At 38.4% G+C, this 288,358-nt stretch overlaps 2 protein-coding genes and 1 non-coding gene across 7 annotated transcripts in view; 2 read left to right on the forward strand and 1 right to left on the reverse strand.

Moving 5' to 3' along the window:
• The first annotated feature begins 34,466 nt into the window (after positions 1-34,466).
• NOX4 (NADPH oxidase 4) lies at positions 34,467-220,414 on the forward strand. Of its 5 annotated transcripts, none has more exons than XM_044943413.1 (18): positions 34,467-34,600; positions 37,662-37,757; positions 72,453-72,563; positions 74,322-74,406; positions 79,681-79,778; positions 84,751-84,778; positions 92,659-92,731; positions 94,809-94,889; positions 112,237-112,453; positions 114,840-115,004; positions 115,121-115,183; positions 136,249-136,309; positions 165,533-165,614; positions 192,814-192,933; positions 194,458-194,566; positions 198,627-198,695; positions 200,073-200,173; positions 218,275-220,414. In XM_044943413.1, exons 2-18 carry the CDS (start codon positions 37,749-37,751, stop codon positions 218,393-218,395), a joined length of 1,593 nt encoding a protein of 530 aa, XP_044799348.1. In that variant the 5' UTR covers positions 34,467-34,600; positions 37,662-37,748; the 3' UTR covers positions 218,396-220,414. The 5 variants fall into 5 exon arrangements, with proteins under 5 accessions (XP_044799348.1, XP_044799349.1, XP_006075238.1 ...); XM_044943414.1 differs by having other exon boundaries at positions 72,457-72,563; XM_006075176.4 differs by lacking the exon at positions 34,467-34,600 and adding an exon at positions 36,726-36,949.
• On the forward strand, positions 52,708-52,814 carry LOC112585363. The gene has a single exon (XR_003109828.1). It is a non-coding gene; the product is annotated as a U6 spliceosomal RNA (small nuclear RNA).
• A 28,789-nt stretch (positions 220,415-249,203) lies between the features above and the next one.
• Positions 249,204-288,358, reverse strand: part of TYR (tyrosinase) — a 110,785-nt gene continuing 71,630 nt past the window's right edge. The window contains exons 4-5 of the mRNA XM_006075179.4: positions 263,663-263,844; positions 249,204-249,826 (exon numbers count right to left, since the gene is read on the reverse strand). Of these exons, the coding sequence (XP_006075241.3) occupies positions 249,600-249,826; positions 263,663-263,844 (409 nt within the window). The 3' untranslated portion in view covers positions 249,204-249,599. The remainder of the gene's footprint in view (positions 249,827-263,662; positions 263,845-288,358) is intronic.

The following is a 288,358-nucleotide window of genomic DNA, read 5'->3' on the forward strand; positions in this document are numbered from 1 at the left end:
ACCCACTCCAGCATTCTTGCCTGGAGAATTCCTAGACAGAGGAACCTGGTGGGCTATAGTCCATGGGGTCACAAGGCGTCAGACATGAATGAGCGACTGACACACTACACACACACACACACACACACACACACTACAATGTATACTTCAATATGTAAAGTAAGTAAACCATATGGGAATATGAGGCCATGTTTTGCAATGATCAATATTAGATAAACTTTCTGAGTCTTGGGGATTTTTTCACTTACAATATAGATTAAATTCTACATATTATATTGAAATAAATGGTACAGCATAAGTAAAATGTTTATACTTAATAGCTAATCAGTCCTTTCTTTCCCCTTAGTTTCTTTTAAGTAATTATGTTTCTTTCCTTTAGTAAGTATCCCCTCAAATATTGTTCAGAAAAAAACACTAAGAACTTGGGTCTACTTGACCTTTGTAGTAACTAGGTATTAAGTTGTGCTCTGCTCTGTGTTTAAGGTTAACCAATTTTCAGGTATAATTTTTTATTTTTTTCCCACTTTTTCTCTTTTTTTAAATTGAAGTATAGTTTCCATCAAATTGAACAATATTCACTAATGAAAATCTAATCATAAAAATGTCATATATTTTTAAATTAATATTTTTTGGAGTATAGTTGATTTACAATGCTAATTTCTGCTCTACAGCAAAGTGATTCAGTTATACATATACATATGTATATACTTTCTTTTTTACATTCTTTTCCATTATTTTTTATCACTGGATATTGACTATAGTCCCCTGCGCTATACAATAGGACCTTATTGTTTATCCATTCTATATATGAATATCTATGTAAGTTTGCCTCTACTAATTCCAAATTCCCAATCCATCTCTCTCACTGTTGTCCTTGACAACCATAAATCTATTCTCTGTGTCCGTGGTTTGGTTTCTGTTTCATAGGTAGGTTCATTTGTGTCATATTTTAGGTTGTATATATAATTGATATATAGTATTTTTCTTTCCATTTCTGATTTACTTCACTTAATATGTTAATCTCTATTTGCATCCCTACTTTACTTTTTTATATTCTCACTTATGTCTTTTCTCTTATCAGGGGTTGTCTTTTGTCCTTCTTTGGGGTTATCAATATTCTTGGCACTTGAGAGTATTTTAGTTTCTCATATTGGGTCTAATCTTTTATTTCCAGGTAATCTATACACATAATTAGTTAAACTCATTATAAGAGATGCTGGTATAAAGACATGAAACTCTGAGCTCACTCTTGTTACCCAAGAGCACAAGTTCCAGGGATATTTAGTTTAATTGCTTGAAAGACTGCTTTTTCCTACTCTCTGGATAACTGGTTTTCGAGAAGGACCCTACAATAAATTGTGGATAAACTAGTATGGATTGACTCTACTTTTCTCAGTAGACATTACTGTTACATTCAAGAAAATTAGGAGTTTACTTTTAAAAATTCTTCAATCAATAGTGGTTCTCATTCAAAAACTCTAATAATTTTCATGTCATTTTTCATTATTTTTCAAACATTTTCCCGCCACTTTATTTAGAGAATTCAAACTTCTCTTACATCTGGAATATGTGTTTGTGTTTGCTGATGGATAAGAGAGATATATTTTGCAATATAATTCCTAAATATTTTCTTTTGGTGGGGTTATGTAATGGAATGTTATTGAATGCTAGACATTTGGGGGAATAATTAGTATGTTTCTTTTTAAATCAGTAAATATTTATCAAGCACTGACATGACAGTATGTACTTTGACATGTAGCAAGGGGGAAAATAAGGCTTTTTGCCAAATAATCTTTTTCTCAAATCCTCCAGGCAACAACTGTACGGTCTAAGCCCTTTTGTCTACTCAGAATCATTCTACCACTAGAAAGCCACCCTTCCTTCAACACTTCCCAGTTCTAAAGAGACCATCTGTCATAATGCACCGTCTGTAGTAGTCCTATTCCTTACTTTAGCATTTGGTCATAGCTCAGCAGGTAAAGTACTCCAGTATTCTTGCCTGGAGAATCCCAGGGACGGGGGAGCCTGGTGGGCTTCCGTCTATGGGGTCGTGCAGAGTCGGACACGACTGTAGCGACTTAGCAGCAGCAGCCTCAGGTAAAGAATCTGCCTGCAATTCAGGGGACACAGGAGATGAGGATTCAGGGTTCACTCCCTAGGTTGGAAAGATCCCCTGGAGGAGGAAAATGGCTACGTACTCCAGGATTCTTTTTTTGAAAAATCCCATGGACAGAAGAGTCCGGCAGGCTACAGTCCAAAGGGTCAAAAAAAGCCTGACATGACCGAGGAGCTAAACCCATTGTTTGCCACTGCTTAGCTCCTGAAATTTTGGCTTAATAGATCTCTTCTTTCTGGAATGTTTCCCCTTACCTTGATATGTCAGAGCTTCTTTAAAGATGTCCTTGATTTCTTTCATTGGCAGAAATTTTCACCTTTAAAATGATAAAAATTTCTTTTTTTTTTTCTCTCTCTCTAATAGGTCACAATTTATGGCACTTCTTACTTTTTATCCAATACTTCATTTATCTTCTGTTCAAAACCGTAATCACCTTGAAATCTGAGTTTCTTTTCTTTTTGTTGTTGTTGCATCTGCAAATCTCTCCCTAGAACATAGTACAATTTCATATAGAAGATATCATCTACCTTGAAAACCTTCCCCTAACATCCTGCAAACCAAATGGAGTGGTTATCTTTAATGCTTCCACCATACCTTGCACTTATTCAAATCATAGCACCTCTCATAGGGTTCAAAATTTTTCTGTTGGCCTGTCTCCCTTATTTTTCTATAATCTAGTTAAAGACTTGAAATGTGCTGATTACCATTTTATGCCAACAGCCTCACTCAGTAACTAGGAATGTAACAGACACTTAGTAAGTATTTATTGAATTAATGAATAAATGCAAGGCATTGTAATCCAATGTAATGACTACAAGATATTCTTTACAAATTACACTTTAAAAAATTTATTCCAATCCACATCTTTTTGGTAAAATTTCAAATCATAATCACAGGTGGACTTTTAAGTGAAAAACTGCTTGAATGACAAATTAGGAAATTGTAAAAAACAAAATATATATTAGGTACCATCTCATTGAGCCTCCTTGCTTAGCCAGTTGGAGTACGGAAGCCCTGCAGTTTAGTGGAAATACTCATGTCGCCCAGTTCATGAAGGGCAGATTTTCTCATCGCCTCTTCCATTTTTCCTTTTGTCAAACCATACAGCTTTTCATTTAGTATTGGATTATCCAATTTGGCAAAAATGCTGGGAAGGGATTTCAGATTTTTGTTTCTTAGTGGAGTGAATGCTGCTGTGGACTCACTCCTCAGTTACTAGAGTGTCAAAGTGGTAGAGCAAACCCAGACCAAAATGCTTTTGATATATTCTTGCAAGGAACACCAAAATTGCTACTGCGTATCTCTAAATATATGTGTGTGTGTGTGTGTGTGTGTGTGTGTATATATATATATATGAAGATCACTAAGATAGAATTCCAAAATAATCAGACTATTTTTGTTAGGGTGACTACTAGTTCTAATTTTGTTTTCCTCTGATTTTACTGCTTTCCTTACCAACAAGTAACATTTTTGCCTCCAACTCTCATCCCACTGATTTTTTATAATCAGTATAAGAAATTTGATAATTGAATTCTTATGATTATTTTCTTTACCTGTGCAGAAAACATCTGAATTTTACTGGTAAGAATTATGATCTGTTCCTATTAAAAACACAAATAGTTTCCTCTTATGAAATGTTTGTCTCTTTCCAAAAAAGCTTATTTTATTTTTTCTTCTCATTTCCATTCTTTATTCTTCACTTAAATTTTTTTTTAAAGTCTGTCTCTACTTCCATGTTGATTTTCTTTTAATGTTAAAAATAATCTTAGGTCTATTCAGCCAGTTCATTTAATCTTTGTTATTTGGGATTTAAAATCCAACGTGATGTAAAGTCAAAAGTTTCTATGCCTCTGACATTTGCTGGAATTACTTCATTTGAGACTCCAGATAATTTTAACTTTGAGTTTTACAAATAGTCTGCCAGTGATTTAATTTTATTCACTGAATCAAAATGTATTCAGCACCTACTATGTTGTAGGCACTGTGCTGGGTGCTGGTCATACAGTGGTGGACAAAACAAACATAATGCTAATTCTCTGGTGCATGTAGCCTCATGAAAACTATATATATGTGAAGTAATAAGGGAGATAAGCACTGAAAAGCATATGAGTGTTTTCAAATCACATAAAAGAAGTAATAGAAGGTTTACCTGGTCAAGTAATGTTTATCCAGATATCATATATTGATGTAGTCAACCAGATAACTTGAAAACTTGATGAACAACTGGAGCTGAAGTTAGCAAATATATAAATTTTATAAACTGGGTCAAATATTAAAAATAATTTAAAATCTCAGAAGACATTCCAGAAAACAAAAGCCAGTAGAGCTTACTCTAGAAAAGTTGGAGCTGAAAAGGGCAAGAAATGCAAGCTTTCTGGCATAGAGCACGCCCCAACTTGTACACAAATATTCCTAAGAGTTTTTTCATTCTAACCAAAATTTAGAAGCAATCCAAATGTCCATTAACAGGTAATGGATAAAAAATGTTATGTTATCCCCATACAGTGGAATAAAAACAATAAAAAGAAATGAAAATTGGGAAAGGAATATGGTCAAGGCAGGAGGAGAAGGTGACGACAGAGGATGAGATGGTTGGATGGCATCACCCACTCGATGGACGTGAGTCTGAGCAAGCTCCGTGAGTTGGTGATGGACAGGGAAGCCTGACATGCTGCCTGTCCATGGAGTCACAAAGTGTCAGACACGACTGAGCAACTGAACTGAACTGATACTACAGTTTCCAACCAAGGAGAAAAGACATAAAATAGAAGGCATACAAATTGTGATGGAAGAAGGAAAACTATCTCCTTTTGCAGATGACATGATCATGCTTATAGGAAATCCTGAGGAATTGACATAAAAACTATTACAGCTAAGAAATGAGTTCCAAAAGTTTGCAGTATATCAATTAAAATTCCATACACTAGCAATGAATGGGAGAAGGCTATGGGACCCCACTCCAGTACTCTTGCCTGGAAAATCCCATGGATGGAGGAGCCTGGTGGGCTGCAGTCCATGGGGTCGCTAAGAGTCGGACAAGACTGAGCGACTTCACTTTCACTTTTCACTTTCATGCATCGGAGAAGGAAATGGCAACCCACTCCAGTGTTCTTGCCTGGAGAATCCCAGGGACGGAGGAGCCTGGTGGGCTGCCGTCGATGGGGTCGCACAGAGTCGGACACGACTGACGCGACTTAGCAGCAGCAGCAGCAATGAATAATCTGAACAATGAAATGAAGAAATCAATTTCATTTACAATAGCATCATGAAAATATTTATAAATAAATTTTACAAAGTACACATATATTAAAAATTATAAAACATTGTTGAAAGAAATGAAAGAAAACCTAAATAAATGAAAGTATATTCCATGCTCTTGAATCAGAAGACAATATTTTTAAGATGACAATATTCTCCAAATTGATTTATAGAATTAATATGATCTGAATCAAAATCTCAGCTGGCTTTTTTTTGAAGAAATTAACAAGCTGATCATAAAAATTTTATAGCAATGCAAGTTCCGTTCAGTTCAGTCGCTCAGTCGTGTCTGACTCTTTACGACCCCATGGACTGCAGCAAGCCAGTCTTCCCTGTCCATCACCAACTCCTGGAGTTTATTCAGACTCATGTCCATCGAGTCGGTGGTGCCATCCAGCCATCTCATCCTCTGTTGTCCTCTTCTCCTCCCTCCTTAAATCTTTCATGTCATCGGGATCTTCTCGAAGGAGTCAGTTCTTCGCATCAGGTGGACAAAGTATTGGAGCTTCAGCTTCAGTATCAATCCTTCCAATGAATATTCAGTACTGGTTTCCTTTAGGATTGACTGGTTGGGTCTCTTTGCAGTTCAAGGGACTCTCAAGAGCCTTCTCCAACACCGGAACACATGTATACCTGTGGCGGATTCATTTTGATATTTGGCAAAACTAATACAGTTGTGTAAAGTTCAAAAATAAAATAAAATTAAAAAAATTAAAAAAATAAAAATAAAATAAAATTTAAAAATAAAATAAAATAAAAGTAAACTGGAAAAAAAACAAAACAAAAAACAAAAGCATCAATTCTTCAGCGCTCAGCTTTCTTTATAGCCCAACTCTCACATCCATACATGACTACTGGAAAAATCATACCTTTGACTAGATAGAACTTTGTTGGCAAAGTAATGCCTCTGCTTTTTAATGCTATCTAGGTTGGTCATAGCTTTTCTTCCAAGCAGCAAGTGTCTTTTGATTTCATGGCTGCAGTCACCATCTGCAGAGATTTTGGAGCCACAAAAAATAAAATCTGTCACTGTTTCCATTGTTTTCCCACCTATTTGCCATGAAATGATGAGACCAGATGCCATGATCTTAGTTTTCTGAATGTTGAGTTTTAAGCCAACTTTTTCACTCTCCTCTTTCACTTTCATCAAGAAGCTCTTTAGTTTTTCTTCACTTTCTGCCATAAGGGTGGTGTCATCTGCATATCTGAGGTTATTGATATTTCTCCCAGCAATCTTGATTCCAAAGAGTAGGACATAACTAAGTGACTAACACACTTTCACACATATATCTATTCCTTCTCAGATTTTTTTCCCATATAGGTTGTTACAGAATATTGAATATAGTTCCCTGTGCTCTATGGTAGGTCCTTGTTGGCTATTTTATATATATGAGTGTATATATGTTAATATCAACCTCCTAATTTATCCTTCCCTCCTTTCCCCTTTGATATCTCAAAGGAGACCAGTCCTGGGTGTTCATTGGAAGGACTGATGCTGAGGCTGAAACTCCAATACTTTGGCCACCTCATGTGAAGAGTTGACTCATTGAAGACCCTGATGCTGGGAGGGATTGGGGGCAGAAGGAGAAGGGGACGACAGAGGATGAGATGGCTGGATGGCATCACCGACTCGATGCACATGAGTTTGAGTGAACTCCGGGAGTTGGTGATGGACAAGGGAGGCCTGGCATGCTGCGATTCATGGGGTAACAGAGTCAGACACGACTGAGCGACTGAACGGAACTGAACTGAACCGTAAGTTTTTTTCTAAGTCTATGAGTCAGTTTTGTACATAAGTTCATTTGTATCATTTTTTAGATTCCAGATATAACTGATATCATGTGATATTTGTCTTTTTCTCTCTGACTTACTTCACTTAGTATGACAATCTTTAGGTCCAATTATGTTGCTGAACATGGCATTATTTCCTTCTTTTTATGACTAATATTTCATTGTATATACATACCATATATTCTTTATTCAATTCATCTGTTTTGTGTTTGTTTTCAAATGAGATTTAACACCAAGTTTTACAGTGTGGGAGACCAGGGTTCGATCCCTGGGTCAGGAAGATCCCCTGGAAAAGGAAATAGCAACCCACTTCAGTACTCTTGCCTGGAAAATCCCATGGATGGAGGAGCCTGGTGGGCTACAGTCCATGGGGTTGCAAAGAGTCCGACATGACTGAGTGACTTCACTTTCACATTCACTTTCTAGGGGACATGATGAGTTAAGACAAAGCTCTTCTGGAATTCCTTTCATGAACGTGGAAATATGATAACAAAGTGTTTGACACATACTTCTCCAGAGATTTCAGTAAAACCATTTATTCAACATATTTTCAATGCCAAATATGTTCTGGGCACTCTGCTAGATCCTGGTCATGCAGTGGTGTGTAGCTCAGTACAGAGTCCTATTCTAACAATACTTGAGACCTGCTGTATAGCACAGGGAACTATACTCGATATTTTACAATAGCCTGTAAGAGAAAGTAATCTGATGGTACTTGCATATCTGTGATGTTTATATACAGAATAGCAGCTGCAAGTGTGATTAGTGCGAGAGAGTCACAGAATAGATTTAGAAGCACATGGTAGGTTCGGTAAGGATTCATGGCCAAGGGGTGTTTGATTTGAGATTAAAATGAACATATTGGTTTAATCAAGGCCTCTCAGGTGGCGCTGGTGGTAAAGAACCCACCTGCCAATGCAGGAGACGTAAGAGACACAGATTCTATCCCTGGGTTGGGAAGATCCCCTGGAGGAGGGCATAGCAACCCATGCCAGTATTCTTGCCTGGAAAATTTCATGGACAGAAGAGCCTGGTGGGCTATAGTCCATAGGGTCACAAAGAGTCGCACATGACTGAAGCGACTTAGCACATATTGATTGGTTTAATTACTAGGAAATAATGCAATATGTCATGAAATCCTACAACATATCCAGTAAAATATTTTTTTAGAAAAGTGTTTGGTAGAGCTCAGAGTCAAGCTCAGCAGTACCAACACCTACTAATGATATTTATAATCTCCTTGTAAGAAGATTGGTGGTCCTAGTGAGAAGGTGCTCCTTTCATATGTTTATGAGTTCAGTAAACTGTGATGATGATAAGGGAAGTAGGGTCTATTTGGAAACAAGTCTGAGGTATGTGTGGAGCCCACGGAAAATCTAGAGAGCAGTTCTCCTCTTTGGAAAACTTTACTTTGCCCAAATAAATGCAAGCCTCGGAGAACATGAATTCTAGAGAATACTTTCAATGTTTTTGAATTCTTAAATGTGCTCCAAGCTTCAAAGTTGGTGAGATTCAGTGTTCTTTGAGAGAGGACTTTAACTGTCTTCTGATACACAGTTATTTGTAAACAGAATTCTGTCCTTGTCATCATGTTTGCAGTTAGCTAGAAAAGGATTAGTCTTAAACATTAACCCTTACTTATGAAGTTTCTACCAGAAAATCCTTCTCCATACTCTCCACTAAAAGGTGACGTGGACTCCGAAAGAGACATGTCACATTGCTGCATACTAAGATAACACAAATAGTTATTTCTAGAAAAAAAAATGTTGCGATGTCAAACAATCCAGAAATGTTTATCTAGGATCAATGAAGCAGCAGCAGAAAAACTGTATTAAAATTAGAAATGGGCTTCCCTGGTGGTTCAGTGGTAAAGAATGCACCTGCCAATGCAGGAGACCCAGGTTAGATCCTTGATCCAGGAGGATCCCACATGCCACGGAGCTACTAAGCTGATGTACTAGAATATTGAGCCTGCACGCTAGAACCCGGGAGCCGCAACTACTGAAGCCCGCGTGCTCTAGAGCCTGTGCTCTGCAACAAGAGAAGCCCCCACCACAGGTACACGCGTGTTTAAAGTAATTAACCTCCAATTAAAATAAATAAATTCATATTTAAAAAAAAAGAGAAGCCACCACAATGAGAAGCCCAAGCACTGCAGATAGAGAGGAACCCTCACTCGCCACAACTAGAAAAAAAGCATGAACAACAACGAAGAAGCAGGACAGCTGAAATAAATAAAATAAATAAAAAATTTGGAAAAAAATTAGAAGAGACTTTATCTACCCTGAGATACTGAAGAGAATGAGTGGACTGCAAACTCAGAGAGGCTATCATTAATAGATTTCTTTTAAGAGTGAACAAAGTTTAAATCCTGGAGTAGGATTTTTACAAGTTAAGCACTTCCTAGGTCCAAGCAGTGTTACTCAAATAATATGCATACGCAGAATGTAAAGTGATGCATCTTTCTGCTAAGATGGAAAAATGATTTTTTTTTTTTCAGAAAAATGTATCAAACTTTCGAGGTTTGTGGGACATTCTTATCTTTTCATTTTCTCTTCATATTTCTTAAACCATTGCCATCTGCCATTATATATTAACACTGAACTCAAGTACAAAACAATATCTGCTTTGGTAGAAAATTACATGGTTTGATAACAAAGCATAATCTTTCATGTTCTTTTATAAGAAATATTAATAATATTCTTTGGAGCACTCTCAATCTGCACAATTTTGAAAGGCATTGATCTGGGGCTGTAGTTGTGTTTAGTTGCTGAGTTGTGTCTGACTCTTTGCAATCCTATGGACTATAGACCCCAGGCTACTCTATCCACAGGATTTCCCAGGCAAGAATATTGGAGCGGGTTGCCATTTCCTCTGCCAGGAGCTGTAGTAGTCTCAGTCTATCACACTCATTGACAAAATCCTATCTCAGGTATATGGAAGAACATTTTGTAGACTTCACATTTTGCCTGGTGAGTTGGCCTATGTTCAACCCAGGCGAATAGAAGCTACATCCTGGGAGATATATATATATATATATATATTTTTTTTTCCATCTCTCAACAGCAAATATAGGCTTCTTTGCTCTGCCTGATTTATGAGGAATGCTCCTGCTGTCATGCCCTAAGTAGCTGAAATGGTTCTTCTGTACAGAATCTTAACGAGGAGGGTGCCTCCTAGAATAAGCCTGAGAGTGTGACCACTTTGGCAAGCCTGACACTCTCTGTCCTGGCTAGAGGCCCAACAAGTGCTTTGCAGATGGATCTTCTTGCCTTCTGATTAAACCAAGATCTATTTCTTCAAAAGAGACCACAGGTTCTTAGAAAGAAAGCAGGAAGCTGTCTATTCACCACTCTGTAGATTCTGATTATCCTCATTACAGGAGGTTGTGCACATTTGTCCTACCAACCACCCCAGGTCACCCTTTTGATTTATGAGGCCTAGCAGAGTCTGGCATAAAGAAGGTAGAGAATTGTGAGTGAAGCTTGGTCATCTTTACACAGAGTGACATGAGCGGATAGATGGCAGCTGGTTAAAAATCAGGAGACACTGACATATCCATGCATTAGTTCTCTCTCAACCCCTGAATGACTGTACGTCCTTGGACAGGTTACTGAGCCTTGCTAAGTCTAAAATTTGTCACTTTCTATCCCAGTGGTTCCTTTTCCTATGCTTTCAAGACTGACTCGGACTGATAAATTATTTCTTCAGATTATGTTGCAAAATTCAGTTTAATTCAGTAATGAGGTTACAATGGCTCTCCCAGGTGGTTTTATATGCTTCTTTCCTGAATCATTGTACATTTGTTTTAAATTTGCTGGTGGATCAGTCAGTAAGGAATCTGCTTGCAACACAGCAGATGAGGGTTCAATCCCTGGGTTGGGAAGATCCCCTGGACAAGGAAACAGCAACCCACTCTAGTATCCTTGCCTAGAGAATCCCAGTGGACAGAGGAGCCTGGCAGGCCACAGTCCATGGGTTTACAAGAGTTGGACACAACTTAGCAACTAAACCACCACCACCACCACCATATATTTGTTTTACAGTTGCTAGTGTGTAAATTCTCCATGCCTCCACTCCACTTTTATCCTCATCTAATGCAATCTGGGTCTCCTAGAAAGGCAGAACCAGCACTAGGCAGATGGTTTCATCTTGTTTTATCATTCCAGACAATTGCTGCTTCTACAAGAACCATTACAAATGGCAGTTGGGGCTGGGTGAGGCAGGCGGCCCACATTGGCCCCTGACATTATAGGACACTGACCTTTCATTCCTTTGAAGTCAGTTTTTATTCGAGATTGAGACTATTTTCAATTAATTGTGCTGGTTAATGTCTAAGAGACACTATTTGTTATATTAGTAATCAAGATAGATTGTGTCTTTTGCACTTCCATTATCTTTTGGCCATGCAATTCTGTTGGAAGAAAGAAAGTAATTAGTTTTGCTCAGAGTGATTTATTCTTTACAAATATATTCTGCTTATTGTTTCTGATTCTATTGTTTCTTTTCTTGAGAAGCAGAATCATGGCATTTACCATTAAAAAAAATAAAAGCAGCATAAGAGACATATTTCCATGAAGTCCTCAGTGACATCATGATATGAATTTGGATCTGAATTATGCTTCTTGAATAATATGAAAACATTAATTTTTCCTCTGTGCTGGAGCTTTCTGTCGGGGAGTTTGTATAGTATGCTGGAAACCCTATGCAGTCATACAACACAGTTTAAATAATAATACTTTGCTGCTTTGTGAATTTGGCAAGTGGTTTAATGTTTCATAGCCCCAGTTTTTCTGCCCATAAAATGGGGTTAATAATAGCTACCTTACAGCATGTTGTAAGCCCTATATAATAGAGCATCCATAACAAGCCTGGCACAGTGCCCAGCAGATTGTTGATATTAGTTTCCTGTCCTCATTCTCTGACTTCACCCTCATAAATCTTTCCTAAGAAATGTCCCTACTTTGGCAGTGTCTGTTCAAGTCTGAGAGAATGGGAATCTATGACATGTCATTGGGCAAATGGTCATGTCTTGTTTCAGTAGCTGCAATCTGGCACCATCCTGAGTGTATAACAATCATAAGTAGATTTTTAAAATATGCATAACTACCTCTATTTTCTCAGTGTAAATAATCTTAGGAAAGCAAAAGAAAAAAATGGCTCAGAGATGTTGATGATTAAAGTTACCATCAGGTGTATTTGGAAGCTCTGGGCTCTCTGCCCCCACGTTGGCCAGAGAGCAGCATTTTTTCCAGACAGCCAGGGCTCATTCGCAGGGCACGTCACATCTGTAGTACAGACATACCAACTGTGTAATAAAGGTTTGGACTCATGTCTGTAAATCTGCATGCTATTAAGATCTTACATCTAACAGTGTCTTCAGGGTTAGGGGAAAGTTAATTTGTATATCAATAGCTATTGCCTTGTACCATTTGAAAAGCATGTTTATTTGATCTCCCTAATTGTACACATTCTAAATGAATGGCTGCTTAGTATAAAAATAAATCTCCCTCTATATAAACTATAAAGGCAGATACAAGGTCTGAACTGGTTTATGTGAGAGTGGATGTCTAACTATTTAGATTTTATTTCCAAGTTATTTAGATTCCTTGACCTTTGAATTAACTTGATTTTTCTAACAAATCATTTTTGTTTTTAAAGTCCCATCATTGCTATTCATGGGGGAAAATAACTCCCTCTAGGAGCTTACTTCTACTGAACTTAACTATGAACTCTCTAATACTTACCATATGCAAAATACTAAATTGGGCACTGCAGAAAATGGGAGAAGGCTAAGTGAAAGCAATTAGAGCAAAGCAAAATATTACATAAGGTCATTCAAAGTTAGAGAAGCCCATCATTTAGATACTGGATTGCAGTGAGGGACAGATTTAAGGATGACTTTTAACACAAAGTCACCTACATACCTATACACACATCTTTAATCTCCTTGTAATACTTATACAGGCATACCTCGAAGATGTTGTGGGTTTTGTTCCAGACCACTTCAATAAAGTGAATATCTCAATAAAGCGAGTCACGTGAATTTTTTGGTTTCCCAGTGCACGTTCCAGGTATGTTTACAATATACTACAGTTTATGCCCCTTCATGGATCACACCTTTGTCATGCAAAGGGACTTGCATAACTCAATGAAGCTACAAGCCATGCCATTCTCGGCCTCCCAAGACAGTTGGGTCATAGTGAAGTGTTCTGACAAAACATCATCCTAAAAGATGAAGCCGTTAAAGTGCTGGACTCATTATAACAGCAAATCTGGAAAACTCAGCAGTGGCCACAGGACTGGAAAAAGTCAATTTTCATTCCAGTCCCAAATAAGGGCAATGTCAAAGAATGTTCAAACAATTGCTCTCATTTCACATACTAGCAAGGTTATGTTCAAAATCCTTCAAGCTAGGCTTCAACATTACATGAACCAAGAACTTCTAGATGTACAAGCTGCGTTTAGAAAAGGCAGAGAAACCAGAGATCAAATTGCCAACATTCATTGGATCATGGAGAAAGCAAGGAAATTCCAGAAAAACATCTACTTGTGCTTCATTGACCTACGCTAAAGCCTTTAACTGTGTGGATCACAACAAACTGTGGAAAATTCTGAAATAGATGGAATTACAAAGAACCTTATCTGTGTCCTGAGAAACCTGTTTGCAGGTCCAAAATTACTGTGGATGGTGACTGCAGCCATGAAATTAAAAGATGCTTGCTCTTTGGAAGGAAAGCTATGGCAAACCTAGACAGCATATTAAAAAGCAGAGACATCACTTTGATCCATGGGCTACAGAACAGATGCTGTGTCAGCAGACATGAAAACATTAATCCCATCTCCACCAGAGCTCTTGGGTGACCTGCTGCATTGTCAATGAGCAGTAATATTTTGAAAGGATTTTTTTTTTTTCTCCTGAGCAGTAGGTCTCAGCAGGGTCTTAAAATATGCATAAACCATGTTGTCAACAGATGTGCTGTCAGCCCAGCTTTGTAGTTTCATTTAGAGAGCACAAGCAGAATGGATTTACATAATTCTTAAGGAGCCTGTGATTTTCAGTGTAGTAAATGAATACTGACTTCAACTTAAAGTCATCTGACCAAGAGAGTCAGTCTGTCTTTTGGAGCTTTAAAGCCAGCCCTTGACTTTTCATCTCTACCTATGAAAGTCCTACATGGAATCTTCTTCCAATTGAAGGTTGCTTCATCTACATTGAAAATCCATTGTTTAGTGCAACCAACTTCATTAATTATTCTAGCTACAATTTCTGGACAATTTGCTTCAGTTTTTTTTTCCTTAGCACTTGCTACTTCACTTATGACTCTGATGTTATAGAGATGGCTTCTTTTCTTAAATCTTATGGACTGATAACTTCTGCTGTGTGTGTGCTCAGACACTCAGTTGTGTTTGGCAGTACGCAACCCCATGGACTGTAGCCCACCACTCTCCTCTCCGTGGGATTCTCCAGGCAAGAATCCTGGAGTGGGTTGCCATTTCCTTCTCCAGGGAACTTTCCTGACCCAGGGATCCAAACTGCCTCTCTTCCATCCCTGCACTGGCAAGAGATTCTTCACCATTAGCGCCACCTGGGACCTCTGCTAGCTTCAAATTTTTCTTCTGCAGCTTCCTTACCTTTCTCAGCCTCAATAGAATTGAAGAGTTAGGCTTTGGCTAAGGGAACACATTGGTTTGATTCTCTATTCAGACCATTAAAACTTCCTGCATATCAGCAGTTAGGCTACTTTGTTTCTCAAAACTTTAATTCCTTCAAGAACATTTCCTGGGACTTCCCAGGTGGTCCAGTGGTAAACAATCTGCCTTCCAATGCAAAGGATGCTGTGGTTCAGTCCCTGGTCGGGAAACTAAAATCACACATGCCATGAGGCAACTAAGCCCGTGTGCCACAACTAAGAACCGATGCAACCAAGTACATTAAAAAATTTTTTAAAAAGAAAAGAGGATTTCCTTTGCAATTACAACTTGGCTAACCAGTACAAGAGGCCCAGCTCCAGGCCTATCTTGGTTTTCTGATGTACCTTCCTCCCTAAGCTCAATTATGTATAGGTTTTGGTTTAAATGAGTCATGTGTAACTCTTCCTTTCACTTGAACACTTAGAGGTCATTGCAGAATGACTAACTGGCCTAACTTCAACATTGTTTTTTCTCGAGCATAGGCAGGCCCAAGAAGAGAGGAAAAGTTGCAGGAATGGTCCGTCAGTGGAGCACTCAGAACATACACAGTTTTTATTGATAAAATTTGCCATGTTATATGGGCACGGTTCATGTGCCTAAAACAATTACAATAGTAGTATCACAGGTCACCATAACAAGAATAATAATAATGAAAAAAGTTTGATGTGTCATAGCATTTCAGTGGTGTTTGACATATGCTATAAACTCCACACTACATTATTCATATTTTTGTTCAAAGTATCAATTTATATACTGCTGCTGCTAAGTCGCTTCAGTCGTGTCTGACTCTGTGCGACCCCATAGACGACAGCCCACCGGGCTCCCCCGTCCCTGGGATTCTCCAGGCAAGAACACTGGAGTGGGTTGCCATTTCCTTCTCCAATGCATGAAAGTGAAAGTGAAAGTGAAAGTGAAGTCGCTCAGTCGTGTCCGACTCTTTGCGACCCCATGAACTGCAGCCTACCAGGCTCCTCCGTCCGTGGGATTTTCCAGGCAAGAGTACTCTAGTGGGGTGCCATTGCCTTCTCCCAATTTATATACTAAGAAGATATAAATAATATGAAAAAGTTTATATACTTACCCAGAGAGTCTCCCTTGCACTGATTATCGTTCTTTTGTATAGATGTATGCTTCCATCTGGTATTGCTTTCCTTCTGCCTCACAGCCTCCATTAACACTTACTGCAGTGTGGATCTGGTAATGATAAACTTTTTCAGGTTTTGTGTATCTGAGAAAATATCTATTTAACTTTCATTTGTGAAAAGTATATTTGCTAGGAATAGACTCATATGCCTGGATATTTATTTCTTTATTTCTGATAGCAAAATTATATTTTACATTGAAAAATATTATTTTTCCAAAGATTTGCCTGAGGGAACACTATGTATTTGGTATTCCCGCATTTAAATTTGCCATGTTGAGTATTCCTGAGTGACCCCACAGGTGATGGTATGGTATCTATGTCTGTGAATTTTGGCTAACCTTGAACCTATTATTACAAAGGATGTATGCTTGCTGTGCAGAGTGACCTGGGTATTTTATATTAGATGCTAGACTTTGTATTTTACCTTATTGATGTTGGACATTTTTATATTTCTAAATATATTCTTGAGATTTTTCCAAGGTCACAGTTAAGTTACATTGGAAGTCCAAGTGATTCTTTTTGACTGATTTTGTCTTGTTTTGTAGATCAAAACAATATTTAATCTAAGGCTAATCCACAGCTGATCTTTTCAAGTACTCTACTCAAAATCTGGTGAATTACATATTCTCCAGGCAGAATGGCAGGAAGAGGCACTATTCCTGGCTCTGCTTGACCAGTGACCACTGCCCCCTTTTATCTTTCTGTAGTTCTTTTCCTGTGCTCAGGCAGGTTTCTTCACACTGATAAATACTCAGGGACGGCCACTGAAGATTTCTGGAATTCTCTATTAATGCATCTGCTCTTCTATGTGAAACCCTTTGCTCTCCCAGACTCTCCGCTTCATCCTATCAATTCAGACTCTCAGCTTCATCCTTGGGTTCCAGCAGTGTCCTCACTCCCCACATCTCAACCTAGAAACTTTTTAAAGGGAAAGACTGGGGCAATCATGGGATTGACCTTGCATTTTTTCCTATTTTTAGAATTCACTACCCTTCCTCACCTCATGTTCAGTATCTTGAAAGCATTGTCTCATATATTTTATCTGGGTTTTCAGTTGATTCAGATGGGAGGTGGGAGGAAGGTCTGAGAGGGAGAGGACATCTGTATACCCATGGTAAGGTCATGTTGATGGAGGGCAGAAAGAACACACTACTGTAAAGCAACTATCCTTCAATTAAAAATACATACATTTTTAAAAAGGAAAGCTAAATCTATTCCTTGTTTCACTATTTTGGCTGGAAGCAAAAGTCCAATTACTTGTATTTCAATATTTTTATGTTAATTATAAGTTGTGACTCTACTTTGGAGAACTGGTATCAGTTTTAATTGCACTAGTAAATTAAATTATTGTTTCAAGATCCCTGTGCTTCCCTAACATTACATTTGCATCAAATAACACAACATTCTCTCTTCACTGAACATCCCTATTCAGTTGTCTTTTCCCTAGTCATATTAGCATGCTAACCCTGAGGTCTCTCAGCTTAAACATTAGGTTTTTAGAAAGGTCTTTCCTGACCCTTGCTTCCCATTCATTATTCCCATATTATTCTTGATCAAGCATTTTCATTTTTATTATGATCTATGCTATTTCTAATTTTATTTTTGTTTACTCATTTACCAATTACTTATTTCATTTGAGCTTAATCTTTCTCTTCCCAGTGATTTTTGTCTTTCCCTCTAGTTGGCCCAATTTTCTTAAGGTACTTTACGTCTAGCAGGGAAGACAGACATTAGCAGTTTCTAACCTAAAAAGCACCACGTAGGAGAAAATTAAGGTGATATTGAAGTTTTTAATGAGGGGACCTAACTTCTCTGTTAGGTTTTTCTGAGAGAGTAGTAGTTAATCTCAAAGACCTTAAAGATGAATAACAGCTAGTAAAGAGTGACTGAGGAAAGGAAGAAGGAATTGCTACACTTAGCCTGGAGAAAGACGCTTGTTGCGGAAGCTAGGTGGGCATAGAAGGAAAGGTGATAGGTAATATTCCTACCTTAAATTTTAACTGGAATTCCCAGGAGATGCTACTGGTAAAGAACCTGCCTGCCAATGCAGGAGACAGAAGAGATGTAGGTTTGATCCCTGGGTTGGGAATCTTCCCTGGAGGAGAGCATGGCAACCCACTCCAATATTCTTGCATGGAGAATCCCATGGACAGAGGAGCCTGGCAGGCTACAGTCCATAGGGTCACAAAGAGTCAGACATGACTGAAATGACTTAGCATGTATGCATGCAAGTTTGAACTGTTACCATGTTAAAGAAGAATTAACTGTAGTCTCTACTGCTTTCAAGTTCAGAGATAGGACAAAAACCAACATTGTTGGTATAATGGTGAACATAGTCACCTTGTAGAGATAAGACAAGGGAATTAAGAAGATAATTAAAGTCATGGGATTTTGACACAATATCAGGAAGATCTTGGACACCTGGAAATGTCCAAACCAATTGCTTTTAAAATATAACAAGTTCTCTGAAATTAGAGATGCTCAAAGATTGTATGATCAATATTTGAAGATATAAATAAGCCTAATTTTGCAGTAGTTCCAAATGTAATATTCTAGTCACCAGTACCCTGAAATATAATTTATGCTGGGACTTAGACTAGCAGTTGAATTTATTCATTCATTTATTTGACAATTCTATAACAAATACCTCCTAGATCCCAAGTATCATTCTAGGTACAAAGTGAACAGAAGAGCCTAAAATAAGCCTGATCCCAGTCCTTAAAACTTGTAATCTAGGAAGTGTCAGGTCCAGATATACTAGCAAGGTTTCACATTAAATATTCCGCAACTGAGCACTGTTCTGAAACATCTTTGTGTTGCTCAGGGTGGCTAGCATAAAGCTTTCCTTGAATGGAAGAAGAGCTCATCAGTGGATACTAAATTTAACTATCTCTCCCACATGTCTGAGCTTCAGTCTGGAACTTTTCCTTACAACTCCTCTACCTTGTTAACTAGTACTTACCCTGAAAGACTCAGCTCGTACTTCACCACCTTCAGAAAGCAATCCTTGAACAACGGTCAATACTCCTAGCAGATATGTTAGTGTTTTCTCCTCCTGGGTCAGCGCTGTTCCACGACAAATGGTCATCCTGGGCAGGATGATTTGGCATCATCTCAACATAAGCTCTAATTGTTTGTTCAACTTTTGCTTATGGATAGGAGCTAATGAGCATGTTGTGAGACAAGGTAAAGTGTCCGACTCTTTGCGACCCCGTGGACTGTGGCCCACCAGGCTTCTCCGCCCATGGGTTTCTCCAGGCAAGAATACTGGAGTGGGTTGCTATTTCCTTCTCCAGGGGATCTTCCTGACCCAGGGATCGAAACCCAGGTCTCCTGCATTGCAGGCAGACGCTTTAACCTCTGAGCCACCAGGGAAAAAGCCAGAAATGGACCTAGAGACTGTCATACTGAGTGAAATAAGTCAGAGAAGGAGAAGTATCATATGACATCCCTTACATGCAGAATCTAAAAAGAAACGATACAAATGAACTTGTTTACAGAACAGAAACAGACTCACAGACAGTATTCCCAGGTGGCTCAGTGGTAAAGAATCCACAAGTGGTAAACGACCCGCCTGTCAATGCAGGAGATATTAGAGACAGAGATTCGATCTCTGGGTCAGAAGTCTCCCCTGGAGGAGGGCATGGCAAACCCCTCCAGCATTCTTGCCTGGAAAATTCCATGGAGAGAGGAGCCTAGGGGGCTACAGTCCATAGGGTTGCAAAAAGAGTCAAATGTGACTGAGAACACACACACAACACTCCATACATAACATAGAGAATGAAAGTATGGTTGCTGGGGGAGAAAGACGGAGGAAAGGGAGAGTTAGAGACTTTGGAATGGACAAGTACACACAGCTATATTCAAAAGGGATAACCAACGAGAGCCTATGGTATAGCACAGGGAATTCTGCTCAGTGTTATGTGGCAGCCTGGATGGAAGAAGAGTTTGGGGGAGAATGGATACATGTGTATGTAGGGCTCAGCCCCTGTGCTGTCCACCTGAAAGAATCACAACATTGTTAATCTGCTACACTCCAATATAAAATATAAAGTTTTTTTTTTAAAGATTTTTAAAAATACCCACATAGATTATCTGGTGTCCCAGACTTCTCACTTTCACCCCTCACCTGTCAGTTTTCCAAAGAACAGATCAGAAGCTATTTCTACCACTAGATTTGGGAGGGCTGATGATGTAAAACCCCTTTCAGAACACTGTCACCAAGGTGATCCATATCTTAAATGTTTCATTAAAGCATCTCAAAGCTTGCCTTCAGTCAATAACAGTGGTAAGGAAAAAAGTATTTGCAACACCAATTATCTGACTTTAGGCAGTTTCAGTTAGTAACATTTCTTTCTTTTTTTTTTCTTACTTTCAGTAAAACACAAAGTAAAACAGCCATTTTAAAAGGAAAAAAAAGGAGTAGAGACAGAAGGCCCTTCTCTTAGTACCATTCTTTTCCATTTCATTACCACCCATACTATGTTCACCAACCAGGCATATACACTACTCAAAACTGCTTTAAGTAGAAAAACTCTAATTCTGTAATCCTCTGACCACAACCTCCATTGTTTTGGGGATTCGCTTTTTAATTATTTTTATTACGCCTCTTCAACTATCCAGAATTCTACAGTATCCAGTTAATTGTCCTATTTTTTCCTTATCCACTAGCCTCTTCTTCATTTCTTATGGTCCCCTGTTTCAGGTACTTTTGCCATCTCTATATTTCCTTGCCCCTTTGCCCAGAAAATATCACACTTTAGTTGGTACAATTAAATGGCTGGGTCATTGGCTCCATGTTCTTGAAATTCGTTTAACTACAATGGCACAATGAAACTGAGAGATTGCTCTATAATTCATGACCACTACTATAATTCATGACTATAATTCATGTCAGTTTTAACTGGCAGTATTCCTGTGTTTCTCTGATTAGCTGTCTTTCCTACTTTCTACAACTACTATTTTAAACCTTCTCTATTCTCTCTAAACTTTTGATCTCTTGTCTCACTTCTAGCAATTTCAGCAGCTAAAACTTTTTCTATTTTGCAGAAAAAAATGGAAGCCATCACAGGGAGACCACTTCAACTTCCCATTTCCAACTTCATAAATCTTCCTGTGTCTTTTCCTTCTTCCCTTCTGTTAAAGGATGTATTCTTCTTCCAATTAAACTCTTCCTGGGTTATGAATTTCATACTCTTCTTTTTAGGAACTTTTCCTATTGACTAACTTCTTAATTTCTTCTATTATTTTTGTACTATCTGCTTTCTACTGGATACTTTACATTGCCATTAAACACCCTCTTCCACCACTAGAGAAAAAAAAAAAATCCCTGAATTTTTTCACGCCTTTCAACTACTCTCCAGTCTCTCTTCAGCCCTTTATAGCCAAATATCTGAAAAAGTATCCATTTCCATTTCTTGCAAGCTAAGTAGCTTCAGTCATGTCTGACTCGTTGCGACCCCATGGACTGTTGCCCTTCAGGCTCCTCTGTCCACAGGATTCTCCAGGCAAGAATACTGGAGTGGGTTGCATGCCTTCCTTCAAGGGGGTCCTTCCCAACCCAGGGATCAAACCTGCACCTCTTGGGTCTCCTGTATTGGCAGGTGGGTTCATAAGAACTAGCATCTCCTGGGAAGCCCTTCTGTTTCTTAGCTTCTATTAATTTCTCAGTCCACTCACTTTGGTTTCTATTATTCAACCAAAACTAGTACTCTAAGCTCTCCAATGACCTCTGGGTTGATTATATTAATAGATACTTTTAGTCTTCACCATATTTGACTTTTCTGCAGCTCTTCATATAGTTGAACGTACATTATTTCTAGAAGTACCATTTCGTTTTGGCTTTTTGACACTGAGTGCTTCTGTTCCACCCCTACCTCCCCACCCCCACCCCCGCCCCACCCCGCCCCATCCCGCCGCACCCCAACCTCTGCTCTCTTCGGTCACCTCTCTCTTTTCCTTCCTTTTTTCTATGGGTGTTATACGTTAAATAGCCTCAGTGCTCTGTCCTGGGCTTGACCCCATTCCCCTTCCCTCTTTCTCTCTTTTCCTCTCTTTTCTTGTTATGCTTTCTACCTTAATGACTTAATTCACTCTCATCATTTTAAATACCATATGGATGTGAACTGCTAACTTTGTAATACATAAAGCAGTATATATTTTATATCCCAAAAACATATATTAAAATTTAGACCTCTGTATCCAAATGCTATTCAGTATTTTCTGTATGTTTCATATAGGCAGCAGCACAGACTCATTATTCCAAATTGAAATCCTAATTCCTCCCTTCTCCACAGTGATCATGTCTATGGTGCAATCTAGTTTAGTAAATGTAATCTATACCAGCTGGCTGCTGAAGGCTGAGAATATAGTATGACTTTTGAAATCTCATACTTCTTCATCATCAATGTCCAAATTAATCACAATTTTGGTAGTTCCTAGATTCTAAATATACCAAAACTCTATTCATTTATTTCTATAAATATAAACTATAAAACCCCTGTTAAATTCACCATCATATCTCACACATCTGCTACAATAGCCTCTGATGTGGTCTTGTATCCACAGCGAGTGAGTGAGTGAGTAAAAGTCACTTTGTCGTCTCCAACTCTTTGTGGACTATACAGTCCACGGAATACTCCAGCCCAGAATACTGGAGTGGGTAGCCTTTCCCTTCTCCAGGGGATCTTCCCAAGGCCTGGCTATTGCCCTTCAAATACCAGTTTAAATACTTCTTAGTGAGAAAAGATTCCCTAGGACTCTTGAATAGAGAAAGTTTGTTTATTTTATATCTTAACAGTGTTGTCTATCTATCTCAGTAGAACTTCCCACAAATGAAACTAATTATTATTATTTTTTATTATTATTGACTTGCCTAATGGCTCAGATGATAAAGACTCTGCCTGTAATGCAGGAAACCCAGGTTCAAAGTCTTTTTTTATCAGGTTCTGGAAGTGGCTCCTTTTAATTATGATAAACTAACACTAAACACATCTTGTATATCTTCTGTAAGTCCAATATACAATGGTAGAGTTAAAAGCTCCCCAGTTAAAGTACCCTGAGAAGGACAACATCACCTATGGAAATTGCAGTCAAGAACACACACATAGAAATATTATTCAGCCATAAAAAGGAAGGAAATTCTGACATATACTATAAATGTGGATGAACATTGCTAAGGTTGACTTATGCTAGTGAAGTAAAGTTACTCAGTCACGTCTGACTCTTTGTGATTCCAAGGGCTATACATACAGTTCATGGAATTCTTCAGGCCAGAATATTGGAGTAGGTAGCCATTCCCTTCTCCAGGGGATCTTCCCAACCAAGTATCAAACCTGACTTATGCTAAGTGACATAAACCAGACGTGAAAGGACAATTATTAAATGAATTCACTTATCTGAGGTACTTAGAGTCAAATTCATAGAGAAAGGAAAAACAATGGTTGTTAGCAGATTCTGGGGAGAGGAGAATGGAGAGTTATCATTTAATAGATACAGGATTTCAGTTTGGGAAAATGAAAAAGTTCTAGAGACAGATGGTGGTGATATTTGCATAGCAATGTGAATGTACTTAATGCCACTGAATTCTACACTTAAGAATGGTTAAAATGCTACATCTATTATGTATATATTTTACCACAAATAATTTTATAATTAAAAAATAAAAAAAATCATCCTTTCAGAAATGTTAAAAAAAAAAAAAAGAAATGAAAAGCTCATAGTAGTTTTCATCCAGAGCAGATGTTAAATTATCCTGGGCAGGAACTGTGAAAGCTTCCTGCTGGGGAAGTAGGTTCCTTGGTTAATGAGTCTGCCAGACTTGAAGTATCTCCCATGTTTATTGGTCCCTGTAATTTTGATTTTGTGTGTGTGTGGGGTGGAGGTTGGAATTTTTTCCTATCCACTATCCATATCAGAAAGCAGCAAGAAAGAGTGTGCTTTACTTAGGGCAACTTTAGGAGACTGAGTATTGTGTTAGAAATTTAACAATCATAGACTCTTGTATACCAAGCTTGTGGTTTCTTTGGTAAACACATTCCTTCAAAACCTTAGTAGAAAAATGAGAACACTAACTTAAAAAGATATCTGAATCCCCATGTTCACAGCAGCATTATTTACAACAGCCAAGATATGGGAGCAACCTAAGTGTCCACTGAGGGATGGATAAAAAAGTTGCAGTATATAAATACAATGAAATATTATTCAGCCTTTAAAAAAAAAAAAGAAATCTTGCCATTTGACACAACATGGATGGACCTTGAGGGTCTTATGCTAAGAGAAGCAAATCAGAGAGAGAAAAACAAATATAGAATAATCTTATTTATACATAAAATCTAAACAAAGCACACACACACAAATAAACTCAGAAAAAGATTGGTTTTGTGGTTCCAGAGGTGGGAAGCAGGGCAGCAATGGGAAGAAATATTGGGCATTGGATGAAGGTGGTCCAAAAGTACAAAGTTCCAGGTATAAGATAAATAAGTACCAGGAATATAAATAGGACATGATAAATATTATTAATACTGCTGTATATTATAAATGAAAGTTGAGAGTAAAGCCCAAGAGTTTTAATCACACACACAATTTTTTTTGCTTTTTCTTTTTCTGTATCTATATGAGATGACGGATACTAACTAGACTTGCTGCAGTAATTGTTTCCTAGTATATGGTAGATAAACCATTATGCTGTACGTTTTAAATTTATACAGTGATATATGCCAATTATATCTCAATAAAACTGAAAAATCACAATAAAAACGTTAGTATACTTTTTGTTTCTAGACAGTTCCGTGCAGAATAGCCAAACTAAAAGACATCTTTTGGACAAATTTCCATAGAGATTATAGAAAGTTTTCTAGAATTTTATTGTGTTGTTTGCTCTGCTCAGCTTTCTTTCCCTTAACTTAATGTCAGCCATCCTAATGCCATGTGAAACTAAAGTCTTTGCAAGATGGTTAGGAAGCTAATAGTCTTAAATGGATATTTTCCCTCTGGCTGAATCTGATGAAAATGTTATATCATGCTGTTTGTGGAATAGAAGCAGTTGACTTTTCCAACCTTGTAAGGTCCCAGACTAATGGCATTTTAATCCATTAAAAAGCAGGTCAAGGGTAGGAAGACTTTCCATTAGTAGAACTATAGTCTCTTTCATCTCTATTTACAAATGGACTATTTCTTGTCTAACTTTAGTGCATGTCTTTTGATGCACTTTGCTAAAAATTCCAAGTAACAGCCAACTTGCACAAAAATCTGCATTTTTAAAGCCTATTCCTCTAGAGCTACAAGCTTGTGGTCTGTTTCCAAGTTAGCATGTATTTTTGAGTGATATAACAAAGGTATCTCTTTCCAGCCTGAACATGTCTCAGCCTGCTACACAACTTGCTAAACTGATGTCACATATTTTGATTTTTATGATGATGGTATCCCACTTCCAGGAGCCAATTTCTATAATAATAGTGCACAGGCTGTGTAAATGTAACCTAAAATATAGTGTGTCAGGATTTCATTTCTTTCTCTTACAACAATCAAGAAGAAAGCTATCCAGGTGGGCAACTGTGACTCATGTAATCCAAATTCCTCGTATCTTATTTCTTTGTTATCATTCAAAGTATTAACCCTACCTTGATGTTTGAAGTGTATTTCCAGCCTGTGGGGAAAGGGAAAAAAGAAAATGAAGTGAAAGCAGCTTCCTTTGTGATGGGGAGGTACATATCCCTTTGTTCAATCACATTTGCAGAAACAGCCAGTACCTACTACTGACTGCAAGGGAGGCTAAGCCATGTCATTGCTAGGTGGGCATGTTTGATTTAGCTGAAACTCAGGTGATTCATTGCAAAAATGAAGAAGAGGAGAATAGAGAAAGATTTGCAGACTCAGCCACTCCAATGAAATCCCACTGATACAGAAATAATTGGGTGACAAATAATTGCATCATAGTTCAGAATTCAGTTCAGTTCAGTCGCTCAGTCATGTCTGACTCTTTGCCACCCCATGGACTGCAGCACACCAAGTCCCGGAGCTTACTCAAACTCATGTTCATCAAGTCAGTGATGCCATCCAACCATCTCATCCTCTGTTGTCCCCTTCTCCTCCCACCCTCAATCTTCCCCAGCATCTTCCCCAGGGTCTTTACAAATGAGTCAGTTCTTCATATCAGGTGGCCAAAGTATTGCAGTTTCAGCTTCAGCATCAGTCCTTCCAATGAACAGCCAGGACTGATCTCCTTTAGGATGGACTGGTTGGACCTCCTTGCAGTCCAAGGGACTCTCAAGAGTCTTCTCCAACACCATAGTTCAAAAGCATCAATTCTTCAGCACTCAGCTTTCTTTATAGTCCAACTCTCACATCCATACATGACTACTGGAAAAACCATAGCCTTGACTAGATGGACCTTTTTTGGCAAACTAATGTCTCTGCTTTCTAATATGTTGTCTAGGTTGGTCATAGCTTTTCTTCCAAGGAGCAAGCGTCTTTTAATTTCATGTCTGCAGTCACCATCTATGGTGATTTTGGGGGCCAAGAAAAAAGTCTCTCACTATTTCCATTGCTTCCCCATCTATTTGCCATTAAGTGATGGGACTGGATGCCATGATCTTAGTTTTCTGAATGGTGAGTTTTAAGCCAACTTTTTCACTCACCTCTTTAATTTTCATCAGGAGGCTCTTTAGATCTTCTTCGCTTTCTGCCATAAAGGCGGTGTCATCTGCATATCTGAGGTTATTGATATTTTTCCCAGCAATCTTGATTCAGGGAATGGCAAACCACTTCACTATTCTTGCCTTGAGAACCCCATGAACAGCAGTTCAGAACTGAACATATGTAAATAATTGAGCATGTATAAATCTGAATTAAGGACTATGAAAGATCAGTGGAGGCACAGTGCTGCCTTCAGGGAGAAACTGATTCAAAAGTGGTTCCAGTAAAGAATTGATTCCCAGGTGGCGCTAGTGGTAAAGAACCCGCTTGTCAATCAGGACATGCAGGTTCGATCCCTGGGTTGGGAAGATCCCCTGGAGGAGGGCACGGCAACCCACTCCAATATTTTGCCTGGAGAATCCCCATGGACACAGGAGACTGGCAGGCTGCAGTCCATAGGGTCACACAGAGTCAGACAGGACTGAAGTGACTTAGTGGGTATGAAATCTGCTAGGCTATACATAGTTGTACAAGGACATAGAGACATTTAAGTTTCTTTGTCAGTAGAAGCAAGAGTGAGTCATGTTTTTGAAATTTCCAGTCTCAGATTCTTGGAGAGCAGGCAAAGAGTCTGAAGGTTAAATTCCACATAAAGCTGTTGAGGAGGAAGGAAAGACAAAAGTCAATTTTTATTTTCTTTCATGTTCCTGAACTTGTTTTCCATCCAGTCTAGCATAAAACCTTTCCTACTCTAGCCTGAAAAAACACACAACCTAAATATTGGGAATTATGTTTTTTTCAGTGCATTTTCTAAGGACTGAAGCCCAGAAGACAGCCTTTCAGAACTCCCTCTGATGGACTGCTCAAAAGAGATAAGAAAGGAGCCAGGATCATACGAGTTCAAACAACAATGACAGGAAACAGGTAGTCAAAAATGAAAAGACTACTGCCAATTAAAGAAAATCAGACATCTCTAGTTAATGACATAGTGCTTTTTCTATGTATGGGAAGATACAGATTCTGGGTTCATTGAAATCATTGCTTTGATAAGCACCCTCTGGTGGCTCAGATGGTAAAGCATTTGTCTGCAGTGCAGAAGGTCTGGGTTTGATCCCTAGGTTGGGAAGATCCCCTGGAGGAAGAAATGGCCACGCACTCCAGTATTCCTGCCTGGAGAATTCCATGGACAGAGGAGCCTGGCGGGCCACAATCCATGGGGTTGCAAAGAGTCAGACACAACTGAGCAACTAACACAACAACCACTAACTATCTAGGGACAGTATCCTGCTTTTTTACACCCTGAATCCCCTCAGGGTGCACAGAGGCTACGAGCTTGATGGCTGCAACCTCCTTTGTGTACTGACAAGATAGCCAACATTTTTCATCCACACTACACTCTGGGCAATTAGAATAAAATTCTGTAAGTGCTGATTTTCCACTTGGAAAATAACCTAAATCGTTATTGCATGCTAGAGTTTCATTCACTCATTCACTAAATATATTTTGAGCTCTTACTATATGCCAGACTTTAGGTAATGAAGAAAAATGTCCTGTCTTCAATGTGCTCAGAGTTTAGTTGGAGAAAGAACCTAGAAAACAAATCATCAAATTTGGCCTGATAACTATTCTGAGGGGGCTTCCCTGGTGGCTCAGATGATAAAGAATCCACCTGCAATGCAGGAAACTTGGGTTCCGTCCCTGGGTGGGAAAGACTCCCTTGTCCAGCTAATCTATCTATCCTAAGAGAGGGCTACACGCAGGGGACTACAGGCTCACAAAAGGTTCCTGATCCCACTGGGAAGAATCCATATGAAACTTTAAGAAGAAAGGATACTCATCTTGAGCTTGGAGACTGAGTGAGCATCAGTAGGTCTGGTGTGCCAGGAAGCAAGAACACCACACATGCATGGATGAGACTCTGAGAAAAAAAGAGTATATTTGGGGGAGAGAAAGAAGTAATGAAGTCAGAAATTCCATGTGGGTGTAGAAAAGGAAATACTGCGTAAAGATTATTGGAAGAGAATTTGGGAAATTTATTCTTCTCTGGGCTTTAATTTCTTTCACTCAAAATAATTACTGAGCATCTACTCATGTTTCAAGTCCTATACTCGGCCTCAGCATAATAAGAATGAGCAAAAACAGAAATGTACTTACCTTTGGGGAGTTCACATTTTATGAAAGAGATAGGCATTAATCAAATAAACTCATAAAAATATATAATTATACGCTATCAGGCTGTGCAATGACCCAGTGCTATGTGTGGGTGTGTGTGTACGGGGCAGGGGTTGGTGAGCTCAAAGGGCTGAGAAAAGGATTTTAGTCTCCTCCCTAACAAATTAAGTAGAAGTTAGAATGGTCTCCAAAGTCTTTCCTATTCAGATATTTTTTAAGACTTTAAAACATACTAGTCAACATGGATTGTAATAGTTGTAGCTTAAGATTTTTATGGTATGTTTAGAAAGTGAAGGAAGACTGGGAAAGAAGTCCCATCTTATTTCCTCAACATTGCAAAGATGTTTGAGAATGCAATCAGAAACATGGAAGCAGGTGCTAAGATCATTTTTTTGGGGGGTGGGGGGGCTCCTGGGACACTTCTATTTAAAACTTAAAGAACAATAAAATAACTCACACATCCAGGAATTATTTTGTTAATGGCTGCATTCAGGAAATGCCACACGATAAAAAGAAATAATGATAACGAATAGACAAGACAGTGTTTTGAGAATGTGCACTGTCTTAGCACACTAAGATCTGTAATTTCCTACAGACCTCAGATTGTTGGAGAGTCATGCCACCCATGGCTCCATCTGGGGGTCAAAAGTTTTACGGCTCAGAACACATGGAAATTCTAATTCAGCAATGACTAAAGGGTGTAGAGGAAGGAAATGCCTCAGTGAACTTGTTACTGCCCCTGCGATTCAATTCCCTTATGTATAAAATTAGGATGAAGTTAAGAATGGGCCTACCCATCTTACAGAAGAGATTTGAGGATGAAATAAAAAATAACTAGAGGGGGAGGGGGGGGAAGAAATGTAATGAGTTTCTATAGAAGTTAGAGGCAATCAGTATTTCTTACAATTATTTTTGTGTTAAAAATAAATTTTCTTTAATAAACATGGCAATGGTATTTTTATTTGTTTGTTTTTCATTTTAAAAATTGTCTTTGCTTGCAGTAAAAAATTGTTTAGTCTGTGTTGATTTCCATTTATTTTTGCTTTTTGAAATTTTATTCATCTATGACATTCAGAAGTTTGGGAAAGTATTCTATGTAGAGCAGTTCTGAACAAGAGTTTATTATTATTCGTTTTTATTCAACAAACTTTTATTGAGCCTCTTCAGTCTGGCATTCTTAAATTGCTTTTACATTAGCAAGCTTTATTTTCCAACAAAGTATCTTATCCTTGAGGGTGTAAGAAGCTCTCCAGCTTCTTTAGTTATTTCTCAGGGAATTGACCCAGCTGTGTGAGTGCACGGTAGACATTCCTAAAGGCCTGAATCAGAAGATGGTTTACACTTGTTTTTGTGTTAAAATGACAATGAGTCACTGTCTGGAACTTGTCGCCAGATTTGCTAATGTTAAGCCTTTGGGCCATTTCTTGCTAGTTCCCTGAGGGGTCCTTCTTCCTTGACAAGGGTCCCAGGGACAAGGTATAGCTGCCTTTTCTTTTTAACTTGGCTGGCAGTTATTCACACCTTTGGGATTCTTTTGCCCACTTTACCAGTTACACTGCCTGCTGGGACAGAGTTTTCCTACCTTCTTCTTTTCTATTTGTAAGAAAAATACACAGGCTCTTTTCCATTTTTGAGTTTAATACTCATGACTCCTCGTAAATCAGATAGGGATACCCAAAACAGTAAACTCAGGCAAGTCACAAAGGTTAAGAAAGTTTATTGAGTTCTATCTGGCATGATTCCTCGTCTATAATTTTTGACTACTTGACAGAAAAGTAAAAGTTCCAACTTTTATATCTTAATGTGAATTTCCTCAAAATTCCTTCTCTCAGGCTGGCATATCTAACCGGGGAAAGAAAATTAGCATCAATTAAGCTACTTCTGGGGCTTCCCAAGTGGGGCAAGTGGTAAAGAATTCACTTGCCAATGCAGGAGAGGTAAGAGACATAGGTTCAATCCCTGGGTCTGGAAGATCCCCTGGAGGAGGGCATGGCAACCTACTCCGGTATTCTTGCCTGGGGAATCCCACAGACAGAGGAGCCTGGCTGGCTACAGTCCTTACAGGCTAGTTCATAGGGTTACAAAGAGTTGGATACCACTGAAGTGACTTAGCACATGTACGCAAGTTACTTTAGGGCTAGAGTAAGCTGAATAGTGACCACCCAGATATATCACATCCTAATCCCAGAATCCTGTAAATATTATTTTTTATATAAGACAAAGAAGGTTTTGCAGATATAATTAAGGATCTTTAAGTGAGGAGATTATCTTGAATTATCTCAGTTCAGTTTAGTCACTTAGTCATGTCTGACTCTTTGCAATCCCATGGACTGCAGCACCCCAGGCCTCCCTCTCCATCACCAACACCCAGAGCTTGCTCAGACTAATGTCCATCGAGTCGGTGATGCCATCCAACCATCTCATCCTCTGTCATCCCCTTCTCCTCCTGCCCTCAATCTTTCCCAGCATCAGGGTCTTTTCCAATGAGTCAGTTCTTCACATCAGGTGGCCAAAGTATTGGAGTTTCAGCTTCTTCAGCATCAGTCCTTCCAAGGAATATACAGGGTTGATTTCCTTTAGGATGGAATGGTTGGATCTCCTTGCTGTCCACGGGACTCTCAAGCGTCTTCTCCAAAACCATAACACAAAAGCTTCAATTTTTAGGCTCTCAGCTTTCTTTATAGTCCAACTCTGACATCCATACATGACTACTGGAAAAACCAGAATTATCTGGGGGCCCTAAATACAATCGAAAGAGTCTTTATAAGAGAGAGGCAGGGGGTGATTCTGTTGTAGGAAAGGGACCTCTTTCAGGGCCCAAGAGTCTCATTTAATACTCAGGAATGAATTGTCCGAGGAGACACACGTGCTCACAATGTAAGAGACTTTATTAGGAAGGGGTACCAGGGCAGAGAAAAGCAGGATGAGGGAACCCAGGAGAACTGGTCTGTCATGCTGCTCACAGTCTCAGGTTTTATGATAATGGAATTAGTTTCCAGGTTGTCTCTGGGCAATCATTGTGACTCAGGGTCCTTCCTTGTGTTGTGTGCATTGCTTAGTCAAGATAGATTCCAGCAAGAAGGATTCTGGGAGGTTGGTAGGACATTTGGATTGGCATCCCCTCTCTTCTTTTGACCTTTCCTGAATTCTTCTGGTTGTTGGTAACTTGTTAGTTCTGCATTCCTTACCAGGATCTCCTGTGCAAGACAATTCATGCAAGTGACTATTGTCTTGCTTGGCCAGGGTGGGCCGTTATGGTCAGTGGTTCCCCTTACAATGACATATACACCCTGGAAGAGGAGAAGCCGTGTGATCATTGAGGCAGAGAGTGGAGTGATGCAGCCCTAAATCAAGATATGCCAGCAGAATCAGGAAGGGGCAAGGAGCAGAGTCTCCCCAAGACTCTCTGAAGGGAATGTGGCCCTGTCGACACCTTGATTTTCACCCAATCCTCTGACTGCAGACTTCTGACCACCAGAACTGTGAGAGAATACATTTCTGTTGTCCAAATCCACTAAATTTGTGACAGTTTGTTACCACAACCCCAGGAAGCTAAGATAGGTGCCCACTGGTCCCAACCGCATATCCTATGATTGTGGTAGAGGTGACACCCGTAGGAAGAGTCCTTGCCCCACTGGTTATTTTCTGATGTTAATTATCAAGCTAATCAGAAATGGCCTTTGAGCTAAGATCAAATATTGGTATGGGGGCTTCCCAGGTGGCACAGCGGTAAATAATCCACCTGCCAATACAGGAGACACAGGAGACGCAGGTTCTATCCCTGGGTCGGGAAGATCCCTTGGGGGAGAATATGACAATCTGCTCCAGTATTCTTGCCTGAAAAATTCCACAGACACAGGAGCCTGCTGGGCTAATGTCCATGAGGTAACAAAGAGTCAAACACGACTGAACGACTGAGCACATAAGCAGAAACTTTTCTTTCATTACTGGAAAGTTACACTTGAGAAACTGGAGTTTGAGGGAGCCACAAAAATAAGGATAATATGCTTAACTATTAATGCTATTCATTAATCAAGCATTCTGAAGTTCTGGCTATATGACAGTGTTTGTCCAAAGTCCTGAAATAAACAAGATCTCTGCCCTTGAAGAGGTCTGTTGATGAAGGGAAATAGACACACACACACACAACTAAAATAATATGTGGAAAATGGAGTAATGATCACATGTCTGGAATATTATAAACACACTGAAGAATGCATAGACTGCAGGATGCATCTGTGTGAGCACAGAGGCAGGGTGGGCCGGGGAAAGCTTTATGGCAAAGGTGTGCCTTTGAGCTGACAGAGGGAGTTGATTAGTAAAGCAGACCAAAAGGGAAAACTTTTCTCAATTTTTTTCAGTGGATTTCATATTTTGAGGGACACTGTCTACCAAAAAAGAAAGCTTCTGTATAAGTAATAAATAATAGACCAAGAACATCTCTAATTGACAGAGTTTATAATCAGTGTAGGATGATCATTATTATTTTACTGTAATTTCAGCCATGAGCAAAGGTATTTGTCATTTGATAGTTTTTTCTGTGAAGTTTTTTTCCAAGTAAAAGTGTGATTTTTTTAAATTATGATTTTTAGACTATTGATACAGCTATAGGATTGTCTCTTTATTATTTTCAAGGACAGTCTTCCTTTCTTGGGAAAAATAGTATCTACTTGCACTGAACAATATGGCCTAGAAAATTATATTGAAAAGAACCTCATTCATGAGAGTACCTTCCTGCACATGGCTTTAGTTCTGTTCCTTGGGGATAGCTTGCAGTGTTATTTCCTTGTAAGTCAACAGAAGCAGTTAGGACCTAATCCCCTTTTACAGAGCTCCTATAAAATAATAGTGATAAATATAATAATCAATGTTTGTATAGCATCCTATTATGGTACCAAAGAGTTTCACAAAAGTATCTGATTATGGGTTTTTTGGAACTGTAAGTAAAACCCTGTTTTTTCATCTCATACAGTTTTCTTGTGTCTCTCTCTCTTTTTTTCATCTTTATTGTGATGTTCTTACTTTCAGTTAACATAATGCTTTGTTGAGATATAACTGACATGTAACTTTGTCGAAGTTCAAAGCATACATCAGGTTGATTTGATGCACTTATATATAGGGAAATGATTATCATTCAAGCCTTACCTAACACCTCCATCACCTCACATAACTACCCTTTTTGTGTGTATTAAGAGAATATTCAAGATCTATTCTTTAAAGCAACTTTCAAGTACATAACACAGTGTGGTTACTTATCATCACCATGGCTGTGTATTAGATCTCAAAAAACTATCTATCTTATAACTGGAAGTTTGTACCTTTTAACCAATGTCTGCTCATTTCCCCCTCTCCCTCAGGCAAATTTCTTAATCTCTTTTAGCTTCAGTTTCGTCAACTCGGAAGTGAGGTGGCGCTTATCTACATGGAGAGCTATGAGAATGAAGTGAGATTTTGTACATGAAGTACCCAGGACAGTGGCTGACACAGTAAGTACATGGTGAGATCTGGCTCCATTATTTTTGTCATTTTTCTTTTTCCTGAAAGTAGTTAAACTTTTATAAAAATTGTGTTTTATTCTACTGTTCTTCAATTGCTTCACTCCTCTCTACTCATGACAAGAATCAGCTCATTTTGCCAGAATCTCCTCACCTCCCATCTATTGAAATTAAGGCTGGAAGATGGCTTCTTCAGGGTGAACTATGAGGAATACCGATGTGTCTCAGAATTAGACCTGCCTCCTGTGGTGATACTCCTTGGCTTCTCCCTGTGCTCTTCTTCTGGTCCTTCAGGTATCACATGGTGGATAAAAACTGGCTGTTACTTATGAATAACGGGCTCCCTAGCTCCAGAAAGATTTGAGGCAGTTTTCAGGATTAGATCATGCATCAAACAGTAAAGTTATATTTAAAAGAGATGACAAGACTATTAGAGCTCTTTGTGAATTATAACTGGGATTTGATACAGATTTGTTTTTTGAACTGAGGTTTACAGTCATTAATCAGTTCACAAAATTAATTGAGATAAGTACACTCCATGAGGTACACAAATTATGATTTTGTGGAATTTTTAGTTTCAATTATATATTATTGCATGTTTGTAAAATGTATTTCGCTTTAAAAAAAGAGAGAGAGAAAGATAGCTTGAGGGTCATGAGATTAGGCTGCTAGTGGTTTACTTTTTCTGCCACTAATGGCTAGAGGTGAGAAAGTTCCTGATTTAACAAAACTTTCTCCAACACTTATTTTCATCGGACATTCTTTCACGTGCATGACTTTTTGTTTCTTCCCTAATACTGATAAGCTGCAGTGTAGGATAGGTAGCCCGGGAAAACACTTTCATCTCCCTTCCCCCGGCCTCTGGTACAAGTCTGAGGGGATTCTTATTCCTTAACCGACTCTGAGAGCAGGTAGTCAAGAACACTGAATAGAGTGAATCTGAGCTTCCCTAAAAGCCCCTGAAAATTCCGTCAGTTTTAACCATTAACTCCCTGGACTCTTGACTCAGAAGTTTCTCTAAAGCTCTGCGTCGGTGCTTAGGGATGGGGGTAGAAGGGCGAGTGAGAGAGTTTGAGGTCAGGGTTGTGGTGGCCGAGGGCGGGCTGGGCACAGGACGCGGTCACACCGGTGCTTCTTCCGGCTCGAGTTTCCGCCGGGGGCCTCGGAGAGGGACCTTTGAGGGGGTGGGGAGAGGCGAGCAGTAGGGGTGTGTGTGTGTGTGTGAGTCCAAGGGGCTGCAAAGGTCCGACCAGTCAAAAGGAGTAGGGGTGTGTGTGTGTGTGTGTGTGTTTGTGAGAGAGAGAGTCCAAGGGGCGGCGAAGGTCCGACCAGTCAAAAGGAGTAGGGGTGTGTGGGGGTGCGTGAGTGAGTCCAAGGGGCGGCAAAGGTCCAGCCAGTCAAAAGGAGTAGGGGTGTGTGTGTGTGTGTGTTTGTGAGAGAGAGAGTCCAAGGGGCGGCGAAGGTCCGACCAGTCAAAAGGAGTAGGGGTGTGTGTGTGTGTTTGTGTGTCCAAGGGGTGGCGAAGGTCCGACCAGTCAAAAGGAGTAGGTGTGTGTGTGTGTGTGTGTGAGAGAGAGAGAGTCCAAGGGGCGGCAAAGGTCCAGCCAGTCAAAAGGAGTAGGGGTGTGTGTGTGTCTGTGTGTGAGTCCAAGGGCGGCGCAGGTCCTCACTCTGTCTGAGCAACATTCTCCACATCTTGCTGTGTCTTTCCAAGTGGGGCAGGCCGGTGTATGTGTGTGTGTGTGTGTCCAAGGGGCGGCGAAGGTACCCACTCGGCTAAGCACCATCCCCCACATCTTGCTGTCTTTCCAAGCGGGCCAGCTGGTGTGTGTGTGTGTGTGTGTCATTGTGTGTGTATCTGTGTGTGTCTTTGTGTGTCTGTGTGTCTTTGTGTGTGTGTCTGCGTGTGTCCAAGGGCGGCGAAGTTCCCCACTCTGTATGAGTACCATCCTCCACATCTTGCTGTGTGTCTTTCCAAGTGGGGCCGGCCGGTGTGTGTGTATGTGTGTGCATGTGTCCTAGGGCGACGCAGGTCCCCACTCTGTTGAGCACCCTCCTCCACATCTTGGTGTGTCTTTCCAAGTGGGGCAGGCCGGTGTGTGTGTGTGTGTGTGTGTGTGTGTGTGTGTGTGTGTGTGTCCAAGGGCGGCGCAGGTCCCCACTCTGTCTCAGCACCCTCCTCCGCATCTTGCTGTCTTTCCAAGCGGGGCCGGCCTCTGGAGGCTACTGGGCCGCCTCCCGGATGCCAGACCGGGATATCCCGGGCGGCGGCGGCCACAACAGGCTCTCCGCAGACAAAGGGCGGGCGCGGCGGGGAGCGCGCGCTCGGAGCGCGGGTCCCGGCCGCCAGGGGCGCCGCGCAGACCCCGCGCCGGCCGCCTCCTCGAAGCCCGGAAGAGCCGGCTCCGGGCGCAGACCCCGCCCGGGCTGGCGCAGCGCCGGCCCCGGGCTTCCACTCGGTCTTTGACCCTCCGTGCCCTCCCGGCCCCCCGGCCCCCCCCGGGCCGCGCCGCTGCAGCCGCGGCGCCCACGGCCGCCGCTGCTTGTCGGCCGGCTGGCTGAGAGCGCGGCGCGCGGGCCGGCGGCATGGCTGTGTCCTGGAGGAGCTGGCTGGCCAACGAGGGGGTTAAACACCTCTGCCTGGTAGGATGGCGGGCGAGGGTCTCCCGGCGTCTTGTTTCTGGGGGCAGCGATCTTGATTCATTCTCTGAGCGAGCGCGGGTGGGAAGCTGGAAGTTTTGCCTCTAGTGCAGAACATCCTCCACTAACACAAACTTTCTGCCGGGAATACCTGGACATAACCATTTCCTCCCTCCCTTCCTCCAAGCCCTCGGAACTTGCCTACACTTTGATGCGAGAGCGGATGCAGAGGAAGGGAGATCCCTGTTAGTTAACACAGCTTTTCCTTTAACCCCTTAAACATCTTCACCACCCCCACCCCCTTTTCTCTTTTCCCAGATTGTTTCTGTCGGATTTTATTTTATACAGCAAAGCCCTCTTCTTTATTATTTATTCTTCATTCAATGGATATTTTTAAAGCTTAAACATACAATGCTTGGGACTTGGTGATGTCACTCATCTCTTAGTCTTGTTTTGTCCTCCAGGGGTTATCTGTGATCTTTAGGATAACTGTTGCAGCCCAAATACTTAATTTCAGGTGTACAGGGGCTGAATGAGTGCAGATACGTTTTCCTCTTAGTGGTTTGCAGCTTGCTGGTCAATTGAGAAAGCTTTTGGCAACGACTAATTGAGGTTCCATTGAGCGTATTGTGTCCAACGAATGTACTTGAATGTACTCCATTCATCGGTAGTACTTTTTTTAAAATTCTTTTATCTCTTTCTCCATATGATTTAGCTTATCTGGCTCTCCCTGAATGTCCTGCTTTTCTGGAAAACCTTCCTGCTGTATAACCAAGGGCCAGAGTATCACTACCTCCACGAGATGCTGGGGGTAAGTGGGCCTTGGGTGACCTGGTGGAGTGGGTATAAGGTGGGCAGAGGATGCTACAATTCTTGAGCAGTTTTTCTATTTATTGAAGAAGCGTTCGGTGGGTTGTTCACTTCAGGAGCGTTTGTTAGTTTCTACAGTGGTCAAGTTTTCATGATTTATCATTTACACTCGTGGAAGTTACAATGATTGACTCTTTTAAGAGCCAAAGATAATCTTATAAAGAGAACTGTTAGGCTAGTAATACCTGAGAAAAGTTGTCACTTCTTGCCAGCTGCAAAGTGCCCTGAAGGATGTCCTTCACTTAAGGGACCAACCGATGACAGGCTTTTCATTCTCATTAATCAAGTCTTCAGCTTCCCATCAGCTTATCCAGAGAATTTCTGCACTGCTTCCTTTTACTGTCAGTTCTCACACAGTATGTGTCTAAGGCAGTTATTCATTCTTGGGCATTTCTCAAATGCTTGCCCTGGGTTAGTGGCTGATTATTATTCCGGTGTTCTGGTCTAATAGGAGAACGATATTATGCAAAATTTTGCTCTGATTTGTCTTGTGTGTCAATATTTTTCTTTTTTTATATATTCCATGATGCTTCTGTTTTCATTCTTCCTCTCCTTCCCCTTCCTACTTGTCTCCTGAACAAAAATGGTATCACTGTGCACATCTTACTTTGTATAAGGAGACAGCTTTTTCTAAGAAACAAACAACAACTGTAAGACATTGAAAAATCTTAGGGCATACAAAAAAGCAGATTTTGTCATTCCTTTTCATTGGAGAAGAAAATGCATTCTGAATAGGAGGTGCATCGTTTTCTTTTTCATGGTTTAATGACTGTTTACAATTATGATTAGTTCAGATGAATTCAGTGGAACCAGTCTTCCATTTCCTGTTTTTATAGTTACAAATCTTATCTCTCTTTTAAACCTCAGCTTTTATAGTAGTGCTTGGCACATATTAAGATTGCGATAAATTGAGGCTGAACTAATTGATTTGTATTTTATTTTATAGAGTAAAGCAGTGTTTTCATTATCTGTTGTTCACGCAGTTGGTATTTTTAAAGTTTAATAACTTTTTTAAAGAATTTTTTTAGAGCCATTTAGAGTTCACAGTAAAATGGAGGGGAAGGCACAGATTTCCTGTATGTTCTTCTATCCCCACACACGCGTAGCCTCTCCCATGATCAACATCACCCACCAGAGTGGTACATTTGTTACGATTTGATGAGCCTGCATTGACACATCATAATCACCCAACATCTGTATTTTAAATGGATTGATAAAAATAGTCACAAAGATTAAATTCCTAAATCTGAACATTTCTTTCTTTCTTCCTACCAACCCCTCCATTCAGCCATACAGAAAACTGTCATGAAACCTTCACTTTTCAAATGGGCACATAAAGAGTAACTTCTCCCCTGTGTCTTCAAGTTGCTTACAGTCTAAAGGAAGCTCTAACAAATATATACTTGTAATTCAATAAGCAAGTTAAAATTTTTTTCTCTAAGAAATGCATGAAAGTTTACTGGTCTATCATGTTACTTTGTTTCCTAGAAATCCCCCTGGGGTGTAAATTAGTAAACAGGAGGTTTTGCAGTGCAACATAGATCTGACCTATTCACTATATATTACTTGATGAACAACTTGGAGAAAACTCTTGAGAGTTACGATGGCAAACTTTGCTTTGGAAAATGGTGAATCTTGATCAGGACATAGATGTAATAATATAAAATCTAAGCCTAGACAACTTGGAAAGACATAATTGAACTTGGAATTTCAGCTTTATGACATAGTATAAACTAAAATGATAATTTACTTAAAAATAATTATGTTGGAAACCAACAAGTTCGTTTTTTATTAGTTTGGATGCTGTGTAACAACTTCAAATATATTTTGGTTACAACTCATATGAAGAATACACACACACACACACACACACACACACATATACAACCCAACTAATTGAATTATATGTTTCACCTCTCTCTACATCGTCCCACTTTAGTGGTTTTGTTTGAATAAGATGATAGGCTAGTGAGGTTCAGTGGTGAGGCCTGCAGAATATAGGCCTGGTACTAAGCAGGGGCTCAATAGATATTGATCAGATGAATGAAGACAAAAAAATAATAAAAGGACTAAACGGAAGACTGTGAGTAACATGTGCAAGAGGCAGATTGAAGAAGAGCAGGGTCATTGTAAATTAGTTTTCATAGAAACATAAGAATCATCATAGTTCAGTTCAGTTCAGTTCAGTTGCTCAGTCGTATCCGACTCTTCGCGACCCCATGAATCGCAGCACGTCAGGCCTTCCTGTCCATCACCAACTCCCAGAGTTCACTCAGACTCACGTCCATTGAGTCAGTGATGCCATCCAGCCATCTCATCCTCTGTCGTCCCCTTCTCCTCCTGCCCCCAATCCCTCCCAGCATCCGAGTCTTTTCCAATGAGTCAACTCTTTGCATGAGGTGGCCAAAGTACTGGAGTTTCAGCTTCAGCATCATTCCCTCCAAAGAAATCCCAGGGCTGATCTCCTTCAGAATGGACTGGTTGGATCTCCTCCTTAACCATGTAGTTAGGAGTCCATATTTTATGAAGAGTCACTGGAAAAGGACAGCTTTTCTTTTTGACATCATGACTAAAGAAGAAAGATGACTTTCACATGTCTTACTTTTCATTAATCACCTATATGAATTTTTTAGTCATTAGTTTATCTACACCATTTGGAATAGATATATGTCATTTTAGTGAAAAAGCAGTTCTGTCTATAGTTTGACTATTTGCTTAATGGAAGAGTATTTAATTTTATTTGTCTTAGGCTTATCCTTCCTAATCTTTTGATGAATGTGGTACTGTTTCATAGTAAAAGAATTCGCAAGCATTTTTTTTTGTATTTAAAGAAATACAGCAGAACAATGAGATATAATTAATTTTTAAAATAAATATTGTAGGCACCCACATTTTACATATTTAATAACTGTATAGTATGAACTTTATGCCTTAGAGCAGTTTTTCTTAGAGCCTACCAAACACTCACAAGAACATGGTCCCACCATGATAGAAATCCTGAAAAGGACACAGGTATTCTGATAAGTCTCTTTTAGGTAAATTTTAAGTTCATAAAAATCATGATGATATTTCTGGAAATGAGCTTGATTGCTACCACTTTAAAACACTATGGAAACAAAGCTTCTATTTGTTGAACATTTTGATAATAGCATTTAGTCTAAGGTTGTCATTATTCATCTGTAAAATGTAAGGTAATAATAAAGTTGGGCTAATATTACAGGAAGAAAGTGTCCATAGGATATAGCTCATTTGCAGGAAGACATAGACGTTGAGAAGCAGTAAATTTTTTGCAGTAGTCTAAAAATCTCTGCTTTCTATTGAAAAACAATTTATTTGACTGTTTATTTAAACTGATGGTATACTAGTCACTTTACAAATATTTTGTTTAACTAGGAAACTGTTCTTCCCCATTGTACCTGGGGAAGTATAGGCTGAGGAATCTGAATGGAATGGCTGCTCAAATCCCTTTGGATGGTCACTGTCAAAGTTAGGATTTAAATGCAGTGCTGTCTGGATTTTTGCTTTTTTTTTCATACTGCACAGATTTTCTAAACCACTTCACTGGCCCATCTCGGATAGTCATGTCACTGGTTAGTATTGCTCTTTATCAGTGCTGTGCCTGATATAATGTGACTCATACAAAACTTAAAATTTCCCAGTAGTACTTCAAAAGAGTAAGAAGCCAATGACATTAACTTTAATATATTTTATTTAAAATAATGTATTGAAGGTATTGTAATAGATTGAAGCATTCAACATGTGGTCAATACTTTTAAAAATTATTGATGAGATATTTTACATTATTTTTGTCTATTCTTTGAAATATAGTATATATTTTCCACTTATATACATCACAGCTCAGCTACTAGAATTACTTGGTGTGTCTTTAAGTTTCATAAGATTTTTATAGGTGAAAAAGTGGATTCACTCTTTCATCTGTAAGATATCCAAGTTGTTCCAAATATAAAGATTTTCCACTGACACAAGTGAATATCAGTTTTTTCAATTTAAATTAGTAAGATTAATGAACCTAAAAATCCAGTTCCTTGGTGGCCTTGGACACATCTCACATGCTCAGTAGCCACACGTGGTTAGTGGCTACCATTTTGGACAGTACACATGCTGGCCGTGGGGAGATTTTATTACCTTCATGGCCAAATGCATTCATCATTTTGCTTTAAGGCAAGCAGCTAGCCACCAGTCAGCCACGTAAAAAGAAATCAGGGTATGGGTAGTCCTCTGACTCTCCCTTTCCTGAACAGGAGTTAATTTTGAATGGGAGCTTGTGGGCTCTAGTAATTGGTGTGTAACTGTAAAAATATTTTTGACTTAATCTTCTCTGCTTCCTGGGAGGTGGGAGCCTTTGAGAAAAATGCTAAAATTATTTAATCCTCAGAACTAGAGTTATTTTTATTCCTAATAGGCTAAGTGACTGTTCTCAGACCACAGTTAAGGGTTAAAAAATTACATAAGAACTGCTAGGGAAAAGAAGATCGTAAATGATGGAAGATAAAATAATCTTGGGACTTAATATGTCTTAGTAGGGATTTTCATCAGAACTGTTTTTTCCCAGACTGGTTTGACCCAGGCCTGGAGGCTACATGGTCACGGCTGGTTTATGCCTGAGTTAATGTGCTAATCAGACTGTGCACTTCCTAGGAGATGTTTAATTATGACATGCTGTGAATATTGGAATCTTAAAATTAGCTAAGAGGGGCAAAAAAGTCTTTTGAAGAAAACCAAAGCAAACACTCAAATAAACAAACCAAACAACAACTTTTTTCATCTATGGTGCTTTAAATAAAGGACTCCATTGATTACTTAAGATGAAATTTGTTTTTGATTTATTTCTTTTCAAGGAATGGAAAATGTACGTAGTACTTTAATAGCAAGTGCTAATGTGTTGTGACAGACTCTGAGAGTTTCCTAAATTTTTTGAAATGTTTAGGCAAATTTAACTCAGGATATTTTCATATCAGGAGCCTTCGTATCATAGGCATCTATTTCTGAGTTCTATTTCTGACATTTTAATGATTACAGGATATAATTTAATTGGTATAAGCATTTTAATTTGAGCAGAAAATGCATTTTGTGGTACCAGATTCAATGTGTCTTTATTTTATTATTTTTTTCCCCAAAACTAGCATTTGTGTATGGATCTTTCAGTTTCAACCTAGTTTTTCTCAGAGTACCATAATGAGAATTTAATTTTTTTGCTTAATCTCACAATTTTTGTTTTAGATCTGCTGAATGGACATGAAGATTTTTTTTTTTCTTATTTTTAAATTCTTACTGAGATACCTGTGTCATTTGGAAGAAAGTTGTAAGTGTTGAGGTTTTTCAAATTGTACAGTGATGATCTTTCTTTGGTCAATCATTATCTTTCAAGTGATTTAGAAACATTAACAGTTCACCCTCTCAAGTGTCCTAGGAATTGTATCAGAATTAACATTTCTCAGAGACAGAAATCTGATGTCATGTGAATTTCTTAAGGTTGGAGATTGGCGTCTCTGTGTGAAGGACCTAGGATTTTAAGTCAGCATTGGTTTTACAGCTGACCTGTGTGTGTGTGTGTGTGTGTGTGTGTGTGTGTGTGTGTTTGTGTGTGTTAGTCACTCAGTCATGCCTGACTCTTTGTGATCCCATTGACTGTGGCCTGCCAGGCTCCTCTGTCCACGGAATTCTCCAGGCAAGAATGCTCGAGTGGGTATCCTTTCCCTTCTTCGGGGATCTTCCTGACCCAGGGATTAAACCTAGGTCTCTCATGTTGTAGGCAGCTTCTTTACCGTCTGAGTCACCAGGGAAGCCCACATCTGGCCTGCTGCTGCTGCTGCTGAGTTGCTTCAGTCGTGTCTGACTCTGTGCGACCCCATAGATGGCAGCCCACCAGGCTCCTCCATCCCTGGGATTCTCCAGGCAAGAATGCTGGAGTGGGTTGCCATTTCCTTCTACATCTGGCCTAGGCATCTGTAATTCTGCTGAGAAGGAGTATGTGCCTCCTGTCAATTTCAGAAAGGGTTTGATCATTAACTCTTTCTTTTTACTGCTCAGAATATTGTGGTTTCAATTCAAAGGATACTTTTCAATAAGTTGTTTTTTGTTTGTTTGTGTTTATTCTTAACATTCTGCTAAAGTGTTAAGCTTCTTGTTTATTGACAGGTGAAATTAGTTCCATTACACTGAGGCAGTCATGATGTACTTAATTCATTTATAAGAGATAGAGACTCATGTAATTTTAGACTTGAAGGAGAACTTTGATGTCTTTACTTAGATTTTCCCAAATAGAAAAATGAGGCTGATAATGAGCTCATTATCACCAACTCAATTGGTGGCTTGGTCACTCTCCTGGTTCATTGTTCCTCACTCCAATATTCAGCCTGTTATAATGAACAACTTGATAGACAGACATATGTAAGATACATTAAACTCCATACTCTGTAGGTCACTAGCTTTTCCTGTTTAAAGGTGTTGAACTGTTCAAGAAGTTATGGAAAATTATTGATTTACACCCAGGATAATGTATATTTCCAGCGTTACAGTTGTTTTATACTTGTTTCAGACATGTCCGTAAGGATTATGATATGTATTTGTATTTTTTTTTTCTGATTACGTGATGTTTGCTAGAATTTTAGCACAAGGTTTAACTTCTTTGTTATACTCAGCTAAATGTCCATTGTATAATTCTCTTTTATCAGTTCAGTTCAGTTCAGTCACTCAGTCGTGTCCAACTCTTTGCAACCCCATGAATTGCAGCACGCCAGGCCTCCCTGTCTATCACCAACTCCCGGAGTTCACTCAAACTCACATCCATCAAGTTGGTGATGCCATCCAGCCATCTCATCCTCTGTTGTCCCCTTCTCCTCCTGCCCCCAATCCCTCCCAACATCAGAGTCTTTTCCAATGAGTGAACTCTTCGCATGAGGTGGCCAAAGTATTAGAGTTTCAGCTTTAGCATCAGTCCTTCCAAAGAACGCCCAGGACTGATCTCCTTTAGAATGGACTGGTTGGATCTCCTTGCAGGCCAAGGGACTCTCAAGAGGCTTCTCCAACACCACAGTTCAAAAGCATCAATTCTTTGGCGCTCAGCTTTCTTCACAGTCCAACTCTCACATCCATACATGACTACTGGAAAAACCATAGCCTTGACTAGGCGGACCTTTGTTGGCAAAGTAATGTCTCTGCTTTTGAATATGCTATCTAGGTTGGTCATAACTTTGCTTCCAAGGAGTAAGCCTCTCTTTTATCAGTACCATCCAAAAACAGCGTGGAATTGAAATTTGAAATTAATTTCCAAGATTTTCAATTTTATTTCCTTCATTTCATCATTAATAATATCAATTCATTGAGGACAAGCACCAGGTATTAATTGCTTAGATTAATTTATTTAATCTTTTTATCTATCCTATGGAGTAGATATTTTTAATTCTTAATTTTGAAGCTAAGACATTGAATTAGAGAAGTTCTGTAACTTGATGATGAATGACAGAGCCAGATCTCTAGCTCAGACATACTGATTCTAGAACTTGTACTGTTAACCACTGGGCTCTTTTGCCTTTAGTCACTGTTAGTGTTAGACTGAACCATATGGGATTGCTATTTTGATAGAACAAAAATATCAGCAACCTCAGATATGCAGATGATACCACTCTGATGGCAGAAAGCAAAGAGGAACTAAAGAGCCTCTTGATGAGGGTAAAAAAGGAGAGTGAAAAAGCTGGCTTAAAACTCACCATTCAAAAAGCTAAGATCATAGCATCTGGTCCCATCACTTCATGGCAAATAGATGGGGAAAAAGTGGAAACAGTGGCAGATTTTATTTGCTTATTCTCCAAAATCACTGTGGGCAGTGACTGCAGTCATGAAATTAAAAGATGCTTGTTCCTTGGAAGAAAAACTATGACAAACCTAGACAGCATATTGAAAAGCAGAGACATCGCTTTGCTGACAAAGGTCTGTATAGTCAAAGCTATTGTTTTTCCAGTAGTCATGTACGTATGTGAGAGTTGGACCATGAAGAAGGCTGAGTGTCGAAGAATTGATGCTTTTGAACTGTGGTGTTGGAGAAGACTCTTGAGAGTCCCTTGGACTGCAAGGAGATCCAACCAGTCCATCCTAAAGGAAATCAGTCCAGAATATTCATTGGAAGGACTGATGCTGAAGCTGAAACTCTAATACTTTGGCCACCTGATGCGAAGAGTGGACTCAGTGGAAAAGACCCTGATGCCGGGAAAGACTGAAGGCGGGAGGAGAAGGGAGTGACAGAGGATGATGGTTACATGGCATCATCGACTGGCTGGACATGAGTCTGAGCAAGCTCCAGTTGATAGTGAAGGACAAGGAGACCTGGTGTACTGTCATCCATGGGGTGCCAGAGACTTAGCAACTGAACAACAGCAATCGGCCATTTCATGCCATTCAACCTCATACAAACTATAAACATTTATTAATCACATTTTATGCCCCTGATAGCTCAGTTGGTAAAGAATCTGCCTGAAATGCAGGAGACCCTGGTTTGGTTCCTGGATGAGGAAGATCCACTGGAGAAGGGATAGGCTACCCACTCCAGTATTCTTGGGCTTCCCTTGTGGCTCAACTGGTAAAGAATCCACCTGCAAATGTGGGAGACCTGGGTTCGATCCCTGGGTTGGGAAGATCCCCTGGAGAAGGAGAAGGCTACCCGCTCCAGTATTCTGGCCTGGAGAATTCCCTGGACTGTAGAGTCCATAGGGTTGCAAAGAGTCGGACACGACTGAGCGACTTTCACTTTCATGCACCAGGCACGGTTAGTTCCTTGGTCTTTGTAATCTCATTTAATCTTTCCATATTAAATTTAATCATTATAATAATCCCAGAGGATAGGAATGATCACTTTTTACAGAATTGAGAAACAGATTCTGAGTGGTTAGGTAACTTCCCCATGGTCACCCAGCTAACAACTAGAGAAGCCCAATTCGAGCCCACGTTTGTCTCATATTAAAGACCACACTCAGTCATGCTGCTCCTCCAGGGAGGGTCTGAGACAAAGAGGGTTAGAGCCTGGAATTTTCTAATCTTTCTAGGTAAACCGTTTGTATGTATGGTTGTGTGTTTTGTCTTAATAAGTAAAGGTAAGACTATAGCTTATGGATTACTCTTAAACCTGCAGCAGACTTGTACGCCTTATTCTGTGTTTTTTATCTCAGTCACTGTTAGGTCCGACTCTTTGCGACCTTATGATCTATACTCCGCCAGGCTCCTCTGTGGGATATTTCAGGCAAGAATACTGGAGTGGGTTGCCATTTCTTCCTCCAGGAGATTTTTGCAACCCAGGGATTGAAACCACTTCTCCTATGTCTCCTGCATTGGCAGGCAGATTCTTTACCACTGAGCCCCCTGGAAATCCTAGCTGACTGCATTAATTTGCTTAGGCTTCCATAACAAAGGACCACAGACTGGGTGGCTTTAAGAACAGAAATTCATCTCCTCACAGTTCTGAAGGCTGTATACTTTCTCCTACAGAGGACCCAGCCTGAGGGAATGAAGCTTTTGGAACTGCAGAATGTTATAGTACCTTGGGTATTGTTCTAGTTCATTTGTCTCATTTGATAGATTTAATACAGGGAAAGGCCTTCCTTAGGTATTCAGTGCAAAGTTGAATATGGACAGTAGGTCTTTTAACTCTAGTCAGTGTTTCTAGTTTATCATGCTAAGCATTGTGTTGAACACAAAATTGGTTTCAAAAGTGCATAGGTAATTCTGGGGAGGAAAAATCAATGATCCTTTATTCCTTATTCACAAGATTGTAAGCTTTGGAGCTATATGGATATGAGTTTGAATCCTGGCTCAGGCGTTTATGTCCCTTTATGATTTTGGCGAATTACTTCTCTAAGTTTAACTCATCTGTAAGGTTAAGTTTAACCTTCCTATTAGGTGGTTTGTTAGGATTCCATGAGAAAATGTTAATGCAATATTTGGCCGTTGGTGCATATGTGCATAGCAAAAGATAACATTATTGTAAATATCAAGTAATATTATTTGATGTTAATGCTATTAATACTAATAGCAGTAAATGGTAATATAAATTATTTATGCTTATCAATAAAAATATTAAAAGAATTCAGAGAGAGATAAGATAGGAGGAATTTGCTGAACATATGGCAGATGACATTAGGAGAGAGTGACTTTTCCTTTCCTTTGACCTCTGGCTGCCCCCCGATCCTTCTGGACAAAGGAAGGCTCTACATTGCTATTTGTAATTGGCACAAAATTTGCACCAGCTTGGTTATGATTGCTGAGTGAAATTTCATCTTGAGACAGAGCACATTTTATTCAGAAAAGCTTTTATTAATCTTTACTGAACTTTGGAGTCTTCAACAGAAAAACAAGGGGAGTAATGCCTATTTCCAGTAGTCATATATTGTGAGAGTTGGACTATAAAGAAAGCTGAGTGCTGAAGAATTGATGCTTTTGAACTGTGGTGTTGGAGAAGACTCTAGAGAGTCTGTTGGACTGCAAAGAGATCCAGCCAGTCTATCCTAAAGGAAATCAGCACTGAATATTCATTGGAAGGACTGATGCTGAAGCTGAAGCTCCAATACTTTGGGCTACCTGATGCAAAGAACCAACTCATTGGAAAAGACCCTGATGCTGGGAGAGATTGAAGGTGGGAGGAGAAGGGGACGACAGAGGATGAGATCGTTGGATAGTATCACTGACTTGATGGACATGAGTTTGAGTAAACTCTGGGAGTTGGTGATAGACAGGGAGGGCTGGCGTGCTGCAGTCCATGGGGTTGCAAAGAGTTGGACACAACTGAGTGACTGAACTGAACTAAACTGAATGACTGTTTCACAAGATTACTGTGAACCTTAAAGGAAATTAAAAGAAATAATAACAATAATAGCTAGGGCCGACATTCACGGAGTTGTTCTTCTGGGCCAGACGTGATAATTTCTTTAAGCAAAAGAGGAAGCTGAAGCATGGAAATTATAAATAATGTGCTCAAGGATTAAAGTACATTGAGCAAAGCCTATTATGTAATAAGAGTTCCAGAATGTAGCTTTCCTTCCCTCTTCTCTCATCCTTCATATTCATATACCGAAATCTACTTATCTGTTCTGTATTCCCATTAAAACATGATGAAATGATCCTACTTATCTCAAGAGTGTTGTACTGAACATTAGGTATGACTTAACAAATAGCAAACTACTTTGAAAAATTTAAAGCATCACAGAAGTAAAAAATAATGGTTATTATTACATATTGTTTCTGTCTGCTGTTCATTCTTTGCAGCTTTTAAGGCTCCAGCCATTGGTACCTTAACAGAGCTCCTTTGGGAGTTGTAAAGGATGGTTTGGACAAAGAAATGAGAAGATTTCATTTTTGTGACAGAAAAGCAACAGGGTACCCTTAACATCTAATATACTTTACATTTATAGTGTTGATTACATAAGTGGGATATTAAAGGGATGTGACTTGTAACTAATAATTGCTAAGACATGAACTAAAAGTGAGACTTTAGAATAAATTACCTGGTAACCATGTCTTAATGCAGCTTTTTGATGTGATAAAAGTTGATGTAATAAACAGCCTTGCCAAATGTAGCTTTTTGGTTCTGGAAATGGGGTTAAAGAAAAAGTGCATAAAGAAGAAGATGGTATTTCCATGACCAATCGAATTTGTTTACAGTTTTAGAAATTGGAAAGCTGAATTTGACAATGACTTCTATCTATGGATAAATGATTTCAACACGTATTTTATAGGCAAAAGTTTCATGCTTTGATGGTTTTCATTGATTTGGACATTGTTAAAGGTCTCCGGACACATATCAAGAATACCAGAGGTCTAATATCGTTTAAGGCAAGAAGAGATGAATAATGTACACAGTGAAAGCATCTTATATATCTGAGATTTTTAAAAAATGGGTATGTGAACACCAAGATACATTTAAGAAATGATCTATGGTGAATGCCTTTCTGACTACATTTTTCATATGATAGTATTTTCACATAGCTGATTTTAAATTTCAAGTAATTTTCTTGAATATAATCTTAGAAAGCTCAGGTTCATTGGAAGGATCTGAAGTAGTAATGGTCCAAACAAGTTTCTTTTTCCCCCCTCCTTATATTTTGGCTCTCTTTGTTGACTTCCTTTCCCCACAATATACCCTCTCTTGTGTGCTTTCCAATTGGCATTTTATCCCGAGTGAACTCTCTGTCACCCCACACCTTGCAGGAATTTGGATTTTAAGGATGCCCTAAAAAGAGATAGTTGTGGAACAAGAAAATAAGAACTGTTTGTTGAAAATACAATACTGATGAGATAGGGTGATTAGAGTTTTTTTTATCTCTCACTGACTTTCCTTGGCCAAGTTACTTTTGATAAATTACTTTGGGCTTTTAAGCTGTGTTAATTTTCTTGGTTTGAAAAGCATGGGTCCCAAAGCACATTAGTAAAGTGCTTAGAGTTATTCAAACAAAGGGGAAGATACATTTTTCTTTTCTTTTTTCCCATAGCTCAGAGTATCTAAAGGGAAAACCAAGCAAATATCAGCAGTATATAATAATGGATTCCAAATTGGGAAAAAAAAAATCACTCATATAAACCACAAGAATGTAGAGCTTCAGTGTGAAAGTTCTTCTTCCACTTGGGAAATGGCATTTGTTGTTGGGCATTCTTTATATTGGGTTTCCCTGGTAGCTCAACTGGTAAAGAATCTGCCTGCAATGCAGGAGACCCCGGTTTGATTCCTGGGTCAGGAATATCCGCTGGAGAAGGGATAGGCTACCCACTCCAGTATTCTTAGGCTTCCCTTGTGGCTCAGCTAGTAAAGAATCTTCCTGCTAATGCAGGAGACCTGGATTCCATTCCTGGGTTGGAAAGATCCCTTGGAGAAGGGAAAGGCTACCTACTCAAGTATTCTGGCCTGGAGAATTCCCTGGACTGTATAGTCCATGGGGTTACAAAGAGTTAGACATGACTGAGCGACTTTCACTTTCACATTCTCTATATTACATTCATTACCTACAACAAAATTTTTCTGGGATTTGGGCCTTGGCTTGGATTATGTAAAACCCATCATTGAACTACTCAGCTGTTTTGATCTTGTGCATTTGTTAAAACACAAGAGAGTGAAAAATGAGTCAAATGAAAATCCGAAAAGTTTAGTTTCTTGGATCATAATGCATCTACAGGGTTTCCTTAATTTTGATTTGCCTGACGAAAACTAGTCTTAGACTTGTACTGGTTTCAGAGCTTGAGTGTGTTATGTGTAAAGGAGAAAATACACTTTGTTCAATCCACAGATTTTAGATACATGAAATTTAATTTGTCTTGTATGGTATTTATTCTAATTCTTGTTAAAGCCAAGAGTCTGCTATTGCCTTTTCCTTAGCACAAAGAAACTATTAGCTTAAATTTCAAGTATAGTAATATCTGTGAAAATTTCAGATTATCAATGGCAGCAACATAATACAGTGAAGAGAACATGAATTTTGGGGACAAATTGACCTAAGTTGAAATCTTGACTTTACGTCTTAATAACTGTATCTTTAAGTAATTAATTGAAATCTTCAAAGTCTTACTTTCCTCAGTTTTAAACTGAGAATTATGTTATTGAATTGAACTACATAAAAATTCCAATGTTGAAACATTTTGACTTAAAAAATGGCAATTTTGCATAGGTTAACCTTATTTCCTCTTTTATAGTATTATTATTATTATTACTGATTTGAGATAAGCATAAAGTAAGATGAGGAAGAAATGAATTGTGTTTCTTACCTTCCTTCTGATGCCAAGTGATAGACAAATTCATGAAAATGCTAGACTCATTTCTTTCAGGAAAAACTGTTGAAGTTCAGAATGTTTTTATATTGAAATATATTTGTAAACGTTTCCTAATAACTGAAAGTTTCCTAAGTAAACTAAGAGAAGTTAATGTCCTATTTTGTGGAAATGTATAAATTCTGAAGAATTGGGTTGGCCAAAAAGTTCAAGTTTTTCCATAGGATGGTATGGAAAAACCCAAACGAACTTTTTGGTCAACTCAGTATTTAAGATGATAGTTTGCAAATTGTAGTATACATTTTTTTTCTTCTTTATGATTTCAAAATGATTTGACTGCTCAGTTGTGTTCGACTCTTCATGACCTTTGGACTGTAGCTTGCCAGGTTCCTCTGTCCATGGAATTGTCCAGGCAAGAATACTGGAATGGGTTGCCATTTCCTCCTGCAGAGGATCTTCCCGACCCAGGGACTGAACCCGAGTCTCCTGCGTCTCACTCATTATAGGCAGGTTCTTTACCTCTGAGCCGTTGGGGACTGTCACAATTAATTGCTTTTCAATTGGCAGTAGTTTTCAAATTTTAGCTCCAAATTTGTTGATCTTTTTAAAACTTTACATTGAGCAAATCAAAGATTGAGGTTCATATGAAGAAGACCAATTTCATAGGACACTAGCAATAGATCCACTCTGGAAAAACAAAGGATTTAAAAAACTATGTTTCTGCTATAGGGTAGAGAGCGTTTAAATATATACCTTAGTTTGCAGCACCCAGTCTTCATGGGTCTGTGCAAGGCCCCTGCTTTCTTTCTTCACTGTTTATTTGTCTACTAATTCCTTAATCACTCCTTGATCTGCAATCCTGTTTTCCTCCCAACATTGGCAACTTTTCTAATAGTGTGTGGACATGTATTCTTCTATTGGTGTTCTATATGCATGTAGTTTTTGCTTGCTTTTTTAATCCACAAGAATGGCTTTGTGCTAAGGACTTACTCTCTTTTTTGCTTTTCTTCATTTGGTATTGTGTTTCAAGGGCTTCCTTGGTGGCTCAGTGGTAAAGAATCCGCCTGTTAATGTGGGAGACGTGGATTCAATTCCTGGGCTGAACAGATCCCCTAGAATTAAGAAATGGCGTGCTCGCTTCGACAGCACATATACTAAAATTGGAATGATACAGAGAAGATTAGCATGGCCCCTGCGCAAGGATGACATGCAAATTCGTGAAGCGTTCCATATTTTTTGGTGCACTGGGACAACCCAGAGGGAGGGTTTGGGGAGGGAGGAGGGAGGAGGGTTCAGGATGGGGAGCACGGGTATACCTGTGGCGGATTCATTTAGATGTTTGGCAAAACTAATACAATATTGTAAAGCTTAAAAATAAAATAAAATTAAAAAAAAAAGAAATGACAACCCACTCCAATATTCTTGCCTAGAAAATACCATGGACAGAGGAGCCTGGTGGGCTACAGTCCATGGGGTCACAAAATTCAGACATGACTTAGTGACTAAATAGCAACAACAAATTATGTTTCAGAGTCTCTCTGTGTGACTGTGCATTTCTTCGGTCCTTTACCTCTAGCTGCGATGGCCCCCCACTCCAGTACTGTTGCCTGGAAAATCCCATGGACGGAGGAGCCTGGTGGGCTGCAGTCCATGGGGTCGCGAAGAGTCGGACACGACTGAGCGACTTCACTTTAGCTTTTCACTTTCATGCATTGGAGAAGGAAATGGCAACCCACTTCAGTGTTCTTGCCCGGAGAATCCCAGGGACGGGGGAGCCTGGTGGGCTGCCGTCTATGGGGTCGCACAGAGTCGGACACGACTGAAGCGACTTAGCAGCAGCAGCCTGCCACATTTTACTTGCTTGTCCTCCTAGAAATAGACAACGTATTCCCCACTACTTCAAGGGACATCATGATGAACACAGAGCATGCTATTACAGTGTGAATATTTTAAGGTAGTTTACTAGTTTTATAATTAAAAACTGCCTACTGGGTTTTCTTGAGATGGAAGACTACAAATTTGTTCATATTGTAACAAATATAAAATATTGGCATTTACTTTATTATAATGGTTTTAGTTAGATGACGATAGCGGAGGTGATATCACAGAGGGTACAGTTCTAAAAAAATAAGACATTTGATTATAATAGCTTGTTTTCAATGAGAAATCTTAGGGATATTGGGTGACTGAAGGGATTAATGTGGTGAGTGTTTTAATTATTATTTAATTTCTATATTTACATGGCTTCTTTCTTATGTATTACCCATACTGTTAACCATCTAAACAAAAGATAGCCATATTAACAGTTACAGTAAAAGGAACAACAACAAAAGAACATCGGATTTTGAAATACTGGGAAACTGAACAAACCAAGGAGAGAACATTAGAACAGTAGGTGAATACAATGAAATGAGTTACAGAAAAGACAGGTTAAACAAAGTTGTGTTACAGCAATTCGCTAACTTTCTGAGCTGTAAAGTATTAACAGAGAACTTGCGCCTGCCTAAAGGAGAAGGAAATGGCAAGCCATTCCAGTATTCTTGTCTAGGAAATTCCATGGACAGAGGAGTCTATGCTGGCTGGTGGCTATGGTCCATGCGGGTGCAAAGAGTCAGATACGGTTAAGTGACTAAACACCACTACCAACCCAAAAGGCTAACCAAGGTGAGAAAGGTTAGGAGCATGGAGTGTAAGTGGAGGATTGTTTGGTTTGTTTTTTGTTGTTTTGTTTTGTACGTGGCAGCATATCAGGGTTTTATTTACTAATATTTTAATACATGTTGAAATACTTTTCTTTTTTTTTTCAGAAACTGTTAATTAAGTGTCTTAACAGCACATAAACTAATCACACTGTAAGAAATATAATATGGCACTTGAATAATATGCAGCTTGAATAATCTTTAATGTTTGGGCCACTTAGGCATTAAAGAATCAGTAATTTTATCTCTTAGCCCTCCCATGCCCTCAGTAGTTCTTCTTTACAATACCTGGAGCCCGTTTTTCCCTTGGTAGCTCTCTGTCACTCATTATGATTTACCTTCTTCCCTGTTCCTACCCTGTCCTGTCTTGTCCTATTGATCCTGTGCTTTAAATGAACATCTTTCCATTTACCTGAAGGTTAGAATAAAAGAGGTCAGCAAGTTAATGTCCTTCTGAAAGCTTCCTCTTTAAGCCATGAAAATATGAAGCTAATGTATAAAATTAAGGAAAACAATAGAAAATACACAAAAATAAAAATGAAAATTGCCCCTTATTTTCATTTAAAGGTAATATTCCTCCTCCTCAAATTATACTTTTAAGACATTCCCCCTTTCTTTTCTTTAGAAAATAATTTTCTTTTGACTTCCATATGAATTAAATATTTTTTTCATATATATTTTTCATATTTATCCCTTTGAATATAAGGGAAAATGCAAAAAAGTAATTTATATTTCAGCATCCATACATACCCATGGTTAACATTTTAATGTGTTTTTTAAATTCAAATTTTTTAAAATAACAATGTGATCATTTCAAATAAACAGTTTTATACTCTCTTTTAAAAATATAACATTAAATATCACATCAGATTTATCCCTGTAATCACAAGCTGTTACACGTGCATTATTTATTTTTAATATTTTACTGAAGGAATAAAAACACTTAAACATTCTTATATTTTTGGACATTCAACTGGCTTTTGTTACTTCACTTACCTAGAAAACGCTGTGAAAAACATCATTGTGTAGAATACCCTTTGGGTATGTCCTTTGGGTATATTATTAGAATTTCAAAGTATGCTAACCCATTTCATTTATTGTGAATTTTTATTTATCCATTTGATTCTTGGTGCTCAATTATTAACTATTACATTTCAAAATACCCACCTCCCTATGAATGCCAATAACACAAAATTAGAAACTTCTTTTAACTTCTAAGAGATAACCAACTGTATGTATAAAATCTATGTTAATTTCTATACCTATGTTTATGCCTGTATATGTAGATTAACATTTGTATACATGCATATTCTTAATTCAAAAATATCACATTTTTAATTATTATTTTTATTATTTTATTCTATTATATGTTACTTTATTTTTAATGGCTACATAGTAGCACATAATGTGTATGATAATTTGTTTTATATTTCTCTGCCGTTGACCTTTTTAGTTTTATTCATTGTATCACAGATTGTACTGCAGTGAATATTTTAGAAATTTATATGTATCCTTGGTTCATTTGTTTGCTATTTACTTTCTTAAGAAAGTTTAGGCTGTGATATTTTAATCTTACTGTTAGGAGAAAAAGATTAAACTTTATTTACATTTTTCTTTACCAATATATCACATTATGTTTGATTTAATCTATTGTTCTACCAGCAGATGGACTAATATGGCCACTGTATGTTGACCAATTAAACACTGAAGAGTTTGGTAGAAGACTCTAATACTTATATATGTGTGCAACAGGAAGTTAGGTAAATGATCTATAACAAATGATCCATTCATTCAGTCCATCTTCATCTTACCTACTCTGTTAGGCGTTTGCGCCTTTGGGCTTCCCAGGGGGTGCTAGTGGTGAAGAACCTGCCTACCAGTGCAGGAGACGTAAGAGATGCGGCTTCGATCCCTGGGTCAGGGAGATCCCCCGAAGAAGGGCATGGCAACCCACTCCAGTATTCTTGTCTTGAGAATCCCATGGACAAAGGAGCCTGGTGGACTACAGTCCATAGCGTTGGGCAAAGTTGGACATGACTGAAGTGACCTAGCACGCATGCAATGTATCCCAAGTTCTTACTCTTAGAATTGATAACTTCTTGAAGCTATATGCATAAAATATATATATATATGTGTGTATATATATATATATTTTTTTTTTTTTTCCCAAAGAAACGCTAGGAGAAAGCCTGATTCTAAGTTGGAAGTTATGGTTAAATGTTGCTGAATTAGCCAAGATTGCTAGTATTTTGAAAAGAGAGATGGAACTTAAAGACACTTTTATAGATTCAATTGAAAATGTTATTAACAAATAAGATTCAATTCAGCAGTTGTAAGATAGATATGTTTAAGTAGGTTATGCTTGACAGACATGTGAAAAAAATCTTAATGTTGAATATCCTATATTCAATATATGAGTTTTAATATATATTGTTATGCATAGTCTGATTAAAATTCTAACCAAGTGAGTAGGTACCATTGATATGAGTATTGTTTTCTTCCAAAAGTTACTCCATATGCTCAGGTTATTGGTATATCTGTTTTGGCTTATAAATTTTAGGAGGAATTTTGATAAATTGAAAATGGTGTAAAGATGTGGAAGAACCATACAAGAAGGAAGAGTAGCTTAGAGGTAACTATATAGTCAGCAATTGTGATCAGATGTTCTGAATCTGTGATAATGGAACAATAAGGCTTCCTCCGCTTTTTAGCCAACCAGTCTTTGCAAAATACATTTCATTCCTGTGTTTTTCCCTGTGCATGGATCATTTGTGTCGGAGGAGGAAAACGTAATAATGACATACAATCAAATGGTCTGTAACTCTTGAGGCCCTTGTTGTTGGGCCTTAGAAAGGAGTGGAGGCAAAGAGACAGGTGTGAGTATCCACAGTAATGTCATAGATGAATTGTAAAAATTCCATTTTAATAATGTTTGTCAGCTAAAGAGGTCAACTGATTTTCACTTGATATGTGTTTACCTTTTAGAACAGTTCCATGAAGGAAAGTGGAGGGCATTTTTATTGCTGTTCTGTTAAATTCTTCAGTGCTCAGTTTTGGAGACTAGTGACCTTGGCAGAGGTCACAGGTGTTAGGTATGGTAAAAATTTCATACCTTTTAATTGGTGACCGTTCAGTAGACAGCATTGCCTTTAAAAACCCATGAATGTGTTCGTGTGCAGTTCTGATTACCATGTACATTAATTAAGTTTTTCCAGACAGACGCAAAGTCTAGAAGTGAATCTCTTCTGCTCTCCAGGCTTTTGGCACAGGAAAGACAGCAGAGAAAATCAGGACAGAACTGTCATATGTCAGTCTTGCTTTCTTCTCTCTGTAGTAGCTAAATTTCTTTCTGATTCATAGTAGATTTCTAAGGAAAGACCACATTCTCACTGAAAATGGAAGGAAATTCATTTCTAGAAAGTGCAGAATGAAGTATGTTGTTGTTTTAGTTGCTAAGTCGTGTCCCACTCTTTGTGACCCCATGGACTATAGTTGGCCAGGCGTCCCTGTCCATGGCATTTCCTAGGCAAGAGTACTGGAGTGGGTTGCCATTTCCTTCTGCAGAGGGATCTTCCTGAGCCAAGGATCCAACCCACCTCTCCTGCATTGGAAGGCAGATTCCTGATCACTGAGTTACCTGGGAAGCTCTAGAATAAAGTATGATGACATATAAAAAGGAAAGATTTGAGTTAAACATAAAGTTTCTGGATAAAGTATCAGAATCAACATTACACTTTTGGTGGTCCCTTAAGTTATATGGGAAAACATTTTCTCCAAGCATCCTTCTTTCAAACTTCTTTTATAGACAGTGTTTAAAAAAAAAGGCGGTTTATAGATAGGAAGAAAGGTCAACCTGAGTCAAAAATTACATCATAGTTGAAAGTCTCCAGGCAGTAAGTTGACAGAAACCAGTTAGGATCATTTGGAATGAATGAAAGTTTTTTTTATTATGGCATGAAGGGGCATTCATGAGCTTTTGGATATACCCCAAGAGCCCTGAATTGGTAGCTTTTATTGGGATTTATTGAGAAATAATTACTCCAATTATTATTAACTACTTTCTGGTTGCTCATGACACATTATTCATTATTGTTTCCATGTGAAACCTTATGAAAATAGGTAATCCACATTTGAAGTAGCTCTTCCTTGAAATATATTTTTGTCCATAAGTGCAATCTTGCTCACATGGAATGTTCATCATATTCTAAATTAATATCCTTATCATAAATTATTATTGGTTTAAACTAAACATTTAAAACAGTTTTCATTTATAGATACAGCAAAAATAAATTGTTCTGATTTTCTGCCATGAGCCCTTTTATTTACTATAAAGGCAATAAAAAATGCTACCATTGCCTTGGAAATCATATAGACAACCTCATACTTTATGAGGTTGTCTCTTCTTGCTCATTTATTTGTCTCATGACTACTTTCTTTGGCTTTCACTGCTAAAGGAACATTTCCCCCAAGGAATATTTTTTTGAAATAATTTTCTTTAGTTTTGACCATGCATTTTTGCGGTTCCTAAGAATAAGGGTCAGTTTGGGCTTTTCCACTTACTATACTGCCACTTTCTAGCTTTGTGGGGGAAGATAAGCATGTGATAAATAGGTAAACCATTACAATGTATTGGGTCAAGTGTTTCAAAATAGGTATAGATAGCGAAAGGCAAAAGAGAAACTTTGAGAAAGATGCCTCAAATTTTTCAGGATATTGGAAAAGGAGAAAACTTCGGAGATGTAAGTGAGGATACTGTTGGGGATGTTGGCTTTAGGAAGGGCTCTGTGAGAAAATGAGCCTTGGGCTGAGACTTGAGGAATAATGGGAGTTCATCTGATAGCATAGAGGTAGTTAGAAGAGGTGTAATGGCATCATGATAGAAGAAAGGCAACAGCTAAGCTGCAGATAGGGAACTGAGATATGTAATAAAGTGTGCAATCGCTGGTCAGGATAATGCATCCAGAAGCTGAACTGAGTTATATAATGCAAAAGTGCATTATATAACTGAGTGCCCTTAACGGTTTCAGCAATTTGGCTTATTTACAGGCTTCTAGTATAAGTTGGATCAACAAGAAGGTTGGACTTGATGACAGTCCATCAGAGAGCTACAGCGGCCCTTAGCATTTTCTTCACATTGGGTGTTGCTCAGTTCAATACAGAAGATCCCAGTGCGTAGAGTGGTGGGTGTTGGGGAAGTGGAGACACAATTGGTATCTCGGGAAACTTGGTTTGATGGAAAGACCAGGTCCTGGGTTCTGATCCCAGCTGTGAACTAGATAGATCTCTTGGGTAATCACTTTTGGTTTCGATTCTTTTTTCTTTATTTCCAAAATGAGGGCATGAAAGGATCATCTCAGAGGCTCACTCATTCGGGATCCACCATACATTAATTGCATTACTACTAGTTACCTGGAACGCTCTTTATTTCTTTAGATATACCTGAGTGGAGTAAAGCTCATCTCCTATAGCTCCAACTATAAGCAGAGCTGAGGATGAAAAGACAGTCTTGGAAAGAGTGATTTTTAAGAAACTCTGCCCTACTCTTGCCTGGAAAATCTCATGGACGGAGGAGCCTGGTGGGCTGCAGTCCATGGGGTCGCTAAGAGTGGGACACGACTGAGCGACTTCACTTTCACTTTTCACTTTCCTGCATTGGAGAAGGAAATGGCAACCCACTACAGTGTTCTTGCCTGGAGAATCCCAGGGATGGGGGAGCCTGGTGGCTGCCGTCTATGGGGTCGCACAGAGTCGGACACAACTGAAGCGACTTAGCAGCAGCAGCAGCAGCAGCCCTAAGAGCATTTAAATTTTGTAACTAGACCTAGTTTGTAGATGGCCAGAGATGGGACCATAATAATAGCTTCTGTTAACTTCTTATGTGCTAGGTACTGTACTTAATATATATACACAATTAATATATATTAATATATAATTAATATATATATAATTACCCTTTGGGGAGATTATTTCATTTTTCATTTTCTAGATGAGGAACATGAGACAGAAAGGGTAAGAATATTACCTAAGGCCACACCACTATTAGTTTGATGCAAAAGTAATTGCAGTTTTAGACCTTGAATTTTAAATCATTATGACAAGGTTCAAACACATCTTTATTCAAATTGGAATCATTACAATCAACACATTTTTGCAAACGAGAAATAAGTTTGTTTATTCCTGTAGCATAAAAATCCATGCTTCAGGAACTCTTGGAAAACATTTTCTGCCTCCTGCTGGCTGTGGAAGCGTTTTCCCTGAAAAAAGTTGTCGAGATGCTTGAAGAAGTGGTAGTCTGTTGGTGAAAGATTAGGTGATTATGGTGGATGAGGCAAAACTTCATACCCCGATTCATTCAATTTTTGAAGCATTGATTATGAGAAGTGCAATCGGGCATTATCATGGAGAAGTATTGGGCCCTTTCTGTTGACCAATACCACCTGCAGGCGTTGCAATTTTTGGTGCATATCATTGATTTGCTGAGCATACTTCTTAGATATGATGGTTTTGCCGTATTCAGGAAGCTCTAGTGGATCAGATGGGCAGTGAATCACCGAACAGTGACTGTGACCTTTTTTGGTGCAAGTTTGGCTTTGGGAAGTGTTCTGGAACTTCTTCTTGGTCCAGCCACTGAACTGGTCATTGCTAGTTGTTATATAAAATCCACTTTTTGTTATACGTCACAATCTGATCCAGAAATGGCTCATTGTTGCATAGAATAAGAGAAGATGACTTCTGATGGGCAGCTACTATGCTCCTTATCTTCTAGGCTCTTGTCTCCATTGCAAAACTTCTTGAACCACCACTGTACTATAAATTCATTAGCAGTTCTTGGGACAAATGCATGGTTGATGATGAGAGTTGTCTCTTTGCTTTAGACCCATTTTGAACTCAATTAAGAAAATTGGTTGAATTTGCTTTTTGTCTAACATCATTTCTATAGTCTAAATAGAAAATAAACAGCAAGAAACAAGTAACTAGCAAAAAAGCATGAAACAAGAAATGTGCATTAACATGATTATAACATAACCACATTTATTTAAGAATGTATTCCACTATCAAATGGCAAATTTCAACAGTGCAAAAACTGAAATTGTATTTTCATCAATGTAATAGTAGAAGTGTTTCAAACTCAGGTCTGTCTGTCTTCAAAGTGATTCTAAAACAATGACTACCAAACCTGATTGTACCTACTGCAGGAACACCTACAGATCTAAAGAATCAGAATTTCAGAAGGTACAACAGAGATAACATTTGTTTTTAAATAATCCATCAAGTAATTTTAATGTGTGATTAGAGAAATATTAGATAAAGATTTATATAAAATGACAGGAAAATCCAGTGGTTGAATAAAAGGCTAACCAACTGAAAGAATAAGGATGTTTTTGTGGTTTAGAAAGAGCATTTGAATTCACATCCCTGTTATGATGAGCAGCATGTTCTGTTCTTAAGGAAGTAACCGAGAGCATGAAGGGAGGCCTGGGTTCCAGAACTGTGTCTTTATGAACTAACTAGCAGTTCGGACAGAGGCAAAAAGGTTGACCTGTATGACATGTAAGGCCTCATGAAAGAGCTAAGTTATATGATTATACAAATAATTAAGAATTAGGTGTTGTGTAAGCTTTATTCCGGTGGGCTGCTGTCTCTGGGGTCCCACAGAGTCGGACACGACTGAAGCAACTTAGCAGCAGCAGCAAGCTTTATTTGGTTTGATTAAAAATATTTCCTTGGAGAAAAAGAGTTAATAAAATTGACCTCAAAAAAAAAATTGACCTTAACGAGTACAAATTTACATAATTTTTGACAAACATAAAATACCAGATCAGAATATAAAAAAATCTTTTGTAAACCTCTATGCTAATTTTTATTTTTATTTTTTTCCTTGAAATGACTAATTGTTGACTCACCAAGAGGTATCTAGGAAAATGACTAATTATTAAAGATTACTAGTAATACTACTCTGGCCTTTTCAGATCCCTTTGGACACCAGTTATACATAGATATTTACATGTAGAATGTCATTTATATTTCCCTAAAATTGCTGAGAAAATTCCCAGCTGAGAGAAAAGTGTTCATTTTGTTAATTTACCAGAAAAGGTAGTTTGCAAGCCCTCTCTAGAGTCAACTATTTCAGCAGAATTTTGTTACAGTTTAATAGCTCTATCAAAAACTTGGTTGAAGATGAGGAAAACGTGAATGTAAAATTTTCAGCTAAGGCAAATTTGGAAGGAAAAAGTAAAACTAGAGCATTCACATCTAATATAATACAATGGGCTAACACTAATAAATTCTTACATTTATGTACCTGCTCTCTCACACTTCTGTCTGCCCCCCCCCATTTTTTTTTTCAATGCAGGATAGAGGGGTTGTTTCTTGATAGCAATTCATGTGAGAAAATTGTAAACACAAGATGAGTCATTATGCAACATAGTTCCGCACAATGTAACAGTCTTGGAATCAGCAGAACTTGCCCTTAGTGAGAGAGAGCATACTCTTAACTACTGAATTCTGATAAATTGGAAAAGGTCACTGAGATGATGGTTGTTGTTCAGTCACAAAGTGATGTCCGATTCTTTGCAACCCCATGGACTGCAGCACACCAGGCATCCCTGTCCCTGACTGTCTTCAGAGTTTGTTCAAATTTGAGCAAATTTGCTCCAGTGAGTTGGGGATGCCATCCAACCATCTCATTCTCTGTCATTCCCTTCTCCTGCCTTCAGTCTTTTCCAGCTTCAGGGTCTTTTCCAATCAGTCAGCTCTTTGCGTCAGGTGGCCAAAGTATTGGAGCTTCAGCTTCAGCATCAGTCCTTCCAGTCAATATTCAGGGTCAATTTCCTTTAGAACTGACTGGTTTGATTTCCTTGCTGTCCAAGGGATTTTCAAGAGTCTTCTCCAACACCACAGTTTGAAAACATCAATTCTTCAGTGCTCAGCCTTCTTTATGGTCCAGTTCTCATATCCATACATGACTACTGGAAAAACCATAGCTTTGACTAGATGGACTTTTGATGGCAAAGTGATGTTTCTGCTTTTTAATAATACACTGTCTAGGTTGGTCATAACTTTTCTTAAAAGGAGCAAGCATCTTAATTTTGCGGTTGCAATCACTGTCCCAGAGAAGGCAATGGCACCCCACTCTAGTACTCTTGCCTGGAAAATCCCATGGATGGAGGAGCCTGGTGGGCTGCAGTCCACGGGGTTGCAAAGAGTTCAGCACAACTGAGCGACTTCACTTTCACGCATTGGAGAAGGAAATGGCAACCCACTCCAGTGTTCTTGCCTGGAGAATCCCAGGGACTGGGGAGCCTGGTGGGCTGCCAGTCTATGGGGTCGCACAGAGTTGGTCAGACACGACTGAAGCGACTTAGCAGCAGCAGCAGCAGTCACCATCCACAGTGATTTTTGGAGCCCTAGAAAATAAAATCTGCCGCTGTTTCCATCTATTTGCCATGAAGTGATGGGACCAGATACCATGGTCTTAGGTTTTTGAATGTTGAGTTTTAACCCACTTTTTTCGTTCTCCTCTTTCACCTTTATCAAGAGTTTAGTTTCTTTATCCTTTCTGCCATAAGGGTGGTGTCATCTGCATATCTGAGGTTATTGATATTTCTCCCAGCAATCTTGATTCCAGCTTGTGATTCATCCAGCCCAGCATTTTGCATGATGTACTCTGCATATAAGTTCAATAAGCAGGGTGAGAATATACAGCTTAACGTACTCCTTTCCAAATGTCGAACAGTCCGTTTTTCCATGTCTGATTTTTTTTTTAATTTTATTTTATTTAACTTTACAATATTGTTTTGCTTTTGCCATATATCAAAATGAATCTGCCACAGGTATACATGTGTTCCCCATCCTGAACCCTCCTCCCTCCTCCCTCCCCATTCCATCCCTCTGGGTCATCCCAGTGCACCAGCCCCAAGCATCCAGTATCGTGCATCGAACCTGGACTGGCGACTCGTTTCATATATGATATTATACATATTTCAGTGCCATTCTCCCCAGTCATCCTATGTCTGAGTTTAACTCTTGCTTCTTAACCTGCATACAGGTTTCTCAGGAGATGGGTAAGGTAGTCTGGTATTCCCATCTCGTTAAGAATTTTCCACGGTTTGTTGTGATCCACACAGTCAAAGGCTTTAAGCATAATCAATGTAGCAGAAAGTAGATTTTTTGGGGGGGAATTCCATTGCTTTCTCTATGATCCAACAGATTTTGGCAATTTGGTCTCTGGTTCTTCTGCCTTTTCTAAATCCAGCTTGTACATCTGGAAGTTCTCAGTTCACATATTGCTGAAGCCTAGCTTGAAAGATTTTGAACATTAACTTGAACATTACATAGCATATGAAATGAGCACAATTGTGTTATAGTTTGAACATTTTTTGGCATCCCTTTCTTTGGAATTGGAATGAAAACTAAACTTTTCCAGTCCTATGGCCACTATTGAGTTTTCCAAATTTGCTGGCATATTGAGTGCAGCATTTTCACAGCATCATCTTTTAGGATTTGAAATAGCTCAGTTAAAATTCTTTCATCTTCACTAACTTTGTTCGTAGTAATGCTTCCTAAGGCCCACTTGACTTCACACTTTAGGATGTCTGGCACTAGGTGACTAACCACAGCATCATGTTTTTCTGGGTCATTAATACCTTTTTTTTAATAACTCTTCTGTATATTCTTGCCATCTCTTCTTAATCTCAGCTGCTTCTGTTCAGTCCTTGCTGTTTCTGTCCTTTATTGTGTCCATGTTTGCTTGAAATTTTCCCTCGGTATCTCCAGTTTTCTTGAAGAGATCTGTGGTCTTTCCTATCTATTGTTTTCCTTTATTTGTTTGCATTGTTCTCTTAAGAAGCCTTTCTTAACTCTCCTTGCCATTCTCTGGAACTCTGCATTAAGCTGGGTATATCTTTCCCTTTCTCCTTTGCCTTTCTCTTCTCTTCTTTTCTCAGATACTCGTTCGTAAGGCCTCCTCAGACAACTCCTCTGAGACAACTCCTCAGACAACTGCGTTTCCTTTTCCTTGGGGATCGTTTTGGTCATTGCCTCCTGTACAATATTACAAACTTCTATCCGTAGTTCTTCAGGAATTCTGTCTATCAGGTCTTCCCCATTAAATCTGTTTGTCACTTTTTACTATATAATCATAAAGGATTTGATTTGGACCATACCTGAATGGTCTAGTGTTTTTCACTACCTTCTTCATGGGGGGAGTCTTAAAATTATCGCAAGAATTTTAGAGGCCTAAACAATTGTGTTAACCCAAAGAAAACAAGAGTGAGCTAGAAAATCATCCTATTTTTCTTTTCCATTTTTTGGCAGTGCCGTGTGGGATGTAAGATCTTAGTTCCCATTAGGAGTCGAACCCACACCTCTGCATTGGAAGCACAGAGTCTCAACCACTGGACCGCCAGGGAGGTCTTGAGCCATCCTAGTTTTAGCTTCAGTTTTTTAATGTGTATTTTAGAATATTTTTATCCAGAGTGGCCTTGTGGGTAGAAGTTATACAGACACATATTTCATGTAAGTGTAAGAAAACAAAATAGACGTTTTTGATGGTAGAACTGTTTGCTCTTTCTGGACATATTCAACAAAGGGTGTGGATTGCCTTTGGTTAGGACTTTTATGAGAGATTAGACACTGGGTTGATGGTGGCATGAGGGTTAGACCATTTTAGTTCTCCGATTTTAGATGTATATGTTTTAGGAAATTATTTAGCAAAATAAACTTACTGATAAATAAACTATTTAGTTGAATCTGAATCCTTTCTATATGTACGGTTCATATATAATTCCATAAAATGTATTTCTTGTCTCAAACAAAATTTCACTATTGTGATGATTAACTGCACAAAGTACTGCCGTTGCCCAAATTATGTTTTTCCAATTAGTTATGCACATTTCATTCTGAGTTATCACTGCCAGATTCTAATGTCTTCTTACCACCTCCCTGCTCATAACATGATGCTCTGCAACTGATTTTAGGATAAACACACACATTCTTAATATGACCTACAAAGTTCGGCAAGGTCTAGCCCTCCCTGCTTCTCCAGTTTTGTGTTATACCATTCTCCATTTCCAATCCAACCGTATTGGGCTACTATTAGTTTCTCACCTATACAATGTGCTCCTGTTTTCCACACATCGGTTTTCATGCTGGGTTTTTTTTTTTTTTTTTTTTTCCCATAAATGTTCTTCTTGTTCCTAAATGACTTCTGCTCACCGTTCAGATCTCAATTCACTTTTCATTTAGTCCAGAAAGCCTACCTGATCTTCCTATTTAGATCACATTCCCTGTTATATATATATGCTCATATTCTGTAGTTCTCATTCACTGCATTGATCTCCGTGTATTGTTTATAATTTACATATGATTGTGTAGCTGTTTGATTATCATCTGTTTTCCTTACTAAAATATAACATCCTAAGGAAGAAAGCATGTTTTGTTCTACTTAATTATTGAATTCCCTGTACCTTGTGATATGTATGTATCATAATAAATGTATGTTGAGTGAATAATATAAGTGGAAAAGGTAACACCTACTATGGAAGTACAGGAGAGACTATTTAGAGAAAGGATGTGATATACTACCCTAATCAATAAGGTAATTTTATATAGTGCTCGCATTTTTTAGACCAGTTTTACTTTTCACAAAAGTCGTGAAAGCTAGGATTATTATAGCGCATCATATTATTTTAATTCTATGGATAAGAAAATTTTATTTTTCTTAACTTTACAAATAAGGCCAGTTAACTAGCAAGAAGAATAGTTATTAAGTAACAGATCTAAGATTTAAAAAAGAAAAATGAATGTGTGCTTGAGATTTTAGGAAAATGACCGTGTACTTGTTGTTATACTTAGATAATACATTCTTTTATGTATGTGTGTGTGTGTTAGTCATTCAATTGTGTCCTACTCTTTGTGACCCCATGGACTGTAGCTCACTAGGCTTCTCTGTCCATGGAATTCTCCAAGCAAGAATACTGGCATGGGTAGCCATTTGCTTCTCCAGGGGATCTTCCTAACTCAGGGATCAAATCTGGTCTCCTGCACTGCAGGCAGATTCTTTATCATCTGAGCCACCAGGGAAGCCCCACCATGTTCTTTTATAATTTGCTTTATATGGTATCTTTTCTTATAGGACTGTCTTAGTTCAGGCTGCTACAACAAACTACTGGGTGACTTAAACATTTATTTCTTTCAGTTTTGAAGGCTGGGAAGTCTAAGAACAAGATGCCTGCAGCTTTGGTGTCTGTTGAGAGCCCTTTTCCTGGTTTGCAGATGGCTTCCTTCTTGCTGTATCCTCAAGGAGGAGAGAGGGAGTGCTGGTCTCTTCCCTCAATGGCAACCCACTCCAGTATTCTTGCTTGGAGAATCCCAGGGATGGGGGAGCCTGGTGGGCTGGCATCTATGGGGTCGCACAGAGTCGGACACGACTGAAGCGATTTAGCAGCAGCAGCAGCAACCCCATCTCATTTCAGGGCTCTGTTCTCATGATCTTGTCTGAACCTAATTACCTACCAAAGGCTCCACCTTCAAATACCATCATGATAGGGTTTCAATGTGCATGTTTGGGGGACACAAACATTTAGTCCATAGGAAGGACCAAACTATGTATTATTTATACATACTCTAAAATATTCTAAAATATATTTCTAGTTTTAGAATTTTAAACATGGAATTTTCAGTTACATTTGAGACTTGCCTGCAATGCAGGGGTTTGATCCCTGGGTTAGGAATTTCCCCTGGAGAAGGGAATGGCTACCTATTCCAGTATTTTTGCCTGGAGCATTCCATGGACAGTATAGTCAATGGGGTTGCAGAGTCAGACACAACTGAGCGACTAACACTTTCACCCTTTTTGAGATCTTCACAGGTAAGATTTGAACCATGAAAGTTATGCTGCCATCTAGTGATAACTAACCTGAATGAAATTCGAAAACTAGCATAGCAGGTTAAGCTCTCCAGGAAAGGTAGAATATGTCATCCACATAGAATGGGCTGGACATATAACTTAGGCAGACATTTCTTTTTAGTGAACATTTGAAGTAGCTGATTCTTACGAAGATCATGAATTAATAATGACTAAATAAAACAAATCTTAGCTGTAGAGTATTACCCATGTAGTAAGTGGATTAGATGGTTTCCTATGATTGTGCCACTTAACTGAAATCTGTCTCCGTTTCCTTACTGTCTTGACTGCTTCTGAATGAGAGAATTTTGTACTCTGATAACCTAATAAAAAGAATTTTCATCTTGGTTTAAAAAACTAACCATGTTCAGGAACAAACATATATGAGGAAATGAGTCCTTGGCAAAATTTCCACTTAGCTTTTGCAGCATCATAAGGAAGAAGTGGAATGCTAAAATAAGCTTCATTTATCCCAAGTAGACACTTAAAGGCACTTTGAATTAAATTACTGTGATTTAATGTAAACACAGCAATAAAACACTTCCAGATATTCAATAAATGGTTATAAAATACAAAATATATAAGAATTTTCTTTAAAGCACTGAACCCCAAAGAAAATTTGAATAATTTATGTGTATTTCTTAAGTCTTGAACATACATGATAGATTTTAGCTGATGTATTTAAGTGAGTTATTGTCCTAGTACATTAGAACTGCAGATAAAATTATCATTAAAAGCCCTCAAGCTAAAATTTTTTTATATAAACATCCAGATTAAAAAGAGATAAAAATTCTTCTATTTCTCTGGAGGCCTAAACAACAAAAACTTATCCCTCTGAAATGATCATTTTGCTCGCAGATGTGAGAAAATTATATTTAACACTTTTTTTTTAGATAGTCCATAGAGGATTGTTTCTCTTTGTCCATTTACTGGTATACTCATTGAACTGTATCCCTGAGGTGTTCAAACTCATGGTGGAGAAATAGCCTAATTGGAAAGATTAATTACTTTTCATATAACTCAGTGAAAATTATGGCTTTCCTGACCTGGCTTCTTACCCTGTCTCCCCTTCAGGAATAATATTTCATGTGCTGACAATAAACACTATGTAACAGAGTTGCTATTTTGCCAGGAGTTAAGTTGGGAATTTCAGGGTCATGAGCAATTTTAAGATAAGTAAAGCAGTTGACTTACACCTATTTCTTTTTTTTTATTAATTAATTAATTAATTTATTTTACTTTACAATATTGTATTGGTTTTGCCATACATTGACTTGAATCTGCCATGAGTGTACATGTGTTCCACATCCTGAACCCCCCTCCCATATCCCTCCCCATCCCTTCCCTCTGGGTCATCCCAGTGCACCAGCCCCGAGCACCCCGTATCATGCATCGAACCTGGACTGGTGATTCGTTTCACATAAGATATTTTGCATGTTTCAATGAAACACATGAAAAGATGCTCAGTGTCACTCATTATCAGAGAAATGCAAATCAAAACCACAATGAAGTACCATTTCACACCAGTCAGAATGGCTGCGATCCAAAAGTCTACAAGCAATAAATGCTGGAGAGGGTGTGGAGAAAAGGGAACCCTCTTACACTGTTGGTGGGAATGCAAACCAGTACAGCCACTATGGAGAACAGTGTGGAGATTCCTTAAAAAACTGGAAATAGAACTGCCATCAGATCAGATCAGTCACTCAGTCGTGTCCAACTCTTTGCGACCCCATGAATTGCAGCACGCCAGGCCTCCCTGTCCATCACCAGCTCCCAGAGTTCACGGAGACTCACGTCCATCGAGTCAGTGATGCCATCCAGCCATCTCATCCTCTGTCGTCCCCTTCTCCTCCTGCCCCCAATCCCTCCCAGCATCAGAGTCTTTTCCAATGAGTCAACTCTTCGCATGAGGTGGCCAAAGTACTGGAGTTTCAGCTTTAGCATCATTCCTTCTAAATAAATCCCAGGGCTGATCTCCTTCAGCATGGACTGGTTGGATCTCCTTGCAGTTCAAGGGACTCTCAAGAGTCTTCTCCAACCCACAGTTCAAAAGCATCAATTATTCGGCCCTCAGCCTTCCTCACAGTCCAACTCTCACATCCATACATGACCACAGGAAAAACCATAGCCTTGACTAGACAAACCTTTGTTGGAAAAGTAATGTCTCTGCTTTTGAATATGCTATCTAGGTTGGTCATAACTTTACTTCCAAGGAGTAAGCATCTTTTAATTTCATGGCTGCAGTCACCATCTGCAGAGATTTTGGAGCCCAGAAAAATAAAGTCTGACACTGTTTCCACTGTTTCCCCATCTATTTCCCATGAAGTGATGGGACCGGATGCCATGATCTTAGTTTTCTGAATGTTGAGCTTTAAGCCAACTTTTTCACTCTCCACTTTCACTTTCATCAAGAGGCTTTTGAGTTCCTCTTCACTTTCTGCCATAAGGGTGGTGTCATCTGCATATCTGAGGTTATTGATATTTCTCCTGGCAATCTTGTTTCCAGCTTGTGTTTCTTCCAGCCCAGCATTTCTCATGATGTACTCTGCATATAAGTTAAATAAGCCAGGTGACAATATACAGCCTTGACGAACTCCTTTTCCTATTTGGAACCAGTCTGTTGTTCCATGTCCAGTTCTAACTGTTGCTTCCTGACCTGCATACAGATTTCTCAAGAGGCAGATCAGGTGGTCTGGGATTTCCATCTCTTTCAGAATTTTCCACAGTTTATTGTGATCCACACAGTCAAAGGCTTTGGCATAGTCAATAAAGCAGAAATAGATGTTTTTCTGGAACTCTCTTGCTTTTTCCATGATCCAGCGGATGTTTGCATATGATCCAGCAATCCCACTGCTGGGCATACACACTGAGGAAACCAGAATCAAAAGAGACACGTGTACCCCAATGTGCACCTATTTCTTAGTTGATACCCTTAACATAAAGTAGTTTGGTGTTTATTCCAAGACAAGTGCACAAATATGACCCCATGTCTGTTTTCATGTGACACACTGTTTGTATGAAGAATGTAAATAGTATCAGACAACAGCGGATGTCAATCTAGCAGGAATTTGATTTAAAATTGCCAAAAAGTACTGGATCATACCAGAGGGGTGTGCTTCTTTGAAAAATACGTTGTATAGTGTAGTTATGATCAGCCTTGTATGAAGCACAGATGATCTGGGATCTCTCTTGGTTCTGGGTTAGGGAAGACCTTTTTTTTAAAAAAAATATTGTATTTGCTTATTTTGTTAGTTGAGTTGCAATGTTATGTTAATTTTTTCTGTACAGCAAAGTGATTCAGTTATGCATATATGCTATACATATATGTGTATTCTTTTTCATATTCCTTTCCATTAGTGATTATCACAGGATATCGAATATAATTCACTGTGCTATATAGTAGGACCTTGTTGTTTATCCATTCTGTATATAATACTTTGCATCACTAACCCCAAACCCCCAATCCGTCCCTCCCGCACTCCCCTCTGCCTTCGCAACCATAAGTCTTTTCTCTATTTGCAATCTGTTTCTGTTTCATAGATAAGTTCATTTGTATCATATTTTAGACTCCACATATAAGTGATGTCATATGGTATTTGTCTTTCTCTTTGTGACTCACTTCACTTAGTGTGATCATCTCTAGGTCTGTTCAGTCCAGGTTGATACAGATGGCATTATTCCTTTGTTTGGCTGAGTAGTATTCTATTGTATATATGTACCACATCTTTTTTGTGTGGTATCAGGGAAGCATCAGGGAAGAACTTTAGAGGAGGAGTACTTAAGAGGAAGCCTGAAAGATGGGTGGTGTCAGTTAGGCGGAGAGCTTAAAGGCAGGTCCTAGTATGGAAGGGAGCTATGTGGAGGCTAAGGGTGCTCTAGAGGGTACACAATTGAAAAGGCCTTTGTTTGAAATTCTTGGTAACTTATCAGTGAACAAAGGATTCGACTCTGCACCTGTGTGGATGCACAGAATATTCTGAAACTTTAGGGCTCTTACCACCCAGAACTTTATAGGAGGAGTGGAATAAGAAATTGACCTTGCCCTGAAATGATGTAATCAGGTGATGAGAACACTAGTAGAAATGAGAGGAAGGCTAAGTTTTATGGCAGTGCAGAAGAGAAAGAGTCCAGGCTCTCTTTTGGTAAGAGAGAAGGTGGAGGGTTATTCATGAGCTGGCGTTTGCCATGGTTCTGCAGGGTGAGGTCGGCAGCATGTTTTTAGTTTACTTGTGTCCTTGACTGTGTTTTGACTCTTGCCTTATTTGTTCAGCTAGGATTGTGTCTAAGCAGAGCCTCTGCATCTGTTCTTAACCTCAACTGCAGCCTTATCCTCTTACCCATGTGCCGCACGCTCCTGGCTTACCTTCGAGGATCACAGAAGGTAAGAAAAAAAAAAAAAGTTCTAGTCACTGATTCCAGCTTAACAATCAAGTGTAAAAGTATTGCCTTAGTCCTACTTAATTTTCATGGTCTGAATTTTCTGCTGGAGTGATTTCTTCAAAGATGATCCTGATGTAGTAAAGACCTCATCATCTGTCAAGGTGATCACTGAACTATTCTACAACAGAAAGTTAGGGCAGTGGATAATAGAGTATCAGATACTGTGCTAACATATGTAGAATTCACATATATACTTGTCAATCCTTGCAGGATTTTGGGGGCATTGCAAACAAAGAACCTGAAGCATAGAGAGTTTAATTAACTTGACCAAGACCTTAGGACTAGTGAATGGTAGAGCTGAGATCAGCCCCAGTTCTGAACTCTTTCCACTAAACTATTCCTCATTGAAGTCTTGTAGTTTCATTTAATTAAATGCAGGTGAGTGTGTAGAGCCCCGTGCTGTGCTTAGTCGCTCAGTCGTGTCTGACTCTTTGCGACCCATGGACTGTAGTCAGCCAAGCTCCTCTGTCTATGGGATTCTCCAGGCAAGAGTACTGGTGTGGGTTGCCATTTCCTCCTCCAGGGGATCAAACTGAGGTCTTCTGCATTGCAGATGGATTCTTGACCGTCTGAGCCACCAGGGAGGCCCAAGAGCCCCATGGACTTTCATTAATACACAGGATGGCTGCTGGCGTTGGTGGCAGTTTCTTAAAACACATTCCTGTTTTGAGCTGTGTCAGTGACTTGAAATAGAGTTCTTGGATATGATGTGACGTCGTGTATGATATTTAAGTGTGAAAGAAAGGATTTGAGAAAAGAGAAAAGCTCTTTGAAAGTTAAAAATCCGACTGAAATTGTTTTCTGCCTTCTCTTGTCCGTGTGTGTGTGTTTAGGTACGTGTGTGTTCACTGCTTTCTTCACTAAGATAGTTAGGGACTACCGGATCGATACTGATATTTCGAAAGGAGTTGTTAACATGAGGTCATTTTGATGTTCTGTGAAGTTCGTGTAAGTGGATTTACTGCAGTTAAAGTTCTCAATCTTTTCCTGAAATTATATTTAGAAACTCTCTACTCTTAATGCAGTAATTTGTGGAAATAACTCTTTCTGTAGGTTGCCAGCTATTGTGAAATGCTAGGTTTAGATCCCTGTGGCTGGCCATTGGCGTGGTATGAAGAAAGAGAAAATAAATGACAGGAAATGGAAAGTGCCCACCTAAGTCTCTCAGCGTTGAATAAGACTTAGAGAATCGTCCCCTAGTGTGAAACATAGTATTCAAAGATGCTTGATGTTTTATTTTTGTACAAGATCAAACAGGCATTTAAACCTGTAGATGAAATTGTTTTATTTTAAAATAATCTTAGTTTTTGACCACAAAAGGATGAAAACACTGCAGAAATACGCAAAGTTATCAGTGAAGGGCCCCAAATGCTGCTCTGCCGGCAGAACCACAGTGTGAGCAGAATGCCTGCGAGTTTGTTAACATATACAGTGCCATTAATTTTAAACAGTATAGGATCATTGTGCAGTTTATGTGTTGTGACATTTTTACCTAACAATATATCTTGCATGTCTTTCCATATCAGTACTAAGCCTCTTCACACTCTCTCTAATGATTTGAGTGTTGCACTGACTAGAGACATCATACTTCATCTCATCAGGTTTTAATTGATAGACCTCTGCTGTACTTCCAAAGCTTTGTGCATGTAACTGATTTGCTGCATCACTTTTATCATATTAAATTTTTTTTTTAATTTAGGTTCCAAGCCGGAGAACCAGAAGATTGTTGGATAAAAGCAGAACATTCCACATAACCTGTGGTGTGACTATCTGTATTTTCTCAGGTGAGGAATACCGCAAGATGTTAAGTATTATGTTAGGACATTTTATGGATGGCATTTTTATTGTTTATGGTTTTCTTATTATGTAGCTTAATTTTTTCTTCCATGTGTGTAAAGAAATTTATCTAGTGGCATTACAGAAAATGGGTAGGTCAAGTATATTTATATATGTATTCAAAGTTTGGTCCTTAAGCTGGTAATGATTGTTTTTCTAAAAGGAAATAGTTTCATTTAGAAAGATTGGAAGAAGGTGATTCAAAGTTTTCAACCTCTAAAAGTAATGACATGATAGAAGTTTAAATTCTTGAAAATTAAAGTGTGAAATGTGCATTCATAGAATATGATTCCTTCAAAATTATATTTGTTAAATGTTTCTTTGATGTTACTACTTGGGCAGAAGAGCAAATGTCAAAATTGTGGAAGTTTATTCTGCTCAATTCCAAGATTAAATGTAAAGTGAGAATCTTTGATTTTTAAGAATCATTTTAAAATAAATGTTTATGCTGAGCAAAGTTTTGAAACAGAAAGTTATAAACATTTTTATTAAGCGTGTACATGCTGTCTCTTCAGTCATGTCTGGCTCTTTGTGAAACTGTAGACTGTAGCTCGCCAGGCTCCACTGTCCATGGGATTCTCCAGGCAAGAATACAAGAGTGGGTTGCCATTTCCTTCTCCAGGGGATCTTCCAGATCCAAAGATTAAACTTGTCTCCTGCATTAGCAGGCAGGCTTTTCACCCTAGTGCCACCTGGGAAGCACATGGACTCTGTCAATGGATTGTGTAGGTCTATTCCCAGCTGCTCATCTGCCTTACTGGGAGACATAATCGCTCTGATCTTCATTTTGTTGTTAACCGTAAAATGGATTGACAGCAGCACCTACCTCATGGTTTAGAGAAGAAAATGAAAACATGTGTATGAAGTTCTTAGGATAGAATTAATTAATATAATTTACAACCTCGTGAGTAAATTATCTCAGTGCTATTGTGTTTGTTTGCTTAGTCATTCAGTTGTGTCCAACTCTTTATGACCCCTGAATTATAGAGACCTCCAGGCTCCTCTGTCCATGGGGTTTCCCAGGTAAGAATACTGGAGTGGGTTGCCATTTGTGGTAAGGATTAGGGTTGGATTAAAGCTAGAGAGTGATAGGTAAAAAATAGAGGATGATCAGGAAACACTGGCACATTCTTAACTTGACTTTTTTCTAGACAGTAGTTTTGTCCAAATATTCCATCAGTTGGAGAACAACCCCAAGACTGAGATAGTGTAGAGTGTTGCCATGACTGAGCTTGTGATTCAGAGGGTTTGCATTCTGCCACTCACTAGGCGTCTGACCATAGCTAAGTCACCTTTCTTTTGTTCTTGATTTAAAGATTTATTTATTTTTGATTTTGCTGGGTCTTCACTGCTGTGGGCTTCTCTGTTTATAGCAGGCTTCAGTAGCTGTGTCATATGTGGGATCTTCCAGGATGAGGGTTTGAACCTATGTCCCCTGCATTGGCAGGTGGATTCTTAACTCCTGGACCACCAGCGAAGCCCCTTAGCTTACCCTTAGTTTTCTTATCTGTAAAATAGGGAAGTATTATCTGTAAAACAGGATTAAATGAGAAAATCCACACAAAGCACATCACTTTCTCTATGCTGCCTAAAATAAAAAGCTGTGAATTCTTTCAAACTAAAAAACTTTTTAGGGTCTTACCAGGTGGCTCAGTGATAAAAATATACCTGCCAATGCAGGAGACACGGATTCGACCCCTGGGTTGGGAAGATACCCTGGAGGAGGAAATGGCAACCCACTCCAGTATTCTTGCATGGAGAATCCCATGGACAGAGGAGCCTGGTGGGCTACAGTCCAGTTCAGTTCAGTTCAGTTCAGTCGTTCAGTCGTGTCTGACTCTTTGCGACCCCATGAATCGCAGCACGCCTGGCCTCCCTGTCCATCACCAACTCCCAGAGTTCCTCTAAACTCATGTGTATCGAGTCAGTGATGGCCATCCAGCCATCTCATCCTCTGTCGTCCCCTTCTCCTCCTGCCCTCAATCCCTCCCAGCATCAGTCTTTTCCAATGAGTCAACTCTTCACATGAGGTGGCCAAAGTATTGGAGTTTCAGTTTTAGCATCGGTCCTTCCAATGAACACCCAGGACTGATCTCCTTTAGAATGGACCGGTTGGATCTCCTTGCAGTCCAAGGGACTCTCAAGAGTCTTCTCCAACACCACAGTTCAAAAGCATCAATTCTTTGGCACTCAGCTTTCTTCACAGTCCAACTCTCACATCCATACATGACCACTGGAAAAACCATAGCCTTGACTAGATGGACCTTTGTTGGCAAAGTAATGTCTCTGCTTTTGAATATGTTATCTAGGTTGGTCATAACTTTCCTTCCAAGGAGTAAGCGTCTTTTAATTTCATGGCTGCAGTCACCATCTGCAATGATTTTAGAGCCCCCCAAAATAAAGTCTGACACTGTTTCCACTGTTTCCCCATCTATTTCCCATGAAGTGATGGGACCAGATGCCATGATCTTAGTTTTCTGAATGTTGAGCTTTAAGCCAACTTTTTCACTCTCCTCTTTCACTTTCATCAGGAGGCTTTTCAGTTCCTCTTCACTTTCTGCCATAAGGGTGGTGTCATCTGCATATCTGGAGTTATTGATATTTCTCCCGGCAATCTTGATTCCAGCTTGTGCTTCATCCAGCCCAGCGTTTCTCATGAGTACTCTGCATAGAAGTTAAATAATCAGGGTAACAATATACAGCCTTGACGTACTCCTTTTCCTATTTGGAACTAGTCTGTTGTTCCATGTTCAGTTCTAACTGTTGCTTCCTGACCTGCATATAGGTTTCTCAAGAGGCAGGTCAGGGCTACAGTCTATGGGGTCACAAAGAGTCAGATACAACTGAACGACTGACCACACACACATGAAACCTTTTCAGGAAGGTGAATGTCTCTCTTAAGGATATATTTCATAGAGCTGTTAAGTTGGGCACCTTTTTTGGGAGAATTAAAAAGAATGGTATTTCCTCTTAGGATGCCTTTGAACTTTGGAGACATAAAATATGTAGTGAACATGTAAGCCTTCTGTTTATAATAGAGGGATATTTTTCTATAGATTTTAGAAATGCTGAAGCTGTGGGACACAGTTTTGCTTCAATAATGTTTCGTATCTGTGCCATAGTTGAGTATCACCTAAACAGCCTTTTTTCTTTGGAACCCTGTCTTTGCGTGCTAGTTAACCACCTTCAGTTTCCTGTCTACTTACTTGTAGGACCCTTTTCCTTCCTTTAACCTGGGCACTGGCACTAGTTTATGAATCCTTTAAATAACCCCTAGATTATCTAGCATTCTATCCCTTCTCTCTCACTTTCATTTGTCTTTGGGAGTAATTCAGAACACTTGGCCCATCTACATACATCTCATATGCTAGGTTGGATTGGTTGTAGAATTTTCACTTTCCAGGCCATGTCTTTTTTTTGAATCATAACACTCCATAAAGTATAAATTGTAATGTTTTCCTCAGCAGTTTTGGTTCATTTATCTTATTAAGTCTCTTATTTCTGTCATCACCATTTTACAGAAGAGTAAACTGAGGCATTAGTAGGCAAGTGATGTGGGCAAAAAAACAGGTTTTCTAACTAATTGAATGTTGCTCTTTCCAGTACATTGTAATGTGCCATTAATTTTAACCTTATTCCATTTATAAGGAAAGCTTGAGGAGGGAGGAGGCTATTATAGTGCTGGGCAAAAAGTCGTTTGCTTCTTTCTTCTCTAACCTCATGATAATTTTCTTTTTTCTGACCATGCCAAAAGGAATTTCTCTTCAACTCTCTAGTAATTTCCTAACTCTTTGGTATAAGCTCTGAGTCAGTTGACTACCCATTAGCGCACCATTGTGGGCAGATTATTAAATGGTGATCATTATCTTCCTGAGTTTTTGGCCTGTGAAGTTGTTACCAACACTTTTGCTACTGGATTGAAACACTATGTCTTGAATCTGTGGACTGTGAAAAATGTTAACTGGTTAAAAGCCTTTTCATGGGCTTTTATCTTAGGTTGAGTGTCAGTGAAGTATACAAAATATATAACAGGTTTGGAGCTATAGGAGAGGCAAAAGATTAGAAAATATATAATACAGCAGTTCCCCCTTATCCATGAGGAATACTTTCCAAGACTTCCAGTGAATGCTTGAAATCAATGATGATATATCCTGTATATACTGTTTTTTCCTATACAAACACACCTGTGATAAAGTTTAGTTTATAAATTAGGCAAGTTAAAGATTAGCAATAATTACTAATGTTACAATTGTAACAATATGCTATAATAAAAACTAAATGAATGTGATCCTTTTCTCTCTCAAAGTATCTTATTGTACCAATTTAATGCCTCTTTCATCTTAAGTAAACATGCGCTGTGGCTGGTCACTTCTGCAGTTTAAGGTGTGACAGCAAAGTGAGCACAAAATTCTTTTTCGTTTCCTATTTCTGGGATAGAAAATTCACTCTTACTGTGGATCTTAGCAACCTCAACATAGGAAATTTATTTTCCTTATTAAGTCAAGAACTTTTCACCTCTTCACTTAAAGGAGACACTTTACAGCTTCCTTTGGCATATCTGAATTGTTAGCATCACTACTCTTTTAGTTTGGGGCCATTATGAAATAAAACAAGGGCGACTTGATCACAAATACTGCAATATCTCAAACTGTGGATCTGATAACCAAGCCAGTTACTAAGTGGCCAACGGGTGGGATGTGTTGGACTCAGGGATGATTCACGTCCCAGGTGGGGTGGAGTGGGACAGCCAGAGATTTCATCACAGTCAGAACAGCATGCAATTTAAAACGTGTAAACTGTTTATTTCTGGAATTTTCCACAGAATTTTTTCAGACCACAGGTAACTAAAGCTGCAGATAGTGAAACAATGAGTAAGGGGGGGTTACTGTATTCAGGAGATGCTTCAATGAATAAATAAATTCCTGTATTATTATACACACATGTGTGTGTATGTGTGTCAGTGTGTGTTGGTGTATTTCTAACTCTTGACTTATTAGGGTTATTTTATTTTGGCTTTTGAAAATTCTGTTTCTTTACGTTATTTCTCATGCTAAAACTGTGTGTAATTAAGATTCTTTGTGCTTTTAAGACTTCCCTTTTAATTGAACATTTTGTTGCCTATATGGTTGTCAAAGTGTGACCCTGTCTTTATGTAAGGAGAGGAACCAACTCCCCTTTATTGAGTGTATCTGAAAACCCCACTGACTGGTGTGACTCCGTAGGTGTGCACGTGGCCGCCCACCTGGTTAATGCCCTCAACTTCTCAGTGAACTACCGCGAGGATTTTGTCGAACTGAACGCAGCAAGATACCGAGAGGAGGTGGGTGGCCTCTGTCTTCTCATTTTCCTTTCACTTATCGTGAGATGACTAATGAGGGTCTGTGATTTTCGCAGAAAATTTGTACCTTGCTGCTCCTTTTGAGTGCTTTTAAAATGCACTTGTCAAATTGAGTTTTATTCCTTTTCAATAGAAAATATATGTAATTACTATTTCACAGTCTCTCCTGCGGAACCTGAAAGTTCAAAGAGTGTCTACTTACTGCGCTCTGCGGTGTTCACATGGTTGCCGCTCAGGCCTGCCTTCTGCCTCCCAACAGTTTTGTCTAATTCCCATCACTCAGTGGAGACTGTTGGGTAAAAACACAACAGGATAAAAATCTTTCAGGAACTCATACTGTGCTTGAGGAGGAAAAGGGCAGAAAAGAAAGTTGACTGTTTGATGATCCCAGACCATCAGTTGATTTTACTTGAAAATATTATTGAATTTTAATGCTTTACTTTGTTTTATTTTGTTTCATAATCCTTATAATAGGTGACCTTGAGCTGAATTCTGTAGGGGGCAATATCTAACTTAGAGGTGCTCTTCTCCATGTGGAGCTGCCCATAAAGTGGAATTGTATGTGCAGGGAGCCGAACTGGACCAAGAAACAGAACTTGCACAGCCCTAGTTAGATCTCTGTTGCTTGACACTCTCATGGTGTCCTCAGGCTGCCTTTGGTTCCCAAAGCCAAGACTGCATCAACACCAAAATGTTCAGGGTCCCATGTGATCAGAACCCCGCCCTGTTCTGCTCAGTTTGGTAGTGACTTAATAGCTTGTTCTCCCCACTCCATCTTCCCCTTATATATCACCAGAGTTCTCTAGATTTGTACTACTGTGATCATGTGCTTGACCTCCCTCCCAAGACAAATCAAAGGCCAAAGTAATGACACACAAACACGGACATAAATCATTAAACCAAAATAACAAGTAGCCCTAGATTAATCCCTTAACTATGCTAGTATCTTTTAATATACCAGTGTGATTTTGTTGACCTGGGTTAGAGGCAGCCCCTAATATTTTTCACTGCTGAGCAATCTGTATGCAGGTAAGTTTCACTCCTGAGAAATCTGTATGCAGATCAAGAAGCAATAGTTAGAACTGGGCATGGAACAACAGACTGGTTCCAAATTGGGAAAGGAGTACGTCAAGGCTGTATATTGTCACCTTGCTTATTTAACTTATATGTAGAGTACCTCATGCAAAATGCCAGACTGATTGAAGCACAAGCTGGAATCAAGACTGTCAGGAGAAACATCAATAACTTCAGATATGCAGATGACACCACCCTTGTGGCAGAAAGCAAAGAGGAACTAAACACCATCTGGATGAAAGTGAAAGAGGAGTGTGAAAAAACTCTTCGGCATTCAAAAAATGAAGATCATGGCATCTGGTCCCCTTACTTCATGGCAAGTAGATGGGGAAGCAATGGAAACAGTGACAGACTTTATTTTCTTGGGCTCCAAAATCACTGCAGATAGTGACTGCAGCCATGAAATTAAAAGACGCTTGCTCCTTGGAAGAAAAGTTATGACAAATCTAGACAGCATATTCAAAAGTAGATATCACTTTACCGACAAAGATCTATATAGTCAAAGCTGCGGTTTTTCCAGTAGTCATGTATGGATGTGAGAGTTGGACCATGAAGAAAGCTGAGCGCTGAAGAACTGATGCTTTTGAACTGTGGTGTTAGAGAAGACTCTTGAGAGTTCCTTGGACTGCACAGAGATCCAGCCAGTCCATCGTAAAGGAAATCAGTCCTGAATATTCATTGGAAGGGCAGTGCTGAAGCTGAAGCTCCAATAACTTGGCCACCTGGTTTGAAGAACTGACTCCTTGGAAAAGATCCTGATGTTGGGAAAGATTGAAGGATGGAGGAGAGAGGGATGACAGAGGATGAGATGGTTGGATGGCACCACTGACTCGATGGACATGAGTTTGAGCAAGCTCTGGGAGTTAGTGATGGACAGAGAAGCCTGGTGTGCTGCAGACCATGGGGTCGCAGAGTCAGACACGACTGAGTGACTGAAATATTTTTAAAAAGTTCACCAGATGACTGTAGAGTATATGCTATACTTAGTTGCTCAGTCATGTCCAACTCTTTGCGACTCCATGGACTATAGCCCACCAAGCTCCTCCGTCCTTGGGGATTCTCCAGGCAAGTATAGTGGAGTGGATTGCCATGCCCTCCTTCAGGGGATCTTCCCAACCCCAGGGGTCGAACACAGGTCTCCCACCTTGCAGGAGTATATCCGGCATTAAGAACCATGGAGAAGTCCAGCTCCTTAGCATTCCAGTGGAAGCTCCGCATGTAATGATTTCATCCCAGAGAGAGCCCCCCATCTCTCCCTATCTCCCATCACTTGCCCTGATCGTATGGGGTTACTTGTATCTTACTACTGCCATGAAAATTCTTTTTTAATCTTTTACTTCTTTGATTCTCTCTTCTGCTTTATAATTAATATGTCTTCAATAACTGTAATGATTTAATAATTTTATTTTAATATACTTTTTCTTAAGATGCCAGTATTCTAGTCATTTTAGGATTCATAGGTATTAAGTTTATTTCACTTTAAGAGAGATAGAGCCTTAATGTAAAATATTTTAGAACTCCCAAGTAAGTGAAAATTGAAAGCTTCTCTTCCAAAAGTAGCCACAGGTAATGATTTTATGTTTTCTTATTTTGAGTGGTGTTTTATGATAAATATTCTTTAGCTATAGCAATTTGTAAATATATGTATTGTGACTTACTGTATCAGAAAGTATACATCTACCTCATCTTCTTCATATGAATATACCATAATTTATTTTTAGTCTTTTTCTTATTCATGAATGTTGAGCTGATTCCAGGTTTTTGTCATAAACTGCATGCTAATTATTTTTTTTGTACAGTTCTGCTAGGCAGATTTATAGAAGTAATTTTGGTTTCAAAGGTACACACATTTTTAGTTTTGTTGGACAAATTACTTTCCAAAAAACACTTCACCAGTTGATACACTCTACCAATTTTATTGCAATGCTTATTTCTACACCTCACTCATTTAAAAAAAAATACTGCTGATAAGATGGATAAAAAATAGTAATTCATTTTAATTTACATTTTCCCTTTTTTTCCACGTCTTTCCTCCCTTCCTTCACTTCTTTAATCATGTCTTTTTCCCCTTGTTCTTTCTTTTAATAAATATTTTGGAGTGCTTAGTAGGTATCAGGCCATGTACTAGATTCAGATGAAAAAATACACACACATTCACACGGAGAGATAATACATATATAAACAGTTGTATTCTTCTGTGACTTGTCTTTGGAGAGGATGGGTTTGTGTCATGCAGCTTACCGTTGCTGCTGTGTGCTTACACTCTTGTTTTCTCCACGTCCCCCGTGACCCCTGCATTCTCCAGTTTGTGATGGGTGGTACATTGCTGATGGAATAGCTCAGTTGGCCTCATCTTGTCATCTGTGAAACAGTCTCTTACTCTTATACCCTGTCTTCATTCCCTAGCAGTTTTATTCATCTTCTGACATTTCCTAGCTAATTATTCGTATTTCTGGTATTACCACTTTGTTCAGTCTGTCTTGTATTTTTCCTAGTTGTTCATGTATTAGGTTCCTCAAGATTATGGGCCTTCCTAGTGGTTCAGATGGTCAAGAATCTGCCTGTAATGCAGGAGACCTGGATTTGATCCCTGGGTTGGGAAGATCCCCTGGAGAAGGGAATGATTACGCACTCCAATATTCTTGCCTGGAAAATTCCATGGATAGAGGAGCCTGGCGGGCTACAGTCCATGGGGTCGCAAGGAGTCAGACACAACTGAGCAACTAACACTTTGATACTCTAGATTAGCCTTTAGTTATGTTTTTTAACGCCATGTTTCTAACTAGAAGCCATTGGACCTAAGCTGGATGAGGAGCTATTCTTGGGCAAATGGTCCTTATTCAGGGTCCCTGAAATTATTTAAATGGCTTCCCACTTTGTATATAGCTTGGTCTGACCACAGATTCAATGGAGGCATGAGAAAAGTAATTCATAAGTTGTATAATATTAGGCCCCTTTGGATAAAAAATTAATCCACATTCTACTGGGAATTGATATAAGATTTCCAGAAGACAGAAGGGAGTTTATTTCAGTCCATTATACTATGGGGATGTAGTTTAAAGGAAATATTACAGGAACAATGTTAATGTATTTCTAATTAGAAGGAAGCTGTCTTCCTTATTTGAATATTATCAATACTTTTCACAGTAGCATTTGAAACATTTTAGTTCTCAGTGTTCTTTGCATTGAATTTGCACAGCATAACCCCTTCTATATATTTTATTACTTTTGATTCTCACTGTTTTGACACTTGCTAGGTGCAGTTGGCAGTTGTGGTAGACAGAGCATATATTAATGTTTCCACCTTATAGCTAAAAGTATTGAATCCCAAAATAATCAAAGGGTGTGCTTCAGGCCATGCCCACTAGTCTGTAATTGGCCATTAAGATGAAAGCTTGGACCTTCTGACTTCTCATCCAATATTCTTCCCTTTTCAAATGGATAAATTTCTTGGAATTGGATTTTGTATGTATGATAATCTCCTCTGGGCTTCTCTGGTGGCTCAGACAGTAAAGAATCTGCCTGTAAATTAGGATAAATGAATTCGATCCCTGGGTTGGGAAGATCCCCTGGAGAAGGGAATAGCAACCCACTCTAGTATTCTTGCCTGCAGAATTCTGTGGATAGAGGAGCCTGGCAGGCTAAAGTCCATGGGGTCGCAAAGAGTAGGCAATGACTGAGCAACTAACAGCACCACCACCATAATCTCCCCTAGCATTGTAAGAACATTATGAAACTTAATTGAATCTCTGTTATTTCCATTGGGAGGACAGTATCCTACATGCCTAACACATGGCTCTTATCGCTCACAGACTCCTTGCAGAATTTTGTGTTGATCAGTGTTTTATTTTTCAGACATTTTTTTTTCCTTTTTCTTCAGGATCCTAGAAAACTGCTCTTCACAACTGGTAAGTTGTTATCACTGCAGCTTCTATACCATGTTTATATATATGCCAAAATACAGCCTGGGAAATGTTCATGTCAAACAACTGGTCAAGCATAAGGTTTCAGTGAAACCAAAGGTTAAGGGCAAACCATCAGGGTTCAAAGGAATGAAGAGTAAAATTAAGCACAATGTATTTGCTTTTCATGTATTCTTTCTATGGAAATTACATAATACTAGCGGAGAAGGCAATGGCACCCCACTCCAGTACTCTTGCCTGGAAAATCCCATGGACAGAGGAGCCTGGTAGGCTGCAGTCCATTGGGTTGCTAAGAGTTCGAAATGACTGAGCAACTTCACTTTCACTTTTCACTTTCCTGCATTGGAGAAGGAAATGGCAACCCACTCCAGTGTTCTTGCCTGGAGAATCCCAGGGACGGGGGAGCCTGGTGGGCTGCCCTCAGTGGGGTCGCACAGAGTCGGACACGACTGGAGCGACTTAGCAGCAGCAGCAGCAGCGGCTTAGGAGCGCCTGCCATGTGCCCGCTGTTAGGACAAGTACTAATGGAGAATACAGAGGGAACAGGTTTCTGTTTTTGAAGTTTTGGAGAAAAAACACCAAGCACTCTGAGTATCAGTGTAGTTCTTAATATTTAGTAATTTAGTAGGATATTTTCTGATCCTAAAACCTATAAGGAAGAGGAGAAACAGTCACTAAAGTAAGTTATTTTTCTTGAAATGTGTCTCTGTTCTCATTTTTAATTTATTTTCCCTTCTTAAACATGTTGTCCATAAAATCTCAGTCTAGACTATTAATCTGTTAAAGTGCATTTGAACATCTCAAAATTTGGCCCTGATGTTAGTACAGTTCTAACTATTTTTTCTCTTTCTCAATCTTACATTTATAATAATGAAAAGGAGACTGTATTTGGGGGACTTTGGGCACCTGTTTCAGAGACACAATGATTGTGTATGGGAGATGGTCTGTCATAAAATCTTGTCTGTACTAACTTATTAAGGATCAGAATTTCATACAGGACTGAGACATGGCTCTGTCAAATGCATTGTTTCTTCTTTGAATCAGTCTTATGATGAAAAATAATAATAATTCAAGTGTTTTCCCCCCTCATGTCACAGCTACATATTTATAATATATTTTTTCTGCCTATAGATTATGATATTTGCCATTTGCAAAGTACATATTTCACAGTTTTCTCCTTAGGAACACAATTTAGTTTTGTTTACAACTTTGCTCATTGAAAACATGTTTTTATTAAAGCCTTAAGAATTGGATGAGAACAGAAGGGAGGAAAGGCAGAAAAATAAAACCTTATGTATGAATGAATGTATTTTTTGGTTCATATGGATTAATTTAAGAGAAATAAATAAGAACTTTGTTTTAATTTTCTTTTACTGGATAGAATATAGTTGAAGCCTTAGAAATGCTTTAAAAAGTTTAGTTTATAAAAGTGTAAAAAGATCTCATATGACAAAGATATTACATTAAGAAACTTAGTAAAGTTAATGCTTATAAGTAGGTGATCTCTCCCTCTGCATGAAACACCGTCATCCTGTGTTCTTTCCCAGAAGTTCCTATGAGTGTGTTGGGCCAAGTAGAGTAATATTATACTTAAAAACACAAATTCCTGGTTTCAGCATAGAGAGAGACCAAATTGGGACCTGGCAATGTGTTTTATTAACCTTTTCAGTACTGTTTTATCTTTACTGAGCATCTGATTATACTCCTGAGCAGAACTTCTCACCACTACCTCCTTGTTACCTCCTCTCTTACTCTCTTTTCTTCACCTGTTCAACTCTCACTCATCCTTTACATGTCAGTTGACATACCCCATTATGCACAGATTTCTCCCTCATTCCACTAAGTAGAGCTGATCCGTTCTTGGCCTGGGACCCTAAAGATACATGGTAAATACGATGAATAGTTGGTTTCCTTCCATATACTGTAGAATAATTTATTACCTACATATATGGTGTTTTCCACTGGAAATCAGTTTCTTCACAGTGGAACAGGGCCACTCGCAGAGGATGGAGAGAAAACATTTTGTGGAATTTCTGTCAATACAAGCAGCTTGAATTGCCCCAGATCAGCATGTCAGTATCACTTTGGTGGCCCAGTTCCATAAAGTTTGATGAAAGAAATACTATACTTTTCATCAGGAGCCATTTATTTCCCAGGAACACAGACCCAGTCCCCCTAAATATGATGCTAAAGCTCCTCTATGGTATTTTGACTCACTAAATAAATGTTAAAAACATTCCAATTAAGAACTTATAGAATAAATTTAATAGATTGAATTATTCAAACACTTAAAAATGCATGCTACATATCTCCAAATTTGGTAGTACTTTGTATGATGAGGATAAAACACCAAGTATCCAATTTCAATTAGAAAAACCCTCATAAACAAACACAGTCATGTCTCCAATTATCTTGGTAAAAACAGGATGATGAATACAAGATGGTATATTTCTGACTACATCTGGGTAGGGATGAAAATGATCTTTCATTTCATCTATAAATGGCAGTGTAGTGCAATCATTCATTTTATGGGCTACTAATTAACCTAATATGCATAGGTCAAAAACAATAAGAGTAAATGTAATAAGCATTTTTTTCCTAAGAAAACAGGTATAGATTTTGCTTTATAATTTGAAGACTGAGAGAGTTCACAATGTACTTCATTTTGTTAAGTGACTTTGCCCAGTGAACTCAGACTAGCCCAATACTTTCTAACCTGTGCTTCCTCACTCTTGGGATATGTGTGCTAATAGAGGCTAATTTATTGGGACTTGGCTGAGCTGTTATCCAAGGCTAGGTTAGGATGCCCTTTGATGTACCTCAAAAATACTCAGTTTGGCTCTCTTTCAGCACTTAATACCCTATGTTGCAATTGCCAGCTTATCCTTTCTCCCACACTGGACTGAGATTTATTTTAGAGCGTGATTCATTTTTACTCTAGCACTTGACAGTACAATACAGATGCCCAGAAAGTAGTCCCTGAATGGATAAAAGTCATCTTCTTGGCCTTTTTTAAAGGGAGCATAATTGCTTTATAATGCTGTGTTAGTTTCTGGAAAGGGTGTGGAGAGAGGGAACCCTCTTGTACTGCTGGTGGAATGTAAATCAGCCACAGTGGTGGCTCAGATGGTAAGGAATCTGCCTGCAGTGCGGGAGACCTGGGTTCGATCCCTGGGTTGGGAAGATCCCCTGGAGGAGGGCATGGCTACCCACTTCAGTATTCTTGCCTGGAGAATTCCATGGACAGAGGAGCCTGGTGGACTGCAGTCCATGGAGCCTTCAAAGAGTCAGAAACAACTGAGAGACTAACACTTTCATGAAGAACAGTGTGGAGGTTCCTTAAAAACTAAAACTAGAACTATCATATGACCCGGCAATCCCACTACTGGGCATGGTGGTGGTGGTGGTTTAGTTGCTAAGTCATGTCCAACTCTTGCGACCCCATGGACTGTAGCCTGCCAGGCTCCTCTGTCCATGGGGATTCTTTAGGCAAGAATACTGGAGTGGGTTGCCAGTTCCTTCTCCAGGGGATCTTCCCGATCCAGGAATTGAACCCAAGTCTCCTGCATTGCAGGCCAGATTCTTTACCAACTGAGCTATGAGGGAAGCCCACTACTAGGTATAGACCATGAGTAAACCATAATTCAAAAAGACGCATGAGGGGAAGAATGTACTGCTGCTGCTGCATTGTTTCAGTTGTGTCCGACTCTGTGCGACCCCAGAGACAGCAGCCCACCAGGCTCCGCTGTCCCTGGGATTCTCCAGGCAAGAACACTGGAGTGGGTTTCCATTTCCTTCTCCAATGCATGAAAGTGAAAGTGAAGTCGCTCAGTCGTGCCCGACTCTTAGCGACCCCATGGACTGTAGCCCACCAGGCTCCTCAGTCCATGGGATTTTCCAGGCAAGAGTACTGGAGTGGGGTGCCATTGCCTTCTCCGGAAAAATGTACACCTATGGTTAATTCATGTTGATGTATGACAGAAATCAAACCAATTTTGTAAACCAAACAATCAATTAAATAAGTAAATAAATATTAAAAAAGACATATGTACCCCAGTGTTCATTGCAGCACTATTTATAATAGCCAGCACAGGGAAGTAACCTAAATGTTACATATGAATGGATAAAGAAGATGTAGTATATAATATTGGAGAAGGCAGTGGCACCCCACTCCAGTACTCCTGCCTGGAAAATCCCATGGACGGAGGAGCCTGGTAGGCTGCAGTCCATGGGGTCGCTAAGAGTCGGACACGACTGAGCGACTTCACTTTGACTTTTCACTTTCATGCATTGGAGAAGGAAATGGCAACCCACTCCAGTGTTCTTGCCTGGAGAATCCCAGGGACAGGGGAGCCTGGTGGGCTGTCGTCTTTGGGGTCGCACAGAGTCGGACACGACTGAAGCGACTTAGCAGCAGCAGCAGCAGTATATATTATATACAATGGAATATTACTCAGCCTTAAAAATGAACGAAATTGGGTCATTTGTAGAAAAATCATCTGTTTTTAAACTCTTCTACCTGTTACAGAGATATTCTCTGCAACATTCCAGATAATTGGTTGTCCAGTCTCTGTTTAATTGCAGTGACAGAAAATCTTAGTCTTTTTTAAACTGAAGTATAGTTAATTTTCAGTGTTGTTGTTAGTTTCAAGTGTGTAGCAAAGTGATTCAGTTATACATGCATATATGTGTGGTGTGTATATGGATATATATATTTTTTCAGATTCTTTTCCATTATAGGTTATTACAAGATATTGATAATAGTTCCCTGTGCTATGCAGTATGTCATTGCTGTTTACCAATTTTATATATTGTAATGTACATATATTAATCCCTAAATCCTAATTTATCTCTCCCACTCTCTCCTCTTTGGTTTTTAAGTTACTCATCCCACCATTTTTTTGGACCACTGTGACTGTAATTTTTTTTCTTCTCGTTGCTAATTATAAGTCAGTTTTTCTTCTTCATTGCTATGAAGTCATTAACTTTATAAATTGCAAACTCCGGAATTTTTGTACTTCTGGGAGAGAGAAAGGAAAAATGAATTCTTTTGAAAAGAAAAATAACTTCATAAATCTGAAAGAATATTAAAAAGCATTGAATTGATTCTCCTTAGTTTACAGATGAGATTCAGTGAGATTGGGATTTGGGTTAAGGGACAGTAACAGGGCTATAATTCCAGGATATACACATATGCCCTAGGTTATTTGAGGCTTCTATTTCATCTTGATTTCAAATGGCTGAGGTCAACTATTTCACCCTGAGTCTTTCTAATATGTTCTCCATGATCTGCTCTAAAAGGAATGCTCGAGTTCAGTGTTTGGGGAATATCTGTTCAAATTTAAACTGGTTTCTTGACTTTAGTACCTCTCAGAAAATTTACATTAATGTGCCCTGTGATTCTTCAAGGAATAGTGAGAGCATTTTTACTGGAAATTAATTCCTAAAAGAATTGATGTTCAAATAATACCCTTTGGAACTTATACCTCTATTTTAAACATGCTCCATTTTTTCAGGTGTCTTGATGAAGTGATTTGCAGATATTCTAAAACTAATTTCGGCACGTTCAGGACTATATACAGGAAACCTTGTATGTAGACACAGTAGACATTCATGAAGCCTCAGTGAAATTACTTAAAAGGCCTCTCCAACCACAAATTTCACATTATAGAGCCTGGGATTCTGTCATTTATTTATTCATTTGGGCAGATATGGATTTTTTAAATTACTTGGAGCCAGAGAGAGGGACCTTCTCTCTTTTTTGTTCTTTAACTTTGAGTTATAACTGAAGTACTCTAAATTATACATATGTAAAGTATGTTATTTGATCACTTTTGACATATGTATATACATAAGAAACCATGATCAAAATCAAGATAACAAATATGTCCATCATTCTAAAAATGTTTTGTGCTTTTTTGTAATGCAGCCTGCTCTCTACCCCTCCTAGTTATGGATCTTCCTTCTACCACTAAAGAATGCTTTGAATTTTCTAGAATGTTGTATAAAAGAAATCATAGAGCTTATATTCTTTCAGGTTTTTTTTTTTTTTTTTTTTTTTTTTTTTGGGTGGGGAGTCTGGTTTTTTCAGTCAGGCTAATAATTTTGTGGTTCATAGGTATATGTCATTTTTTAAAACTGCTGATTAATTTTTCAGGCCCAGTAAATAATTATCCATCCATCTGTTGATGGAGATTTAAATTGTTTATGGGCCTTGAGTATTAAAGTGGTTAATGAATATTTTTGAACAAGTTTGGGGTGGCTATGTTTGTGTTTTCGGGGGATAAGTATTTGGAAGAGGAAAGGCTTGGTCATTTTGTAGGCCTGCTGTTCTTTTTAAAGTGAAAAGTGAAAGTGAAGTCGCTCAGTCGTGTCCTACTCTTTGCGACCCCGTGGACTGTAGACTACCAGGCTCCTCAGTCCATGGAATTTTCCAGGCAAGAGTACTGGAGTGGGGTGCCAAATCCTCCTGTGTGAGCTAGTGTACTTATCTTGCTCTTCTATTACCCCGAGGAAGTAAAGCAATGGGAGAGACAATAGCAGAGGGAGTGCCCTATGAAAGAATTTAGAGGGGAGATGATTTGGATTGGGGCATTAGGGAAAGGCAAGTTTTGTTAGGCTTCCAAATCTGTGTACTGGGAAGAGTGAAAAGGAGGGTGTACTCAAGTATTAAGTTCCATAGACCGACTCCCTTATTTCTCATGTGGCCCTTTTCAAGTGGAAACTTGTTTCTACTGCATTGGAATTTCCAATATTATTTTCCAACCATTCTATACCCTCTGTGACCCTAATGATGCATATCAGTATTGCCCTGGTGTCATCCCCAGCTTGTTTGCTTCTGCTGATGGCTCTCACTCCCTGATGGGCCTTCTGTTGCATAGGTGCTTCCTTGTCAAGAAGAAGAGTAGGGAGGTGTCTATACTTTTGGAGGCAGAAGTGTTTTAGTACCTTTTCTAGAAAGATTTGAGATGGACTTTCTTAGCTAGGTCATTTAGTACTTACTGTTGTTCATGTGATTGTAAGAGTAGATAAAGGTAACATAGACTATTTTATTTGATAGCAATAAGATAATAAGAAATGAGACTATTGTGATTTTTCGCTCTTTGATATAGCATATCACCTATTCATTTTGGATGTCCTCTAATGAGCTAACACTAGGCTTGTAGCAATCTATTACGCCAGTATCAATTTTATAAAATGACATGTTTGCACGCTTTCTTTTTAAGAACAAGTTAATGTAATATTAACTTGTTATGTAATATCAGAAACACTGATTTTAAAATATTTTCCATTCTAAGGGGAATTATGTCTGAGAGTATTCTTAAAAAATCAGCACTGTAACTTTTTTCTTCACATTCACCATGTTTTGTTCTACACTTGAAGTTGTGGTTTTTAGAACGATTCAGGTTTTGCTTATTTTTTCTGGAAATTTTTTCTCGATAGTGAAGTCCAAAAGAAATTATTTGACATTGACTCTGCTGGAGAAAACCAAAGCACTTAGGATGTTGGATGTCAGCTGTGTCCTGTTGCATTACTCATTGATGTTTGCTGTAGTTATGTTCCTGTCAAAGAGTGCATGTAGTCACCATTCTGATCGGAATATTTGAAAATACCAAAAGGGACTTTTCTGTGAAAAGTGGAAAAGATTCTACTTTGCCTTAAGTACCTTGAAACTAATGCTAATTCAAAAAAAAAAAAAAAAAAACCCAACAGGTTTTTTTGACAGAGAACATGCAAGGAGATAGATGATTTAAATTAGGCTTCCCACAGAGCAGCCTAGTACTTTGAATTTTAAGGTAATAATTTTTTGTACTTTTTTTCTCAGTATGACTTAAGTTAAAATGTACTTATGTATATTTTTATAGTTCCCGGCCTGACAGGGGTCTGCATGGTACTGGTACTATTCTTGATGTTTACAGCTTCAACATATGCGATACGGTGAGTGTCAGAGCCATTATTTTGATGTTTCTTGGTCAGACTATTTAGATTTCCTTCAGATTATCTTCATTTTCATATGTATAAAATGTCTTGATTAACCCAAATGCTTAGTCAATGCAGTATTCTGGTTCCTGTGTAACTAAGAGGGAACGAGAGACATTTCTATATATAATTTCCTGTTTTGGAAAAATCTTTCAGTCAAATATTCTGAGTGATAAGGAATTGTGTATGGGGATGTTTCAAGTAAATATTCCCAAGTGGAATAAAAGGAAGATGTGGCTTAACTAAACATTAAAAAAAATACGCCTCAATAACTTAGAATAGGGCATTACTATGATGTACACCTGAAACTAATATAATATTATAAGAAAACTATACTTTAATTAATAAAAACAGAATAGGACTTACTTGCAAAAATGACCAAGGCCTTGAACTAAGCAATAGTGGGTAGAAAGCCCTGAAGAGGACTTTGCCATATGTGAGAACCTGCTAAGTAATAAAGCTGCCAGTACAAGCTTGTGAGGAAAGGAAGGCTTAAGTGATGAAATTCTAGCTCCATGACAAAGTTACCTGTGAAAAATTGCACCGCTGAAGATTTGCAGGAAACTTTAAGTTATATTTATCAGTGCTCATAATGGACAAGGGGAAATATAGGAAGTATTTAGCTATCTAAAAATCTGAAAACTGAAACTCCTGAATGCCAATATACATTATAAAAATTAAAAAGTAAGCATGTTCCTGGGAGCATTATTACACTCACATGGAACTATGCATGCACGTTAAGCTGCTTCAGTCGTGTGTGACTCTGTGAGCCTGTGGACTGTTGCTCACCAGGCTGCTCTTCCATTCTTCATGTGAGAATACTAGAGTGGGTTGCCATGCCCTCCTCCAGGGGATCTTCCTCACCCAAGGATCAAGCCTGTGTCTCTTCTGTCTCCAGCATTGACAGGCAGGTGCTTTACCAGGAGTGCCTCCTGGAAGGCCCTTCTATGGAGCTAGTACATTCTTAAATTTGAATAGTACTTACAACAGTTGAGAAATATGCTGTAGAAATGGGTAATTTCTATAAATAGGTAAGTCACAGAAGAATTGAAAGCAAGTAACACAAATGAAATAATACCCAATTCCAAGATACTGGAGATGGATATAGTTGAGTCTGGGTCTGGGGAGACAGGCACTCCTACACTGTGATTGGGTTCTTAATTGATAACCATGTTTTATAGAGCAATGAGTGGTGTATATAAAGAAACCTTACAAACCGTGTGTCTTTTGACGTAATTCTGCTTCTAGAAATTTAGATTAAAAAAGATCAGATCTATGCAAGAAGGTGCATGTTATAAGGGTGTTACTGCTCTTGTCTGTGGTGGCAGTCTGTGACTGAAGTAAATGTGACTGTATTGGTTTTTGCCTAAACTGGGGGTTCTAAAAGGCTTCAGGGGTTGTTATCAGAATCGTCTAAGCTTTTATCAGATAGCTTCCCTGAACATCCACTCAGATATATGAAATAAGTAACTGATAGTCTTTTTACTTCTTTCGAACATTTATAGGTTGTGTTTGTTGTACCCCTCCCTTTTTAGAATCTTGGTCCTCCCCCAGGCCAGTAACACAAGATATTAAAGTTATATACTGTCTAGAAAAATCATATAAAATTTTGATGAGCATTTATTTAATTTATCTCCATCTGAATTTCCTTTGAACTACTCTCAAAATACATATTAGGATAGAAACATTAGTTGTTTTTAAATTGAGAATATTGATAAAGGCAGCAGTAGTAAATTAGCAGACTGTTGCCTGCTCCTTAGCCTTACATCATAATAATTTAAAAATAAACACCTGATTTTAATTTTTTCCAGTATCTTTATTTGAAATACAAAGAATCTTCAAGATAATAAAGTGTTGCTTATAATTTTTGTCGGTTTTCTGCAATGGTATGCTAATATGTTGATATTAATAGATAAGTCTCAGATGAACTCATGTTTCAACTTTCAATAGTGACATGTATTTGAAAGGATGCATGCTTGTTTTATTGAGATGGAGTAGGAAGTGAAATTGAAATTAAGTTATTTGTTTTTTTCAGAGTTTCTAACTATGACATCTTCTGGTATACTCATAATCTCTTCTTTGTCTTCTACATGTTGCTGATGTTACATGTATCAGGGTAAGTTTAATAACTTTTAAAAATCACATGTGCTTAAAAATGGGGTAATGACAGATGAGTCTATAGAAATTTTCATAGGAAATGGCAAAATTGTTTGGTTACTGGAATTGAGGGTAGTGTCAAGAGTGGGATGAATTACTCTATTTTGGACATAGCATGTTTTAATGAAACTAGCCTAAAAGTATATTAAAATGGAAAGACAAAATTACTTCTCCCACAATGTTGTAGATTTTAAAGCCTTCTATGATTATATCTTTTTTGTAATTTTTTAAAAAATTTTTAATTGGAGGGAATATATGTATACTATTATAGTTATATCTTGATAAACTTTAAAAGAAAATGAGCAGGAAGTGAAGAGCTTCAATATATTTAATGTTTGAATTTTCAGGAATTCCTTATGTCTTGCTGCTGCAGTTTGTAACAATGGAGTTACCAGGTTTTAGTTTAAGAAGTCCTAGGGGCACTAGTATTTGCAGAGAAAGCCAAGGATTTACAAGGACCAAAGGAAAGCATCTGTGAAAAACACCAGAAAATCAGAGGGAAAAACAATAGCTTCCAAGTTGTTACAAAAAATATACCCCCAAATTCTGTGAAACGTTATGTGGACCCAAGCAGTATACTCAAATGTATGGTGCTTAAAATAATTCGTTATGTTAGAGGATGTAAATAATATACTTTTTGTGTATGTTCATGTCTGTATGATTACCACAGTGGACCTGTGGTTTTAACACTCACACTAATATGACACAGTAGGCTATTGTTCGGCACCAGGTTCACTTGGTTTAGTAGAAGGATACAGGACCGGAAACAGAATGTCAGCCGGATAATGCCAGATGCTTCTTCAGTGGGAGTCCCTCTAGATGTTCAGGAACCATATTCCACCTTCTCTCCATTACCTCCTATGTAGTAACTCAGTTTTAAGGTGAGATTGTATGGGTAGTTAAGGACCACTTTGCCTTGGGGAAGGCTCAAGCTCCACAGGAATCAATCTCTTGATAACGATCCAGCTTTCCTAAAGGGATGATCTCAGTTGCTAGAACACACTGCATCAGGAAGCTGAATCAGCATCCTCCTCGTCCAGATGTGTTCCATCCGCAACAAACAATGCTGACCGGTAACACAGCTGCCACTCCTTGTTTGTCTTAACCCGGAATGTTTCCAGGGAGGCAGTATGTGGAGAAAAGTTCAGGCCTGCTGTTAATTTTTTCTTCAGAATGTTTTATAATATACTTTCTCAGTACAGTAAATCTTATCCATAATGGTATACTTATCTCAAGCTGCATGTTCAAAATGTTTTTCCTCCAATTTTGGAGGCCGCTGGTTTAGATATCAGCATTTTATGGACCTCTGTCCCCCATGTCCTGGTTTAGTTTGTTCTGTATCATGGTTCTAGAACATATAATTGTAGAGCATTAGACCCATGGACGGAGGAGCCTGGTAGGCTGCAGTCCATGGGTCACAAAGAGTCGGACACGACTGAGCGACTTCACTTTCATTTTTCACTTTCATGCATTGGAGAAGGAAATGGCAACCCACTCCAGTGTTCTTGCCTGGAGAATCCCAGGGACGGGGGAGCCTGGTGGGCTGCCATCTGTGGGGTCGCACAGAGTTGGACACGACTGAAGCGACTTAGCAGCAGCAGCAGTAGCAGACATATGGCTGGGCTTCTCTGGTGGCTCAGATGGTAAAGAATCTGCCTGCAGTGCAGGAGAGCTGGGTTTGATCACTGGGTTGGGAAGATCCCCTGGAGAAGGGGATGGCAACCCACTCCAGCATTCTTGCCTGGAGAATCCCATAGATAGTGGAGTTGGCAGGCTACAGTCCATGGGGTCACAAAGAGTGGGACACAACTGAGAACTAAAACACACACACACACACACACAGATATCTGGCCACACATGATCCTGACTTCCAGCGAGCCAACGGCTGCCACACGGGGAAGAGGGCCACAGTCAGTGGATCCTCTGGGTTCTGTTCTTTTCCCTTGTGGGGCTAGCGTATTCTGTAGCACCAAGAAGGCCCTTGGTAGAGAAAATCTGCTTTATATTCTGTTCTTTAAATGGCTTGTTTGGTTGTCCAGGGCTATTATCATAAAAGTGGACTATGACTAAACGTATGTGCTACTAATGGTAATACTAATTTAAAATATTTGCATAATGTTTACTATATGCCAAGCATAAATTCAAAATGATTTAGATGCTTTGTACTATTAAAGGATTATAGTTCTATAAGGATAAACAATACTATTAAACACCCTTTACATAAGAAAATAGGTTTAGGGAGAGTACATAACTTGCTAAAATTTGCTTAACTGATGTATTCTGCTTTCAGATCCAGGCATTCTGACTCAAAAACCCATAGTGTTTTATTGTTTGTTGTTTTTTTTTTTTTTTTAGAGAGTTCAATGCTTCTAAAAATTTGGTTTTAAGTTTTTTTCCCAAACTTATTCATTTTTAATTGAAGGAAAATTGCTTCCCAATATTGTGTTGGCCTCTGCCATTCATCAACATGAGTCAGCCATAGGAATACATGTGTCCCCTCTGTCTTGAACCTCCCTCCAGCCTCTCACCCCTTCCCACCCCTCTAGGGTGTAACAGAGTCCTGGTTTGAGTTCCCTGAGTCATACAGCACATTCCCATCGGTTATCTATTTTACACATGGCAGTGTACATGCTTCCATGTTACTCTCTCCATTCGTCCCCCCACCTCCATCCCCTCACCACCGTAAGCCTGTTCTCTATGTCTGCATCTCCATTGTTGCCCTGCAAATAGGTTCATAAGTACCATCTTTCTAGATTCCATATATATGTTTTTCTCTTTCTAACTTACTTCAGTCTATATAATGGGGAACGCCTTTGAGTCAGTTCTAATGATGTGGATGAACATAGAGCCTATTATACAGGGTCTTAAGTTTTTATTTTTAAAGCTTAATATCTTGATTTACCTGGGCTTGCTATCTCTAGCTATAACAAATTAGAGAAAAATGTAATAACTTGCTGGTAAAGTTAGTTATGCATATTTTTGCCTTTAAGCTGTACTAAATTAAAATTCTGAAGAGATCTGTTTCTTTGTATTTCAAATAGAGTCACTTTTCGAAGGTTCAAGCGTTTACATAGACTTCTGAAATTTAGAGAGTAATGAGTTCTGTCTCCATTATGGGGGGAAATACAATATATATTTAAATCTTGATTTTACTTTTGTGGAAGAGGGATCATAAACAGAAAGTAGCTTTAATTTATATAAAGAAATAACCAAATACATCTAAAGAATGACTTATATATTCAATCTTTTATACCAACTGGATTAATAGTTCTTTGCATATTATAGATAAAAATGAAGAAAACAATTATTCTAATACTGAAGTGTGTCATGCAACAAATATACAATACTCTAAGCATTCTGTAGTATACATATTTTATGAAGTTTAATTTTTAATTGAGAATAATTGACAAATAAAATAGAATATATTTAAAATGTACAAGCAAATTAATACATCTATCACATTACACAGTTACCTCTTTTTCTGGCATGAACACTTGAGATTTACTCTCTTAGCAAATTTCAAGTATACAATATGGTATTATTAACTGTAGTCACTGTGCTATAACTCAAATCTGTAGAATTTACTCATCTTCTAACTAAAAGTTTGTAATTCTGTGAAGTTTAATTTTTAATAAAGCTACATAGATTATGCTTCTGGTATGGGGAAAAAACTACTACTGATAAATCTTACAGCTTTTTCAAAATGGAACATTTCTCAAAATGTTCTTTCTTATTGCAAAAGATCTATCTATGAGTAAATGTATTGAAGCTATTATTTGTTCCATTGTTGAAGACTTAGATATATTTTTATTTATAAAATGCTTTGTTAATTTTACTCTCTAGCTTTTGGTTATACAACTAAAGTACAGCTATTCAAAACAAGCTTCTTGAATTTATACTGAAGTTTCTGGTAGAGTATGCTTTAGATTTGAACAGAAACTCACTATTTGTTGGTCATGTGCTTTTTCTCCATCAATATGTTTAGTAAAATAATAGGGTATAGAAGAACAATGTAATATATAAGCTTTAGTCTCCAAGCATTGATTATTATTTTGAAATTAAAAAAAAATCAATGGAAAGTGCTAAAGGCAATTTTAAACTACATATTTTCCAAGTGTAAACATACTTTATTTTCCAGAATTCTAGTAGTGCAGAAAATTGAAGGATCAACATAGGCTAGAAATTGTAGGCAGTTTTTTAATTCAACAGCAAAGCTGTTTGAAATTGTTGACTTTTATAATAAGGAGGAGCAATTGGTTTATATAATTTTCTAAAGTCAATTTTATTTTTATAAAATCTCATTTTGAAGAAAGTTCAAAAGATGATTTTGACCAAGATTCTTTCAATCTCCCTACAACATATCTAAGTAAATTTCTAATTTTGAAAATGCCATTCTGTTTTTGGAAAGCTCTAATTTTTATGAAGTTGTTTCTTGTTTGAAATAGATTCCAGAGCCCACATTCTTAACTACTAAATCAAGCTGGCTATTGGCATGGCTTCCCTGTATCCCATTTAAAACTGGAAATTGAAATTAAATGTGGTGCTCCTGGGGTATGCAATCTATATTGGCTAAGTGGAAGTCTTAGCTTTGCTCAAAATATTACACGCAGTATTATTTAGGATCCAATTACCTTGATTGTTTGCTGTGTCTTAGTCGCTCAGTCGTGTCTGACTCCTTTGACCCCATGAACTGTAATCTGCCAGGCTCCTCTGTATGTGGAATTCTCCAGGCAAGAATACTGGAGTGGGTAGCTATTTCCTTCTCCAGGGGATCGTCCTGACCCAGGGATCGAACCTGGGTCTTCTGCACTGCAGGCAGATTCTTTACCAACTGAGCTACGAGGGAAGCCCAGTTAACTTGATTATGCATGCCTTTAGCTTAACCTAGTTTTTATTCTTTTTGCCTATGTATTAGATTTTTTTTCCATTAGTATTTATAAGCATTTCTATCGCCTGGCACCCCAAAAAAGAATATATCATATACACTAAACTCAATTATTGGAGAAGGAAATGGCAACCCACTCCAGTGTTCTTGCCTGGAGAATCCCAGGGACGGGGGAGCCTGGTGGGCTGCCGTCTATGGGGTCGCACAGAGTCGGACACGACTGAAGCGACTTAGCAGCAGCAGCAGCAGCAAACTCAAATTATTTTTCAGTGATTAAATGGATTTTTAAAATACATTATTTTTTCCCTAGGAGATCAGTGTGGCATGGCAATTAAGAGCTTACATCACTTACCAGCTGTAGGACCTTGCCAGATAATTTGTCCTTTCTTGTTTATCCATTACATGGGTTTAATAATGGAATATCCATATGATAGAGTTGTCTCATGGGTTTAAATAAGTGAGTGCAGCAATGTAGGTAGAATATAGATATACTGAATAAATGTTAGCAGGAAAACAATTATACTTGCACTAATATAAATAACTGTGTAAGGAAGAAACTCCACATTTATTTGGTTGAGCAATAATTTTTTTTTAATAAACACATTTTTTTTTTTCAAGAGCCCAGATTTTCCTATTAGCAAAGTAATCTGGTAAACGTGTAATGAAAATTGCTTAGCAGATCAGAGAATATTCCTTGAAAGGGCAACAATCTTTATAATGTTGTTAGACCTCAAAAGGGCAATAGATTTTAATGATAAAGGTTTATTTGAGGACTTTAAGACAAACCTTCTCCTAAGGAATTTTTTTCCTCATTTTTAATACACTTTTATAGGAGATTGTTATTTTTACACTGTATTTAAAGATATTTCAATTCAGAAGACATTTAGAAAAAATATTGAAAAGCCAAAAATGTTTCCTCTTTCCAGACATAAATGTAACTGGACGTTTCTTTCTTCATTTTCATTTGAAAAACTCATCAAGAGGAGAGCTATACTGCCATTCTCACTTACTGATAAAAGGGATATTGAAGGGAAAAGCAATTATGAATGTCACAGAGTCTCAGCCCAGAGCCTCACCGACTCCTTTGAAAGGCACACGGAGGGAACGCATTGTAAATGAGATTTGGCACCTTAGCCTCTCAATTTTAAGACAGCACTCCCACTGGCTTTAGCTCTAGGAAGTGTTGTGTGGGTGGTAATTGTATTTTACTTTTTATTTACATAAGAGGCGAAATATATTGTGAGAATTCTGGAAAAGAAAGGGGGAAGGTCCTCCTCAGATGTGTGGATGACAGTGAGAGCCAAATAATAGTAAATATTAATAACTGAGCTAGCTGGACTTTTCAGACCATATTTTATTATTATACATAAATGATACCTGAATTATTCTTTTAAACAGAGCTTTCTGCCATTTGGGACTACTTACTGGCATGAGTTCATTGTAGAGCATGATTTATATTCTGCTTAAATCATTTTTTCAGAAACTTGAAAAGGAATGGCTTTCTATGAGTGTGTTTCTAAAAACATTTATTCTTTAAGCCCAAGGAACACAGTGAGCGGCCTTTGTCAACAAGTACAGTGAACCAGAGGCATTGTCAGCTTCGTAAGAATTAAAAGTCAAGAAGTTAACCTGGAGCAGACAAACACTTATGAGATGAGGCTTATTGTGTTGGTTTATCTTTCTTCTACTATGCCCTCAGGAGAAGGAAATTAAGAATATACTGTTGAAGCTATTTATGAAACATAATGAAATGTTAGAAGTTGCTGGTTCCCAAGAATCTTCTCATTTAGAAGCACTTGTACTGAGGTCTCCTTTTACCCACTCTGGTGTGGAAGGAGGAGAGGCTTGTGGGATTTTCTTCCTGGGGAGAGGCACCTTCCCTTCTTAGAATGTCAGATGGAAATTTGGCAAAGCCACGTGAAAGGAAGGCCTGGAAGCTGTAGGTTAAGCCAAAAGTATTGGAGAAGGAAACGGCAACCCACTCCAGTGTTCTTGCCTAGAGAATCCCAGGGACGGGGGAGCCTGGTGGGCTGCCGTCTATGGGGTCGCACAGAGTCGGACACGACTGAAGTGACTTAGCAGCAGCAGCAGCACTACAGCATCACCTACTCAACAGACATGAATTTGAGCAAACTCTGGGAGATAGAGGACAGAGGAGCCTGGTGTGCTGCTGTCCACTGGGTTGCAGAGTTGGACACAACTTAGCGATTGAAAAACAGCAACAACAGGAGAATAATAATGGGCTTCCAGGTGGCGCTAGTGCTAAAGAATATCTCCCACTGCCAGTGTGGGAGATACAAGAGACACCGGTTCCATCCCTGGATTGGGAAGGTCCTTTGGAGTAGGAAATGGCAACCCGCTACAGCATTCCTGCCTGGGAAATCCCATGGACAGAGGAGCCTGGCGGACTACAGTCCGTAGGGTCACAAAGAGCCAGACATAACTGAGCACACGCAGACGCACGCATATAAAACCTTAGGTAAAAGGGAGAAAGGTGATAGCTGAAGTCGTAGTTGAACAGTAGAAAATCCCAGTGTTCTCTGCAGCCTACCTCCATTATGCATCTGTGAGTTAGAATACGAAAGAGAAAAGAAAATACAGCAGGGAGATATATCCTAGATGAATTGCAGTGTTTTTGAAAATAGGATTATTTCCTTTTTAAAAAGCTTTCTGTTTTGTGTGGCGGTGTAGCCGATTCACAATGTTGTGGTAGTTTCAGGGGCACAGCAAAGAGACTCAGCCGTACATATACATGTATCCATTCTCCTCCAAACACCTCTTCCATCCAGGCTGCCACATAGCACTGAGCAGAGTTCCATGTGCTATACAGTAGGTCCTTGTTGGTTAGGATAGGACTATTTCTTACTGATCTTTATCTGTGAAACTCCTTTCACAAGTCCTCATTCGCTCAGTATTTGCCGGATTACATGGAATTGTGTTAATTTGCCTTTATCTAGAAATGTGTTGTACTTCTAGGCCCTTACAAGTTTCTTCAAAGTATTGCAGACAACAATAAGAATAATCTGTGTATTTGTTTAAATGTCACTTGGCTTGCCATTCTGGACCTGTCACTTACATTTAGTGTTGTTTAGATAATAAGTTATTATGGCAACTAGAATATCAATTCATGTGCCAGAGGAATTAACTTTGAAGTCTTGACTATTTTGGTTGTATTGTAGACTGGCATATTTTTATTGGAGATTTTTGTGTGCCTCTGTGGCTAAAAATTCTTTGGATCATGGGAGAAAATTTTTCATCTCTTTGTCTTCCTTCACTTTTTGGTTTTTAATTTTTCACTTAAATATATAGTGTGAGTAAAATTCCTGAGAAAGTAAGTCTTTGTTATATACATCCAAAGTCCCCTTCCATAATATTTTTATGTTTTCCATATGTTAATAAATTTAATGTTCTATACAACTCTGACCTTTAGATATGTGTGTATTTTTCTCATTTCTAATTTCCTATTCATAGGATTTATTTTCATTCTTAGGTAAAAATGATTTTTTATGTAATAATTCCTAACTACAGTCTTATGATTTATTTACATTTGTTGATATTTTATCCTGAAAGCCAGGTAGGTGTGGGGATTGAGATTATGGGGTATTTTCTGTCATAAGGATGCCACATAAACAGATATATGTAAGTAATATATACAAGACATTTTCATGTACATAAATTGATTTTTACTGTGTGTGTGTGTGTGTGGCACGCTCAGTTGTGTCTGACTCTTTGCGACCCCTGAACTGTATCCTGCCAGGCTCCTCTGTCCATGGGATTCTCCAGACAAGAGTACTGGAGTGGGTTGCCATGCCCTTCCCCGGGGGATTTTCCTGACCGAGGGGTTAAACCCACATCTCCAACACTGGCAGGTGGATTCTTTACCACTGGGCCACCAGGGAAGCTCAATTTATACTACAAGCTATACTTATTAATGAATTTTTAATCTTCTAAACTGTGAGTTTACTTTCTCCCCATTTTGAGGATAGAAATCGTGAACTTCAGACTGAATACTTTCTCATGTAATTTTAACCTAGGTTTTTTTCCTGGGGCCTTATTTATAATAACAAATGGTTCTGGCTGGAGGTACAGGGTAAGAAGGTTGGGGAGGAAGGAGAAGGAACAAGGGCTTAATTTATTATAAGAAATGTTTCCAGTACATCAGTGTTTTTCTGAAATGTGGGAATAATCCTTTTATCCCATGCTGCCATTTTAGTAAAGCCTGAAAGCAGAGGAAATATTAACAAATATTAGATGCTAACATATTTTTTCCTTCCCAAGAGATCAAAGTCCTTTCCTTTATAAACCTGTTAAGTAGAGGATAACAGGTACTATCTCTCTTTCAGCTGAGGAAGCTTATTAGAATGACCTATTTTACTTGCACACTTAAGGAAGGTCTGAATCTCGGTCCTAGGTCCTTAGATTCCAAGGCTTTGTTTTGCCAGCCACACAGAGTCTGTGGCAGGATACCTAATTCCAGGGCTTACTACAAAATGAAAATGCAGGGCCCCTTGATAATAAATTGCTAAGCATTTGAAGATGATGGCGACAGAGCACTTAATCAATTACAATGTGTCTCTAAGAGTTGGAGAAGGCGATGGCACCCCACTCCAGTACTCTTGCCTAGAAAATCCCATGGACAGAGGAGCCTGGTAGGCTGCAGTCTATGGGGTCCCTAAGAGTCGGACATGACTGAGCGACTTCACTTTCACATTTCACTTTCATGCATTGCAGAAGGAAATGGCAACCCATTCCAGTGTTATTGCCTGGAGAATCCCAGGGATGGGGGAACCTGGTGGGCTGCCATCTATGGGGTCGCACAGAGTCCAACACGACTGAAGCGACTTACCAAGCAACAGCAGCCGCTCTCAGAGTAGGAGCCCTTGAGACCACACAGGTCATACATCCATTTTATTGCTCCAGTCAAGCTGAAGGATACAAATACATTCAGGCATCCAAAGCAGGAGCCCAGGAAAGAATGCAAAGGCAGGTTTCTAGCAAGAAGCTGGCTAGACCAGACAAAGTGAGGCTGAGAGTAGAAGCTTTGGTTGGGTGAATATCCAGACATTTACAGTTTCCCTGAGATGTACTGGGTCCTTAGCTTAGAAAAGCACTCTACCTTTAGAGGATACTGAGATAGGCTTGACTTTCTTGATGACTTAGGTTAGGATGGACTCAGTTCAGGGCAGGACTGAGATCTCAGGTTGGACTTCACAGTAGTCAAGGGTGAAGAGGGATACTCTTAGTTGTAGACTAATTTAGTGCTGCCCCTGCAAAGGTGAATGTACACACATGTTTATTTTACTAAATGCCATTTGTCAAAGTCTAGACATCTTTATTGAAGTCAGAACGAGTTCAAACTAACGTCTCTGTTAAAACCAGATGCCTCCTTAATCAAATGTTTCAACAGACAGAGCAAAAATTGTTTATATACTTCTAGAATTTATTAATCCATTCAATGAATATTTATTAACACATTATGAATTACAGGCCCTGTTTTAAACACAAGACAAATCTTTGATCTTAAGTAGTGTACATTCTAGTAGATTCCACAGAATCCGGTGAATTCCAGTGGGTTTTGAAATATTGAATTTGGGTGTATTTGTTATTTTCTTAAGCTTTTTGTTTTTTTGTACTTGAAGCAAAGTGAAAAGAACGGCCAGTAATTAGGTATTATATTGTTTTCTATAAAGAAAAGGAGCATTTTGTGTGTTATAGAATACTAGGTAAAAAATACATTCCTTGTGGGACTTTTTCCTCTACTTTAAAAAAGGATTAAAATCATTAAAAACATAAAGGTCTCATAAGCTACACTGCCTTTGTTAGAAATTTGTAACTTGCAATTAAAGTAGAGATGATTTTGTGACACTCCTTTTGGCAGAAATGGTGTTTCGTAGTATTTAACTTTTACTAGAAAATGTTCTTGTGAGTTCTGTGTTTTAATCTGGTAAGGATTTATTCTGTGTACTATATTACTTTCAATGACTTTGTCACAACCAGGCATTAAAAAGTTAGTAGTATAACTGAAGTATTTCTTGAGGCAAAATGGAAAAATAGAAGGAAACCTGTTTTGTGGAAACACTGTTGAGTGTTGAAAGTGCATCTTGAAATCCTTATGAGTGCAAAAACAATTGTGTCCACAACCACATATTTTGATACACCATAAAATCCTTGATTTCTCATGATTGAAGAACACTAGACATTCCCACAGATACTTAAAAATCTCTCTTTTGGAACATAATACTAAAAAAAAAATTAGTAATAAGCATTTTTATTCCCATAGTCTGTGTACCTCCATCCCCTACTGCACACTGTCTTAACTTGGCAAGACTTTCTGCTTCCAATTGACTTACATCTTTTTTCTTTCCTTTTTCATTTTCAAATGATTTTTCATTTAATTTTAAGAGATACAACAATATAAGAGTGTTCCTTTTAACTTTGAGATGCACTTGCCATATTTAAAAAATTATGTAGTTATTATTTGCTTTGAAAAATTAATTTGCTAGAAATACATTGAAGACTTAAAACATGAAAGAAACTTGCTGGAGAGTTGAAGAGATTTGGCAGTGAGTACGGTTATAAGGGGAATATATAATGCACAAGATATTAGCCCTTCTACTAGTTTGGGACTAAACAGTGTATTTTGTTCATTGTAATCTCTCATATTGGAATTCCATTTCCCTATCCGGTTACATTGGGATCTCCATTTCCTTCAGTTGCTTATCCCACGAAGCCCTTTCCAGAATGTCATAATCAGAGTTCATAATCTCTGTATATTCTTTAGAGGTCATTACACATCTATATAGCATTACTGATTTTGGGTTTTTGTTGCTGTTCTTGCTTTCATATCTAATTATACCCATTAAATTTGTGGAATGGCTATTCGGTTTAGATTAATTAAAGTGAAATAATATGATAAATTCAATTTTTGCCTGTACTACCACATTTCAACAGCTACAAGTTAGCCCATGGCTGGACAACACTGATTTAGATCATTTCCACCATCACATAAAGTTCTTTTGGATGGCAGTGCACCAAACTGTAAGCTTCTTGAAGGCAGAGGCTATATCATTTAAATTAATCAGTCCCAAAACTTAAATAATAATCAGTGTGAAATAGGTATATCTCAGTGGGGAGGTAGGGCAATGAGGAAGATCAGGATTATTTGGCAGGTACAGAGGAGAGCTGTGCATTTTTTAAAGCATTACTTCAAATGAGCTTTGTTATTGCATTAAACTCTAAAGAAAGGCAGGTATATTAGGTCTGCTGAAATACGTATAGGTACTGGGGACTCAAATAAATCATCGAGACCACATATGGAACTCAGTTTTAACAAATGTTGTCACACTGAAGTAATTAGATTAAAAGATGATATTTGATTTTATCTATCAATCCCATGTCTATAAATATTTAATGTGCATTACTATTCAATATTCACCTGATATGAAGAGCTGACTTTCTGGAAATGACCTTGATGCTGGGAAAGATTGAGGGCAGGAGGAGAAGGGGTCAACAAAGGATGAAATAGTTTGATGGTATCTCTGACTCACTGGACGTGAATTTGAGCAAACTGCAGGAGATGAAGGACAGGGAAGCCTGGTGTGCTGCAGTCATGGGGTTGTAGAGAGTGGGACACAATTTGGCGACTGAACAACAACAAAATTCAAAATTCTTCAGAGTGAAAGTATTTTAGGGGCTTGAAATATATTTTTAAAGAGATGTTTTATTTAAGATTGCATGTTCTAAGAATTTCTGCGCTTCAGTTCAGTTCAGTTGCTCAGTTGTGTCCAACTCTCTGTGACCCCATGGACTGCAGCACGCCAGGCGTCCCTGTCCATCACCAACTCCCTTAGCTATCTGCACTATCCCGTAGTTCTGCACTAGTACCAAAGAAATGAACACTCCTGTTTTTCACTAATACAATGAAAAGGTAAGTTTATTGCATTTCATTGAACTTTAAAAATAACATAAAATTATTGGCTAGCTAGAAATATACTACTTCCTTTTTTTAAATATATAGAGTCATGTAGAGCCATAAAATTGTATTCTTTGCATACTTAGGCCTTTGATTTCAGAGTATTGTTCATAAGCAGAATGGAAATTCTGCAGGGAGAGCAAGCCTGGTACACAGGAAGAGCATGGCCTTTGTCTGACTTGACCACTGACTGACAGTATGGTCTTGGGCAGATTACCTAACGGCTCTGAATGTTTTCACTCATTCTAAGATGAGGAGACTGATCTTTTTTTATTCTAATTTTTATTGGAATATAGTTACTTTACAATGTTATGTTAGTTTCTGCTGTACAGCAAAGTGAGTTAGCTATATGTATACCTCTATCCCATCTTTTTTGAATTTCCTTCGAGGCCACTAATCTGTATACCACACACATGTATTATGAAGTTTGTGGAAATAGATTAAAGCAGCAAGCACCTGTCTGGCATGTACTACCTCTCCTTTTGATACTAAGTTCAAAACCTGCCACTGTCCTACCTTTTGAACTCCTCAGTATGTTTACCACCTAATTTATACAAAGGGCTTCCTTGGTAGCTCAGATGGTAAAGAATCTGCCTGCAATGCAGGAGACCCAGGTTCAATCCCTGGATCAGGAAGATCCCCTGGAAAAGGGAATGGGTACCCACTCCAGTATTCTTGCCTGGAGAATTCCATGGACAGAGGAGCCTGGTGGGCTATAGTCCATGGGGTTGCAAAGAGTCAGACACCTCTGAGTGACTAATACACACAGTTTATACAAAAACCCCAAGATTCTGTGCTTGATTTTTTTTCTGATGAATGGTAATTTTTGTTTGTTTATCATTGTCTGTCTGTAGATCTTTTTTCTTTAGTATGTGTTCCTTCAATGACAATAATTATATTCTGAGACAAAGAAAATACCACTTTAATGGGCATAGACATAGGTAACCTATGCCATTAAACTTGAGAACAGCTTAAAATAACATAAAGCTCTCCAAATTAAAAGGGATTTTAGAAAATTTTGTGCTACTTTATGTACCAGGAACAACATTGTTTATTTGATTGGACTGGTCTGAAGATTTGTGATGCTGGGAAAGATTGAGGGCAGGAGGAGAAAGGGAAGACAGAAGATGAGATGGTTGGATGGCATCACCGACTCGATGGACATGGGTTTGGGTGGACTCCAGGAGTTGGTGATGGACAGGGAGGCCTGGCGTGCTGTGTGGTTCATGGGGTAGCAAAGAGTCGGACACAACTGAGCGACTGAACTGAACTGAACTGAAGATTTGTACTGCATGGCAACAACATTTATCCTAATAAGGACCATTTGTACATGGGGTAATGTCCAACCTGAATGCTGTTATGACTTAGGAGAAGGAATAAATTACATTCCTTTGCCTGATGTTCAGCAGCTCCTTCTCTCTCTCTTTCTCTCTCACTTTCTCTCTGTCTCTTACACACACACACACAGACACACGACACTCTATCGGACCTAATTTCCAGGCTTTTGTTCATATTGAACCCCTTTCTTTGATGTCTCCTTCTTTAACCTACTTATTTTCTTTGTGTGACATAGGTTTTTGGAATGAGGGAGATCAAGTTTCTGAATACCATGCCGTTCCTTTCTCCAAGGGATTCTCCCAACCCAGGAACTGAACCCAGGTCTCTTGCATTGCAGGCAGATTCTTTACCATCTGAGCCACCAGGGAAGCCCCATGCTTTGACTACTACTGACTGAATCTCTGACCTGCACAATATGGGTTTCTCATCTGTAAAATGGGAATAAAAACACCTTGTATGTCATTTTGAAGTTTAAGTGGGAAATTCGTTGTTATTGTTGTTTAGTTATTTAGTTAGGTTAGTTATTTAGTCACTAAGTTGTGTCTGACTCTTTTGCGACCCTGTGAACTTTATTTAGCCCACCAGGCTCCTCTGTTCATAGGATTCTCCAAGCAAGAATACTGCAGTGAATTTCCATTGCCTTCAAGGGATCCTCCCATCCCAGAGATCTGACCCGTGTCTCCTGCATTGGCAGGCGGGTTCTTTGCCACTAAGCCACCAGAGAAACTCAAGTAGGAAATAGATGTTTACAAATTTTCTGACATACTTTCTTAGTAAATATTGATCTGTCCGTCCTTTATCTTTTTCGAATGAAAGTTTTGAGGATCTAGTGATCCAGTGAGTTAGCATGCTGTATAGTAAGAGGTGAAGAGCCATAGAATTTGAGTCAAACCTGGGTTCAAATCTTAGCTCTGCCAACTTACTTGCTGTGATATTACTTAATCTGTTAAAATAGTTTCTTAATTGATAAATAGTTATTCCTATTTACAGTAGTTGTTGTAAGGATAATATGAAATGAATATTAATTATTTTGGACTGGACCTCATACTTACTATACATTACTAAGTTGTCATTAAATCACTCCACTCAAATCATCATCTGTGGTCTGAGTTATGTTTAGCTTCTCTAAAGATACCTTCTAAACTGGATCTTAAGCTTCTGAAGGGTTAGGAGCCAGGTTTGAGTATTTCTTGAACTTGGTAGCACCATGTAGGATCATGCCAGTTGCATTATGCCAGTTTGTTCAATTTATGGCCAATAGAAAAACTGCTCCAGATTTTTGGCCTGTCTATCTGTCAGCCACTACCCTCAGGGTAGTCAATAGGAGCAGTAAGTTTGGGTAACTCATTACTTGTAATCAAAGCTGTACCAAATTATCAGATTTTCTAAGTAGAATGGCACAGCAATTGTATTATGTGACTAGAATTTTATAAAGAATTACGTACTTCTCTCATACTTGTACAATATCTGTGCATTTCTTCCATGCTGCTGCTGCTAAGTTGCTTCAGTCGTGTCCGACTCTGTGCGACCCCACAGACGGCAGCCCACCAGGCTCCCCCGTCCCTGGGATTCTCCAGGCAAGAACACTGGAGTGGGTTGCCATTTCCTTCTCCAATGCATGAAAGTGAAAAGTGAAAGTGAAGTCGCTCAGTCGTGCCCAACTCCTAGCAACCCCATGGACTAGAGCCTACCAGGCTCCTCTGCCCTTGGGATTTTCCAGGCAAGAGTACTGGAGTGGGGTGCCATTGCCTTCTCCTAATTTCTTCCATACTTAGACCATATTTACATTACTTCAAAAAAATGTGTGCGTGGCCTACCCTGGATATTATGTAATGTAATTCACTACTTAGAAGCTCATTACATGTACTGTGTATTCTCTGATGATTAGTTATGGGAAGAAAGTAAAATGAAGAGTGAAAGGGAATTGAGCATAAGCATCAGGAGAAAATGAGAGAATGACCAAGTTGAGTAGATGGTACATTCCACCAAAGACTTAGTCATTGCTTTCCTAACTTTCATATGTTAGATCTATTTCATACCATTATTCTTGTTATAGTCTTTGTTGTTTTAAAATATTATCTTTGTGAAAATCATTTACATAATTATTGTAGCTGTGGTAAACTTAAAGACGTACTTTTTAAATATACTAAAATTATTTGGGTAATTTAAAACATGAAGGCTTAGGGTTAGGGTTAGCATGAAGGGCAATTTTAAAACACTCATAGCCAACCAAGAAAAAGAATTTTGGAAACTAAAATTTTAATATTTTCAAAATTAAAATAAACATTTCAATGCTTTTCAAAGTCTTAGTTTTTTCTTCAAGATTTACTTTCGCAAAAGAAAAAAAACTCATATAAATCTATGATTTGATGCACTATCCCTATGAAGTAGATCTTACTTAACTCCTTTTGATAAAAAATACAGAACAGAGAAAGTTGAAGACTTATCTTAAATCTCACAAAATATGAAATAATCAGAATGGGATTTTAGGGTTTTAGGTTTTCTTTCCTGATTCATTATTGTGAGCCTTTACTGTGGTTCTTGTTTATGGAGAAATTGAAAAGTAAACAGGTTTAGGGTCTTATGGAGTGTATGAATTTTTTTCAGACCATAGGAGATGCACATTTCCAGTTTCTGTTATCGTGTTTGTTTAACATTTCTCTGTGAATCAGCAAGGCTTGTTTTGTCTCGTCTTAGCCAAATCAAATATGAACCTTCTACTTTTCCATTTGTGTTTGAAATTATAGTGAAAGTACTTATATTATAGTGTTTATTGAAGTGAAAACTTCTATATGATTGTATAAATGCTTAATAGACTTGAAATAAAAACTGTCAAATTCAAGAATATTTGGAAAGATGGCATGCCTCTTCCGTACCATGGATTTATGGCATATTTTGGGGGAGGGCCAAATTTTTTAATTTAGTTCCATAGTAATGAATTTGTTAAGATTTTTAAGATTTCTCAATTACTGTTATATAAGATATATGAGAAGCACTTCTTGAAAAACAGTATGTGAAAGTCAACAAGAAAAAAAGGTTATTTTATTATACTGTGCCTCTGATTTCAATTTCCTTTTTATCTCTTTGTTTTTATTTTTTTATGAATTTTAGAGGGCTGCTGAAGTATCAAACTAATTTAGATACCCACCCTCCTGGCTGCATTAATCTTAATGGAACCCACTACCAGAATACTCATTTACCAGAGCATCTCTCAGAACATTTTCATGAATCTTTTCCTGGAGGATTTTCAAAGCCTGATGAACTTACTCAGAACACATTTGTGAAGATTTGTATGGAGGAGCCCAGGTTCCAAGCTAATTTTCCGCAGGTCAGATTAGTCCTGTGTCTTTACTAATCTCTGCAAAGTCCATGTTCCCATAAAAAATTAATCAACATTGCATTTAAACATGTTTTTGAAGGTAATAAAGCAATTATTCCTGCAGAAGAGAATGTTTCAGGCTGTTTCAGTAGCAAATTAGTACATGTTATTACATAATAGCCAGCCTACCGTTCAATAAGATAGACCTGTGATATTACAGAATATAGAAGATTCCTGTTTAACTCATCATATGATCTTTGCAAATTGTGGCACTGGTGCTTGCCATAAGAAAGGAGGCAAAGATACATTCCTTATGCACTGAGAAAAGTAGGTTGGATAAGAAAAATAATAGTGAAAAAACTAGTATTACTAATAATTATTACAGTATAGTGTAATATTATGTATAATATTATAAACACTAAGCTGTAAAATAAATTTATTGAATGCTTAGTATCTGCTAGGGGCTGTGCTAAAATATATTGCATGCTTTTTTAATATTCACAATAACTCTTTGAAGCAATTACCATCATCCTTAATTTTCTGATGAGGAAATTATGGTATAATATTATTATGGTACAATATTATGTATAATATTATAAATACTGAGTTGTAAAATCAGTTTATTGAATGCTTGATATTATCTGCTTGGGCTGTGCTAAAATACATTATATGTACTTTTTTAATATTCACAATAACTCTTTGAAGCAATTATTGTCAGCCTTAATTTTCTGATGAAATGGTGGCTTAAATATGTAAATATACTCTGACCAACCTCTATAAACTAACATGTAGGAGAAGAAGAATACAAAACCAAATTATCTTGCTCTTAGGAAACTTCTTCCCCAAATAGCCAACTAGTAGTTTGGTAAGAGTCATAATCTTCCCCTGTAGCCGTGGGAGCTGCCCACGTGGATATTACACCCTGTATTCTGTGTCTGTACCAAATGCAAGTCGGGAAAGAGTGAAATTGAATGTCTGTTTTAAGAAGAAAGGGGAGTCAAAAGATAGTGATTTGTAGATGCCTTTGGAATGAGTGTGTTAGTCTTGTTTTCTTATTAATAACAATCCTCTAAATTTCTTTTAAGCTTTACAATCTTCAGAGCTTTTCTGGCTTCACACAATGCTTTCTGTTAGGGAAGGCAGGTATTGTGAGTTCCATTTTACTTGCGTGATGTGCAAAGGCTAAGCGATTGTCCCAAAGTTGCAGAGCTTGTCCTGTGATGCTTACTCTGCACACAGTTCCTAACTGTTGGGTTGGCCAAAAAGTTCATTTGGGTTTTTCTATAAGATGGGAATGCAAAAATCTGAATAAACTTTTTGACCAACCCAATAAATGTGAGGAAGCAGGCATGATCTGCATGGAAGGAAGAAGGACCTTCTGGAATAACTCTATAGATTAGGTTTTAAAAGGTGACCATGAAAATACATTTGGGTTGGGGGCCTCCAAGTTTTGAGGGAGATAAAGTCTGTAGCTGTAGGAGAAAGGTTGACCGCACAGGCTATGCAGTTATCCTGGGATCAGGGTTATGCCTCCAGCAAAATTGTCATGGTTTCCAAATTCTAAATAGTATCTTCTGTTCATATTATGTAAAAGTAAATTGTGAACAACACATGTGGTATGCCCATATTTAAAAATATGTACATATACATATTTTATATTGGTTATACATTTTGTATATTATGCATGCATATTGTGTGCATTAAAAATACCTAGGGTTCTCATTTTTTTTAAACAAATATTTGACTGGTACATTTTTTACTAAAATACTCCAGATTTACTTGAGCTTTTACTTCTCTTTCTTCTTCCTTTAGAGAAAGATATTGTATATATACAACATATATTTCTTGTGGGATATATGAAGGATATATGAACCAATAAACCACCTGTTAATGGTAGTTATACCCTTGATAGTGGCAAGATAATTTGGTTTTGTATTCTTCTTCTCCTACATGTTTATAGAGGTTGGTCAGAGTATATTTACATATTTAAGCCACAATTTCCTCATTAGAAAATTAAAGCTGACAATAATTGCTTCAAAGAGTTATTGTGAATATTAAAAAAAATGCATATAATGTATTTTAGCACAGCCCAAGCAGATAATATCAAGCATTCAATAAACTGATTTTACAACTCAGTATTTATAATATTATAGGATAGGGTAGGGTCCTGACATTACTTTCCCTTCTATTTTATACTTTACTCTTGTTTCAGTAAGTTGCAGTGAGCATCTGTTGCTTTTTACTCATTTTTCTTTACACTTTGTTATTTCAAATACAGATTAAATTATCATTGCTGTATTATTACTGTAATGTGTCAAATAAGCAGTGAGGGAGGATATAAAGAGTCCTATAACACAAGTATTTCTTAAAGTGTATTTCAAAAATTCTCCATTAGACCTGGCTTTGGATTTCTGGACCTTTGTGCCTATATTGTGCTGAAAGGCTTTACAGGTGTATCCGGAGCAACAAGCCAGTCACCATCATCTCAGTCACAAGTCATCCGTCAGATGTCGTGGAAATCCGAATGGTCAAAGAAAATTTTAAAGCAAGACCTGGCCAGGTGAGTCAGTGTCCAGCAACTTTTAAAATACCCTTATTCTGTTTTTTCAAAATTAGCATTATTAAGATATTTGAACTTCTTTCTTGGTCATTTAAAAGTTGTTTGTTGTTTTTTAGTACATTATTCTACATTGTCCCAGTGTGTCTGCATTAGAAAACCATCCATTTACTCTCACAATGGTAAGAAACTTGTTTTTGGATTTTCTAATGTTTCGAATGAAATGCATCTTTCTCTTTGTGCGTGTGTGCACTCCACCTCATTCTAAAAATCATTCAAGGCTGTCACAATATTCTTAATGTTTAAGTAAACCATCTTTTTACAAGAAATATAATTACCTAGACAGAAACTTTGTAACTATTAATTATTTTCTTAAAATTTAAACTTCAGGAAATATTATGTTTAATTTATAAAATATTTTTGATTCAAAATGCAGAAAATTTCCTGAATATTTAGACTCTTCTTTTTATAAAATATGTACCAAAGTATAAAATGTGCATGATTTTCTTTAGAGAAATTAAATTTAAGGAACTAGAGTACTGTGGGTTGAGATGGAAGCATAAGAAAATGTTTAGAAAAGAAAAAGCTCAGTGTAATTGGCATCTAGGCTGTGTATGGAGAAGGAAAAGAAAAATAAAGTCAGAAAAATAAAATAGAACAAATAATGCGGGGAAATCTAGCTAAATCATGGTATCATCAAATATTGTTAGCCCATTTCCTAATATTATTTTTTGCCTTATACAAATGGCATGAGCCCATTATGAAAAAAGTAAATAATTCAGAAGCATATAGGATCACATCATGACTTTTCCTCATTACCCCTCTCCCAAGTCCTGTTCTTAAGTTTGACAAAGTCTTACAGATATTTTCTTACATTCTTTGGCATATATGGGTGTCTGCCATTCATTTGCTGGATCCTTTGTTTTAAAGTTATCTTTTTTACTCACCAATAGGTCATGGACAACTTTCCATGTTACTGTATTTGTAAATGCCTCATTATTTTTAATCACTGTATGTCACGGCAGAAACACAGTGTAATTTATTTAGTATTTTCCATTGATGATGGAAGTTAGGATTTTATTCAGTTTCTAACAAAAGTAACTGAGACAGGGACCACATGTTTACATGTTAGAATTGAACAAATTATGGGGGGAGGTCCAGAAAAACAGCGTGTTGACATGCTAAAGTTTAGAGATGGAGTTCTGCTGGAATTGGCTGTGCTGTTTGCAGATCACTTCAGTCGTGTCCAACTCTTTGTGACCCCATGGACTGTAGCCCTCCAGGCCCCTCTGTCCATGGGATTTTCCAGGCAAGAATACTGGAGTAGGTTACCATGCCCTCTCCAGGAGATCTACCCGACCCAGGATAGAACCCATGTCTCTTATGTCTCCTACATTGGCAGACAGTTCTTTTATCACTAGCATGACCTGGAAAGCCCCTATTGGAACCGCTGTTAAATGTGATGTATTATTCAAGTTGAAAACTTGGAAACCTTTGCCAAGTTACTTCATCTTTTTTGTACATTCATTTCTTAGTATAATATTATTATAAAAACAGTAGCTATTCACACACACCTTATGAGTTCAGATGAACTGCTACAAATAAAGCATGTAGAACAGAATCTGGAATGTGAAAATTATCAAGCATATGTCAATTTATGTTAGCAAGTCTTATAATTTTTATTTGCAGTGTGAATTTGCCCCTTGAGAGCATGTAATTGTGAAGATGGCTAGGCCAGAAATATTTGTATTTAAGGAATAACACAAACCAAGAGAAAGTGTCAAATGTTTAAAGAAAAAGCAGGAGTTATTTATCCAATCCCTTATGATTATACAGTGGAGATGAAGAGTAGATTCAAGGGATTAGATGTGGTAGACAGCGTCTGAAGAACTGTGCATGAAAGTTCATACTATTGAACAGGAACCAGTGACTAAAACCATCCCAAAGAAAAAGAAATGCAAAAAGACAAAGTGGTTGTCTGAGGAGGCTTAACAAACAGCTGAGGAAAGAAGAGAAGTAAAAGGCAAGGAAGTAAAGGAAAAGTATACCAAACTGAAAACAGAGTCCCAGAGAATAGAAGGAGAGATAAGAAAGCCTTCTTACATGAACAAAGAAATAGAGGAAAACAACAGAATGGGAAAGACTTTCTCTTTTAGAGATCTCTTCTAGAAAACTAGAGATATCAAGGGAACATTTCATGCAAGGATGGGCATGATAAAGGACAGAAATGATAAGGCCCTAACAGAAGCAAAAGGTATTAAGTAGAGGTGACAAGAGTACACAGGAGAACTATACAGCAAGGTCTTAATGACCTGGATAACCATGATGGTGTGATCACTCATCTAGAACCTTACATCCTGGAGTGTGAAGGCAAGTGGAGCTTAGGAAGCATTACTGTGCATGAAGCTAGGGAAGTAATAGAATTCCAGATGAGCTATTTGAAATCCTAAAAGATGATGCTGTTAAAGTGCTGCACTTGATATGTCAGCAAATGTGGAAAACTCACCAGTGGCCACAGGACTGGAAAAGGTCAGTTTTCATTCCAGTTCTAAAGAAGAGCACTGCCAAAGAATGTTAAAACTATAATACTATACTCTATCAATTACCAAATCGCGTTCAAGGACAGAAGAGCCTGGAGGGCTACAGTCCATAGGTCCACAAAGAATTGGACAAGACTGAGCAACTAACGCTTTCACTTTCTTTCAGCAAGGTAAAGCTCAAAATCCTTGAAGCTAGTCTTAGCAGCATGTGAACTGAGAACTTGCTGGTGTACAAGCTGAGTTTAGAAAAGGCAGAGGAACCAGAGTCAAATTGTAAACATTTTTTGGATCACGGAGAAAGGAAAGGAGTTCCAGAAAAACATCTACTTCTGCTTCATTGACAACAGCCTCTGACTGTGTGGATCAGTTAAAACTGAAAAATTTTTAAAGAGATGAGAATGCCAGACCAACTTATCTGTCTCCTAAAAAATCTGTATTCAGTTCAAGAAACAGCAGTTAGAACAGGACATGGAACAACAGACTAGTTCCAAGTTGGGAAAGAGTACATCAAGACTGTATATTGTCACCCTGTTTATTTAACTTATATTCAGAGTACATCATGAAAATAATTGGACTGGATGAGTCACACGCTGGAATCAAGATTGCTGGGAGAAATGTCAACAACCTCAGATATGATACCACTCTAATGGCAGAAAATGAAGAGAAACTGAAGAGCCCCTTGATGAGTGAGAAACAGGAGAGTTGGCTTAAAATTCAACATTTGAAAAATGAAGATCTTGGCATCTGGTCCCATCACTTCATGGCAAGTAGAAGGGGGAAAAGTAGAAACAGTGACAGATTTTCTTTTGTTGATCTCCAAAATCATTGCCAATGGTGACTGCAGCCATGAAATTGAAAAGGAACTTTCTCTTTGGAAGAAAAGCTATGACAAACTTAGACAGCATATTAAAAAGCAGAGACATCACTTTGCTGACAAAGGTCCACATAGTCAAAGCTATGGTTTTTCCAGTAGACATGTATAGATGTGAGAGCTGGACCATATAGAAGACTGAGCACTGAAGAATTGATGCCTTCAAACTGTGGTACTAGAAAAGACTCTTGAGAGTCCCTTGGACAGCAGGGAAATCAAACCAGTCCGTCCTAAAGGAAATCAGTCCTGAATATTCGTTGAAATATTCATTCACCTGAAGCTGAAACTTCAATACTTTGGCCACTTGTTGTGAATAACTGACTCATTGGAAAAGACCCCAACACTGGGAAAGATTGAAGGTGGGAGGAGAAGAAGGCAGCAGAGGATAAGATGGTTAGGTATCACCACCAACTCAATGTATATGAATTTGAGCAAACTCTGGGAGATAGTGAAGGATGAGGAAGCCTTGAAATCCTAAGGTGTAGAAATATGACTAAAAGGTTCAAAGTTTTGTTGTTATTGTTCAGCTGCTCAGTCCTGTCCGACTCTTTCTGACCCCATGGACTAGAGCTTGCCAGGCTCCTATATCCAGGGGATTTCCCAGACAAGAATACTGGAGTGGGTTACCATTTCCTTCTCCATCAGAGTGTGTTGAATGAGGCGAAAAGGGTGGATGCCTGGGATTCTGTATCCATCATAGTTTTTCTTCTCTCTTACTTTCTTCAATTAAGACAAGATTTTTCCTTATTCTTTCTGCTGCTTCTAGGACGCTTCTTTGGTTCTCTTAAAGGAACGTGGTTCTCTGAAGATTCCCTAAGAAAAACAAGGGAAAAATGACCTAAAATAGTTTGGAAAATAGTGCTTACTATATATCACTTAAAAATTCACTATGTCTTTTACCCCGTTAATGGTTTATCAAACATTCTTTAACAAATAGTCCCATTAAATTTTACTCATCCATTTTTTAAACCCATTTTTACTTTCTCACTCTAAGTTCTTTGTCTAAACTAATCTCTTTGCCCTGGGAACCAGTTAATGTGTCTTCCATTTATTCACACCCCAAATACCACACATTCTCTTGACCTTTTCCTCTTATAAGACACTGCATATTCTCTTCAGCAATTAGTGCCATTAAATTACTTGTTTAATGCCTGTTTCTCAGGTGGTAAAGAATCTGCCTGCAAGGCAGGAGACCCAAGTTCAATCCCTGGGTTAGGAAGATCCCCTGGAGAAGGGTGTGGGAACCAACAACAATATTCTTGCCTGGAGAATCCCTCAGACAGAGGACTCTGGCAAGCTACTACCATGGGGTAGCAAAGAATCGGACACAACTGAATGACTAACATTTCCTCCTAGACCTTAAGATTCAGGAGCCCTTTGAAGGATACATTCATAGTTCAGTGTCTGGTACACAGAGTAATACAATATGTATCTGTTGAAAGAGTGAAAAACACTTAATATATAATCAGTGTTTGGGACTTACCTTGAGAAATAGTTAAAAGATGGATTATCTTTTCCTCCCGTCTCTTACTTGAAAGATAAAGGCAGAGAAAAGAAAAAGAGGAATTAAGGAGAAACATATTGAAAAGCAGAGACATTACTTTGCCAACAAAGGTCCATCTAGTCAAGGCTATGGTTTTTCCAGTGGTCATGTATGGATGTGAGAGTTGGACTGTGAAGAAAGCTGAGCGCTGAAGAATTGATGCTTTTGAACTGTGGTGTTGGAGAAGACTCTTGAGAGTCCCTTGGACTGCAAGGAGATCCAACCAGTCCATTCTAAAGGAGATCAGCCCTGGATATTCCTTGGAAGGAATGATGCTAAAGCTGAAACTTCAGTACTTTGGCCACCTCATGCGAAGAGTTGACTCATTGGAAAAGACTCTGAAGCTGGGAGGGATTGGGGGCAGGAGGAGAAGGGGACGACAGAGGATGAGATGGCTGGATGGCATCACTGACTCGATGGACGTGAGTCTGAGTGAACTTGGGGAGTTGGTGATGTACAGGGAGGCCTGGCGTGCTGCGATTCATGGGGTCACAAAGAGTCGGACACGACTGAGCAACTGAACTGAACTGAACTCAAGGAGAAGCAAGAAATGCTTTGGCTGACATGACTGTCAGTCAAAGAGCCAGCTTCCAGTCAGATTCTGAGTCTAATCTTTAAGGTCATGACGACTATCTTTAGCTACGAAAAGGAGCAGGACTTGTGACAAAGGTGGCTGGGGAAGAACCACTAAAGTCAAGTGCAAACCATTTCCTGAGAACGTCTGGTCAGAGCCAGCAGGTCATTTTTCACTTCTGCCCCATTCTCAGGGCTACCAATGGAAAATTACTTGTTCCTAATTTCTGTTGGTAATTTGACATTTTGAACTGTGGTGCTGGAGAAGACTTTTGAGAGTCCCTTGGACAGCAAGGAGATCAAACTGGTCAGTCCTAAAGGAAATCAAACTTGAATATTCACTGGAAAGACTGATGCTAAAGGCAGAGCTCCAATACTTTGGCCACCTGATGAGATGAGCTGACTCATTGGAAAAGACCCTGATGCTTGGAAAGACTGAAGGCAGAAGGGGTCGACAGAGGATGAGAAGGTTGGATGGCTTACCAACTCAGTGAACATCACTTTGAGCAAACTCTAGGAGATTCTGAAGGACAGGGAAGCCTGGTGTGCTGCAGTCCATGGTGTCACAGAGAATTGCACATGACTGAGCGACTAAACAACATTTGCCAAATGCTCTCAGTATTTTTAGGTTTGCCTTGGAACCTGTGGGTCAAAATAGATCTTGTCTTTGCAAGTGTATGTTTTATATTCCCATCCATCCTTGTTTTAAACATCGTTTTTTTAATATGTTTTGATTATGCCCTATTAAACATCAATTTAAGGTTTCATTGTTTTAAAAATAATTAAGTCTCATAGATATTTTAAATTGCAACGATAGTTGGCTTCCAAAAGAATTTTCAAGGCAAAGGAAGATTCTTTTCATCAGACCATCTGTGTACGATGCATTTTGTGTAGGCTTAGGAAACGACTTATAGCCCTCTCAGATTTGGGGTTTTGCTAGCTGGCTCACTCATACCATCCCCTAAGGGAGTTTCTGTTTTCATAAAAAAGAAAAGCAGTGAATCATGTTGCTGCCTGGAAATGAATTTGAGTAAAGCAAAAACATTTCTGGGCTAAATTTTACATTATGCTATTATGTTAATTTACTGTCTTTTCCTGCCATTTCCTTCTTTTGTACAATTACTTCTGTTTGGCACTTACATGTAAAATGAATGCTTTTCAAGCATTTTCTCTGGCTAGTTCCTTTATGGGTCCCTTTGAAATAAAACAAAACAAAACAAAGTGACTTCCCATATGCCAAACCCCACTAAAATTTTATACACATCTTGTCTTTGTCAAGGATAACAGTACCTACTAATTAAATGCCTAAGAGGTTCCTTCTTAAACTTTACAAATATTACATTATTTAATTCTGCAATTCCAAAGATGTGTATTATTAACTCTGTATGATGCAGAAAATAATGTGACTCGAAGATATTAAGTAATATAATTGATTAGTGAGACAGGCAAGACAGAAACACAGACCTGCCTGTCTGAAAGGTGTTGTCAGCTATTCCACCCTGGCTGGCTCCTGCCTCACTCCTGACCATGTTCAGTGCATTCCTATTTCTAAAAATCCTGTTGCTTTAGGACATACATGTTGGAGTCAACAAAAAAATAATTATTGTTGTAAAGAGAAATTTACTGAAACTATAAAAATGTATTTTCAGGAGAATTATGCAATTGAAAGTTTTATATTGTCTACACTACTCAGCTCTTCTAATATTGTGGAAAGTTGAAAGTCAAGTAAATTCCCCTGCTAGAAAAGTCTAATACTTACTTTAATATAGTGTGCCAATATAAGGAAAATTTAAATATATAAAATATACATTGGTCACAAATTCAAGTTGCTTGAATTTCATCTAATTTTTAAAATGGAGATTCAGTTCAGTTCAGTTTAGTTGTTCAGTCATGTCGGACTCTTAGCTACCCCATGGACTGCAGCATGCAGGCATCCCTGTCCATCACCAACTCCTGGAACCTACTCAAACTCATGTCCATTGTGTCAGTGATGCCATCAAACAATCTCATTCTCTGTCATCCCCTTCTCCTCCTGCCTTCAATCTTTCCCAGCATCAGGGTCTCTTCCAGTGTGTCATTTCTTCACATCAAGTGGCCAAAGTATTGGAGTTTAAGTTTCAACATCGGTTATTCCAATGAATATTCGGGGCTGATTTCCTTTAGGATGGACTGGTTGGATCTCCTTGCAGTCCAAGGAACTGTCAAGAGTCTTCTCCAACACCACAGTTTAAAAGCATCAATCCTTTGGCACTCTATTTATAGTTCAACTCTCCCATCCATAAATGACTACTGGAAAAACCATAGCTTGGACTAGATGGATCTTTGTTGGCAAAGTAATGTCTCTGCTTTTTAATATGCTTTCTAGGTTGGTGGTAGTTTTTCTTCCAAGGAGCAAGTGTCTTTTAATTTCATGTCTGCAGTCACACAATCTACAGTGATTTTGGAGCCCCCCAAAATGAAGTCTGTCACTGTTTCCATTGTTTCCCCTTCTATTTACCATGAAGTGATGGGACTAGATGCCATGATCTTAGTTTTCTGAATGTTGAGTTTTAAGTCAACATTTTCACTCTCCTCTTGCACTTTCATCAAGAGACTCTTTAGTTCTTCTCCACTTTCTGCCATAAGGGTGATGTCATCTGTATCTGAGATTATTGATGTTTTTCCCAGCAATCTTGATTCCAGCTTACGCTTCATCCATCATTTCTCATGATGTACTCTGCATATAAGTTAAATAAGCAAGGTGACAGTAGACAGCCTTGATGTACTCCTTTCCCAATTTGGAACAGTCTGTTGTTCCATGTCCAGTTATACCTGTTGCTCTTCTACCTGCATACAGATTTCTGAGGAGGCAGGTCAGGTGGTCTGGTATTCTCATCTCTTTAAGAATTTTCCACAGTTTGTTGTGATCCACACAGTCAAAGGCTTTGCATTGGTCAGTAAAGCAAAAGTAGATGTTTTCCTCAAACTCTTTTGCTTTTTCAGTGATCAGCGGATGTTGAAATTTGATCTCTGGTTCCTCTGGGTTTTCTAAATCCAGCTTGAACATCTGGAAGTTCAAAGTTCATATACTGTTGAAGCCTAGCTTGGAGAATTTTGAGCATTACTTTACTAGCGTGTGAGATAAGTGCAATTGTGCAGTAGTTTGAGCATTCTTTGGCATTGCCTTTCTTTGGGATTGGAATGAAAACTGACCTTTTCCAGTCCTGTGGCCACTGCTGAGTTTTCCAAATTTGCTGGCATATTGAGTGCAGCACTTTCACAGCATCATCTTTCAGGATTTGAAATAGCTCAACTGGAATTCCATCAACGTCCACTAGCTTTGTTCGTAGTGATGCTTTCTAAGGCCCACTTGACTTCACATTCCAGGATGTCTGGCTCTAGATGAGTGATGACACCATCGTGATTATCTGGGTCGTGAAGATCTTTTTTGTACAGTTCTTCTGTGTATTCTTGACACCTCTTCTTAATATCTTCTGCTTTTGTTAGGTCCATACTATTTCTGTCCTTTATCAAGCTCATCTTTGCATGAAATGTTCCCTTGGTATCTCTAATTTTCTTGAAGAGATCTCTAGTCTTTCCCATTCTGTTGTTTTCCTCTATTTCTTTGCATTGATCCCTAAGGAAGGCTTTCTTATCTCTCCTTGCTATTCTTTGGAACTCTGCATTCAGATGCTTATATCTTTCCTTTTCTCCTTTGCTTTTCACTTCTCTTCTTTTCACAGCTATTTGTAAGGCCTCCCCAGACAGCCATTTTGCTTTTTTTATTTCTTTTCCATGGGAATGGTCTTGATCCCTGTCTCCTGTACAATGTCATGAACCTCCATCCATAGTTCTTCAAGCACTCTTTCTATCAGATCTAATCCCTTGAATCTGTTTGTCTCTTATGCTGTGTAATCGTAAGGGATTTGATTTAGGTCATACCTGAATGGTCCTTTCTTCAATTTAAGTCTGAATTTGGCAATAAGGAGTTCATGATCTGAGCCACAGTCAGCTCCTGGTCTTGTTTTTGCTGACTGTATAGAGCTTCTCCATCTTTGGCTGCAAAGAATAAAATCAATCTGATTTCAGCGCTGACCATCTGGTGATGTCCATGTGTAGAGTCTTTTGTGTTGTTGGAAGAGAGTGTTTGCTATTACCAGCGTGTTCTCTTGGCAAAACTGTTAGCCTTTGACCTGCTTCCTTTTGTACTCCAAGGCCAAATTTTCCTGTTACTCCAGTTAACTCTTGGCTTCCTACTTTTGCATTCTAATCCCCTATGATGAAGAGGACATCTTTTTTGGGTGTTAATTCTAGAAGGTTTTGTAGGTCTTCATAGAAATGGAGATTATGCTTTTACAACTGAAAATGGGAAAAAGTTTGTACAAAAATAAGGTACAGAAGCACTGTAGTATTTTTCATAATTTCAGTCAAAATAAAGCTAAGTTTTGAGCACTGGTGTAATAGAAACCCAAAGACTGGAGTTTTCATTACTTAAAGTGCTTCATCATTTCTTATACTTGACATTGACTTTGCTACATAAAGAAGGCATGCTAATTTGGTGGGTCTTTTCAGAATGTTGTGATTGTTTCTTGCTATAGCACTTGCCTTCTCTCAGGGTACAACCAGCAGGCACATGTTTGGTGACTAAAGTTGATGGAGATCAGAGGGTGTTGTGTAGACCATAGATTTTGGGATCCTGAACAACTTGGATTAGATCCACCACTTACTAGTACTATGATCTTGGACAAGATAATCAACACATGTATCCTCGTTTACTTCTTTATAAAACATGGATAATAATAATAATGAACTCAGCATTCAAACAACTAAGATCATGGCATCTAGTCACATCACTTCTTGGCAAATAAATGGGGAAACAATGGAAACAGTGACAGACTTTATTTTCTTGGGCTCCAAAATTACTGCAGACGGTGACTACAGCCAAGAAATTAGAAGACGCTTGCTCCTTGGAAGAAAAGCTATGACAAACCTAGACAGCATATTAAAAAGCACAGACATTACTTTAGCAATAAAGGTCTGTCTAGTCAAAACTGGTTTTTCCAGTAGTCATTTATGGATGTGAGAGTTGGACCAAAAAAGAAGCTGAGCTCCAAAGAATTGATGCTTTGAACTGTGGTGTTGGAGAAGACTCTTGAGAGTCCTTTGGATTGCTCCAAGATCCAACCAGTCCATCCTGAAGGAAATCAGTCCTAAGTGTTCATTGGAAAGTTTGATGTTGAAGCTGAAACTCCAAGACTTTGGCCACCTGATGGAAGAGCTGACTCATTTGAAGAGATCCTGATGCTCGGAAAGGTTGAAAGTGGGAGGAGAAGGGGACAACAGAGGATGAGATGGTTGGATGACATCACCGACTCAATAGACATGACTATGAGCAAACTCTGGGAGATAGTGAATGACAAGGGAAGCCTGTTCTGCTGCAGTTCATGGGGTCTCAAAGAGTTGGACATTACTGAGTGACTGAACAAGATTGTAGCTCTGAATATGAATTTAAAAGATATAACCAAGTGCTAAGTGTGGTGCTTGATACACAGTAAGGTCTCAGTCAGTTAGAAATTGTTATGATTTTTTTTTTCTGATAATGACTGACCAATCAAAATGGAATTAAACTGAATTTTTTTTTTTTTTGCTTATTTCTCCATCATGAAATAACTGATTGAGCTGTGATCACAGAATGGTTTAGAAACGGTCATGTGAAGGACTGGTGGTGCCTCTTATGGTTTACTAGCCCTTAGGATTGGATGTTGAGGTTGGGCTTCCAGAAAAACAGATTGAGAGTAGAGATTTGCATGCCAGAAATTTGTCAGGGAGTGTGCTTAGATCAAGAGCTTCCTAGGTGGCGCTAGTAGTAAAGATCCTGCCTGGCAATGCAGGAGGCATAAGACAAATGGGTTCTATCCTTGGGTCAGGAAGATTCCCTGAAGGAGGGCATGCCAAGCCACTCCAGTATTCTTGCCTGGAAAATCCCATGAGCAGAGAGCCTGTTGGGCTACAATCCTTGGGGTTGCAAAGATTTGGACATGACTTGGGTGACTTAGTGTGCCCGCACACACAGGCACAGGTCCACATGTGGTAAGGAGTGAGGGACAGATGAGGCAAGATAAAAGTTCAGGCCACAGAGGCCTCAGCAGGTCACACAGGAGCTCTGGGAGGAAAATGATAGTCCTGAACTGTCCTTTCTTGAAGTCAGGAGGACAAATCCTTATACTCCCAAATTACAGTCCTTGGATTTGATGCTTAGACATGGGTGGAGAAGCTTTCTGCTGTGAATGGTGATTCCTCAGGAGAGTCTCAGAAGTGAACTCAGCAGGCAACACTTTTTAGCAGCTAGGAGATAGGGGAGATGAGAGTTTTAATGCTGAAAACTGGCCAAAGGGAGGAGGGAGGAGGACCTGAACAGTTTCCACTATACATGACACTTAGATGTTGTTATTGTTCAAGTGCCAAGTCTGTACAACTCTCTGCAACCCCATGTACTGCAGCACGTCAGGCCTCCCCATCCCTCACCATCTCTCAGGGTTTGCCCATGCCCATGTCCATTGAGTCGGTGATGCCATCCAACCACCTCATCCTCTGTCACCCTCTTCTCCTCTGCCTTCTGTCTTTCCCTTTGTGAGGGTCTTATCCAATGAATTGGATCTTCACATCAGGTGGCCAAAGTATTGGAGCAATGCAGGAGACCCACATTTGATCCCTGGGTCGGGAAGATCCTCTGAAGAAGGAAATGGCAACCCACTTCAGTATTCTTGTCTGGAGAATTCCATGGACAGAGGATCCTGGCGGGCTACAGTCCATAGGGTCGCAAAGAGTTAGACACAACTGAGTGACTAGCAGATAGATATATTTAAATTTATGTATGTATATATGTTTTTATGTTTTTATAACTATAAATATGTAAAAGATGTATTAAAATATACCTTTTGTGAGATAATTCTATTTTCAAAACTTAAACTTGAGACACATATAAATTCTAGTTTATCGAAAGTTCTTGAACTTTAAAAATGTGTAGTCCAAACAGCAGATTTACTTGTTTCTTTGGCTGCTGTGGGGGAAGGAGGTACCTAAAGCATAAATTATTTAAAGGATCAAAGAAACCAAAGTAACACAGTTGATGACAAAGTTGAAGTCAAAATTCAAGTTTTCTGGTTCTTCTCCATCTTTCAGTCTTTATTGGCTTAAAATCTTGGGTAGAATTCTCATTTTATTTTTGACTAAGTAGTTGATCTCTTAAGTGTTTTCTAGCTGTTCTCTGTAATTACCAAAGTTGGGATTTTCTACCAAAACAAATGCATTAAGGAATGCTCTCATCTAATTTGAAGCATAAATCAGAGATAGTTTTAAAAAAGCCAAAACTTAAGAAAGCATGAAACCTATTGCTTACTACTGAGTGTAATATCTCTTAGTATTTAACTGAGGTAGATATTAATTATTATTAATTTTATGTAAATTTCAAATAATACATAACATGATTTTTATTGTAGTAATTGATTAAAGTTTTCATAATATCTCTATATCCTTTCATTATTGTTTTTATCCAAAATTAGGCATGTGCTTTCCTGACATCTGTATTCTAAGTTGTATGATTCATTATTTTTAAGCTTGGATAACCTGATTTCACATATTTTTCCATGAGTCACAGGAAAGTCTAGTTGTTAGTCTGTTATTGTCTGTACTTTTACATAGCATGCCTGCATATCCCATCATTTTTCTACTTTTTGTTTTTCGTCGTTCATCCAGTCATTTGGGTTTAGTCTTTCCCATTTTCAGTGAAAACCAGACAAGAGTGGCCATGGATTTCTTAAGACTGGCAAAGTATTTTTTTTTTAATTATTTATTTAATTCCATGGATTTAAATAAAACCAGAACGTCTCCATCGGTTGTTTTGATCTTGGGTCTTGGTCTCATCTATTTGACTCTTAAAAATTGCTTTTCTCTAGGGTTTAACAAATCTTTTTCTTAGATACATTAGAAACTCAGCTGAGATAGATGATAGATAAGCAAGGCAACAGTGTGTCTTAAACATAGAGCAGGCACTGTGATAGGAATCACTCCAGAATGTCACTAAGTGTTCAGGAAACTTAACAGGGTATCTGAATTCTCTGAAAAGTTGACATTATCTAATTGTTCTAGTTTGACTTTTTCCCTGGAGAAAATATTCTTTTGGTGCTTGATATGAGCCTACATGGTATATGAACTCAAATAGGTCAGTGTATTCAGAGCAAACCTGTTGTTTAATATTAAACTTGATCTATTCAATTGGTATTTTTGAATGCTTCCTTTTACTTAGGTACCAAAGAGAAAATGATCAATAAGATCCTTTCTTGACTTCAGATCTCTGTTCAGCTACTGCCCCATTTCTCACTTCTTTAATTCTTCTCCTCTTATTCCTTCTAAATCCACCAACTTTTGCCCATACCACTCTACTTAAACATTTTTGAGGTCAACAGTGCCCATGTTATTTCTAGGTCCAAGGGTCATTTCCCAGTCCTTAATTGGATTGACCTTTCAGCACCATTTGGCCCAGCTGATCACTTCTTTATTGACACACTGCTTTCATTTTGCTTCCAGGATATTCACTCACCTGGTTGGTGTCCTCGGTTTCTGGGTACTTTTACTCAGTTGTGTGTTTTTTTTTTTTTTTTTTGCTGTTCCTCATCATCCCATGACCTGTAAATATAAGAACACTCCAGTGTCCATTCCTTGAATTTCTTTTCCTCTCCAGCTAGATTCATTTATTTAATGGTCTTATCTAATCTTGATGTATCTGTACACTATCATCTTCCAAATTTATGTCTCCAGCCCAGGCCCCACCTCTGAAATTCAAGAACCCATATTCAGTTGTCTACAAGGAACTTCCACTTGGGTGTCTAACAGACATCATAAATTAACATTTCTAAAATTGAACAATCTTTACCTGTCTTCTCCTACTTCAGTTAATACCAGCTCAGTTGTCCAGGTTGCTCAAGTTGAAAATCTGGACATTGTTCTTGACTTTTGTCATTTTTTTTAAAAAAACATAGTCAACAATCCACCCAGATTTTCTTGGTTCTACCTCCGAAGTATACTCCCCATTTCTGTGGCTGTCACCCAGGTCCTGTCTACGACTCTCTCAATAGCCTCCTGGTGGCTCTCCATCCATCTGCCTTACTCACCTACCATTTAATCTTAACAAGCAACCAGGGTGATCATTTTGAAGTGAAAACCAGATCATGTCATTTTTCTGTTCAAACACCAGGCAGTTCTCACCTTGAGTTATAGTTGATATCTGTTGACTTGTATCTGTGTGTGTGTGTGTGTGTGTGTGTGTGTGGTGTGTGTGTGTGTGTGTGTGTGTGTGTGTGTGTCTGAGTGAGTTGGGGAGGTCAGAGATCAGTGTGTCTGGAATACACTAAGACAAAGGAAAGATGGTAGGAGATAAGGTCAGAGAAATCATGAGGAGTCAGATCTGGTAGGTTTATATAACACTGCAAGGGCTTTTGCTTTTACTTTGAGAGAGGAAGGAGCCATTGGAGGTCTCTGGGTGGAGGAAGGACATCATCTGGCTTACTTTTTAACAGGGTCACTCCGGCTGCGGTGTTAAGATGAAGGGAGAAAGGAGCAGAGCAGAGGACAGGTTGGGAGGCTGCTGAGGTCATCCAACCAGGGTGTGATGATGCTCAGAGTGGAGCTGGTGGCAGTTCCTGCTATATTTGAAAGTTAGAGTTAGCAGGATTTCTCGTTAGATTGGGTATGTGAAGGACTAGAAGAGTTAAGGTTTTGTTTGGTTTGGTTTGGTCTGAGCAACTGGAGCTGCATTAACTAAGATAGGAAGGGCTGTGGAGAGAGCAGGTCATGATGAGGATTTGTCGAGCTCAGTCTGGGAGGTGTAAATGTGAAACGGCACTTAGGCTACTTGTATTAAATCTTTCCTGTGCAGGTTGTTCCTGCATCCTGAGCCCTTTTTGGCCCTCCTCTGCTTGTCCAACTTGTGTTTGGTTTTTGGGGAATAGAGTTGCCTGCCTTGTGCTTGGGGTGAGGTAATCTGGGGACATCAAGTTGTCCCATACACAGACATGGACACTTCTCTTTTTTAAAAAATTATATAAATCCAACTTCAGCTTTCTCCTATTGTCTCTTTAACACGAGTTTTCCCAAACTTAGGTAGGAAGGATGGACTTTGTTCTCAAGGTGATCCCCTTTTTGAAGATAGTGGGATTTCAGCTCTGAAATTTGTTTCAGTCAGTTCCCAAACCACCATCTCATCCACATTTTGTCTTTCAAAATATGCTTACATCTTTCCATTGTTGGTATTGTTCCCCATGTATTGTCTATATTTTTATATTCTTAAAGTATTATCTTAGTGGGTTGGTTTTTTTTGAGGGAGTTGAGATAAATGTACATATTCCATTGAAGTCAATGAAAATCTCATTTACATACATTTCCAGGAGATTTCTGTTTAATATTTAGCATATTTTTTCATGTAAATACATGACTAAATACTAATTTTTCCTTCAAGTAAAACAGTAAATAATGAAATGTTGTATTTGTCAAAATGTTTAGAGTCAAGATGTTACGCTAACTGTGATGGGCTTCTCGCTGGCTTATTATCTCCTGCCTTACTTTTAGAATGGTCCTCATTTGTGAAATTACAGGAGCTCCTGTAACTTTGTAATACTTAAAACATACATGTGGAATGAATACATTTTAGAAGAATCACCCATTGTTGAAGTCCTTATTCACTCTCAGGTTCATTCTCCAGTGTTACATTAACTCATACTTGAATGCATATCTGCTGAGTGTAAGATGATGTGGAATATATAATGATTTAGAAATAATTCTTGATCTCAAGACACTTAAGTCTATTAATACCAGAAAAAAATTATGCCAAATTAAAGAAGTGGAATCATAATAAAGGATGTAAAAGTCAAGTAATTTGGAATTTCAGGGAAGTTAAGAATTTTTATAGCATGGGAAAATAAGATTTCTTCATGAAAGCGGTGGCCTTTGAGATACGTCTTAAAGAATTGCTAGTGTTCAGTATGAGAATGGGAATGAAGTCATTATTAATAGTATGTGGGGAAATGAAGAAACAAGAAAATCTACTAGTTGATCCATGTTGGTTTAGCTGGATTAGAGTGAATCAAAGAGAAACAATGGAATATAAAACTGGAAAGGGTTTGGAACAAATGTGGTTGGTCATAGACTGTAGGAAAGAAAGAATACGTGGATTTTCCTATGAAAGTGTTAGTTGCTCAGTCGTGTTCTACTCTTTGCGACCACGTGTACTGTAGCCCACCAGGCTCCACGGTCCGTGGAATTCTCTAGGCAAGAATACTAGGGTTGCCATCCCCTTCTCCAGGGGATCTTCCCCACCCAGGGACTGAACCCAGGTCTCATGCACTGCAGGCAGATTCTTTATCACCTGAGCCACCAGGGACGCCTATAAAACGTATTTTCCTATAGAAGGACATGAAAGGTTAATCAATAGGAGACTGCAATGATCAGACATTTTCTTTGGTAATATGATTTGAAAGAACTTGAAAGTTGATTGATTTCTAGCAGGAAGAGAAATACCTGGCAGAACTCTGAGATTTGAACCTCTTTTCTGGTAGGATGTAGGTTCTATGTCCAGATCTATGGGAATTAGAAAAAGATAATTTGGAAAATAAGATAATAGCGATTTTGGATGTGTTACAATTTAGAGTGGATTTCAGGTGGAAATTATCTAGTAGGCATAGAAAATGTGAAGCTAGAGCTTTGGAAAAGAGATTTAAAAATAAAGATGTGACAATAATGATTAAAGAACATCATATTCTGTGATCATTTTCTCTGGTTTAAGATATTTGTTACATTAAAAATTTAATGCTTACTATAATAACATGCAGTTTAGAATTATTTTTATTTTTTATTGCAAACCTCTTGATTTAAAAAGAAACCCATTGTGGCTTTTAAATTTCTTTTCCGTGTTGGATAAATTCTTGTGCAGTGACATAATTTTTACATTTTGTTCTCAAATGTAAGATGATTATGTAATATCTGTTTATATTTTTGTGGGACAGTTATAAAATCATTAGTCATTTGAGCACATTAGAAACCCAATGTCATTTTGAACAAATAATTTGAAGAAAAGGTTTGTTTTTGTCTAGGATATCAAAGCACACATTCCTCCAGGGCTGTTGCAAATTCTGTCACTTTATCTGCTACTGCTAAGTCACTTCAGTCGTGTCCAACTCTGTGTGACCCAATAGAAGTCAGCCCACCAGGTTCCCCCATCCCTGGGATTCTCCAGGCAAGAACACTGGAGTGGTTTGCCATTTCCTTCTCCAATGCATGAAAGTGAAAAGTGAAAGTGAAGTCGCTCAGTCGTGTCCGACTCTTAGCGACCCCATGGACTGCAACCTACCAGGCTCCTCCATCCATGGGATTTTCCAGGCAAGAGTACTGGAGTGGGGTGCCATTGCCTTCTCCTTGTCACTTTATCTACTTCTCCTTAAACTAGTTGATGACTATTCTGCTACTTACATTAAGGTCAACATCAGCCATACTCCATTCTCTTCCCCTAGGAAACTTAAGTGAGACTAAAGGAAGACTCAGCAATGCTTTGATGTGTATGAAATGAGTTATTTTCTCTGTCTTTAATTTACCTCCCAGGAGTTAATATTTTTAAAATATATTATATATTCTCATCAGTGTATTTCTGTGTATTGAGGAAGAATATTAATATCTGTTTTTATTTTAATAATGTGAACTTTATTACATGTATTTTCCTTCAATGTTTTTAACTAACAATTTGTCATTACCATATTTCTTTATAATGTTCTAAGAGAAGACAACCATAGATATGAATATTATTTATTCCCTTTCAGAAGTTTTCTAAGCAACTTTAAAAAGACGGTGAAACAACATTAAAGAATCTCTACACTGCTTTAGACAACATCAATGAATCCGAACATTATTTGTGGAAAGCTACTAATATGTGATTCTAAGATTTTCAGTCATTGTTTCAAAACACACATGCAGAAGTCATTCTGTGTGCTATTCTGTTTTGGCCTCCTTCAAATTTGGGGTGTTGTGATTGGGAAAAGACTCTGTTAAAATCTATCTTCTTAATTCCTAGCAAATTTGAGGAAGTATTAGTGATTTATAACGGCATTATTCCCAAGAGTTTGGGAGAAACAATATTGAGTTTCCTCGACTCACAACTAGATCAGGTTTTAAAGCTTTCCTGATGCATTTGGCCAGCATTTAGAAGAGGGAGGTTTAAAGGCTACTACAAGACATGGGGGAATGTTAAAATCATATGTAGTCATCATTCATAGGATCTGCACTGAAAGAATAGAACAGAGATGTGAATATTTGGCAAAATGCACATTTCCTTTAGAATACATTATAAGGTTAAATCAAGCCAGATGCGCACTCAGACATACAAAGACTAACTTTGTTGCTCCCTGTTCTGTCTTCTTGGCTTAGGTCTTTTCATAACCTGAGATTTAATTCACAGTAAGGGAAACATCAAGAGACATGTGGACGATCAGATTGGTAGCCTAGAACTCTGCTGAGAGCCTTGCTTTCTGGCGGCTACAGCTTTTACTACATAGAGGCTCTGGCCAGCATTAAGTAGTGTGAAGCCAAAGTGGTGGGTGGTCTTTACAGATCACATCATTTTGTTTGGAGATTTACTAATGACAAAACTAATTGGAGTTATTAAAAACTAGAATGTACTTTAAATAATTAAATATTAGACCCAAAATTATAAGTATAATAATATAATTTTAATAGTATCGATAATATTTAAATAGTATAATTTTTATAATATTTTGATGTGTTTCAATATTTTAAACTACTGTTCATAGTAATAATTCTATTAGAAACACCGACTGTCATATTGTGGTTTGGAAATTCCAAGTTACAGTAGATCTCGACCCTGAACATGTGCTTTTTAGTTTATAATTTGTCATGAACAGATGATGAATACCTAACTATTTATTTAGTGTTTTCATTGACTTCCAATCTGTCATTCTTCTTTGATGAGTTTTTACATATCTCCATGGTGACTTCACCTAGAGCATCCTTATGTGACCTATATTAATTGGTCAACACAGTGAACTTGAGGATCTTCAACTTGCTTCATGTAACACATTCTGTGTTACAGGGCCCTCAGAGCCACTGCCATTTTCTTTTATCTGTGCTTTAACTTCAGCCCATATTTTTCTTTATATTGTTGTACATTGATTCTAAGGGCTTCTCCAGTAGCTCAGCTGTGAAGAATTCACCTGCAATGCAGGAGAAGTGCAGGAGACCAGGGTTCAATCCCTGGGTTGGGAAGATGCCCTGGAGAAGGAAATGGCAACCCACTCCAGTATTCTTGCCTGGGACTCCCATGGATAGAGGAGCCTGCCAGACTACAGTCCGTGGGGGTCACAAAGAGTTGGGCAGGACTTATTGACTAAACAACAGCACATTGATTCTACTCATCTTCAGCAGATCCTTTTTTCTCCTTCTACTCCATTTGATTTCTCATGCAATCCTTACCCATTTTCCATATCTTTGCTTTAGTGGAGACAGTGGCCTGCCACAGTTAAGAAGTATATAGACAGACAGACTTGGATCCAAACTCTGTCTTGGATCTACTCTACTCAATTTTCTTAACTATACAAGACAACTCACCAGGGTTTTCATGAGCTTTTAGAAATGAGCTTGGCAGTGCTTTTGGCCCATGGTACTCAGTGAACACTGTGCAGTCACATGCGCATGATCCCTTACCCGTAATTCTTATGTTAGATGTATTTTCAGAATTCAGAATTTTGAGGCTTTTTTAAAAATAAAAATATACATATTTAATATATTACATAAGATCTTTAACAGGATATGAGGCAGCATTCTTAAACAAATGAGTATTTCATTAGGAAAGTACTTCTGTATAAAAGTTCATTAACCTCACATCATTACCTTCCCATCAATTCAGTTGGATAGTACCACCAAATGGGCCATTTAAAAAAACTCATTTTTGAGAAATTTTAAATTTTAGAATTGTGGAAGGAGGTTGGGATTCTTAAAAGGAGATTCTGCATTTTCTTATTGTGAACTGAAAATTATTCTCCTGTTTTTGCTATGTGGCTATTTTCTATATTTCCTAAACATGGGACCACAGATACTTTTTCTTACCTCCAGTACCACAGTTCACTCCCTTTTCCAGGTACCCTTACATTTTACTCTAGATTTTTTTGAGAATTAAGGGAGAGAATGAAATAAAACTCTTTCAGTAGGAGTTCCTTCACTGGACATAATGAAATCAGGTCATGCTGATAATTTTTTTTTTAATTTCACTGGAATTTATTAAAATGTGAAGTGTATAATAATATCTGTGAAGAAAAAGACACTAAAATTATTAGTCTCCATTTCTTCCTTTGTGGTTAAAAGCTGTGTCCTCATAAATATTTCAACTCAGAGGATACTTAAACAAGATTTGTGATTAGATACCCTAGCAGTTTTAGGCTATGTGTATTGTTTGTTTTATATAAATATGTATGGGTTTTTAGAGAAATGGGTATTGTCTTATTGACTGCTTGGCATTGTTTTATTTTTCCCCCACTAATGAGGATCTGTATAGATTTTTAGTCCATTCCTTTCTATTTTCTATTGATTTTGGAGATGTGCTATGAGAAGAAAAGTAGTAATTGAATCACAGTCTGGTAATACATAATTATTATTCAGAATTGATTCCAGTATTTATTTATTTTTTAGTGTCCTACTGAAACCAAAGCAACATTTGGGGTCCACCTTAAGATAGTAGGAGACTGGACAGGTATGTAGAACATAGAGTTTTAAAATATATGCTTTGAAAATAGTAGGTCATACAATAATTTTAATGTTTAACTAATGGAATGACCAACATGTTTAGAAATGTATGATGTTCTCAAGCTGTTGTTTTGTTTTCCTTCTTTGCTTGTACATTTTTGATATTCAAGTGTTATCTTTTTTCCTTATAAGATGTATTTTTGGAGTTGGGATACCTTGGATATCAGTAATTGTTAATAGTGTGTTGTTCACGTGATTGTAAATCATAGATTTCTACCTGCTTGTCAGATGTACTGGCAACAGTGAGAACATTGAAATGTATGTTTTAGTGAGTGTGATTTTAAAATTAGTGTATTTACTTTCAAAATATTCAACACCTAGGATTCAGTTCAGTTCAGTTGCTCAGTCATATCTGACTCTGTGACCCCATGGACTGCAGCACGCCAGACCTCCCTGTCCATCACCAACTCCCGGAGTTTACTCAAACTCATGTTCATTGAGTTGTTGATGCCACCCAACCATCTCATCCTCTCTTGTCCCCTTCTCCCACCTTCAATCTTTCCCAGCATCAGGGTCTTTTCCAGTGAGTCAGTTCTTCTCATCAGGTGGCCAAAGTATTGGAGTTTCAGCTTCAACATCAGCCTTCCAGGAAACACTCAGGACTGATTTCCTTTAGGATGGACTGGTTGGATCTTCTTGCAGTCCGAGGGACTCTCAGGCGTCTTCTCCAACACCACAGTTCAAAAGCATCAATTCTTTGGCACTCAGCTTTCTTTATGGTCCAACTCTTATATCCACACAACTACTGGAAAAACCATAGCTTTGACTAGACAGACCTTTGTTGGCAAAATAATGTCTTTGCTTTTTAATATGCTGTCTAGGTTGGTCATAACTTTTCTTCCAAGGAGCAAGCGTCTTTTAATTTGCAATCACACAAATCTAGTTCCTGCATGACCTTTTGCATGATATTATCTGTATATATATATAACAAATGTACAACATCTTTGGAATGGTGGTCATTTATAGTAGCCGATCTGTTGGTGATATTTTGCTCTTTTATTGATTTTTTTTATTATTATCTGAAAGGTGCATTGTATTAAGAGCTGTGAGTAAATAAAAGAAATATTACACCTTCTTATATTCCCTCGGCCCAACAGAGTGACTGGCAGTGAGTGATCAGTAAATGTTAACTTGTTGGCTGATTGTTTCTTTTGGTTTCCCAAAGGAAAGGATGCAAATGTAAATAAAGAGTAATTTTTTAATTGAGTCCTGCACTAGGAGTTGGTTTGTGAAAACTATAGGGAATCATAAAAAGGCAGAGTCAGTGTGATCTAGGGCCATATGAGAAGCTTCACAGAGAAGACGGAGTGTAAGCCCAACTTGAGAATCAGGCAGGTGAAGAAAGAAGGTGACCCACAGCACTGTCAAAAATCAGGCCAGGTAAATTTGCCCTTATTCAAGAAAGGTAAGTTTCTTAAATAAGGCTATCAGAAGTAAAGATAACGTTTTGGGGAGTAGTATGGTAAAAGCATTGAGTCAACCTGGTGCAGATCTTGAATGCCTTGACAAGGTGTTAGAACAGCCTGGAGATGTTAGGGAGCACTTGAAGCATCGGAAGCATCGTAGTGAAAGTGGTGCTGATAACTTGCTAGTGGACAGGGTTAGGATCAAGGGAAGACCGATTGGTCCTGGAAGGCAGAGGAGAAGGAATCAGTGCAGGAGTGAGGCTGGAAACTGAGGATGTATTTGCAAGCGCCGTTTAAGAAGTTAGTATTAGAAAGGGGGGCTATTTATTGTAAAAATCAGGAAAGGACAAGATGTTTTGTAACAGAGAAGGGATATTTTAGAAAAATATGTTGAAAAAGTTTGTGTGATACACTTAAAAATAATAGTGTGTATAAAATTCTTTGTCTATAGAAAGAGCAGTCAACTTGGAATTGGAGATGAGAAAAGAATGGGGGAAATATGCAGCATAGGATTTAATGGGCAGACGATGAAACTAATCCAAAGATATTTGAGCAGGGATGACCTATTTGGAATCAATGAAAAAAATCAAGCTTCTGTTCATATTATTTATTTGATAGCTTTCGAAAGAGATTATGGTAGTTCATTGTGAGAAGGATTCTGATGTTGTATAGAAATAGTAATTCCCATAATTCCAGAACTAGTTGATATAAGTAAAGAGTTTTTTTTTTTTTTTTTGCACTGTTTGACAAATAAAAAATGAGTGAAATTCTTCTCTGGTAAGAATCCCAATATAGTAAGAATTAACTTTAGCAATGAATGATAATCGATAGAGTTATATATCTGAAGGGAAACAAGTGCAATGAAGTCATAATTTAATTCATCAGGGTAAGGAGAGAGTTTATCATGGCTTATTACTAGCTATTGTTACCAAGTTTCTTCATAAAGTTATTTTCTATTGTCATTATCTAATCATTTATTTTAATGTTGTCTATTAGGAGTTTTTAATAGTTTTAATTTTATCCTCTTTTTTAATGTACAGTGCCATGGAGGGGGAAACAAGCTCATTCTCTTCAGAGAGTTCAGTTCCAGTTAGATGCTTTTCAATTAACAGACTTTATTGGTTGTTGACTTTAAATATTTGTTGATTTGGGGGAAAATGTCAGGCATTCATGCAGAGAACCACGAAATAATTCTGCCATTGCCACTTTAGTTCAGAAAATGTTTTGGCTGTCTTATAAAAATAATTATGGAAGGAAAAATGGGAATAGCATTGCTGAAATCAAGGATTATTTATTTTTATTCTACAAGAATTTGTATTATGTATTACTCCATATTAAAAGCAGTAGGTATAGAAAATATACCAGAGAGATGCTTAAGAAGTTGAATAACAGAGGTTTACTTTTTAAACTGACTGAGAAATGTTTTACTGTGACTAGTTCTTCCCTGAAATATGTTCTGCCTGCTGAGCCACAAGGGAAGTCCAAGAATACTGGAGTGGGTATCCTGTCCCTTCTCCAGCAGATATTCCTGATCCAGGAATAGAACCAGGGTCTCCTGCATTGCAGATAGATTCTTTACCAACTGAACTACCAGGAAAGCCCGGTATGTTCTGCCTAGGCAGTTCTAAAGAACAGGTTTAGTACCACCTCATGGGTCTAATCTAAGTCTAATCCGCCACACCCAGCTGTAAGAGTACCCAAGAAGTACATAAAGCAGCTATAGAGCACAGGACAAGGAGGCACTGGGCTTCCCCAGTGGCTCAGTGGTAAGGAATCCGCTTGCAGTGTAGGAGACACAGAGAGGCAGGTTCAGTCCCTGGGTTGGGAAGATCCTGTGGAGGATGGCATGGCAACCCACTCCAGTATTCTTGCTTGGAGAATCCCATGGACAGAGGAGCCTGGTGGGCTACAGTCCATGGAGTTGCAAAGAATCAGACAGGACTGAAGTGACTAAGCATTCACACTAGTTGTATCTCCTAAGTATGTGAAAGACTCATTAAGTGTAGAAGACTCTTCAAACCTCTTTAATTCTGCAATTCAGGTTTTTCCTTGAAATGATAATGATAGAGGGGTGGAGTGAATTATCTGAGGAGATTTCTCTTTGAACTGAAAAAACCTGTTGTTTTTCTAGAAATCAGTCCTGCTTTCCAATTTCAAATGTATGGTTACATTTTGATTGCCAGTTGGCCTGATTATCATTCTCATAGTCCCAAATATTTTTTTACTTTCTTCGTTAGGTATCATTACTACTGGATAATGTCTCACCATTGGTTATTTTAATTGGTTTAAGTAGCAGGTTACCCTAGAGAGATTTGACTTTTACTATAAAACATTATATACCTAATACCCACATGTAATTAATCTGAAAATCTTGTCATTTTTCCACTCAGTAACTAATGGATTCATGATTATTGGATGGACATCCAACAAAAGGCCAGTTGTGTGTATCACATAATGGTTTTTCCTTGAATCTTGGTTATCAGTTCCCATCCTGTCTATTTGTAAATCTTGCTGCTACCTAAAGATATGATTAACTTGAGAATTGAAAGCAGGAAAACAGGGCCATGTACCATTTTGGATTTGCCTTGTTCACAGAACACACAGACACTTACACTACCGTAATCTTAGATAGCGGTCTCGTTAGAGACTGGTCCAAGAAAGAGGTGATAACTGTCTGTCTCTGTTTTCTTCTACTCATATTAGCCAGGCATGTTTTATACTTCTTCATCTAGATGATTGCTTTTGAAAAGATTAAAACAGAATATGTATAATATATTCTAAGTATTTTTTTTTCCATTTAGGGGAGCCTCTTGTCAGATTATGACTACTCTAAATTATAATAATGTTATTATTTTATAATGATATGTTCTGGAAGAATGATGACATCTACCCTACCCTAAATATATCTGTGAATAGCTTTGGTTGTTGCAAAATGCAAAACAATAAAAGTACTCCTGTTGAAGGACATGCCAAAAGAAGTGATCTATAGTGACAAGAAATATACTTTTGTTGTTTCTATGACTAGCAAATTATAATGGTTAGTCATTTGTAGAGGACAGCATTTAATTATTTGTAAGTTTTGGCTAACAAATATTTATTAAACATTTGGTTTATGCCAGATGCTGCACTAGGTTCTATAGATACAACATTGCCCAAAATAGACAAGGTCCCTGCTCTCATAGAGACTGTGTTCTAGTCAATAAAGACCTCCCAGAAACAAAATCAAATCAATATGTAGTGTGTTAGGTAGTGATAAGTGCTATGAGAAAAGTAAAGGTAAGGGAGTAAGAATGGTGAAGGGTGGTAGTGCTATTTTAGATAGGGGTAGGACTATTTTAGATACAGATTTCTGAATAGACAGGTAAGTAGATAAGGGAATACATCAGGTGGATTTCAGGGAAAAGTACATTTAGACAAAGGAAACAGTAAGTGCAAAGTCCCTGAGGTGGGGGTGACTTTGGATATCCAGGGAAGGCAAGGATCCCAGTGGGGCTGGTATACAGTCAGTGAATGATGGTGGTGGGAAATGAGATCAGGAGGACAGTGGGGGGAGGTCAGACTCTATGGGCTACGGAAGGACTTGGATTTTAATCTGATTGAATTAAAAGCATGATTTTGAAGTCTACATCTGAATGATTATTTTGTTCTACTCACATTACTTAGTGTTTGGCAAGCCAAAAATTTTTTTGTTTTCAAAAAAAAAAAAGACTTAAGTTTAGGGAGGAAAAAGCAAATGGTGATACCTCTGAGCATTGTAGAAAACAGCTTGAAAAAAAAGAAAACAGGTCAAATTTTTTTGATGGAAGAGGAGGTGTAACATCATTTTGAGATGCCTCAGTGGAGATTCTATCCCCTGCCACATGGCCCTGGTTTATGGGCTCCGGTAGCCTCACCTGTCCACTGTGTTTCCCACCAGCTCGTATATGGATGGTAGTAGAGAAGGCAATGGCACCCCACTCCAGTACTCTTGCCTGGAAAATCCCATGGACGGAGGAGCCTGGTAGGCTGCAGTCCATGGGGTCGCTAAGAGTCGGACACGACTGAGCTACTTCACTTTCCCTTTTCACTTTCATGCATTGGAGAAGGAAATGGCAACCCACTCCAGTGTTCTTGCCTGGAGAATCCCAGGGATGGGGGAGCCTGGTGGGCTGCCGACTATGAGTCGGACACGACTGAAGCGACTTAGCAGCAGCAGCAGCTTCCTGTTACCCTTTGGATTTTTCCCCTAACTTTAATATGGCTTCCCAGTTCTTATTCATCTGAATCACTCGTTCCCTCTCTCAGATTCTTTCCACTTAAATGATACAGAACCCTTTCTGGACTGGGCTGGACCCAGACTATCACAGAAGGTCAGCAGATCCTCTCTGAACAGAGCACTGAATCACTGAGAGGAGTGATAGATACATGGGAGAGAGTAGAGGGACTGAAAACCTCCTTAAGCAGTCAAACATTTGTGTCCAGGGAGCGGTAAGAAGTGCAGTGTTGCTGGAACTAAGTGGAAATGTTTTAGGGAATAAAGTCTGAGAAATGCCCATAGACTGGATATGATAAGCCTTTGCAGGATTCAGTTTTTATTATAAATGTTATGGAGACTCATTTGAGGATTTTAAGAATATGATGGGATGGGCAAGAGTGGAAGTCAGGAGATAAGAGAGAAGTTCTTGCTGACGTCTAGACAGAAGTGCTAATTACTCACAGGGTGACAGAGACTGGAGCTTGAGAAGTGGATGGATCTTGAAGGTGTATCTTTCAAGTTTTGTGGATCCATTGGGGGTGGGTTATAAAAAAAGCTATGAATTGTATATAACGCCAAGGTTTTCAGTTTCCTTAAGTTAAGTGGACTATGTTGCTGCTTATTAAGATAAAGAACACTGTGGCATATTAGGAGGATAAGAGTGGACACTGAAAGTTCAGTTCCATACATTTTAAATTTGAGAGCTCTAAGCTAGGGATCTAAACTTGGGAACCATTAGTACCTTCATGGATTTAAATCCTTGACGCTGGTCAGGATCACCTAGGGCAGTAATTCTCAATTATGTACAATCCAGCATCATGTTTTATAACATTTTATATTCCACTTTACGTTCTTAAAACTAAATGCACGGATATTATATACACAAATGATTTATAAAAAAATCAATAAAATGTTCTAACCTTAGTATAAAGGAGCTGTGTAAATAATTTATAGTAAATGATTTACATTCAGTATTTAAATTTTTAGGCATGACTACACTGGAAGTCAAAATGAAATAGGTGACTTATAGCCACATACAAAATGAGTATGAATAAGACAGTTCCAAATTCAGGCTCCCAATGCCAAATACTGTTGAGGCCCAGTTTCTTTATGTGGTATGCTTTCAAAATGGTAAACATCTTTTGGTTAAGTTCTAAGCACAATAGAGTACAATATTACTTTAATTTTTAGTGTGGTTACAATGCTAGAAATTCCAGTGTATGTTTGAATCATGTAAAATCTTTGCATTTTTTATAATTATAAAAGAGTTTTTCATTTACATGAAAGTCCAGAAAGTCATTTGAAAAGCATATGGGGGTGTGACAATTTCTTGCTGCACAGTATTCTCCACAAATTGCAGGATGTTTGCAGTTTCTGACCTCTACTCTGTAAATGTCACTAATATATCATAATTGTGAAAGCCAAGTTGCTTCCATGAGCTCTCAAAACTGCCCGTAAGAGGTGGTATTCTTGTTCAGGAGCAACTAGTTTAAGAAATGTGTATAGATAGAGAAGAAATCTAACTAAGCCCTGAGACATATCAACATATTGAGCTCAGCAAAGGTGATTAAGAAAGAGTGGTCACTGAAGAAAAAGAGGAACCTGGGGCAAGTCTGAGTCCTGGATACCACAGGACAGTGTTTGAAAAAAGAACCAGTTGGGACAAATGCTGCTGAAGAGTGGAGTAAAATGAGGGCTGATCTAATGCCCTTAGGAATTGTGATTTAATGGAGTGCTGGAAAGAGAAGATAATAATAGAAAGGAAAATTGGAGATAAGTAGAGACAAATCTGGTGTGTTGGAGTCAGCTCCTATGAGCTCATTGAGTTATTACGTGCTTCTTTTCCAACTCTGCTTTCAGTGAAGTCAAGTTTCATAGCTTTAAGTCATCCACAATGTGACTATTCACTCCATAGAAATCGACAAACCCCATAAAGTAGGGGTTAGAAAAAATTTAAGACCTGGCTATTAAATATTTGTTAGCATATCACTGGACAAATTCTAAGGAATTTGGATGCAAAAATGAAGTGAAGAAATAGGGCAATAGTTGAATGGGGGGAAGACATAGGGAGAAGGCTAAGTTTAGAGTGAGTATAAAATAAATGTATGCATTTTTGTCTGTTTGTGTATATGCATGCTAAGTCGCTTCAGTCTTGTCCAACTCTTTGTGACCCTATGGGTTTTAGATTGCCAGTCTCCTCTGTTCATGGGAATTTCCAGGCAAGAATACTGCAATGGGTTGCCATTCCTTCTCCAAGGGATCTTCCTGACCCAGGAATTGAACCCACATCTCTTATGTCTCCTGCATTGAAAGGCAGTTTCTTTTATAATAGCACCACCTGGGAAGCCCAATTTATATAATATGTACATATATTGAATGTGAACAATTATATTTATATATGCCTGAGGACAATATGAAAAATAAGATTGAAGTAGAGATGGAAATATAAGGATAAGAGACTTGTGGAAGCTTCCTGATTGATGCTTTTGAACGGTGGTATTGGAGAAGACTCTTGAGAGTCCCTTGGACTGTAAGGCGATCAAACCAGTCAATCCTAAAGGAAATCAACCCCGAATATTCATTGGAAGGACTGATGCTGAAGCTGCAATACTTTGGCTACCTGATGCGAAGGGCTGAAAAGACCCTGATGCTGGGAAAGGTTGAAGGCAGGAAGAGAAGGGTATGACAGAGGGTGAGATGGTTAGATGGCATCACCAACTCGATGAACATGAGTTTGAGCAAGCTCTGGGAGTTGGTGATGGACAGGGAAGCCTGGCGTGCTCCTTGCGGTTGCAGAGTTGGGCTCAACTAAGCTACTGAACTGAACTGAGAGATGTAAATATTGATAGTGCTGGAGAGCTAGAGGGTATAGATACAGGAGCAAAGTCTATCAGGGTCTCCTGATGGATTCTAAGAGAACTGGGTTCCAGTGTACAAGTGGAAGAACTGACCTCTGACAAGGCAGCTGGGCAAGCTCATGCTTTACAGAAAGACAGAAAAGATGGTTTAGAGCATCTCTTCTGATTGAAGTGAGTGGAATGGGATTTCTCTTCTGACTCCTTCCATGTTCTTGGTGAAATAAATAGTAAGGTTGTTTCTGAGAATGAGGAAGTGGGGAATACTTTGAATTTTGCGGAGAAGGAAGAAAGTGTAATGTGTCATTTGAAGTAGTAAATCAGTGAGTGAAGCATGATGGCCTTTCTGAGCAGCCTACTGAGATATGTGGTTCAAAATTTAAAGTGAGACAAGTCAGAATAATTGTGAGTTTTTTTCCAGGCATGGTCCACTTCTTCAGATTAGCTACTGAGCAGGTGGGGAGTTGGATTTCACCAGCATTGGTCCATTCCTGATTAAATTCACTATAGCTGTCACCTCCAATCCAGTCTCTGCACTGTAACCGTAGAAACTTCAAAGCATGAACCCAATTAAATCCCTGCTTTTGCTTTAAACACATTAATAGCTTCCCTTGCTCCTAGGATAAAGCAAAAAAAAAAAAAAGAAAAATCCTTCCAGTGGCCTGGAAAGGCCTCCTTGCACAGTCCCTGACCTACCTTTCATCTTGATTGAGTTTTTTTCTTCTCTGTACAACAGTACCCTCGGCTTTTCTGTCCCTCTTGCTTCCCTTGCCGCCTCCCCCCGTTATGTAATCCTGATCCATATGGCCACAGTACTCTCCACCACCCTCTCCCACCCCTACCCACATAGGCACCTGGTATCTTTAAATCATAGCTCAGGAGCCACTTCCTCTACGAAGCCTTCTAGACGTTTCAGTTTCTTGTTTCTTATATGCTGCTGTCAACTATATTTCTTTTCTTGACAGCGCTTATCTCCACTGGTAACTGTATATTCAAAGTGTGATCGTTGGTATAACAAGTTTTCTCCAGTATACTAAAAGCATTATCATAGTACATAGTAGGGACCTGTGTCTCTTTTTTTCACTGTTGTACTCAAGGAGCCATTAAAATGATTGTTTTAAATAAATGCAAATATTTGATAAGGGAAGAGAGGAAGGGAGGAGGAAGATGGAAGGAAAGGAGGGAGAGAGAAGGAGGAAGGAAGGAAGAAAAAGAGGGGAAGGGAGGGAGGAGGAAGGGAGGTGAGAAAGCAGGTAAGCAAGCGGAAAGGTGTATCCTTTGCTTCCTGAAAAATCACCACCTGTGGGGCAGTGGTCAGATATATAAAGGTAATTCTGTGGGCACCCAAATGAAGGAGGCAGAGGAGAAGGGGCAGCAGAGGATGAGATGGCATCACTGACTCCATGGCCGTGAGTGTGAGCAATGGAGATACTGAAGGGCTGGGAAGTTTGGTGTGCTGCAGCTCATGGGGTCGCAAAGAGTTGGACACAGCTTAGCGACCGAATAACAACAATAAGGTGCCTCAGGAGGGAGATGTGGGAGGCTTTCGGCACCCAAATGAGTGTAATGGAAAAAAGCAGGACTTGTCGAGAGTGAGAGATTGTTCCAGAGGGAGAAACAGCTTGAATGATAGTTCAGAGGGGTGAATTACCATGGAAATCCAGAACAATATATATCATGCTGTTGGAAGGCAGCCTGGAATGGTATCCAGAGGTCATGTCATGGAGGAGCTTGTAGGAATTACTAAAATGTGTGGCTTTTTTTTCTAAAGATGTTGGTGAAAAATGGAAGGGTTTAAAACAGGAACTGAAATCAGATTTTTACTTATATGTGTCACCCTACTGGTATTATACAGATTGGAAGGGAGAAAGACTAGGTCAGAAGCAGATACCAAGATCAGTCATGGTGTCAAGCAAGCTGTGCGTGCATGGTAAGTCATCTCAGCTTGGCCTGTTCTTTGTGACTCTGTGGTCTGAAGGCCACCAGGCTTCTCTGTCCATGAGATACTCCAGGCAAGAATACTGGAGTGGGTTGCCATGCCCTCCCTCAGGGCATCTTTCTGATCCAGGGATCAAACTCATGTTTCTTTTGTCTCCTGCAGTGGCAGGCAGGTTCTTTACTGCTGGGAAGTAAAGAATTGGGAAGCCCGTCAAGCAAAACGAGGAGATAAGAATGCTGTTTTGTGACCAAAGAAGTCGGTCTGAACAGTAACTGTAGGAGGGCATTATTGTTAGCCTTATAAAAATCATCTTTGGGAGAAAATGCAGAGAAGTTTGGGGGTGGTAGAAATTGCTGTGAATTACTCAGTAAAGTGGAGGCCAGTAAGTAGAGAGAATCCATGTTCAAAGAGAAGCACAAAGCAAATGGGCCTATTTCTAAATTGCCTCAGAAATCTGAGAGGGATTGAATTTATACTGGTCTGGCCTTTTATTAGCGGTGGGTGATGAGTAGCAAATCCATAGGCAATTACTTGTATATATCTGTCTGGGTAAATGTGAGCAAGGTTTTGATAAACTGTGTCTTGAAGTATGTATTATGTGTATAATGAAACACATTATAACTCTAGCCTTATGTGAATCTATGTGGAAATCATTGAGGACAATTAGTTAATATGATATAATTTAACATAAGTCATTTGCTATCATAATATAGTAAATCATTCAATAAATATGAGCTGCACTTAAATCCCATATTTCATAGTCTGAGAATTCCAGGAAATTTTTCTGTCAGGGAAATGAGAAATTTGTATTACCATTTAAATGCCCATCTGTTCTCAGGAGAGAGGATAAATTGTTTTCCCCTTGGTTTCTCAGTCTATGAACATGAAATTTATGCTGTCATTTTTCAGTAGATGACACCTCACTTATAATGCCACAGAAAATATAGAGATTGCTTAGTAAATGACTGGACTTCACTACTCATTACGTTCCATTCCAGTTCAGTTACTTTACAACTCCAAAGATAGGGAAAAATACAAAATTTTTGCTTTTTTAATCCAATAAAAATATTACTTTTTATTTTTGAAAATAAGTGAATTATTCAATTCCTGGACCTGGAAGTAGAGTTATTATAGCAAAGTGGTTTGTTTGCATGGATTGTTATGTTTTTATTATGAATTGTTTTGTTCCTAAGTTTGGCTTCTCTTTTATCTACTATTTTCTGCTTGATTTTACTATATAGTATTAAGGAAAATAAGAATAGTGATGGGCTTCCTCAGAGTCTAATGTTTAAGACTCTGCTCCACTAAAGGGGCACAGTTGAATCCCAGGTCGGGGAATTAGGATCCTGCATGCTATACAGCACAGCCAAAAAAAAGAATAATGAGAAATTTTCTTGGTAATATAATTTCTTAAGCAATGTCAAAAATATGACAGTAATGTCCTGGGTGGTCAAAAAAGAATATGTCATTTTGCCAAGCTAGTCTGGTGGTAATGGACTAAATAATTTCAAAGCCAAAAAGACAAACATTTTGTTACATTTTCATTATCGTGAGGAACATTTTTAAGTATTTGTTTGTTTGATGTAATTGCTAAGCACTTTATAAAGGACGCTAAATGAATATGGTTCCTGTTTCCTATTTGTAAATTGTAATTTTTAAAGCAAAATTGTAACTTAATGGATTATAATCATGCAGGCAGTGTTCTTTAAGGTCATCCAAATGAACACACCTAAGACATCGAGTACATTAATGCCAAAGGAAGATACTTATCTTCCAGTGATTCAAAGGCAATCGAGTCAGGGAACTTTGGGAATAGAGTCTAGTAAAAATACTATTGCTTTTATTATGGTTTTTGAACTTTAACAAAGGAGGAAGGTGGGATTTCATAAACATATAAATAGAGTGGAAAAACTGAATACTTCCATGAAATGAGATTTTGAGACAATTTGGGGGTGACAAATTATGGACATGAAATGCTAAGGAACACCAAGAAATGTAGTTTGAGTAGGTAATCGAGTTAGGGAAGAAGAGTTAAAATAAGATCTTTTACAGAGTACTGAAAAAGAGAAGGTGATCTTATTTTTTGTTGGCACTGTATTAAGAAACTAGTAAAATGTCTTGAGATGGAGCTACCAAATAATTAGAAGGAAGGGAAAGGCTAGAAGGTCCATGCAGAAAAGTTTGTATGTCCTAGACATTACCTAGCAGAGAGTTATGCCGCTGACTGGAGCAAATAAGAAGATATGTTTTAAGAGTTAGATTGTCCTTCAGGAATAGTCAACTGATGTGTCATCCTTTCTCCTCCCAGCTCCTTTCCCTCATTTGTGATCTATTCGTCTGACATTACGCTTGCACAATGACAGTGAAAAGCTTTTGTTGCTGCTGGAATGGTGGACTTTTCCGTGCTGGTTTGGTATATTGTGTCAAGATGTAGTACCCAACCGTATACACTTTCAGAGTTGGCAGAGAGCATAGTAGAAAAGACAACCAGGGTTAAGGGGCAAACTGAAAGGAAATGATAATGTACCATTTTTCTTTTTTTAGGTCTAGGAATACCTTTATATGAATAGATACTCCTTGCTTCTTCCATCGGAGAAGGCAATGGCACCCCACTCCAGTACTCTTGCCTGGAAAATCCCATGGATGGAGGAGCCTGGTGGGTTACAGTCCATGGGGTCGCTGAGAGTCGGACACGACTGAGCGATTTCACTTTCACTTTTCACTCTTATGCATTGGAGAAGGAAGTGGCAACCCACTCCAGTGTTCTTGCCTTGAGAATCCCAGGGACAGGGGAGCCTGGTGGGCTGCCGTCTATGGGGTCGCACAGAGTCTGACATGACTGAAGTGACTCAGCAGCAGCTTCTTCCATAGAGCAGAAACAGAGGCAACAGTTTTCAGTTATCCTTTAAAAAGAAGTTCTTAACTGCATTTATTACATATTGTATTAATTGTTTATGTAGCTAGAGGAGTTGGCCTTTTTTATGTAAACTTCCAACAAAAGAATCTCCTGAGTCTCTTGAAGGCAGTCATTTTGTGTTCACTGTGTTTTCATATTAAAAGGAAATCAAGAGGAAAAAACTGATATAACTTCAATGAGAATTGAGAATCAAGTGACATAAAGAAAATTAAAGACTTTTAGAAGAATAAAATAGTTGAAAGGGACATGCAGTTTCTCTAGATATAAAGGCAAGATATTTAAAACTCTTAATTCTTCCCCAAATAATTTACAAACTTAATATAATTTCATTTAAAATGAGAACTCAAGATAAAAAAATAATTTAATTATTTGAAGAAAACTCACAAAAACAATTAAAAATGAGTAACAAGAAAGTCTAGAAAAATTTGAGTAGCAGCGTAGGACTGGCTCTATTAAAACATGTTATAAAGTGAAATAGATTTTAGAAACAAGCCAAGAATTTACAAAGCTAACTCATATGCTTAGGAAAGTGAAAGTGTTAGTGGCCCAGTAGTGTCTGACTCTTTATGATCCCATGGACTGTAGCCCGCCAGGCTCCTCTCTCCATATAATTCTCCAGGCAAGAAGACTGGAGTGGGTTGCCATTTCCTACTTCAGGGGATCTTTCTGGCAAAGGGATCAAATCCCGGTCTCCTGCAGTGCAGGTAGGTTCTTTACCATTTGAGCCACCAGGGATGCCCCATATGTCTAGGAACTTAAAGCTGTTAAGTGGATGAGCTGAGATTTTAAGTCAGGCTCATATTATGCTAAAGAATGTGCTTTTTATAATTTACTACACTGTCTTCAATATAGTTCAATTAGTTTAAGCACTGTGGCACTAGAGCAAAAGAGACAAGAAATATATTAAGAAAGAAAAGTAATCTAGAACAGATCCTTTAATCCGTGGAAATACATATCATATGATAAAAGAAGCTCCATAAATCAATGCAAAGTGTTAGCTTGTAAACAATTAAAGCATTTTAAAAAATTAAATCTTCTCCGATGACCAAAAATTACTTCCAGGTAAGTGCACCTGTGCCTAGTTGCTCAGTCGTGTCCAACTCTTTGCAACCCCTGGGCTCTAGCCTGCCTGCTTCAGTACCTAATCTTATTATGCTGAAAATAAAAATAAAAACAAAGTTTTTTTTTACTGGTAGGCGTATTTTGTGAAGGCTTCTTCAAGGGATAGGAATCCAAATTGGCCCTGAAATCTTGATCAGGGTTTGGTTGAAGGAAGGAGAAGTCCTGGTATCGGGAATGCAGGAGGAAAAAAAAAAACAAAACAAAACAGGGAGATAGGGGGAATCCCAAATTTGTCCAAGGAAACAGCCTAATGAAGGAAGTGAATTTATATATTTGCTTGTTGCTCTTCCCTAACCCATCATTTCATAGGCTTGGCATTTGACCAGGAGATCCTGTGTTTAAGAACAGAGAAAGCTACCATTGCACAGTTGGTTTTGATAGGTTTCAAAGGCCCATATATTTCACACCATTAATTTTGTGTGCCCCAGGTTTTAGGTTAAGACTTCATAAAAAACATTAAAAAAAAACCCTCCAGTTTCTTTGGATCTTGGGTAAAATTGCCTATTCCTTTTTGAATATGCACCCAGGGGGTATTGAGTTTGTGCAGAAAGCAAGGACTGAATTAGTGTCAAGCTGAGCCTTGATCACTTTGAGGTGTTTCTTTTGTTGAATGCCAACATTGTCAAAAAAGTGCATTTGCTGTGACAAATGAAAAGAAAACATTTTTCTTGAGAGGAAGATTGTGGAAAGCTTAGTAGCAATAATATGTGCATCTAAAAATGCCTCTGTTACTTGCTTTCACTTTCCTTGAACCTCCGTTCTTTTTTTTCCCACCCTGTCAATTTTTGTAGTTTAGCCTCAGTGGCAATAGAAGAGAATACATATTCTGTAAGAAAGCCAGTAATAGACGTGGCTTCATTGATGTATTTAGAGGCCAGCAAGTCTGTTTGCAGTTCTTTCAAAAGCTGCTTTTGATTTTTTTTTTTTAATAGTATGTTTAACAAGTAGGAGCTAGAATAATGAACGTCAAAGGAATAGACTTTTATCACTGGGCTTGCTCTGAAAATAAAAGTGTCCATTAAATAGTTTTTCTTTGTGTTCATTGCCTACCTTCAGACCTTACAGTGCTGAAAGTACCAGATGTGTAGACACACAGATTGTATGTATGACCCTGCTGCATTTTTCTCTTATGTAATCCTCAGGCAAGAAGAAAACAGGGGAGGTGGGGGCAGAAAGGGAATGCAGTGTTTTCTCTGTGGAGAATGAGGCAGAGGGATACGGTAGAAAGAACACTTGACTGTGAGTTTTTAAGGTTTGCTTTTGTTTCTGCTTTTTAAATCTCTCTGACTTTTGCTAGCCATTTGGCCCTGGGCCAGTTAGTCACCAGTCTGGTTTTCAGGTTGCTCACCTTGAATGTGTCGCATTGATATAATTTTCTCATTTCCCAGCTCATGGCTGATATAAAGCTGTATAATTCTTTGCAGAGAAATATATCCTAAAATGCAGATAAAATTCTACATAGAGTAAAAATGATAACAGATTCATTGAGATTTAGTTGAGAAAAATCTCACAGGGAATATTGTGGAGAATAAATGCCAAGTATGGGAGTTTTATGTTTGTTTTCTTTATAGCTCCTATTAGGGTATTTGTTCATTTATTAGCTCTAGTTGTATGTACTTAGCCCTGTGTTCTTATCTTCTGAGGTTACAAGTGTAGACTTGCTTTTTTCCCTCCTTGGGTAACACAAGTATAGATTCCGTTTTTTTGTGTGTTCCTTTGATGTTGGCCTTAATATTTGTGAAGAAGGTAGTTTTATATAACCAGAGCATGCAGCTAATTATTTTTTACTTCTAGAATTGCAGTCCATTTTAATTTGAGTCTTTTATCAATAGAAGATTCGTCCGTATCTTTAATATAAAAATATTTTTGCTCTGCAAGTAGATTTTCTGATTTATCTAAAATAGTATTAATTTGATGCCTTTGATGTTGCTTTGAAAGCAATGTTTTAAATAGCAACTATTGTAATTCAATACTGAGTTACCATGGTAATAAAGAATATTCACTTGATTTAAACTTTATACTCTGTATCTTTCTAGTTAGTTTGAATGTACTTCTGAATTTCCCCTTTAATTCTCATTTTTTTAAGTAATTTGTTTCTTCTAAGATTAGTGTGCATATTTCTTTTCCTAAGAAAATAAAACACCAAATTTTAACAAACCATTAATTTCTTTGAATCCCTAGGAGAACAGCTTTTTTCTTGCCCTCATTAAGTAATTTTGTAATTATATTCTAAATTCTTTTTCAAGCAGATAGGGAGAGGAAAACTTTTTCTTACTCCCCTTCTAGATTCTTTGGCTGGCTGAATATTTAAATTAACATAAGCCAGATTAATGAGAAAGAATTTTTTTATTTTATATGTATGAAAGAAAGAATGAAACTCAGCTCCTAAAGAGATGAAGCTCCCTGGCAGTTAGGAATTGAGGTTTATAGTCCATGCTGAGCTAAAGAGAAGTGTAGCATCAAAAGGGGAGGAAGAAAATTCACAGGAAGATGGGAAGAACAAATGTTTGGTAAATAAATGATTTCCATGCCATGCAGATGACTGTCATATATAAGAGGTTATCTCTGGTAATACCTCTCTTCCTGGTAAGGCCCCTTATCTAAATTCTTTTATGTAGTTAAGGGGGAGGTGAAAAGCGCTTCCTGAGTCTGTTCATCCTTGATTCTTCTCCTTTGAAATAATCCACATGCCTAAGTGGCACATTCTGGGTTGGCCTGCCCTGAGCCCCATTGTGGCTGTAATTGCCTTGCAGTTCTTTTGTTGTCCTGGCATTTCTTTGTGAAAAAACAAGGCTGCCCTTGAGAAGTAGAATCTGTTTTTTTTTTTTTTTTCCCTGTGTTTGTGACAAATAATTGGTACTTAATGGAAGTTTATTGAGTGAGTGAATAAATGAATAAAGGATGCTTTAACTGATTATATGTAAGACAGAAAAAATGCTAGCAAAATTATTCACTCCATCTAATATAAATAAGAAGGACTTCTTTCTGGCTTATTTCACTTTTTTTTTATATCAGTAATTTATTTTTTTATTTTTTTTCTGTTTTGATATATTATCTTTTTTTTTTAACTTTACAATATTGTATTGGTTTTGCCATATATCACCTCCCTGCCTCTTTTGCTTTTTATTCCCAGTGTATCTGGGCAAAGTTGGTGGTTCGGTTCTTCTAGACCATTAGAGTACACATTTGTCACTCACTTGTTTGCAGTGTACATCTCTTTTGATAATATATATATCTTCCTTACTAGACCTTTAGTATATTGAGGATCTAACGTGGTGCCTGATATTTATTACATGATAATAAATATTTGCTGAAAAAATAATTTTAGATATGCAAATTTTGCTTGTGTATTTAAATAGCCCTTCTTAAATATTCAGTTCAGTTCAGATCAGTCGCTCAGTCATGTCCGACTCTGCGACCCCATGAATTGCAGCACACCAGGCCTCCCTGTCCATCACCAACTCCCAGAGTTCACTCAAACTCAGGTCCATCGAATCGGTGATGCCATCCAACCATCTCATCCTTTGTCGTCCCCTTCTCCTCCTGCCCCCAATCCCTCCCAGCATCAGAGTCTTTTCCAATGAGTCAACTCTTTGCATGAGGTGGCCAAAGTATTGGAGTTTCAGCTTTAGCATCATTCCTTCCAAAGAAATCCCAGGGCTGATCTCCTTTAGAATGGACTGGTTGGATCTCCTTGCAGTCCAAGGGACTCTCAAGAGTCTTCTCCAACACAAAAGCATCGATTCTTCAGCGCTCAGCCTTCTTCACAGTCCAACTCTCACATCCATACATGACCACAGGAAAAACCATAGCCTTGACTAGACGGAGCTTTATTGGCAAAGTAATGTCTCTGCTTTTGAATATGCTATCTAGGTTGGTCATAACTTTCCTTCCAAGGAGTAAGCATCTTTTAATTTCATGGTTGCAGTCACCATCTGCAGTGATTTTTCAGCCCCAAAAAATAAAGTCTGACACTGTTTCCACTGTTTCCCCATCTATTTCACATGAAGTGATGGGACTAGATGCCATGATCTTCGTTTTCTGAATGTTGAGCTTTAAGCCAACTTTTTCACTCTCCTCTTTCACCTTTATCAAGAGGCTTTTTAGTTCCTCTTCACTTTCTGCCATAAGGGTGGGTGTCATCTGCATATCTGAGGTTATTGATATTTCTCCCGGCAATCTTCATTCCAGCGTGTGCTTCCTCCAGCCCAGCGTTTCTCATGATGTACTCTGCATATAAGTTAAATAAGCCGGGTGACAATATACAGCCTTGACGTACTCCTTTCCCTATTTGTAACCAGTCTGTTGTTCCATGTCCAGTTCTAACTGTTGCTTCCTGACCTGCATATAGGTTTCTCAAGAGGCAGGTCAGTTGGTCTGGTATTCCCATCTCTTTCAGAATTTTCCACAGTTTATTGTGATCCACACAGTCAAAGGCTTTGGCATAGTCAATAAAGCAGAAGTAGATGTTTTTCTGGAACTCTCTTGCTTTTTCCATGATCCAGCGGATGTTGGCAATTTGATCTCTGGTTCCTCTGCCTTTTCTTAAATACTGTGGGAAAATTAACTTGTATCTTCTCTTTTAAGAAGCAGGTGTATGTGTGTGTGTGTGCATGCATCTGTGCTGCTTCTGCGTCAGTGTTACATCTTCCTCAGGAGGTAGAGGAGTGGAGAGTGTTACAAAAGCTGTAACGCAGGGAGTGTGAATGACAAATACCCTTGAAGGTATGTATATGTGATAGTATACACATCTATCTTTAAAAAAATATTATTCATATATAAATTCTCTTTAAAATATAAACCGGATATAGATAAAATAAAAGTTAATACCTTTTTCAACTTCCATCTCAAATCGTTAGCCATATTTATCCTTGATTCTTTGGTATATATGCTTCTAGACTTCCTAGGTATGTTATAAATGAAGTTATCCAACACCTTGGAGAGACTGGAAAACTGGAGAGAACATACTATATGTTGACTATCAACTCCTTAATGACATTCCATGAGGGATTATTTTACTGCAGCTTTGAGAAATACACTGGTGATAGGCGTTCTATAACCCTTGATAGTGTCTGTGGTGACAGTTTGCAGGCCAAGAATGCCAAGCAAGAGAGGCTGTCATTAAAGTGTGCTCTTGAACTTGGTGGAGATGGTGAGGTCCCAGAGAGGCAGGAGTTAGGAGACAGCAGTTAACTGATGGAGTCAGGATGGGTGTGGTTACCGTTACGGGCAGCTTGTCTGGAACCATGGTCAGAGCGGACTCACCTTTGGAGCTGACTAACTGACCGTGGTACTCTTAGGACTCAAATAGACGGGCAGCCTAGAAAGTCGCACTCGGTTTGTATGAATGAAAACTCAAGGATTTGCAAACAAAGGTATAACCCGAGTCATCTCAGGAGGGAGTCGCAACCCTTCATCCATTTCCTAGATCTCACTCGGTTCACAGATTCTGAACCCCTTGATAAAGTGATGGTCAAGTTCCTTTGAGGAAAAAAAACAGCCTTCTACATGTCAAAAATTAAACTGTAAAATGATCCTCTTACCCCATAACCATTTGACAGGGTGACTGTGCATGGGTGAAAGAGAAATATTCAACTTTGGGGGAACTAAACGTTAACTCTAAGGTGATCCCATTTTCTGAGGAACCAAAAACCTTCCTACAGTAAACCAGTAAGTTCTTATAGGAAGTTAATGGGGTTTTGGCTTTAGTCTCTGTTGCCATAGGCCAGCGGGTCTTTGAATCCATGCTAATTTCAGAATGCGTGAATTAAATAAATATACTTAGCCACTGCCAGAATCTTCTTATCCATATATTAACAATATTTCCCCCCTTTTTTGTGTTATTTTTTCTTAATTTGCTCTTGGTGTTTTGTACTTGTAAGTAAAAAATGAACATTTCTCCTGTCTTATTGTTAGTCTTAAATTTACCTCTTCATTCATGCCATTGTTTCTTCTTTAACAGGTAGACCCCATTCTTATTGTATTTGCATAAAAATTGTTAAAGTGTGTGTGCTTGAAGACCTCACCCTGAGTCCGAACCTCATGAACCAGAACAAGGACTTGACCAGCTTACTTCTCTCTGTATAATTTCCTTTCTAAAGAGAAGGATGTCTTTGGGAACTATTCCTGGATTTTTGTGATGTAGTAAAGGGGGTGAGTAAAAAATGACTAGACAAGTGAGAGAGAAGAATTTTCATGGGGGGGGATTGAGTTTCATTTTTAAAACACAAGCAAAAGGAAGAAGAAGCAACAGGGAGTTGAGTGTAGAAAAGGAAAGATAGGAGAGGCTGGGGGAAGTGAAACAAGTACCTAGTCTTCCTAATAGGAGAATGCAAGCTAGGGACTCTTGGGAGATAAACTTTGCCTTACAATAGAGAACACTTTCTAACACCATACACAAAAATAAACTCAAAATGGATTAAAGATCTAAACGTAAGACCAGAAACTATAAAACTCCTAGAGGAGAACATAGGCAAGACACTCTCTGACATACATCACAGCAGGATCCTCTATGACCCACCTCCCAGAATATTGGAAATAAAAGCAAAAATAAACAAATTTTTACAATTTTTATTGTAATAATACAAATTATTACAAAATAAACAAAAAAACCTAATTAACCTTAAAAACTTCTGCACATCAAAGGAAACTATTAGCAAGGTGAAAAGACAGCCTTCAGAATGGGAGAAGATAATAGCAAATGAAGCAACTGACAAACAACTAATCTCGAGAATATACAAGCAACTCCTACAGCTCAACTCCAGAAAAATAAATGACCCAATCAAAAAATGGGCCAAAGAACTAAATAGACATTTCTCCAAAGAAGACATACAGATGGCTAACAAACACATGAAAAGATGCTCAACATCCCTCATTATCAGAGAAATGCAAATCAAAACCACTATGAGGTACCATTTCACACCAGTCAGAATGGCTGCGATCCAAAAGTCTACAAGTAATAAATGCTGGAGAGGGTGTGGAGAAAAGGGAACCCTCTTACACTGTTGGTGGGAATGCAAACTAGTACAGCCACTATGGAGAACAGTGTGGAGATTCCTTAAAAAACTGGAAATAGACACGCCTTATGATCCAGCAATCCCACTGCTGGACATACACACTGAGGAAACCAGAAGGGAAAGAGACACGTGTACCCCAATGTTCATCGCAGCACTGTTTATAATAGCCAGGACATGGAAGCAACCTAGATGTCCATCAGCAGATGAATGGATAAGAAAGCGGTGGTACATATACACAATGGAGTATTACTCAGCCATTAAAAAGAATACATTTGAATCAGTTCTAATGAGGTGGTTGAAACTGGAGCCTATTATACAGAGTGAAGTAAGCCAGAAAGAAAAACACCAATACAGTATACTAACGCATATATATGGAATTTAGAAAGATGGTAACAATAACCCTGTGTACGAGACAGCAAAAGAGACACTGATGTATAGAACAGTCTTATGGACTCTGTGGGAGAGGGAGAGGGTGGGAAGATTTGGGAGAATGGCATTGAAACATGTAAAATATGTATGAAACGAGTTGCCAGTCCAGGTTCGATGCATGATACTGGATGCTTAGGGCTGGTGCACTGGGACGACCCAGAGGGATGGTATGGGGAGGGAGGAGGGAGGAGGGTTCAGGATGAGGAACACATGTGTACCTGTGGCGGATTCATTTTGATATTTGGCAAAACTAATACAATTATGTAAAGTTTAAAAATAAAATAAAATTAAAATAAAATAAAATTAAAAAATTAAAAAAAAAATAGAGAATGAGATAGACAGTGGAAGAATGTACGATGTTTGGGGACACTCAGAATGCACCTTCTCAGTCTTCTTCACCTCATGGATTCATGGTTAGTTTTTGAGCAATTCTGTAAAACTAGAATAGCCTTATTGTCTGTTGATGAATAGCTTGACACAGTGCACAAAGACCAGACCACCTGGATCCCAGTTATTATAAAGCCACTTTTTCTTCTTGACACTGATCACCTACTGTATTTTCTACATATTTCTGTGTTAAATTATCATTGGACATAAAATAATAAATAACTTCAGAATTAGATGTTGATTCATCCAGAAACTTGAGTATTTTCATATGTTCAGTGAAATCATTATGGCTTTCAGGATGGATGGTAAAAAAAAAAACATTTTGTTCTAGTTACATGTTCATCGCCAACTTTCTTGAAAAAGACAAATTTAATATATACTTTTAAATTAATCATTATCTTTTCTTAGCTTATTACTGTTGAAATGAAGATCACCAGGGAAGTCCCTGAACACTCTTATAAAGGACAAAACCACTCTATAAGAGTGTTCAGGGACTTCCCTGGTGATCCAGTGCTTAAGACTTCATCTTCCAGTGCAGGGGTTGTGGGTTCAATCCCTGGTCAGGGAGCCGACCTAACCTAGCACATGCCTCATGGCCAAAAGATGAATATAAAACAGAAGCAATATTGTAACAATTTCAATAAAGCCTTAAAAACCGGTCCATATGAAAAAAATCTTTAAAAAAAGTGTTCCGGCTACTCTCTATATTAGAGTGTTTAATTTCTATTTCCTATACCTTTTTCATATCATTCTAATTATTTTCTTCATTACCCACTGGCACGTGAACGCTTGATGGTTATGTGCATCTTAGGGACTACAGCATGGGGCATGGTGCAACTGGCTAGTATACCATGTGACCTGATAGACTTGTTTATTTCTTGTTTATTTCTTATTATTTCTTATTATTCTTGTTTATTTCTCCCACCATCAGATTACTTGGTATTACTTGTCACAGGATATGTGTGTTTGAGGGCATATCTGATGGCATTTCTTCTTAACAGTGAGCACCTGTATTGCAATGAAGTTTACATTAGTTTCATTACCTCTGGAAAGGAAATGACTTACTTTGACGTAACTGTGCATACATCCATCTCACCCAGTAGTAGCCAAGAGCATGGCAGAGGCTCTAAGTACAAGGGACTTCCTTGGTGGCTCAGAAGTAAACAATCCACCTGCAATGCAGGAAATGCAGGAGATGCTGGTTCCATCCCTGGGTCAGGGAGATACCCCAGAGAAAGGAATGGCAACCCACTCCAGTATTCTTGCTTGGAGAATTCCATGGACAGAGCAGCCTGGAGGGCTACCATCCCTGGAGTTGGAAAGAGTCAGACACAGCTGAGCAATTAACACTGTGTACAGCGTGGAAGACTGTCAAGCCCATCTGGTGTGGGTTGGGTTCACCAGGAACAGACTCGGAGGAGTAATGTGAAGTAACATGCTTATTAGGGATCAACACCTGTGAAAGGAAGAAGACGGGTGGGATTGGGTGGAGAAAGAAACCAAACACCATGTAGTCTCTACAAACTCTCAGCCAGAGTGGTGGGAAGCTCTGCAGTGAATACTACCCATCAGAGTTGCCTGTATACAGCTCAGCCACCCCAGCCTTCTTCAGTCCCTGGCTCCGAGCTGTTTTGTAAAAAGCATTTCCTTTGTACCTGGAGCTGACTCGGATGTAACTGATAGCTGGTGGCTACCAGCTGACTCTGTGTTTTTCTTTTTTTTTTCCCTTTTTTTTTTTTTTTTTGTTTTTTGTTTTTTGCAGTGATAGGGAGAAGACTTTTTCTTTTTTCCCCCCTCATTCCAGGGATATATTTGCATACTGTTTTGTTGTCATGCAAAATTTTATCACATTTGTTCCTCTTTGCACGTTGGGGAGGATTGCAGATTGCTTATTTTCCACCAAAAGGAAAATGAAGAATTTGAGTCACAGTAAGTGTACAAAAAAATTGAAATCAGAATTGGAAAGATTATTTTTTCTCATCTTTGTTTACGAGTAAATATGTACATTGTCTCACGATTGGTCGTCCAGGGAACCCAAATTACTGTAGCTGTGTGCAGCATGTCATCCAAGCCTGGTCTCCTCAGAATTCCTTTATTGATTGAATGAGAGAAAGAAAGAGTGGGTGAAAGTCTACGAAAGCTTTGTTAATTAAGATATGTCCCCCACTGGTAGAAAATCATGGTCAGACATTATCACATCATTAGTCAGCTCATCAAAATACCACTTTGCAGAAAATCCTCCAGTTCTTTCCAGTGGCTTTAATGAAATTGTTCTAAGAAGCCCTGTGAAGGAACTAAGCTCTAGTTTTTGGATAATTGCCATTTTCTTAAGAAATAGACTTTGGGCCTACTGAGAAAGCAGCTCAGCTGGTATGATATTTTGCTCCAAGGGAAGAAGTATTATTTTAAAATTTTTGCTATTTAAGCAAGGCAACATCAGTTTATTTTTGTCTTTCCCTTAGCATTAGATAAATGATGGAATACTAATTGAACAGTTGAAATCTAGGAGACTAAAGAAGCATCAGTGTAAGCATTAGAAACAATTTTTCATATACTTGGACTTTTCTGAGGACAACTATCATTTTTTATTCTCATAAAGAAAAATTGTCACCATACTTTTATGGGAAAAAGTTAATTATTCACATTTAGAATTTGTACATATAGTGATAAAAACAAGTTTTAAAAAGATAATTTTCAGGTACTGTGTATATTTTCTATTTGTGTGTATGTGAATTTTTTTGACCTAATTACTCAAGGATCTGCATGTTCACTTGGTATCCCTTACATTTATGATACTCAGATTAAAGGATGCGTCAGATATAGGAATATTAACTATAGACTTCATAATTTGCGTAGCTTTATAAATGATCTCTTATATGTTGTTTATCTAGGGTGGTGGGTTTTTTTTTTTCATTCTATTAATATAATGTCATCTCCCGACATGTACTTCCAGATTTTTAATCAAATGGGCTTTGTGCTCACGTAAACAAGGATAATCTATAGCTGTATTATATTATGCTTGTTTTGTATTAATTATGTTTTTTCTTTGCATTTAAATCAGCTGGGGAATCACTCAGTAAACTTTAACTTATATTAATTTTTAGCACCCAAGAATATGTCATACTTAATATTGTTGTTTGATTGAACAATTCTTCACTTGATGTGTAAAGTTCATGTCTGCTGTTGGGTTTTGGTTTTATTTTTCAAGACCTATTTTGGAAAAGGCATAATTGGAGGGCAAAAAACACTGCAAATCATTCATTAAGTGGGATGCTACATACATTGGGTAGTAGTCTGAAAAGCAAGGGTCATGTCATCAGAAAAACTTAGTAGTCATTTCATTGAAATAAACACTGCTTTTGTTGATAAAGATGACAGCATATCAGTTAATGATAGAATTTGATTTTAAAAACTATAAACTCAAAGAGTAAGTATACCTGCAGGAGAAAAATAAAGTATGCTTTCTTGGATCTGTGGTCTATAGGGTTACAGCCGCCTCTGTTTGAATTTTCTTAGCTCCTCCCCAAGTGTATTATAAGAATTGTCAGAGCAATGGAAACAAAATGCAGAGTAGAAGCCATATCCGAGTCCATATATTTTAATAAATACGAAGATATAATCCACATCCTGCTTCTCAGGCATACTTGGTAACCACTGCTCATGATGTTTACAAATGTTTATTCATTGCTCACAAATGTTTACCATCTTGTTATTCAGTAGCCTAGAAACATTGACTGTCATCAAGTCGATTTTAAGCACTTCGTTGAAATTACTCACCTTCAGTTAGTGATGGATTTACTGTAGTGTGGAGTATCAGCTTTGTACTCTGTCTTAGCCTGATGATGTGACTCTGTCAAGGCTAGAGGACAGGTCCCCTGGCTTTTTATGGTTGATCGATGATGACCAATGGAGCTCTTCTAAAAAACATTATGATTAACATGAACAAACAATTTCATGTGTCCAGTAAAAATGGAAATTGGAAATAGCCTTCCAACTAATATATTTCCAGCAACTTAATATATATTAAGTAATGTTCTGTATCCTGGTAGTACAATACCCATCTTCTAGGAGGGGGATGATCAGTCAGTCACCTCAGTCGCTCACTCGTGTCTGACTCTTTGCGACCCCATGGACTGCAGCACGCTAGGCTTCCCTGTCCATCACCAGCTCCCGGAGCTTGTTCAAACTCATGTCTATCGAGTCGGTGACGCAATCCAACCATTTCTTTCTTTGACATCCCCTTCTCCTCCTGCCTTCAATCTTTCCCAGCATCAGAGTCTTTTCAAATGAGTCAGTTCTTCTCATCAGGTGGCCAAAGCATTGGAGTTTCAGCTTTAGCATGCGTCCTTCCAATGAATATTCACGACTGATTCCCTTTATGATTGACTGGTTTGATTTCCTTGCAGACCAAGGGACTCTCAAGAGTCTTCTCCAACACCACAGTTCAAAAGCATCAATTCTTAGGCACTCAGCTTTCTTTATGGTCCAACTCTCACATCCATACATGACTACTGGAAAAATCATAGCTTTGACTAGACGAACATTTGTTGACAAAGAAATGTCTCTGCTTTTAAATATGCTGTCTAGGTTGGTCATAGCTTTTCTTCCAGAGGAAGTGTCTTTTAATTTCAAGGGTGGATAAACAAATATACATACTAATAAAAATGTAATGTGATAGATTCCATGAGCATGTAAGCACAGAGTGTCCTATGAGTACCCAGGAGGGCCATCTATTCCAGATTTGGCAGAAAGAGAGAAAGAAAGAGGAGGGGTCAAGGAAGCCTTCCCTAGGGATGACTCTAGAGATAATGACCATCTAATCCTAGAAATGTGGGATCAGTATTGGAGTGATAGATTACTCTATCAATACAGATAGCTTTTTGTTGTAACTGTTTAAGGTGGAACTGAGGAATCTTCTTATCTCTGCACTCTTTTATTTCCTTCTCTTTTCTGTTTCCTGTCTCACTTTCTCTCTACTTGTCTCATTCTCTTCCTCTTTCTTTTCCTCCCTTTCTCCCTCTTTCCTTTATTATGAATTCATGAGCACAAAACTATATTAATCACATTCTTGGTTCATGACTCAATGTCATCATTGGATAATTCCTGGCTCTCATTCATTCAATCACTGATTTATGATGCTATAACAAATACATATGGCATTATTAACAATTGCATACACTTAACTTTTTGCTTTCTCTTATTTCTTCCCCTTACTCCTCCTAAAATGTAATCATTATCCCAAATTGTATATATTATACGTTTTTGCCCAGATTTGCCAGGTTTGCTGTGTTGGGTAACATACCCAAACAACACATTGTTTAGTTATTTTAACTCAAAAAAATAATATTCTTCTATGTGTAATTAAAAAGCCTCTTGATGAAAGTGAAAGAGGAGATGAAAAAGTTGGCTTAAAGCTCAACATTCAGAAAACGAAGATCATGGCATCTGGTCCCATCACTTCATGGGACATAGATGGGGAAACAGTGAAAACAGTGTCAGACTTTATTTTTGGGGGTTCCAAAATCACTGCAGATGGTGACTGCAGCCATGAAATTAAAAGATGCTTACTCTTTGGAAGGAAAGTTATGACCAACCTAGATAGCATTTTCAAAAGCAGAGACATTACTTTGCCAACAAAGGTTCGTCTAGTCAAGGCTATGGTTTTTCCTGTGGTCATGTATGGATGTGAGAGTTGGACTGTGAAGAAGGCTGAGCGCCGAAGAATTGATGCTGTTGAACTATGGTGTTGGAGAAGACTCTTGAGAGTTCCTTGGGCTGTAAGGAGATCCAACCAGTCTATCCTAAAGGAGATCAGTCCTGGGTGTTCTTTGAAGGACTGATGCTAAAGCTGAAACTCCAATACTTTGGCCACCTCATGCAAAGAGTTGACTCATTGGAAAAAGACTCTGATGCTGGGAGGGATTGGGGGCAGGAGGAGAAGGGGACGACAGAGCATGAGATGGCTGGATGGCATCACCGACTCGATGGACCTGAGTTTGGGTGAACTCCGGGAGTTGGTGATGGACAGGGAGGCCTGGTGTGCTGCAATTCATGGGGTCGCAAAGAGTCAGACACGACTGAGTGACTGAACTGAACTGAACTGATGTGTAATGTGTAATCTGCTTATATTAGTTTTCACTCAAGATCCTACTAATATGATTTACTGTGTTTTTATTTGTAACTGAATTCATTGTCTTACTTCAAAGAATATTCCATTGTGTGAATATTCTACAAACTGTCCTTTCTCCTGTTCGTAGACAATTGAGTTGTTTCCATTTATGGTGTTCTGAACAGAGCTACCAAGAATGTTCTTTTTCTTGCTGTCTGAGACATATTTGAAAGCTTCTGCAGAATATATACCAGGCTAATAGGTTATGCAAAATTTAAGCTTAAAAGATAATACCAATTTGTTTTCCAAAACTATTGCATCAACTTGCATTTCTACCCAAAATATATAAGAGTTTATGTTGCTACAGTCCTAACATTTGGTCCATGAGATTAATTCCTATCAGTTGAATGCCACATAATGTGAATGCTGTCTTACAGTATGTGGTTTAATTCTCATATCCCAGGTTACTAATGAATTTGTACATCTCTTTGTGTATTTATTGGTCATATGTTTCCTCTAACCTTTCAATTATAAAATTTTAGTATTAGTTTATACTAATGAATACTTGCTATATTTATATGCATAGTTGTTATGTCATTAAAGTGAAATAAAGACCTATTTTAGTACATAAAATGGTAAGTAAATTTCTAGTACAAGAAATGAAATCAGAATGGCAAATTTAAAGAATAGGAAGTAATTTTATTTTGAAATTATTTTATGATTTTTTTCATAACTTGTTTATTTTTCTTTTGACAGAACGATTTCGAGACTTACTACTTCCTCCATCTAGTCAAGACTCTGAGATTCTGCCCTTCATTCAATCTAGAAATTATCCCAAGTAAGCAATAAAAGCTCCCTAGATACCATGAAGGGAATGGGTATAATGATGGTCAAGCTTTAGGAGGGCAAAAACAAAATGTTTCCTTTTTTAGGATTTCTGAAAAAGCCTGAATAACCTAACCTAACTAACTAGGGCATTCTCCAGCACTGTAATGTCTCAGGTTCTTCACAGGTGGGTCAGAGAACAAAGCTTGCTGCACATGTATCCCGGCTGTGGTTGGGAGCTGTTGCCAAGTGCAAGCCACAAGGTATCTGCATCAGTGTCTGGTTGTGTTTCTTTTTGCTTGATGCTGTATCAACAGAGTCAGATAGTTTGTGAATGATCCCTCATCTGATTTCTGCATCAACAGAGTCAAGTACTTTGTGGATAGTCCCTCATCAGTTTCCTGTTTTCTATCCATGAATGTAATGATTTATTTATATTTAATAAGTGGTTTTTATTTTGGGGGGCTCCAAAATCACTGCAGATGGTGACTGCAGCCATGAAATTAAAAGACGCTTACTCCTTGGAAGAAAATTTATGACCAACTAGATAGCATATTGAAAAGCAGAGACAATACCTTGTCAATAAAGGTCCATCTAGTCAAGGCTATGGTATTTCCAGTGGTCATGTATGGATGTGAGAGTTGGGCAGTGAAGAAAGCTGAGTGCTGAAGAATTAATGCTTCTGAACTGTGCTGTTGGAGAAGACTCTTGAGAGTCCCTTGGTCTGCAAGGAGATCCAACCAGTCCATTCTAAAGGAGATCAGCCCTGGGTGTTCTTTGGAATGAATGATGCTAAAGCTGAAACTCCAATACTTTGGCCACCTCATGCGAAGAGCTGACTAACTGGTAAAGACTCTGATGCTGGGAGGGATTGGGGGCAGGAGGAGAAGGGGACGACAGAGGATGAGATGGCTGGATGGCATCACCATCTCGATGGGCATGAGTTTGAGTGAACTCCGGGAGTTGGTGATGGACAGGGAGGCCTGGTGTGCTGTGGTTCATGGGATCACAAAGAGTTGGACACGACTGAGCGACTGAACTGAACTGAACTGAAGTGTTTTTTAAAATGAAACATGCTAGATATGATTTTAAAAATTTTTATATATTCTTTGCCATCTTCGTAATTCTTTCTTAAATGGGCCAGACTTTCTTAATGTGCCTAATCTTCCCAGAGAATAAAGAAGTACCAGGTTTTTATTTTGTATTCTCCCTAAAAGCTGATGTGTGCTGGCATCTTGATCCTTCCTGCAGAAGCTTGAAGTACCTTCTACTTTTTGAACAATCTGACTGTCTTTATTAGCTAGTATGCAATAGGCTAAGAATCAATAAACTATTATCTGAACTAAAAAAAAAAAAAGTCACCATGTTAAAGAATTAGAGCTTGGTTTACACATATTTAATCAAAAGTCGGACACGACTGAGCAACTTCACTTTCACTTTTCACTTTCATGCATTGGAGAAGGAAATGGCAACCCACTCCAGTGTTCTTGCCTTGAGAATCCCAGGGAAGCGGCAGCCTGGTTGGCTGCCGTCTATGGGGTCGCACAGAGTTGGACACGACTGAAGTGACTTAGCAGCAGCAACAGCAGCATAATGATGCTAAGTGATTCATTCTTTGATCAGCTTAGCAGTTTATTCAAGAATTTACTGAACTTTACCTTTAGGATAATTTTTCCCCATTTGCTTAGATATGATAATATTTACCTAATTCTGATCACAAAATAAATGTAGAATCTGAATTATGGCTTCATTGTTTCAGATATTAATTCAGGTTTAATCTCTAGGAATAGTCTTCCAGTCTCCTCCCAGTGCACACAGGGACATACATGTGCCTGGACAAACCTTGCATGGGCACGTGGCTCTTCATGTTCATGTTGGCAGGGAGCATGGAGGTACCCGAGGAGGTCCATGCACGTCCATCCGTATTTTTGCCCACAGCTACCATTTGCGAAGACCAGTGATGCTTGTTTTGCTGCCTCTTAGGCTTACTGTCTGCCTGATGCCATTGTTTAAAGAGGGGGCTCACAGTGTGTTCTCAGCTGGTAATCTGACTGCAGCTGTTTCCGTAGGTGTCCTCAGCTGTATCATTTTACATGCGTCTTGCTTGTTCTTAGATTACTTCTCTGACAGTGATGTGATCCAGTGTACTGTTTAACAGACATCATGAGACAGTCCTTTATCAGTGTCTAACCCTTGGAGTAGATATTCTTTTTGGTATCTGTAGATTAAAAGAATAAAAATCATCCATTGATGCCACACACACCATATTATGGCATTTAAGCATGTAGACTCAAACAGAGTGCTTTACCTGCTGACTTGGTGGCCTGGGTGACCTGATCCTCTGTGCCTCAGTTCCACCTGTGTGAAAGGAGGAACATAAACATATGTACCATTCAAGCATGGTACAAAGATCAAATGAAGTAATGAAAAAATATTTTGAACTGAGCTTGACACATAGTAAATACTGCATTTTAGCTGCAGTTGTTTAAAATTGCATATAAAATTAGCTAGATTTATATGTTTTCAAATACTGTAGGAAATAGATTGTTCATTTGTCTTGCAGGATAGCTTTGATGTCAAGATGCTTTCATCAACCCAGCCTTGTTAATATTTAGAGAAGTACAATTTGTTCAGGATTTCTAAATTACTGCTAGATGCTGATGTGAGGTACTGCTTCAGTTCAGTTCAGTAGTTCAGACATGTCTGACTCTTTGTGACCCAATGGACTGCAGCATGCCAGGCTTCCTGTCCATCACCAACTCTCGGGTCCTACAAACTCATGTCCAACGAGTCGGTGATTGCAACCAACCATCTTATCCTCTGTCATCCCCTTCTCTTCCCACCTTCAATCTTTCCCAACGTCAGGGTCTTTTCCAATGAGTCACTTCTTTGCATCAGGTGGCCAAATTATTGGAGTTTCAGCTTCAACATCAGTCCTTCCAATGAATATTCAGGACTGATTTCCTTTAGGATGGACTGGTTGGATATCTTTGCAGTCCAAGGGACTCTCAAGAGTCTTCTCCAACACCACAGTTCAAAAGCATCAGTTCTTCAGTGCTCAGCTTTTTTTATAGTCCAACTAGTGGAAAAACCATAGGTTTGACTAAACTACCTTTGTCAGCAAAATAATGTCTCTGCTTTTTAATATGCTGTCTAGTTTGGTCATAGCTTTTCTTCCAAGGAGCAAGCATCTTTCAGTCTCATGGCTGCAGTCACCATCTGCAGTGATTTTGAAGCCCCCCCAAAAAAGTCTCTCACTGTTTCCATTGTTTCCCCATCTATTTGCCATGAAGTGATGGGACCGGATGCCATGATCTAAGTTTTCTGAAAGTTGAGTTTAAGCCAACGTTTTCACTCTCCTCTTTCACTTTCATCAAGAGGCTGTTTAGTTCTTCTTTGCTATCTTCCATAAGGATGGTGTCATCTGCATATCTGAGGTTATTGATATTTCTCCCAGCAGTCTTGATCCAGCTTGTGCTTCATCCAGCCCAGAGCTTCTCATGATGGTTTCTGCATATAAGTTAAATAAGCAGGGTGACAATATACAGCTCTGACGTACTCCTTTCCAGATTTGGAACCAGTCTGCTCTTCCATGTCCAGTTTTAACTGTTGCTTCTTGACCTGCATACACATTTCTCAGGAGGCAGGTCAGGTGGTCTGTATTCCCATCTCTTTCAGAATTTTCCACAGTTTGTTGTGATCCACACAGTCAAAGGCTTTGGAGTAGTTAATAAAGCAGAAATAGGTATTTTTCTGGAACTCTCTTGCTTTTTCTATGGTCTAATGGATGTTGGCAATTTGATCTCTGGTTCCTCTGCCTTTTCTAGAACCAGCTAGAACATCTAGCTGGTTTCACGGTTCATGTATTGTTGAAGCCTGGCTTGGAGAATTTTGAGCATTACTTTACTAGCATGTGAGATGAGTGCAATTGTGCGGTAGTTTGAGCATTCTTTGGCATTGCCTTTCTTTGGGATTGGAATGAAAACTGACCTTTTCCAGTCCTGTGGCCACTGCTGATTCTTCCCAGATTTGCGGGCATATTGAGTGCAGCACTTTCACAGCATCATCTTTTAGGATTTGAAATAGCTCCACTGGAATTCCATCATCTCCACTAGCTTTGTGAAGTAGCCATCATAGTAACAAAAGAGTCCAAAATGCAGTACTTGGATGCAATCTCAAAAATGACAGAATGATCTCTGTTCATTTCCAAGGCAAACCATTCAATATCACAGTGAAAGTGAAAGTGAAATTCGCTCACTTGTGTCCAACTCTTTGCGACCCCATGGACTATACAGCCCCTGAAATTCTCTAGGCCACAATACTGGGGTGGTAGCATTTCCCTTCTCCGGGGGATCTTCCCAACAATATCACAGTAATCCAAGTCTATGCCCTGACAGTAATGCTGAAGAAGCTGAAGTTGAACGGTTCTATGAAGACCTACAAGACCTTCTGGAATTAACACCCCGAAAAGATGTCCTTTTCATTGTAGGGGACTGGAATGCAAAAGTAGGAAGTCAAGAGATACCTGGAGTAACAGGCAAATTTGTCCTTGGAATACAAAACAAAGCAGGTCAAAGGCTAACAGAGTTTTGCCAAGAGAACACACTGGTCATAGCAAACACTCCCTTTTCAACAACACAAGAGAAGACTCTTCACATGGACATCACCAGATGGTCAATACTGAAATCAGATTGATTATATTATTTGCAGCCAAAGATGGAGAAGCTTTATACAGTCAGCAAAAAGAAGACCAGGAGCTCAGTGTGGCTCAGATCATGAATTCCTTATTGCCAATTTCAGACTTAAATTGAAGAAAGTAGGGAAAACCAGTAGACCATTCAGGTATAACCTAAATCAAATCCCTTCCTATTATACCTTGGAAGTGACAAATAGATTTAAGGGATTAGATCTGATAGACAGAGTGCCTGAAGAACTATGGATGGAGGTTTGTGACATTGTACAGGAGTCAGGGATCAAGACCATCCCTAAGAAAATGAAATACAAAAAGGCAAAATGGTTGTCTGAGGAGGTCTTACAAATAGCTGAGGAAAGATGAGAAACAAAAGGCAAAGGAGAAAAGGAAAGATATATCCATTTGAATGCAGAGTTCCAAAGAATAACAAGGAGAGATAAGAAAGCCTTCCTCAGTGATCAGTGCAAAGAAATAGAGGAAAACAATAGAATGGGAAAGACTAGAGATCTCTTCAAGAAAATTAGAGATCCCAAGGGAACATTTCATACAAAGATGGGCACAATAAAGGACAGAAATGGTATGGACCTAATAAAAGCAGAAGATATTAAGAAGAGGTGGCGAGAATACACAGAAGAACTATACAAAAAAAATCTTCATGACCCAGATAACCACAATGGTGTGATTATTCACCTAGAGCCAGACATCCTGGAATGCAAAGTCAAGTGGGCTTTAGGAAGCATCTCTACAAACAAAGCTAGTGGAGGTGATGGAATTCCAGTTGAGATACTGCTTAGCTGACCACTTAACATCTTTATGAGTTTCTTTTTTCTGAACTATCAATAAAAACCTGATAATAAGAGGTTTCTGCGCCTGAATAATAATCATATAAAAATTTGTATTAAATACAATTCATTTATTTTAAGTTACAGAATATTAAGCATTTTCATCTTCCCATAGGTGATTAGATTTAATGTCTCCTTTGGCCGAATCCTAGCAAGTGCTGGAGGACACAGAAGGAACAATATGATTAAGTTTGTGCTGTCCTAGGGTGTGTAGAGTTGGTCCAGACAAGGGCATAGGAACGAAAACTCTGGACATGTGAACAATACCCATGTAAAGGAGGTTGGGGTGTGGACTTCCCTAGTGGTCCAGTGGTTAAGAATTCACCTTCCAACGCAGGGGTGCAGGTTTGATCCCTGGTTGGGGAACTAAGATCCTACATGCTTCGTGGCCAAAAAACCTAACTGTAAAGCAGAAGCAAAATTGAAAGAAATTTAATAAAGACTTTTTTAAAAGTATGAAGAATGTTGGGGTAGAAGATGAGAAAGTTGTGGTAAGAGCCAGTTAGTAAATACAAGTGGGCAGGGAATCTGTGTATGTCTAGGCCTAATTTAAACTAATTTTGCATTATTCTTGTTTTTTTTTTAATTTTATTTTATTTTTAAACTTTACATAATTGTATTAGTTTTGCCAAATATTCTTGGTTTTTAATACTGTCATTTGTTCTCTCGTTTATGCTCACTCTCAAATATACTCTCATTATTCATTATTAAAGATAACTAAAATCAAGGAGTTTGTAATTTTGTGTCAAAGAAAAATTTCTCGAATGCTGAAAGTTTAATCAAACCATTAGTATTTCTTGCTTTTATTCCCAGTGCAGTATACCTATTTACAGTATGATTTTTTTGATTCTTTTACTGACTCATTGCATATAGACTCCATTAGTGAGAGATACGTTTTAAGAGCTAAAATATGGGTTAAGAAGTGACCTGCTTGCCTTATATTATGTGGAGTCACAGAGAGATATTTACAGAGGATAATGTAGCTGACTACTTTGAGTGAGACTCACTTTGCATTGGTTAATATAGACTGATAAAGGCACTGTGTAGTTTGGATTGGGGGCATGGGTCTCTAGTGAGTATAGTGTCCCTGTAATTTAAACATCTTATCAAGAGACACCTAATGGATAATAAAACATGGAAAAGGGTGTCCTTTATTTAAGAGAAAAAAAATCATGGAGAGAACTAACTAGTTCTTGAAATGTCTGTGTACATGTGTTTTCTAAGGGAAAGTCACTTAAAAAAAACACACACATTACCTACAATGATGCTGGAGACCATTGTTCTAAAATATAACAATGCTAAGTGATCACGTTCTTAGGTTCATGAACTCGAATTTGACTCATTGCCAAAGCTAGACACATCCATTCTCTTCAGAATGTCAGAGAAGACATTGCACCATGAAAATTCTGAGTAGGATAAATGTGTCAGACATACATGAGTGACAAGAAGGAAATGAATGCATACTTAATACAAAATAAATGTTAATTTATAGCTTCGAGGAAAGAACTGAAGATAATGAAGCTTAAGTTTGGTTGCTCATTTCTTAGCTGGCATCACTGTTATTAACTTTAAGGATCTAGGTTTATAATATATTTAGAATAGAGGATAGCTATAAATATTCTTATCCTTGCAAATGCAGCTGGGCATGTAGAATGGTTGAGGACATTAGGCAGAATTTTATTCGTAAATGACCTGCAGCCATTTTGACAATTAGGCTAGCAAAACATATTTCAATGGCTCTGAAACTTTAATCATAATATATATAAAAATATGGTGAAAAAATAGGAATTAAATGTTGCATATCTCTATTTGGTTCTCATAAATATCAAATCCTCTGGATTGTTTAATGTCATAAGTGCTTAGAGAGGGGAATATTATTTATGACAAAATTCAAAGCTCTTTCTTTTTGGCATGGTTTGCCACCAAAGGACAACTTTGATTATTTGGACAATGAAAGCAATCTCCTAACCCAATGTCATTTCCAATGGGCTGCTTATAAATGGCTTAAAATGGTGATATTGAGTAATATAGCTAAATTGCAGAGCTTCAGATGACCTTTCTGGATGTCATCTATTCTCCAAGTTGCCTTCCTTTTTCTTCCCAAAGGAAGTTTTGAGTTCCTCTTCTTCCAGAGACCCTTTCTCCCTCTTGAGTAATTTTTGTTCAGTCTGCACATGTAATATTTTTGTCACCTGAACTAAGTTATGCTCATTCATAATAAAAATAACAACTTTTAATGCTTTCTACTTGCCAAGATTGTGTTATGAGTTTTATATCCATTATTTCATTTAATCTTTACCATCCCCCTATGAGGTAAGTAGGATCATTTCCCCAATTATACAGAGTTTACAGCTTAAGGGACTAAAACTTATAGGGGTTAAGTGATTTACCCAAAGTCACACAGTAAAGCTGGACCTCAAACCCAGGTCTGCCTGCCCCCCAAATTATAACTAGTTGTGTTATACTGCCTCTCATTTATTCAACAGTTCATGTCTCCATTCTTCAAATATTTATTGAAAAATTACATGCATCAGAAGCACTCAGAATTACTGAAAACACAAAAGTGATTAGGACATAGTAAATAGTTTTGAGGAATCTGGAGTCCAGTGGGAGAAAAGCAGAATCAGAGTTTAGTGGAGAAATTAATGATAGCAATATGATAAGTCCTATAAATGATAGAGAAGTACACAAAATTCAATGAGAGAAGATAAAGTACTTTCCTGTCTAGATAATTCATGTAAAGTTTAATTTTCCCTTTGAGTGAAATCTCAAGAAGTGCTATGGAAACCAGATGAAGAGGCTTTTTGGCTTGAACAAAGAACATAACAGCATATGGAACCATGAAAGTGGGTGGTTCATTGAGAGATGATATTTCAAATTCAGTAGGGAGGTGATAAAGGATCAGTGGTGTCATATAGTAATGGAGAAAAGCCGATAGATGTCTGAGAATTGAGCAGGCATAGTCAGCAGACTGGGATACAAAGAAGAGGTGGGAAGAAGATGGAAAGAGTGAGGGAGGTGAGGGAAGAAGGACTTCAGGGAAGGAATTCAAGCTTTTTCTCTTGCACCACGTCCTGTCTTACTGTCCCTTTGACTAATGACAAATGCCAGGTCTCTCTGAGCATGACTTTTCCCCTCTCCTTCTCATACAATACTGTCACTTTAGGAAAAACTCTGTTTCTCCTTTACTCTCACACACAATCCTTCTGACACCAGATGTGTGTGACTTTTTCCCACACCAACCAGTTCTTCCGTACCAGCCTGGTGCCTGGCAATTCAATTCATTTCTGATACTAACCAGAGTTGGTTGCAGAGCCCGCAGATTAATGGCTCAGTCCAGTAAGATTACTCACCCCCATTTCAAATGCCAGTCACAAGTAATAAATCCCCAGGTTACTCACATCTTCTGCCCAAATTAGCTGTAAATCAGGGTTCCCATGACCCCCTCTTTGGGGATCCTTTGCTCACAGAACTCAGGGAAAGATATATGGATTTATTGTGCAATAAAGGATATGAAAAAGCAGGTGAGAAAGCCAGATGGAGATACGCAGCGAGTGAGTGAGGTCTGGGAGCGCCCTGAGTATAGAGATTCTGCTCCCATAGAGTTGGGATGCATGCCCCGTTGGCATGGAGATGTATTCACCAAGCTGGGCACTCTGTAAGGCCCTTTTTGTGGAGATGTTGTCACAGAGGCATGATCAGCTAGTAACTTCACTCCCAGCTCCTCTCCACTCTCCAGAGAATAGCAGGGTGGAGCTGAAAGTTTTAAGTTTCTAATCCTGGCCTGGTGTTTCTGGTGACCAGCCACATCCTGGAGCCTACGAAGAGTTGTCTCCTTAGAACCAGAGACATTCCTAGAAGCAGGAAATAGAGCCAGGACACAGGAACTCTGTGTCAGATGCACCTATCATTGAGGAAATTACATCGGTCTTAGGAGCCCTGTGTCAGGAATTAGGCGAGGTTTTGGATAAAAGATTCTCCTGGTACCCAGAAGTACAAGAGGTTTAGGAGCTCTGTGTCAGGAACTCGAGTTAGATGGGTAGATGCTTATTAATATATAGATAGATTTATATGAAGATATTGATACAGATACTTAAGTACTTCCTTCTAATGTTGCTTTGAGGACTGCACAGCACTTAGTATAATTCTACTTTGTAAAACTTTGATCCATAAAATGACATAAAATACCTGACCTTTTGCAAATGTGAATTCCCATCACTATCCTCATTCCCAGCTCTATTCTTGCCTTGCCTTGCTAAGTCACTTCAGTCGTGTCCGACTCTGTGCGACCCCAGAGACGGCAGCCCACCAGGCTCCCCCGTCCCTGGGATTCTCCAGGCAAGAGTACTGGAGTGGGGTGCCATCGCCTTCTCCGCAGCTCTATTCTACCTTTTCCCAAATCTATGCCTCACCTCAGGGCAGAGGGAAGAGGTTCTACCCCATGGTCTGCTTTATTGTCTTCATTCCAGTCTAGATCCTGCCAGAACTGACATGCTTTGCCCAACAATGTTGGTTCTGGGTGATGAGAACTGTTTATAGAGTGATTAAAAAGGAAGACCACATCACATCTATTCATAATATTCTTCATAATATCCATAATGTTAAAGGATTATTGTCTTTCATTTTCTCATCTTTAAACTTAGTTTTTTTCTTTTATATAGAAAAAGTTTTTTCTTTTATATACAACACCTGGCTGGCAGAGGATGTAAAAAAAAAAAACAAAAAAGTGATATTCTAGCTAGAATGTTCAGTTCAGTTCAGTTGCTCAGTCGTGTCCCACTCAGCAGCCCCATGAATTGCAGCACACCAGGCCTCCCTCTCCATCACCAACTCCTGGAGTTTACTCAAACTCATGTCCATGGAGTCGGTGATGCCATCCAGCCATCTCATCCTCTGTTGTCCCCTTCTCCTCCTGCCCCCAATCCCTCCCAGCATCAGGGTCTTTTCCAATGAGTCAACTCTTCACATGAGGTGGCCAAAGTATTGGAGTTTCAGCTTTAGCATCAGTCCTTCCAATGAACACCCAGGACTGATCTCCTTTAGAATGGATTGGTTGGATCTCCTTGCAGTCCAAGGGACTCTCAAGAGTCTTCTCCAGCACCACAGTTCAAAACCATCAAGTCTTCAGTGCTCAGCTTTCTTCACAGTCCAACTCTCACATCCATATATGACCACAGGAAAAACCATAGCCTTGACTTGATGGACCTTTCTTGGCAAAACAATATCTCTGCTTTTGAATATGCTATCTAGGTTATAACTTTCTTTCCAAGGAGTAAGCGTCTTTTAATTTCATGGCTGCAATCACCATCTGCAGTGATTTTGGAGCCCCCAAAAATAAAGTCTGACACTGTTTCCACTGTTTCCCCATCTATTTCTCATGGTGATGGGACCAGATGCCATGGTCTTCGTTTTCTGAATGTTGAGCTTTAAGCCAACTTTTTCACTCTCCTCTTTCACTTTCATCAAGAGGCTTTTTAGTTCCTCTTCACTTTCTGCCATAAGGGTGGTGTCATCTGCATATCTGAAGTTATTGATATTTCTAGACTGCAGCAATAAGGATTCTTAATTCTTCAATATTTTTAAATCTAGGTAAGCACATTGTTGGACATAAGCTATCCCTAGATAGTAGATCCCAGCCCCTGGGCAAGAATTCACAAGTAAAAACGTTGCCATCAAGACTGCAAAAACACATGGACCTCAAAAAAAAAAAATTCTACAGGAAGTGAGGCACTGCTGCAACTGTAAAGACTCCACGCAGACATTTGATAAGTCAGGGAACTCTATTCATGCAAGACAGAAATAAGGATGCCTCAGTGTTGAGTGAGAGGAACACATTCTAGACTACAGTCAGACTGGTTCAAGGACAGAGCCAAGATGAGCTGTCGCTGGGAGGTCAGGCAGCTGAAATCTTGAGCAGGCTGAGGAAGTAAACACTTTCTGGGAGATGAAGTACCCTGGAGTCTCCTTCTCATGCCTGTGAGAGTTCTTTGCTTTCTTTGTTCTGCCTCATTCTGCGTTCTCAGCTGTCAGACGTCTCCTCAGGCTTCAGCTGTTTTCAGGTTTTTGTTTGTTTTTAATAGTTTGTGCGTTTGTTTGTTTGTGGTTGTGCTGGGCCTCCGTTGCTGCTCTGGCTTTTCTCGGGTTGTAGGAGCGGGGGTTGTGCTCCTGCTGCGGTGCGCCGGCTCCTCCCCGTGACGCTGCCTCGTTGCCAGCAGGGGCCCTGGAGCCTGGGCTCCGTAGTTGCGGTGCGCTGGCTCAGGGCCTCGTAGCTCCACAGTGCTTGGAATCTTCCCGGACCAGGGAGCAAACCCTTGTCTGCTGCATCTCCTGCATTCGCAGGCGGATTCTTTACTACTGCGCCACCTGGGAAGCCCTGTTTGTGTTTTAGGCGGAAATTGTCTATCAGTTGAGAGAGAAAGCGGCCTGAAGTTCTTCCTTTGTTAAAAATCTTAGAATCCTATCTTAATACCCTCGGATAGAAACAGCCTCCCTTTTGCATGCAGTGAAAGTATCAGCTGCTCAGTCGTGTCCCACTCATTGCGACTCCAAGGATGGTAGACCACCAGGCTCCTTTGTCCATGGGATTCTCCAGGCAAGAATACTGGAGTGGGTTGCCATTTCCTTCTCCAAAGGATCTTCCCGACCCAGGAATCGAACCTGGGTCTCCTGCAGTGCAGGCAGATTCTTTACCATCTGAGCCAACAGAAAAGCCCTTTTTGCATAAGGTGATGTATATGTAGCTCCTCAACAGTATTGGCAGAGTTATCAGAGTTAAACCATGATTTTAGGACCAGTTTATGACCTATTTGTTGTTGTTCAGTCTGAGTTGTGTCCAACTCTTTGTAACTCCACAGACTGCAGCACACCAGCATTCCCTGTCCCAAACTGGAGTTTGCTCAAATTCATGTCCGTTGAGTTAATGATGCTATCTAACTGTCTCATCCTCTGCTGGCCACTTCTCCTTTTTTCCTTATGAACCTACAGTGTAAATGAATAGTTTAAAAGTAGTTAAAAATTGATCAATTCTTAATGTTTATGGTCATATAATTTTGATAATCTGCTTGTTTTATGGGAATTCCTTGCCAAAGAATTTTTCTCCTTGGAGCCGTTAAATTAATTTATTTTTCTGTTTGGAAAACCTTGCTTGTATAGTTCAGAACTCCAAGAAACAGATATCAATCAAAGCAGTTTTTCAAAAAATATTGCCTTTATTTATGCATGAGATTGCATTAGTATTCATCACTCATTAATTACAGAGATTCCTTAGCCCTCTGGTGATTTCTTTCACCTACTGGTGAAATTTCGTTCCTTAAGCTGTTCCTAATGTCTAAACAACGTGGGTCACCACCCGCCACCTCCTACCAAGCCTTCACTTAAATGTTAAGGGTCTGCCCAGGTCACCATATTTAAAATTCCCACCTGCACCAGCTCACTCCGTATCCTTCTTACCTGCTTTACTAGCACCATCAATGTAACCTGGGCTATTGTTAGAAATACAGGTTCTCAGATTTCACCCCAGACTTACTGACCCAGGAAATCTGGACGTGGAGTCCAGCACTCTATCTTAGCAAGCCCTTCAAAAAATTCTAATGCAAACTAACATTTGAGGACCATTAGAGAAAGATAGAAAGATTCCAAGGACCTTCTCAAATTTTTTAACTCCCTCCCTCCCACTTCTTGTTGTTTTTATTGATACAGTTACTTCCTGGGAATGAATGCTCTAAAAGGACACCTATCCTCTTTAGGGAAGTAGTTAATCACATTCATCATTTCCCCAGAAAAAAACGGTCATATGAGGGATGGCTCCAAACTCTTTGATCCTGCAAAGCAGGATTTTCCAGGAGTTCCTCGACACAATGTGCCCTTTTCATATTTTGTTTTGCCTTTATGTTCCCTGGGTCAGGAAGATTCCTTGGAGAAGGGAATGGTAACCCAATCCAGTATACTTGCCTGGAGAATTCCATGGACTGAGGAGCCTGGGCCACAGTCCAGGGGGTCTCAAAGAATCAAACACAACCAAGCGACTAACACTTTATGTCTTATCCCTAATCAAAATAATTTAAAATTGATTGTAATCATTAATATGCAATCATTAAGAAGATGAGCTTTGGAGTCAGTCTTACCCGAAACTTAATAATAATCTTTCTTTTTCTTTGTTTAAAAATGTTATTAAGAAAAATATTGATAATTTTTTAAGTTTCTAATTAAAACTTATTATTCTATATTAGAGTATAGCAGATTAACAATTCTGTGAGAGTTTCAGGTGGCCAACAAAGGGACTCAGCTGTACATCTACAAATTCCCCTTGCATCCAGGCTACCACATAACATTGAGTAGAATTCTCAGTGCTACACAATATGTCCTTGTTGGTTATTTATTTTAAATATAGCAGTGTGTACATGTCCATCCCAAACTCCCTAATTATCCCTTAGCCTCAGCAACCATACGTTCATTCTCTAAGTCCTGATTCTGTTTCTGTTTTGTAAATAAGTTCATTTGAATCATTTCTTTCTTAGATTCCACATATAAGGGATGTCATATGATATTTCTCTTTCTCTGTCTGACTTATTTCACACAGTATGACAATCTCTAGGTCCATTCATGTTGCTGCAGTGGCATTATTAGTTTCTTTTTAATGGCTGAGTAGTATTCCATTTTATACATGTACCACATATTCTTTATCCATTCCTCTGTTGATGGACATTTAGGTTGCTTCCATGTCTTGGCTATTGTGAAGAATGAATGAATACTGGGGAGCATGTATCCTTTCAGATTATGTCTTTTTCCACATATATCCTCAGGAGTGAGATTGAGTGACAATCTTTCTTTTTAATAGATGTGTGGGCTTGAGGAAATTGCTCAAGATTTTTGAGTTTTGGTTCCCTCTCTAGTAAAAGGGAGATTATACCTTCCTGTGAAAGTTGTGATGTGGATTAGGAGTGAAGGTATATATAGTAGTCCCTGAATTAAAGGAAGGGCTTCCCCTAGCTCAGTTGGTAAAGAACCTGCCTGCAATACAGGAGACCCTGGTTCAATTCCTGGGTCAGGAAGATCCGCTAGAGAAGGAATAGGCTACCCACTCCAGTATTCTTGGGCTTCTCTTGTGGCTAAGCTGGTAAAGAACCCGCCTGCAATGTGGGAGACCTGGATTCGATCCCTGGGTTGGGAAGATCCCCTGCAGAAGGGAAAGGCTACCCACTCCGGTATTCTGGCCTGCAAAATTCCAAATAAATGTTCAATGAGGAGTATCTATTATTATGATAACTTATTTTAGGTTTCAAGAGGTAAGGGTCTCAGATAGTTATTGACTTTTTCTAAATTAGAATAACTTTTATTTTTTTTTTTAATTTAATTTTATTTTTAAACTTTACAATATTGTATTAGTTTTGCCAAATATCAAAATGAATCCGCCACAGGTATACATGTGTTCCCTATCCTGAACCCTCCTCCCTCCTCCCTCCCCATACCATTCCTCTGGGTGGTCCCAGTGCACCAGCCCCAAGCATCCAGTATCGTGCATCGAACCTGGACTGGCAACTCGTTTCATACATGATATTATACATGTTTCAATGAATAACTTTTAAAGTAAAAGCTAATCAGATGAAGATAAAAAGGAAAATTATTTTCCAAAATGTACATTTGCATCAGCATTAAATGGATATAAATTATAGATTTTTATTATTAATGATAATATCTAATATTTATCACATGCTTACTATGTCCAGGTACCATGCTAAAACTTTTGTCAAGTATATTTACATTCAACTACATAAAACAAAAGTATAGCTAACATGATGGGGGCTTATTTTTCTCATGTGACAACATGTACCAAGATAACTGGTGGCTTAGGGAAATCCCTCTTGGTCCAGTGGTTAGGACTCCACATTCTCCCTGCTGAGGGTCCAGTTTCAGTCCCTGGTTGGGGAACTAAAATCCCACAAGCTGAGCAGTGAGGCCAGAAAAGAAACAAAAAAAATTGAGAAAAAAAGATAAGTGGTGGCTTATATTGATTCAGATTCAGCATATTACATCTCAGGTGTCTGCAACTCCTGTCCCCTTTCCTTCTCTTGATTGTAAGATGCTTCATTCAGCTTCCGCCATCATATTCTCTTTCCAGACAGAGAAAGAAAAGCATGAAAGATACAGGCAAGTTGAGTCAGTGTCCTCCTTTCCAAGGAACTTCTCAGGACCCCAGCCTCAAACATGTTACATCCTGTTAGCCTAAAGTGGGTCTTATGTCTGTAAGAAAAGGTGGGAATTATTAATATAGTCATTTTTGTCTTAAGTGGATGTTTTACAGTAACACCACCACAAATTGGGAATGAGGACAGGAAAACGGATAAAGGGCAGACAAGCAATGGTCTTTACCTTACCTGAATTACCCCATTTAAGCCTTATAATAATCAGTGAGGTGTGTATTATTCATATCACCTTCTGTTTACAAAGAGTGTAATTGAGTTACCAAGTGATAGGTGACTTGCTGAAGGTTGCAGCTACTAGCTGTTGTAGCTATGATTTAAACTTGATTCATTTTGATATTTGGCAAAACTAATACAATTATGTAAAGTTTAAAAATAAAATAAAAAAAAACTTGTTTTAGCGCCTACATTCTAATTTACTATATTGTATATATTAAACAAGTTTTATTCACTTCCTTAAGTTTTTTTTAAATAAGTCTTTTAAGCTGCATTTTCCCTCCTACTCAGATTTTAAAAGACTAATTTTTGCTGTCGAAATCTCTGTCCTGAAAGAAATTGCTGTGAAAGTTTTGAGAACAGAGAATTTTACCCTGCGGTAAGCATTCTCCCGTCTAGTGAATGAGGTCACAAGTGTATTAAGTCTCTAAAGTTAAAGGCAAGTGAACATGTGGAGCATATTTTATTCTTTCAGTACTTCTTTCAACCAAAAATTTTTGGTGCCTATTGTACACCAGCAACTGGAGATAACAGCTGAGCTAAACTATTTTAACACAGCATCCTGGTTTTCCTGGGTTTTTGAGTTAGTAGTTAAACCCAAGGAGGAAACATGCTGATTCCTAGACAATAAGGCTAGCTATATTTATAAAAATATGTTTTATTGTGTGGTGTTTTGTTGTTTTCAAAGCACTTTCGTGTGCAGTACTTTGTTATACCTATTTATCCTACTTATATTGGGTTAGCCAAAATTTTGTTCAGATTTTTCTGTAGCAGCCTATGGAAAACCCCAAACATTTTGGCCAACCCAATAAAATTTTCCTCCTGTTTATTGAAAGCTTCTACAATCAAAGAGTCAACATAGAAAATAGAGTGATAGAAACGTATGGGACAGTGATTATTTTTTTCTGTCTGAAAAATGTTACAGCTGGTAAATTGGGTCCCCCGCTGAAATTCAACATTTTGGGATTCTGTATTCCAGAATCACCTAAGGAAGAGAAAAATGATGGCAGAGGAAGATGAGCCAAACATTAAAATCCATATACTCACAAAATATGATATTACACTTAATTCCCAAAGGCTGTCTAACTTTATACGCTGAGACTTTATTGATGGTATTTCTGAATTCTTTCTTGGATTTTATTTTTAAATATAGTTCTATGTTCATTGTTTTGTTTTGGTTTCTTTTCAGAGTCTACAGTGATATATATGTAACATTACTTGCCTATCTTCCTTTTCACCCACATTTTTTTCTGTTGGTATTTAATGCTTATTTTTCTACAACAGTTATTCTCTGCTCCTGCTAATGCTAATGTGAATTATGTTGGATTTTATTTGCATTCTCTATTAACCATTCAATTTTGGGAAAGATTCACATTCAGATAGAAGACATTACTCTCCAGATCTTGAAAGAACTAATTCATCACTTTCTACAAAGTCTCAAAGAAGATTCACAGAATACAAAAGAAAATTAGATGGAAAATCCCACTTTATTATCAACATTAATGGAGTTCTCTGGAAAGATTCTCTGTGTGTGCTTAGTCACTCAGTCATGTTTGACTCTTGTGACCCCACGTACTGTAGCCTGCCAGGCTCCTCTGTCTATGGAATTCTCCAGGCAAGAATACTGGAGTGGGTATACATTTCCTTCCCAACCCAGGGATCAAACCCGTGTCTTCTGCATTGTGGGCAGATTCTTTATCATCTGAGCCACCAGGGAAGCATAACAGCAATGTATGTCAGACCTTAATGTGCTTACAAACCACCCGGGAGCCCTAATAAAACACAGATTCTGATTCAGCAAGTCCGAAGTTGGATCTGAGTCTGTTTCTACCAAGTTCTCATGTAGAATTGATACTTTTGGCCCAAGAACCACACTTTTAATGGAAACATACCACGTATTAGTCAAAGGCTAAAGAAGGGCTTTTCATTCCTTTCAAGATCAAATTTTATCATAGCTGTGACCAGGGAAGAGAGAAGTTCTCTGCTTACTGAACAGAAAAGAAGAGAGGAGAATAAGGAAGCCTCTCTCCTTGTGGTCACCTGTCTTTGATAGCAAAGGAAAATATGAAAGCCCTCTCCACCCAGCTGAGTTATCAGTGGTTACTAACACCATATCTGCAATGGTTTTTTTTCCTAAAGTGTGTTTCATCTGAACTAAATGTTAACTACAAATATTTCGCTTTTGAATACATTTCCCTCTTATGTTTTTATTCTTTAACTTTCAACTTTTTGTACCCTTCTGTTTTAGGTGACCCTCTTGAAAGATCCATTACTCTATTTTATTGTCTTATTCTAGACCAACAGTAATTTACTGAACTTGAGATTTTAGTTAATTTACTTTGAATTACATTTTATAGCATTATTTTATAATTATTTGTCCCATATTTTCTGTTCCACTCTTTTTTTTTTTTTCTGGCTGTGAAGACAACATGTATAATAATGATCAAAACCATGGTCTACTTCTTAACTGGATTGAGCTTTCTACACTAATAGAAAAGAAGTGGCAAAGCAAAATACAGCACAAATAAATTTGAGGTTTAAAAGTTTATTCAAATTAAAATTAGCCAGCAATTAAGATAAAGACCTGCTGTACACCTTGCTTTCAGCAGAAAGATAAAGTTGCCATATGGAAAAAAGAGGAGAGCTAGAAAAAGGATGGGATGATTTGTTTGAGAAAAAGAAATTGCAAAATATTTAAGCCTAAAGGCATGTAAGTGGACAGAAAAGTAAAAAGATTCACTATCATCTTAATAAATAACAGTTCATATTAAATATAAATTTTAAAATAGCACTCTTTGTTGGAAAGGCTGAGGTAGTATTCAAGTTTAAAGATCTAAATTCAATCTTAAAGTGTTGATTTTAGCTGAATGTATTCTCTCCAACAGCTTTCAGAAGTAATTTTATTTTAATATGGCTTGCAGCTGGGTTTAAATATACATTGGACTGGGGTGTGAAATTTGGTTAGGTGCTTTACTTCAAAATTCACTAGAAACTGTCAGCTTATAATTCATGCTTCCAGGTAACTGCCTAGTATGTGGACAGTTTGAAGAGTTTGGTAGCTTTTATTTTATATTATTGAAACTAATTTCCTCATATTAATAAGCATTTCAAGTCACATATTAGCAGATCAAGGCTACATTAGCCAGTACAAAAAACAAAGAGCAAAAAAAAATTCTCCTTAACTTTCTACAAGAACTAAGTCTATCAGCAGGGATCCAGCTATACGTTTTTGTCTATGCATGCATGCCAAGTCACTTCAGGCCTGTCTGACTCTTTGTAACCCCATGGACTGTAGCCTCCCAGACTCCTCTGTTCATGGCATTCTCCAGGCAAGAATACTGGAGTGGGTTGCCATTTCCTTCTCCAGGGGATCTTCCCGACCCAGGGATCCAACCCACATCTCTTATGTCTCCTGCATTGGCAGGCGTGTTCTTGACCACCAGCGCCACCTGGGAGGCTCCTTATGTATATGTATGTGTGAATTTAAGAGTAAAAAATAAACATTATATAACATACTTTATGCTCAATAATAATCTGACCAGTATATAGAAAGCCTACAAATCTAAGCCACAACACATTAATAACTTTAATACATGTTTGATATTGTAGGAGATAAAAATAATTGCTTGTGGTAATAAGCCACAAAGAATATCCTATCTAGATGAATAAGTGAAGTGAATGCTGTAACTCATAGCTTATCCCTCAAAGGTTAGGCCATGCATGTGGTGGACAAGAGCTAATGTGTGGGTTCTGAATTGGGTTGGAGGGCAGGTCAGAGATTCCTGCAAATGGCCCAGACTCCTCAAGTAAAACATGTTCAGTGAATAAAGTAGAGGTTAGATAGTTGGCTCTGCAGAAGGAGGTAGTGAAGACAATTGACTTATTTTGTCCTTGATTCTGAGAGGAACTGGAAAACAAATCTCCCCTGATACTTAATAAACACAAGCTCCATCTCACTTGGGTTAGAACAGTGAGTTCATAATATGTGCATAGCCCAATGAAAACAGACAAAAATTTAGTTTAAACTGATTCCAGATTCATGGCATCCTCTTGTGATCTGGAAGAGGAAACTGAAAATCCTCTTTTGGGGGGATACATTTTAATCTTCAAAGGATTCCTATACATGAGGCACCAAGGAGCTCATATTTTTAGAAAATGTGGAAACAAATCACCATGAGTAGTTGTTAGTAAAGTTGTCTATTTAAAAAGTATGAAGCAAATGTTTAATATGTCTAAAGAATAAAAGAGTATTCAAAGAATAATAGAGGGGCACAGTTCTTCCTGCACTAACCTACTGTGTTCCCCCTTTGCCTGGGAAAGTAATAAAGCCACTCTTTCTTTCTCCTCCATAAAAAATAAAATAAACTAATGATTGAGACAAAGGACAATCAAATTTCTCAAGACATTTTTGAAAAAGAGCCAGTAGAACTTCTAGAAGTAAGAGATAACAGTATCACAAACTTGAGCAGTTTATTGCAGCCATGGAGAATTGGCAAATAGAACTGAAATAATTATCCAGAATGCAGCACACAGAGACAAAGATATGGGGAATATGAAAGAAAGGTTGAGATGTGGGAGATGGAGTGAGAAGTTCACTTTACATTAGAGGTTTAAAAGATAAAAAAGAGAGAGTGAAAGGAGATGTAATATTTTAAGCTATATTAGTTCAAATTTGGGGCTATCAATAAATCCCAAGCAACAAAATAAAAATAAATTCACTCTAGGAAAAGTCATTATTTACTTACAGAAAAGTAAAAGCAGAGGCCAACACTTAACATAAAAGTAATCAAGGAAAGAAAAGAGAGGAGAAGAAACCAAAAGTTAGACAAACAGTTCAAGGGGGTAGTGTGGCGGATAATTCAACATCGTTGAACCAAATTCAACAGTTCGAAGGGAGAGACCGTGAGACTGAAATGAGAAAATGAAAGGGGCCGATAAGCTGTTTGCAAGAGCTCCACTCAGAACATGAAGAAAAAGACAGGCTGAAAAGCTGAAGAAGGTGAAGAAGACAGCAGAGACATTCTAACCAAAGAAATGATGTTTCAGATATAGTAGACTTTAAGGTAAAAATGTTTTCAGGCATAAAGAGAGCTAATATTCGATAGAAAAAGTTCAGTTGATTATTTCTCTGGTTGAAAGAATTAGAATAAAGTCGCTTTTAGGAAGATAGTATAGTTTGTTGGATTTCATAAACAGAGATGGAGTTTATTCTGGTGGTAGACGTAAACTGCTTATTAAGTGTGTGCCCTTGAGGAAATATTTAAACTTCTAGAACCTCAGCTTCCTACTCAGTGAAGTAGAATAATACCATTTAACTCCTATATAATAATCACAAATAATTCATCTAATGCAGGCAGCACTGTGCCAGTTACATAGCTTTACTGATATCAGAAAAGTCAAGGAAAAGGGTATTGGTTTTACACTGCAGCATCTTTACATAAGCAGAAAGATCAGGCCTATACATTTATTTTTGGTTAGAAGAATAAGCCTTGGGATGTCTAATTTACTTCAAAGATCAGTTCAGTTCAGTTCAGTCACTCAGTCATGTCTGACTCTTTGCAACCCCATGAATCACAGCATGCCAGGCCTCCCTGTCCATCACCAACTCCAGGAGTTCACCCAAACTCTTGTCCATCGAGTCAGTGATGCCATCCAGCCATCTCATCCTCTGTCATCCCCGTCTCCTCCTGCCCCCAATCCCTCCCAGCATCAGAGTCTTTTCCAGTGAGTCAGCTTTTCACATGAGGTGGCCAAAGTATTGGAGTCCTTCCAAAGAACACCAAGGACTGGTCTCCTTTAGGATGGACTGGTTGGATCTCCTTGCAGTCCTTCCAAAGAACACCCAGAATTGGTCTCCTTTAGGATAGACTGGTTGAATCTCCTTGCAGTCCAGGGGACTCTCAAGAGTCTTCTCCAACACCACAGTTCAAAAGCATCAATTCTTCAGTGCTCAGCTTTCTTCACAGTCCAACTCTCACATCCATACATGACCACAGGAAAAACCATAGCCTTGACTAGATGGACCTTTGTTGGCAAAGTAATCTCTCTGCTTTTTAAGATGCTATCTAGGTTGGTCATAACTTTCCTTCCAAGGAATAAGCATCTTTTAATTTCATGGCTACAGTTACCATCTGCAATGATTTTGGAGCCCCAAATAATAAAGTCTGACACTGTTTCCACTGTTTCCCCATCTATTTCCCATGAAGTGATGGGACCAGATGCCATGATCTTCATTTTCTGAATGCTGAGCTTTAAGCCAACTTTTTCACTCTCTTCTTTCACTTTCATCAAGAGGCTTTTAAATTCTTCTTCACTTTCTGCCATAAGGGTAGTGTCATCTGCATATCTGAAGTTATTGATATTTCTCCCGGCAATCTTGATTCCAGCTTGTGTTTCTTCCAGCCCAGCGTTTCTCATGATGCACTCTGCATATAAGTTAAATACTCAGGGTGACTTCAAAGATAGCTATTCTCTTATAGAAACCTCACTGTCCCAGAGGCTTGTTATACTCTGAAATTTCATTTAAAAAATAACATTTCCTTTGACAACAACCGAAAGAGAATATATGGAGGAATGCCCATTTTTGCCAAACTCAGGATTGATCTGAGATCAAACCCGAGCTTGATAGAGATGTGTTTCATAATCTTCAAGGTGCTATAAAGTTGTTCAGTGTTATTATCTACCTAATGCCTATTAAGAAAAAATATATATTTACTTTTACCCTTATATACTGTCCTCTCAGCTTTCTCTTTCTTTGGGCACAGCTAATAGTCACAAGGTCTTTTATGTTTGAGGCTAGCACATCACATAAAATATCTTTATTGAATATATTTTCAATATTCAATCTGTTCTCTAATGTGAAATTTTAGTTACTAAGAAACTTGCACATTTCAAAATGTGCAATTAAACAGTAATTTTATGTTCACAGAGAAACTGGGGACAGCGCATTTCAGAATCATAACAACAAAACTATTCAGCCTCCCCACCCCCATCCTCATCCCTTGCTGGAATTTCCATAATAATAGTTTTTTGTTTTTTTTTTAACTTGTAAGTGCATGGCTATAAAACTTAAACACCCCTGAACAATTCCAAAATTCGACCCCAGATCACTTTTGCTGAGAAAAACAGACTCCTTTTCATATCCCTGCAAAGACTGGTGTCAACTGGGGAAAAAAAAAACAAAAATCGTATAACTAAGAGCTGGGAATTGACTTAATTCAGTACCTTAGTGAGGAAAGTAGCCCAGCAAAGAGCCTTTAAGGTAGCTTTGAGAAATGATTTCAAAGAGCTAGGGGTGGAGGCCAGCATACACGTGATTTTGATGAAGAGGTCGGTGTGATGGAGCACAGGCTGCTCACACAAAGCAGCTGGGTGGCAGTGGTCCGCCTCCATTTCTCCCTGGACACAGGCAGGGTTAGTTCCAGAAAATGCTCACGTATGACCCATGACTGTCCCTGAAGCACCTCTTATTTCCAAGTGGAAAGTTGTATTTAGATCTGAGTTGCACAACCTAACAGGTTCTCTTTACAAACTAGATACGGCCCGTCTTTCTTCACTTTTTCATCTTCCTCACACCCTATCCCCCGTCCCCACCCCAATATTCCATCTAGGAGGCATGAAACTTCAGACTGGTCATGGCCCCTTGTGGTCTCAAGTGCCTCATTTATTGAATGGAGATAATAATATTCTACTCACATCACAAAATGTTACAGGTATAGCATTATATGTGAAAAGTACAAAGCATTGAATGTTTGCAATATGGCTATATAACACGCTTCTAAAATTGTGCTGTATTTCATACTTGTGTATGTTTTTGTCTTAACCATTTCCCTCTTTATAACCTTCTTAAAGACCGAAGTTGTGATTACTCAGTTCCTAATCTCTTTCTGTTTTTTTTCCTTTTTTTTTAATTTCTTTTTTTGCTGCAGCAGATAGTACTGTGCCTTACTCAGAGTAAACCTTCCATTATTATATGTTGAATTACATAAGAGCACATTAATTTCCCCCCATTTACTTAATCTCCTTCAGATCAAATTCCTATGTGCATCTCTCATCTCATGCTGAACTTAGTTCATTTCTTGTGTTGATGCTGGACTCTCCAAGGGTTTGATGGTACTCTGGAGGCACTCGCTGATGCCATTAAATTAAAGCATGTCTGATATTTGTGGCCCTGTACAATTCTTAGTAGGCTTTTTCTGTGTCACATCTAATTGGTACTGGTTTGTTTTCTTTTTTTTTTTGGATGAAGAAAATCAGAGTTAGGATAAGTAACTTGCCTGTGATCCCAATGCTAGTGAATGACTAGAACCCCACGTTCTTGTCTTCTTGCCCAAAGTTATTTCAGAATATCAGAGAGTAGTTATTTAGGGTGTGGGGAGGGTGTGTGTGTGGGCTGGAAAGCAGATAAATAGGAAAGAGGTAACTTCACGATTCCTTACTCTGTTCTTTGTTAGTCAAATAAAATGTCCTTTATTATACCTTTTAAGAAGTGTTGAGAATGAAAAATAATTTTTCTTTATCTTTCTAGGTTCTTGGCTGAAACCCCCCACAGTAATGAGAGAGATTAACAATATTAACAATAAAGATATTTATATCATTAGGCTGACTACACAAATTTGCTTTTTTAGACAACTACTATTTTTTAAGAAAGTTATTTTTACTAAGAAAGAAGCTTTAAAATGGCAATGTTTTATATATATATGTGGCTTTTTAAAGATAAAGGTATCTAGAACTAAGCAGTCAATAGAGGGTATGGCAATTTTACAGTCATCAAAGATAAGTGTTTAGGCCATTAAGTGAACACGTATTCGGGTACCAAGAAAGAGGGGAAAAGGGGACAGGGATAAAGAGATGCAACTTTCAACTGAGACAGCTTCCTTCAAGGAGCCTTCCAATTTTTTTGTTGTTTTGCATCTGCAGATACCTCTTTTTATTGTTACACTAAAATCCATTTATAGAAATTTTGCTTAACTGGTCTATGGGTCTTAGTTTTGTAGGTCTTAGTTACAAGGTTATACTTTCATCAAGGAACACAGCAGTTGTTTTACTGAAATTGAAATTGCTACCTGGACATTTCAGTAGAAAAAAAAAAAGGAGGGATGTAGTGATTGGTATTTTTTAAACTTTTTATTTTTTATTGGAGTATAGCTAATTAACAATCTTGTGATAGTTTCAGGTGGAGAGCAAAGGAACTCAGCCATGCATGTAGATGCATCTGCTCTCTCCCAAACCCTCCTCCCATCCAGGCTCCCACATAACACTGAGCAGAGTTCATTGTGCTGTACAGTAGGTCCTTGTTGGTTATCCATTTTAAATATAGCAGTGTGTACATGTTGTTTTCAAACTCCCTAACTATCCCTTCCTCCTGTTCTTCCCCCCTGGCAACCATAAGCTCATTCTTTAAGTCTGTTTTATAAATAAGTTCATTTGTATCATTTCTTTTTAGATTCCACATATAGGGATGTTATACAATATTTTTCCTTCTCTGTCTGACTTACTTCACCTCAGTATGACAATCTCTAGGTCCATCTGCTGCTGCTGCTGCTGCTGCTAAGTCGCTCCAGTCGTGTCTGACTCTGTGCGACCCCATAGATGGCAGCCCACCAGGCTCCTCCATCCCTAGGATTCTCCAGGCAAGAATACTGGAGTGGGTTGCCATTTCCTTCTCCAGTGCATGCATGCACGCTAAGTCGCTTCAGTCGGGTCCAACTCCATGCGACCCTATGGATAGCAGCCCACCAGGCTCCTCTGTCCACAGGATTCTCTAGGCAAGAATACCATGTTGCTGCAAATGGCATTCATTATTTTTAATGGCTGGGTAATATTCCATTGTATGTATGGACTATGTCTTCTTTATCCATTCCTCTGTCAGTGGACATTTAGATTGCTTCCATGTCTTGGCTACTGTAAACAGTGCTGCGGGTTTTCTAATTGCACTTCCATTTAAATCACATTAGGCTGAACATAGTCATGCAGCCAAAATTGATACAAGTCAGTCTTGGATGTGTAATATTTTAGCTGAGCACTTTGCTTCCCTGAATAACATTAATGTTTTGTTACATTTTGCAATAACACCTAAATGACAATCAACAGATAAATGGATAAAGAAGATGTGGTATATATATATGTAATATTTTATATAATTACATATATACATATACAATGGACTGTTACTCAGCCATAAAAGAATGAAATCATGCCATTAACAGCAATGTGTATGGACCTAGAGACTATCATGCTAAAGCGAAATGAGAAAGACGAATATTATAGAATAATGCTTATATGTGGAATCTAAAAAAATGATACAAATGAACTTCTTTACAAAACAGAAATAGACTCATAGACAAAAAAAAACAAAAAACTTATGATTACCAAAGATGGGGGAGGAGGTACAAATTAGGAATTTAGAATAATACATACACTCTACTGTATATAAAATAGATAACCAACAAGGACCTATACTATATAGCCCAGGGAACTCTAATCAGTATTCTGCAATAACCTATAAAGGGAAATAATCTGAAAAAGAATAGATATGTGTATATGTATAACTGAATCACTGCTATAAACACAAACACACTAACAGAGCATTGTAAATCAACTATATGTCAATGTAAAAAAATAAGAAAGAATGGAAGGATGAATATTGAGTGAGCAGTTAACAAGTTTCATTGTAGGTAAGCAGGATTTCATACACATGGAGATACACATGCACACACACACACACACACACACACATATTTGAATATACAAAGTAATGAGAGATTCCTTTGAGATTGTTGTAGGCTCTATACTAATAAACCTAGCCAGAGCAAAAAGAGGAACAGGGTCAGCTTCTTTTCTGTTTACATGGTAAGGGTTTCAAGAAATATTTTTGCTACTGACTTTACCATGGAGAATAGCATTATTGAATTTAGACACAATAAAACAAGATATTTTAATTTAGTCCAGTATATAGTAATAAAATAAATCAAAGCTTTAACTAGTCCTTGGCTCACCATCATGGTCCTATCTACATTTCCGTTCACGTTAAGTAATATTTCCCTCAAAATAGGAATGCTTTGAAACCGATGTACTTGTTTTTATATTCGTAGTTCATAAACAACACTTCTTGTTCCTTTAGACTTATCGCTATGGAAAACAATGAAATGAGGCCTGGGCTATTACAAAGCTTAGACACTAGATTTAGCATACTTGCCACATATTATAGAAACTTAATTGAACTCATTTTCATTTTTTTTCCCTTGTCTGCCTTCTCCACAGGCTATATATTGATGGTCCCTTTGGAAGTCCATTTGAAGAATCACTGAACTATGAGGTTAGCCTCTGCGTGGCTGGAGGCATTGGAGTCACTCCGTTTGCGTCAATCCTCAACACTCTGCTGTACGTCATTTTGATCCATTATATTAGTCCACATAGAGACCTGTCTATTTCAGACATCTCTTTTAGTAAGAAGTAATTCCTTACATAATTCTTCTACTTGTTCAAAACACTCTTATTTACCGATTGATAAGGGGAGTAAATGAGTGCTTCTCAATATGTGGTCTATGGTTTTCAGCATGTTCTCTTGTAAAATAACATCCGTATCACAATTATGCCTTACTCTGTCCTTTTCTTCTATTAAAGTCATTCCACTGGCCCCTATTTCTCTGCTTTCTCATCAGGGGTAAGTGGCATTACTAATTCATTTAGTCAACAAATATTTTTGACCATTTATGTGCTATTGATCTTATAGTTACTGTTAATGTGGCAATGACTGAGTAGTGTCTCTGCCCTTGAAAAGTTTACTTTCAAATAGGGCAGGCAAAATACAAGCCAGTGAAACATTCACAAAGAACATCATTTCAGAAAATATTAGAAGTGTGGTGAAGAGAAGAAAAATTAATGGGATATAGAAATAAAGGGTCAGGGTTATTGTAGAGGTATCATCAGGAAATCGTCTCTGAGGATATGACAAATGAGCACATCATTCCTGGGTCTGTTACTCAGCAGATATGTAACAGACTGAAGAATAGAAATTTCAGAAGTAAGATTGCTTAAGCAGAAATATACTTATTCAGTTATTTTAGTTTTGGTTTACAAGCAAAAATTAATTGACAGGGATTCTCATGAAACCACAAACAAAATGTATTCCATTCACTTTTCAAGAAAACACAATTTTCATTAAAAGTCTGTTTTATGAAGTACAAAAAAAGATAATAATTTGAAGTGATGTGTTTGAATGATATTTTGATTTTAAAACCTTGATATAAATTTGGGACTTTTGGGAGATTCTTAAAAAAATAACTATATTCCAAGCCAGAAATTAGTTGTTTCTGAAAACATATTGCAAGTTATTTGGACACCTAAAGTTTAAACAAGGGAATAATATTTTGTTAACCTCAAGCTTAGTTCATAATTATAAGGAGGAATCCAGACTTGGAATTGTGAATTGCTGGAATGCATTACATAGTAGGTGGTTGTGAAATCTCTTTCTTTAATGATTATTAAGAAGGGGATAAACAACCAGCTTTCCGGAATGGTTTTGGCTCATTTTGCCTGGAACCCAGGGCAAGATGAGCATTGGCGCCCTTCTGAGTAATAGAATTAACAGAAAAATAAGAAAACTTTTTTCCTGAGATGCAGAGCTGATCCAAGAGTAGAGTTTATTGCCTTCAAGTGGAAATGGGTAATATGCATATAGTATCCACAAACATGAACAGTTTAATTCATGGATTATATCTCTGACTTAGTATATTGCATTTTAAATTAATCTGAGAGTTAGAATAAGTCGTGTATCAGATACTAGAATGTAGATGACTGTTTTCTCTGTAGATTACTTACTAATGAGAAGCAAAATTTCAAGGATATAGGGATTCTTAATTCTTTTGCCATCATAATCAGTCCTGTGTTATTTCATTTTTAAAGGGATGACTGGAAACCATACAAGCTTAGAAGATTGTATTTTATTTGGGTATGCAGAGATATCCAGTCCTTCCGCTGGTTTGCAGACTTACTCTGTGTGTTGTATAACAAGGTAAAATTAGGTTTCTTTTTACTTTTGCAGTCTTTTAAATTTTAAAAGTAGCAATTTTATTTCAAATTATAAAAGTAATAGGTGCTCACTATAGAATAATATGCAGAGGAGTAAAAATATCCCTTAAGCTTAAAAAAAAAAACAGAGATAGAATCTTTTAATAATTTGGTGTACATCTTTTCAGATATTGGTATCTGTGAATTTGTATATCTAGGACATGTTTTAACATAGACTGTTTTAACATGGAAATGAATGCATATGGTTGGTAATACATGCATATCGAAAACATATTATGCAAATGTGAATGCAAATAGGATTGTGACTGAGGACAGATGGAAGAAAACATCTGCAGACAATTACTGTTACACTTTTCAGCCTTTATTCTCATAGTTTGTATCTCCAACTTCAATATTCCAAGTGGATCATCAGCCAACTTTTGGCCCAGTATACAGAATTTCAAAAAATCCCGAATTCTAAGCTGTATTCCTTCCAGAGATGAAAGCAGGCATTTTCATCTATCTTACCTGCAACTTTTACTTGTCTATTAATATATCTATTTTTTAAGTTATTCAGGTAATACATATATGCATCATTGCTACAGATTTTTGTAATCTACATGAAGCAACATCTCCTTCCAATCCACGTAACCAGATGTTACTCATGAGCATTCTGAAAATTCTATCATACTATTTGTATTGTTCTGCAAATTGCTTTTTTAAAGTGTATGTCTATCTAACCAGACACAAAAGGGCAAATATTGTGTGATTCCTTTTATATAAGGGACCTGGAGTAGTCTAATTCATAGAGACAGACAATAGAATGGTGGTTGCCAGAGGTTTCCCAGAGGGAAATGGGGTGTTACTGTTTAATGGATATAGAGTTTCAGTTTGGGAAGATGAAAAAATTATGGAAATGGATTGGTGATGATGGTTGCACAACCATATGAATATATTTAATGCTAATCAACTGTATACTTAAAAACAGCTAAAATGATCAATCTTATGCTATGTGTATTTTACCACAATTAAAAAAAAAGTGCAGATTCCTGGACTCACCAAGGGCCTGCTAAATCAGGAGAGAAAAAACAGAGAGATGAGAAGCCACTGAAAGGATTTGAGCAGACCGATATGATTGTAGGTCATCTTGAGAGGATATGTGAAAATACAATTCTCGGGGTACTGCAGCTTCCAGAGGAGCAGAAAATGAGTAATAAGTCAGGAAAGGAGATTAATCAGAGTGGCCAGTGAGGCGGTAGGAAACCAAGAGGTAGTAGTTCTGTACTTAAGGTTAAGAGAGGAGAAGCTTTCAAGAAGAGCATCATCACCACTTTCAAGTGTGTGTTTTCTTTGGATTAACGTCTAAAACTGGACTTCCTGAGTTGGAGGCTGTGAGGACTTCAGGAATGAATTTAAATTTGTAATAGGTACTGACAAAATGTCCCCCAAAGATGCTAAAACAATTTACATTTCCACCAAAGGATATAAGAGAAATTTATTCCAAACGTTATATTACCAATCTTTTACATTTCTAGTCATTTCTTAAACAAGGGGATCTCACTGTATTTTTCCTTGAAACAAATGAGATTGAACCTCTCTTCCTCTGCTTATCAACCACTTGTATTTCTTGATGGAGTTCCCATCTCTACCTTTGCCTGTTTTTCTAGATTAAAATTTTCTTTCTTGAAAAGATATAGAACTTATAATTGGATCCAAGAGCACCTTTAAATAATAGATGCTTTATAGGGCAAGTAGCAGAGCAGGAAAGGAATAAAGGAAATAAAAAATATATAAATGGCTGGATATTCAAAGTAGTTGAATCTTAAAATTTCTTCTCAAGTTTTTTGGTGGATATGTTTAATCCTTAGAAATCCATGGAATAAATAATATAAATGCTTAAAACTAGTGTAAACAATGGGGTGTTGATTATCTTCTACACACACCTCTGCACACCTGTTTTGATTTTTCAAGTCAAGTGTGTGTGTTTTAGTAGATACTGTTTTTTGTCTATAATGAGGGATAAGCTAAAATGGAGACATTGATATTTAAAATGTGTTATTTAAATCTGCATTCTTCTCTCTGGAGCCTGTGGGCACCGAACACGTTATTGATGCAGCAGTTATTGGTGTGATCTCAGAGCAGCATCCCGGGAGACATTTAAGACAAAAATCAGTGCAAGTCATGTGTTTTGTGAGGGGCTGTCCATTACTGGCACTTGGAAATTCCTCCATTCCTTCACAGTTAAGATTCGTGCACCCTGATTCAATTCCTAAAGGGCTTTAAAATGACTTTAGTGTTTGGATATAACTTGAGGCATCTGTGGCATGGAATATAATTATTATATTTTAAGAATATTATGGGTTCTGAGAATCATCACTTATCACTTTCAAAGTAAAATAGGTTTTTATTGGGATTTTATAATTTAGCATTGCCACCTATCAGAGAATGTGTAGTTTTAGTTCTGGAGGAAACCTGTGAGATGAGGTCATTGTCCTAATGAGGAAACTGGGGCCTGTGTAAGTTGAGTACCTCTCTAGAAGTCTCAGGGTCAGACAGTTATGGCAATAGAAACACGTCTCTTAGTCACCTGCCAGGTGCCCTTACTACTGTAAAGGGTGCCAGAGGGGTTCTATAACCTCACTTAGTCACTCTGTATTTGCAAAATAACTTTTTTTCATTCCTAAAACTTTGAGTTTGAGTCCCAATATATCCCTTAAAAATCATTATTTTCACGCTCTATAGAAACAGTTGTTGTTGAGTTACTAAGTCACGTCCAGCTCTTTGCAACCCCATGGATGGTAGCACACCCATCTCCTCTGTCCTCCACTATTTCCTGGAGTTTGCTCAAATTCGTGTTGAGTCAGTGCTGACATCCAACCATCTCACCCTCTCTTGCCTTCTTCTCCTCTTGCCCTCAGTCTTTCCCAGCATCAGTGTCTTTTCCAATGAGTTGCCTCTTCACACAGGTGGCCAAAGTATTGGAGCTTCAGCAATAGTCTTTCCAATGAATAATAGCAACAGTACTTGGAATCAGTTGGTTCATTTGCTGCAATAAGGTCCAGCAAAACTGTACCACCTCCAGCAAGCCTACTGTGCATACTGATGCTCAGTAATAGTTTGGCTGCTGCAAAAGTGCTGGTCTCTTCTAGGCCTTTCCTCAGATTCTACACATCAGATACTCATCTCTGTTCTCCAGAATGTACCATGGTTGTTGTGTTCCTTCCTTCTCCGGATTTTGATTTCTTTTCCTTCTCTTTAGCATTTCTTTGTTTTAGGGAGGTGAAAGGAGGCCCTAAGAAGAATAATATTTTTTTAAATGTAGATTTCACAACTCAGGATTCAGCCAGAGCAAGGCCAGGGTCATGAGCAGATTCATTTTGCCTTCTGGATGAAAGAAGCAATCTTGGTCAAAACCCTTTTACCCACTTTGTTGAATTCACTTTTCTTTGGATATTTTTCTTGGTCCATTTATTTTTCAAGATATCAAAGTGTTTGAGAGCTTTCCCAGATGCTTTTATTTTGCCACATACACTCCTTGCCTCATACATTTTTATATAAGGGAAATCAGTGCTGCATAGGAAGGAAGTAGGAACGATTCCATTCCTACCTTATTTGTTTTCATTTGTTTTGGTTTCTGTGATGCCTAGAAGGCATTTTGTGTATCACTTTTGACATTTTTGTAAAGAAAATCATGTTCTATCTGACTGAGATCTTGAGTAAAATTTAGAGACTCAGTGAATAAAATAAGTAAGTGAGAGGATTTAAAGGAATATTACTATAGTATTTAGCATATTTGATTTTGTGTCTATGAAGATAGCAGAACTAATCCCATCCATTTCCTTCATCATAACTAATTAAATCTGTCAGGGACAGGTTATTGATGTTAGAATGCCATGTATGTGGTACACGTATATGTGTGTGTGTATGCACATTTGCTCGTAGATGTTGGCTGTGGTAAGACCAGATACATCTTAACAGATTGCAGAATCACATATGTTAGGTTAGGAGAGAGTCTGTGAATACAGAACACAGTTTAATGTCTATTTACTTTTACGTCCTCTCAGTTTTGGCAAGAGAACAGACCTGATTATGTCAACATTCAGCTGTACCTCAGTCAGACAGATGGGATACAGGTATGTGACTGGATGTTATTGTAAATTAAACAAGTCTCTTGAGAACAGATGATTTACTGTAGGGGCTGTGCTGGAAGAAAATTTCTGCAGGTGGTTTGAAGAGACGTTTCCCAGAGGAAAGCCACTTTTGGAATGTATCCAGCAAACTCACAGCTCATCCTTGAAGTCAACCGTTTTCTGCCTTTCATCTGTCCTCACCTGGGACTGAAGTGGACCTTGGAGCTCATCTCTCTGCTTTTCACTGTCACCTCACCTAGAGATGAGAACACAAGTGAATAGTCTTGTGATTGTGTTCATCGAGGGGCGGTTTTACGTGGCAAGAGAAGATAAGGTCATACACAATTAAGCTTGTTTCTCTTAAAGGGAAACTAAAAAACGAAACATCCATCATGCATTATTTACTTCACTGCTGGACTCTGTATTGAGCATCTCATACACATTATCTCATGTGATTCCAACAGATTCAAGAGGTAAATGATATTGTGATCCCCATATCATAGATGAGGGAACACTATATAGACAACATTGAAGACATGTATAGCCGTATAAACCTGGGCATGAATGCTTTCACAAGTTTTATTGTTGTAGTTTCCATCATATATTTTCTGTAATTCTTTGAATGCAACATATGAATGCTTGTCTATTACTTCAAAACTAATTTACGCCTATTTTTTTAGTCAGATTTCTACCCTACTTGGTACGTAAAAACATTTTATTTTATACTGTCATGAAGCAAATCAGAAGCATTATGCCTCATGGTTTTGCAGTGATTAAGATATGAAGCATAAATTACATCTGGTTCTCAGTTTGTCTCTCTTGGGCTCGGACACTTTTCTTTCTCAATTGACTCTCTTTACCATCAATTCAGATCTAATACTCTTGTTAATTGCAAACAGCAGTCCATTAGAAGTTGTTTTTTGATAGATCCCAAATTTGCAGCTCTGCTGTATTAGACTGTCATGTTCAGGATCATTTCCCCAAATTTATGATGATAATTTGCAGTGTCTTACTCATATAATGAGCCAAATATGACAACTTTGCAGTACAAAAATGCTTCAACAAAGCTTATGTGTTGCGCCCCTTTGAGATGAGGCAATTAGAGTGCATTCTTTAGTGCTGCAGTCGCTTCCTTCTGAAGTCAGGGAAAGTCAGTCATTTGTACCAATGGTTTTCAAGAAGATAATGGATTTTAAAGGGAAAGAGGGAGGAAATGGTGCTTCTAAATGATTATACTTAATAGGTTGCCATTTGACACTTACATTCTTTATGTCACAGCAATTTGGTAGGAAGCCACAGCACCAGGAAAGATGATGTTATAGAAATGAATTATTTGCCCAATTCTGTGTCATATAAAGCATAGTGCTTTCTTTTTGGCAGAAGATAATTGGAGAAAAATATCAAGCACTGAATTCAAGACTTTTTATTGGACGTCCGCGGTGGAAACTTCTGTTTGATGAAATAGCAAAATGTAACAGAGGGTAAGTACTTTCCTCAAAAATTTTGACATGTGGTTAATGATCAAATTAAAATATTAAAGATTACTTAGTAATCGGTTTGAAAATTACAGAGTCACTTAAATACTCAATTATCACTACTGAAGATGGAAGCAAAGCAAGAACCACCTCAAGTATCTGTAATGCCAGATAATTAAAATTTGGCTTAAAGACAGTCTATAAAGTATTTATGAACCAAACTGTCATACCTACTTTTAAATTTGCATAAATCCCATAGCACAAATTAGGTCGTCATTGGGAAAGTTTTTGTAAATCACATTAGCAAACAAGGGAGCTCTTCAAATAGTTTTGATGCATTTAAAAATTAGATTTTTGGTATATTTTTACCAGAATGAATACATTTTCAAAAAACTGTTAGTTTTTAAAACTCTTAGAGATTTTAATATTTCTCTAAATCAGAAATATTTCCAAACATTTTTTCTTGGAAGCCATAATTCTATAAAAAAATCTTAGAGTTACGGGCTATATGTTTATGATCTGAAGAGATTACAGTTGAAAGAAAGCATTCATTTTTGGGTACAGACTAGGGAGCCTGTTTGGTAATCTATAAAATTACCATCAGATCAGATAGGTCACTCAGTCGTGTCCGACTCTTTGCTACCCCATGAATCGCAGCACGCCAGGCCTCCCTGTCCATCACCAACACCCGGAGTTCACTCAGACTTACGTCCATCGAGTCAGTGATGCCATCCAGCCATCTCATGCTCTGTCGTCCCCTTCTCCTCTTGCCCCCAATCCCTCCCAGCATCAGAGTCTTTTCCAATGAGTCAACTCTTCGCATGAGGTGGCCAAAGTACTGGAGTTTCAGCATTAGCATCATTCCTTCCAAAGAAATCCCAGGGCTGATCTCCTTCAGAATGGACTGGTTGGATCTCCTTGCAGTCCGAGAGACTCTCAAGAGTCTTCTCCAACACCACAGTTCAAAAGCATCAATTCTTCAGCGCTCAGCCTTCTTCACAGTCCAACTCTCACATCCATACATGACCACAAGAAAAACCATAGCCTTGACTAGATGGACCTTAGTTGGCAAAGTAATGTCTCTGCTTTTGAATATGCTATCTAGGTTGGTCATAACTTTCCTTCCAAGGAGTAAGAGTCTTTTAATTTCATGGCTGCAGTCACCATCTGCAGTGATTTTGGAGCCCCTGAAAATAAAGTCTGACACTGTTTCCACTGTTTCCCCATCTATTTCCCATGAAGTGATGGGACAGGATGCCATGATCTTCGTTTTCTGAATGTTGAGCTTTAAGCCAACTTTTCACTCTCCACTTTCACTTTCGTCAAGAGGCTTTTCAGTTCCTCTTCACTTTCTGCCATAAGGGTGGTGTCATCTGCATATCTGAGGTTATGGATATTTCTCCCGGCAATCTTGATTCCAGCTTGTGTTTCTTCCAGTCCAGCGTTTCTCATGATGTACAGGGCAATGATCTATACAAATTCTAAAAGCATTTTGAAAACCATATACACATTCACACATTTTAAAGTTGGCATTGAAAAAGTTTTATCAGAACTTTAAACAGTTCCAAAGGCTGCAATTTCTAACATATTGCAGATATTGATATTTTAAAATTAATATAACTTTTAACATATCTGCTGGAATCTAAATATCATAGTTTCTCGATACCAACCTCATATTTGTGCCTTTTGTAACTTTCATGGTCAGTTAGAAATTTTATATCACTCTTTTGTCTACTGGAACTAAAACTTCTATCCTGTCTAACCTGCAGAATTTTACCAAATTCAGTGTAATTTTGCACTTTAATGAATCATACTTTTGCTGGTAAGCTAAACATACTTATGCAATAAGAATGTATATAAATTGAAGATTTAATTTTTAAAATTTCCTGTGACTCTAAGGAATCAGTGATCATTTTTTTTACAATTATTAATATATAGTTGATTAATTCATAATTTTAAAGGTATATTTGATAAATATAAAAGGATATTTGATTTTAATTGAATGAGGCAGCCTGTCAGATGACAAGTTTTTTTTTTTAAACTGCAGTTTATAAATTTATGGATGAATATAATGTACTGAAATAATCTCTGATTTGTCATGGTGTTTTGGCAACACCTTCAGAGACTTTGTTTTAGGAATCATGGTTTGAAACCCCTTAAGCAAAATCTAAAAAGAAAAATAGTGACCCGTGTAATTCAGACTGCATCCATGTTTGAAAGCACTTCTGCATTTCCTTCCCTTTGTAAAATAACTGTGGGTTAAAGATGAAAGCAAAGATGGGCTTGATAAAGGACAGAAATGGTATGGACCTAAGAGAAGCAGAAGATAGTAAGAAGAGGTGTCAAGAATACACAGAAGAACTGTACGAAAAAGATCTTCATGACCCAGATAATCACGATGGTGTGATCCCTGACCTAGAGCCAGACATCCTGGAATGTGAAGTCAAGTGGGCCTTAGAAAGCATCACTACGAACAAAGCTAGTGGACGTTGATGAAATTCCAGTTGAGCTATTTCAAATCCTGAAAGATGATGCTGTGAAAGTGCTGCACTCAATATGCCAGCAAATTTGGAAAACTCAGCAGTGGCCACAGGACTGGAAAAGGTCAGTTTTCATTCCAATCCCAAAGAAAGGCAATGCCAAAGAATGCTCAAACTACCACACAATTGCACTCGTCTCACACACTAGTAAAGTAATGCTCAAAATTCTCCTAGCCAGGCTCCAGCAATATGTGAACCGTGAACTTCCAAATGTTCAAGCTGGTTTTAGAAAAGGCAGAGGAACCAGAGAAAAAATGGCCAACATCCGCTGGATCATTGAAAAAGCAAGAGAGTTCCAGAAAAACATCTCTTTCTGCTTTTGACTATGCCAAAGCCTTTGACTGTGTGGATCACAATAAACTGTGGAAAATTCTGAAAGAGATGGGAATACCAGACCACCTGATCTGCCTCTTGAGAAATCTGTATGCAGGTCAGGAAGCAACAGTTAGAACTGGACATGGAATAACAGACTGGTTCCAAATAGGAACAGGAGTACGTCAAGGCTGTATATTATCACCCTGTTTATTTAACTTATATGCAGAGTACATCATGAGAAACGCTGGGCTGGAGGAAGCACAAGCTGGAATCAAGATTGCTGGGAGAAATATCAATAACCTCAGATACGGAGATGACACCACCCTTATGGCAGAAAGTGAAGAGGAACTGAAAAGCCTCTTGATGAAAGTGAAAGTGGAGAGTGAAAAAGTTGGCTTAAAGCTCAACATTCAGAAAACGAAGATCATGGCATCTGGTCCCATCACTTTATGGGAAATAGATGGGGAAACAGTGTCAGACTTTATTTTGGGGGGCTCCAAAATCACTGCAGATGGTGACTGCAAGCCATGAAATTAAAAGACGTTTACTCCTTGGAAGGAAAGTTATGACCAACCTAGATAGCATATTCAAAAGCAGAGACATTACTTTGCCAACTAAGGTCCGTCTAGTCAAGGCAATGGTTTTTCCAGTGATCATGTATGGATGTGAGAGTAGGACTGTGAAGAAGGCTGAGCGCTGAAGAATTGATGCTTTTGAACTGTGGTGTTGGAGAAGACTCTTGAGAGTCCCTTGGACTGCAAGGAGATCCAACCAATCCATTCTGAAGGAGATCAGCCCTGGGATTTCTTTGGAAGGAATGATGCTAATGCTGAAACTCCAGTACTTTGGCCACCTCATGCGAAGAGTTGACTCATTGGAAAAGACTCTGATGCTGGGAGGGATTGGGGGCAAGAGGAGAAGGGGACGACAGAGGATGAGATGGCTGGATGGCATCACTGACTCGATGGACGTAAGTCTGAGTGAACTCCGGGTGTTGGTGATGGACAGGGAGGCCTGGCGTGCTGTGATTCATGGGGTCACAAAGAGTCAGATAATGACTGAGCGACTGAACTGAACTGAACTGAAAGATGAAAGCATTTTTTAGAAAGCAGAGGTCCTGTGTAATACACAGGGTTCTAGTTAAAGGTGAAGTATCAGATAAAGAAAAAAGTCAACTCATTTTGTTAATATTCTTTCCATTCTTTCTTCAAAATCACCCACCTTAGATGAGATAATCTTCTCATACTCACCTGAGTCTTCCCATGCACCACAGACTCCTTCCCTAATGACATTTCAGTTCAGTTCACTTTAATTGCTTAGTCCTGTCCAACTCTTTGTGGCCCAGTGGACTGTAGCATACCAAGCTTCCCTGTCCATCACCAACTCCCGGAGATTGCTCAAATTCATGTCTATTGAGTTGGCGATGCCATCCAACCATCTCATTCTCTGTCATCCCCTTCTCCTCTTGCCTTCAATCTTTCCTAGCATCAGGGTCTTTTCTAATGAGTCAGCTCTTCGCATCAGGTGGCCAAAGTATTGGAGTTTCAGCTTCAGCATCAATCCTTCCAATGAATATTCAGGACTGATTTCCTTTACAGTTGATTGCTTTGATCTCCTTGCTGTCCAAGGGACTCTCAAGAGTCTTCTTCAACACCACAGTTGAAAAGCAGCAATTCTTCGGTGCTCAGCTTTCTTTATGGTCCAACTCTCACATCCATACATGACTACTGGAAAAACCATAGCTTTGATTAGACGGGCCTTGTCAGCAAAGTGTTGTCTCTGCTTTTTAATATTCTGTCTAGGTTGGTCATAGTTTTGCCTTCAAGGAGCAAGCGTCTTTTAATTTCATGGCTGCAGTCACCATCTGCAGTGATTTTGGAGCCCAAGAAAATAAAGTCTGTCACTGTTTCTATTGTTTCCCCATCTATTTGCCATGAAGAGATGGGACTAGATGCCGTGATCTTTGTTTTTTAGAATGTTGAGTTTTAAGCCAGGTCTTTCACTCTCTTCTTTCACTTTAATCCAGATGCTTTTTAGGTCCTCTTTGCTTTCTGCCATAAGGGTGGTGTCATCTGCATATCTGAGGTTATTGATATTTCCCCCAGCAATCTTGATTCCAGCTCATGCTTCATCCAGCCCGGCATTTCAAAAGATGTACTCTGCACTCCAGTACTCTTGCCTAGAAAATCCCATGGACGGAGGAACCTGCTAGGCTGCAGTCCATGGGGTCGCAAAGAGTCGGACATGACTGAATGGCTTCACTTTCACTTTTCACTTTCCACTTTCACGCATTGTAAAAAGGAAATGGCAACCCACTCCAGTATTCTCGCCTAGAGAATCCCAGGGATGGGGAAGCCTGGCAGGCTGCCATCTATGGGGTCGCACAGAGTCGGACACAACTGAAATGACTTAGCAGCAGCAGCACTCTGCCTGTAAGTTAAATAAGCAGGGTGACAATATACAGCCTTAATGTACACCTTCAGACAAGCATTCTTTTATTTTCATAGTCTAGTGCTGAAAACCTGGATAGTTTGTTTCCTTGTTTTGCTCGTTCAGCTCAATTCTAAAACCAAACCCCAAAACAGTAGAGGGCGATTTGCAAGAAATTACACTGGGATTTTTGGTTTCTTTGGTTAGTTCTGCAGAGTTCTGCTTTGTTATGCTATTCATATTGCAAGGGATTTTGTATGTTTGTTCCTTTGTTTGTTCATTTTCATAAAAAAAACAAAGCTGGTTTGAGAAGAGCAAGTGTGTACCACGTACTGTTGATGCAACGGTATTAATGCAACACTTTCACTTTGTGTTTTTGCTTGGGACAGGCACTTAAAATGTATTATTTTTTGAAAGGTTTTTGTGTAGCATTACTAGGACAAGAATGGATCAACATCTTAAGGGCTCATTAACTGGAAAAAGGCACTATTTAAATAGAAGTCTGCATTTTAGATGTAAAATTTTGGTTTACTTCATTGACATAAATTCCTGAGAGAGTATAAAGAAGTAAAAATAGAGAAGAGAGAAATATAAATTTGCACAAATGTTTGAGAGTGGTCTCTACCTTGTATGTCTTTCTAAAAATAAGTTATTACACCTGAGATTCAGTTTCCTATTGTTTATAATAAAAATGTATGTCATATCTTAACTTAGTTGCATGTACACATCATGCAAAGGGGGAGATAAATAATTAACTTTATGTGAGTTTTGAAGTAGAGAAAACTCTTCTGTGATTGCATGAAATGTCTGAGACGTATCTATATTTTACTACTTAATGATATTTTGAAATAAAACAAATTAAGTGTACCTAGGTTTGGTCTGTGACATTTGCTCCTGTGTTCCTGAGTCATGTCACTCAAACTTCCTGAATCTGTAATACAAGGAGTGAATAATCTCTCAGTTCAGTCAGTTCAGTAGGAGTAAATAAACTTTCATTATATGAGATCATATGATTTAATAATGCATGGAAAACAAGTGTTGGTATGATAGGAAAATATTCACAAATATGTTGAACATTTATGGAACTAGTTGCCAACATCTGTCCCCAAACAACATTGTCTGCTGATAACTAAGTTTGTCTCTACCCATCTCTACAAAATTTTTGTAGGTAAATCTCTAGATGGTTGTTGGATTGCAGTAACCTAGTGAAAATTTGTGCAAATGAATTATAAAGATAAATTGTAGATCTTGAAAAGGTGTACGATGTCATTGTTAGTGAAAGTGACATGGGGAAACCCTTCAAATAACACAAAGATCTCCTAGAGTTATACTGCTTAACAATTGGATGACAAGATTTTTTTTAAAAAATCATATATGGTGCTTTAAGAATAATGTTTCTGTTGTGAAGTATTTAAGATAAGCCTTTAGGAAATCTGCAAAATTTGAAAATCTAAATCTACATTTGCCTATGAAAGCCAAGAAAGCAAATGGTATCTTCTCGTCATAATGCAGTGTTGGCAGAGACTATATACAAATTGTATACAAACAGAGACTGTCTCAAAAATGAGACAAAATGTTTCATTCCCCTTTCATCTTAATGACAACTATACTATTACTGTTTTTTTGGTGATTATATTTTTCCAGTAGTACAGTTTTATTCATTTTAAGTAATCCATTGTGTCTAGCCCTGGTTTTAATAGTAACCTACATTTTATCAAGTATAAGAATTTATTTTCATACTTTTTTTTTATTATTTTCTTTCTTCTGCTCCTTTGGGTTTAATTAGCTCTTCTTTTACTAGTCACTTTAAGATGGAACCATAGCTCACTGATTTTAGATCTTTGTCTTTTTATAATAAAAATGTTTAGTACTATGAATTTCCCTCTAAACACCACTTTAGCTACATACCAAAATTTTAATGTGTTTTATTTTTATCTTTACATACATCAAAATGTTTCTAAGTTTTTCATGTGGTTTCCTTCTGTCCCACTGGTTATTTATTTGTTTTTGAAATCTGCATTTGTTTGTTTATTTTCGGCGGTGTGTGGGCTTTTCTCCAGTAGTCGTGTGTGGGTTTCTCTTTGTGGTGGCTTCTCTTGTTGCAAACATGGGCTGTAGCGTGCTGAGGCTTCGGTCATTTCAACATGTAAGCTCAGTAGTTCTGGCTCTGGATTAAAATATTGTTCATTTGTCAGCTTTACTGAGAAATAATTGACATACAGTTGTGTACAGTATAACAGTTGGATATCTATCTGTTGCAAAATGACTACCAAAATAAAGTTAGTTAACATATCACCTCACATAATTACAAAGTTTATGTGGGGAGAACTTTTAAGATCTACTATAGTGTTACTAACTATAGTCACCATGCTGTCCCTTACATCTAGAACTTACTCCTCTTACAGCAATAAGTTTGTAACCCTTTGTCCTTCTTCACTCACCCTCGACCTCCCCCACCTGCCTCTGGCAACCTCCGACCTGCTTTCTGTCAGTTTGGGGTTTTTAGATTCCACAGATGAGTGAGATCATACAGTATTTGTCTTTCTTTGTCTGATTTATTTTACTCATCATGATGCCCTCACGTTTCATCCATGCTTTTGCAAATAGTAAGATTTTCTTATTTTTTATAGCTCAATTTTATTTCGGTGTGTGTGTGTATCACATCACATCACAGTTTTCTTTGCCCATTCATCCATCTGTGGACACTAAGGTTGTCTCCGTGTCTTGACTGTTCTAGATAATACTGCCATAAACATAGGGATGCAGGTAATACTTAATACAAGTGATTTCCTTTTCTATGAATACATGCACAGTAGAGGGATTGTTGTATCATATGACAGTTTTATTTTTAATTTTTTTTGAGAAACTGCCAAACGATTTTCCATATGGGTTATATCAATTTACATTCTCAGAAGTGTACAAAGATTTCCTTTTCTCCACATCCAGGCCAACATTTGCCTCTTATAAAAATGTCTATTCAGTTCTTCTACCTATTTTTTAATTGTGTTATTTGTTTTTTGACATTTTATGAGCTATTCATATATTTTAAATATTGACCTTTTATCAGTCACATCATTTGCAATCATTTTCTCCCATTCAGTGGGCTATCTTTTCATTTTGTCAACAGTATCCTTTGCTGGGCAGGAGCATGTAACTTTATATGGCCCCATTTATTTTTTTAATTAATTAATTTATTTTGATTGTAGGGTAATTACTTTACAATATTGTAGTGGCTTTTGCCATACATTGGCATGAATCAGCCATGGGTGTACAAGTGTCCCCCTGTCCAGAGCCCTCCACCCACCTCCCTCCCCATCCCACCCCTCAGGGTCCTCCCAGGGCACCAGCCCTGCTGCCTCCTGCATGGAACCTGACCTGGCGATCTGTTTCACATATGGTAACATACGTGTTTCAATGGTATTCTCTCAAATCATCCCAGCCTCGCCTTCTCCCACAAAGTCCAAAAGTCTGTTCTTTACATCTGTGTCTCTTTTGCTGTCTTGCATATAGGGTCATCATTACCATCTTTCTAAATTGCATATATATGTGTTAATATACTGTATTTGGTGTTTTCCTTTCTGACTTACTTCACTCTGTGTAATAGGCTCCAGTTTCATCCACCTCATTAGCACTGATTCAAATGCATTCTTTTTAATAGCTGAGTAATAGTCCATTGTGTATCTGTACCACAGCTTTCTTATCCATTCGTCTGCCAGTGGACATCTAGGTTGCTTCCATGTCCTAGCTTTTGTAAACAGTGCTGCGATGAACATTGGCGTACACGTGTCTCTTTTTATTCTGGTTTCCTCAGTGTGTATGCCCAGCAGTGGGATTGCTGGGTCATAAGGCAGTTCTATTTCCAGTTTTTTAAGGAATCTCCACACTGTTCTCCATAGTGGCTGGACTAGTTTCTATTCCCACCAACAGTGTAAGAGGGTTCCCTTTTCTCCACATCCTCTCCAGCATTTATTTTTTGTAGACTTTTTGATAGCAGCCATTCTGACTGGCATGAGATGGTACCTCATTGTGGATTTGATTTGCATTTCTCTGATAATGAGTGATGTTGAAGATCTTTTCATGTGTTTGTTAGTATATGGCCCCATTTATTTTTACTCTTGTTTCCTTTGCCTTAGGATACGGATCCAAAAACATGTTCAGTTCAGTTCAGTTCAGTCACTCAGTCGTGTCCGACTCTGCGATCCCATGAATTGCAGCACGCCAGGCCTCCCTGTCCATCACCAACTCCCAGAGTTCACTCAGACTCACGTGCAAAAACATGTTACTGTGATTTATATCAAAGAATGTACTGCGTATTTTTTGTAGGAGTTTTATGGTTTCCAGTCTTATATTTAGGTCTTTCATCTGAGATGATTTTTGTGTGGGGTTTGAGAAGTGGCTCTAATTTCATTCTTTTTACATGTAACTGAACAGTTTTCCGAATACCACAAACCAAATTCAGCAATACATTAAAAGGAGTATACCCCATCACCAAGTGGGATTTATCTGAGGGATACAAGTATGGTTTAATAACTTTATATCTTGTATGGTTGGTATATCATAAACCAACGTGAAACTACATTAAAAAATTGAAGAATAAAAATCATATCATCTCAATAGATGCAGAAAACCTTTTGACAAAATTCAGCATCATTCAGTGAATTCAGTATCATTCAACATACTCTTCAAAAGATAAAATCTCTTCAAAAGTGGATAAAGAGGGAACATAATTTAACACACTAACCCTATATGATAAGCCTGCAGCTAATATCTTACTCAGTGGTGAAAAGCTAAAAGCATTTCCTCTCATTGGATTCTGATTATTATTATTTATTTTTGCTAGTAAATTATATGAATTTCTTCTATATTTTATATATTTCAGACATGTAGTTTGTAAATATGTTTTCCCATTCCCTACCTTGCCTTTTTATTTTGTTGGTCATTTGTTTTACTGTGCAGAAGCTTTTTAATTTAATGTAATCCCGCTTGTTTATTTTTGGCTTTGTTGCTTGCATTTTTGTTGTCAGTTTCACCAGAAATTATTTGGTGTCAGAAATTATTGCCAATACCCCTGTCAAAGAGTTTTTCCCCTGTGTTCCTTCAAACATTTAATAGTTTAAGGTCTTGATGAAAGTGAAAGAAGAGAGTGAAAAACTTGTCTTAAAACTCAACATTCAGAAAACTAAGATCATGGCATCCGGTCCCATCACTTAATGGCAAATAGATGGGGAAACAATGGAAACAGTGAGAGACTTTATTTTGGGGTGCTCCAGAATCACTGCAGATGGTGACTGCAGCCATGAAATTAAAAGACACATGCTCCTTGAAAGAAAAGCTATGACCAACCTAAACAGCATATTAAAAAGCAGAGACATCACTTTGCCAACAAAGGTCCATCTAGTCAAAGCTATGGTTTTTCCAGTAGTCATGTATGAATGTGAAAGTTCGACTATAAAGAAAGCTGAGCACCAAAGAATTGATACTTTTGAACTGTGGTGTTGGAGAAGACTCTTGAGAGTCCTTTGGACTGCAAGGAGATCCAACCTGTCAATCCTAAAGGAAATCAGTCCTGAATATTCATTGGAAGGACTGATGCTGAGGTTGAAACTCCAATACTTTGGCCACCTGGTCAGCTCCAAAGAGCTGACTCATTGGAAAAGACCCTGATGCTGGGAAAGATTAAATACAGGAGGACAAGGGAACGACAGAGGATGAGATGCTTGGATGGCATCACCGACACGATGGACCTGAGTTTGTGTAGGCTCCGGGAGTTGGTGATGGACAGGGAGGCCTGGTGTGCTGCAGTCCATGGGGTCACAGAGTCAGACACGACTGAGTGACTGAACTGAAGGTCCTGGAGTCAAGTCTTTGATTTCTTGAGAGTTAATTTTTGGGGTAGTATGAAATAGGGTGCAATTCCATTCTTTTACATGTGAGTATCCAGTCTTCCCAACACTGTGTATTGAAGAGACTGTCTTCCTCTTTGAGTATTCTGGCTTCCATGAATTGAGTTATAGTCAGGGCTCCCCAGGTAGCTCAGCTGGTAAAGAATCCACCTGCAATGCAGGAGACCCGGCTTCAATTCCTAGGTTGGGAAGATCCCCTGGAGAAGGGCACGGCTACCCATTCCAGTATTCTGGCCTGGAGAATTCCATGGACTCTATGGGGTTGCAAAGAGTGGGACATGAGTGAGCAACTTTGACTTTCCAACAGTTTACCTTTGCTTTCTATTTATCTCATTTGTCTTTTCTCCTTTCTTTACTTTCTTTTCAATTTAGTACTTTTTTATGATTCCATTTTTTTCTCCTGTAGTGGCACACTAGCCTTACTTCTCTGTTTGACTTTAGTTACTTTCCTAAGGAATTTTTTCCCAAGTTGTAATCCTTGAACATAACTTGGAAACTTGTTGGAAAAACAAATTATTAGAGCTGTATCCAAGATCTGCTGAATCAGAGCATCTAGGAATAGGGCCTTGCTGTCTGTGGTCTGTGAAATATCTTAGGTGATGCTAATGAAGTTGATATTGGAGAAGCATTTCTGTAGCTTTATATTGTATAGCATTAGCTTATCATGCTATGCTATGCTATGCTAAGTCACTTCAGTCGTGTCCGACTCTGTGTGACCCCATAGATGGCAGCCCACCAGGCTCTCCCATCCCTGGGATTCTCCAGGCAAGAACACTGGAGTGGGTTGCCATTTCTTTCTCCAGTGCATGAAAGTGAAAAGAGGAAGTGAAGTCGCTCAGATGTGTCCGACTGTTAGCGACCCCATGGACTGCAGCCCGCCAGGCTCCTCTGTCCATGGGATTTTCCAGGCAAGAGTACTGGAGTGGGGTGCCATTGCCTTCTCCGTAGCTTATCATAGTGTATTTCAAACAATATTATCCCACCTCATGTACTTCCATCTCTCTACATCTCTTTGGCTTTTGTTCTTACTCATCTTTCTTCTACATATACTATAAATGCCATAATTTATTACTACTTTTTTTTAAATATCAATTATATTTTAAAGAGATTAAAAATTAGACAAAATATTCAGTACTTATTTACAGATTCACCATTTATGGTGTCCTTCATAGCTTTGGGTAGATTTACATTTCTTTTTTTTTTGAGCTGCATACAAATTGTTTTATTTCATAATATATTTACTCTAAAATGTCATGCCTACAATGGTTTTTGATTACAATTCAGTTTTTAAATTTATTTTTATTGGAGTGTAGTTGATTTACAATGTTGTGTTACTTTCTGCTGTAGATTTACATTTCTATATGATTTCTGATGAATTCCATTTATATACCTTAAAGGGCTAATTCACTGGTGATAAATTCCCTTACCTTCTGTTAGAAAAGTTTGTATGTCTTTAATCTTGAAAATTACAGTACTTTTGTTTGGTATAGAATTTGCTTGAGATAGAATAGTTGACCTTATTTGGTCTTTCAGCACTTTGAAGATTTCACTTCATAGCCTCTGACTTAACACAGTTTGTGACAAGAAGTCTATCCTTCATCTCCTTCACCTTTTACTTATTATTTGTAAATGTGTCTCCACCCCTACCTCTGCCAGCTGCTTTCATGTTGTTCTCTCTGTAACTGATTTTCAGAGTTTCATTTGTTGCCTATAATGTTGTGTGTATGTGCCTGTGTGTATGTGGATATCCTCCTTCAGTTCAGTTCAGTTCAGTCGCTCAGTCATGTCCGACTCTTTGTGACCCCATGAATCGCACCATGCCAGGCCTCCCTGTCCATCACCAACTCCTGGAGTTCACCCAGACTCACGTCCATCGAGTCAGTGATACCATCCAGCCATCTCATCCTCTGTCATCCCCTTCTCCTCTTGCCCCCAATCCCTCCCAGCATCAGAGTCTTTTCCAATGAGTCAACTCTTCGCATGAGGTGGCCAAAGTACTGGAGTTTTAGCTTTAGCATCAGTCTTTCCAAAGAACCCCCAGGACTGATCTTTAGAATGGACTGGTTGGATCTCCTTGCAGTCCAAGGGACTCTCAAGAGTCTTCTCCAACACCACAGTTCAAAAGCGTCAATTCTTCGGCGCTCAGCCTTCTTCACAGTCCAACTCTCACATCCATACATGACTACTGGAAAAACCATAGCCTTGACTAGACAGACCTTTGCTGGCAAAGTAATGTCTCTCCTTAGGGTTCATTAGATCATTGGATTTGTTTGTTTTATCAAATTTGCAAAAATTTTGGCAATTATTTCTTCATTTTTTTTCTTTCCTTTCTGTCTTACTTATCTTGAGACTATGATAACATATATGAAAGATTGCCTGGTATTGTCCCTTTTGACCTTGAGGCTCCCATTTACTTTTCAGCCCAATTTTTGTTCTTTCTGTGCATCCATTTGTATAGATTCTGCTGCTGTATCTTCAGGTTTGCTTATCTTTTCTTCTTTAGTGCATATTCTTCTGTTAACCCATTAGTTAACCCATAGTATATTTATCATTTTAAATTTACATTTAATCTCTAGAATTTCCATTTAGGCCTTTAAAAAATCTTTTTCCTTTCTCATCAAGCTGATGCTTAACCTTAAACATATGAAGCATGTTTCTCATCACTGTTTCAATGACCGTATCTGGTAATCCCATCATTTCTGTCATTTTTGTCCTGATCATTTTTGACTGATCTTTTCTTCTTTATTAGTTTGCTAGGCCTTCCATAATAAAATTCCACAGGGTTGATGGATTAAATAAGTTTACATTCTCACCATTCTGGGAACTGAAATTTAAGGTAATAGCAGGAAACAGTGACAGACTTTATTTTGGGGGGCTCCAAAATCACTGCAGGTGGTTCCTGCAGACAAGAAATTAAAAGACGCTTGCTCTTTGAAAGAAAAGCTGTGAGAAACATAGCGTATTAAAAAACAGAGACATTGCTTTGCCAACAAAGGTCCGTATAGTCAAAGCTATAGTTTTCCAGTAGTCATGTATGGATATGAGAGCTGGACCATAAAGAAGGCTGAACACCGAAGAATTGCTGCTTTTGAACTGTGGTGTTGGAGAAGACTCTTGAGAGTCCCTTGGACTGCAAGGAAATCAAACCAGTCAATTGTAAAGGAAATTAGTCCTGAATATTCATTGGAAGGACTGATGCTGAAGCTGAAGCTTCAATACTTTGGCCTCCCAATGTGAAGAGCTGACTCATTGGAAAAGACCCTTATGCTGGGAAAGATTGAAGGCAGAAGGAGAAGGGGACAACAGAGGATGAGAGGGTTGGATGGCATCATTGACTCAATGGACATAAATTTCAGCAGGCTCCTGGAGATGGTGAGGGACAGGGAGGCCTGGCGTGCTGCAGTACATGGAATCCCAAAGAGTCAGACATGACTAAGCAACTGAACAACAAAAACAAGGGTTGATTTCCTCTGAGACCCTCCTTGCGTTGCAGAGGACCTCCCTCTTGCTGTCTCTTCACATGGTCATTCTTTTATCTGTGTATGTGCATCTCTAGTGTATCTTTAATACCTTCTTTCATAAGGACCCTACTCAGATTGCAATAAGGTTCACCCTAATAACATCATTCTAGCTTAATTATGTCTTTAAAGGCCCTACATCCCAATATAGCCACATTCTGGGGTACTGAGGGTTAGAGTTTCAACCTGTGAATTTGGGGGAGGGGCAAGATTCAACCCCTAACACTTAGTTACAATTCATAATTTCTTGTTATATACATTCCTGGTAATTTTTTGATTTGGGCGGAATGACTCACAAACTGGAATCAGGATTGCAGGGAGAAATATCAACAACCTCAGATATGCAGATGATATCACTCTAATGGCAGACAGCAAAGAGGAACTAAACAGCCTCTTGATGAGTGTGAAAGAGGAGAGTGAAAGAGCTGGATAAAACTCAGCATTCAAAAAATGAAGATCATGGCCTCCAGTCCCATTACTTCATGGCAAATAGGTGGGGAAAAACTAGACAGTGACAGATTTTATTTTCTTGGGCTCCAGAATCACCGCAGATGGTGACTGCAGCCAAGAAATTAAAAGACACTTGGTCCTTAGAAGAAAAGCAATGGCAAACCTAAACAGTGTATTAAAAAGCAGAGACATTACTTTGCCTACAAAGGTCCATACAGTCAAAGCTTTGTTCTTTCCAGTAGTCATGTATGGATGTGAGATCTGAACAGTCAAAATAGCTGAGCACTGAAGAATTTATGCTCAAACTGTGGTGCTGGAGAAGACTTGAGAGTCCCTTGAGTAGCAAGGAATCAAAACACTCAATCCTAAAGGAAACCAACCCTGAATAGTCATTGGAAGGACTGTTGCTGAAGTTGAAGCTCCAAAACTTTGGCCACATGATGCAAAGAGCCAGCTCACTGGGAAAGACCCTGATACTAGGAAAGATTGAGGCAAAGACGAGAAGGGGGCAGCAGTGGATGAGATGGTTCGATGTCATCACTGACTCAATGGACATGAGTTTGAACAAACTCTGTGAGACAGTGAAGGACAGGGAAGCTTGGTATGCTGCAGTTAATGGGGTCACAAAGAGCAGGACACAAGTGAGTGACTCAACGATAACAACAGTTTTGTACTTTTAGATGTCTAATGCCAAAATTTATTTATTCTTTTCAGTACTGTTCCACTTGTTTCTGGCATACAGTTTTGTTACTTGGGTTTAGTTTGATCTTTCCAGAGCTGGCTTTTAAGCTATGTTAGTAATGTCAGGAAGATCCCCTGGAGGAGGAAATGGCAACCCACTCCAGTACTCTTGCCTGGTAATTCCAGTGGTCAGAGGAGCATCGTGGACTACAGTCCATTGGGTTGCAGAGTTGGATGCAACTGAGCACACTTGCAGACACAGTATGAGGCCAGAGCGCCCTGCAGTCTAAAGCTAAAAGTAAGGTGAGTAAGTGAAGTCGCTCAGTCATGTCCGACTCTTTGTGACCCCGTGGACTGTAGCTTACCAGGCTGCTCCGTCCATGGGATTCTCCAGGCAAGAACACTGCAATGGGTTGCCATTTCCTTCTGCAGGGGATCTTCCCAACCCAGGGATCAAACCCAGGTCTCCCACATTGCAGGCAGACAGTTTGCCCTCTGAGCCACCAGGGAAGCCCAGTCTAAGGCTAATTTTAGCAAATCCTGCCTACCGTTTGCAAATAAGGTAATACCTTTTAAAGTCTCCTATCCATTGCCAATATATTATATGTAGGTATTTCCCTTTTAGCTTGTGGTAATATGAATTGTTGATAACCTTATATAAACTCAGAATTTTTTGGCCGGCTTCTTCCTAGTAGTTCTTTGCCCAGCTTCACAAGGAGATTAGCACTCAGCCAAAGACTTGAAGATACTTCCCTGCAGATCTCCAGAGCTTCTTTCTTTTGATATCGCCTCACTTTCTGTATAGCTGCTTTAGTCTTCATGAACTCCATTCCTTTCTCTTTAACTCAGTAAGACCACCAGTCTCTGCATGGGTTTCCCTCTTATGAGCTTCAGCTTCTTTTTTAAATCATTTGTTACATTATTTTTAATTTTTTTTTAATTGGAGGATAATTGCTTTACAATGTTGTGGTGGTATCTGCTGTACATCAGTGCAAATCAGTCATAATTATGTATATATCCTTTCCCTCTTGAGCTCCCCCCCTTCCACCCCTCTTGTGCTTCATCTTTTAAATCACCTTCAGGCAACAAGTAGAGACAATTTTTATGCTCACCTTATTTTTTTCATTTTTCTTAGGGATGAGCAGTTCTGTGCTGCCTGTTGGCCCGTATCTGGAAATAATAGTTTTATATATTCTTTGTTTTGTCCTATTTTTTAAATGCAAGAGGGTAAATCTAGTCCCTATTACTTCATCATGGGTGGTAGAAATTTATTTTGTGGTTCTTTGTTTCATTTTTCAAGGTTAAAAGTTTTCAATAAGCCTATATTTTCAGTATTTATTATAAATTTAGGTACCCATTTAAATGGATTATTTTTCTGTTCAGCAACAATTATTCTCAGATAATGAATATATACTGTATTTATCCAAGCTGTGATTAGAATCATTAATCATTTTGATATTTTAGGAAGAATTCAATACAGATCAACAAACTTTGAAGAAAATCAATATGAAATAGTAATCATTTCATATAATGTATTTATTCTATTTGTTAGGAATATGTATAATTTGTCTACTGAAATATTGGTGAATAATAAAACCTGGTTTGCATTTGTTACAATTATTGTGGAACATAAAAGAAAACATATCCAGATTAATATTCTTATTGTTTTAATGTGGACATAAATTAGTCACTTAAAATTATTCTTCCAAATTGGTAATAGCTTCCTTATCTTTTGTCTTATTCACCACATCTGGTGAAAATCCATGAGATCTTTAGAGAAAAAAATTGTCTGTAAAGCATCAAGTATGAGAAGAACTGGTATGGTCCAGGATGGATGGGAATCTGTTCATACGTCACATGTGAGGCAGTTGACATCTATCAGTTGCTGTTCTTGACTTGATTTCTGCTCTCATCAGTGACATGCAGACTGCTCAGTCTTTCTGATAATTAACAAATATGTGTTATATTTTTTGAATTATCTTGATTTCTAGCATAGAAAGCATGAGGTAAATAAAATATCTTCTCTTAAATTTGGTAATACAATGGTTGGAAAATTATTTGAATACAAAGATGTATACATCAAGAAATTAACTTTATTAACACTTTATTTTTTTTTTTAATTTAATTTTTTTTTTTAAACTTAACATAACTGTATTAGATTTGCCAAATATCAAAATGAATCCGCCACAGTTTAAACTACTGAAACATACTTCTTGTCATGTTCTGCCTAATTTTCCATCTGATTTTCCATTTTCTCTCTGTCTTTCCAGGAAAACAGTTGGTGTTTTTTGCTGTGGACCCAATTCGATTTCTAAGACTCTTCATAAGCTGAGTAATCGAAACAATTCCTATGGGACAAGATTTGAGTACAATAAAGAATCTTTCAGTTGAAAACCTCTGAGATGAACAAGGACTCTAAAGAAGGAATGAGTGCAATTTCTAAGGCTTTGAAATGCAGCTGAATCAAACAGCTGTGTCATGCCAAACAGTAGCAAGGTTTTCTTATTTATGATTATTTAAAATGGAAATGCAGAGAGAATGTGGCAGGATGACAGGTCACATTACACATTTAATCTGGAAACCAAAGAGGCCCTGAAGGATATCTGATGTGATTATTCACTTTTCACTGCTCAGATTAAAAGAAAACTATTAGGTGCACACTGTTGATTTTTATGGCAGATTCAAGAACTCCCTAGTGAGGAGTTGCACTTGCTCATTGTGAGGCTGATAGCCTTGGTTCTCTTTTAAATTGTTTTTGGTTGAACAAATGCAAGATTGAACAAAATTAAAAATGCATTGAAACTCAGATTACATTTTCTACATGAGTATAAACAGAGAAGCATTGATTTAGAACAGCTCCAGGCCAATATACTAGGTGTCTGAAAATACAGCACAGGATTCTAAGTTGATACGGGTACTTTGTGCCGCTTGCTCACTACTGATGCTAATACTTGATATCTGTGGGCTTTATGCTCAATGAACCTTTTGCAGATGCTGATATAATATCTATTGATATAATATCTATTGATTTTTTAAATATTTTTCCTTCATCTTTGTTCCTTTGTCTAGGGAAATCTGCCCTCCCTTGACATGTGTTAGACACGATGATTTAATCACTCCTTTCCATTCCCAATTTATTTAATCTATCACGATTGCATTTTAATGAGGAAATGTCATTAATGTAAATTATAAAGGGACATACAGACTGATAATTTTTTTTCCCTTTTCAGTATTTTGACCTCCATTATTATTTCCTTTTTTCCCCAGTGTAGTTTATCTTTAGGTTTTAGTCTCTTAGTCTGCATTTTGAAGACCAAAGGGTATTGTGTCTGCCAGTGGTCACTGAGATATAAATTCTTTGCTTTTTTTCACACATTGGTTTATAATGGAGACAAAGTGTGGTCACTTCCTTGAATAGGAAACCTGTATTTTACTCTTTATACAAGAGGAAATACTTAATCAGTTATGGAAATTTAAGTTCTGAATCAAGAATATTAGTGTTGCACTGTCTGGCATTCTGGGTCTTGGTACAGAATTACTGAGTTTAAAGTCACCGTAGGGACTGTGCTGTGTGATCCTGTCAGCTTATGCTCCCTGCCCATTATATTCTCAGCTCAGAAAATATATTTCACTACCTTAAGAATTAAGGCATTTTTACAATTTAGTGGTTTTCTTATGTAGACTTGCTATGAAATATAGCACATTGCTGAAATCAGCAACATAGTTTGTCTTGCCTTTGTTAAAATTCTGCATGAGATAACATAACATGGTAGAGTCTACTGTCATCTTTTTGCTCTGACTCACCAATAGCAATCAAGCATGCTAAACCCATCGAGCATTAAATGCCCATAAACATATTCCAGCTATTTCTTCCTCTCCTTAGAACTCTTTCTTGTTCTCTCTGGAAGGAAAGTGAGTCAGAAAAAGATATGGGAAATGTGCAATGTTCCTGCAGATTTAGCTCTGAAGGCATATTTAATAACCAGTACATCTTGGCAACACTTTCTAAAATAAAAATAATTTTCATAAAAACACATAACAGGAGGAAACTGGTAAAAAGAAATGAGTTAGTACAGGCTTATATGCAACATTCTTTACTAATTATAATTTATTTATGTGATTATGTTAATAAATCTCATTTCAGTAAAACTGGCGGAAGAAGAATGATCTTTCCAAGTAGGTCTGCTATACTGGATGAAACTCTTTGCCTATTTTATTTATTCCAGTGGAACGCTGAGTGTTAGACATAGGTAATTTTTGCTTCTGTAAGTAGGAATGAAGCTAGGACTTCGTCCTGTGTGTATGAGAGCTTTGTTTTGTTCTGAGGAATTCTTTTTCCGGGGCTAATTCTTATCAGACTGATCTTTAAAAAGTATTTTAATGACAATAAATGTTAAAATTGAAATGGTATCCTTGAAATCTCTGTAAGCTTACTTTAGGTTGGCAAAAGATAAAGCAGGCAGAGTTTGTTCACGAGATGGCACCAAGTTGAGCGTGCAGCAGCGTAACCTTAGGCATTTCGGTTCTGGGGCTGTTAATGTCCCCGGCTAATGGTGTGACTACGGAAAATTGCTCTTCACTCTGGGATGAAGATTTCTCATTTGGACCAGACCTGTAGTTATTAGTCTTTTTAGTAATGTATATTTTTGAGAACTTGATTAAAATGAATATTATGGCACACCTACAAAATACTACATTTAATTTTGGTGGGCCCACAATCTCCAAAAGCAGTGGCTCCTTTTTGAGAACCTCTGAACAAAATAAGGGTTTCCCAGGGGGTTCAGTGCGTTAAGAATCCACCTGCAATGCAGGGGACACAGGAGACACAGAAGACACGGCTTTGATCCCTGGGTCAGGAAGATCCCCTGGAGGAGATCATGGCAACCCAGTCCAGTGTTCTCAGCTGGAGAATGCCGTGAAAGAGGAGCCTGGCGGGCTACAGTCCCCAGGGTAGCAAAAAGTCAGACATGACTGAGCTACTGAGCACACACACACAAACAGAGGATCATCTGTAACAATTATGTTATTTTTTTTATACCTTTCAGTTCTGTGATTTTTTTGGAGGAAACTATCAATTTTTTTACAGGATTGTTCTAAGAAATGAACTACGTAGACAAAGGAAAGGAAATTCTCTTTATATTCCCCCAGACCAAGAATCCATTTTTAAATCCATTCAATTTTTAAACTTTTTTGGATCTCCTGTTTTGTGTAAGGCAGTGCTGTGATTTTTATGTGTCAATTTTATAATACTAAACTCAGATTCACACACATACACACAGACTCCACTCACATACATTTAGAGCTTGCTATTTTTGTCTTTTGGGGTGTTTTTTCATTTGTATTTATCTGTTTTTTTAAATTCAAGTTAAAGTTTAGATGATTGATAGTTCTTTTGTTTTTAAATTTAGTGACTTTAAACACCACTCAGGCATTGTGATGGTATAAACATTTAAAACAAAGAAATAAAACAATGTTAACAAAGCATAGGCTGAATTGATTTAGTCAATGTATCCATGTCACTTCAGTCGTGTCCGACTCTGTGGGACCCCATAGATGGCAGCCCACCAGGCTCCCCGTCCCTGGGACTCTCCAGGCAAGAACACTGGAGTGGGTTGCCATTTCCTTCTCCAATCCATGTTAGTCATAATCCCCCAAATCAGAGCTTGTTTGAAGCATTAACATCATGTAATGGATTTAAATTATAAGTCATCATTAAAGAGGCTTGCTGGAAGCAAATGGGCCAGGATTGTCATCAATAGATCAAGTTGGTGATAAAGAATATTTACTGTATTAATAAGAAAAAATTTGAAGTAAAAAAAATGTGTTTCTTTTCTTTAAGGATGGTAAACTCAGTGGAACAGTGATTTTTCTAAACACCCCATGAGACAGATTTTAAAGTGCTTCTCCGATAAGCAGATTCCTTTTCTTGTCTTATCCAGGATACTTTAATATATTGTAGAAACATAAAGTGATGAGATGGTTGGATGGCATCACTGATTCAATGGATGAGTTTGAGCAAACTCTGGGAGAGAGTGAAGGACAGGGAAGCCTGGCGTGCTGCAGTTCATGGGGTCACAAAAAGTCAGACGCGACCGAGCAACTGAACAACAAAGTGCTGAAGTTGGAACTACTCTGATTGTGCAGTTGAAGAACCTGAGGCCCACAGGGAGATGAAAACTTGCTTCAAGTCATCCATTGAGTTTGTCACAGACTAAACTTTAGTAATCTCTGCTACTGAAAGGGGCTTTCCCCCTCCGTGTGACAAATACATCTAATAAGTCACATCTGTTGGCTTGAACCTCCCCGTAAACTCTATTTAGTGCTAGGTGGAAAATAATGTATGAGTGTCAATTCCACATTCAGGTACAGAAAATCAGTCTTTCCCCCTATGTCTTTTCTAATTTCTTACTTAGTCTTATATGTTTTGCTGATTAGAACCTATTTCCAGATAGCAGTTTTAAAATGTGTCAGTGGTGGTAAAGGGATTATGTTTTCCAGGAGTTTGTAATGGAGAAATATGTAGCAGTATAGTTTCTAAGAAATGCTAATATTGTAATTTTAAATTTAGAGTCATAGACCAAAGTCATAACTTCAACAGCTTTCTAACCACCCAGGGAAATGTTGATATTAAAACAAATGACTTTGGTTCTCTATTCGCATGACCATAACACACTTCTTGTTCAAGAGAAGAGAGTCAGCTTTTTGTAAACTCCTGAGACAGGAAGTAAATGAAATCAAGCATAATGAGATGGACATTTAGTTCTACTACCACAGAACAATGAAAACTCTTTTTCCTTCTGTCTAAGTCTCCCCTCCATTACTTCAACTTCTTTATTTCATTCTGTAGTATTCTCAAAGGACAGAGTTGCAAAAGCTAGCTAGATGAGGTTTTCCAAAGGAAAAAAGCAGACTTCCAATACTTAGCAAAGAAATGTCCAATAAGGGAAAAGAGAAAAAAAGGTCATGTGAATCATTTAAAATTAGTAGAGTTAAGCAGCATTGTTTTAGAACAGACACTAATAATGTTTCTGAAGCTAATACACAGAATTTTTATTTTCTCCTATACAAAAGTTTGATGTTCTTGTTCATAGAATCTAAGAATAGATTCTTATTGTATTTTACACTGGTGCAAAATACCCAGTAGTCTTAATGCAGAGTCTTAATACTGTAATTTAAGAATTGGTAAGGGCAGGAAATGCCTCATAGGAGCAAAACTGGAAGGGAGAAAAAGGGAATCAAAGAAAGAAAAGCTGTTGAACAGATCAGGACACATTAATGCTTTTCTTTTTTTTTTTTTTTTTCATAGCATAGATGCTCAAATGTGTGGCAAAACTAGCTATTACTCTGGTTTGGAAAAATGTAAAGAATGTTGTCTTTGGTTCATCTTTAGGAATCCTCTCCTTTTCATTGTTACTTGAATTTTTGTAGAAGCTTTACTTTTGATCACAATTCTATTTGGCTTCTATAAGAATTAGAGCTTTGATGAGCTGCCGGTTGACCTGGAGACAACCCCGATATTTCAATGAGGACCAGCACCACATAAATGCTTTAGTATATGTGGCAATAAGGGGAGGTTGCCACACACTGCTTCAGCTGCCCATGCTGCGCATTGACATTCTGTCACTGCAAGGTCATATTTCCCAGCACTTATCCTTCTACCCAGAGAGTGAAATCTTCCTAAAAAGGCAGATGCTGAGAAAGACGTTCTGCTGTATCAACAGTGTATTTGTTCACCTGCATCAGCACATTCATCTAAAGATAGTTATCATTTTAGGATAAATATAAAATTCATTTTAGTGGTGAGAAATAACCCCAAGGCATAATATGGGAGGCAAGCTTGCCTACTGTATATATACAGCACAGTGTGTGTGTATATATATATGCGCACAATTCTCTCAGTCGAGTCCGACTCTTTGTGATCCCATAGACTGTAGCCTGCCAGGCTCCTCTCTCCATCGGGATTCTCCAGGCAGGAACACGGGAGTGGGTTGCCATGCCCTTCTCCAGGGGATCTCCCCAACCCAGGGATCAAACCCAGGTCTCTGGCACTGCCGGAGGAGTCTTTACCATCTGAGCCACCAGGAAGCCCGTATATGTGTGTGTGTGTGTGTGTGTATATATATATATACAGGGCTCAGCTGGAGTGGATACCTTGGAATATTTAACCACTTTCTCCTTAGCCAGTGGATTGGCTGCTGTATATACTCAGCTCTCCAGCTGAGCCTTGCGTGCTAAGTTGCTTCAGTTGTGTCTGACTCTTTGCGACCCCATGGACAGTAGCCCACAAGGCCCTTCTGTGTATGAGGATTCGCCAGTCAAGAATACTAAAGTTGATTGCCATGCCCTCTTCTGGGGGATCTTCCTGACTCTGGGATCTAACCCGTGTTTCTTAAGTCTCCGGCGTTGGCAGGTGGGTTCTTTACCACTAGCAGCACCTGGGAAGCTGAGCCTTCAGGTGTGCAAAATACCTTATGACACACGCTGGAACCTGACCTGGGTCGAACGCCAGGTTCAGTGATTAGATGTGCTACACAGTTTAAGCTGCAACCCCCCAGAGACTATCCAGTTCAAGAAAATAGCAGCACTTAAGTCAGCTTGGCATCGTGAATCACATACCCGGGTACCCACTAGGTACAGTTATATTCTTATTTAAAGGTGGCCAATATTTGCTCACCCGATGGCATTAGGAGAAAAGTGTCTTTATGGTCTTGTTCTTTCCATTAAAATTTAAGTTCAGAGTTGGGAAAAGTAAACATCACTTTAAAAAGGGGCAATAATTGGCAGCAGTTCTGTTTAGCAGTTAAAATTAGTTACCTGCTAATTTTATCATTTTATTCAGCCACCTCCAGTGTGTAGAGTGAACAGGATCCTGGGTTAGAAATCAGAATACTTGTAGCCTTTAGCCCTGAAAAGTATTCGACCACGTGCATAAAAATAGAAATAATATCTACCTCTGCTAAACTCAAAAGGACGCACTATGGCAAGCATGTGGAGGAGAGGAGGAGAGGGTGGTGAAGGAGGATACATTCCGGGCAAATCTTCCTTAATAGGTGTTTTGATAGTACAGTCAAAACACTTCTCTATGTAAAAACACAGGCTTTTCTGAGTCACAGCCATTGTTAACTAAAAGAATTTATAATTTCTGGGCAAGTAGAGAAGTACCCACAAGCAAATCGGCACCACTTTCTCTCTCTCCTGAGATTTCTATAAACAAAGCCACCTTTTTGTCCTGTATAACTGCCTTCTGAATTCCTCTTGAGTATTTTAGATCAGGCACAATGTGGCTGGAGATAGCTGTATTTATCTGAGAGTTGAACTCGGAACTGTTGGAAGGTGATACAAGTTACCTGCTTATTTAAGGTTTGATGGAGAAAAATCAGGTGCTTTTGAGACATCCTAGTGAATTAAAACAAGGCCTTAATCTTAGAACTAGAAATAATTCTAAAAAAGCTTTGTAGGAATAATTATACAAAGCACCTGCATTGTAGCTATTTTTTCCTGGATGGAAATAAAATTATCTTTTTTCTTACTCTTAACAAAGACACCGTATTGTATATTTTCATCAAAGCTTTGTAGATATTTGTATTTAAATTATGTATATGCATATGTATGTGAGAATATTTTTATGATGGATTTAAGGAAAAATTGCCTATATGAAATGGCATTCTACAATAATGTGTAATGATACTTTTCAACTTTCATTAATAAGCATGCAGTAGTGGCAGGTTCACAGTTGGAGAAAACATGGTTCACTTATCACAATGTGAGCTGCTCAGAATTCTAGGCACTTGCTTCTTGTTGAGCTAAATGGAAGTGTGATTTTATACAGTGCTGGAGAAGAAGCGCTATGTCAGATGCAATACTTAAAGAATTGGGAAAAAAATGCACTTATTTATATATGTAAGTTTATTGCTGTAGAATTATGGTACATTGTAGAAAACCTTCATTGTTTTGGTAAACAAATAAAGGTTGGGTAAATATTCCTAAAATTCCTCTCATTATAAATGAATTTCATGCCTTTGGCAGTAATAATCAAGAATTTTTTTCCAGGATTTTGAGTATGTTAGTCTTTTTTCATCCTATGAAAGACCAAATGATCACACTAGTAGTATTACTTGTGAAGATATTAAATGAGTGATATTTAAGACATGTTCCTTTGAAAGATTTTGAATGTAGTAGAATTCCAAGCTTCTCACCGCTCTTGTAACTTTCAGTTCAGCAGGATGTATAATTGGGAATTATGGAATTCTAGCCTCTAAACTTACTATGCTGGGTTTGGGGTTTGGATTTTATTTTTGGTTTCTTTGTGTTTTGGCATTATTCTCCAAGCTCATAATTATGCTCATTAAAACACTGAAATATTTATATAATTTTAAGATGTCGAAACTATGCATATTTCTTCTTCAGAAAAAGTAATAAAATATAATATGTTCATTATGAATTCTAATGATGAGTTTTCATACTTGATTATTGACAATTTCTATTTGCCATCAGAAGATCTCCACAGAGATCAGGTTCCTACAGGTCTCTGCCATCACACCCCTGTACAAAGCCCTGTAAGCAGAGTCCAGGCATTCCCACTCCTGAGGGGATTCAATGGCCATGTCCTCAAAGGTCAACCGTTCCTGAGAAAAAGCCATTCCAGATTCCAGTTTTTTCCTTTTCCATAGGCCACGTGAGTCTGTGGAAATTCATATTGAAAGTTTGAAAGATGTTGTTTATTGCTTAGAATCAGCATACCCCTTCCTGTGCCACAACCACACGTCCATGGATGACCTCACCATGTGGAATAGACAGTCCTCTGCTGCCCACAGTCACAAGAGGGATTCAGCACAGCAAACTCGATCACAGAGACCAACAAGGGAGGTTTCCGACATTTCCCTTCAGATCAGGCTCGCCCGGGAGTTCCCTGGTGGCCTAGTGAATGGTTAGGATTCTGGGCTCTCACTGTCATGGCCTAGGTTCAGTTCCTGGTGAGGAAACAGGTCCTGTCAGCCAAGAGACTTGCCACTATATAAGAAGAGGAGAATAAGGCACTCAGGCCTGGAATAAATCATAGCAGTAATGGCAACGTCTGATTTACTTGAGGTGGAGGACCAGGTGCTGGGATTTGAGGTCCCTGGAGGGTTCCACATCAGCCTGAAGTATAGCAGGGTACCATGCAGCACAAAGTTTTATCCCATATTTTCAGAAATGTGCCAAAAGCAAAACCAGGATGTGGTTATTTTACCAAGAGTAATATTAAGGTGGTGTTAACGAGCCATGGCTTTCTAATATGCCTGTCTGCATGTAATACAAAATGTTTTGTTGTTATAACAAGATTTAAACACACTGCAGGGCAAATCATATTTTCTAAAACACAAGAACTACTTTTAGTAAAGAAGCCTGACTGGATATATCGTATTTCAAGATGTTGTGTTCCTCCTCCACTCACCTCAGCTTTATTGAGAATTTCTGTTATGTTTAGTTTCTGTAGGGCTTCCCTGGTGGCTAAGATGGTAAAGCGTCTGCCTACAATGCGGGAGACCCGGGTTCAATCCCTAGGTCGGGAAGATCCTCTGGAGAAGGAAACGGCACCCCACTCCAGTACTCTTGCCTGGAAAATCCCATGGACAGAGGAGCCTGATAGGCTACAGTCTGCTAAGTCTGCTGCTAAGTTGCTTCAGTCATGTCCGACTCTGTGCGACCCCATAGACGGCAGCCCACCAGGCTCCCCCGTCCCTGGATTCTCCAGGCAAGAACACTGGAGTGGGTTGCCATTTCCTTCTCCAATGCATGAAAGTGAAAAGTGAAAGGGAAGTCACTCAGTCGTGTCCGACTCTTAGCGACCTCATGGACTGCAGCCTACCAGGCTCCTCCATCCATGGGATTTTCCAGGCAAGAGTACTGGAGTGGGGTGCCATTGCCTTCTCCGTGGCTACAGTCTATGGGGTCGCAAAGAGTCGGACACGACTGAGTGACTTCACTCACTCACTCAAACATTGACTATACTGTAAATATTTACACCCATACAGAAAGTCCTGCTTAAAGAATTTGGTTTATTTTCCCCAGTATGTCATCATCTCCGTTTTTTGAAATTTACACATTACACAAAATAAAGAATAATAGGATAATGGCTCACAGGTATGTCTGACATTTAAATAGGTGGAATATGAGAGGTCTGCTTTGTTGCAGACACCTGTGTTCCAGTATCATTTGAAAACTAGCTGTGTGATTTCCCCATCAGAAAAATGCAGACCGGAATTTTCTCTAAGATTTATTCCATCTTGTGTTTCTGTGCTGGCTGTGAACCTGTCATTTTAGAGTGGACAGAGGGAGTGAAAGCGCTTCAGTATACATGATTACGCTCGCGTTTAGGCTCTAAAGCATGCAAAATTGGAAAACCTTCTTGCATCAGGATAAAAAATATTTGCTTCAGAGTAAAGGACTTTTTGGTAGCTCAGTGGTAAAGAATCTGCCTGTCCAAGCAGGAGACGCAAGTTCAATCCCTGGGTCAGGAAGATGTCCTGGAGAAGGAAATGGCCACCCACTCCAGTATTCTTGCCTGGAAAATCCCATGGACAGAGGAGCCTGGTGGGCTACAGTCCATGGGGTTGCAAAGAGTGGGACATGACTTAGCAACTAAACAACAACGACAACAACAAAAGACGTTATGCTGTCTGCATCTCTAAATGTACGCTCTGGATGTTCCATTGTTATTCATTGTTTTCTTTCATCTAAAAGTCATTCGTCGATCATACCAGCTGCCACGGTGCCCTCATTTATAGAGCTTTTAGGAGTAGCGACTTGTTTGTAGGGTTTAAGCAGATTACTCTTCACAACATGGAATTGCATTTTTCTCAATCAATTCCTACCACGTTACAGTCCTTCAAGGGATTTATCTTCAGGGTATCTGCCTTCCTGAGATGGTGTCTTGCATCCTGTGTTTTGCCAAGAGGTCAAGCATTCTATAATGAGCATTCCAATAGGTCAAGTTTAGACGCATTTCAAAAGCAAGATTAGCAGTTATGTGCTTGCATTCCCCATGTGCATTATTTGCTTTGTATCACAGTGGGGTCATGAGTGCATGTTTTAATAGCATTCGTGTTGTAAAATTACTCATCAGCAGCGGCCAGAAAGAACACAAAAGATAATTGGGAAAAAATGCTTTGGGAGGGTGTGCAAATCAAGGAGACTTGGATGCAAACCTCAATTCTGAAGATTAAAAGTTCCTTTAAAATGGCTTTCCTTATTCATATTGATTACCTTGCTGTCAGGAATGTGTTTGCCAGAGCTCAAAAATATGAAAATGTATGACAATAAAAGTTTCTCATCAGGCTTTTTATTAGGCAATGAAATATACAAGAAATCTTTTTAAGTGGCTTGTGTTGCAGAGACCCTGTTTGCAGCTTGGTGGTAAATATGTCATCTACTGGGAGATATAAGCCAATGTCCAAACCTGTTTTTGCATCTCAGATATAGACCCCATGGTATTGTATAAATAATATTTTTTTACTTACAATGACTGTTAATTGTGACAGATTCCCAAGTCACCTGATACACATTTTGACAAGATGATTTCTGAAATTTAATTCCAGGTTTGTGCTGACAGAAGACTTCTGTAGGAGGTATTGATTAGTAGACAAATTTAGACTTCAAGTTTTTAGAATAGCTCTCTGCCTTGGGTTTCTTTTGATTCCCTGGTGGCTCAAATGGTAAAGAATCTGCCTGCAGTGCAGGAGACCTGGGTTCAATCTCTGAGTCAGAGAAATCCCCTGGAGAAAGGAATGGCAATCCATTCCAGCATTCTTGCTTGGAGAATTCATGGACAGAGGAGCCTGGCAGGCTATAATCCATGGGGTCCCAAAGAATCAGACACCAATGAATGACTAACACTTTCACTTTTGGGTTTCTTTTATGGTGGTGGTGAGAAATGGTTATTTATTTAAATCTGTAATAGGATACTTGGGGAAAAATACATTTTCATCTTCCAAAGCAGATGAAAATAACATTTCTAGCAATGTTCTACCAGAGAAGGCAATGGCACAACTGTGTTGCTTCTGTTAAGCTTTGCCTTTGGAGTAGTTGTTGTACCCTTTAACCCTTATCTTTTAGTAACAGGAAGTATATCTCAAATTAGATAAGCTGGCAGACAAGCCCTGGGAGCCATGACCATACTCTGATGTTGAAGTGACTACAATTTCTCTTCTCAGTTGTCTAATATAAAGTCCATTCCTTGCCTGTTTCACTGAATCCAGCTTTAGCCTGAAACATTAAACTTAAAAGCTTTTGCACAGCAAAGGAAACTGTAAACAAGGTGAAAGACAACCCTCAGAATGAGAGAAAATAATAGCAAATAAAACAACTGACAAAGGATTAATTTCCAAAATATACAAACAGCTCATACAACTCAATATTAGAAAAACAAACAATCCAATCAAAAAATGGGAAAAAGATCTAAACAGACATTTCTCCAAAGAAGACATATAGAAGGCTAACAAACATATGCAAGGATGCTCAGCATTGCTCATTATTAGAGAAATGCAAATCAGAACTACAAAGATATCACCTCACACTGATCAGAATGACTATCATCAAAAAGTCTACGAACAATAAATGCTGGAGAAGGTGTGGAGAAAGGGAACCCTCTTGCACTGTTGGTGGGAATGTAAATTGATACAGCCACTATGGAAGACGGTATGGAGATTCCTTAAAAAAATTAGGAATAAAACCACCATATGACCCAGCAATCCCACTCCTAGGCATATGCCCTGAGGAAACCAAAATTGAAAAAGACACATGTACCCCAATGTTCATTGCAGCACTATTTACAATAGCTAGAACATGGAAGCAACCTATTGGAAGGAATCCATCAACAATTTCCATCAATCCATGGAAGTTGTCCATCAACAACTGAATGGATAAAAAAAAGTTGTGGTACATATACACAATGGAATATTACTCAGCCATAAAAGGAATGCATTTGAGTCAGTTCTAATGAGGTGGATGAAAATAGAGCCTATTATACAGAGTGAAAAAGTGAAAGTCACTCAGCTGTGTCCAACTCTGCGACCCCATGGACTGTAGAGTCTATGGAGTTCTCCAGGCCACAATACTGGAGACAGTTGACATTCCCTTCTCTAGGGGATCTTCTCGACCCAGGGATCGAACCCAGGTCTCCCACATTGCAGGCTGATTCTTTACCAGCTGAGCCACAAGTCAGAAAGAGAAAGATAAATATTGTATATAATGCATATACATGGAATCTAGAAAGATTGTACTGATGAATTTTTTTGCAAGGCAGCAATGGAGAAAAAGGTAAAGAGAACAGACTTATGGGCACAGGGAGAGGGGAGGAGAGGGTGAGATGTATGGAAAGAGTAACATGGAAACTTACATTACCATATGTAAAATAGATAGCCTATGGGAATTTGCTATATGTCTCAGGGAACTCGAACAGGGGCTCTGTATCAACCTAGAGTGGTGGGGTAAGGAGGGAGACAGGAGGGAGGTTCAAAAGGGAGGGGATGTATGCATACATATGGCTGATTCATGTTGAGGTCTTCACAGAAAACAACAAAACTCTGTGAAGCAATTATCCTTCAGTAATAAATTTATAAAAAGTTAAAAAGAGAATGCTTCATTTATTTTTTCTTGTTGGTTCCTCAGCTCAGCTATAGACTTTAGAACCTTGATATTCTATGCTATACTCAGCACATGCTGTGTATTCTCAGTCACCCAGTCGTGTCTGACTCTTTGTGGCCACTTGGACTGTAGCCCGCCAGGCTTCTCTCTCCATGGGATTCTCCAAGCAAGGATACTGGAAAGGATTGTCATTTCCTACTCCAGGAGATCTTCCCGACACAGGGATTGAACCCACGTCTCTTACGTCTCCTGCATTGCTGGCAGATTCTTTACCACTGTACCACCTGGGTCCAGGCTCTGCTTCTGTATGTTCCCCAGTCATCCTCTGAATTAGCCTATTTTCCTTGGTTCCAAGTTTTCCTTTCCCTCCGGGCTTGGGAAAATCATCCATGCGCTGGCTCTGCTCAGCAACAGTCCCGCTGTGCCCCTGGTTGCAGTAGGCGCCCGTCACATACCAGTGTGCTGCAGAACCAGATGTCTATGGCAGGCTGTTCAGGAGTTTATTTACATGGGAAGTGATGCTGCAAGTACAGTCGAGTCTTATTTTCCTGGTAGTTCTGTTCTATAAAGATCACACAAGCGCACACACTGAATTCGTGAATACTGAACCTTTGCTCCCAATTTAGTTCTTGTGAGCATCTGATCCCAATATTTTTATCAACCAATCAATACATGACCTGTATGTTTGTGTGTTTCCGGTTAAAGACACTTTATTTAATATATATCGTCAATTCATTGGTGTTGAATTAACAGCCAGCAGCACTATAACTCATGCCTGAATGAAGGTTGTCTAACACATGTATATTCTCCAGAAGGCACATCATGGATAGATTATGAAGGTTTTATTAAGCCTCATTTATTATTAGTTCAGTTTAGTCGCTCAGTCATGTCCAGCTCTTCGTGACCCCAATAGATATGTTAATATGTGTAAAAAGTGTGCAAACACTTGTGTTCAGCAAAGGTTAACATGGCAGGCCTGAGGCTGCTGTTTTTCTTATGAAGTCCTTCTTGCAGGATTGGCCATCTGGGAACCTAAATTTCAGGAGCATTCCCACCACCCTAACTGCTAAGAGGGACTCAGTGTAACTAAACTTTTGTGCCAACTATGAGGTTCGTACTGAACACCTGCTTTCCTTCTGAGGGCCTGGAATTTTGGCGAGTGCTGGGCAGAGGTCCTATGTGATCAACCCCCCATAAAACCTTGGACACTCTCTAATGACCTTCACTGGCTCATAACATTTCACAAAGCTTGTCACAACTTATTGCTGGAGAACTTCTGTGTGTCTTATATGATCTTGCTGGGAGAAGACTCTTGGAAGCAATTGCCTGGTTTCCTCTGGACTTCATCCTACACACCTTTTCCCTTGGCTGATTTTGCTCTGCTTCCTTTTGCTGTAATGATTTTTAGCTCTGAGTGCAATTACATGCCGAGGCTTGTGAGTTTTAAATAAGAATCATGAAACCTAAGTCACACTGGGCTCCTCGGCCACAGCCTGCATGACTCTTAGTACAGTGGGTGTCCACTGGTTTTGTACCTGAGGAGTTAACGAACCAGATTACTTTGATACAAGTTAGGCTGAAATTGTGGGTGTGAATCCTGTGGATTTGGAGGGCCGACTGTGTTGCTGTGCCACATTGTACACAAGGAGCTTGAGCATCTGCAGGCTTTGGTGCCCACGGGGGCTCTTGGACTCAATCTCCCATGCACACTGAGACCACTATGCCTTCTATTCTCACTATTCTACGTGCCTGAGAGGGAAGTGGATTAGGACCTTTCCTCTACCCTCTCGTCTCCCTTCCATTCATAGAGCTGACCCCCTTGCTGTCTTCTTTGTTGTATCTCTTTTCTCTGTTTACTTTCTTTTTTTCCATTGACAGATTAAGAGCAGTAAGTGCCCAGATTTGGACTCATCCTTTACTAACTGTTGAAGGCTCCATTTGGGACTTTCTTAAGCCTCATGCACCAACTGAGATTTACCAATAAACTCCAAGTTGGAATTGGACACTGGCCCAGTTACTAATGTCACTTCCTCTCCTCTTCTAATATTGTGTACTGTATACACCTCTTATACCTTGGAAGGAAAGCTATGACCAACCTAGACAACATATTAAAAACTGGAGACATTACTTTGCCAACAAAGGTCTGTCTAGTCAAAGCTATGGTTTTTCCAGTAGTCATGTATGGATGTGAGAGTTGGACTATAAAGAAAGCTGAGCACCTAAGAACTGATGCTTTTGAACTATGATGTTGGAGAAGACTCTTGAGAGTCCCTTGGACTGCAAGGAGATCCAACCAGTCCATCCTAAAGGAGATTAGTCCTGGATGTTCATTGGAAGGACTGATGTTGAAGCTGAAACTCCAATACTTTGGCCACCTCATGCGAAGAGCGGAGTCATTGGAAAAGACCCTGATGCTGGGAAAGATTGAAGGAGGGAGGAGAAGGGGACAACAGAGGATGAGATGGTTGGATGGCATCACCGACTCAGTGGACATGAGTTTGAGTAAACTCCAATAGTTGGTGATGGACAGGGAGGCCTGGTGTGCTGCAGTCCATGGGGTCGCAAAGAGTCAGACACAACTGAGCGATTGAACTGAACTGAACTGAACAAAAACTGCCATGCAAAAATAAGGGGTGCAAAGCAGAGGCAATGTGGGATTCCAACCATTTTTTGATCTTCTTTGAAAATTAGTAAAATACTCCCCAAAGCACTAATATTCCTTGTCTGTTTCCCTCCTTTTTCTTCTCATCCTCTTCTTCAATCTATTTATTTCCATGTTTCCCTTGAGTGGATTGTGGTGAATGTAATCTGTGTTGATAGAATTAGCTGTTCTCTAAGATATTCCTTTTTCTCTTTGTTATCTTTCCTGTATTCTCTAGCCCATCACTTTAAGTGATTAAGTCAAATCTCTTTTTAAGATTAAGTCAGATCTCTTAATTCCAACTGTAACCTACAAGAAGCGGTTACATTCCCAAGAAAAACAAGCTCTACCCCATTAGCCACTGTTTATTCCACTTCTGAAAACCACTACTTATCAGTTTTCCCACCAATATTTGATTTATTTCAACACAGAAGATTCACTATACCTGAGACAGTAGTTTTAGTCATTACACAACACGGTGATTCTGTTTTACTTGCTTATCAGATGTTTTATTTTTGGTGTTATACCTTACCAAGGAGCCTTTAGGTTCTTGTCAAGAGGAAGACTGATCATTTGTTTCAGCTGACTTCATAGATAGGTGTCTTTCTGAACCTACAGAATCCCAGCATTGGCCATGTAATCCAATGTGGAGTTAGCATTTCTTTTGAGACAAACCCCCTGAATTTTAGAGTCTTACTGCTTAAGTTAAAATCTTACCTCCACTAATGTGAGCTCTGTTATGTGGGCCATTTTTTAAGAAACCTTTTATCAGCTTTAGTTTTCCTTTTTGTAGAATGAGGGTTACATAAGTTAATAGATATGAAGTATTTAGGGGCACTAAATAAGTACTCATTGCTATTAATAATAGCAATACTTTTAATAAGTACAGAAAGATAAGTATGAAAGTCTGGAAGCAGGAAGGTATGAATTAAAATTCCTGGTTCCACACACTTACTAGATTTGTGACTTTTGGGCAGGTATTTTTTGTTCACGTTTTTTCCTTATTAAAATTAAGGTGAAAATCCACTTTTAGGGTATGTGAGAACCAGAAATTATAAAATAATATTGTTTAGAATTATGTCTAGCATAAAATAGACAAAGAAGTAACTATTATAATTATTATGGGAGAAAATAAATAATCTGAAGAAATCAGGTAGTAGACCATTGATAATTCATGCCTTTTCTGTATTTTCTTATTTATGAAAATGTGCTTAAAAATATTGCTTTGAGGTGATTACATTTCCATTACAATTTCATAGTTATTTGTCTGCTTCCCTGTCAGCTCCACTAATTGTTCATTTCTTCAATGAAGTCTCACTCTTAGGGTCTTAATCATCTTTGTATTTTAGGTCTTAGGAAAATATCTGATCCTCGATAGGTTCTCAGTAACTGTTTGCTAAATTAAATCTAATTCTCATTGTGCTATTACAACTAAGGAGCATAACTAATAGGAAATATTGGGTACTGTTAGGACATATTTATAAACACAGGAAGAATTCTAAACTGGCTGTCCTCAATGGCATTGAAACATGTAAAATATCATGTATGAAACGAGTTGCCAGTCCAGGTTCGATGCACGATACTGGATGCTTGTAGCTGGTGCACTGGGACGACCCAGAGGCATGAAATGGGGAGGGAGGAGGGAGGAGGGTTCAGGATGGGGAAACACATGTATACCTGTGGCGGATTCATTTTGATATTTGGCAAAACTAATACAATTATGTAAAGTTTAAAATAAAATAAAATTAAAAAAAAGAAAGCTATTATAAAGAAAAGCTAGAAAGAATCAGTTAAAAATTTATATGATCAAAAGATTATGTTTTAGCACTTACACATTATTTGAGTCATTAAGAAAAAGATAATATCAGTTTTTAATAATATTAAAATCTTGAATATTAATTTTGATTAGTTTTCTCTCTTCCTTATGGCACCAAAAAAACTCTTAGTTATTTTCCTTTTTTGGAATTTCTTGCCTCTGTCCTTTTCTTGTTCCATATCCACCATCTTAGTTGTAGATACAACCTCAACATCAGCTCACTGACTCAGTGGCCAAAATACAGAACAGCATTAAATTTGAGACAGCTCACATAACATAATAGAAATGATTTTTCCATGTGTATGTGAAAGCATTTTATTAAAAGATTAATATCACTGTCTCTCTGCCTTCTCTTTTACTTAATACCAACAGCTACACTCAAAATTCTTTTAGGCAGCAACTGAGACCTGTCTTGGGCTTCCCAGGTGCCTCAGTGGTAAAGAATCCGCCTGCCAATATAGGAGACTCAGGAAGATCCCCTGGAGGAGTAAATGGTATCCCACTCCAGTATTCTTGCCTGAAAAATACCATGGACAGAGAGGCCTGGAGGGCTACAGTCCATAGGGTCGCAAAGAGTCGAACACAACTGAGCACACACGAGGTGTATCTTAATGGAAATTTTCCAGGATGAAAATTTGCATCCCAGTGATCCCACTCATGCCAGTGATCTATAGCTAACTGAGGATCAGGAGAGCACTGCTTACTTTTGCTTTTCTAGAAATATCTCATTATCAAAGGAAACAAATTCACCATTCTCAAATACACTCCTTTCAGTTTTATTTTCTGGAGAAGGAAATGGCAACCCACTCCAGTATTCTTGCCTGGAGAATCCCAGGGACGGTGGAGCCTGGCGGGCTGCCGTCTATGGGGTCGCACAGAGTTGGACACGACTGAAGTGACTTAGCAGCAGCAGCAGCAGTTTTATTTTCAAATCTTGATTCAAGACACACTAGGCATTAAATAACCAGAAAGATTAGCTTAAATACATTTTCTTCCTTGAACGTTTCTTGATGCTACCACCAGATGCACACACACAGAACACACAGTAACACACATATGGCAATAAGCTGTACCAACTTGGAATATTGGAATACATGAAGTTGGAGTTAGATGTGGGTTTGGATCACAATTTCATAGTAGCAGTATAACCTTGGGCATACCCTCTCGGCATTCTAGTTTCCTTATTTTTCGAGGAAAGTAAAGATAATACTAAACTCAGAATTTTAGTGACAGTGGAATGAGATCAAATGCATTAAACACCAGATGCTGACATATCATATGACAAAACTCTATCTAAATATTAAGTCCATAACATCTTTCAACTTCTGAAATTCTTCTCCATTGACCATAAGCCAAATCTGCTATATGTTTATACCTTGTGTGTATATTTCTTACATTTCTTTATGGACTCTAAGCATCTGCAGGGCAGAATTTCTGTCTCTTCATTTCTGTATCTGCACAAATCCAAGCTTAGTGAAGTTTCTCAGTCATGTCTGACTCTTTGCGACCCTATGGACTGTAGCCCACCAGGCTCCTCCATCCATGGAATGTTCTAGGCAAGAGTACTGGAGTGGGTTGCCATTTCCTTCTTCAGGAGATCTTCCCAACCCAGGGATTGAACCCGGGTCTCCTGCATTGTGGGCAGACACTTCACTGTCTGAGCCACCAGGGAATCCAAGCTTGGGGATGCCTAATTTCAGCTCAAGCTTTCATCTATTTGTTTCTACCAAAAACTGTTCTGAATCAAAGTTTTTTTTTTTAACACATGATTCCACTATTGTCTATCATTAATGGCCTTTTCATCATGACTTATCATGCAATAGAATCTCTAATAGGAATGTTCACCATCTATATCTTAGAACATGGTCTTCTAGAACCACTAGCAGATTTATCATGTCCTTATGCTTTCAGTTCCTGCTGAGAATCTTCTCTGTGAGCATTTCTGTCTTCTCAGGATCACTCTTTTCACCAAGTTTAGTTTTCTGTCTTCTTTTATTAGGAGTATTTCTTCACTTTAGTCAAGCGTGACTTTTTCTAGAGCTATCAGCAGCCCTTACTTTATGGAAGTTCTCAATGTGCTGAAGTGGAGCTGATCTTACTTTCTAAGTATAAACTGTTTCTTCTATTCTTATTTTTCTCTACTTGCTGAAGTCCAACCTTTTGTGAGCTGCACTCTTATTCTTCCACTTACCCTCCATCACATGCTTACTAGGAGTCGGGCACTAGAAATATCATGTCTGAAAATCACTGCAGGCCTTGTCTTCATGGAGTTTATAGTTTGGTGGAAGAAAATACATTAAACTTAATGCACACAAACAGATATATAATAAAAAGTATGGTACGTTCTATGAAAGGAAAGTAAAATATGTGATAAGAGGTTAAGAAATAAAGATTGGAATTAGATTGGGAAGGCAGTTTGGAGAAAGTGGCATTTAAGAAGAGATCTAAAAATATGAGTAGAAATTTGAGAAAAGTGTGGTCCTAAAGTGGCAGAACAAATCACATGTTTAATTAGCTAAAAACATATTATATGGTTAGAGCACTGAGGGTAATGTGCAGAGTTGCATGAGATAGACTGGAAAGACTGGCAGAGGCCACATCAAGGAGCTCTTTGTTCAGTATTTGGAATTTAACTGGAGGAAAATGTTAACCTTCTAAAGGGTTATAAGCATGCTTGAAAACAGTCACTTCAGTCACTATGTGTATTAGAAAAAGGTAGATGAAGAAGGTAGAATCCAGTCAAGAGGTTATTGTAGTAGTTTCAGCAACAGATGATGACGGCTTAGACCAGAACTAAAGTAGAGATTTATGGCCCACGCTAGATGAAAGAGCAATGTCAGAACTTCCATGGCTGTTGGTGAAGGGAAGATCACAGAGCAGGTCAGAATGGATGTCCCAGATGAGGCTAGGAAAACTGCCTCTGATTACATTGCATGGTAAGGCTTCCAGAAATCTCTGTTTGTCAAGATGATAAAAAATTGCTGATGAGAAGGACACTCATATTTTTGAGATGCTCAGTGGTGTCTGTGCTCTGGAAGTCAAGGCTAATTGTAGGAGATGTAGCTTTAGAACAGTATCAACGAATCCAGAGGGGAATCATAGGATACTAACACTGTATTAAAAAAAGGATGGAACGGGGGCATATGACCGTGGGATTCAGTGGTCTACCACCAGGGAGCCGCTGGCTTGACAATTTGATGATGAATGAGCAAGTCCAGTAGCCGTGGCCTGAGAATGGTTCTAAGCATGAAAGGCTTAGTCCTACCATGTGTGATGGCGTTTGCTCTGTCAACTTGGCTATGATGAGCCACAGTTCCCTGAGACCCCTGTCTAAAAAAGGAATCAAAAGGAATATTCTCTCAGAGAGCTGGAGGAAGTATTTTGTAGCATTCATACATTCTCTCCAGTTAGCCAGTCAAATGTTAATATGAGTACAGCTGGGAAGGGATTTTGCAGATATGATTAAACTTTTTAATCAGTTGACTGTGTGTTAATCAAGAAGGAGATTATTCTGGCAGTCAGTTGTAAAGCCTTTTTCTATAGGCTTTTGGACTTTGCTAAGAGACTCCCCCTTGTGAACAAGTTCCACCTCATGCTCTTGGGGTTCCAGTTTGCTTATCTTCTCTTTCTAACTGCTTGCCATAAGGATTTCAGATTTATTTCATCAGTCTTGCATTGCTGTATAAGACAATCCTGTATAATAAACAAATAGATGGATAGATAGGAGATAATAGATATTCATCTTAGTTGCAGAGCTCTCTGTAGGGTTGGCTGAGGACTCTGTTGTATTACATTTTCTCTTATTTCCACATCCTACTTCCATTTCTCTCTTAGAGGTGGTAATCCTATAAGTTCAGTTCAGTTCAGTTCAGTTCAATCCAGTCGCTCAGTCGTGTCCGACTCTTTGCAACCCCATGAATCGCAGCATGCCAGGCCTCCCTGTCCATCACCAAGTCCTGGAGTTCACTCAAACTCATGTCCATCGAGTCGGTGATGCCATCCAGCCATCTCATCCTCTGTTGTCCCCTTCTCCTCCTGCCCCCAATCCCTCCCAGCATCAGAGTCTTTTCCAATGAGTCAACTCTTCGCATGAGGTGGCCAAAGTACTGGAGTTTCAGCTTTAGCATCATTCCTTCCAAAGAACACCCAGGACCGATCTCCTTTAGAATGGACTGGTTGGATCTCCTTGCAGTCCAAGGGACTCTCAAGAGTCTTCTTCAACACCACAGTTCAAAAGCATCGATTCTTCGGTGCTCAGCTTTCTTCACAGTCCAACTCTCACATCCATACATGACCTACCCCCTAGCAAAACTCCTGCATGAAAACTTGTCTTAGTCCATTTCTCAGAGAACCCCAACTAAGAATCCCCCCATATTTAGAGGAAGAAGAGTTGAACCTATAAGTGATGCTGAGAAAGAAAACCCGGGAAGTAAGAAAGAAAATCACAAGCAGATTGTCTCCCAGAAACCACAAGAAAATTGTTCAAGAGGAGAGCAATAAGAAGTTATAATAGTGCCCAAATATCAAGTAAATGCATCATGAAAAATCCTCTGATATGGCAATGTAGAGACCATTAGTGACCTTGGTAAGAAGCTTCATAGAGAGATGGGGACAGAAAATCAGCTGGGGTGGGTTGAGTAGTACATAAGAGACAGAACACAAATTTAAAACAGCTAAGAAGCTTGACTGTACGTATGAAATAGGGGAAAAGTTGAGTGGAAATGATATCAGTGGAGAGCAATTTTCTTCTTAAGATGAGCATGTCTAAATATGGAAGGGATAAGGATCCTACAGAGTGGAAGAGTTGAAGATGCAGGGAAGGATGAGGAAAAGTGATGAAACAAAGGCCCTGGGAAGTTCAGGAGGGTTGGGATCTCAAGATTATAGAGACATGGGACAGGAAGGTCATGTACATAGAAACAGCAGGGGTTAAAAAAAGTTGAGTAAAATTGAGATATAGGATGTTTAAAGAGTTTCTGGCAAAAGAATAGAGGATTTCCTAATTGGCAGTTTCATGTACAAACAGCAAAAACAGTTACATATACTTTATTCAAAAAATTTAATATTGTAAATATATTAATATCATATACATACCTGTATCTATAGGTATGTTTATATCTGTACCAAAGAACTTTATATCTTAATAAACTGGCAAAAAAGTGAAATTAGCAAGAACACTAATGAACTATTGTTATCACAGTTGTTAAGGTGGAACTGTCATGATTTTATAACTACCTTCTCTTCAGCTACTCTGAATTTCTTGATTTGGTTTAAGGCCAAGGACAGCAAACTTTTTTCAACAAAAGGCCTGATAGTGAATACTGCAGGTTTGTGAGCCATGGTTTCTTCTGCAACTATCCAATTCTATCATTGTATCATGAAAACTGTCATAGACAGTATGTAACATAAATGAATGAGTGCAGCTGTGTTCCAATAAAATTTAAACAACAAAAACAGATGGCAGGCAGGATTTAGGCCACGGGCCATCACTTGTCCACACGTGCTTTTATCCATGCCATGGATCTCATCTCACGGGTGATTTTGATGAGTTCAATTCAATGATCAGTTTATTGTTGAAGTCTTCTGTGTCTCCCAGGTTCATATTAATGTACCTCTTCCCTGGCTGCTCAGTGGTGAAGAATCCACCTGCCAATGCAGGAGATGCAAGTTCCATCCCTGGGTCAGGAAGAGCCTCTGAAGAAGGAAATGGCAACCCACTCTATTATTCTTGCCTGGGAAATCCCATGGACAGAGGAGACTGGCGGGCTTCAGTCCAAGATGTCACAAAAGAGTCAGACACAACTTTGCAATTAAATGACAACAACAAATGGTGTTAGTATAGTATTCTTAAAATACCTACAATATTTATGCAATACCTATTATGTAATAATTTATGTATTTTATTCTGATTTCACTGAGAATGGAGATCAAATCTTATTAACCTTTGTATCCCTAGCACAGTACTAACATAAAGTGGAAGTCCTACAAATAATTGTTCATTTAATGAATGACTAAGCAAAGTATGGCACCCCACTCCAGTACTCTTGCCTGGAAAATCCCATGGACGGAGGAGCCTGGTAGGCTGCAGTCCATGGAGTCGCTAAAAGTCGGGCACGACTGAGCGACTTCAGTTTCACTTTTCACTTTCATGCGTTGGAGAAGGAAATGGCAACCTACTCCAGTGTTCTTGCCTGAAGAATCCCAGGGATGGGGGAGCCTGGGCTGCCGTCTCTGGGGTCGCACAGAGTCGGACACGACTGAAGCGACTTAGCAGCAGCAAGCAAAGTATGAACCATTACTGTCTGACTCAAATAGAAGTCCTTCCTGCTGAGGCAGTTGAGCTGTTAATTAGGTTCAAGTTCAGTACCACCTTCAGAGGTGGTTTAATAGCCACGAATGTTTTATGAACTCTGAACCTGTTACTGGCATGATGTATATTTCCATGTCTTAAATGTTTCTCTGTCTTAAGGTATACACTTCTATTTATTATGATGCATGTGTGTGCTCAGTCATGTTCAACTCTTTGTGGTCCTATGGACTGTAGCCTGCCAAGGTCCTCTGTCCATGGAAACTTCCAGGCAGTTGCCATTTCCTACTCCAGGGGATTTTCCCAATCCAGGGATTGAACCCACATCTCTTGCATCTCTTTCATTAGTAGGCAGATTCTTTACCACTAGCACCACCTGGGAAGACCTTATATCATGATTTCATTTCATTAAATAGATTTACTATATTCACATTATGCAAAATGATTTTGCAGAAACAAAGTAGATTATATTTTGTCTCTCTTTTTTAAAGATAGTTAATTTGTGCTAAGTTAACGTGCTCTATGAGAATTTGATAAATAACACTTACTGAGTACTTAAGCTGTTATTCAGTCGCCCAGTCATATCCAACTCTTTGTGACCCCACGGACTGCAGCACATCAGACTTCCCTGTCCCTCACCATCTCCTGGAGTTTCCCCAAGGTTCATGTTCGTTGCATCGGTGATGCCGATCAGCCGTCTCATCCCTTTAAGCCCTCTTCTCATTCTGCCCTCAATCTCTCCCAGCATCAGGGACTTTTCCATTCAGCTGTCTGTTCACATCAGATGACCAAAATACTGGAGCTTCAGCTTCAGCACCATTCGTTCCAGTGAATATTCAGGGTTGATCTCCCTTAAGATTGACTGGTTTGATTCAGGAGTCATCTCCAGCACCACAGTTCGAAGGCATCAATTCTTTAGCATTCTGCCTTCTTCATGGGCCAACCCTCACAACCATATGTGACCGCTGGGGAAACCATAGCCTTGACTATACAGACCTTTGTCAGCAGAGCAGTGTCTCTGCTTTTCAACACACTGTCTAGGTTTGTCATCCCTTTCCTGCCGTTAATAAATGCTTGTATTATTCTCCAGGCTATGTTAAGGAACATTCTAGTATAATCTACATTTTAAAAATGCAAAAACCAAGAATGTAGAGGTAAAATAATTCATAAAAGGTCATACAGTTAATGAGACTGAGCCAGGACTCCAATTCATAGAGTCTGACTTCAGATCCCATGCATTTTAAAGGTTTTCCTGTATCTTTAATGTACTGAATATCACAGCCCATCCCATGTTAATCACATATGAAGAACAATTTATCATCTGACCAATTCTTGTTAGTTTTTAGGTCAATATTGTAGGCAGAATAAGGCTTTTTCCCATCTCCCTCAAATGTCCCTACCCTAATCCCCAGAACCTAGGTACATGTTATTAACATAGCAAAAAGGGCTTTGGGGATATGATTAAAGTGAAGGACCTTGAAATGGAGTTTCTAGGAGTACCAGGTTGACCCAAACTATTTTGATTGCTTAAAAGCACAAAACTTTTCCTTGCTGCAGTCAGTCAGAGAGAGAGAGAGAGAGATGTGATTACAGAATAAGGATCAAAGTGAGGCAATGCTACCTGTCTTTAAAGAGGAAGGGAGGGGGCTATATGATGAGGCATGCAGGTGGCTTCAGGATGCTGAAAAGGCAAGGAAATGAACTATTTCCTGGTGTCTCCACAAAGAACGTAACCTCACTGCCACTTTGATTTCAGCCCTTTGAAACCTGTAACACTAGAACCCGCAATTCTGGTCTACTGAATTACAGGATAACAAACCTGCGGCATTTTAAGCTACTGTGTTTGTGGTTATTTACTGCACTATCAATGTTGCTGTTCAGTCACTAAGTCATATCTGCCTTTTGCAACCTATGGACTGCAGCCTGCCAGGCTCCTCTGTCCATGGGATTTCTGAGGCAAGAATATTGGAGTTGCCATTTCTTTCTCCAGGGGATCTTCCCGACCCAGGGGTCAAACCATGTCTCCTTCATTGGCAAGCAGGTTCTTTACTACTGAGCCACCAGGGAGCCCCCTGCAGTAGCAATAGAAAGCATATAATCAGCAATAAAGTTCTCTCCAGTATTAAAGAGAGGAGAAATGTTTTCATTCTTTCTGTATTTTCTGTCTCCCTTTCTCCCTCTTTTTCTCCACACATATGTGAACACTCACACAGACACATCTGTCTTTATAATTCTTCTGGCAAGGATGTTTTAAAATGACATGATTTGATAAGGAAGACTGACCAAATTCAGGTGGCGCTAGTGGTAAAGAATCTACTTATCAATGCAGGAGACATAAGACACTGGGGTTCGATCCCTGGGTCAGGTTGGGAAGATCCCCTGGAGGAGGGCCTGGCAACCCACTCCAGTATTCTTGCCTGGAGAATCCCATGGGCAGAGGAGTCGGGGAGGCTACAGTACATGGGGTCGCAAAGAGTCAGACGTGGCTGAAGCAACTGAGCACGCATGACCAAATTCAGGCAGAATGCAGAACTTTCTCAAAAAGCAGTAAAAACAAGTGGTTCAAACTTGTCTTGGGCTTGGTTTTCAGGTCCTTTCCAGCCTTCCCTACCCTGTCACATGATCTCCTGTCTATCCTAATCGCTGACCCTGACTCTGCTTTGATTCAGACTATTTTGATGACGTGGGCTTATTCTTCCAAGTATGGATTCCTGGTTTTGCTGTTTTCATTCCTATATGATTCTGAAAGGTACGCACATGTTTCTACCTAGCCAAGATGTACTCATTTCTAAAAATATCTTACCTGAGAACCAATTTACATGCAAGTTTCTCCCTACCTTTCTGAAATGGCCTCAGTCTGTATTTTCTTCTGATTTTAATGAGAGAAAATGCTCATTACATAAATGTTATAATTTGAAAAAGTTTCATGAGAAGAAGTACCAAGTGAAGTGGCAATTAAGTCTTTAGTTCCTAAGTTCTTCACCTTTGCATTTTCTTCTTCATGCCTTTTGATCTCTTATTTTTAGACTCCATCTCTTTGCATTTTTTGATCGATGCAACCCTTTTCAAAAGCATATGACAATTCATTACAAAAACCATGAAAGTATTCAAAGCTTTGACCCAGAGATTCTACTCCTGGAAAACAAATGAAGTGAAATAAGATGCAAAATGTACCAGGATATTCATTATAGCAATAATTTACAGCTAGATGAAATCTAAATATTCAGAAAAGACAGTTGATAAAGTATGACATGTCAACATAATTGAATAACAGATAATGAAATTTATAATCATGAAGAACTGGATTCAAATCCCAGATAAATTACCTAAACTACTGAACACATATGTAAATAGGGAAGGCAAGTCTCCTATTTAAGCCATAGTCTCCTCATTTAAAAATATGAATAATACTCTCATACTGACAACATGAAGATTAGATGAATTAACATATGTTAATATCCTGTGTTTATCACAGTTCTTGGAACATCATAACCACTCACTGCATTAACATCTTAGCTATTCATTTTATAAGAATAAATTAGAAATCACCATAAAAATGATTAAAAAACATACAAGAATTGGTAGATTAACATGAAGTTATAAGAATATTGCTATTAAGAAAAGAACTCAGGAAACAATTAGATAAACGTAAGCTATCTACAGTTTTAATAAGGTTTTGATTTAAAAGAAAATACTTAAAGATTTCTTACAATTTTAAATAGCTGAAGGATTTGAAAGCCCTTAAAGCCTCCAGTGGTTGCCAAAGGCAGTTTTATATTCATTATATTGTACAAACTGGCAAATGCTTTTGAAAATAAGCAACGCAAAGTTAAAAAACTCATACTTGCATTTTAGCAGCTTTCAGAAAGAGTCTAATCAGAAGGCCAGTGGACCTTTGTTCTACTGACATGCCCTCCAAAATTACACAAGCTCACAATAGGTGGCCCCAATGAGGCCTCTTTTTATAATGACAAAGAAAACTGTTCCTACAAATCAAAGCCCATATAAACAAGGGAAAGGCTATTTTAAAACATTCACAATCAAAGCCAGTTGTCAGCCAGCAAGAGACACTGTTGAAATGACTCCTATCCATCGCATATTTATTTCTACAGATGGAGAATTATACATTTGACTTGTTGGAAAGGTTGGGTACTAAAAATAGTCTTTAAAAAACGGAAGCACATAGAGAGGAACAAAAAGAGAGGCAGCTGCTTATTTCTTTTTCTGTAACAAAATGTGACTTCTAATGTAGTAATGGAAAAACAGCAGAGCCCCAAACGAAGCAATTTATAAAATCCACACTATAAAATAATGCCGCAGAATATGATGCTGATTAGCATTTAATGAAACTGCCAAGTATCTTAAAATATCAGTTATATAATTTTGCTACCTTATTGAGAAAACCACGGAGTCAGTGAGGTGGTGGTTTTTATCACAGATGTTGTTGCTACACAAGTGGATAACCTGAGCCTCTAGAGAAAAAAAATGATGTTCTATGTTGAAGGTCAGTGATAAAAGAGGGAATTGCCTTGTGATAAGAAAGAGAATGACTTCATACAGATCCCATCAGCAGCAATGAAAATTCCTTGGGTAGATTTTGATTCAAGATGCTTTGTAAAAATGATTTAAAATGTCACCGGGACTGAAAATTTCTTTCAACTCAAACTTAGCTAAATAATTATTTTGCATTCTGAGATCAGAATAAAGGCAACCACAATCACTAGTCCTGTTTCTTGAGAATTTTCTTCAGACCTCATCAAAATTTATTTTGCCACTCTTTGCTCTGTTTTACTTGTTTCTGTTCTTTCAAATTTTGGTGCTGGAGAAGATTCTTAAGAGTCCCTTGGACAGCAAGGAGAGCCAACCAGTCCATCCTAAAGGAAATCATTCTTAATATTCATTGGAAAGACTGATACTGAAGCTGAAACTCCAATACTTTGGCCACCTGATGCGAATAGCTGACTCACTGGAAAAAAACCTGATGCTGGGGAAGATTGAAGGCAGGAAGAGAAGGGGACAACAGAGGATGAGATGATTGGACGGCATCACGTATTCAATGGACGTGAGTTTGAGCACCTCCGGGAGATGGAGAAGGACAGGGGAGCCTGGCGTGCCGCAGTTCATGGGGTCACAAAGAGCTGGACACAGATTAGCAACTGAACAACAACAACAAAATTCCTTACTAAATTGAATCCAGTCCTCAAATGTTATTGCTAATTTATTTTAAATCTTGTAGTTCTGGTTCTGTACCAAGTGGAGGACATAAACCGTAGTATTTGCTCTGTGGTCCCACAGACCTTCCTCTGTGTTGATAAACATGCTGCTGCCCATCCTTGGCCTGATTTTCTCCTCTGGGCATCAGAAATTAGACAAGCCAGCAAATGATGACTGACAGCTAAGGTGAGTTAGAAAATGAACCTTGCTATATAAACTGAGTTTATTAACTATTAGTAATCTCTGAGAGTTGATGGCATTACTTCAATAATTGTACATTTTTATTTGTTCTAGATGAAAATTAGCCAAAATCATCTGACCAATATATATAGCAAGATGATTTTTACTTTTCTCTGAATTTCTAAGTGCATTCATAAACAGCCTAACACTACATGGCATGCCTTATAGGAATTGTAGGATATTTTAATTGAAAGGTACCATACAGATCAATGGGTCCTCTCTTAAAAACCATTCCAGATATGTAGAGGTTTAGGTGTCAGACTGAGGTGTATTTCTGGAGCTTGGATTGGATAATTCTGTTTTAAAAGCATGGCTATCTCAAGAGAGAGAGAGTAAAAAGACAGTGTCTAGGGATAAGGCTGGAAGTATAAGTTAAGCAGTCAAATGGAGATACATACCTAAAAATGCTGAGCAATTAAATGCAAACTAGACATAAGGGAACTAAAAGAGACTAGGGATTCAAGCACAGAGTTATTGAGTTTGGATGAGACGGTGGAAGAAGAAATTTGGTGAAACACTGAAATACTGTGGCAGAGTCAGAGGGACCTTTTCTAGAGCATGTTTGGCCTCATTTCTGAATGGGGAGTTGTTATAAGCCCTGAGCCAATGTAAATAAGTATGACTATAGACTCAATACTTAAATTCTATTTCTAGAATTCAAGTCAAATTTGTCATCCAACCTCTATGTGAAGAACTCTAGTGGCAAACACTTATTATTTTCCAAAAATGTCCATTTTGGTTTTGGAAAACTCTGAATATTGGACAGTTTTTCCTTTTCTTATACCCAAATGGGTCCCTGATAACTTCCACCCACTAGTCTTTTATGCTTTACATAACGATAGAAGGAATGGAATATCAATTGGATTATTTTTAGAAATTCAACTGGACCAAAAATTCAAGTAGCAAGATTATCTGGACATCTTAATTTAGGGTCTTAATTGCCAGGAAAAATAGAAATAAGTTATTTTACTAAAACTACAGACAGGCTAATATTCATGTAATTGTTTTCTACTAGCAAATGTTTCACAGCATTTTAAACATTCTGTAATAAAATAAAGTCCTTTTTAGAAGATATTTTAAAAGCGCTATAATAAGATTATTATCTTTATTGTCAACACCTTTGGTGAGGACATCTTGAGGCAGGTACTTAGCTTGATTCTTTGTAGGAGAAATGTCCTTGATGTCAATGACCTTCAAATGTACAGTCAAAATTATGGCAGGAAAAGTCTGAAGACTATTTTTTACTTGAATTCCATAACATATTTTGGAGGAAGAATGAAAATAAAAGGGGAACATTATGCTTTCTTAAGATAATTGGAAAGTATTTATCAAGCTCAAAGGAGTCAATTAGTGTAAATTTGTTGCTATTTTATTAAAATTAAAGAAAGGGGGTAATAAAAGGAACAAGTCATTCCACAATCAAGAGGAAAAGAATCACAATCGTTCCCATATTTTACAAGAGCATGTTCATTCAGATACAACTAGCAGTTACTTATTACCAAATGGCATCCTTTCCATGGAAATATGAGCTTGAGAAGAACCCTTCGGGGAATGATCAAAATCCAGCAAAGCAAGCACAGGTGGCTTCTACCTGAGTAGGAGGAGGGCTACATTTTGTATTGATAACAGTTTTGATAAGGATCTCCAGAGACACATGCCAAGGATTTCCTCTGGGACATCCCCTGGGGACTTTAACATCATTTAAGTTATAGCAAGGTCAGGTTTTTTGCCCCAGCTCTATTGCCTAAACCTTTCATAAATGGCTCTGATACATCAAATTGTGGTAATCCTCTTTTTCCATGAGCAGGGGCTGCTTTTCTTCTGGAAGCTGGTTTCTCTTTCGACGACATAACAGGCTAGTAAGTCCTCCCAGCACAGCAGTAAGGACAGACCCAACCACAGCTGCCCCAATGAGCCACGGCCAGATTCGTTGTGCTTGTTCTAAGTAGGGCTTAATGTAATCTTGAAAAATGTCCGGTTCTGAAATAGAAAGACATCCCAATGTTTTTACTATCATCATCATCACCATCATCCTTGCTGCATACTTTGGAGTCAGAGGCTTAAGTCTGAATGCCAGCTCTGCTACTCACTAGCTGTAAGAGCTTGGGGAAGTTACACCTAGAACCCCAAGGCTTCAGCGTCTTCAACAGGAAAATAGGAAAACAATACCACCTTGTCTGGATGTTTCAAACTTCATAGATAGTATCTGACCTGTAAATTGTATAGTGTCTGCTCCCTGCCAGCTACTCTAACTCCTCTAGCTGTTTATAGTTATTTGACTCCATATTTCTAAATAATAGGCAAATACTACTATCTCTTAATTTCTCGAGTTTATCTCTGGAGTTTGTCATGCATAAGTAATTATTTTAGCTCTCTCACAACTTCCCTTTTCTCCATCTTTTCAGTATAATAACATCAGGATTTGGGGCCAAATCCACATCTAGGACTTTCATTATTTTTAGTATTTAAATTTGATTCACAATTGAACCTAATAGTATTCTATGATTACATTATGATTACATTTCTTTCTCACATCATTTTCCTCTTGGAGTTGCTTGATTTTAAAGGAACCATCATTATTTACAAGACACTCTAAAATATCAGTTTTGTGACACAAAGGAAAGAAGAGAGTGTATCTTGGGCTTACCTTGCAAAAAAATATGACTTTATGTGACTCAAGTCTTAAGCAAAAGTAATGCATGTAACTTTGGGGTAGTTCCCTAAAAAAGAAAAAGGATGCCTTCTCCTTTTCCCTTTTCTCCTTTCAACTAATGCAAATAGCATGCTGGTGAGCCAGCACAGGTCATGTGATCAAGGGTACACCCCAGGTCTTATAGAACTACAAGGAAGCAGCGGCTCTGGTCCCTGAAATTATGGAGCCCGTATTTGACTATATGCCAAGACTGCTATTTGACCAATTAATAAACTAACTTATCTGGGCCATGGATATTTGAGCCTATATCTGCTCCCCAACCTTACCTTCCCTCTGTGGCTGATGTAGGAACTGTAACAGCTTTTTTTTATAACCTATTTTGTTGGCTACAACTGATTAGTTCTGAGTGAACCACTGACTCCAGATGGGCCAATCAGAATTGGCCATTACTCAGAATTCACTGAGGAGAATTGAGTCCGGTGACTCAGGAGCTGGTAACAGTCTTAGCGCTAGGGAAGGGTTGGGGAGGGGAAAATGAGAAAGGGAAGGAGAGAGAGAGGAGATAAATCTTTAGACTGCTTGTTTCCTGGTTCCTACTGTTTCTCTGTCTCAGCTACATTTTTGTCTTTTTTACATTTCTAGTGTTCATTCCTTCCTTGGGTTCTGTAAACCACTAAATTAGCTTTTTATGTAATCTTGTTTCTATGGAGTTTCTGACATTTGCACTTCAAAAAGTCCTAATTATTTTTAAAGGTTAATTAGATTTCTGCAGTAATAAAAGACGGAGTAAGTACCTTAAGATACTCTGAAATTACAGTTATATGAAAGCTATGTTATCATAAAAAATTACATCAACCAAATAAAAAGAAAATGAGTATTAGTTTATAAAATAACTAGGAAAGAATGGGTAGCAACATGTTGTGAATGTAAAATGAGAGTCTCAATGTTCACCATAAACTCAAGAACTCAGAACAATTAAAACAAGAGAATTTGTTAAAAATTAATTTTATATTATATTTCAATCTTCATTCGAAGGAGAAAAAAGTGGCGTTTCCCTGACTTAAGTGGGACAGAGCTCAGACCCTGTCTGTTTCCCCTGTTACTTTCCGCATTCCTGTCCTTCGCACAGCCTTTTGCCAGCTGTCACTAAGATACTTTTAATATTCTTAGGTTCCATTAAGCATAATTTGAAAAATATAGCCAATTAATGTTTCTCTTCATCATGAAGGGGCAATAAGCTCCAAAGAATTAACATTATAGAGTAAATAATAATAACAATTTATAACTTTGAATTAATAAATTTAAATCTAAGAAATAAAAGCTAACAAAACTAAATTTTAAAATGTGAAAAATATTTTCATCAAACATAAAAGTTACTGTTTTAATACATTTAAAAATCATATTGAAAATGAGACTACAAATGCTTAGCTTGCATTGCTATTAATCACTTCACTATATCATGCATTTTAACTGTGACAAAATGCAGATACATAGAGGTTACATAATAATTATGATTTTCTTTATTGCTTGCTGCTCAGCTCAAATGCTTTCAAAGTTTTAAAATACTATTTCTTTAGGTGTCCTTTCCGGCTTATTTTATGATTTCTCTACTTTGGTTCATTTCAAGTGGTTTTAAATTTTACTGTCACCAGTGGACTATCTTCTTTGAAACAACCCGTGTTTCTTAATGGCTTCAATCTAAACTTTTGACTTTTCCTTCTCAGTTATTTGTTTTGCAGCCTCAATAGTGCTCCTGTAAATTATTTCTTAATATAAAAAGTTTTCTATTATTTTTACCTACTTAAAATTTCATTTTTCTTGTTACCTATTCTCTATAGAATAATTATATAGTTTTCTATTTGGTGCTCTGTCATTTCCAGCATTTCAAGCATTATTCACATGACCATTTATCTATACAAGAAATGCATAAGGTAGTTAGGAATCATTATCCTAATTTAATGAATTCCCAACCTGAAACTTAGAAAATTTGCCTGTAATATTTAAACTCTTCAATGTATGTGTAACGTTAGGTATGATGCCTTTCACATAAAAAGTAATTTATAACTATTATTTATTACTCTCATTTTATACTGTTCATGGGGTTCTCAAGGCAACAATACTGAAGTGGTTCACCATTCCCTTCTCCAGTGGACCACATTCTGTCAGACCTCTCCACCATGACCTGGCCATCTTGGGTGACCCCTGCATGGCATGGCTTAGTTTCATTGAGTTAGACAAGGCTGTAGTCCATGTGATCAGATTGGCTCATTTTCTGTGACTGTGGTGATGAAAAGGCAAAAAGTTAGGATACTGAAAGATGCACTCCCCAGGTCATTAGGTGCCCCATATGCTACTGGAGATCAGTAGAGGAATAACTACAGAAAGAATGAAGGGATGGAGCCAAAGCAAAAGCAACACCCAGTTGTGGATGTGACTGATGATAGAAGCAAGGTCTGATGCTGTAAAAAACAATATTGTATAGGAACCTGAAATGATAGGTCGATGAATCAAGGCAAATTGGAAGTGGTCAAACAAGAGATGGCAAGAGTGAACTTCAACATTCTAGGAATCAGCAAACTAAAATTGACTGGAATGGGTGAATTTAACTCAGATGACCATTATATCTACTACTATGAGCAGGAATCCCTTGGAAGAAATGGAGTCATAGTCAACAAAAGAGTCCGAAATGTATTACTTGGATGCAATCTCAAAAACGACAGAATGATCTCTGTTTGTTTCCAAGGCAAACCATTCAATATCACGGTAATCCAAGTCTATGACCCGACCAGTAAAGCTGAAGTTGAACGGTTCTATGAAGACCTACAAGACCTTCTAGAATTAACACACAAAAGAGATGCTCTTTTCATTATAGAGGACTGGAATGCAAAAGTAGGAAGTCAAGAAACGCCTTAAGTAACAGGCAAATTTGGCCTTGGAGTACAGAATGAAGCAGGCAAAGGCTAATAGAGTTTTGCCAAGAGAATACACTGGTCATAGCAAATACCCTCTTCCAACAACACAAGAGAATACTCTACACATGGCCATCACCAGATGGCCAACACTGAAATCAGATTGATTATATTCTTTGCCGCAAAAGATGAAGAAGCTCTATACAGTCAGCAAAAACAAGACTTCTGACTGTGACTCATGAAACCTTATTGCCAAATTCAGACTTGAACTGAGGAAAGTGGGGAAAACCACTAGATCATTAGGTATGATTATACAGTGGAAGTGAGAAATAGATTTAAGGGACTAGATCTGATAGACAGAATGCCTGATGAACTATGGACGGAGGTTTGTGACATTGTACAGGAGACAGGGGTCAAGACCATCCCCAAGGAAAAGAAATGCAAAAAAAGCAAAATGGCTGTTTGAGGAAGCCTTACAAATAGTTGTGAAAAGAAGAGAAGTGAAAAACAAAGGAGAAAAGGAAAGATATACCCATTTGAAAATGGAGTTACAGAGAAGAGCAAGGAGAGATAAGAAAGCCTTCCTCAGTGATCAGTGCAAAGAAATAGAGGAAAACAATAGAATGGGAAAGACTAGAGATCTCTTCAAGAAAATTAGAGATACCAAGGGAACATTTCATGCAAAGATGGGCTCAATAAAGGACAAAAATGGTATGGACCTAACAGAAGCAGAAGATATTAAGAAGAGGTGACAAGAATACACAGAAGAAATGTACATAAAAGATCTTCATAAGATCCTCATGACCCAGATAATTATGTTGGTGCGCTCACTCACCTAGAGCCAGACATCCTGGAATGTGAAGTCAAGTGGGCCTTAGAAAGCATCACTATGAACAAAGCTAGTGGAGGTGACGGAATTCCAGTTGAGCTATTTCAAATCCTGAAAGATGATGCTGTGAAAGTGCTGCACTTAAAAATGCCAGCAAATCTGGAAAACTCAGCAGTGGCCACAGGACTGGAAAAGGTCAGTTTTCATTCCAATCCCAAAGAAAGGCAATGCCAAAGAATGCTCAAACTACCACACAATTGCACTCATCTAACACACTAGTAAAGTAATGCTCAAAATTCTCCAAGCCAGGCTTCAGCAGTACGTGAACCGTGAACTTCCAGATGTTCAAGCTGGTTTTAGAAAAGGCAGAGGAACCAGAGATCAAATTGCCAACATCCGATGGATCATCAAAAAAGCAAGAGAGTTCCAGAAAAACATCTATTTCTGCTTTATTGACTATGCCAAAGCCTTTGACTGTGTGGATGACAATAAACTGTGGAAAATTTCGAAAGAGATGGGAATACCAGACCACTTGACTTGCCTCTTGAGAAACCTATATGCAGGTCAGGAAGCAATAGTCAGAACCAGGCATGGAAAATCAGACTGGTTCCAAATAGGAAAAGGAGTCCATCAAGGCTGTATATTGTCACCCTGCTTATTTAACTTATATGCAGAGTACATCATGAGAAATGCTGGGCTGGAGGAAGCACAAGCTGGAATCATGATTGCTGGGAGAAATATCAATAACCTCAGATATGCAGATGACACCACCCTTAAGGCAGAAAGTGAAGAAGAACTAAAGACCATCTTGATGAAAGTGAAAGAGGAGAGTGAAAAAGTTGGCTTAAAGCTCAACATTCAGAAAACTAAGATCATGGCATTCACTCCCATCACTTCATGGCAAATAGATGGGGAAACAGTGGAAACAGTATCAGACTTTATTTTTTGGGGCTCCAAAATCATGGCAGATTGTGTTTGCTCCATGATATTAAAAGACGCTTACTCCTTGGAAGAAAAGTTATGCCCAACCTAGACAGCAGAGACATTACTTTGTCAACAAAGGTCCATCTAGTCAAGGCTATGGTTTTTCCAGTAGTCATGTATGGATGTGAGAGTTGGACTATAAAGAAAGCTGATTGCTAAAGAATCGATGCTTTTGAACTGTGGTGTTGGAGAAGACTCTTGCGAGTCCCTTGGTCTGCAAGGAGATCCAACCAGTCCATCATAAATGAGATCAGTCCTGGGTGTTCATTGGAAGGACTGATGTTGAAGCCGAAACTCCAATACTTTGGCCACCTGATGCAAAGAGCTGACTCATCTGAAAAGACCCTGATGCTGGGAAAGACTGAGGGCAAGAGGAGCAGGGGACGACAGAGGATGAGATGGTTGGATGGCATCACCGACTCAATGGACATGAATTTGGGTAGACTCCAGGAGTTGGGATGGACAGGGAGGCCTGCCATGCTGAGGTTCATGGGTCACAAACAGTTGGACACGACTGAGCGACTGAACTGAACTGAACTGAATTCTTATTCCAAAGTAGTTCCATCAATATTTCAAATGAATCAGCTTGCAATAAAATTTTATCTCTTTCAAACTTGTTTTGGTCACTGATTTTATTCAATTTTCTCTTCTGGATTCCCAGATTCTTTTCTTCTATGCTCCTTTGTGACACTTGGCACAATCATCTGTGTTATAGTTATTTATATATGTGTCTTACTTTTCAAACTTGATCACAAACTCTTGACAGCAAGTAGTGCATCTTTATTTATCTTTCATTCTTCTATTTATTTATTTATTCATTCATACAGCAACATTTACTGAGACACAATATATGCCATGTGGTTGTTCACACATGTGAAAGGATCAGAGCCCCTGGCCTGAAGGAAACAATAACTGGAAGAGGAGCCTGACAAGTAAACAAATTGTTTTAAGAACAGTGCTGTTCTAATGAAAGCATGTAAAAGATATAATGGGATCACAGGGAAAAGACCTCCTCTATCTGTCTGGGGAGTCAGAGAAGGCATCCCAGGAGACTATCCCTCTGAGTAGAAAAATGAATTAGAACTTGAATGTAGGATGCTGATGGCAAGCCATTCCTGGCAGAAGGAACAGGATATACCTTTGCATACACATAGGCAAGCATAAGTGAACAAATCCATGAACAACAGAGACCTCATCAAATCCCGTGTGCAGAATGAAATATTCCAATTACTGTGCATGCCTCTTCCTCTCATTTTTAAAAATTAATTTATTCATTTTAATTGGAGGCTAATTACTTTACAATATTGTAGTGGTTTTTGCCATAGATTGACATGAATCAGCCATGGGTGTACATGTGTTCCCCATCCTGAACCCCCCACCCACTTCCCTCCCCATCCCATCCCTCAGGGTTGTCCCAATGCACCGGTTTTGAGTGCTCTGTTTCATGCATCAAACTTGGACTGATGATCTATCTCACATATGGTAATATACATGTTTAAATGCTATTCTCTCAAATCATCCTACTTTGGCCTTCTCCCACAGAGTCCAAAAGTCTTTTCCTTATATCTGTGTCTCTATTGCTGTCTCACGTATAGGGTCATCAGTACCATCTTTCTAAATTCCATATATATGCATTAATATATCGTATTAGTGTTTTTCTTTCTGACTTACTTAACTCTGTATAATAGGCTCAAGTTGCATCCAGCTTATTAGAACTGATTCAAATGTGTTCTTTTAAATAGCTGAGTAATATTCCATTGTGTATATATACTACAGCTTTCTTACCCATTCACCTGCCAATGGACATCTGGGTTTGTCCATGTCCTAGCTATTGTAAACAGTGCAAAAAAAACCAATCTCATTCACCATTGTGATGAAAAGAATAAAATCTTTAGGAATAAAAAGTGAAAGTGAAGTTGCTCAGTCATGTCCGACTCTTTGCTACCCCCATGGACTGTAGCCTACCAGGCTTCTCCATCCATGGGATTTTCCAGGCAAGAGTACTGGAGTGGGTTGCCATTTCCTTCTCCAGGATATCTTCCCAACCCAGGGATTGAACCCTGGTCTCCCGCATTGTAGGCAGACGCTTTACCAGCTTAGCCATTTATCCTTAGGAATAAATCTACCTAAAAAACAAAAGACCTATATATAGAAAACTATAAAACTATGAAAGAAATCAAAGATGACACAAATAGATGAAGAAATATACCATGTTCATGGATTGGAAGAATCAATATAGTGAAAATGAGTATACTACTCAAAGCAATCTAAAGATTCAATGAAATCCCTATCAAGCTACCAATGGTATTTTTCACAGAACTAGAACAAATAATTTCACAATTTGCATGGAAATACAAAAACCCTCAAATAGCCAAAGCATCTTGAGAAAGAAAAATGGAACTGGAGGAATCAACCTGCCTGACTTCAGACTATACCACAAAGCTACAGTCATCAAGTATGGATGTGAGAGTTGGACTGTGAAGAAAGCTGAGTACTGAAGAATTGATGCTTTTGAACTGTGGTGCTGGAGAAGACTCTTGAGAGTCCCTTTAACTGCAAGGAGATCCAACCAGTCCATCCTAAAGGAGATCAGTCCTGGGTGTTAATTGGAAGGACTGATGCTGAGGCTGAAACTCCAATACTTTGGCCACCTCATGTGAAGAGTTGACTCATTGGAAAAGACCCTGATGCTGGGAGGGATTGGGGGCAGGAGGAGAAGGGGACGACAGAGGATGAGATAGCTGGATGGCATCACCGACTTGATGCACATGAGTTTGGAGGAACTCTATGAGTTGGTGATGGACAGGGAGGCCTGGCATGCTGCGATTCATGGGGTTGCAGAGTCAGACGTGACTGAGCAATTGAACTGATTGACTGAGAGTCATCAGGACAGTATGGTACTGGCACAAAGACATAAATATAGATCAATGGACCAAAATAGAAATCCCAGAGATAAATCCATGCACCTATGGACACCTTATCTTTGACAAAAGAAGCAAAAATATACAATGGAGAAAAGGCAATCTCTTTAACAAGTGGTGCTGGGAAAACTGGACAACCACCTGTAAAATAATGGAACTAGAACACTTTCTAACACCATACACAAAAATAAACTCAAAATGGATTAAAGATCTAAATGTAAGACCAGAAACTATAAAACTCCTAGACCAGAATCTATAAAACTCCTATAAAACATAAGTAAAACACTCTCTGACATAAATCACAGCAAGATCCTCTATGACCCACCTCTCAGAGTAATGGAAATAAAAGCCAAAATAAACAAATGAGACCTAATTAAACTTAAAAGCTTTTGCACAACAAAGGATACTATAAGCAAGGTGAAAAAACAGCCTTCAGGATGGGAGAAAGTAATAGCAAACAAGGCAACTGACAAAGAGTTAATCTCTAAAATATACAAGCAGCTCATGCAGCTCAATACCATAAAAATAAACTACCCAATCAAAAATGGGCCAAAGAACTAAACAGACATTTCTCCAAAGAAGACATACAGATGGCTAACAAACACGTGAAAAGATGCTCAACATCTCCCATTATCAGAGAAATGCAAATCAAAACCACAATGACGTACCATCTCATGCCAGTCAGAATGGCTGCTATCAAAAGTCTGCAAAAAATAAATGCTGGAGAGGGTGTGGGGAAAAGGGAACCCTCTTACCCTGTTGGTGGCACTGCAAAGTAGTGCGGCCTCTATGGAGAACAGTGTGGAGATTCCTTAAAAAAACTGGAACTAGAACTGCCATATGACCCAGCAATCCCACTGCTGGGCATACACACCGAGGAAACCAGAATTGAAAGTGACACGTGCATCCTCCTATCATTTTTAAAATCAAATGTCAAGTCTTTTGAAATATATTAGAAGAAGGAAGCTCTTAGCAAAGTAGCACCATATAGAAAGCAGAAGTACATTTGCCAACAGGATTCAACCCATTTCGGTTTCATCTTTTAACCAGTTATGCATGTGACAAAATGACCTGCTACTCAATTTTTTAAAACATCGCTATATTCAATTATAAGAGAAAATGTTTTACTAAAGCAAGAAATTATCAGCAGCCTTTTATGGAAAACACTTGAGTAATTATAAACATGTCTGCCTAAATGATGAATAATTAACTGCCTGAACTAAATTATATTGAAAAATTTAAAGACATTTTTAGTAAGGTGGTTAAAGTTTAGCAATGAATAGAGATAAAATTTAAACTCCTTGAAAGTACTATAGGAGCACTAGAATAATTCATAAAATGGAAAATAGGCAGCTATTGTTGTTTATTTTAAAGCAAAACTTTTCTAAAACTTGTGCAAATTCACAGCTGTATGAAAATACTGTAAATACATAAAATATTTAAAATCAATTTTATTTAAAAAAATCTAACTATAAATAAATAATAAATACCATTAATCCCTTAATGTGATACTCCTTTCCCTTTTCTTCTCTAATACTTCTTATTGCCTTTTCGGTAAAAAGTACCCATTTGGACATTAGGGAAGGAACAATGAGGTGGAGCTTGGTAGGCTGCAGTCTACAGGGTTGCAAAGAGTTGAACATAACTGAGCATGAACACATGCATGCATACAATGAGGTGGAACATGAAAGTCACTGCCACATTGTGATCGTAAAGGACTGTAAAGACTGGCAATTTATATGTTCATGTCTCTCACATCAGCATCTGCAGGCCACAATCTCTTCTGAGGTTCAAGGCCATCTAGCTACTCAGAGACATCTTGATTCTGATGTGCCATTCACCCCATTTCACTATGTAGCAGATACCACCTTGAGATTCTCTCCATGTCTGGCCCTGTTCCTGTTGTTACTGCCTTGATGAATTCAATCACCATTTATCATAGGCCAGAAAGCTTAAAGTCATCTCTAATATTTCCTTCTTTCTCACCTATTACATAAATCATTTTCCAAGTTCCATAAATTTTGCTTTCAAAATAACTTCAAATTCTTTTGTCCTTTCTACCTCGCCTCCTATCACCGCTGCTGCAATTCAAATTTCCTTCAGCTCTCCCCTGGATACTTGTAATAGCATTTTCATCAGCCTCCCTGAATGTGCTTTGCGACTGCCATAAAACTTCCTACAAGCTGCAGCAAACATAATCTTATGAAAACTCAAATTCGACCCTGATTTATTTAAAATTCATTAATGAATCTGTTATCCTAGCAGTATGGCCCAATTCATGATCAAGACTCCCTTTTCAACTAATGAATTCCTCCTGTCATGGATATTCTCTGAAATGTCACTTCATTGACTCCTAGAGATAGGCACATCTCTAAATAAATGAGTCATTAGGAAAGTAGTGGTTTAAGGTCTTATTCTTTCATTAGGAGGAGACTACGTTGTTTGCCACTGTATTTGTAGTCTAAAAGAATGCCTTGTACAAGACAGTTACTAAACATATGTATGTAAAAGGAATAAATAAGCCAATAAAATCACCTAAAAAATACCTAGTGCAATAGAAGGCTTGAAATACATTCAGTTCAGTTCAGTTCAGTCGCTCAGTCGTGTCCGACTCTTTGCGACCCCATGAATCGCAGCACGCCAGGCCTCCCTGTCTATCACCAACTCCCGGAGTTCACTCAGACTCACATCCATCGAGTCAGTGATGCCATCCAGCCATCTCATCCTCTGTCGTCCCCTTCTCCTCCTGCCCCCAATCCCTCCCAGCATCAGAGTCTTTTCCAATGAGTCAACTCTTCGAATGAGGTGGCCAAAGTACTGGAGTTTCAGCTTCAGCATCATTCCTTCCAATGAACAACCTGTCTGACTCTTTGTGATCCTATGGACTGTGGCCCAACAGGCTCTTCTGTCCATGGGATTTTCCAGGCAAGAATACTGGAGTGGGTTGCCATTTCCTTCTACAACAGCCAAGGTAGAGAGGGGGACAAATCATATGTAGAAAAACTAGCATGCAGTTCTAACAAAGGAGTGATTAAACATGACTGTGTGTGTGTGTGTGTGTGTATATATATATATATATATATATATATATATATAATTATTTCATATCTGAGAGTTTGACACATAGATGAAGAGGATCAGAATTTAGCTAGAGAGAATAGTGTGATCAAAAGCATGAGCCCAAGAAAGAGTCTATTATGTTCTGGAAATGGAAATCATAAAATCCTGATGGTGAATCTTTGAAAGACTGTTATCAACATGTTCCTTTCTTTACACACTATGGGTGTTTCTAGAAGGAAGGGGAAACATGTCACTGGAGATGACCCTTCTTTTCAACTCACAGGAATTCACCCCCCTTATCACTTCTCCACACTCCACCCTTATCACATCTTAACCCTGTTCACAGTGATCTTAAGGTTTTCAAAGAACTGATCTCCTCCACCAGCCATTTTAGTCCTCTTCCTATTGGCTATGATCTTCAGATAAAACAGAACAGGTCAATCAAACCCATATCTGTCCAACTAATGGCTCCCCAAAGGGCAAGAGAATATTGATAAAATACAGATTCTCCTGTTGACCTTAAAGTGTGGTTCTGCTATGCCACATACTAGCTAGATGGCCTGGGACAAGTTATTCATATGCTTTACACCTCTATTTTCTCATCTATGATCTGGAAAAAGAAATAATAGTATCTTCATAAGGGTAGTTATGAAGGTTAAAGCAAATAATGCATACAGCACATCTAGAAGAGTTCATGAAACCTAAAAAGATTCATAATGTGTTGGCTATTATGAAGTGACTCAGTTTATCACATTTGTGTAATTTTCCATTGCTCATGCTTCTCAAATTGGACAATTTAGCATTCCAGAAATATATAGTACACTTTACACCTCTATTTTGTTATTCTTTTATTTTATTTTTTTTTTAATTTAAATTTATTTTTAAACTTTACATAATTGTATTAGTCTTGCCAAATATCAAAATGAATCTGCCACAGGTATACATGTGTTCCCCATCCTGAACCCTCCTCCCTCCTCCCTCCCCATACCATTCCTCTGGGTTGTCCCAGTGCACCAGCCCCAAGCATCCAGTATCATGCATTGAACCTGGACTGGCGACTCATTTCATATATGATATCATACATGTTTCAATGCCACAGGTCTTTTATTTATTTATTTATTTTTGACTCATTATTTAGAGAATACTTTATTAGTTTCTATAATCAAACCCATGTAGATAAGACCTTACATAGTTAATACAATCTGCTACCTGCCCGCTCACCCTTCATGGCCTCATCTTGTTTTTCTAGTTTGAACTATTCTGAAGTCATTGCTTTCTCCTCTGTGCTCCCGTAGTATTCTGTTTATGACTCCTTTACTGCACTTAACACAGCCTGATGTTTCATAGTTTCTTTGCCAATGGCCTGATTTGTACACTGAATTTAGAGCTCTTTGAGGCTAGAGGTATGTCATTAATGTATGTGTCACTAAGGTGTAACAAGAGGTAGGAAGTTGATAAATGTCATTTATCTGTTCATTTAATTTTACTAATTTATTCACCTTTTCATGAATTATCCATGAATATAATGAAACATTAGTGCTTGTTGAATACCTCTTATCCACAAGCTCTGTGTTGTTTTATTGCTTTTGACCATCTTCTGTTAAGTAGAGAGGACCCTGTAAAATTGAAATCTGGCTCTTACGTATGTTGGTATTTGATACTGGGAAAGTCACTGAGATTGTTTTAGCATCAATGTCCTCACCTCATTCTAGGGATAATAATACTTACCTAATATATTCTGACTAATAATACATGTATAGTATGGAGTAGACTCTCAGATTGTGGGGGAACTTTGCTATCTGTTCCTCATTTATCAAGAAAATACACACATACTTAAACTAAGGAAGATTATTTAAAGCCTGGGTATAGTTACAATCCTAGGCTTTTTAACACTACCTTAATCATAGTCATAGCAATTATTATTATTATATCTATTAGCATTATTATTATTAATAGGATTTAATATCAAAAATGTTCACAGGTTTTCTTGATAACCCTAGCAGGAAGCTCCCAAAGACGATTCTAAAACTGGTAGTTATTTTTCTTGTGCAGACTGCACTAGGTTCTTAATGCCCTTAATTATCACAATATCTCTTTGAGGTATTATATTCCCAATATCTTAGGTTAAGAAGCTGAAATTCAGGGAGTGGAAGTCAGAATTCCCAAGGTCACACCAAAGTCTGTTAGCATCAGGTCTCACACTCTCTGATTTTAATTCTTGTGCTCTTCCCAGGTTGCCACACACAGAATGCCTTATATTAAGCACAATGGATAATAGCTTAAAGATTCTTTCAGCTTGGGCCATGTAATAATAAATCAGTGATGAACTAAGGATTATAATGCACTTTCTAAGTTAAAACATTGGGGGATAACACTTTAAAATCATAAGGTTTTGCACACTCTCAAAAAAGATTGGTCACATCAGACTGAGCAACTCATATGAAAGAAACTGAGCTTTACCTGAATCTTGTAGGTAGCTATAGTCGTAGCCTAGATCTTTGGATGAAATAAAGAAATCACCGTTTCTGTAGAGAGGGATGAAAGGAACCATGTAGGATTCCCGGTTGTGCCCAATGGGTGCATTAGCTTCTGGATAAACATCTTGAAGAGGATGATACTTTCGAAGCCACTGTTCAAAAATACTGCAGAGGCAAGGATTATTCAGAATCAGAAACATATTGTTGTTGAAGAAATATCTGGAGTTCTTAAAGTAAAATAACAAGGCATATCTTAAAATCTAAAGCCATGGAAATATACCAAACATAGTTTTCATGCTTTGAAAAGATTTTGTAAAGCCACAGTTCATGCTGTCAGGCCCTGATGAAATCCACTCATTTGAGAGAAATATTAGAGGATAATTTTGGAAAAGGAATTTCTTAGATGATAAGTGAAAGTTAAATGACAAGTTAAAACTCTTCTGAATGCCACGGAGCAAGTGTAATTATTGGCTGAGTGACAACCGAGACATAGTCATAAATAATATATGTCTCTTATCTCAAAGAAAGTTCACCCAAAGAAAGAACATGCAAAACTAAATTGGAATCAGTATTAGAAGTTGGCTAATTTTTGGTCATGGTAGGGGACTTTATTTCAACCTCCTTGTTATATTTAGAGAAGTATATGTTTAATGCGGGCTGTCCCTGTTGGTTCAGCAGTAAAGAATCTGCCTGCAATGCATCAGTCCCTGGGTTGGGAAGGTCCCCTGGAGAAGGGCAAGGCAACCACTCCAACATTCTTGCATCTCATGGACAGAGGAGCCTGGTGGGCCACAGTCCATGGGGTCACAAAGAGTTGGACATGACTGAAGTGACTTAGCATGCATATACACATACTTCATTAAGTCTTGTTGAGAGAAAGAGCTCACCTTCCGTGACAGAAGTTAAACATATTTAGCACTTACCATTTCCCAACTTCCCAGAAAGCTAGAGTATGACCGCACAATCAATACTCAGCCAATCAGACATACCCATTCAAGACTTTGTAACAGGAGATATTGACACAAAGAAGCAAGGACAATGGAAAAGCATTCTAGCAGTGGGCAAGGGCAGTGGTGCTAACATCATCCTGTTTATAAGCATGAGATCAGAGGTATCAGTAAAGGTAAGCGCTGCCCAGAGGTACCCCGTGTTCGAGAGCACAGCTTTGGCAGATGATTTGGCTGCTGCCCTCCTTTCTCGTTCTTACCTGTTTCTCAACCTGCATCTCCACGATCTCCTGAATTATCCATTATTCTTTCAGCAAACTTGTTCCCTTTTTAATTCAGCCAGAGTGAGTTTCTGTTGCAAGCAATTAAAAACTCTGACAGGAACAAAAGCTAAAAAACTAAGAGATCAAAACTGTCCAGTAGGGATGGAAGTGAAACTAAGTATAACAGAACATGTAGTGGATAATTACAGGGGTGACAAAGAGAATGCCTCTGTATGATCAGACCACATAACACAGAGGGAAGAACACTAGATCTGGGGTCAGAAAATTCCCCTTGGGTCCTAGATTTGTGATTTAAGAGCTGTATAGAAACTGGAACCTATTATACAGAGTGAAGTAAGCCAGAAAGAAAAACACCAATACAGTATACTAACGCATATATATGGAATTTAGAAAGATGGTAACAATAACCCTATGTATGAGACAGCAAAAGAGACACTGATGTATAGAACAGTCTTATGGACTCTGTGAGAGAGGGAGAGGGTGGGAAGATTTGGGAGAATGGCATTGAAACATGTAAAATATCATGTATGAAACGAGTTGCCAGTCCAGGTTCGATGCACGATACTGGATGCTTGGGGCTGGTGCACTGGGACGACCCAGAGGGATGGAATGGGGAGGGAGGAGGGAGGAGGGTTCAGGATGGGGAACACATGTATACCTGTGGCGGATTCATTTTGATATTTGGCAAAACTAATACAGTTATGTAAAGTTTAAAAAAAAAAAAAAAAGAGCTGTATACGTTGTATAAGCTCATAAGCAAATCACAGAAACTCTTGAAGGTTTAGCCTTCACATCCTTAAAATGAAAGTAATAATATCTATCCCATCTGCCTCCAAACAAATTATCCAAGGTGGTAGTTTTTAGGAAAGTGCTAAATAGATAAGCTATTGTTATTTAGCTCTAGAATTAAAGCTCGGAGGCAAAAGTTTTGTGCAAGAAGCTGGTGTCTAAAAAAAGAAAGTGATGTTTCAAGTAGACAGAGAAGTTTAAAAAAAATTTTTTTTTGAAATACGATAAAGAAGCCAGATGGCAGCAGTGATGATTGCTTTTTGGTGATGAAAAAGAATTCTATTTGTTTAAAAAATCTGGACTTCAAATGCTAGTTGTGGTCAAAGTTGTTTTCATTGTGAATTAATTGCAGGATAAGTAGGCTGCTGATAAATACCTCGATTATTAAATACAGTTTCTGAGTATTTCCTATATGTTTAGTTTTGAAGAAATATGAACCTATGTAAAACTCAAGTTCTGTGGGTTTTGACAAAGTTGTCTTAACGTTAAGACAACTTTAAGACTCTAAAATGTTTTAACCTGTTTAATTTTTCTTTTATTCATCTGAATAATGAGAGTGATATTTAAGTCATGAAGGTATTGCAAGGATTAATTAAGTAACCTAAATGTCAGATGAATGGATAAAGAAGATGTGATATATATATATATATATATATATATATGTATATATACACACACAATGGAATATTGCTCAGCCCATAAAAAAGAATGATATAATGCCATTTTCAGTAACATGGATGGACCTAAAAATTACCATGCTAAGTGAATTAAATAGGTAGATAAAGACAAATATATTATATTACTTGTATGTGGAATCTAAAATAGGATACAAATGAACTTATTTATAAAACAGAAATAGACTCACAGACATAGGAAAAACTTATGGTTGCTAAAGGAGAAGGGAGTAGAATGGTAAAATAGGAATTTGGGATTAACACATATACACTACTATACATAAAATAGATAAACAAGGACCTACTGTATTCAATGTCTTAAAATAACCTCTAATGGGAACTGTATTCAATGTCTTGTAATAACCCATAATGGAAAAGTATCTGAAAAGTATATATACACATGGGCATCCCTGGTGGCTCAGTAGTAAACAATCTGACTGCCAATGCCGGAGATGCGGGTTCAATCCCTGGGTCAGAAAGATCACTAAGAAAAGGAAATGGCAACCCACACCAGTATTCTTGCCTGGGAAATCCCATGGACACAGGATCCTGGGGGGCTACAGTCCATGGGGTTGCAGAAGAGTTGGACATGACTCAGTGACTAAATAACAACAATGTATGCATATATATGTGTGTGTGTGTGTGTGTGTGTGTGTACTATGTAAACTAATCAATTTGCTGTACACCTGAAACATTGTAAGTCAACTCTACGTCAATAAAAATTAATTAATTGAAAAGATTAAAGGGTTAATTAAAATAGCATAAGTAAGATATTGGAACAGATCCTGATGCTGGTAAAGACTGAAATCTAAGGAGAAGGTGCAACAGAGGATGAGACAGTTAGATTGCATCACTGACTCAATGGACGTGAATGTGAACAAACTTTGGGAGACGATGAAGGAATGGAGCCTGGTGTGCTGCAGTCCACGGGGTCTCAGAGTCGAACACAGCTTAGTGACTGAGCAACAACAACTGAAATATATGGCTAAGCGTTGGACAGATGGTGAGGAGAAGCCGTCTTCACCCCACAGCATCTTTCTCTTCTTCATGATTCATGTTATACTAGAAGTTACAGCTGGTGAGAGATGTGAGACATGCTATCACAGAAATGCCAAAGCTGTGCATATTTGAACTAGCTCTTTTAAAATGGTTATTATTCTTTAAGCAGCAATGGGGAAACAGTATTCAAGAGGATTTTTTTTTTTTTTTTGGTGTGTACCTCCATTTCCTCAACTGAAGAAATTAGGAACTGGCTTAACTGGCTTAACAAATAAATCCCAAATTCTTTTCAAGTCCTGTATTTTATGAACTACTCTTCTTATTTTGATGTCTATGGTTTTCTTCTTTTCATGAAAGCATTACTTGTTCATTACACAAAATTCAGAAAATAGAAACATGCAAAAAGGAGAAAATTAAAAAACACACATACTTGCTTAATATTTCTGTTAGTTTTTTAAATATGCAAATATAACACTATATACATATTTTAACAAAAAGAATTATAACATAGACACTATTTTATAAGACTTTTTATTAGTATTAAATATTGAAGTTATATTTAAACATGTTTAAACAATATTATCCCAGGGACGGGGGAGCCTGGTGGGCTGCCGTCTATAGGGTCGCACAGAGTCGGACATGACTGAAGCGACTTAGCAGCAGCAGCAGCAGAAACAATATTCAGCAGTTTTCAAGTGGTAAATCTATTTTTTAATGAGAAGGAGGCCCTCTGATAATTAATCTCTCCCTATCCCTATTAAACTTTGGCGATTTAGAAACAGTCCAATATACAATGAGCTATTAGATAAGAGCTTCAGGCAGACATTGCACCTTTTGTCAATTGAGAAAAATTACTCTTATAGTTCAGTTTATATATAATCTTATTTCTGCCAAGAAATAAAAATTCTTTACCTAAATAGGACAAGGACATCAATTCTTAGCACCAAGAGATATAATGGATGAAACCATTAATGTGCTCACCCACCTTATCCACCTTTTAAAATGAAGGTATTAATCCTGTTTAAATTCTTCATCAGTGGTTCTCATCTTCAGTTAATTTCATCATGCCATGTCTAGAATGGCTCACATCAGAATACTAATGTTTAACTTGGATAAGCACACTGACATTTTGGGAAGCAAATTATCTTCTTACCGAAGATTTATTTAACCTGCATCTAGATGGTTTTCTGGAAGCCTGAGCAACAATGAAATGCACAAGAGAGGGTTTAGGAAAAGGTTAAACTGATCACAGACAAAAACAAGGAGGAATGTGTTTTATGTATAAAAATAGCACGGATGTCTGGTCACTTCCATCCTTACAATAAGACAAAGCTAGATAAGTGGAAAATCAATAACTTTTCTTGGACTTATGAGAGAACTGAGGTCACAGAGCAGACTACTTCTCCCCAAACTGCAGAGATAACTGCAAGCAGAGGAACTCAACTGCTATTCCCTTTTCAGGAAGAGAAGCTGGATCCATAAACCTAAACACTTTGATAAATGCCTGGAAACTGGTGATGAGAGAAGCTAGTGATGAGATGGATGGCTAGTGATGAGAGACACTCCTGGGACCCATAGTCGTAGGGGGATTCCCACACATGTGGGGCTTTTACTTCCAGGAACTCTGTCCGATTTTCACAATAAAGATCTGAGAAAGATCCTCTCCTGGCTGTGTTGGGGGAGGGAGAGAGTATCCATTGTGAAATATGCCCAGAGATCTTCTCCACACCAAAGCCCTTCAATCCAGAGGAAATAACCACCAGAGTATTATTCCAGTAGGAGGAAGGGAACTCCTCTCAGTCCAGCCTCTTTCAGCCTTCCTGTCTCATTTAAGGCCACACGGGTCAGGGCTTCAAGGAAATAGATTGGGAATATGACAACTAAAAAGGGTGATCAGAGGTGGAAAAATCAAGAAGCTATACCACTGCAGAAACACTCATGACAGTCACAGCCCCAAGACACTGGCCAACTAAAAGATTGAAATTTAATCAGAATTCTATAGAACACGTTCCCTCTCCTGTACTTTATCATGATACCAACAGAGTTCTAGTATGATATGAGTGGATTATAACTAAAAGATCTGTGAGACAAATAGTTTCTGAGGAATAGTATCACTTTGTGTCATAGAATAAATGCTTGATTATAAGCAAAAGTGTAAAATAATAGTCTCTGTGGAATAGTATCAATTTGAGCCATAGAATATATGATTATAAGCAAAAGTATAAAATAATAGTCTCTGTGGAATAGTATCAATTTGAGCCATAGAATAAATGATTATAAGCAAAAGTGTAAAATAAATATAGATGAATGCAAACTGATATGCATACCTACCTACATCTACCACGTGGAAGAATTCCAAATAATTATGCAGACACTTTGAGTACATAAGGAGCAATGCACAATTCCCACTCCTTATGTGTGGGTTGTCTGTAGTAACTTTCCCCCAAAGAGCACAGTACGGAAGAGCAGTGGAACCATTTAGGGGTTTGAAAGTGAAAGTGTTAGTCGCTCAGTCATGTCTGACTCTGCCAACCCTATGGACTATAGCCCGCCAGGCCTTTCAGTCCATGGAATTCTCTAGGCCAGAATACTGGAGTGGGTTGCCATGCACTTCTCCAGGGGATCTTCCCAACCCAGGGATCAAACCCAGGTCGCAGATTCTTTACCATCAGAGCCACCAGGGAAGTCCTTAGGTTTGAGAAAACTGGTGAATATGGTATCTGCCAAGTGACCAAAGCTAACACTGCCCATGTTCAGCCATGTTGATAGCGTGTACCCTTGATATGATGAGGAGAAAAGAGTGCTTTTTCCTCGGTCCTCTTCCTTCCCAAGTAACTCCAGTCTACAAAATTCCAGTCGAGGGGCATTCTATAAAACACCTGAGCAGTAATCCTCAAAACTGTCAAGGTCATCAAAAACAAGCAAAGCTCGAAAAATAGCCACAGTCAAGAAGGAGGGAGGAGACATGATCACTCAATGTAATATGAGATCCTGGATGGGATCTTGAAACACAAAGAGATATTAGATAACAACTAAGTAATCTTAATAGACTGTAGTTAATAATAATATAGCAAAATTGTTTCATGAATTGTGACAAAACTTCCATACTGATGTAAATTAAGAATAGGGGAAACTGGATGTGAGATATATGCAAACTCTGGTATGTAAAGAGAAAATGATTCTTAAATTTCCTTTTTAAAAATAGAACAACAAAGACACCTAATGTGATTGGATATTAGGGAACTGATTTGCTTTAGTACATTCACTGGTACAAAAAAACTGTATAAATACAATAGAATTCTTTTTCATTGATTTATTCAACCATTTCATAAATAGTTGAATACATATACACATCAATAAACTGGCTCTTTGTCGGGTATTGATGTAGTTCTGTGTCCTTGTAGTACTTAGATCTAGTGATGGAGATGGATACTAACCAGTAATTTCAGAAATGTATCTTTAGTTACAGACTGGCAGATACAAAAGCAACATGGAAATACAATTTAGTGAAGAGGTCTTATTGATTCTGCTGCCTTTGGGAAAGTCTTTGATGGTGTTAAAGGATGACTATTTAGAGAAGTGGTATATGAGTTTTTCTGAAAAAGAATAGAATTTGCAAGAACCTTCAATGGGATGCTACATTCTCTTATCTGTCTCACTCCTCCTGTAGCTTCACTTATTATCTACAGCTGATGACTTCTCAATTTATATTTACAGAGTAAATCTTGGTCTGAAATCTCAGCCCAAATTTCCAGCTGCCCATCTGGCACCCTCATTGAAATATCTCAAAAGCATCTTAAAGCACAGCAAACAGAATCTTCAAAAATCATGACATTAATATCTCTTCCTTATGCTACCCTTCTCCACTGATCTGTAACTTTGGGAATAAAAATATCTGTCCAGCCAGAATATGTAAAAAGTGGCCAATGTATCTATGGAGAGAACAGTTTGAGATGAAGCTAGAGAGGAATCGGGGGCAAAATCAAGAAGGGCAGTTGAGGACATGCAAGAAATATTTGCAATTTCTCCTAAGAGCAATAGGAAGTCACTGTTTGTCTCTGCAGTGATGAGAGATAACATGAACAGATAATTTTTTAAAGAGTACACAGATTGCACTGTGAAGAAAGAACTGGAGGATAGTCAGAACTGATGTGCAGGGAACAAGGGATGAGGAAATCAGCAAGAAAATGTATCTATGTTAAAAAAAAAAAATGTGTAGCTTTCCAAGTGGTACAACTCAGGAGTGAGGCATCACAGAAGACTCCACATTTTCTGGTTAAAGGGGACTCACAATCAAAACAGAAGCAGAAAAAAGGAAACTGAAGAAATTCAGTAAGGCCCTGGAGGCAGATAAGAACCCAGGTCTTTGGGCTGATATACTTGGGCTGCTTTTTCCTCTGACACTCCAGTCACCTCTGCTGGGGACTTGGTTTTTTTCTTCCTTATTTTCCCCGAGTGGATCCTGAATTACTTCTGTCACTGACTAAGCCTTGCTTTCGGGGGCAGGGTTTGGAGATAGGACTGGAAACGTACAGAAAAATAGATGCTAGAATATGAGTTAAAGACTCCACTTCAGAAGTTATCTCTGAAAATAGAAAATAGTCTATAGTCATCCACTATAGTCTATAGTCATCCTATTTTCTTTCCCTGTGGGAGGAACAAACCTAGACTGAGACAGACATTGTTTTCAGAGCAAGCAAAAATACACTGGAAAATATCAGTGCTACCTACTAGCTACAAAACCTCATCTTTTTAATCTTCCTTTTCTCTGTGCCTAACACATAGTAGGTGTTCAATATTTACATGATCATTGCTGCCGCCCTCCTGAGTTTATAATCTCACCCAGGAGAATGAGTTCTTAATAAAGCCACTTCTCTTAACACAGCCTCTCGGTGTATGTTGCTTATTGACGTAAGCTTCAACAAATCAAGGAGGTAACTGTTATATTGATCCCATTTTACAGAAGAGAACATTGACTCAAAGGGTTGAAACTCTGCCAATGCTGACCCAACAAGACTGTGGCAGAGAATCCAGTGTTTCATGTCAGATTTCTGTTAGTTTTACAATTATACTCAACTTGCAGAGCTGTGGCCAGAGCCCAGGTGTTCTATTCCAAGTTAAATACTCTTCCACTAACAAGCGAAATGTTAGTGATTACTATTTAAAGCAGAAAGATGGACAAAGCATTAATGCTTTGCTCCAGGTGGTGCTAGTGGTAAAGAACCCATCTGCCAATGCAGGAGACTTGAGATGCGGGTTTGGTCCCTAGGTTGGGAAGATGCCCTGGAGAGGAGCATGGCAACAATGCCAGTGTTCTTGCCTGGAGAATCCCATGGACAGAGGAGGCTGGGAGGCTATAGTCCATAGCGTCGCACAGCTTCAGACACGATTGAAGTGACTTAGCATGCACTAAGCGTTTTAGAGCTGTGCACAGAAGTGAGAACTAGGTATCCTTTGTCATTTTACTTTACCTGAGAAATGAACATTTTATTACAAAGTGTCTCAACAGTGCAGAGAAGAGTTGTGAAATATTAACATCGATAGTCTAAAGACTTGTGATTTTTCTTTGTGGAACTGAGACCCTTTTTACTTCCTCCCAAAGACCATGAGAACCCATAGACCAGCACTGGCTTAGTAGGTCACAAAGTGGCGACAGAGAAGGGGGCCAAAGAGAACGGCCTTGGCACAGATTCTGGGTCTGTGCATTGACCTGTCCTTGAGGACCAATGGAGAGTTCCTCCCGAGGGAGGCCAGTGAGCACCCGTGAAGTGACTCTGGAAGTGCTGAGCCTTATCTAGAAGCTGACACTCACTGCAGGCACGTGGGAGAAAGGGGAGCTAAGGGAAGAGGGTGCAGTGCATGCTGTGAACACAGGGGAGCCCTGCAGGATGTGCAGACAAAAGGGCAAAAATCCAGCTTCAACCATTTATAAGCAAAGGTTCAATGCCTGAGTGCGTGCTAAGTCGCTCAGTCATGTCAGACTTGAGAGACCCTATGAACTGTAGCCTGCCAGGCTCCTCTGTCCACGGGATTCTCCAGGCCAGAATACTGGAGTGGGTTGCATGTCCTCCTCCAGGGGATCTTCCCAACCCAGGGACTGAACCCTCACCTCTTATGTCTTTTGCATTGGCAGGGGGGTTCTTTACCACTAGTGCCATCTGGGAAGCCCAAAGGTTCAATAAAAAGTCCCAGTTTTGGTGCTGGGATTTGGGGGCCCCAAAAGAAGCCAAAAACATAAAATTTCTTGAGAGACCTTGATTCATATTTCTGGTATTGGTTTTGTGAGAGGATAATCTTTGTGAGCCTCAGTTTACTCATCTGTAAAATGTGGATAATAAACTTCAAAATGCCGTGAGATATAACTGAGATTAGGTGTACAGTACACCCGAAACAGTGCCAACACACAGTAAGCACTCAACAGTGGGTAATTGTTGCTGTTATTCTTACACCCATCAGAAGCCATCATTTCGGCAGTTTAATATAAGGAGCCAATTTGAATTCCCTTAAAACAGAGGTTTTATATTTCTACTCCTTGGGAATTTTGGTGTATCACAAGAAGGATGGAGTTAGCTTAACAAACAAATATGTCAGTGAACTTTATTTCTTGTTTTAAAGAAATTATATGAACAGAGAGTGAATTAATTATAGAAGTTAGCTTCACAGATGCTGAAACTGGATTGCTCAGATTAAGATTTTGGTTGTGATTCTCAGAGGCTGTGCAGACTTGGGCAAACTACTTCAGCTCTGTGTGCTTCCGTTTCCTTCCCAGCAGAGTGACAGCTACAGTATGGGTTGGATCGTGCCCCCAAAATGCACGTGTGGCTTTTCAGAAAGTGCTTGCATTTAGAGATAGGGTCTTTAAAGAGCTAATTAAGTGAATATGAGATCCTCAGGGTTGGTTCTAATTCATTATGTCTGGTGCCCGTATAAGGAGGAGAAATTTGGACACAGACAGGTACAACAGAAGGAAGAGCCTGTGAAGACACAGGGAAAAGGGAGTCAAAAAGAAACCATGAAGTGAGGTCTCAAAAGTCACCAGTTTTGCCCATACCTTGATCTTGAAATTTCTAGTCTCCAGGATTGCAAGAAAATAAATTTCTCTTGTTTAAGCCACCAAGTCTATGGTACTATGTCATGGTAGCCGTAGTGGTTTAATACAAAACAGCATGTTATCTGAAGGGTTTCTTGTAAGTATTTAGGGAATAAATATATGTAAAATTACTTAGAATAATACATATAATAGAATACAGAATGCTGTTACTTTTATGAAAATTATAGCTACTTTGTTTTTAAGTTTCTTATTGGAGTATAATTGCTTTACCATGTTGCTTAGTTTCTGCTGTGGAACAAACTGAACCAACTCTATGCATACATACATCCCTCCCTCTTAGGCCTCCCTCCTGCCCCACTCCTTTCCACACCCCAGGTCATCACAGAGCACTGAACTGAGCTCCTTGTGCAATACAGCAGGATCCCATTAGCCGTTTATTTTACACGTGGTAGTGAATACATGTCAGTGCTAATCTCCAAGTTCATTCCTCCCCTTCCCCTACTGTGTCCACATGGCCATTTTTGTGTGTGTTCTTGAATGTTGAGTCTGTTTTTGAGTTCTTCTTCCTTTGCTGTTGCTGTTTAGTTGCTAAGTCATGTCCAACTCTTTCTCAATCCTAAGAACTGCAGCCCACCAAGATGCGTCTGTCCATGGGATTTCCCAGACAAAAATACTGGAGTGGGTTGCCATTTTCTTCTCCAGGGTATCTTCCCAATGCAGGGATCGAACCTGTGACTCCTGCATTGCAAGTGGATTCTTTACCATGGAGCCACCAGGGAAACTCCTTTCCTTATGATTTCCTTAAACTTTTATTTGCCACTGTATCCTTTGCTTCTTTAAGGCTTTTAGGGTATAAAAACATCAATCAGATTTACTGTTTCCCTCCTGTGATCATTACATATGTCATGCTAGATTGTAATTATTTGATTTTGTGTCATTCTCCAATAGTATATGGGGAATCCAGGGAGAGTAATTACATTGTCTTATTGGTCACTGCAGACCAAATGTCCATCACAGTGCCTTCTCATTAACAAGAGGGCTAGATTCGTGTAGATCAAAAATAGGTAAAATTTGAGAATTTTGTAGTATTTTTGGGAGAGAGCTCACATTTTATCAAATTCTGAAAGAGTATTAATTAAATTAAAGAATCATTTACTTAGTGGTTAACTATTAGAACTGAGAGAAGGAGAAATCCAAGAGATGCTGATGATTTATTTTGAGTTGGTTATCTCTAAATGTGGAGTTACTCTCTGACCCACACCAGTTAGCACAGTGTCTGGCATGTAGTAAGCATTGTTGTTGTTGTTGTTTTTCTGTTGCTTAGTCACGTCCAAAATTTTGCAACCCCATACCCGGCCTCCCTGTCCATCACCATCTCCCGGAGCCTGCTCAAACTCATGTCCATCGAGTCAGTGATGCCATCCAACCATCTCATCCTCTGCCGTCCCCTTCTCCTCCCGCCTCCTTCCTCTTCTGCTGAGACCACTGGAAAAACTTGGAGCCTTTCTTTGGGTTTGAAATAACAGTGTCCCAGTAATTCCTCATCTTCATGTTGCTGGCTAATGATATTATATAACTCATTTAAGGAGTATTTGAAAATTTTTACTGAAAAGCAATACTTTTAAAAGAAATGGACACTTTAAGAGCATAAATTGTTAGGAATGAGTAGCTGCAAATGAAAAGCCTGCTATACAGCTAAGAAATTCAACCTCAGTTGACTATAATTCCAAATGTATACTCTACTCCACAATTTCTTAGCTTAGTTGAGGAAAAGGCAAAGAAGTCTTTGGGGAATGGGTATGGAGTGAAAACCAGATTACAATCATTTAAGCTAATGATAAAACTTGAAGGAACTTAGGGTACAAACCAAAATATCAATGATAGCGAACTGAAAAAAAAAAAAAAAAACAACAACAGTAAGCTAGAAGTCTAAGGGGAGAAAAAGGCAGTTTCAGAAGTTACTATTTTTTTCTTTTCCCATAAATACTTACTGGTATCATAAAGTGGCAAGGTACACTACTAAGAACCATGAACGCTACCATATGTAAAATAGGCAGCCAATGGAAATTTGCTGCATGACTCAAGGAACTCAAACCAAGGCTCTGTAACAACCTAGAGGGATGGGGAAGGGTGGAAAGTGGGAGGGAGCTTTAAGAGGGAGGGGACACATGTACACCTATGGCTAATTCATGCTGATACGTGGCAGAAACCAAAGCAATATTGTAAAGCAATTATCCTCCAGTTAAAAATAAATAAATATTTTTAAAAACATGAAAAAAGCAAGCCATAGTGCTTCCCATGTGATGACAACATGCACCCAGAATTGAGAGAAAATTCATTAGACAAAAATTGATTGAAATTAAATGAGCCAAGCTGCACTCACAGACCAGAGCTAGTCAGAGTGAATTTGTGAAAAAGGTATCCTAAAGGGCCAGCCCTCTCAGCTGATGCTCAGTGTAAGTGAGAGGAAGGCTATTCATGTGGCTCTCAGTAGACACTACTGATTGACCTTCAGAGTCTCTGTGGTCTTACCTGGGAAGTTGTGCTAATAAAGCTTACCTTGTTCCTTTCACTATGGTGCCCATTTTGTAATTCGTTAAACATTGTATCTTGAACCCACTACATGTTAAGTTCCAAGGATGGAAAAGAAATGTTCCGATTCTCATGGATCTCACTCCATGATAAAAAGATAAATAAAATTTCAAAGCAATGTAAATGACACTTTGGAGGGGGCATGTGTATAAAACCTATGGGATTACAGAAGCAGCAGCTAACTGCTGGAGTCAAGGAAAGTTTCACAGCAGGGATGATATTTAAACTGGATGGATAGATTATGGGGAAGGCATTGCACAGACCAACAGGGAGCCTGGGCACTCATGCTACTGAAAAATGAAAGTGGCTTGTTGTGTTAGAGTGGGATATAGAGTTGTGCAGGATCAACAGGAAGTGAGACAAGAAAGGTGAGAAGAGTCAGACTGTAAAAGATCATCTGTCCATCAAGGAGATGGAAGAAGTAGGGATGGGGAAGTAATTTGAACTCCATCCTCAGAGTTAATTTGCCAGCTAAGTACACCTGATAAGGAGTGAACATGACTGAACTTGAATTTTCTAAATGCAACTATAGTGAATATGTATATTATTAAATAATAATAAATCAACATCTATTACTTCTGTCTATTGAAGATCGCACAGTATGACAGTAGGCCAGTAGAGAAACATATGCAGATAATTACTACTTTTCTGCAGGTCGTTACGATGCCTCTCTTTCATACAAAATTTCTCTTCTAGTAAACTTTTCCATCCTTTCTACTATTCAGAGTGATGCTTATAAGCAACTAATCAATTCAGTAATGATTCCCATTTATTATGTAGTCATGTATCTAGTACTAGGCTTGGGATTTTGATATATATCATTATATTATTTCTCCACCAATACTGCAAGAGAGGTCTTAGTAACAGTAGCAGTAGTGAGAGTTAGCTCATATAACACTCACTATATATCATGTACCATTATAGGTACTCCTATATGGGAACTCAATTAATCCCCAAATAATTCCATAAGGAATGTTCTGTTGTTATCCCTATTTTGCGCATGAGAAAACTGAACCACAGAATGGTTATGACAATGGCCCAGGGTCACATAGCTTGGATTCAAATCTAGGATTTGGAAGGATTCAAATGCAGGAGTGGCAGGATTCAAATCTAGGCAGTCTGATCTCAGTACTAGCTCTTAGCCTTAGCAAAGTATGACCTCATGGTGGTATTCACATTAAAATACAGGAAAAAAAACAAGCAAACAAAAAGCAGGAGTTTAAATAACTTTCCTCAGTTTATTTAGTTAATAAATGTAGCAGCAGGACTCAAACTCAGGTTTGCTGCACTCAGCACTTCCCATAAATGCTTCCAGTTGTGTGTTTTGCAAACACACACACACACACACACAGAGTAGACCTGTGTGACTTGCACATTTTCCAATTTAGTCAGGAAAAAAAAAAGAATGTTGGAAAAGAGATTTTGAGTCTCAGAGATTTTCTGTGACTGAGTATTAGAAATGAAAGCTCAATCTGTTCACTGCTATATTCATAGAACTTAGAAGAGCATCTGTACACAGTTGGCACTCAATAAATGTTGGATAAATAACTATCCCAGAGGGATATGGAGAATATATCGTATATATTCAGTGAACAGTGGTGGTGGTTTAGTATTTAAGTTGTGACTCTTGTGACCCACGAACTGTGAGCCCACCAGGCTCCTCTGTCCATGAGATTTCCCAGGCAAGAATATTGGGGTGGGTAGCCATTCCCTTCTCCAGATATTTAGTGAATATTTATTCACTAAATGGGGATTTATTGAGCATCATCTCCCCATGCAGGCAAGTCAGGCAGTATACATGGTAATGTGGAAGATAAAAGGCTACAAAAGGTTGAGTCTTTCCCATAAGCAATGTTTAGGAAGGATTTATACCATTTACACATATTTTTTTGTATCTTTCCTTTAGTCAAGGCTCTAGGATCTGTATATGACGTGAAAAGCCTTTTTAGGTATCAATACTTAAAAGTCATCCTTGGTGATAATAACAATATGTTCAAGGTGGGCATAATTAGTATACAGTTTCACCCGCCTAACATTCCTTTCATGAACACCAGACAATACTCTGTGGTTTCCAACTTTCCCTGTGAATTATGTTTTTAATACCATTATCTCTATGTCATAGGGGCTTCCCAGGTGGCGCTAGTGGTAAAGAATCCATCTGCCAATGCAGGAGATGTAAGAGTTGTAGATTCGATTCCTCTGTCGGGAAGATCCCCTGGAGAAGGAAATGGCAACCCACTCCAGTATTCTTGCCTGGAGGATCCCATGGACAGAGGAGCCTGGCGGGCTACAGTCCTTGGGGCCGTGAAGAGTCGGACACGACTGAAGTGACCTAGCACAAACGCACGCTTATATAAGCATCACTTTCCATATGATGTTAATGGCTTTACTGATTATGGTAGGATTCACCTCATTCTGACGGTGGAAAGTCCATCAAACTGAATAGATAGAGAACTCCTTCATTTGGAGAGATAACACCTTCCTCCAGACAAAAGGATATTGCTACCATTTCAGCACAGTGCCCTTCAGACACAGCTTGTACAATTTCAGCCTCTCATGGAATTGATATTGGTTTGATAGGAATTCAGAGAAGTTATGGAATTATTCCTTCACCTAATAGCCTACATCACAACCTAGAGATACGTGCATTCAGAGTTAAACAAAGACTATAAAATCAATTTTATTTCCCTTGCTGGCTCCAAGAGTCCATGTTAATAGAAATTACTAAAATCCTCGTTTTTCATCTTGGCTCACTAATAGGGTATTTGTCAATTTATCAATATCCATACCTGGCCTGCATATTTGCTGGCCTCTGTCTCTTTTCCAGAACATATAATGAGAAAACTGAATAGGTTAATTCGGTACATATGGATTTTAAAAGGGAGTAATGAGGAAAGTGAGCCGATAGGACAAAAATCTATGATTGTCAGCTTAAGGCATTTGCACTTCTCCATATGTAATGAGTCTCTGTTGCCATTTGAGAGGGTGAATGACATGAAAAAAACTTATGCATAAAAGGATTTATATGAAAGTGTCACACTTTTTTTAGTTGGAGGGAATTAGAGGATTTTTTGGTTGGAGAGATTAGAGGCAACGCGTACTTCTAGGTAGTTAAGTATCTTACAGCCTCTACTAAAAATGTAAGAAAAATCACAGGTAATGTGTGTAAATGAGATAAGGGAGCAAAGAAGATCACAAATGTTTGAACACCAAGGATGCCATCTGGCAGAGGGAAAAAAATCATTCTGAGCTCAAGTACTGCATTTCAATGAACAGAAAATATTCCATGCACGCCTAAGAGTATTTATGATGTTGTACAATTATAGAAACATATGCAACAGAAATGCATAAATAATTTATAAAGTAATAATACTATCATTAGCCATTTAGATGAAAAAATATATAATGTGCTCAAGACTAGCATAATGAACAAAGAAGACAATGTAAAACATCCTTTAGAAAACAAATTCATCTGAAGCTGACAACCTGACATCTTAATCACAACTAACGATTCTGACTGCTGGAAGGAAAGAGCCCAGGGAAGCACAGGTCAAGGACTGAAGAAGGGATTATTTTCTGTGTGATTTTCTTTAAAATAGTAGTTATATACCCATCTAGTCACTTTTTTTTTTTTTCTGCAGCTGAAATCTTCATCTACGAATATGTCCTAATCTTTCCTTCCCTACTCCTCTAATCTCCTATTCAACTGGAGAAAAACTGATGAATATATTTCTTACAAAGGTCAGTGATCTGTCCCCCAACCTGGAATGCTCTTATGGAACACTTCCTCCTCTTTACACCAGTATGTCACAAACTACATTTGTATATATTGTGTACCTATCATTTTTCAGCTTTAAAATTTCCTTTTAATAAGATTTATCTCTTTATTAATATTCTCTGCTTGGTAAGTTGCCCTTCTTATATTTTCCTTTAATTCTTTATATATGGTATCCTTTAGCTCCCTGCACATATTTAAAATAATTTATTAAAGTATATTCCTAGAAAGTCTAACATCTAGATTCCCTTAGTCAGCTTCCATTGACTGTTTCTCCTTCCTTGTGTATGGGATACACTGTTTGTCTTTTCATTCATTATGAATATAATTTTTAAATACTCAACAAAATACCACCAAACCAAATCCATAAATACATAAAAAGAATTATACAGAGTAACGAAGTGGGATTTTCCTAGGAATTCAAGGTTGGTTTAACATCCCCAAATCAATTAATGGAGTTCACTCATGATTTCCTACCTAAAGAGAATAATAGGATTAAATAATGAGAATAATTTTTAATTAGCAATAGAAGAAATTCGGTACAACAATAGTGGCATATGTTTTAAGAAGTTCCAAATGTTTCTGCTATTATTTACTGATGTTAGGTCAACAAATACATTTGGAAAATTGAATTTCCGCTTGGAACAAAAGAATGTAGTCACAAGTAAATGAAGTTTCAACACTGCCCTGGCTTTTGGTAGGTAAACCCTAAATGTGGAATTCAGGGATCCAAACAGAAGCATTCAAAGGCACGTGATGGACTCTGGTTTGACTTTGACTTACCCAAATTCACAGGTATTGAAAAGTCATTCCTGGGTCCTCCTATTTCTTCCAACCCTTCATATGAATAATATCTCCCCCCAAACCTAGCTACATTAGATACTTAAGTAAAGTCATATTTGGCACTATTTACAATTTTTTATTTTTGCAGAAGGACCAAATTTAATTTCCATGGGTCAGGGGCAGATGAGTGCTAAGATTATAGTTGTAGGTAGTCCGTCTGCTTGATATTTTTAAAATCAAGCAGATTTAAATAGTGGTTTAAATCTGTGATAGAGGTTTAAATAGCCTAAACCTTCTTGAAAAAGAGGCTAAGAAGAGTCAGGCAAGATATTAGCATCCTAGCCAAGTATCCTTCACAACAAGGAAGAATTTGATTTTCAATATGAAGAGTTTCTCCTGTGTCTCTGCAGGAGACCTGGGTTTGATCCTCGGGTCAAGAAGATCCCCTGGAGAAGGAAATGGCTACCCACTCCAGAATTCTTGCCTGGAGAATCCCACGAACAGAAGACACTGGTGGACCGTGGGGTTGGAAAAGAAGCAGACAAGACTGAGGGACTAAACAACAAGCTTGAAAGAAAGAAGTCCAGGTGTACAAAGAAGAGGTTAACAGAATGCTGTATGTTGGTGGATATCTGTGTTCATAAAATTAACTTTTGCCAAGTCTGTGGTAATGTGAACGGTGCTAATTCAACCTATTCATCTAGGGCATGAACATAGTGGTTCTGAGCACATTAAAATGCTGATGTCCAAGCTTCCATATTTATTAACTAAGAAGTTCTATGTCTCAGGTCTGTATCTGGGTATTTTTAAAAAGGTATCCAATGGATTTAAGCAGCAAGTTTTGAGAACCACTTTTACAGTAAATAACCTATTTTGTTAGCTTTGATTTATGAAATGAATGAGACAGACACTGAACAGAACATTAAGTATCTCAAGCTGAGTGGAGCTGCAAAGCTACTGACTAATTGATTTTTAAAAAATAAGCCATTCACAGTTCTCATAAAATTTAAAATGTGTAATGTGTTTTGGTAAAAACAAAATCCCAAGAGATTGCTTTAATTGCTTCCACAATATTTATTTTTATGTCTTTTGATTAATTTTGAAAGAGTGGCATTGTGACAGTGAGATGCATACTGATTACTGTGGAGAAAGGTAAAAATTGTCTCAGACAGTCTCTCCCTGAACACAGATGAAAAAAAGTTGTGTTTTTTGTCTTTGTTTATTTTACTATTATAACTTGAAGAATCATGACACCTTATATCTTGAAGGCAATGAAGAAGAAAAATTGCATTTTCATATTGGCTGTCTGCATCAAATCAAGCAAGAATAAAAAGAAAATTGATTTTTTTTCTAAAAGTCTGGTGGATAGAGTAACCTGTTTTAAAGAAAATAAGGAAAAATTTCCATCACCTATTTGCTAACATCTGGCCAAATAAAATGTGAAAAATGGAAAAATAGCAAAATTACCTGGGGATACTCCTTATTCAGTGTGAAAAATGAAAAGATTTTCTATTTAGATATTAGACTAGAGAAATGAGGATTTAAGGGCCACCTCTTTTGGTACCTTTGACGATGTGCATCACAGATGGTATTTGGGGGAAAATCTCATGACGTTATGATTGGAAGAGTGAATAAATCGATAAACAGAAGCAAAACATATATTGATAGATATTGCATGGATTTGAGAAAAAATGGAATATTTTTATTGCCCACAAAATAATCATTATGACGTTCGTTGTAGACAACGTAAATAAACACTGACCTATTTTTCCAGCCCCAACAGGCCCCTTTCACGCCTATCTTGCTAATTTCTGCCCGGAGTTCAGGGTTGTCCCAGTTTTGAGGACTGATCTTGATCTCAGTAGGAAGAACTGGTTATAGTTGTTGTTGCGGTTTAGTTGCTAAGTTGTGTCCAACTCTTTGCAACAGCATCGACTGTAGCCCACCAGGCTTCTTGTCCACAGGATTTCCCAGGCAAGAATACTGGTGTGGGTTGTCATTTCCTTCACCAGGGGATCTTCCTGACTCCCGTGTCTCCTGCATTGCCTGGTGGATTCCTTACCCTGGGCCACCAGGGAAGCCCAGGAAGACCTGGGACATCACTACAATAGAACTTAAGTCCTACCATAGACTAACCCTGACTGTTTGTTGACATATCTATTCCAATAACTCTGCTTCTTTTCTGCCATGTTTCCTTGATCTGGCTACTATCTTATTAACTTATTTGTGAAGTTCTTCTAGAATTGAGTCTCTACCTATCTAAACAAAACTTCCCATGACAATCGGGTGCCTTGTCCCAAATTGAATCTACTTGAGTAAGCAATTTTTTTTTCTAAACAGACTGTCCCTTTCAACTGCAGCTAAAACAGTGTTATCTGTCCATCCCCTGCCTAGAATACAACAGAATACTCAGCACATTCTCCTTCTGCAATTAAGAGTTAGTATTTGTAAATCCCCAAATTCAAATACCTCCTGAAAATTCAGCAAATATTTCTGAGTGGCTACTATGATTCTTGCACATAAAAATCTTTAAAATATATTTCCTGCACTTAAAAGCACACAGTCTGGAGAGGAAGACAGATATATGAATATGCTATTTTAATCTACACTAGGATAGAGACAAGTAAAAGACAGTAAAAAGGAGGAAGTGATCAGCTTCTATTGAAAGGAAATAGAAAGTAACAGTGTTTGAGCTGAATATCAAAAGGCTGCTAGAAGACCAGGTGTTATACGGAGACCGAGAAGCTGGTGGAGAATTTCAAGGAGGAGATTCCAGTTTACACAAAGGCTCCGTGGAGCGGGGTACATTTGTGACAATTCCACACGGAGGTATCTTAAGGAGCTGGCACGTATACTTTGCCTTCAACTCTTGGTGCCCTGAGTTAAGGTATCTACTTTTCATTCTCTCCTCAAAGTTTGTGTACTGTCCTTCTCTGCATTTAGAGGCCTGTAGGCAAATAGGAAGAAGCTTCATGATTCATCATGACATACCAAAATCTTTGGGGTTTGTCAGTCTAAGAAGGAGTGAAAGACACTTTGAAGAATACTTTATTTCCTTTTCTCCATAGAAATAATTCTCAAGGGAGGAGTCTCTGAGGGAATTTTTATTGAGGGGGTTAGATGCTATAGAAAAATATTTTATATTTAGATCCTGTGATAGTTATTATACTATTGCTTTACAGACCCAAATATACCCTACCACTATCAATAATAAGGTGGACAAATTGGTATATTCTGTTGAGGTCATCCATCCTCTTTGCCAAGTTGCAACAATGTTTGCTCAATACATTCATGTACAGAGTAGCCATAGTGGCAGAGATGGAGGCCAGGAAATGGGTTCAACCATATAGCTCATACAGGTTTCCTTCTCAGGAAGGCTGACCTAGCTACCACCACTGAGTGCCAAATCTGCTAACACCAGGGATCTATTTTGAGGTTCTGATCAAGTAACAACCCTTGGAAGCAGAGCATAATTTACTACCTGGTATGTTGATTATATTGGATTCCTATCATCATAAAGTATACCACAACTGCTTTCACCAGCACAGATGAAAATTTGTGTATAATTGATGTTTTTGAACTGTGGTGTTGGAGAAGACTCTTGAGAGTCCCCTGGACTGCAAGGAGATCCAACCAGTCCATTCTAAAGGAGATCAGCCCTGGGTGTTCTTTGGAAGGAATGGTTGTAAAGCTGAAACTCCAGTACTTTGGCCACCTCATGCGAAGAGTTGACTCATTGGAAAAGATCCTGATGCTGGGAGGAATTGGGGGCAGGAGGAGAAAGGAACGGCAGAGGATGAGATGGCTGGATGGCATCACCGACTTGATGGACCTGAGTTTGAGTGAACTCCAGGAGTTGGTGATGGACAGGGAGGCCTGGAGTGCTGCAATTCATGGGGTCGCAAAGAGTCGGACATGACTGAATGACTGAACTGAACTGAACTGAACTGTACTTTCTCTGTATTTCTGCAACTACCACCACCCATAGACCCATGAGATGTTTCTTTATTGCTACATTCTCCCATTCAACATTACTTCTGAGTACAGAATCCATCTCATAGCAAAACCAATGCAACACAGCTATTTCCTATGGAGTTCACTAGTTTTACCATGTATTCCTATCTAAAAGCAACCAGCCTGATAAAATGATGAATTGGCCACTGAAGATTCAGTTAGGTGCCAGTGAGGACTCGCATCCTAAAGAGCTGAGGTCCTCTGTTTTATAAAGACAGTAAATGCTTTGAAAGACAGTGGTGGTGGTTTAGTCGCTAAGTCATGTCCGACTCTTGCCATCCCTGGACTGTGCCTGCCAGGCTCCTCTGTCCATGGGATTCTCCAGGCAAGAATACTGGAGTGGGTTGCCATTTCCTTCTCCAGCAGATCTTCCCAACCCAGGAATTGAACCCGGGTCTCCTGAACTGTAGGCAGATAACTCACAAATTGAGCTATGAAGGAAACCCCAAAAACATGATTCACTGCTAAAACTGTCACTGGTGGTGGTGGTTTAGTCACTAAGTTGTATCCGACTCTTGCGATCCCATGGACTATAGCCCGCCAGGCTCCTCTGTCCATGGGATTCTCCAGGCAAGAATACTGGAGTGGGTTGCCATTTCCTTCTCCAGGGGATCTTCCCAACCCAGGAATCGAACCCAGGTCTCCGCCATTGCAGGCAGATTCTTTACCGACTGAGCTACAAGGGAAGATTTGAAATTATATACTGTTGAAAGACAGTATATGCTTTGAAATTCTCCTGTGTATATTCTCTACAGGCGCTAGAAATAAGAGTGGAAATGGAATGGTTCCTTTCACAATAACATCTTATAACACACTTACAAACGTTTTTCCTGTCACTATCATTTTGAAATTGTCTGGTTTTTAGGTATTAATTTTCTGAAATAGAAGAACTGCTTCCACCTGGGTACATAGAAATATTTCATTGAATTGGAAATTTAATTGAAAAATATTTTAGATGCTTCATGATACTGAGTATATGCGTATGAAAGAGGATTACTATATTGGTTAATGATTCTATGTTAAATTATCCTGATTATTAAGGTATATTTGAGTTTCTTCCACACAGTAGTGCAGGAAGCACTATGTAAGATATTCAGGGAATTCTCTGGGGGCGTTTTTAGTGTTTCTACATTAAATACTAATGAATTAGTGGAAGACTATTGTAACCAGAGAAAGGTAAAACAACTTGAAATTCAGGTTCTCTAGGAATAAAAGTTCGATATTAAACAGCCAATGGATGGGCTCTGCTTGTTATTAGCTAGTGTTTGTCAGTCCCAAAGATACTTCTACTTCTACTGGGAATGGGACTGTGTAATCTGCACACATTCTTTGCCAAATGGATCCCTGACAGACACTGCCAGTGGACTGGAAGAAGAAAAGGGACTTGTTCATCCTTGTTTATTTCAGCAACTGCTTGTTACCCTCAGAAGGGCAGCAGAATATGGATACCAAGGTGGAAAGGAGGGGTAGGATGCATTGAGACATTGGGATTGACATATATACGCTAATTATCCTACGTACAAAATAGATCACCAATGAGAACCTGCCATATAGCACAGGGAACTCTACTCAATGCTCTGTAGTGACTTAAATGGGAAGGAAATCCAAAAAAGAGGGGGCATATATATATGGCATAGCTGATGCACTTTGCTGTATGGCAGAAACTAACCCAACACTGTAAAACAACTATAATCCAATAATTTTTTTTTTTTTTAAGAGAAGAGCAGTAGAGTCCAGCCTCCAGCTTTTTTATCTAAACTCCTAGTCATCATCACCATTCCCTCTAAGAAGTGTCTACATTGTTGGGCTAGCACCCCCCACCAAAGTCTGGTATCTAGTCCTGTAAAATGCTGAAGACCAGCGGACTAGAGCCCCCAATGAAACTTTTGAATTCCTGCTCTGTGAGGCCCCTCTTCCAATGTCAAAACACCACGAAATACCTATTCTAGCTGAACAATACCCTCTGTCAGAAGTCTGAGTCCTTTTCTGTGTTTTGTTGTTTAGTCAGTAAGCTGTGTCTGACCCTTTTGCAACCCCTCCAAATGCCACTTATCTCTAACCATCGCCATTTCTCCCCTTAGTTTTGGAAGGGGTACTGCTTCCTCTACTTCCTTTCCCTGGATATATTCTTTCAATTTCTTTGTTCACTTTTTAATTCTCTAATCTGATAGGAAACACACACACAAATCCTTATCATTTTTCATAATAAACTACAGAAAATTAAGTTCTTATTGGCTAATTGATCATGGGTTAATTTTTTTTTTTTCATACAAAGTTAAGAAAAACCCAGTCAGTAATCATAGAGCACATTTTGAAGATATAAGGCATAGGATAGTACCACAAATATTTGAGATGTATTGGGGTCGCACAGAGTCAGACACAACTGAAGCAACTTAGCAGCAGCAGCAGCAGATTTCATATATTTTATAGGTGAAAAAGTATATTCACATACTCAAATTGTTCCAAGCATACAAGTTTTTTAATAACAGATGCACACATCTGTTTTTGAAGTAAAACTAAAAATTACATCTTGAGTTGCACTAGTGAAATTTCCAGTGCTCAAAAGTTAAATTTGCAGACCTAGATCATTAGCTTTCTTACTTATATTAGACTACGATGATATAAGGTAAGGTTAAGGTAAGGTGAAGTCGCTCAGTCGTGTCTGACTCTTTGCGACCCCACGGACTGTAGCCTGCCAGGCTCTTCCATCCATGGGATTTTTCAGGCAAGAGTACTGGAGTGGGTTGCCATTTCCTTCTGCAGAGGCTCTT

The sequence above is a fragment of the Bubalus bubalis genome, chromosome 5 (assembly GCF_019923935.1).
Source record: "Bubalus bubalis isolate 160015118507 breed Murrah chromosome 5, NDDB_SH_1, whole genome shotgun sequence".
Lineage (NCBI taxonomy): Eukaryota > Metazoa > Chordata > Mammalia > Artiodactyla > Bovidae > Bubalus > Bubalus bubalis.

Coding starts and splice junctions, on each gene's coding strand:
- NOX4 (XM_006075176.4), top strand. CDS start 36,893: ATGGCTGTGTCCTGGAGGAGCTGGCTGGCCAACGAGGGGGTTAAACAC. Junction 94,890..112,236: donor CTGATGTTACATGTATCAGG/GTAAGTTTAATA, acceptor TATGAATTTTAG/AGGGCTGCTGAAGTATCAAA. Junction 194,567..198,626: donor TCTGTGTGTTGTATAACAAG/GTAAAATTAGGT, acceptor ACGTCCTCTCAG/TTTTGGCAAGAGAACAGACC.